This window comes from Crassostrea angulata, chromosome 6 (genome assembly GCF_025612915.1).
Source record: "Crassostrea angulata isolate pt1a10 chromosome 6, ASM2561291v2, whole genome shotgun sequence".
NCBI lineage: Eukaryota > Metazoa > Mollusca > Bivalvia > Ostreida > Ostreidae > Magallana > Magallana angulata.
The window spans coordinates 22,524,871-22,776,747 of NC_069116.1; the positions used below are offsets into that span (position 1 = coordinate 22,524,871).

The 251,877-nt window shown below is 34.0% G+C and overlaps 20 protein-coding genes, 1 long non-coding RNA gene and 1 pseudogene across 29 annotated transcripts; 10 read left to right on the forward strand and 12 right to left on the reverse strand.

The window, feature by feature from the left end:
* Positions 1-2,245: 2,245 nt before the first annotated feature.
* LOC128189144 (uncharacterized) lies at positions 2,246-5,767 on the forward strand. The gene is made up of 2 exons (XM_052860629.1): positions 2,246-2,405; positions 3,400-5,767. Exons 1-2 carry the CDS (start codon positions 2,387-2,389, stop codon positions 5,007-5,009), a joined length of 1,629 nt encoding a protein of 542 aa, XP_052716589.1. The 5' UTR covers positions 2,246-2,386; the 3' UTR covers positions 5,010-5,767.
* An 855-nt stretch (positions 5,768-6,622) lies between these two features.
* On the forward strand, positions 6,623-10,020 carry LOC128190013 (uncharacterized). Its single transcript, XM_052861868.1, has 2 exons — positions 6,623-6,831; positions 7,554-10,020. Exon 2 carries the CDS (start codon positions 7,557-7,559, stop codon positions 9,198-9,200), a length of 1,644 nt encoding a protein of 547 aa, XP_052717828.1. The 5' UTR covers positions 6,623-6,831; positions 7,554-7,556; the 3' UTR covers positions 9,201-10,020.
* Positions 10,021-10,972: 952 nt separating this feature from the next.
* LOC128190014 (uncharacterized) lies at positions 10,973-14,446 on the forward strand. The gene is made up of 2 exons (XM_052861869.1): positions 10,973-11,257; positions 11,614-14,446. Exons 1-2 carry the CDS (start codon positions 11,253-11,255, stop codon positions 13,205-13,207), a joined length of 1,599 nt encoding a protein of 532 aa, XP_052717829.1. The 5' UTR covers positions 10,973-11,252; the 3' UTR covers positions 13,208-14,446.
* Positions 14,447-20,529: 6,083 nt separating this feature from the next.
* LOC128189201 (uncharacterized) lies at positions 20,530-29,359 on the reverse strand. 2 transcript variants are annotated; one of them, XM_052860711.1, is made up of 3 exons: positions 29,061-29,359; positions 26,213-26,310; positions 20,530-21,994 (listed from the first exon to the last, which is right to left on the reverse strand). In XM_052860711.1, the coding sequence occupies exon 3, from the start codon at positions 21,966-21,968 to the stop codon at positions 20,616-20,618; it is 1,353 nt and encodes a 450-aa protein (XP_052716671.1). In that variant the 5' UTR covers positions 21,969-21,994; positions 26,213-26,310; positions 29,061-29,359; the 3' UTR covers positions 20,530-20,615. The 2 variants fall into 2 exon arrangements, with proteins under 2 accessions (XP_052716671.1, XP_052716670.1); XM_052860710.1 differs by having other exon boundaries at positions 20,530-22,008.
* Positions 29,360-46,781: 17,422 nt separating this feature from the next.
* Positions 46,782-50,840, forward strand: LOC128190733 (pyrimidine-specific ribonucleoside hydrolase RihA-like). The gene is made up of 5 exons (XM_052862881.1): positions 46,782-46,984; positions 47,088-47,262; positions 47,896-48,012; positions 48,142-48,284; positions 49,876-50,840. Exons 1-5 carry the CDS (start codon positions 46,802-46,804, stop codon positions 50,218-50,220), a joined length of 963 nt encoding a protein of 320 aa, XP_052718841.1. The 5' UTR covers positions 46,782-46,801; the 3' UTR covers positions 50,221-50,840.
* A 905-nt stretch (positions 50,841-51,745) lies between these two features.
* Positions 51,746-53,020, forward strand: LOC128190734 (chondroitin proteoglycan 2-like). Its single transcript, XM_052862882.1, has 3 exons — positions 51,746-51,903; positions 52,130-52,274; positions 52,656-53,020. Exons 1-3 carry the CDS (start codon positions 51,849-51,851, stop codon positions 52,909-52,911), a joined length of 456 nt encoding a protein of 151 aa, XP_052718842.1. The 5' UTR covers positions 51,746-51,848; the 3' UTR covers positions 52,912-53,020.
* Positions 53,021-57,730: 4,710 nt separating this feature from the next.
* LOC128189328 (uncharacterized) lies at positions 57,731-65,290 on the forward strand. The gene is made up of 4 exons (XM_052860891.1): positions 57,731-57,985; positions 60,330-60,480; positions 61,273-61,418; positions 65,131-65,290. The coding sequence occupies exons 1-4, from the start codon at positions 57,922-57,924 to the stop codon at positions 65,202-65,204; spliced, it is 435 nt and encodes a 144-aa protein (XP_052716851.1). The 5' UTR covers positions 57,731-57,921; the 3' UTR covers positions 65,205-65,290.
* A 6,161-nt stretch (positions 65,291-71,451) lies between these two features.
* On the forward strand, positions 71,452-73,317 carry LOC128188755 (peritrophin-44-like). The gene is made up of 4 exons (XM_052860007.1): positions 71,452-71,611; positions 72,035-72,185; positions 72,296-72,441; positions 73,040-73,317. Exons 1-4 carry the CDS (start codon positions 71,569-71,571, stop codon positions 73,117-73,119), a joined length of 420 nt encoding a protein of 139 aa, XP_052715967.1. The 5' UTR covers positions 71,452-71,568; the 3' UTR covers positions 73,120-73,317.
* A 2,303-nt stretch (positions 73,318-75,620) lies between these two features.
* Positions 75,621-98,064, reverse strand: LOC128188756 (uncharacterized). The gene is made up of 43 exons (XM_052860008.1): positions 97,756-98,064; positions 97,521-97,637; positions 97,032-97,162; positions 95,904-96,161; positions 95,303-95,729; positions 95,056-95,185; positions 94,730-94,914; positions 94,196-94,525; positions 92,347-92,477; positions 91,749-92,009; positions 91,452-91,635; positions 90,343-90,567; positions 90,123-90,249; positions 89,820-90,004; positions 89,003-89,332; positions 88,700-88,830; positions 88,275-88,532; positions 87,883-88,066; positions 87,531-87,773; positions 87,082-87,211; positions 86,645-86,829; positions 86,178-86,525; positions 85,956-86,077; positions 85,585-85,842; positions 85,323-85,476; positions 85,010-85,231; positions 84,792-84,915; positions 83,925-84,109; positions 83,361-83,720; positions 82,722-82,852; positions 82,329-82,586; positions 82,042-82,225; positions 81,502-81,741; positions 81,207-81,330; positions 80,608-80,792; positions 79,696-80,061; positions 78,956-79,086; positions 78,191-78,448; positions 77,904-78,087; positions 77,492-77,731; positions 77,215-77,338; positions 76,907-77,091; positions 75,621-76,788 (listed from the first exon to the last, which is right to left on the reverse strand). Exons 1-43 carry the CDS (start codon positions 97,820-97,822, stop codon positions 76,448-76,450), a joined length of 8,943 nt encoding a protein of 2,980 aa, XP_052715968.1. The 5' UTR covers positions 97,823-98,064; the 3' UTR covers positions 75,621-76,447.
* A 17,206-nt stretch (positions 98,065-115,270) lies between these two features.
* Positions 115,271-122,685, forward strand: LOC128187408 (uncharacterized). The gene is made up of 3 exons (XM_052857854.1): positions 115,271-116,069; positions 117,441-122,383; positions 122,620-122,685. The coding sequence occupies exons 1-3, from the start codon at positions 115,271-115,273 to the stop codon at positions 122,683-122,685; spliced, it is 5,808 nt and encodes a 1,935-aa protein (XP_052713814.1).
* Positions 122,686-128,508: 5,823 nt separating this feature from the next.
* LOC128189340 (uncharacterized) lies at positions 128,509-130,011 on the reverse strand. The gene is made up of 2 exons (XR_008244225.1): positions 129,199-130,011; positions 128,509-128,839 (listed from the first exon to the last, which is right to left on the reverse strand). It is a non-coding gene; the product is annotated as an uncharacterized LOC128189340 (long non-coding RNA).
* A 1,752-nt stretch (positions 130,012-131,763) lies between these two features.
* LOC128187165 (uncharacterized) lies at positions 131,764-156,635 on the reverse strand. The gene is made up of 43 exons (XM_052857411.1): positions 156,431-156,635; positions 155,150-155,261; positions 154,724-154,850; positions 154,217-154,474; positions 153,921-154,104; positions 153,577-153,819; positions 153,356-153,485; positions 153,054-153,238; positions 152,539-152,868; positions 150,591-150,721; positions 149,314-149,758; positions 148,845-149,084; positions 148,599-148,725; positions 148,139-148,323; positions 147,692-148,021; positions 147,446-147,576; positions 147,099-147,356; positions 146,092-146,275; positions 145,674-145,916; positions 145,291-145,420; positions 144,571-144,755; positions 144,029-144,376; positions 143,761-143,900; positions 143,402-143,659; positions 143,008-143,149; positions 142,560-142,793; positions 141,601-141,724; positions 141,319-141,503; positions 140,866-141,225; positions 140,511-140,638; positions 140,125-140,382; positions 139,836-140,019; positions 139,513-139,752; positions 139,304-139,427; positions 139,024-139,208; positions 138,540-138,899; positions 137,947-138,077; positions 137,303-137,560; positions 133,895-134,078; positions 133,563-133,802; positions 133,178-133,301; positions 132,873-133,057; positions 131,764-132,767 (listed from the first exon to the last, which is right to left on the reverse strand). Exons 1-43 carry the CDS (start codon positions 156,486-156,488, stop codon positions 132,394-132,396), a joined length of 8,982 nt encoding a protein of 2,993 aa, XP_052713371.1. The 5' UTR covers positions 156,489-156,635; the 3' UTR covers positions 131,764-132,393.
* A 164-nt stretch (positions 156,636-156,799) lies between these two features.
* On the forward strand, positions 156,800-165,705 carry LOC128187166 (lactase/phlorizin hydrolase-like). Its single transcript, XM_052857412.1, has 15 exons — positions 156,800-157,111; positions 160,829-160,959; positions 161,157-161,337; positions 161,463-161,539; positions 161,639-162,032; positions 162,149-162,278; positions 162,504-162,679; positions 162,785-163,018; positions 163,161-163,265; positions 163,351-163,736; positions 163,956-164,139; positions 164,338-164,577; positions 164,716-164,845; positions 164,982-165,163; positions 165,357-165,705. The coding sequence occupies exons 1-15, from the start codon at positions 156,964-156,966 to the stop codon at positions 165,554-165,556; spliced, it is 2,898 nt and encodes a 965-aa protein (XP_052713372.1). The 5' UTR covers positions 156,800-156,963; the 3' UTR covers positions 165,557-165,705.
* A 525-nt stretch (positions 165,706-166,230) lies between these two features.
* LOC128187167 (uncharacterized) lies at positions 166,231-169,983 on the reverse strand. Its single transcript, XM_052857413.1, has 7 exons — positions 169,852-169,983; positions 169,377-169,530; positions 169,081-169,203; positions 168,099-168,975; positions 167,794-167,944; positions 167,370-167,492; positions 166,231-166,403 (listed from the first exon to the last, which is right to left on the reverse strand). Exons 4-7 carry the CDS (start codon positions 168,156-168,158, stop codon positions 166,384-166,386), a joined length of 354 nt encoding a protein of 117 aa, XP_052713373.1. The 5' UTR covers positions 168,159-168,975; positions 169,081-169,203; positions 169,377-169,530; positions 169,852-169,983; the 3' UTR covers positions 166,231-166,383.
* A 1,248-nt stretch (positions 169,984-171,231) lies between these two features.
* On the reverse strand, positions 171,232-195,514 carry LOC128189364 (uncharacterized). 3 transcript variants are annotated; one of them, XM_052860943.1, is made up of 2 exons: positions 195,489-195,514; positions 171,232-175,279 (listed from the first exon to the last, which is right to left on the reverse strand). In XM_052860943.1, exon 2 carries the CDS (start codon positions 175,252-175,254, stop codon positions 173,824-173,826), a length of 1,431 nt encoding a protein of 476 aa, XP_052716903.1. In that variant the 5' UTR covers positions 175,255-175,279; positions 195,489-195,514; the 3' UTR covers positions 171,232-173,823. The 3 variants fall into 3 exon arrangements, with proteins under 3 accessions (XP_052716903.1, XP_052716902.1, XP_052716901.1); XM_052860942.1 differs by lacking the exon at positions 195,489-195,514 and adding an exon at positions 177,038-177,174; XM_052860941.1 differs by lacking the exon at positions 195,489-195,514 and adding an exon at positions 176,408-176,504.
* On the reverse strand, positions 178,100-181,250 carry LOC128189365 (uncharacterized). 2 transcript variants are annotated; one of them, XM_052860944.1, is made up of 3 exons: positions 180,607-180,726; positions 180,453-180,532; positions 178,100-180,071 (listed from the first exon to the last, which is right to left on the reverse strand). In XM_052860944.1, exons 2-3 carry the CDS (start codon positions 180,476-180,478, stop codon positions 178,616-178,618), a joined length of 1,482 nt encoding a protein of 493 aa, XP_052716904.1. In that variant the 5' UTR covers positions 180,479-180,532; positions 180,607-180,726; the 3' UTR covers positions 178,100-178,615. The 2 variants fall into 2 exon arrangements, with proteins under 2 accessions (XP_052716904.1, XP_052716905.1); XM_052860945.1 differs by lacking the exon at positions 180,453-180,532 and having other exon boundaries at positions 180,607-181,250.
* LOC128189368 (venom protein 164-like) lies at positions 181,383-184,564 on the reverse strand. 2 transcript variants are annotated; one of them, XM_052860950.1, is made up of 4 exons: positions 184,429-184,564; positions 183,856-184,000; positions 181,615-181,737; positions 181,383-181,467 (listed from the first exon to the last, which is right to left on the reverse strand). In XM_052860950.1, the coding sequence occupies exons 1-4, from the start codon at positions 184,474-184,476 to the stop codon at positions 181,451-181,453; spliced, it is 333 nt and encodes a 110-aa protein (XP_052716910.1). In that variant the 5' UTR covers positions 184,477-184,564; the 3' UTR covers positions 181,383-181,450. The 2 variants fall into 2 exon arrangements, with proteins under 2 accessions (XP_052716910.1, XP_052716911.1); XM_052860951.1 differs by having other exon boundaries at positions 184,435-184,550.
* On the reverse strand, positions 191,326-193,304 carry LOC128189367 (uncharacterized; annotated as a pseudogene).
* On the reverse strand, positions 194,966-202,999 carry LOC128189366 (uncharacterized). 4 transcript variants are annotated; one of them, XM_052860947.1, is made up of 4 exons: positions 202,907-202,999; positions 202,328-202,472; positions 200,848-200,970; positions 197,121-198,620 (listed from the first exon to the last, which is right to left on the reverse strand). In XM_052860947.1, exon 4 carries the CDS (start codon positions 198,593-198,595, stop codon positions 197,165-197,167), a length of 1,431 nt encoding a protein of 476 aa, XP_052716907.1. In that variant the 5' UTR covers positions 198,596-198,620; positions 200,848-200,970; positions 202,328-202,472; positions 202,907-202,999; the 3' UTR covers positions 197,121-197,164. The 4 variants fall into 4 exon arrangements, 3 of the variants coding, with proteins under 3 accessions (XP_052716907.1, XP_052716909.1, XP_052716908.1); XM_052860949.1 differs by having other exon boundaries at positions 202,913-202,982; XM_052860948.1 differs by lacking the exon at positions 202,907-202,999 and adding an exon at positions 202,746-202,819.
* Positions 203,000-232,793: 29,794 nt separating this feature from the next.
* Positions 232,794-238,382, forward strand: LOC128187409 (uncharacterized). The gene is made up of 3 exons (XM_052857855.1): positions 232,794-234,061; positions 234,521-235,313; positions 235,569-238,382. Exons 2-3 carry the CDS (start codon positions 235,164-235,166, stop codon positions 238,380-238,382), a joined length of 2,964 nt encoding a protein of 987 aa, XP_052713815.1. The 5' UTR covers positions 232,794-234,061; positions 234,521-235,163.
* Positions 238,383-241,760: 3,378 nt separating this feature from the next.
* On the reverse strand, positions 241,761-242,470 carry LOC128186627 (probable thiopurine S-methyltransferase). Its single transcript, XM_052856459.1, has one exon. The coding sequence runs from the start codon at positions 242,451-242,453 to the stop codon at positions 241,761-241,763; it is 693 nt and encodes a 230-aa protein (XP_052712419.1). The 5' UTR covers positions 242,454-242,470.
* A 1,500-nt stretch (positions 242,471-243,970) lies between these two features.
* LOC128190687 (thiopurine S-methyltransferase-like) lies at positions 243,971-246,788 on the reverse strand. Its single transcript, XM_052862819.1, has one exon. The coding sequence runs from the start codon at positions 246,786-246,788 to the stop codon at positions 246,003-246,005; it is 786 nt and encodes a 261-aa protein (XP_052718779.1). The 3' UTR covers positions 243,971-246,002.
* Positions 246,789-251,877: the final 5,089 nt, after the last annotated feature.

The window sequence follows — 251,877 nt, forward strand, 5'->3', positions numbered from 1 at the left end:
TGACTTGGAATGGGAATCCTGGAAGGCCACAATATGGAGAGGTTCCGTGTCTCCTTTACACTACATCAGAGTTAAACTATTAACAATAGACAAAACATTTTTTTCTCACATGTAAAAAGTAAAGGAGGATGTCAAAAATGGGGCTCCAGTTTTCAAACTTCATATTTATTGTAAAAAAAATTGGCAAAATGTCAAAATCGAATGATAAGGCCAAAATATAGTGTCATTAATGAAATAGTTTGGAAGAATGATAATGGCTTTGAAAGTTTAAAAACACTTCCTGTTAAAGCGGAACATTTTATTGGTTTACCTTAAATGCAAAACAAGGTTTTCAAGGACTGTATAATGTATAATGACGATAAATTTGGATACAACTCTTCGTAATGTAATCAAATTCGTGTTTTTAACAAAACTTATCTACATCAAGCATAGGGGTTGCATATATTAGCGTCAAACACATGTTTATAACCGTGTTCACTAAGTACATGTATACGAAACATAGCATGAATACAATAAACTTCTTTCTACATGTAGCCCTGAATACAATAAACTTCTTTCCACATGTAGCCCTCTCTTATTCTAAAATAATATAAAAAGGAATAATCTCCGTATAATTAGAAAGATTATTATTCCAGATTAAGGTAGCATAGGTACCATACATGTAACACAGTAAGCAGCGACCTATTTTTTTTTATTAATTACAAATTATTTTGCGAGTTCATTAGAATGGGATTGGGTTTAAATTTCGCGGGTATCTTTTATGCACGAATTAACATCCCCTATAAATTATGATATATATTCTTTATGCATTACTAATCGTATCAAAGTTGTTAGATTACATCCAAATAACCTATAGTAAACACAGAAAAAAATGCACGAAAATTGTTTCCCTTGAATTTATAAAATTCCGCTAATGGATGCTGCTAGCGAATGAAATTATAGATTAGAGAATTATATCTCAAAACTAAAGGAATGAAACTGGAACAAATGGACCGTATCGCTTACCCGGGTAACAAAATACATAGCTCTAAACAAATCAGCAACTCTGTGGTATCAAACTATCTTGTCAATTTAGCAAAATAGATCTTGTTTAAAAGATCTTCAAAGAACTATATATGATATTAGTCAAATTTGGCCCCCATAATTCGCTATTTTTGAAGTGATTCAGACACATTAATTTGTTCTGTTATTTCATAAAATAGTTGACATAAATATGTTTTTCGCCTATTTATTTGATTTATATGCACTCACTGGCAGTAAATGACGTCAGAAGTGACGCTATTTTTATGATTCAATCAAAATTAGTGAAAAAAATGACATTTTTCTCATCTTTTTTCAAATGGGAAATATAGAGTGACTCTTTGAACAAGGACGAACTTTTAGCAGTCGCTCAATGTTTCCTTTAAGAAAAACTGCTTCAAAACAAGCAATTTTATGCTAAAAATGCGAAAATGGCGGGAAAAGGTAATCTTTATGATGTCATTTTTTTTAAATTGGGGGTATTGAAATCAAAATCAAAATTTAAAAGAAAATTTCAGACGTACAGTGTATATCTGTACAAATTAAACAGAGAATTACAGTAAAATGACGATGTTCATTTAAGGGGGCCATTTTAGGCTCAAACCATATATAGTCCTTTTTCTCCACATATTAACATTAACCCATTCTGACCTTTGAGTTACGAAGAATTTTGAATAAAATATCTTTCTATATTTATTTTTATGTTAAAGTTTACCCACCACCACCCCTCCCCCTATTGTTGTCACATCCTACCCAGAAATCATGTAAACGATCCTGAATCAGTCTACATCTGGTTAGGAATACTTTCACCCAAGTTTCAGGTTTCTGGCGAAATGTTTTTTAAAATGTCAACCAATTTAAATCATTTCTCCTTAAAAGAGTGGCGCGTTTCATTGAAACAAACTGGAATCATCTTTACATAAGGATGCTTGGTGCCACTTTTGCTTGAAATTGTGTAATGTGAAAAGTTTAATGACGGACGTAATGACAAAAATGTACAGGATAGCTCACTTGATCGGGCGAAAAAGACTACTGCACACGAACTTGGATATTTTCCTGTTTAATACATGTACATCTAGAGAAAAAAATATCCAAAGGTTCGTTTGAATTAAATCATCTTGAAATACCTCTCTTGATACTTAATTACAGGATACGCTTGCAAGCATCATCCATAACGTGGTTTCACAAATGTGTGATACAATTATCATATTGTTTCCGTGTTTAAACACTTCCTTGCAGGAATCATTCCTTTTATTTTCCTCTTCATAACAAATTGATCGATGAATGAGGTTACGACACCTCTTTTGAAATCTCTATCAAGATATCTATACCTAAAGGAGTGACCTTGAAGATATTGAATATAGTGATGCTCGACAAATATATAGGTTAGTAGCATTGAATACACTTAACGAATGCAGATGTTGTGATTTATATACTTTTTAACAGCACCGAATTAAGTTAAGCCCTAGCAGTCACGTATCTTCTTGACTAGAAAGTAACAATATGGAACTCATTTGAATGTGTCAACTTTGCATTGTTGACGTTTTTATGTCCACATATTTATTCATTTATTTATTATACCCCACGCAACAAGTTTGTGTTTTTGACCCGTCAGGCAGTCCGTAAATCCTTTTTTTTAGTCAGCGCAACTCCTCTTAAACCATAGCACAAAATTTCGAAAATTTTAGAAGAAATGAAAGACAATATGTTCATTTAATTCCGTTTCCATTAATTTTCTGGAAATTTAAAGTTGGCCATTTTTGAACTCAAAAAAGTTTTGGCCATTTATTGAATATAATAGTGAACAGTACATCAGTGCAACTCCACTTAAACAGTTGTACAGAATTTCGTGAAGAATGTAAATACCATTTTAAGACTCAATGTGTATATATGCCTAATTTTTTATATTGTTTTCATAATAATTATTTTTATTTTTCAATTTTGGTCATTCTAAAATTAAAAAATATTAGTACTGAAACAATTCGTTGGCACAACTCTTCTTAAATTTTTGAAAGGAATTCCATGATACTTTGTAGGTGTTAAGGTCACAATATTAACACAAATTTAAATTTCTTTACGTTTCCGCAAAAATTCATTTTGCCCTTTTGAACAGAATAGATGTGCATACTTGTATTTGCAGGAAGTTTTGATGTGATGATTTTAATAGAATATGTTGTGTATTGAATGCGTACCCTTCAATTCTTATGCTGTTGATTAAACTTGTTTCAGTTGAAATTTAAATACGATATATTAACATATATATAAGTTCAATTTTAAATGACCCCCCCCCCCCATTTAACAGTAATTAACTGGCCAACTGTTATAGGAAAAAATATTTAAAAATCATTTTATATATAATTTTGTTGCTGTAATTTATAGGTAACATGCACCCCTACGTCGTGACGTTACTGGATGTCCTCTACACTGTCTTCATTACACCTCTAACGGCGGGAAATGTCATCCAATCAGACGAAAACAACGGAAGCAACACTCGTAAGACCGACGGCAGTTTGTCCTCCATGGTAACCATCGCCTGCCTGACGGCGATCACGTTTGTCGTCATTGGTATCTACGCTAAAAGTGAGGACCCTGGAAAATTGACCATAGCAATCACGACCATGACATTTGTGTTGACTGCCATGGCTTTGTTTGCCATCGTTCTGATTGCAGTTCTTGCCTTTCGCAAAAGACACGAATGGTTCATTGCAGCCGACATCAAGGACGATGCAGCAGAAAAATTCAAAGGGAAGTTTCTATGGCTCTTTAGTCTTGGTATAATTATGAAAAACGCCCTTTCATTAGCCATAAACATTGACTGTTTTAACAAAGAAGCTGGGAAAAACATTGTAACGGCCTTCATGGTTGTCCATATTGTTTCTATATTATACTTTTGCATTCAAACCGGTTTCATCAGTTATTTCAAAGACTATAGATTTAGGAGCTCGGTGCGAATTAATTATGGTATTCTTATTGTATTACTGGCCAATTTGACATTGTGGTTCACTAGCATCGTCCTAAATGAAGACTCAGTACCCAATACAAATCTTACCCATGCTTATGGTATCACAGGGGAAATGATATGTTTTTACAACTCTTCAATTTACAACTTACGTCATCAGAGCCTGAAAGTTTTAAACCCGTGTCAAATAGAGTACGCCTTACTTGCCACGAGCTTCATGCTGTCACTATGGCCTTCAGTGAAAAAGGAAATCCATGATACACAGGACTCGGTTAATCTGGTCAACATCGAAGAGAGTTGTGACGAATACACTCCTTTGCTTCGACGACGAAAAAATCGAACAACCGACCCAACAGATATTCGCGCGGATGAGCCAAGGCACCGCAGCCCTATTCCTTTTTTTCTCGCCATTTTATTTGGCCTTATTTTAAATCTTCCAGTGATAATAGCCACCGTTTTAACATTTTTTGGAATCGATTCTGAAGGTTTTGGATATTTTCGAGATGCCTCAATGGCGAGCTATAAATTGGCAATGTTGATTATGGTTTTCATTCTTTTCTTCCATTTGGCCAAATACGGAAAGTCGAACAATATTAAAAGAAAACTTTCGTCAACCGAATATATTTTAGTGTTTGCAAACGCTGGAACGATCGCAGTTTGCACATTCGAATTTATCATGAGTTTAAACAATCACAGATACATTTTGATGTCAGAGAAAATACTTGATATCATTCTGACTTTCTTACAGACCACTCTGATAATGCATTCCACTCGCGTTACCATCAAAGAGACACTGGACAGCGTCATTGCTGCAGAGTACGTCTGTTTATTGTTGTCCATTTGTAACATCGTCCTTTGGGTGGGAGATAGTTTCAACAATATGGAGAATAGTGTCACCTCCTTACAAAACAGCAATAACAGCAAGACCAACAAAGTGATGAAGTATGTCATTTTCCCCATCCTCGTGTTCTATCGATTCCATGCCTCCATCGACTTGTTTGGACTCTTCTCCAGAATGCGAAAGAATTGATTTACAACAAAATATATATATGCATAGTGTTTATTTACCTTTTCGACTTAAGAAACCTTCTTTGTGTTAATACGCCAAAATAAAAAAAAATGTAGTGTTGTATGGTTCAGTTCTATTAATAGTCCGAAGACAAAAAACATATGGTAGTCAGTAGATGATTTTAAAGATATATAATGTTGTGCTGTTTGCATTAAGGCGTCTTTGATAAGTGAAAAAAACGTATGTATGTCATGTTTTGACTTCCACTCAACAAAAGAGGTACAACTACTATTATCAATATTTTAAGTTGCTAATGGACGTCAATTTATTATGTATTTCATTATATCAAGTTCTGTAACAACTGGATTAAGACACTTACACACAGTAAATAAAATATAATATTAATACAACATATTGCTTGATTTGTCAATGCGGCTTTCAGAATGTGTTTCAATTGAATGTATCACCAGATTTGGTAACGTGGTAAGCAATAAGCAATAAAATTAACAATACGTTATTTCAACAATTACACCAATATTTCCCCCTGAAACGGTTTTTTTAATACCTTTAGATATATTTTAACAATGTCGATGTAAGGTAGTTAACAATGTAGTATTCATCGTTGAAATTATAAATGGGCACCAATTAATAATTAGGTACGTTGTATATAAATACTCTGAGACTTACTCTTGCAAGGAATATCAGCATGATCCTTAATTAAAATGATTAAATATCATAATTTTATATTTTTCATGGTCAGAGAAATGGTAATGTTAATAAAAGTGACATATACGTTTCTGTTGTTCTGGAAATCAATATGAAATCAAACGTAAAAACCTAAGTGCAAATCAAAAACGAGATTTTATGCAAATTAAATCAGTATTTACGTCCTCTTCAAATCAATTGAAAGTTTACCTGTATACATGTACATGTGTTATGTATTTTATGGCAGCGTTTTAATATAAAATTTTCCTTACATTTTATTATTCATTCAGAGGTGTACCCTAAGCAAATGGTTTGAATAATACCGCCAGAAATGGTCACGTGATACTATTTTGTAATAATTTGTTTGTAACACTAGTTGTGATACTAATTTGTAAATGAAGATTCAGGACTGCAAGAAAACTACAGTTATTTATCGAATCCGATGAAAAATTACAAGAAAATGTCAAACAGCATCCGAATAATTATAAAAGCGTTTGAAAGCTTAACATACTTTAATTAAAGTGATATTTCTTCTGCTTATACGCAGTCGTATAAAAAAGTCACACACACCAAGTTAAAATATCTAGAAAATATATCAATAAATGAAGCGTTAGAATTTTTTTATTTCAAATGGTTTATCCAAAACAGGTTAAAAAATTATGTTGAAGTATGTTTCGTATATCTGCACTTAAAGTTCATTAGAATATTACATTTTTACCAAGATACAACTTCACCAATAATAAGGAAATAAATAATAATTATTTTTCTAAAATAGATATCCTGAAATAAAATAATGATAGCTTAAATCATGTACGGTTGTATCCTTAATCATCATTAATATAAAGTGATTTCAAATTATTACTCTGAGAGCAAAATAAAACTGTAATTAATTAAATGCCTGAATATTTTGATTTAGAAATACTTCCTGCTAATACGGAACAATTCTTTTAACACTCTAATTTAAAGGTCGCTAAACATTGTTCATGAGTTTAGCACAGCACACGCTTTCAATGATAATAAAAATGGCGGTTCACGATCAAATCATTGTACACACAATCGAATGAGCAATATTTGTTTCGTCGACTTAACCTGAGGGGATTGATTACAAGTATTAACAGTGGGCGGAGGCTTCACAAACGTGAGTAGTAGTAAACGTTTTCACGGTTTTTCATATGACTTTTAATTCAGGCAGTTAAAGGACAAATAAGCCACTCTCTGGTTGTCTTGTGATAAAGAAATCTACGTAAATTGAATGTAAACATAACATTTCGAGCATAAAAAACATCAAATTACTGTACATGTGTTCAAACTAAGGTCAAATAAGCCGTCAAGTGTTCAAGGGGATTTTTTTAACGTAAACTTGCAGCAGATTTGTCCAATTATTTTCAAAACTTATAAACTAGTTACTAAAATTGAATTAGAAGTTACTTTTTATCTAAAAAAAAAATTATCGCCTTGAAATTGCCTTACATTTCTTTATATTTTTCTTTTGCAGAGCGTTATAGAATTCTGAATACATGTCATACAACACATTAAGACAATGTTTGATTTTAACGCAGTCCAAGTTTCTTCAAAATGTTTAGTAAACGTGATAATATTTATTACCTAAAATAGTCTATTTACTTCTCTAAAACGGAAGTGTATAATAAAGAATCGTTATTATAACACTAACTTGATTCGCAGGGTTTAACCACGTCTTGTTGCCAGGAGCGGATATTTGATATAATTACAAAACGCTTTGTGTCTCGTTAAATCTGGTTCTCCTCTCTCATCTCGACATGTTTAGGATGTATGGATAAAATTACTGTTAAAGAAGATTTTTAATATATCATATTTATACATGTATGATTATTATTACAGAAAATGGACGTCGTTAAACGATTTGGTAAGGCTGTATACAGGTCAACGATCAAAATACCCCTGACCGCCGGATATCCGATAAGGAACGGAAGTCCAGACGAGGCTAATGGAAGTTTGGCATCTGTCGTCACTATCGTTTTTGTCACTGCTATGACATTTGCTACCATTGGCATATTTGGCTCCAAACAAAATCATGAGCCGTTAGCCAATAAACATATTTGGATTATGATGGTTTCGATGGTATTTGCAGCTCTTGCTTCAGTGGTATTTATATCTGTTTTGGCGTACAAAAATAGAACCACTTGGTTCAAACCGTCGGAGTTGAAACGAATAGCAATTTACACAAACATTAAAGTAGCATTCCTATGGCTCTTTGGATTTGCTTGCATTTTGTACGAATCTTTCAACGCTTCCATGGATTTGAGCTGTTGGGCGAACACAGAGACAGATGATATAAAACGCCAGACAATGTCGGAACTTTTCAGCCATTTTCTGCAAATACTGTGCGTTTGCTTTCAGTTAAGTTTCATTACGTACTTTCGTTACTACAAGTTTGAACCTTCTTTGTGCATCAACTATGGTATTTTAATTATTCTTCTTGCAAATCTAAGTCAGTGGTTTGAATCTCTAGTTAAAGAAATTAACACAAATCCTCCAGAAAACATAACTATCTCAATGGGAAACAGCTGTTTCGTCACATCAGCCCTCTACAATCTCACTGAACAACTGGAGCCTTACGTAGGTCCAGCCCGAGTCGAATTTTTCCTTTTGTCCACTGGGTTTATTATAAGCATGTGGCCTTCAATACAAGAGGACGAGGTCACTGAAACGGTACGAATTGATTTGGGAGAGACTTACGACGAACACAGTGTGCTATTACCAAACTCTTCATCTAGATCTGCGCCTGCGCGCACGTACAATACAACAAATACAGCAGAATCGCATCCACATATCTCGGGTTATCAGATCCACCCCGTGTCCCATTTCTGCTCCATCATAGTCGGCATGGTGCTGAACGTGACCCTAGTTATTGGAAACATTGTCTTCGTGTTTATGTCTAGTCATCAGGCAGGTGGCACTGGTTTACGTGATACGTGGTTTTTAGTCTCGCTTGCATTTAAATTGTGTATGGTGATAATGATATACATGATTTACTATTACATTACATGGTCTGACCTACCGTTTAATATTCAATCGAAAAAACTTTCATCAGGTCAATATCTTCTGGTGTTTGCAACATCGGGAACGGTTGCTTTGTGTACCATTGGAATCATTGTTGGAATTCAAGTTACTCCTGAAATGTATGGTTACATTTTTATCACCGAGAACTGCGTTGACATAATTGGGACGTATCTTCAATCAGTTTTAATCATCCATGCCGAAAAATTGGTCGTTAATGTCAGTGGAGGAACATTTTTCGCTGTTGAAAGACTATGCCTGCTTCTCTCAGTATGCAATTGGTCACTTTGGTTCAACCAGAGCTTTATAGACGTCCATTATGTCGCTAAATTCGGGTCTCATCATAACGAGATCATCGAAGAAGGGACTTTACTGAACATTGTGAAAATACTGTCACCTGTTTTGATTTTTTATCGTTTTCATGTTTTCCTAGAATGGTACAACTTGCACCGAAAATTCAGTGAATAATTCTTTGATTGCATAATCATTGCATTGATTTTAATATTAATTGTTTGTAAAGGTGACTTGGTGGTCAACAATTTATTCATCAGAATTGACTTAAACTTTGTAATATGATAAAATTATATATTTGGCCAATATTAACTATAACAATAAAAATTTAAATATTTAATCTAGCTTTTAAAAGATTTGAGCAATTTCCTTCTCTCTTTATACAGAGATCTTCACCTAAAGGAGGTAAACACAGTCTAACAATGGTCACGACCATCAAATTTTAACCCTCTTTAAATTTAATTTCTATTGCAGGTAAGGTGAAGTTTGTTGTAACAGTTCTATATCCTTACTAGAGAATTGAAATGTTGTATAGGATCAAATTTTCAGGGTTTCTAGATCACTGCTTATCCTTGAGGTTACATCTATTACCTCAAAAGAACATTTGGACCTTCTTCGAAATAACTCTGCAGTGTTGTGTGCGGGTTTATATTTCGGATTACTTGTTATTCTATTGTAAATGATATGTATAATACGTGTACATGCACCTTTTATTGATTTCATTAACACAAATTTTATTTGCCGGCTTCTATGTATTTTTTTTCTCTAGCTGATATCATTTGAATTGGTCAACTGCTAACAGAGATAATTAAGACTTTGATTTTGAACGATTGTTGTCGAACAAGACCAGGAAATCAGTTTGGTGTGAAGGAAAAATAAATATATATACGTAATGGCATATTCAGATTTTCTGGAAATACAAAAATAGCAATACCCATGTGATCATGTATTGATAATTCTTGTTTGTTTGTTTGGGTTTTTTTTTCATTTGGTAGACTTGTAATGAGATAGTCAAGGATAAATCTTTTATTCCTTTAAATTAAAAAAATGTACATGTACCTAGGACTTCTAGTCAAATTGTATTAAAAAATCATGGTAAATGCAATTGGGTATACAGATTTATCGTGATAATATCTAGGTCAAGTTCGATTTTGGGTACGATCAAGCAATTTTTAAAATGACTAAGTAAAATTCCACTCATTTGCAGTTTCCGTTCATTTTCTTCGCAGAGGTTGCACGTATTGAAATGAAATTTGGTATCATGTATTATAATAATATCTAGGTCAAGTTCGATTTTGGTACGTTCGAGCAATTTTCGACAGAGTTATGCCCCTTCCAATTATTTGCAGTTTCCGTTCATTTTTTCCTGGATGTTTCCAAGGGAGGGGCATAAGTGTTTCATGGTAAAACTAGTAAGCAACTTGTCTAGTTCAGAAGACATTGTTGCTTAGGTGAGCAGCATGGCAAATGGTCTTCTTGTTATATTTAAAGTTAATTTCATAGCTACTATTTATTTTAAAATTAGAATCTAATTAGTAATAAATATATAAAATCCTTAACTGCTGAACTGTATTTTTCATTCCAGTAAATAATGTCTTAATTGTAATAATATTGTGTTTAAATGCTTACTATAATTCTGGGGATAGGGTTTACTGTTCCTACTAAACTTAATACAGTTTGTCATTTTGGTACAGTATAAACTTCGCTTCATAATTTTATTAAATCAAAAATGGGAACAGCACCTTCAAAATGCATTTTTCTACGTGTAAATTTAAGAAAAATATTGGGAACCAGCTTCCCCCTCCCCTTCTCTTGATGCTACGTGCCTGTCATTTAAGTCATTCTACATTCTGTGTTATAAGTGTTTACATTTTTCACGGGGTAATAACATTTATGATTAAACCAAAACACATCAAACCTTCTGTCTGTAACTGGTATAAAGAGAAACTTTAAATATGTTTGGTTCTAAATCATTGAGTTACTAATGTGTTTGTAGTTACAAAGTCATTCAAAACAAAGAGGAAAAAAAACTATCATTCAAAAAATTCTTCCTGTTTGATTTTATGTGAATCCCAACACTTGTACTAAACATAGCGCTGAATTTATTTCCGCCATTTTTAATTGGTTTAATAGTTCCGAGGCAACCATCCGATATCTGAAATTATCACAAATAAGGAAATACTTGAGAGGATTTGGACATGAAGATTATCTCCGAGTCAGAGATTAGAAATGAGGTAGGAAAATATATGAATATAAACAATACGCTGTCATTTGAATATACCTATATATTTTGTGTAGGTTTGTCTTGCAATATAACATGCGTATTCTGAAAAAATGCAATTAAATCATTTCCTTTTGAAAGGTTGGAATCTTTTCTGTCCGTTTAAAAACTAATTTAAAAAAAGCTTGTCTGTCTAAACAAGATTAATGGGCGAATCGAAGCTAGTTTATGAGTTTTCTTTCTAGTGTAACATCGGCTGATGTTAAAAAAGATGATAATATCATGTATTTGATAATGTTTTCATACATTTCATGAGCATTGTAATGGTTGCCGCAGTTCCAATTTCCTTATGGTAGATTTTAATTACAGATCGCTTAGTCACATTTCAAACCTTGCAAAGTCTGTTGGAAATGCAGTCATTGTGGACCCGCTTACCGCCGGAAGTGCACGTGACCCGCATGACCCAAGAGGTCACGGTTCCGACGGCAAAATAGCTGCTACCGTAACAACTACATGTCTGACTTCAATTGGCTTCGTTCTCGTCGCCATTTTTCAGTCTGAGCGTTTAAACAGTGAAGATGCCTACATCACTTGCTTGATAATCATTTTGGGAATAGCGGTCATTGCTATATTTTCTATGCTATGGATTTCCGTTGTTGCTCACCTGAACACTGAAAGATGGCTTCGAAATGATGCATCGGAGCACAAAGACGGTCTCAAAATTTCAATTACGTTCTTGTGGGTGTTTGGAATGGCATCCGTAGTTCAGGAGGCGTTGGAACTGACAGTCAACGTAAGCTGCCTCGATTTTCAACACGAACTGAACACAACTGGTTACAAATACCGATGGTATATGATAGGTACGAACACGAGCATAATACTCTTTTACTGTGTCCAATTAAGCTTCGTGAGTTTTTTCATTCGATACCGCCTTGGGAATTATATCTCCATAAACTACGGGCTCCTGTTTGTGCTGACGACAAACGCCGTGCTGTGGTTTATATCGGAGAAAGAGGAAGTGGACGGGTACTACGACGACGAACCCGGTCAAGCGGCAAACCGGACTCAAGACCCGTGCTATTGGAATTCCAACATAACCATGCTGGTCTCCTCCAGCCTGAATCCCTACCTATCGCCTGCAAGTATAGAGTTTTTTCTGCTGTCTTCGGGTCTGATCCTTGCAATGATACCAAAACATACTGAGGGTAATGCGCTGGAGGAAGACACGTGGTCATCTGAGGAAATGGTTCCACTTATACAGCACTCTGAAACTCAACCATTGCTAAGGCGCCCGCATCACCCCGTGACCCATTTCTCCTTCATCATATTGGTCATTGTCTTCAACTTAACACTACTCACGGGAAACATTGTGTTCGTGTTCGTGCTTCCGCGGGACAGCTCCATGTTTTGTACCTGGATAGTAATCGACGCTTTCTACAAACTTGTAATGGTAATTGTTATAATGCTCATCTACTATCACATTTATTTGTATGGCAAACCGAAGCCTGGAAACCATCAACTCAAACCCGGCCAGTATATCCTATTGATTGCTACCACGGGAACTGTAGCTGTGTGTGTATTTGGAATGATTGGCGGGATACAAGTTCTTGACCCGCTTAAAGGATTCTTGTATACCACAGACAACACATTTGACATCATAATCGCTTTCCTTCAAACCATTTTGTTAATACACATAGAGAGGGTAAACTGGAATCGCACGGAAGAAGCTTGCATACCTACGGACCTCCTGTGCATTTTCCTGGCCATTTGCAACATGTCATACTGGATTGTGGACAGCTTCATTGATGTACGGTATGCCGAGTCGTACCACATCACGGGGCCAGTGTTTGACAAAGAGAACTGGGAGGATGTTCAAGATGATTTGGCGCCTATGCTGATATTCTACCGGTTCCATGCCTTTCTAGACTGGTACATTATTTATTGCAAATTGAGAAGGGTGTAATCGCATTTGCAAAATGATGGAATGAACAAAATCATCTTAAGATATCCTATCCATAATCGCCCCAGATTCAATGAATTTGGATGCACAACAGATATGTATGGGCTTAATACTCAGTGTATCGGTACTTGGACATACTTTTCATAATTAAATATCAATATGTAAGAGCAGAATGTGTCCTAATTAATGACCACTTCCTTTTCCTTAAGAGTTGTTCCCTTTAGCTTTTAATCTATAAAAATTACTTCTAAAAACCTATACGGTACAAAATTCATTTTTAATAGTTTTTGTATTCCTAATGATTAAAATACACCTTTCCACCAAAGCATTTTTGATATTCTTTAAATTAGTATTTACGTTTTTTATTTTGAAAAATGTGCTTGTCCCCATAGACCTTAATGCAATCTTCATTAATTACAGTCATATAATTAGTGCTTAGGTAATAATATTTTTTGAAAATTTTTCGCAGTAATCTTTTTCTACTCTAAATGCTTTTAATGGATAACAGAGTATTTAATACATGATGGATGTTCAGATTAGAAAAATTAGGTTGTAATATGGATCGGATACATGTACCTTAAATGACAACAAAGTCTTACATCAGTATAGTTCTAAGAACAAATGGTTTACTGCTAGATTAAGATTGTATTTTCAAGTTTATAAAAGCAGTACTGAAGTATCTACTATTTTTTGAGTAAAGATGTAAAATCATTTTCCAAAAAAGTTTGTATCCATATTCTTTATCAAAATACTCAATTACTCAAGTATAAATACAACGGTATACTTATTATTTTAAAGTCTTTATAAGTATAAAGTGCATTTGCCCCCTTTTTTTATGAGAATCGTGATACATGTTCATATAACTATGGTAGAATAGGTAAGGAAATTATAATAGCTAAATAAAGAATCATTTCCTTCCTGTATAAGATGTGCAAAATTATGCTGATAGTTAACAACACTGTATGTGCAAATTTCATTTCAACTAAGAAATATATTTACAAGAAATCGGTTTATGATTATGTTTATGAATAATAAAAGGAAGTACATATGATTTCTTAAATTAATTGAGTTGACTGAAACAGCAGTAAAATACTGGCAGATTTTGTTTTTCAGCTCTGCAATACATCAATATTGAAAACATATAACGATATCGTTTAAATTGTTTCACTAGTTTTCCAAAAAACATGTCATAAAATAATCCCCTACAATGCTATGTTAAAAAATAACCATTACATTAAATCTGCTTCACAATAATTACCGCACTTAAAAAAATTCCGCTACTATTACTATACGCGTGTACTGTAACCCCCCCCCCCACACACACACCCCCAAAACAGGCATTTTTCATCAAAATAATAAATGAATTCATTAAACTTTAGTTTATAACTACACCCGGCATTATTAAGCTCTGAATGTCAATAAGTCAAAATGACCTTAACCTCATCATCGCTGTTCATACGCTTTGAGTTTCAGGGGTTTTTTTAAACGGATACGGATTTACAACGCGACAGGTAATCCGTGTTCCTGGTATATTGCAATTAACACTTAACTATCTTTAAAAACGTCAATATTTGCATACAGGTGCGTCAATATTTTTTTAAGACTTAAATTTTGTAATTTACAATAACAACCAACAAAAACCACTCTGCTCGACTACTATTTGATCTTCGAGGATCGATTTACATGTACTAGCAAATTAATTATTCTCAATTACTTGAATTACTGAGCTAAAGTGGTAGCTAGAACGTCACTTCCTTCAATTTGATAACAGTCTCTTATGCATGGAACTCTATTTGTATAAAGGACATGATTTTCGTTTTTCCACACAATTAAGATTCTTCTTGAAATTGCACAGCAATCAAGAGCATTAGCAATTAACCAACCTCTGTGCAGGCAATTTCACAACGATAGCTTCCTGCTTCTATCGACATGTCTCCAAGAACGTGATATCGAACATACCTCTGTAAGGCTGCGTTTGATTCCACCGCCTGCTCTGTGCTCAGAGTTGTCGCCATATTCGTTTTCTTGACGCCGTTCAATTTTACTGAGTTTTAAAAATTTCCACATGCATCTCTCCCCCCTCCTTTTCCAATAAAAAAATTGGTCTATGAATGTTAATGGTTGACGCTATATGACTGTTTAAATAAAAGTAAAATAAAATAGAAAAATCGTTAAAAAAATCTTTAAAAATCGATACATATTGTTTGTTTGTTTATCGTATTCAGTTGATATTTGATCAAAAGATTTAGCCTTGTTTTGCCTTTGTTGAACAATTTGTTTTATTAGTCCTCTACCGGTTTCACCGGAAGGGACTATAGCTTTCCTCTGCGTCTGTCCGTCCGTCCCACTTTTGTTTTCCACAATTTTTTTCTTTATGCGTTTGAGGAATGATATGAAACTTGCTGAGCAGCTTCAAAATATCAAACAACAGATCAAGTTTATATTTTTGTAGCGTCTGGTTTAATTTCTATATCAACTATGTAGTTTGAATTTCTTCTGTTCTTTTATCTCCGATTAAAGCATAACATTTCGTTTATAATGTTTTGAAATAGATGTATGCTTCGAAGCTTTCATAGAATATCACAAACCGGTAGGGGACGTGTATTGCTTATGCAATACTCTCAGAATGCTTGTTCTTTCATGTTAAATGCTGAAATCTGATCGACTTATACGCAGATAATAATCTGTTCTATTACCCTCAGTGTTAGCAGCACACTTGGCAACGGGTATCACAACGAATTGTTACATGCGCGTAAATATGCGCGTATGGTTCGCTGTAGAATACACGTCAGCGATAAAGTTTTCTTTAGAATTAAGACATTTAGTATGATATAATAAATAGTGCCTGTTTGGTAGAGCAACCGTTGAAATTGGCACCTCTCTGAAAACTATTGTCAACCAACACGAAGCGGAGGTTGACAATGGTTTTCTCGGGGTGCCAATTTCAACTGTTATCCTCCCAAACAGCCACTATTTTTTAATGTAAAATGCGCGTCGATATAAGAAAGCGGAAAAGCATGCATTTGAAGACTAAATTAGCCCAGCTTAACAACAAACCCTAAGAGCGATCGCAAAATAATTTCATTTTTGAATTGAGGCTGACGTGACTGCCCAAGAGTTATACAAGGTGGCGGCGACGAGTACTTTGTGGTAGAAGGTATACTTCATTTTAAAAAATATTTATAATTTGAAAAAAATATATATTAAAAAGCGCCAGGTGTCTGTAACTTTGCAACAATCATTTCGATTTCATTATTCATTCAAACAATGACTTTTCAAAACTAAGACAATTCCATCCTACAACAAATTAAAGCTGCTTGGTCCGATTTTTTTGTAATTACAGGATCAAAATTTTTTTCATACAAATCATTTATCTTAGAAAGTTATGGACTTTCTCCTATTTACACCAGCAGAATCAGTCTCCTTTCAAAGTTAGAAATATTCAAAGTAAATAAAAATAATTTCTCTTTGGGCAAACGAAAAAACAAACCAAAATGCATCACGGGAATGTTTAGAAAAGGAAACCGCTTGGTTTCGTCCCCCGAATGATTGGGGTTATTCAACCCGCATGCTATGCATCGATTGTAAAGAAAGCAGACTTTAGAAATATTAGCGAACAAAACGTACACATGTTTATTTGTAATTTGTCTGATCATTTCGACCTTTATTTAAAGCGGTGTCAAATTCGTAATACAACCATACCCGTCTCGTCGTCAGGGGTGAAATTTAACATGAGGCGAAATAATGCGGTACCTTTTAATAACGTTTGTTTTGTTAGCAAATTTTGTACGTATCTTTCTTCATTGAAATTTGGCATAATTGACAGGTAAAACTACTGCAATGTCTATTATTATACGTATACTAAGCATAGCCATCGTTTAAAAGCGTGCATAAAATTTGATATAAAATCGGACCAAGCAGCTTTAAACTGATAGACCAAAGCTGTTACAAATATCTCGTGCACCTTTACATAGGTTGAAAATAAAAGGAATTGTGTTCCGCATTATAATACATGTTGCTTTTGGTAAGATTAATGAAAAACATCGACGTATAAAAAACCAAACTGTTTATATGTTAATCAGGATATATTAATCAGGAAACTCTTGTTTTGCCTTAGTTTAGAATGACGCTCTGTCATAGGATAAAACACCTTACATGATTTGCGTCACTGCGTGTAGGTCTATATGTAACAAGCATTCTGAGAGTATTGCATAAGCAATACACGTCCCCTACCGGTTTGTATTATTCTATGAAAGCTTCCAAGCACATAGGCGTCGGAACCGGGGGGGGGGGGGGGGCTTAGCCCGCCCACTTCTTTTGCAAATTTATACCTTACCATTAGAAACATAGCAAAATAGAGGGTTCAGGCCCCCCCCCCCCCACTTTTTCTCGCAGGAAAGATTGTTTCTAAATTTACATTGAGGATTGAAAAAGTGGATTCAGAAGCATACTAGCCACCCCTCCCCCCCACCCCCCCGGATTAGGAATCTCGTGATTTTGGAAAAAGAATTTTGGGTAAGTAATTTTTTTTTATTGGAAGTAAAGGTATACTTCCCCCCCCCCCCCCCCCCCCCCCCGGATTAGGATTTCTATGATTTTGGGAATTACTTTTTTCTCAATATTTCAGAGGATTAGTCTAGCCCCCCCCCCCCCCCCCCACTTTCAATTTGCTTCCGACGCCAGTGAAGCACACAACTATTTCAGAGCTATTAAAAACGAGATGTCATGCTTTAATCAGAAATAAAAGAACAGAGGAAATTAAAACTATATAGTTGATATAGAAAATAAATAGGAAATAGGTAAAATAATACTCTTTATTTCATCTCCTGTAATTTCGCCAAGTCTATTCTGTATTCGCTGGTACAAATTTGTGAAAACAATGCACTGTTATGCACAATATCATTTCTTACCCTCTTCTGAACCCCGAATCAAACCAAACAGTTAAACAGCCCAACCCGACAACGAACCCGATTGTAATAATAATACAAAAAACCCTGCCGATTAAATTTACAACACAATGCTTGACACTATTTTATAGATTTTATTTGTTTGTTAGAAATGATTACGGGAATGGTACAGAAAAAGGAATGGTACAAGTAACGCACGATATTATTACTGACTACATACTGACCTCGTTTATTCAGTTACACACCGAACCCAATAACGAACCCAAACATTAAAAAATTGGAATATAAAAAATTAATTTTTTTCTCGAAAATATGTCAATCAGACGCTACAAAAGTGTAAACTTGATCTGTAGTTTGACATTTTGAAGCTGTTCAGCAAGTTTCATATTATTCCTCAAATGCATAAAGAAAAAAAGTGTGGAAAACTGAAGTGGGACAGGCTGACGGACGGACAGACAGACGGACGGACGGACGGACAGACGGACTGACGGACGCAGAGGAAAGCTATAGTCCCCTCCGGTGAAACCGGTAGGGGACTAATAAATAAGTGTTTGAGACATATACCGTACTTAAAAGACTTTCATTGAATTTCTTGTTGATTTACCTGAGACAGTCCGATTTTGAATGATATCAGTACTTTGTACCATAGCTTGGCGAGTTTTCTATTGTTAAAAGTGTGGGTTTTCTGTACATAACAAACAATATTATATGGGGTAACTACTACGCAACCACTGGTAATGGTCTGATATTAAGAAGCTCACTAATGTCGGATGTCACATGTGATGGAACATAGAAACGATATCACAGCAGTGTTACATGTATAAGTAAACTTAAGTAAACAACGTCTTCCTTATTAATTGTGTTTCTGTCCTCAATTGCGTGGACCCTGAGGTCCACGCAGAAAATACACTAGTAGAAGCGAGGTTAAACCGGATGCTATGGGGAAAATTCAGCCTGCGCATGAGTTAGCCTGGTTCCTTTGCGTAATGGATAGCTTAGGGAACCAGGCTAGCACATGTTTATCGGGATCGGGATTCCATGCCATATGCCCACATAAGTTCAAAGGCGCTATAATTCTAAAGTTGTCGGTAAACAGTACAGAAACAAAGAATTCCTTTTAAAGAAATGACCGCAATGTGACATGAACTGACAGTATTATGAAATAAGTTAATGTTATCCCGAAATTACAAAAGGCATCAAATAGCACAATTTGCAATGTTTTGTTGTTTTTCGAATATATATGTAGCTCAATTTACTTTTACAGTAGGCGAGGCTAAAGTACTTCCCGATTAAAAATTATTAAGCATTTAAGTATGATTGAATAATTTTGTGATTGTATTTAATAGATGATTGAATGATTATGTCACTGTATAAAAGTTAAAATCTCAAGAAAAATGCATCAAAATATGAATTTTTTAACACAAAGCTGCCACTGCATACTTAACAAAGTAGTGCAAAGCGTAATGTGTGCGCAAAGAGTAGATTTCACCAAGTGCCTGATACTATACATCAGGCGGTGGAGTCAGTGGAATCACTGATAATCTTAAGGGTTTCACGTTTTCGTTGGAAACACATGTATATAGTCCACGCATTGCAGTCCTTTTTTAATTTAAAGGACAGCAACTTGTACATGTATATTTTAATACAAAGAAGGAGAGGTCTCTTCCGCGTTCTATGAACGTTAACAGCCAATATTTTTCCATAGACAGACAGAAACAAAGTTCAAGTAAAACAAGAGATGTTTGTAAAACACTTATGCCCCCCCCCTCCCCTCCCTTGGAAACATCTGCGAAGAAAATGAACAGAAACTGCAAATAAATGAAATTTTGTACGTCCAAGGGTCATAAATCTGTCAAAAAATGCTGGATTGTACCCCAAAAATGCCCGATTGCACCCAAAATTAAATTTGACCTAGATATTATTATGATAAACCTGTATAACAAATTTCGTTTCAATATGTGCATCCTCTGCGAAGAAAATGAACGGAAACTGCAAATAATTGGAATTTTTCTCGTCCAAGGGGCATTACTATGTCGAAAATTGCTCGATCGTACCCAAATCACACTAAGCCTTGATCTACATATTTATATGATAAACCTGTATACCAAATTTCATTTCAATATGTGCATCCTCTGTGAAGAAAATGAACAGAAACTGTTGGTGGACCGTCGACAGACAGCAGCAAAGCATTATGCCCCCCCCCCTTCTTCGAAGGCGGACATAAAAAGTATAGGTACAGTAAAATAAATATGTTAAATACTCAAACCCTTATTGTCTTTGGAGATGCAAATCGTGTGTGTCACACAAAATGACATCTCACTTTTCACATTTGTGTTTTGACCGCTACGAATAAATCATTATTTTTTAAATAGATAATAAGGAACATTTATATTCTTTACATAACAACTTCTCAAAAAATATTTTAAAAATATCTTTTTTATTTATAAATATAACAACAAGTTAAAAAACACATTAAAATATGACGATAAATAAATTAAAATAAGTTATCGTCTTACTTGCAACTTTATCAGAATATTTTCTATGAGTCTAAGTAGGCACTGACGAACCCGTTTACTAAACAGCAAATACCAGAGAGGGTAAAAACATGCATTGATGTAAAATAGCAGACGACATACGACTATAGTGAGTATCCGGGCTTCAAAGGATAAAAAATCCAGAGCCCCTGGAATTCCAAGAACCAAGAGAGGTAGGGAAAAAATAAGATATGCTATAAACATGATGAAACTGTTTTTTGTGGCGCTACTTAGGCTCACCCGATCTCTCCTCAAGAACTGGTTACGTAAGGCAGACGCGTTTTTGATGTTCTGGATTCTTTGCAGGTTGCCGTCTGGTGATATGTCCGTGAATGTACAGTTTTTGGACTTCGTTGACTGTGTACTCGTGTTGGAGAGAGTAGGCTTCAGTGGTCTCTTCTCGAACACGTTTTGTTTGAGCTTTGCTGCAAGAATTGGATTTTCAAGCGCGAAGATGTCCTCAAATGTAAGCGCATGCTCACTACGTTGATAGTGCACAATGATGTCCTCGCAGTTGCCGGAAGAGATAGTGTACGGTTTGACATACTCACCATCACTGCTTAACTGTTGGGTTTGGTCGCTAGTTTCAGTCCCCATGTCTGAAGATAAACTCGAATTTCTATTCCACGGCGATACCCGACTTTTTCCGAATGATCCAGTTAAATTGAGAGATTTGCATATACTGTAATAGGACGAGAAAATAACAATGAGTCCAGATACGTATGCTCCAATGTAAATCACAAGAACCACCGCTTGCTCGGAGGTAAGATTTGAGCGACTTTCGCAAGAACGAAACTCTCTTTGAAATGGATTCAAAGTATCACAAATAAGCTCATCATTTGGCATCAATGACAAACAAAAAATTAAAGATAAGAGAACCGAGGTGATCCAGCTGCAGAGAATTGAGCGGGTGACCATTCTTTTTCGCATCCGTAGGCATAAGGATGGCCTTTTGATTGTCGTTTTTCTGTAAATGCAAATGGACGCAAATGCACACAAGTACTGGAGAGAGCAATTGGAGACGATAAAAAGCTGAAATCCAGTGAAGGATTGGACGTAGACAAGATCATTTCTCCTTGTTCCCACACTGACCAATGACAGGACCATACACAAGCTAAGAATCACGTTATTCAAACCGATATTCAACAAGTGATTGTTAGGCGGAGTGCGCAGACTCGGTGCGTTGATTATGGTCATCATCAGCAGAATGTTTGTCAGGAGGCTGAACACAATGTCGATACCCATAAACACTATGCTGAAGACGACAACATGAAGCGACAAGGGAAGGAACTCTTCATCGGTATTATTCGAGTCGTTTAACATTTTTCTTAGGGAAATGGGTCACTGCTCTCCCATGTCCAATCTACAAGTAAATTGTCAAAATGCTTACAGTATTTTAACATAGAACGTCGTTGTGTACAATGTAACCTCGGAGGCTAAGTATAAGTAACCCGGAAGTTCAAAAAATTTATTTATGTTTTCTTTTCTGTCCAAAGTCTTATGATAGAACGTTTTTCCTCTTTTTGCATTTTAGCTATTATAATAATATATCCATTTTCGATATTAGTAGAAAACTATCGAGTTACGTGTTACAGAACAAATAGAAGAACATTTAACCTATTTTTTCAAGAAGAATATCCATTAACTAAAAATATTTTTAGTAGTCATAAATTAATATTCATCAGTCGCAGTCAAGTACATGTATGTAGGAATAAGAACTAAGTTGGATATAAGTATAAACATGTATGCACGAATACATTTGTAGATACTTTTGACACAAATATTGAACAGGGATTTGCTTAAGCAATTCATTTAATTCAATAAGTATGAAATTATAATTATTTAGTATTTACTTCAACATGTATAAGAGCAGTGGAATACGTACATGTATATATGAACTGTACTTTTACTAAAAAAAAAAGCATACACTTCACACTTTTAACATTGTACTACAGTGCATTATGCTTTTTTGTGGATATCATAAGCTAGGCCCTTTTTCTCCTCATAGGAATATAACCCGTGTTTTAGCAAAGATTTCACATCTGCATAGGTTAGATCCTCCATTAGGCGGAAAAAGGACCCAGCATATTTCTTTTCATTCATCACAAAATTAGCATGTAATTTCTTTCACTTGTGTCCAGATTTCATCAACAGGCATCATCAGCAGAACTTCAGTTCACAATACATGTATTGAGATTATAAAACAATAAAAAAATTTCATAATTTAAAATGTTCATTTTTTTTAAAAATATATAAACTAATGAGACATACGGTTGATCGATATGTAAATGTCTTTCTTTTAGAATATTGCGTGTTAGTAGAATTTATTGATTGTACTTTTTAATTAATAAAGTCCAAACTTTAATGAAATAGAAATTTTGTCATTTACATTATGATATTCATTTAATAAACGAAGATGTTAATGAAGTTTGGTTTAAAAGCTTTAAAAAACCTTAAACTGCATAAAAATCGTGCTTCCAAAAAAAACTATAACTTTGGTCAATAACATAATGGTTTTTTTTTTAAAAAGTCGTCTAACGGAAATTTAAAGTAATTGTAACAGATTACTTATGGTTATGAGCCGGGTTTCTAATTGGTATTGGAGGCGACTCATTTCAATTAGTTTGTATTGGATACAGGTTGTGCCAAGAGGGGATACTTTTACATTCTACTTACTATGATTAATATGTTGAGAAAATTGCCCCCTTTCGAAATTGATGAGATAATCTTGACAAAACCACAAAGAGGTTAAATTATTTTTCGATTATAACATGTACTAAGGATGTGTTAGGAAATTTCTCTCTACTTCTATGTGGTTTGGTACCGTGCGAAGTGAGAAAACAAAAATGGAAGGGCGAGGAAAAGGTGATGTTTTGCAAACGTTGAGCATGTGCTTTCTCGACAAGTTTACATGCTAAAAGCTATACCCTAGTATAAATCATGAGGCGATTAAAAATTAATTTGGCAACCGAATATGTTTATGCATCCTTTCAGATTTAGATTAATATACTTTAGACTATTGATAATTTGTATTTAATTTATTTACACATGGTTAACACGCTGCGTGACAATGAACACAGAATCGATCGTTCCATCCCTTCATTAAACAAATAGGATATAGTTCTAATTAACCGATTTTCATATCATCTAACCGACGGTTGATACACAAGTTGTTGTTGTTGTCCGTCATTCCGAACGATAGTTCTAATTTCCAGCAATCTGTATTGCATACACGTGGTTGATTGTTATCATTGCGCTTATACTCGTTATATAAAACCAATTTCATCTTATGAAGAACAGAAATTAGACACAAAATCTAATCAAATGAAGCCGGAACACTATTTTGCATCATTTGATATGATATTGATTTCGTGCTAACCATTATTGGGGTTCCGTGAAAATAGGTTCCGAAATATCTAGGTGAGGAAGGATTCGGATGTAAATTAAGATAAATAAATGGTTAAAAATTAGAATGTGACTTTAATCAACGTCAATGCATGTTCTCATACATGTATATCAATATCATTAAAAAGACTTTTGAGTGAATGAACTTTCAATGCAAGGGATGGGTCTAAGTCATGAGTATTACTACCTATATTCAGTATTAATCCCTGATTATAAGTCTATGTTTTATTTGCTATTTTTCCCGTCTATTTCTCACTCAATATCAGCGTGTGAAGCGAACGTGATTTTATGATCGATATGCTTTTTAGCACGAGTCAATTGTTCGTTACGGAATATTATCCAAGTTTTTACTATACCTCGACTTTACCTCATACAACTCTGATTTATTAAGATACATGTATACTAAGCAAATGATGATTGCATAATACATGTTTTTTATAGTTGTATATAAAATGTATTTTTTTCCCTATAAACTGTGTGTGTGTTTGCTATTTAACTACAGTGTATCTAGTGACTATTGGAATTTATTAATCAATCGCACCCCACCACTCCACAAACGCAAGCATTTTAACTCGGACATCCTCCATTTTCTCAATATCGTCACCTTAAAACACATCATTAGGACATCAAACTAATATTTCTCTAGCAAGATACATTAAAGAACAGTGGTCAAAATCGAAATTGAAAATCATATTAATTTAATGGAATATCTATCTAAAAAATTGTTAATAAACACATTTAAAAATGTAGCGTTGTGTAATACATTTACTTTCATACATGTAGCTATGAAAAAGTGTTTTAAAAAAGTATACGTACATGTATATTATAAATCTGCGATGAGCTATCTTTTAGACGATACATCATGAATTATTGTGCTGACAAATTGGCCTCTTCTGATATGCAGTTACAAAATAACCGTTTGGAGTAATTAACAATTCCCTCTTATATTCCGCCACACGCTCTCAAGAAATATCCTGTATAAAATGATAAGTTGTAAAAATAGTGCCCACTATCAATGATTAGCCGAGCCACGAGGCTAATAACCCTCCAAGACAGATGGGGCTTTCGATGTCATCGGGTCTCGTGCGTCATATAACGGATAATAAATATGGCACGCCAGGTATGACTTCATAAAAGGTCATAGTCGTTTCACTTCACACACTACTGCAGTATTTTACCCAAACATTTCGGAGATCCAAATGTACATAGGCGTCGGAACCGGGGCTAGCCCCCCCCCCTCCCCCCCCCCCCCCCCCCCCATATACATGTAGCAAACCACTTTTTGCAAAGTTAGACATATAAGTGTAACAATTATCTTTATCTTTTTTTCGGCTTGTCAAGATTTTTTGATAAGTCTAGCCCCCCTACTTTCAATTTTCTTCCGATGCCACTGAAATATACATGTACAGCTCATTTTATATTTGCCCTTTAGATGGTATGGCGATTGTGACGTACTTTCTATCCAAATCAATAAAATCAAGTACAATTTTGTGAATTTCCGATCCCATGGTTGTTACATAACGGGTAGCGCAATATTTTGGAGAGTTACATACGTATCTGTAAGTAATAAGGTCAAATCCCGCTAGTGATTTTTAAATTTTGACCTTTTCAACAACTTTTAGAACATGTCTTGTGGTCAAATATTGTAAAATTTGAAAATTCTAAACCGCAATCGATGAACGGTTTTTATTATAATGTACATTTATCCACGTTTATAAAATACCGACAGGTGTCCAATTCCACATTAAAGCATCAAATGATGTATGCCTATTTTTCTATCAGGGTAAAATGTTCTGAACATTCCTTCTTTTAGCAAGATCATTAATAAGCAACGTCAAATTAAGTTTGGTATATATTTCAGTAGAAAAACAAATTAGAATTGTATAAAACATGTATTCTTTCAACAAACATGTATTCTATCACAATTTATATCCGCAAAAACGGGTGTCTCGTAAATGTACTGAAATTTCAGTTGAAATCTATGAACATAACAATCTGATTAGATTGAATAACTACAATGTATCTTACTAATGGTTGCAGGACTACATGTACATGTAACTATAGAAATGCATATTGTGCATGATTATTGCAGAGCATATAGTACATGTTTATTGCCCTCCATTCAATTAAGTTGCCAAAATGTCGTATGCATTGCCACTTACCTGAGATCTTTGAATTCTGAATTTCAAAACTGCGGATTATCTTTGAACGATGATGGTGCCTTTTCCTGAGTGTTTCTTGTCGCTCACGTACATATCAACTGAAACAAAAAAGAATCAATAAATTGTCTGTTATAAAATAGAAATAGAAAACTGGTCAACGGGCGGTTTTCGCACCAAATCCTAGCAAATATAGACAGCCGAACAACATACTAATGCATACATACTTGCGCATGCTAACAAATAAACCATCAAAAATCATGCGTGGTTCTCTTTTTCTTTGTACTGACTGGAAGTTAACAATTTTGTAATGTTGAAATTGAAAACGCAAAAAGATTGCTTAATCCACAGAGGCCAAATTTCTCAAAAATCTTTTATGATAGTATAGATACATGTATAATACCGGCTTCGAGGTCAAAAATTGTCCTGTTTCGTAGGGAATGCATGATATTAAAGCATACTAAGTTAATTATAATAAATAATTTCATTACGTAAGATCTAATAAATTAAACGATCTCATCCGTGTTATTACTATTTTATTAATTAAACCTATCGTCTTTCTCTTTTACATAGATTTCATAACATTCGTTAACAATCAATCGAATCGAATTAATCTGGGACAGTATGTTTAGGACTCAAGTAATGTACAGAGATAACTTACCTTTTGATGGGAATGCAACCATCCAATTCAACCCAGTTTATTATACTGCACATTATATAAGGATGTTAGCAACATCGATATATATAGACTAATGATAACAAAATGTTAAATAACCGAGAAATAATCCTCTTGAAAACATTGCGCTAACCAGATTCAGAAAATGACATCATAATAACGTATTATATTTCTCACGATTGTTTTTCTTTTATTTTCTCAAAATTGGATTTTTTCTTGTACAATAAATCACGTTTTGTTATATTAGAATGTTTTGTTTGTTAGAATAAGATAGGCAGAAAAAATCATTTCTTTTCATTTTTAACAAAATCCGATGGATTTTTTTCTTCAATTAGACCTGATCATTTTGTTAATAGAACCACAAGCCTTCATTTCGTATTTGTTTCAGGTACCACTCCTTATCCTGTACAGTCACACCAAGCTGCGTCCCCACGGCGTGTTCACGGCGTTGGAAAATTCATGGAATCGCCGTAGGATCGCAAGGAAAATTCAGAAAAATGCACAGTTTTATTTGAAAATTTTACAAGTGAAGATGTCACGGCGACCGAGTCGTTCTTACGAAGCTCCCATGGCGTGTAACTGCGTTTCCACGGAGTTCTCTTGGCGATTAACTGCGCTCTCGCTGAATCTCCGCCGAGCGCTCATGACGTGCTAGGAGTTTTTACCGCGCGTCCACGGCGTTCTCTGCGCGCTGACTGCGTGCACAGGACGTTCTTGGAAGGTTAATATTAATTTGTACAATTTGTTTGGGAAACAAACAAGAATTTACAACTAGTAAAAAAATTATTAAAAAATTGTTTTGATTTTATGAAAAGGTACATTGTAATTGAAACATAACTACTTCTAAACAATTTGTGAAAGACTAGGACAAAACTCTTAGTAGTCAGGTCTACAAAAAAGATCCGTTATTAGTTGTTAGAAAACAGAAAAGATGTGAAAACATCAGAACCAAATGGCATGAATTCCATCTACATCCAATGACATAGATCTTGGAATATTAGCAAATGCTACTTTTTACATAGTCATCTACATCCAGTTTGATAATTATTACATCGCTTGCTATTGTACAACAGCCATTGTTCGAGTTTTCGTAGTCTTGATGACAACGCACTAGAAACGCCGTGGGAGCGCGGTATAAACGCATCTAAGAAACGTCACGAGAGCGCGATGAACGCAGCAACAGCTCTTTTGGGTCTCTGAACGCAGCCAAATGAGAAAAAAAAACTTGTTCAAACGCTGTGGATGCGCAGTGACAACGCGATAGAGACGCAGTGAGATCCCAAAGGACTCCGTGAAGTCTCCGTGCAAGCGCAATTGACTTATCACTGTGTCTACACTGCGATTAGCTGCGTTCTTTGAGCGCGCCGACGGAGATCTCATGGCGCTGTTGGAGATCTAACGGCGCTGTCACGGCGACCTTACTACGCTTCTACGGCGTGTTTATCAGAACGCAGAGCCACGGCGCGTATTTTGTGCATGTTCAAAGTGTGCGCCGTCGCATGGCGTTCTAAAATGTTTAAGGCGATCCAACCGCGACGGACGAAGATGCCGTTGCGTTGTAACGGTGCTGTAGGAGACTCTTCTGCGTTTACCATGGCGTTTTACATTATTTAATGACGCAGCGGGATCGCCGCGAGGACTCAGCCTTTTACTAACTATTTTTTTTTCTCAAAAGGTATAAAGGTAATTAATTTAGGGATTATCATCATTCATTCTCTCACCTCCCATCCCCATTCACTCAAATGTTGACTTTTTAACAAAAGATGATCGAGGTTTTCTTGCTGAAATTCTAATATCACGGAACTTGCATTCAGTATACTTGTTTGCAATTAATTCACTTTAAAAAATATTATCACATCACTTGAGATTAACCTATAATGGTTTGAAAACAGTTGTTGACAGGTATAGGTATATTAACAAGTATAAACACAATTAACAGTTTGCCGAAGAAATGGCGAATCAATGATGACCATGCATCAAGTGCTTCCAGCACTGGGTGTTATTATGATGACTAAGATTTCAATCGCTTAATATTGTTGCTCCTCAACTTGAATCCTATGCGATCTTCAGGTAAATTGATTATTGATGAACATTCGGAGGAAAACCGTTTTCCTAATTGTTAGTTGAATTAAGTAGTTTAAACTAAAATGATATAAATGATACAACGCCACTCACCTGCTTGAATTCAACATGATGTCAGTGTCGTTTTTGTAGTTAATACCACAAGAACGTAATGTATCCCTTCCTTCATTGTACAATTTCTTCATTTCTTTTCCACTGCAATAACAGTAATTGACATCGACAGTCTTCTCAGTTCAGCTTCAACGACAAACAAAATCAGTGGAAGGAACAGTTGATATATGTGTATTCCGCGATAGAGAAGATCGTGAACTACCAGCTCATTTATAAATCTCCTTTTTTCAATTATGTCGCCCGAGAGGTGTGTACATTTGCTTTATACCTGGACATTTCTACTGCCATGGAATCAGAGAAAAACGATTGGATAAAATCGATAACCTTCTGAAGTCCTCTGTCGTTACAGATAAGGCCAGACAATAAATTGATCAGACAACGAAGTATAGATCTGATGTGATGCCTGTTAGTCACTTGGGATGCCATCTATGTTAAGCTCCATAAAGAGATAAGTCTTGAAGTTTGAATTAAATTGTACAATATCACGGTATAAATGACTGGAAGCCAAAATGTGATGAGCTGAGCACTAATGAATTACTAAATCAAGGATTCTCAAAGCTAAAAATATTTACATGATACATGCAATACGGCGAATAGTACGATAAAACGACCTCAATTCTATTAGTCCCCTACCGGTTTCGCCGGGGGGACTATAAATAGCTTTCCTCTGTGTCCGTCAGTCCATCCGTCTGTCTTTCCCACTTCAAATTTCCACACTGGTTTTCGCTATGCGTTTGAGTAATAATATGAAAATTGTACAAAACAGTGCATTGTTTTCGCAAATTTATACAAGCGAATTCTTAATCGACCTGGCGAAACAACACGGGATAAAATAAAGAGTATTAATTTACCCACTTTGTATTTAATTTCGATATCAATTCTACTGTATAGTTTGATTTTCCTCTGTTCTTGAATCTCTTATTAAAGTAAACCATGTAAAATATTATCATTCAACTAAACAGTGGAAAATCCCAAAGAAAATATATAACAAGCAAATAGAGTAAAATTCAGTTTGTTTTGTCAGCCCACGGGCTGACTACATGTAATTATGTTGGGATGAAACTTAAAATGCGCTTGCGTAAATTGGACTTCTGGAGGAACAAGATAGTCCATTTAAGAGAAATTCTAAGAAGTTATGAAACTGGTCCGTTTCTAGGTGAAAGTGCGCGTCATCGTATTGGAAGAATGCTTAAGGCACCGTTACCGTCTGCAGCCACAACACGGAGTCCGCATATATATCTTCTCGACTAAGATAGGCAGTAGTTTAAGACTGGATCATTGAATATTGTATAGCATGAAATTAATTTAAATCAATTTAAATCAGCATGCTAAGTTGCTGTTGATTACTATATAATAAGCAGGCGTGCAGTCACACATTGTATACATATACACCGCCTCACACTTGTCTCCTCACATACAATCATAAAAAGATAAATATGCAAACTAAATGTCGACCAGCATATTATTATTCACCAAGAAACTATATGTATCTTGTTTTTTAAGATTGTGTATTCACTTTTGACCCAAAATGATATTCCACTGGTTGACTTTCTTAGCTTTTTTAAAAAGCTAACCTTGATTTAATCTAGTTTAGAATATATAGTTTAAATTTCCTCTGTTCTTTTATTTTTCATTATAGTATTCCATTACGTTTAGTTCTTAAAAAGTTGCATGCTTCAAGGCTTTCATACAATAATACAAAGCGGAAGGGGACGTGTATTGCTTATAAATTATGCAATACTCTGATCCTTTTGTTTAATCAATAAAATATGTTCAAAACAAACAACAAACAAAACAATACTCTCGGAATGCTTTTCATACGCATTTTCACGGTTAAAACAAAACGTTAAACGGAAATACTACAGTAGAAATTGCCTTTGTAAATAAGACACGTTAAACAACATTTATGATATATTTGACCGCTTTCATTTTTCCTTTTTTTTTCTACAGTTCTTTTTTGCATTGCATGAATGGGTGTTGATTTGTACGAAAGCCGAGAAGGATCATTCGAGATTCGAGATTCAAAATACGAGATTCGAAATACGAGATTCGAGATTCGAAATTCGAGATTCAATATCTAAATTAACCAATCAAATCATGGATCTGAAACCTGTATCCTAGCAACATCAAACTGTTCTAAATAAAGATCATTCGTACATGCTCTTTCCTACAAATGAATGTCTTAATAGCTCTTATATAGTGGTTATAACATGGTTAAATTAACATTGATGAATTAACCCCACACAGTATAAACAATTAAAGCTGCTTGGTCCGATTTTATATCAAATTTTATGCACGCTTTTATACGATGGTTATGCTAAGTATATGTATGATAATAGACATAATAGTAGTTTTCCAAGTCAATTAAGCCGAATTTCAACGAAGAAAAATACGTACAAAATTTGCTAACAAAACAAACGACATAACAGGGTTACGCGTTATTTTGCCTCATGTTAAATTTCACCCCTGACGAGGAGACGGATATGGTTGTATTACGACTTTGTAATCGCTTTGAATAAAGGTCGAAATGATCAGACAAACTGCAAATAAACATGTGTACGTTTTGTTCGCTAATATTTCTGAAGTTTGCTTTCTTTACAATTGATGCATAGCATGCGGGTTGAATGACCTCAATCATTCGGGGGACGAAACCAAACGGTTTCTTTTTCTAAATATTCCCGTGATGCATTTTGGTTTGTTTTTTCGTTTGCCCAAAAAGAAATTATTTTTATTTACTTTGAATATTTCTAACTTTGAAAAGAGACTGATTCTGCTGGTGTAAATAGGAGAAAGTCCATATCTTTCTTAGATAAATGGTTTGTATGGAAAACATTTTGATACTGTAATAACAAATAAATCGGACCAAGCAGCTTTAAATTAGAAATAACACTGTTGGCTTTGCGAATCTAAGTGGTTTTGTTTGCCCTGTATGTATTTCCCCCCGAACAATTTTAACCCGAAGTGTATTCGCCCCAACTGTGTAAAAATCGGCTCGCGAAGAAAGATCTGTTTAATCTAAATGTTTTAGCTATGAAACGAAACTCAATGAAATAATCACGGGGCCTGGAAGTTATTGTAAATATATTGCATGTGCATGTATAAAAAAGTAAGGGTAGGACACTCTTTTTGGGGCGAAATCGGGTTTGACGAATTCTGGGCGTTCCTCAAACGAAATTTCGCGATAAATCGTTCAAGTATACTTTACTTACGACATATGTATACATTCGTTCCGCTCCAATGCTGTTACGTCGAAGAAAAAGGTGTTTTTATACATCCAAGTGCCTAAGAATTTCGCTAGACTGGTTTACATCCGGTTTAATCGCAGAGAGAGAGAGAGAGAGAGAGAGAGAGAGAGAGAGAGAGAGAGAGAGAGAGAGAAAGAGAGAGAGAGAGAGAGAGAGAGAGACAGACAGACAGACAGACAGACAGACAGACAGACAGAGACAGACAGAGAGAGAGACAGACAGAGAGAGACTGATAGACAGACAGACAGACAGACAGACAGACACACAGAGAGTTTTGTAGTGTCAAATTCAGTTTTGATTTAGAATTTGAAATTGATTTGATTTGTTACAAGCATATACATGTATAGACAATAATTAAGCCTTTTAAAGGAGAAAAGAGAGGAGGTAGCTAGGGTAGGACAGACCAACAAGCAAGCTTTAATTTTAACGATGTTCGCGCACGTGGGCCCCCCAAGTATGAATTCTAAATTTTGAATTGCGAACTGCGTTCTATATAGAACGCAGTTCACTATTCAATTGCATATAAGGCAAGCGGGCCCCAAATATGAATTCTAAATTTTGAATTGCGAACTGCGTTCTAGATAGAACGCAGTTCACTATTCAATCGCACTAAATTTTGAATTGCGAACTGCGTTCTATAGAACGCAGTTCACTATTCAATTGCATATAAGGCAAGCGGGCCCCAAATATGAATTCTAAATTTTGAATTGCGAACTGCGTTCTAGATAGAACGCAGTTCACAATTCAATCGCACTAAATTTTGAATTGCGAACTGCGTTCTATAGAACGCAGTTCACAATTCAATTGCGAACTACGAACTGCGTTCTAAAAACCGCTTGCCTTATATGCAATTGAATAGTGAACTGCGTTCTATCTAGAACGCAGTTCGTAATTCAAATTGTTGAATAGTGAACTGCGTTCTATCTAGAACGCAGTTCGCAATTCAAAATTTAGAATTCATATTTAGGGCCCGCTTGCCTTATATGCAATTGAATAGTGAACTGCGTTTTATCTAGAACGCAGTTCGCAATTCAAAATTTAGAATTCATATTTGAGGCCCGCTTGCCTTATATGCAATTGAATAGTGAACTGCGTTCTATCTAGAACGCAGTTCGCAATTCAAATTGTTGATTAGTGAACTGCGTTCTATTTAGAACGCAGTTCGCAATTCAAAATTTAGAATTCATATTTGAGGCCCGATTGCCTCATATGCAATTGAATAGTGAACTGCGTTCTATCTAGAACGCAGTTCGCAATTCAAATTTAGAATTCATATTTGGGTAGTTTTTAGCTCACCGAAACGAAGTCGGGGGGAGCTTATGCTATACCCTCGGCGTCGGCGTCCGAACCTGGTTAAAGTTTTTGTTGCAGGTCCTGTATCTAAGTTATTACTTGTCCTATCTTCACCAAACTTGCATGGATGATGCATCTTGACCTACTCATGGACTTGAAAGACCTGAATGCTGAATCAGGGCCATGAGTTTCAGATGCTGGAGGAGGTTAAGGTTTTTGGAGCAAGTTAAAGTTTTTGGTGCAGGTGCCCTTTGATAGCAATTTATAGGTTACTTCTGGTCCTAACTTTACCAAACTTGCATGGATGGTGCATCTTATGATACTGATGCATCAGACATGCTTTAATGCTGAATCAGGGCCATAGGTTTCGGATGCTGAAGGAGGTTAAGGTTTTTAGAGCTGGTTAAAGTTTTTGGAGCAGGTGCCCTTTGATGATTATATCTTAGTTATTACTGGTCCTAACTTCACCAAACTTGCATAGATGATACGTCTTATGATACTGATGCCTCTGACAGGAAGGAATGCCGAATCTGAGCCATAGGTTTCGGATGCTGGATGAGGTTAAGGATTTTAGAGCTGGTTAAAGTTTTTGGAGCAGGTGCCCTTTGATGATTATAACTTAGTTATCACTGGTCTTAACTTCACCAAACTTATATGGATGGTGCGTCTTATAAAACTGATGCACCTGACAGGCATGAATGCTGAATCTGAGCCATAGGTTTCGGATGCTGAAGGAGGTTAAGGTTTTAAGAGTTTGTTAAAGTTTTTGGAGCAGGTGCCCTTTGATGATTATATCTTAGTTATTACTGGTCCTAACTTCATAAAACTTGCATGGATGATACGTCTTATGATACTGATGCACCTGGCAGGCTTGAATGCTGAATCTGAGGCGTATGTTTCGGATTCTGGATGAGATTTGTTTTTTTGGAACAGGTCACATATTTTATAGATAATAGCTTGCATAGTTGATTTAACTATAATATTAATGAACTGCAGAGGTAGCTTCAGATGCAGATCTCCATTATCAAGGATGCTAAAAAAAATTATCCTATCTAAAACCTGCTTGATAGATGTGTTCGTTGTTAAATAATATAATATGATTCCTATGATATAGTATTGTATGATATGATGCACTATTGTTTTATATGATACAATATTATATCATATATTATATTGTAAAAAGTTATATGATACGATATGATATTGTATCAATTTTTTTTGTACATTATGATATGATATTGTATTGTGATATTGTTATGTATAGTATTGTTTATTGTGATACAATATTGTATAATATGATATTGTATAATATCACATATATTATATTTTATCACATGCTATTTCATATGATATTGCAACATAATATAGTATCATATGATATGATATTGTATAATATATATCATATCATATCATATGATACGATATTGTATAAAATGAGATTGGTTTATTTAATATATTAATTATATCAATATATGAAAATGTATTATATATTATTGTATAATGTGATATTGTATCATATAATACAATAAAGTATACTATGATATTGTATGATATAATATAGTACTATATCACATGATATTGTATCAATTGATATGATACAATGTTGTAGCTAATTTTATTGTATCATATGATACAATATCCTACATTGTATCAAATATGATACAATATCATACAATGCAATATCATGCTATAATATTATACAGTATAATATTGTGATGCATAATGTGATATGATATTGTATCATATATTATTATAATGTATCATATCATATCAATATCATAATATATTATGATATTGTATTATGTGATCAAATACAATAATGTATAACAAGATACAATGTCATATCATATGTTACAATATCATATTTCATCATTATTTATTACAGTATTTTATTGTAATATATGATATATATTGTACTGGTATCATAGGATGCAATATAGTATTTTATATTATCGTATTGATAAACATTGTATCATATAATACCCTATGAAATGGACATATGATTATTATACAATTTTTATTATATGATATTGTTATACGATATTTTGTCAAAACAATATCCATGTATATCCAAGATCATTAACTATGATTTTCAAATAATATGATAAAGGTGGTCTCATAAAGGTGATTCCTCAAAAAGGTGATCCCTCGTCTCGGTGAGCTTTGTAATCTGTTATTACCTATGTTTAAGAATCGGGCTTATATGCAATGGAATAGTGAACTGCGTTCTATCTAGAAAGCAATTCGCAATTCAAAATTTAGAATTCATATTTGGGACCTGAATTTTTCAGGGGCATCTACTAGTGGTATTTCACTACCACTGTGAAAATATGGTGATGCAGTTATCTATAGTTTCTGAGAATCGGGCTTATATGCAATTGAATACTGAGGTTTCATTAATATTCAAGGGCATCAATTTTCGTGGATAAAGTGAAAATCACAATATCAAGTATACGTAAATTAGTGGCCAATGAACCTATCAATACAAAATGTTAATTAAAATTGCACTTCAATGAATATTTAATTTCGTGGATCAACTAAACAATGATCCACGAAATTCATATCCTTATCTAGTGACAGACTAGTAACTATATTTTTATTCATATGCACTGATAATAAATGAAAATAATATATATATATATTTCAAAGTACATTTTATTTATTTTTTATCCATGCTTGCGTGCATGCATATTTCAGCATGCGCAGTCTAATATTTCCGGACACGACTTCCTACTAGACTGTGAAACTTGCCAAGTTGCGTTAGCGCGACGGCGTGTTAAAGCTATACACGCTATAGTTTGCGTCAATTTTGAATAAAGGGGAAACTGTATGTGTTTGATTACTAATAAAAGTTACTTTTATGCTGTTAATTATAATGCTCAATTCGATCACGTAACAAATATATCAAATATTAAACAATAAAAAATATTTATTTTCCTGCCAGGAAAGTAATGCCTCCTCGTGAATATCAATCTATCACGTGATATCGACAGCTAAATTTAGTCCATCATACCACAACTGGTGAAGGGTCAACATCTTCATAATTGTGATAGTTTCACAAAGGAAAGGGTATTTTCAGTAAAGCATACATTTCTCCGATATACGAGTACAAAAAAAGAAAAAAAATACAAGCCTGTGAGTAGATATGAATACTTCCTTTAAAAAAATGACGTACACCTGTGTTTTTCCCCTATGTGCTATTTATAGATCCTATAAGTGTTAATGCAGAAGTAAGGGTATCGTGAATGACAAACGTATTTTACTCATTATACATGTATGTATTTCAAACTAACAACTGTTAAGCATATTAAAAATCAAGTTGGATATTTAATTAGGCAAACAATAACGACCACCTAGTTCTCCGCGGACATGCGTAATGAGGTCGGTTTCGCTCTTCCTTCATCAATATTCATGAAAAGGTCTATTTTCCTGGCAGGAAAATAAACAATTAAAAATCTATATCTTTGTAACGAGATGGAATTCACCATTGTAATTTACAGATTAAGGATAACTTTTATAACTAGACAAACACATGCGTTTTCACTGTCATTCAAAATTGACGCAAATTATAGCGTGTATAGCTTTAAGCAAAGTTGTGTTAGCGCGACGGCGTGTTGTGCAAAGATCCACGAAATTCATATCCTTATCTAGTGACAGACTAGTAACTATATTTTTATTCATATGCACTGATAATAAATGAAAATAATATATATATTTCAAAGTACATTTTATTTATTTTTATCCATGCTTGCGTGCATGCATATTTCAGCATGCGCAGTCTAATATTTCCGGACACGACTTCCTACTAGACTGTGAAACTTGCAAAGTTGCGTTAGCGCGACGGCGTGTTAAGCAAAGTTGTGTTAGCGCGACGGCGTGTTGTGCAAAGTTATGTTAGCGCGACGGCATGGTGTGCAAAGTTGCGTTAGCGCAACGGTGTGTTGTGTACATGTGTTAGCGCAATGTCTCGTTTATCTGAACGCGATGTCGCGCTAATGCAAATGGCCCTATCCGGACACCATACAGATCTCAAAAACTATAGATTACTGCATCACCAAATTTCTCAGTGGTAGTGAAATACCACTAGTAGATGCCCCTGAAAATTTTGGGCCCCAAAAATGAATTGCGAACTGCGTTCTAGAACGCAGTTCACTATTCAATTGCATATAAGGCAATCAGGCCCCAAATATAAATTCTAAATTTTGATTCGCGAACTGCATTCTAGATAGAACGCAGTTCACTATTCAATCGCACTAAATTTTAAATTGCGAACTGCGTTCTATAGGGCCCCAAGTATGAATTCTAAATTTTGAATTGCGAACTGCGTTCTAGATAGAACGCAGTTCACTATTCAATTGCATATAAGGCAAGCGGGCCCCAAATATGAATTCTAAATTTTGAATTGCGAACTGCATTCTAGATAGAACGCAGTTCACTATTCCATCGCACTAAATTTTGAATTAAATTTTGAAGTAAAAAAAAGTAAACATTTGAAGGACTTATATGTTATTATTGTCAATTTTGGTGCGGGGGGGGGGGGGGGGGGGTAGGAAACTACAGAGAAACTTAACTTGGCTGTGAAACATATGCTTTTAATCTTTCTTATTGATATATCAATGAATGAATTATAACAAAATACATGTACAACAACTAATTTTGAAATATTCATGCACAATCAAATTTTTAAAAAGTTTTACTGTTCTCTGCACAAGAAATCGGCAATGTGAACAAATTGGCACCCTATCATCCCTACCTTTAATTGTAGAGAGTAGGTATCCTTCTATATTGAAAACAATTCCCAAAGTAAGACTCATAATAAGTTGTTTACTGAGGAAAAGGAAAAAAAATTGTATTTATTAATAATTCCGTATAATGTGATAATATCTCAATGATTTGTTTATCATCATAGTACTAGTGTATCACTGTATGCATACATAAAAACGATAAGTAATGCTTATATTTATTAGTGAAACAGGACAGGTTATTTATATTTAGATTATTTAGATACATGTACTAATCTTCATGCGGGGATCTAGAAAGGAGGGGGTCAGGGGATCTGGACCCCCTCCTCGGGAAAATTGGAGCTTATTAAATTTACATAGTAAAATTTTTAAAATTTTAAAATTGGCCTAGGACCCCCTACAGAAAAAATTAGCTACGCTTATGAAGTTCTCTACCATAACCGCATTTTCACACAAAAGGGGTGAATAAACCCGGGTTTTAAACTATTACTGGTGGTGAAATACCCCAGGGTTCAAACGCATCAGGTGGAAATGCACCAGGGCAAACAAAATCACTTAGATCCGCGAAGCACACTGCATTATTACTAGTCTACTTAGATATTCTGTGTAAAAGTAAATACACATAATTATTTAGTTAGGTAGGGAGAAGTGAACATAGCATTTATTAAGAGCTATAAAGACATTTATTTGTAGGAAAGAGCATGTACGAATGATCTTCATTTAGAACAGTTTGATGTTGCTAGGATACAGGTTTCAGATCCATGATTTGATTGGTTAATTTAGATATTGAATCTCGAATCTCGTATTTCGAATCTCGTATTTCGAATCTCGAATCTCGAATGATCCTTCTCGGCTTTCGTAGATTTGTGTATTGCATATTTTTACATTTTTGTTGCATTGCTTATCATACCAGGGTTGTTAGAAAGTTTGCGGACAAAGTGATTTACGGCAAAATTACTGTGTACTTTGTAGTATGACATATGTTATATTAAATGACTACCAATTAAAAATAGGTATGCCAAAAGTCATATGATTTCGAAGTTGTTTTCAAAAGATACAGCGATTTTTGTTTTGCATGAATTGGATTTACGGAGCACCATTTCATATTTCTACGACGTCAGAAGACGTCAACCTACTGAAAGGCAATTTACACCTGTCACTCTTTTTCAAAGTAAACATCTTTTAGTTCACACACTTTTCATGTCATTTATCCATTTATAAAACGCAAGTTCACACATTATTTGTCAAAGTTTTGTATAATGTCTTTTGTGTCATATCGTAGATCATTTAGGTCCCAAAATATCTGTCCACGGTGTTTCGACTTCAGGTAAGTAATTTTCTCCCTCGTTTCACTCCTCCGAAAATAAATCTTTTCTTGTCTAATTTAAAAAAACAACAACAAAATGAAAAAGGTTAGATGCGTTCGTTACAAGATTGCATTTAATAACATTAAGACACAAAACGTGTATATATATATATATATATATATATATATATATATATATATATATATATATATATATATATATATATATATATATATATATATATATATATATATATATATATATATATATATAATAATCGCATACCATAGAGACAAACATGTAAATTGTGCAATACAGTGCACAGGGCGGGCAGCGAGGGATACTATCAACTCCTAACAATCTTGTAACGAATGTCGCAATGACCAAAATAACACTACGCACCAACAAAACTACTAAGAATAGAATAAAGATTTCCGTAATGTCATAAAATCAAAAAAGCGTTAAGAGATTCATGAAAAAAAGCGAAATCCATAGGTGCAAGATCCGGGCTGTATGGGTGTCGGGGTGATGCAAGAGCTCAATATATCAGTATATCCATTTTCAAACCTTTGATTCCAGTTGTGGTTCTAATTGTAAACAAAAATGACGGCCCGGTGCCAAGGTGTCCAATTACGTTAACGTTTTTGACTCATTTTTCTAGCGTTGGTCATCCATTTTTGGCGATTAAACGGTCAGAAATTTTTCAAATTAATTGAAACTTTTACAAAATGACCTTAATAACTTATTGGGATCTCATACGAAATACCGTTTTTTTTCCTTCGCTTAAACTGTACATTTTCTTAATAAGGTAAAATGCGCACATAATACAAAACTATTAAAAAAAACATGCTCCGTAAAGCATATCTTATCAAAATAATTAATGTGTATTTTTTTTAAGGTGCATTTAAAAAAACAAATCTTTACACATTTCATAGAAATTCGTCAAGATTAAATCTAAACAGTTTCGCTGGTATCATGCGAATAGTCTGCTCACAATCGAACTTGTCCGCGAACTTTTTTAACAACCCTCGTATGTATCAAAGACAGAAAACACTGAAATTTTACAATACAAACGAAATCCAATCCCGGATAAATCACAGAATTTCACTGCTTAAAGCGTGATAAATTGTTGTACCTATGTGCGGAGGTATTCTTAAGGAATAAGGAATAATTCTTTGAGTATATGAGATGATAATTTTGGTCGGACCGTGGTCAAATCCAATAGAGTCCGAAGAGCTTTATGACCGAAATTATCACCTCACAATATTCAATGCAAATAAGAAACGTTAAACGATGCAGTATTTGACGTCTTTTATTTCTACTTTTTGATTTACAGTTCTTTTTTGTATTGCATAAATATGTATTTGTAAGTGTATTGCATGATTTTACATTTTTTGTTGCATAAATTTTCATAGATATCAAAGACAAAAACACTGAAATTATACAATACAATCGGGATTTATTCAATGGATAAGTTACAGTTTTTCACTGTTAAAGGTGTAATAAATGATTGTACCTACGTGTTTAGTTATCGTTTTGTAACAATTATTTTAATATTGATAACGATTTTTTCTAATCGCTACCTTCATAACTTGCAAGAATCTGATATCAAAGAAAGCATTTTATTGATTTTATTTAAATCTTTCTTATAACAAATTAGATTGATTGTAAAAAGTAATTTTGCTGGGCTCAGGTCTAGACCCCCCCCCCCCTTCCTTATATTTGTCATATAAGGTCATGTCCAAATTCGACAAACTTGTAGACTTTACATTTGTCAATTTGAACCATATCAGATGCATAAAGATACAAATTCATTACAAATGCAGAAACTACGGTGCAAAGTTGAAGGCTTAATTAACTAAAAAAAACAATCAAGCTGCAAAATGCGCATCATATAAAGGTACTGAGTCAAATCTTAACGTTGTTATGCCTGAGTTTTGTAGGTAACGCGATCAGAATTACACACATTCATACACGTAATTAAGCTCACACACGATTGCATATTTAGATTTACAAGTTATCATGTCTGGAATTTTGAACACGATTACCCTCCATATAATTTAGCTCTGTACATGAAGATTGACACTTAATCTTTGGGCTATTAAAAATGCGCTACTGAGTGAAGCGTAAACATTAAAATCGGGAAAATAATTTTTGACCAAAATCGTGATGACGCCCATTGATATGTACTGTACTCATTGTTATCAGTGACCCGTCACGTCCTAATTTAGCGTAGTGAGGTGAAACTGTTTTCCGTGGGCCAACACAGAATGCGACAAGAGGGGTGATTCTGAGTAAATTTTAGTGAGATCTCGTCACAGCTGGGCACATGTATGTATAATAGATAAGCTAATGACGTATTTAAGGTTAGATTTATTTTAAATCATTTGTTTTTCGTCTTCTTTTTTAACTGAAAAAAAGAGATTAATTCATTTTTGGACGGTCATTCTTCTCATTTCGACATAATGAATTGAGCACACATTTCAATTGTTAGTGATCTATTATGAACCTTTTTATTCCGGTAGCGCAATGGGTATTACCCCTCTCTACACAGGTCCCGATTCCGATTCCGAATACACACTGTTGTTTTAATGGACAGCTTGATAAATACCAAAGTTATACGGTCGTCTATCCGTTTTATATTTTATTGTCCAGATTTGAACTTGAAGACCTACAGCTATTTCCTTTGCAGCTTTTTTTTTATTTAATCTAATTCAAAAATTAAGGTTGTCGCTCTTAGTTTACGTCCTTATTATTTCAAATTAAATACAGTAACTACTATTTTACTTGCATTTTGAATAGTATTTTAACAGCATTTTCGTAATTAAACATTTAACAAATTTTATTAAGTAAAGTTCTAAATTTAATCAAAATATAAGTTTTTTATTTGTTATTGGTGACGTATGCAACATTAATTAATTTTCAATAGTTCACAAAGATTGACTTATAGTAAACGACTACAACCTTATAACATATTTCTGATTCTCCAAATTGCATATGTGGAAAGAAAGAAGATGTATATCATTTTTTATTTGTTTGCAAACTATTTTCTAATGCAAGGAATACCTTATTTAATGAACTATTCCAAATACAAAATTTAGGTATAATAGATTCGTAAAGTATGGGGTAATGACAACCTAGATTATAAAACTAATGTTAGAATTTTCACAGCTGTGCAGAACTTTATAATCAATTCTCGCAGATTAACATTAGTATACTATTTTGTTCTTTACCATTTTTTTTTCAATATATGTGTATATACCTGTACCATGTTTTATGACAATTGCAAATTACTTGTAATTGGGTGAGAACCTAGTAAGTTGCAAGAACTTGTGTTCGAACCCTTTGTATATTATATATACAATAAAATATGTTCAAACCAACCAACATATTTCTGCTCCTTTATCATAAGGTTATTTCGCTCAGTGAGGGGTTATCTTATTGTATATTGGGGAGGGGACAGAAGCGTGTATTTTTCTGAAATTGTTTTACTGCATAATGATTAAAATTGGTTTGAATGTTGTTATGTATTCTTAGAAACTAAGAACTATAATAGGAACTTCAAGGTGCATGGATGCGGGCACGGAGAATTATTAAACAGGTTGTCATTAAATGTCATATTTTGCAATTTTAGTCGTACACTGCATTGTGTCTATATATTAACCTATGTAACTTTTGAAAATCATGTACTTGTGTATGTCATAATTGCACGCAAACCGGACGGGGGCTCCGGACCCGGACACCCGGCTTTATGGTGGACACTTTTGACATGCCCTTTACTGTATTTAGAAATAAAATGTAACTTTGGAATGTGAGCACTATTTGTTCACTTATGAACACCACAGGTGAACACAGCCAATCGAAATTGTTTGTCATAAGACAAACGTATATAAATTCATGTAAAATTGTCTGCACTGTTTCGGAGATTGCAACTTTTAAACCTTAGATATGCCTGACGTGACGTCAGGCAACAATCCAATCTTAATTCAGTCTCTAAATACAATGGGACAAGCAATATCATGATATTTCACTAAAAAGATTAACCGATGCATGTTTAAAATGTCAGCATTTACATTCACAATTGATGAAAATGTTATATGGCATTAATAACAACAGCGAGCAAGAGTTTTCAAGTAAAAGGGACGTTCACAATGCAGTGCACGTGTGTAATCCTGATTTAAAATAGATCAGCATATTTGAACGGTGAAAAAGGGGGAGGGGGTCATCGCAATAAGTTGTAACATATTGTCTTTTACGGTACAATGTAAGTAATAATTGGTGTTGGATTATCATTATCATAAGAGGGTCATCAGTGTGGATTGAAACAAATATATTATACAGCTGGAATGTTTACTGGAGGAACTAAATCGCCGAAGCGGGGTGTGACCCGATTTTCGTTCAGGTGGGCGATTCCATATTAATTAACCTAAAGGGATCATAACTCGCGTGTCTTACTACACGCACATGTAAATGTACATAATACTACATTTAACAATTAATAATCAAGTGTGTTTCTTAATTTGATAGATTTCTTCCAAAATATCCGATCCAAAGTAATAAAATATACATGTATGTAGCTGTTACAAAACAAATGTCAAAAAAAATTCATCTGACCCCCTCCCCATGGATCTCTGCCAATGGATGAGTTCATTTGTTGCAGCAGGATTTCGCGCCATAATGTACATATACAAACCTTTTGAAAACACTAGAATATGGACAGGTGATACGACCTGACATAATGTTAATTTTATTTATATATCTCTAATCTAATCCATATCCCCGATTTCGGCCAAATACATGTATATCGAATGTAACTACTTTTTCATTTCAAAATATTTAGCATACATCAATAATGAAATTAAAGGTCAAAAAGTCAAAAAGTGATCACATTTGCCAAAATTAGACACCTATAATCCTCTCGTAATTCTTCTTATTTAATTTATTTTGGGGGACTTTCAAACTCCCGTCAGTTACAAGAATTAATGGGGGAGGAGTGGTTACACTTTTTTTCTCTATTCCTTTTAAAAATACACCATTGATGCGGACAAATATATTTGAGGTGATCGACATGATTCCAATATTCTGAATATTTGGAGAGGGCTGATGTATGGATGCGCTCCCAAAGATCGACCACTAATGTTGAGCAAGTGATAACCATGTATAATTATGTTCAAGATTGTTGAGAAATATTTTACTTTTATATATTGTTTTGCACTGAAGGTTGAGAGCCAGCATATGTGGTCATCTTTATAGCAACTGACTGTCAGGGTCTCTACAAGGCAAGGGCCTATTTGTCTTATTTAATGTAATTGGTTAACTTTGTGTTTAAAAATAACTTGACTATACAATGTCGTTGCCTCACAATATAAATGTACAGGCACGTGTCAGTACATTAATTCATTGATTTTAAATTATTGTCGGTCGCGAATTGAATGATATCAAAGTATGTATCAGCAACTTTCAATTTAGATAAAATACAGTTAAAATAAGGTATAAAACCAAAAGAATACATAGTGCAACGATTCAACTAGTTATAACTTGAAAATTGTATCATATATGTGTATCAACTTTAAATACTCATGGCTTTTATACGTTTAATAAGTAGAATTTAATTAACTCTAATTTATGATTCATTTTGTAATGAAATAAAAAAATTAACCTGGCAAATTATTGCATGAGAAATCCTCCTCTTAAGTTGTTTTTCTTTGTATAAAGGAAATTTAGCGTATCCCCACGTTCAGAACTGCTAGTATAAACCTGCATATTAAACATGCATGATCGTACATGGTTATTCTGAGATTATTACTGAATATGGCAAAGTTGATGGTGCACTTACTTAGAGGGACCTAGACTCGATTTGAGGTAAATATTTTTAACTGTACTTTTCAACTTTAATGTTTGGAATGGTTAAATATGGTTCGTCAATTGCAAAAAATTACAAGTCAGATATTGGGTCACAAGCAAGGTACGGAGTTTGAATTATTTTTGTTTTGTACAAGCTGAAGTCTTGTTATTGTTTACATATGTGTTTTATTGGTTTAAGTTTCAGACATTTTGTCAAAGAAATTGTAGTTCCTTACTTTACATTATTTGTGAACAAATATAAAAAATCGAGCTTTGTTTACATAACAAGAAATTCTTGCTTCTGTATCTCTAGATCTCTTACATAACTTGACCTCTACCATTTAAACTTTAGTCAATCATTCAAAATGCACAAGTAAACCATTTCATACATAAGATATAAATTATAGATCTCAAATCGTGTCTGAATCTCTCTTTATAACCACCGTAATTGTTGATCAGTTGATAACATATCTGTATCAGATATATATACAATCATATCAACAATTCGGATGAAGAAATATGTTCATATAATTATAATAATATTTTGATTGTACTTATATAAAATATTGAACATTGTGTACCTACTGTGTATATACTGAACTATCAACGTGATGAGAGAGACACGAGGGATAAAAAAGTAGTAATATTGGATTAGTAGTTTTCCTCTCAGGACTATAGAAAATCGTAATATTACAGTGCATGCAAATTACTAGATAAAAGGGGCGGCAGAGTGTACATCTCAGATCGTTTCAACTCTGATCTCCAAACTAAGAATTATTGACTTGGAATGCAGTGGGTAGGAAGCCAGGGAATTTGCATTTTGAAAGAAAATTTTTTTTAGTTCATTCAGAAATGTTCTCATATATAATAAAGATTCATAATTTGTTCATGATAACCCCAGCAACCAGGGATAAAGAGGTCTATAAAAAAGAAAATAAGAAGTTTCACTGCTTAGCTTTATGACTTAATATGTGCATCTTATAAAATATTAGAGATCCGTACCCCTAGATCATGATATTCATTGTCATAAAAACACACTGAAATCTATTTCTACATTATCAACTAATTTGGTCTTACTTTTTTTGTCTTGTTAAGAGACTATTAATCATTGTCTCAGGATAGAATTAAAAGTTATGCATGGCAATTGACGTGTCTCAGAAATACAAATACACGATACCATTAAAACATTCATGCTCATAAAGTTATATAATTGGCTTTTCTTGTAAAAGTTATTATTATGTCTCTTAAAAATTTCAATGAAATAACTGTTTAACTTTTCACGTTTTTCTAGAATGGACAAAACAAAACTTATCATTGATTGTGATGCAGGGATAGACGACGCACAAGCAATAATGTTAGCTTTAGCTAGACCGGATGCGGAAGTACTTGCTATAGCCTGCGTGAGCGGAAACACGGAGGTCGATCACGTGTGCCGAAATGTCTTACGTATATTAACCATCTGTGATCATATCGAGGTAAATACAACGTAAATTATCACAGTTATTATACATTCAAAACGCAAATTAAATGGTTATTAATTTTGTATCGACATGAAACTTGTTTTGAATTTCGCCATAGATCCCAGTATATAGAGGTTGCACAAAAGCCCTCGTGGATCATGGCAAGCACGCGAAATTCTACCACGGTTTGGATGGTTTATGTGACCTCGATGGACTTCCGGAAGTTAACATGAATTTGATTCAGACGGAGCATGCATCGTGTGCAATGAACAGGATAGTTGGCGAAAACCAAGGTCATGACTGAACAATAATTTTGACGAGAAGCAACCATGATCATGTTTTTATTTAAGATCTATTCTGTGTAAGAATCCAAATCGGCGGTTAACATGGTAGAATATATTACACAGAAAAAAAACCATTTTTCAAGAAAAGAAATGGTGCTTGCATGATATTTAAACAGAAAATTCAAAATTTGATTTCTTCATTTAATTTGAATTTAAACTGTAAATCCTGCAACAAAAAAATTACACACTCTTATGACTGCGCAATAAAGAATTGAAAATTGAGGACCGTTGCTATGGTAACAAGCTGAACAATATGCCTCGTCGGAAACTCACGGTTGATTATGTGTTGTTCCTCTCTCCTTCACCGGGTGATGGAGATAGGATGATGCGTAATCATCCGTGTGTTTCCGATGATAAATAATAGAGAAAATCATCATTTTAGGCAATTTTGAATGAGTATTATTCAACTATGAAATATTTTATTCTGTTATAAATTGTTGAGAAAAAATCAAGAATGTCCAAAACTTAAATGCAAATAAAAGTACTTGCCGTTGCTATGGACTTTTTAAAAAAGTAAAAAATTCTGTGATTTTCTTGATGAATCATGATATATATGTAGCTGATTCTTCTCTTTTATTTCAGGCAAAATCACACTCGTATGTATTGGACCATTAACAAATGTTGCAGTCGCCTTGCGACTTAATCCTGACTTTGGAAAACAACTGAAAAAGTGTGTGATTATGGGTGGAAATACGGAGGGTACATATTAAATTTACTAATTTAAAAAATTACCCGCGTAGCCGTTACAGAACTGGGAGATTTTCCATCAGCCGATCGCGTCTTGTTATAAACATACATCTTTTATTAATATTATTTCTATTTTTAAAGGACAAGGCAATATAGAAGATGGCAGTGCAGCGGAATTCAATTTTCACTTTGACCCAGAAGCTGCTTACATGGTTTTGCACGAGCTGAGTTGTCCTATTACAACATTCTCATGGGAAGCAGTTCTTCAAAATCAGTATCCATGGGTATGCAAAGTAAAAGACTAGCTAGGACTAAACATATAGATTCTAGATATTGTGGCATCTGAATAAGGCGTCCTCGTATAGTTAGTTGTCGCTCGTCGTTCACTGCAGAGAATCTTCACAAAAAACAGTAATCCTTGTCTATTGTAAAATTATATTTACATCTTCCGAGTATAATTCCCTCTATTTCTTACGGAAACTGAGTATAGTTAATTCATAGCTCTGTAGAATAGCTATAGAAATTGACAGGACTGAAATACACAAACCTCGTTTATCGATTGGTCCTAAGAAAAACCACGGACTGCACGAAAAAATCATAATGTCAAACTCAAATTCTATAGAAAACGATTTGGCTGTTTCTTTTAGCTAACGTACTGATGTACATTACCAGTAATTTAGTGAATTCTACTTACTTTTAACAATTATTTAATTAATTTGTTAAAAAAAGATGTAAATATAAATAATATTAATGATTTCTTTGATGATTAATGCGGGTTATGTATTCTTTCTGCAAAGTCGCTACCTTCATGTCCCGCATAAATCACTAAAGAAAACATTTTATTGTTTGAATACAGCTACATGTAAAGGTGCAGATGAACTGATGTAAGTAAGTATTTGAGATTTTTTGTCGTTCAATGAGACTTGGTTGTTCATTAAAAGAGAGTAGGAACTTTAATAAGAACAATCATTAGAAGAATGGTCGTCAGACATTTTTTAGACATACATGCAGACTTGAAGGGTATAAATGAGTAGTACAGCCAAAAAAAAAAACCTGCCAAAATAGTATTATCAGTTTACTCAAAAGATCTTCCATGGCTTGATTAATACCGTTAGACTAAGTGCATTCAACACACGCAAGCCATGATAATGATTTACCAAGAATAAGTAAACAAATACATATACGTATAAACAGAACTGTAGCTCCACGAACCAGTTGACGAACCGTGGAACGACAGGTCCAACCATATGGAAAGCTGTATATTTATTGCGCACAAAGAGTTGCGCGCGGTTTTGGACTTCTTAACCTAATTAAGGAATATATTCTTTCAAAATTTCAAAACCAAAAATTCCTGAGAGAATTTATGACTGATTCGCCACTCGATTTGGATCAAGAGTCGCCATTTTTACAAGCCGCACCATTTCACTTTACAGGGCTGGTAAGAATCTTTAATAACAGATTTGCAGTGGCAAGTAAAGGAATGACATATATTGACATATAAAGCAAAAATTCTCAGGAATTTTAAGTATTGAAATTTTTATAGTATATATTCTTTAATTGGGTAAACAAGTCCAAAACCGCGCACAACTTTTTGTGCGCAATATATAGTTTTTCAAATATGTTTGTATAAACCTGTAGCTCCACGGTCTGTCAATCCGAATTTCCGGTAGAGACACAATTCTGCAGCCAAAGTGTGTGCAAAATCTATTTACAGTTCTAAAAGGATCGCATTTTTTACTCGATTGCTTTTGAAAAGCAACTTATTTTCATCTATATGAATCTTAAAAATATTAAATTCGTGTGAATTCGAAAAGTGAAGCTACCTATATTACACTCTAATTGTATAATGTTTTGTATTTGGTTTTCTTTTTAAAGGATTGGTTGAAACGCATCCTAAATATAAAAACTTCAAAGGCCATATTCCATAGTACCATACTTCGAACCTCCTTAGACAAGCACAACGAATGGCAGTTTCCAGGGTACAGTTTTTGTGATCCCACTGTAGTCGCCATTGCTCTTAAGGAAACCATAGTAACAAAGTCACGTGATGTGTTTGCCACAGTAGAACTACAAGGTCGCTTGTCTCGGGGACAAATGGTCAGTGATAGTCGGAACCTCCAGAAAACACCGCCTAATGTCAAACAAGCTCTAGAAATTGACAGAGATCTCATGATGGAGATGTTTTCTAGTGTCTTTGAAGAAAGGTCTGATTCGAAGTAGAAATCATGATTATGAAATTTTCCTACATTAAACATAAACGTGAATTTCAAGGAATTAGAAATTGTACAAGTAAAGAATTCATTGGCATTTCACTCTCGATCATTCAGTGAGGAAAAAAGATCATGCCACCTCGTACATGTATATTGTATATACGTAGCATCGAGGGGAGGGGGGGGGGGGGAGTTTTTCTTGCAGCAAACATTTTTCATATAAAAATTGAATTATGACGGAGACCTCCCCCCTTCCCCTCCATTTTTGGTTAGATGTAAACAATCGAAGTGAAAATATGGATTTAAACAGGAAAAAAATTTGAAGTTAATGGTATATTTGGATTTATATTTTTTTGGTTCTCAAGATTACTTGAATCAGTCTGCCCCCCCCCCCCTAAAACGATGCTTCCTTGCCTGTGTGGTGGAGAGAGGGTATGCTTTTCATATACACAAATACCCCCAGACGTAGCCAAGTTTTAATGTAAATATGTAGTGAAAATCGATCATGAGCGAGTTTATATACTGTGTTATTATAATGTATGTTAGTGTGTCGGACGATCCCAATGTAATGCTTGTGGTTACCGTCCAGGGAGACGGTGTATACAGAAATAAACAATTTGTTTGACTGTGCACGTTCTCTCCTTTTTTATTGATAGAAAAAAATGATGAAAAAAATAATTTCAGTATTTGAGATCTTTAAACTATTTCATTAGTTAATATATTTGAAAAAAATATCATTTAGAAAATAAAGACCAACGCCAGCACCAGAAATTGCAATATACCATGTATTAAAGTTTGTTTTTACACTCTTACATGTAATAATTACAGAACTATAAGTAATAAAAGGTTAATGTCTGTATAAAGCTGCAGAGTCCGTGAAGTGGGAAAAGATGCAGAAATGTAATTATTTAGACATAAATTGTGTACAATGACGATTGTTTGATATGATCCAAATCATTATTTTAAAAAAGGGATGATTTTTATGATTAATGTGGTTTATAGGGAGAAATTGCAGAGACAATTCAACATGATAATTGTTTAAGATTGTTTCTGAAGACGACAAAGCTTTTTAATATTAGGAAGCTATTCTTGTTATGTACATATTAACGATCGGACAAAACGGATGGGCGTATGTCATGTTATAAGGGAACATTTGTGGGAACATCAGTAGTTGAATAAATTATGTTTGTCCAGAAAAGTACATCTGCTTAATAGATTTTAAAATTTTAAAGACTTAGGTTTGGTAAACAGAAAGACAGAAAGAAGGGCAGACATGAAAAAAACAAAAACAAATCAAGCATCCGGTTTTCGATCTTCAGTGATATAAAAAGAACATTCGTGATACCACCCAGGCGCTTTTTAAAAAGTTGTAAAATGTGTGCTACTATTGCCTTATCAAGACACGTACGAAGTCATAGATTATAAGTTTATGTTGTTAATTGCGGATAGCTAAACACCAGATACTTCCATAATCTGCTAATTAAACTTTCTCGGGCGGGGAAGACATTTTAACCTAAACACTGGTCATATTCATCAGCTGAAGGACTTTGATCTACCCAGCTACCGAGAAATGAGACGGGCGGGTGGGAGGTATTTATTTATAGCAGTGGATGGACGCCTCGTTGTAGTAAAGTTACAATGGAGGTCTACGCTAGCGCTTTAGCAGTTCTTCTACTTGCAATTTTTGACTTTGGTAAGAATAACTTTCAGTCGCCCAGGCTTATCAATATTCTCAAGCTTTTTAGATTATATAAATGATTGAGTCTTGATATAATGTTAATGTAAACTACATTTTAAAAAGGTTTTTTGAAAATTAAATTCGTACGGACAGATTTTTGTAGACAGGTTTTTATTTACAAGATTCAAAATGAAAGATTCGTCACAACGAATTAATTTTTATTTTATTCCTTTATTTACAGCATATGGACAGAATTGTGTTGGGAGGGTAGATGGAGTATATGACGCCGGCTGCCGCGCCTACACCACGTGTAAAGGCGGGGTAGGCACAATCACCGAATGCAAGCAGCCTATGGTCTTCAATCGAGATACCAACCAGTGTGACGAGTAAGTACTGTACATGTACCACAATGATTTTCCTAGGTTTTCACATCATGTACTTCATTGATGAAAAAATTTTCTTCTGTGCGACGTAAACGTTGAAGAGGGTGTGCAATATGAAGTAGAGCTTTGTAATATGTTAACTAGATGCGGCTTTGTAAAACATTATAGTATTGTTACAGGGTTACATAAAGGCTCTATCTGCATATACTTATATACCTGCGTATATAATGTAAAATTCAAAAGTATCAATTGGCATATACATGTTTGCTCTTTTGCATATGGGTAAAATACACGAAAAACTCCAACAGTACAATGTATAATTAGACCTTTATTTGACGCACCGCTGATAAAATGTTTTTCAAAACAATTTGATATCCATTTCAGTCCTGCCAATGTACATGAGATTTGTGGGACGTTCCGGGACTGTGAAGGTCGAGATGACGGAAGATATCCGGACATCGACCGGAAGTGTCAATATTATTTCACGTGCTATGCGCGGAAATTCATGGGACACAATCCGTGCCCCGCTGGACTTGTATTTAACTTTGCCCTACAAACTTGTGACTACATCACCGACATCGGTCCGCCATGTGGAATCAATCCGAATATGACGTCAAGTCCACTGGAACAACTTGGGTGATCTCTTCATCAGCTGACGACAATTAATTAATTGCTGATTAATACTTTACTTAATTGTATACCAAACATGTTTGAAAAGACTTTTAATGTATTAAATACAATGTATTAAACACGTGTCTTTCTAATTTTGTTTAAAATTCTGTTGATGATTCAATGCACCTTTGATCATTTCGGAAGGTACCGATTATGCTAAACTATGGATATAGAGCAGACTAAACTTCATTAGAATTGTTATGAAATATTGACCTATATAGTGACTAACCACATCATTAATTACTGGGTTCATGCAAATTTGCAGCAGAGATTTCTTTTTTTATAGCAATTTGGCTTTTCACCTACTTTCCTATTCGACAGAAAGCGTAACTTAGTTCTGATAAGATGCGTACTTCAAAAGCAAATTGACAATTCATCAAGTGAGAGACAAACAGATTACTGGCACACCAATGGTAACCTGTGGAGCATTGATCAATAACACTCGATCGAGAAGACACCTGTGTTGGGTCGTGATGGGACTAGTAATATCGGTGACCAGCTATAATGATTGGTTGGTCGGGGATTTATGGTCGTGCCGCACAAAGGTCAGGGCCTCCGTTATAGTGTCTCTTTGTGTCTCCGTCTCGTTCGTAATTGAAAAAAAAAATACAAAACGCAATTCACCAAAAGCTGTTATATACATACCAATTTTTTGAGCGAAATTTTCGTTTGAATTACATTAAACAGCTAAAAGTACAAATTATTGGGGACATTTGTAGTCAAATGCTTGCACAAATAGTTATTTTAAAAAAAATTCACCATTGAATTAATTTTTTTTAAAATTAAGATTGCGTATATAATAATCGTTCACATCTTTCTTCATTAAAAAAAAAGTAATTATTATTTCAAATTTTGATTGAAAATTTGATTGAAACGATCGCAAAATACGAAAAAACCATTAATTTTAAGGGAAAACTTTTAACATTAATATTATTAAAATAATTTTTTACGTCTAATATAACTATATTTGCATGTGTTCTGACAAAAAAGTGTTATTTAAAAAATTGAATTTCTTAGAAGAAAACAACACCGTACAGTCTCTTGTCTGTAAATAAAAAGGATTTATGTTTTTGTAAGAATACAAATCTATTTGTCTTTGATGCTCGAGTACTTTAATGAAATATTATAATTGAAATTTTTGAATGATCTAGGTCGGAAGAATTAAAGCAATTATGAATTCACAATTAATATACACGTCGTTTGATTTTGTTAAAGACGGTTTTTGCAGCTCTACCTGTAAAAACGTTACTTGCAATGCATCTGTTTTTTTTTTTTATTAAATTTTGAATGTCTCAGAGTTTCTGAGTCATGATGGAGTTAGAACATTTAGAATTTTGGTCAACTGGAAATCAAAGACACGGTTTATTAATTTTTAGACAATTTATCGGTACGTTCTAGATAACGTAACAGGATGTATTTCTTCATAGAAAATACAGTTACTCTGAAATCGCACCTTAAATTGGTCATGTAGTTTTCCTATGTAAGCAGGTAGCATCGGTTTTGAAGAGGGGACTCAGCCAAGAATCTTGACCCAAAAAAAAGAAAAAAAAAAAAGAAGCAAATTCACAAATCGTGAAAATCCAAATCCGGGAGGGGAAGGGTAAGCCAAAATGCGTATATCTATAACTTCAACTCCCCTTATTTCAATTTTTTTTACATACTCCAAAAAAAGTAGAGGCACCGACTCCAGGATTATTCTACATGTATTTTTAATGCGTCTATTTAAGGAAGTTGTTTGCTGCGAGAAAAAAGGGGGAGGGGGGGGGGGAGGGGTGCTACACATGTACGTGCCTGGTTAGCATATTCTTACATGCCACTGTGTGTAAAACTCTGCATTCGTAAACCCTCTGAGGCGCCATTAAAGGTCAAGGAGTCATCGTAAAAGTAATTTCTCCGCCGTTATATGTAATTTTGCTTATAAACTTGAACATTAGAGAAGTCATAATTGCTGGTTTTAAAGATTATTAATAAATGTATGTAAAACAGTTTGTACTTATGAATATACTGACGAAACTTACTATCTTTGAAGACGGGATTCTTTTTTTTTCTCTTTTTTTTTTCAAGCTGCAATTGTGGACACCACTGGTATTTTTAGTTACTTATTTCATACATACTAAACTGTAAGCTATACGTTGTGCTAAACCATAGATGTACTTTAGATGAATCAGTATGTATATAATATTATGTACAGAAATGTCTTATGAACAAATAGACTTTTTGAAAAAAAAAAAACCCTGTAAATTTCGATGCTTTCAGGGCATCCCAACTCTGACGCCAACTTAATGTTCATGTTGGTTTGGACAAAAAAAATGGCACGATATACCATGTGTGAAATTATTTTAGAATGGTTAAGTAAGTCTTTGATAATTATTGTGAGATCGATCGAGAGTGTTTTAGCAACATTGCAAACATTGGCAAACAATTCAATTCAATTCAATTTATTTTCACTCAAACCGTCAACATGACGGTACATGAGGTACACATATATATATATATAAATATTTACAAATGTATGTATAGAGTCAGAGGTACATGTACACTACAAATTAGAGAGGAAAAAAAAATATGAGAAAAAAGTACAGATGTTCAAGGAGGACAGACTGATTCAAAAATTTCATTTATAAATAAACAGAGTTTTTTGAGTCTTTTAAGTTTTAAAGTAGACAATAACTCACAAAATTTAAAAGTGTTTGGTCTTACACAAAATCTAGATTCCAAGTATTTTTGTCTAATACATGAAAGAGCATTACATTCTAATATAAAGTGCATTTCATCGGCTATTTGATTTTTATTACATAATGTGCAACATCTTTCATTAAGAGGAATGCCTAACCATCTACCAGTTTCTACAGGAAGTCGGTAATTCGACGTACGGAATTTAACAAGAATTTTTCGAAGTTTTGATGGCAGAATACTCAAATATTTTTCATATCCAAAAATAAATTTGAAAGTTCTATATATATGACCTTTTGAAGAATTTGCAATATCAGCCGACCATTTCTGCACAAACTGGTCTTTAAGCCTTTGCTTGACAGCATTTGTAATCCAATTAACATTTACAGTACATTGTTCATTCCAAATGTTTGAAAAACCACACTTATTAAAAATAGAATGTATACAATCAATCCATGGGTTTTTAGAAAAGTCATTATTATATTGATTCAATAAGTATTTGTAAAGTATATGAACAATTTTATTTTCTGGCCCGGTGAACAATTTTGCCCAGTATGAAACCATTCTAGTATATATATTAACAGATAACGGAAACCCTCCGGTTTCTCCATAAACCATGTATGATGGGGTACAGCTTTTTAAATTCAGTATATGTTTCAAAAATTTCAAATGAATACGTTCTATAGTTTCTATATTTTCAAAGCCCCATACTTCACATCCGTATAATAATACCGGCATTACTACTTTATCGAAAAGGTCTAACTGACACTCGACAGGTAAATTAAATTGCCTTATTTTCCTAATGACCCCATACATAGCCTTCTGTGCCTGTTCACAGAGATGTGTTTTTGCTTTTTGCAAAACAAAGTTGCAAACTTGTGACTCCTTTCTAAGTGTTGTTTCTTAGAACATTAACCCACTATATATGAGTAATTTAAAAAGACCTACGGTGAGAGATATATATAACACTTGAATGTTTTTTGGAGGCGAACATTGCAGTAAAAGGTTCCTTATCCGCTGATGCCGGATATGTTTTATCCGGCGGTCACCGTGTCCTCTGTTTGCATATCCTAACATGTATGGATCAAACACAGAAAGGAATTTTACTACATGTTAAGATCAGAGTAAAAACCTTGTATGCAGCAACGTCCATATTTACATATTAAGCACTTCCTTGTGAAATAACATGCTTCAACGAAGCCGAAAAGTTACTGAAGAAATCCTTAACCAATCAAAGATCAAATGTATGTCGTGTGGGACAAAATAATCTGTGATTTTAATTCAAAACATTTATTGTTTATAAGATTAAATGATCCTATAGTTTCCGTTTAAGTACCACCCCTTTTTAAATTTTTATTTTTCCGTTTCTTGGCTAAAGTTTTACTGGATAAACTAGTATTTTTGGTTTAGTCTCGAGTGAAGCGATTAATTGCGGAGAACCCAAAACAGGACATTGATTATGGAATGGACAAAAGAGTAGTCAGATTGAGATGACGTAACAAATATATACCTTTGTTTTATTTTCCTTAATCATTAGAATGATTTAAGTTTCTTATAACTAATAGTTCCAATCATTGGTAGAATTTAATTCTGAATAAAAACGAATGGAATTCAAAGCGGTCGAAATGAACAAATGATTTCATTCAGTTGAAGTCTTGAGAGCTATTTTTAATTGCATGTACCTTATTTTTTTAAACTACTGAAGTTAAGATTGGTCAATACAATCAGAAAACAGTCAATCAGTGTACCGAAATGTTCCCGCGAACCATGAACTCGTGCACTGAGATATGAAAAGGATTGGAACCTTAATAATGCTAATGGATTTGACAGGCCAATGAAACGATGATTGCTCGTTTAAGGTTAGTACAAAACCACAATATCATTACAAAAACCTTTTCTACCTTTTCATTTAATGGTCTGCCGTTGACAACGGTACAAAATTGCTAATTCCCGAGACAAATAGCTGAGTGACAGCTGTCACGGGTCCACTGTAATTTCCCTCTTTACCATAATTTGATAAATACTGGAAAGTTTTTTTACCTTTTGATTATGCAAAATAACTTATAAATATATAAATGCCCTGCTGACTCAAACCAAATACATATGAACACAACTTTTTGTGCTGCCTGCAAGAGACCGGGTGTTTATTTCTAAGTGGATCTCTGAAAGTGGTTTCAAAAAGTGATTTAAAACAAAGTTCATTATGGGTAAAAATAAAGTTCATATTGTCTGAACATTTACTTTTTGTGAACTAGAACCTCGTCCAGACCGAGGCCTTCGGTGTGTCCTTTAACGTTTTGTGAACATGTTACTGGTCCACTACTCTCTGTTGTCGATTTGTGGACTTGTTTTGGTTTCCGCATATTACGGTAAGTACCGCGGTATACCACTATTATGACATATTTCACCACCAGTTGCTGACAAAGTACTTTAATGAGAATGTTTGCAAACAAATTTGTCCTTGAAATTTTTTTTTTGACTAGCAAGCATAGTTAATAGGTTTGTCTCTTGATATTATTAAAATTTTAAAAACACAACAAGCTATAAAAAGTGATATATTTATACCGTTACTTTATATTATATTATATTATGTATTGTACCGTAATAGTATACGATACAACAATTAGGATAGCAATTATCCAGCACCAGTAGTTTGGACTTAATAAATGATATTTATCTTTTCATGTTAAAAGCTTTGAGCGGTAAATATCTAAAGCTATACTTTTTGTCATGCCTTACATAAGGATTTCATTCTAAATAAATGTAAATCATCATATTTGTAAAAATGATAATAATTGTTATAATAAAAATTATTATTACTATTTTAATGATAATAAACAAAAACATCGATATCTAACTAATAATTTGTTCCGAAACTTTGTTTTTATTTGCGTGTGTATGGTTTTTTTGTTTGTTTTTTTTTTTGGGGGGGGGGGGGGGTGGAGGGGTGGTATGTTTGGATTTCTTCCTATACAAATTCATATCATTCAATATTATGCTAAACCATGCTGATTGCCGAAATGACCTAACAATTCAATCACCAAACATCCAGAGGCAACCAAACCATCTGTTTTTTTCTTTCCTTTTTTTTGACAAATGAATGCTGTTAATTTGATGTACATGTAACTTGGGTCTGACTCTTGGTATACTTATATACATAGATATACAACTATCTTTTTTGTTTTGTTTGTTTATACATAATATATCATAGAATTAGGAATTTATGAAAAAAAAATTATAGTTCTGAAATAGAATATTTTAATTTTTTTTTTATTTGAAAACGTAATAAAAATCAATTAAACGCTGCAAAATGATAAATTAAAGAGTAAAGTGAGAGTGGAATGATTAAAGAAAACAATGTAAAATTAACCCCTTTAAAAAAATACAATATTAGTTTTTATATAAATCTCAAAAAGTTGAAATAAATTGGAGCAATTGTACGTTACCGTTTAATTCTCATGCCATCGTACATATATCATACATGTACTTCAAAATCTCTACAATGTATTAATTAGTAAGAGAAAAAAACGAGCTATGATAATCAAGACAAGTTACATGAACATTATACTATATAAGGCAAAAGCAGTATTTAAAATAAAAAATGTTCATATATCACTTAAAAATTAACTTCAGTTATGCATAAACACAGAAATTGCCGTAGTATGCTTTAGATCTGTTGATTGCTTACAATTCTGATTTATTATGCACGATTATAACTGATAAGAATTCCTAATTCAAAATCAAAAGATTGCATGAATACTTAAAAAATGCAGCCAACAACTGGGTCGGGAAATAGTCGAGCATCTCACCTAACACGCGGAAACATCTTTATCAAAAACAGTGACAAAGTTAACGTGTCAAAACACTCTGCTCAGACGATTGATGGGTTCTATTTTTTCACGGAAGTTTAGAATAAATGATTTAAAAGTACGGTGTTTTTTGTCTGCATATACTATCGTGTTATTGCAAATTCATCTATATAAAACGAAGTGAACTATCTATTGATAGTTTTTCTTCTGCTTAAAATGCTAAGCAGTATGCAATACGGTAAAAGTATATGTCATGTCCTCGAATGAATTCAAAAAATATCTAACTTTAGTGTTGTTTCATGGTATAATTTCTTGACCTTTTCCTTCTCTTTATACACGCATACCAAATCGGGAAAAATCAGAAAAATTATCATTCTTAGCGGAGGAGGTTTTTGTAAATGTATACTCTTTGTTATAAAGCTTACTTTATTTATGTATTCAAAGATTCAGAAAAAGGTTTGGAGAGGCCATCCATTAAACCTGTTGGAAACAAGTTGTTTTAGCCGAAATGGTCCTCATTTACATTGAAATGGCAACGTTTCGCAATAAATTAAATAGTTGACGGTAGAAACCTATGTTTTAATTTGTAGTATATTATTTTTGCATTTTATCTCCTCTACAAATTTCTCTTTGTTTACGATTTAATTGTTTTGAAATGCCTCCAATTTCAGCAATTTTTGGTGCAATTTTTTATTACAATTCACTTTTTTTCCGAAACGATTAACAATCTTTGACATTTCTTTTTACTCAACTCTTGTATATTCTACTAGAGTAATAATTATTCATTGTGTTTAAATATTTTCTTTAAATATAAGAATTCTTTTATGGGTTTTTTAACATTTTTATTGCGATTTCAATTATTGATAGCAATATCTGCATGAAAAATTGCCTTTTCTCTCTTCAGAATCAGCCGTAGATGATCTATGTTTAGGAAGAGACGATGTCATCTTTGCAAGAAGCTGTAAAACTTATCTCAAATGTGTGAATGGGACAGCGGTCACTTTTCATTGCGATCAGTACATGGTCTTCAATATGAACTCAGGGAATTGTGAATAGTAAGTTATTATAGAACAATTACATCCAACACAAGAGAGGAAAAATGATAATGATAATTATTTAAAACCGAAAAACTAAATGTGCACAACCAAACTGTAATACTGTGGTTTTATTAATTTTTGAGGGTATCAATTTTTATGGATAAAGTGAAAATTATAGCTTCAAGGATACATAAATTCGTGGCCAATGACCCTATCAATACAAAATGTTAATAGAAATTGCACTTCAATGAACATTAAATTTCATGGATCAACTTAACAACGATTTCCACGACAATTGGCTTTCAACGAATATTGATGAAACCACAGTAGAACGCAGGATATACTTTGATTTTGTCCTTTGAATTTGAATACTTTTTTATGAAAACACTTAACAAATTCAAAATATTTATTCGTATTTTACTATACAGTTATTTCTGTTATTCATCAATAAATATACATGCATTACTTTATGAAAATTAAAGATACACAACAAATTAATTTCGTCAAAAATACTCAAGATTATCTATATGGAATATGATCTAACCTATAGCAAATATCTTAAATGTTTACGTTATAGAAATAGTGAATTGAAATAGAACAATTACTAGTACTAAAAACTGCATTAGTTAACATTTTTAGACATACTCTTAAAAAACTAAAAAATTGGAATATACGTGTAAGAAATAGATGAAATCAATTAGCCAACTATATATTAGCTCTGTAATCATTTCCATGTCATTTTATGTACATAATTTAATAATAATAATTTTACATTTTAAGATAAACATTTGCATGTAACCTTTATTCCAGTGCCTTCAACGTTCATTCACCGTGCGGAGTATTTCGGGATTGTACCAAGTTGCCTGACGGACATTTTCCCGATACAGAACACAAGTGTATGCGGTTTTACACGTGCTGGAAAAAGAGTTTTCTTGGATTCAATTCTTGCTCTATGGGTAAATGATCAATATAAAATTCTTTTTTAATTCTTTATTTTATTTGTTTAACAAAATGCATACATTTAAAATGTGTAATTGAAAGTGTGTTTATTTCCGTTTTGCTCATATTTGATACATGTAATTAGACAAAAATAAAGAATTATACATGAATTGATATATGATAACAGTAAAAGTATGTTTTCTATAGGTTTTTACTTTCAATATAGATATACACTTCACCCACCCGTTTTTAACATATATAATGCTAAAACTAACGTAAAATATTGTAAGATTGACTTCATGACAATTGCATTTTTAATAGTTTAATATATTTGAATTAGTGTTTTGTTAAAAAATTGTATCAAGTAAATCTACAAATCAAATACCATTATGGAAAACAAATTATAAAATATATAAATAAAAATTTTTATTTATATAATGTCAGTTTTTATAAAACCAACTGAAGTTCGAACTATTTTTAATAGTTTTCAATCTATTCGTAACTTTTGTTTATTAAACAAGTGTACATCCTATGTAAGTCAATATGCATCTAGAATAACTCACAGGAAACCTAAAAATGTCTTCCATAGAAAATCGCAACAGTTTAATTCACTTTTAATGTAACATACTGCTCAGAAAGTTAAAAGGATAATTATACATGTATGCTACGTGCAGTAAGAAAAATATCACCGTGACGTTACGTAAATATAATTATGTCAACTCAACGTACAGCGTGCATGCATTTCTGTATTGATTATCTATTGATACCGAACATCTTAACAAACTTTTATTATTGTTAGATAACAGTTGTGTTGAAAATACCACGGATGTTGTTATTAATGATATTGTCGAAATCCTTAATAATATATATATAAATGCTGCTAAAATTGCCATAGGCTCAGGTGTTATTGGTGGAAAAAATCAAAACTCAAAAACACATACCAATTCAAAACCTTGGTTTACAAAAGCATGCCAAAAAGCTCGTACAAAATATCGTAATAGCAAAGTTTATTATTATAGAAAACGTACAGTAAATGCGCATAAAAAATATAAAGAACATGAAAAAAACTACAAAAAAATTATTGATAAAGAGCAGCTGAAGTACAGAAACAAAATTAGTAAACATTTGAAAGATATCAAAAACAAAAATCCTAAAGAATATTGGAAAGTAATAAATAAGAATAACAAAAATAAAAATTGCCAAAATCAATCGGCAATCGGTATTGATGATCTTTATCAGTATTTCAGAGACTTAAACAGGTCTCCCGAAATAAGCGATGAAAATAATCACATGGTTGATAATGAAATTGCTAATTTACAGTATGAAGATTATAATCACGATCTAAATAATTACATTACCCAAGATGAAATAAAAAAAGCAATTAAGAATCTAAAAAATAATAAAGCCAGTGGGGAAGAGGGGATAAGAAACGAATATATTAAAGCAACACAGCAGTTAATGTTGCCAGTTTATGAAAAGTTGTTCAATTTAGTTTTTTCGTCTGGTAAGATTCCCTCTATTTGGTTGGAGGGAAATATTATACCAATATACAAAAACAAGGGAGTTAAAACCAACCCACAAAACTACAGACCAATCACTATACTAAGCTGTATTGGAAAACTTTTTACCTCCATTCTTAACGAACGACTGAATACATTTTCAGATGAATTTAACGTATTACATGAAAACCAAACAGGTTTTAGAAAAGAATATTCAACCATTGATAATATTTTTACATTACATATTCTATTCGAACTTTTGAGAATGAAGAAGAAAAAACTTTATTGTATGTTTGTAGATTTCGAAAAAGCGTTTGATAACGTATGGCGAAAAGCATTGTGGTTTAAACTATTATCCCATAATATTTGTGGCAAAATGTTTAATATTATTTTCAATATGTACAGTCATATTAAGTCAAGAATTGTCTACAATAATGAAACCTCTACTTTTTTTCATTGTGAAAACGGAGTGAGGCAAGGTGAAAATATGTCAGCCTTCTTATTCTCTATGTACCTTAATGATTTGCATGACTTTTTAAATGAGTCTAATGTACAAGGTTTACCAACTATTACTGACATGTTAGAAAATAAGTTAGATATATTTTTCAAATTATTTGCTATATTATATGCAGACGACACTGTACTGTTAGCTGAATCTCCCGAGGAATTGCAAAGAGAGATAGATTGCTTTCATACTTATTGCATAAAATGGAACCTACATTGTAAAAATGAATATCGATAAATCTAAAATAATAATATTTAGCAAAGGTAGGCAGAAAGAAAACGTGCAGATAAAATATAACGATAAATTTATTGAAGTTGTTACTGATTTTAACTACTTGGGAATAGTATTTAGCAGAGCAGGATCTTTTAAAATTGCAATACAGAAATTAGCCGAAAAAGCTACAAAAGCATTATATGAAGTGTTAAAAAAGGGGAGATTTCATAATCTATCAGTACAGTGTCAACTAGATTTATTTGACAAAATTGTCCAACCTATACTGTTATATGGATGTGAAGTCTGGGGCTTTTCAAATATTGCAATTATAGAAAGAATTCATCTCAAATTTTGTAAACTTCTACTCCATTTAAAACAATCAACTCCAGATTTCATGATATATGGTGAACTTGGTCGATACCCACTTGAAATTCAAATTAAAACACGCATTATTTCTTATTGGTCAAGAATACTTACCGGAAAAGATACAAAAATTGCAAAGTTAATATATGATCTAGGAATTTGTATGAATCACGAAATTGGGGGGAAAATCCCTTGGTATGAAAATATCAAACATATTCTAAATAATTGCGGTTTATCTAATATATGGATTAATCAAACTATACATAACTCACAATGGCTAAAGGCAAAAATAAAACTCACGTTGGTAGACCAATTCAAACAAAATTGGCAATCTATTCTACAATCATCCCCAAAAGCTCTAAATTATAGAATTTATAAGGAAGAGTTAAAATTTGAACATTATTTTGATACATTATCAAAAAAAGATGCAATTACATTTTGTAGATTTCGAACATGTAATCACCATCTACCCATTGAAAGTGGACGTTGGGCAAATATTCCCAGACATGAAAGATTCTGTGCTCATTGTAATAAGTGTGAAATAGGAGATGAATTTCACTACATACTTAGTTGTAACTCGTTGCAGCAAGAACGCAAGCAATGCTTATCAAATATAAATATAAAAATAAAAAATGCTATTAGTTTTAAATTTATAATGGCAAGTACAAAACACTGTTCTTTGAGGAAATTATGTGCTTTTATTAGAAAAATAAATAAAAAATGCTCCCCAGATTAGAACCCCCATACTTCACATTTGTATTAACGAGTCAGAGTTGTATATGGTTTTTTTTTTCTCTCTCTCTCTCTCTCGCTTACGCATGCATTGTTAATTATTAAGAAATACCACATATTGTATTATTATAATCTCTGTGTACCATTGTGCAATGGTGTTGAGATTGAAATAAATGAATGAATAATGAATATTTGTCAGTATTTCTTTTACTACAACATGTGTATCATGATCTTTCTGAATCCGTTAGCCCCATTTGATAAACCCTCTAAGTATCTTACGATCAAATGGTGCAAGGAAAATAAACAAGTAACCCAACTTGCAATATGAATCAAAGTTTCGAATTTTCATCACTACGATTGTCAAAAACCCATTGTATTAATCAGCACGTCAACAATTTGTTCTTTGCATATTTCCAGGTTTGGTATTCAACGTGAGAAAGCAGGTCTGTGATTGGCCATTCAATGTAATGGAACCATGCGGAATCAGGTGATGTAACCAATGAAAACCTCACTACCTTCTGCAACACAGCTACCTCTCGCTATGTATTCTATGCACCTCAATAAACACTTATATTTATTAGGAACATTTTGTTTTGCCTTTTTTGTTCTAATTAGACTTCATATTTGGTCAGTTTTATGTTACTTAGTTATAAACATCTTTTCATACGATAAATTCAACGTATAACGAGGAGTTATATTGGTTATTGCATAACACCAATGGAAAATTTACTGATGATAATGCAATGTTAGATTTGATCCTCACCATATTCCATGCACATTTTATGATAAATAAGTAACATGAGCGGAATAAATCCTTGTCGTGTGGTAAGATTTGGGAATTTAATATGTTAAATGTTTTCAACCGGTATGGGCATGCACATCAACATATGGGTCCAAGAGATGTAAGGGTTGTAAGAGAATTTCTATCTGTAAAAATTGTAAGAATTCTCTCTTATAAACTATATAGTACGTACATGCAAACGGGCCCAAGGTGTATTTGAATGTGCATGAACTCAATAAATACCAAAAAGCTACAGACCTAAACAATAGAAAAGTTGTCTTGTTGAGTTCAGAATAAGACACTTTTAGTCTATTTCAAAAGATAATGAGTAAGTAGGTTTGAATATAACAAGTCATTTATACACAATAACCAAGTTAAAAGATATTTAAACAATAAAATGCTTTCTTTGGTGATTCATTCGGGATATGAAGGTAGGGACATTGCAGAAAAAATACATAACCCGCGTTAGCGGGTTATGTAAATTTTTTCCTGCAATGATCGCTACCTTCACAAGCATTCTGAGAGTATTGCATAAGCAATACACGTCCCCTACCGGTTTGTGGAAATTGTGAAAACAATGCACTGTTATGCAGAATATCGAACTCGAACATTAAAAAATTGGAATATGAAAAATTAATTTTCTTGAAAATATGTCAACCAGATGCTACAAAAGTGTAAACTTGATCTGTAGTTTGGCATTTTGAAGCTGTTCAGCAACTTTCATATTATTCCTCAAACGCATAAAGAAAAAAAAGTGTGGAAAACTGAAGTGGGACAGACAAACGCACGGACAGACAGACGGACGGACAGACGGACTGACGGACGCAGAGGAAAGCTATAGTCCCCTCCGGTGAAAACCGGTAGGGGACTAATAACCCGAATGAATCATCAAAGACAGCATTTAATTGTTTATATTAACATCTTTCTTTTAGCAAATTGATAAATTGATTATGAAAAGTAAGTGGAATTTACTAAATTACTGTTAATGTACGTAAGTACGTTAGCTAAAAGAAACAGCCAAATCGTCTCCTGTGAGACTGAGTCTGACATCGTCATGATTATTTCGTGCAGTTCGTGATTTTTCCTAAGTCGCTGTAGGTTTGGACCAATCGATAAACAGGGCATGTCAATATTTTTCCTAGGTCGCTGTAGGTTTGGACCAATCGATAAATAGGGCGTGTCAATATCCGTCCTGTCATTTTCTTGTCAGTTTAAGCCGCAGTAGATTTCGACCAATCGATAAACGGGGCGTGTACATTTCAGTCTGCTGTTTCTATAGAGCTGTGAATTAACTATAAGTTTCCGTAAGAAATAGAAGGAATAATACTTGCTGGATGTAAATATAGAATCATAACCATAACAAAAATAGGTATTATCGTAGGCCTACTTAAGTCTTTAGAAAACGAGTAGCGGTCAACACAAATTGATTGGTTAGGGTTAGGTGAGCTTAGATGGCGTTTAGTAAAAAACTAACTATAAAGCGGTCACTCTATTTATCAGTCAACCTGTCGAGTAGCTATTCAATTGACCGATCAACATATTGACAAATTAAATCACTCTAATAAACTACCGACATGTTGACTAGTCATTCTATTAAACTACCGACATGTTGACTAGTCATTCACTATACTTAACATCTGACATGTCGATCAGTCATTCTATTAAACTACCGACATGTCGACTAATCATTCTATTGAACTTCCGACCAGTCGACAATTCATTATACTGAACGCCCAACCTGTCGACCAGTCATTGTATTGAACTGCCGAATTATCGACCAGTCACTCTATACATGTATACTTATCGACCCGTCGACCAGTGGCTCTATTAAACTTCGACTTATCGACCAGTGACTATTGATCTGTTTATCTGTCAAGCAGTCGATCCTACTATCATATGACAAAATATGCCGACAAGACATTTTATCGACTCATTACCTGCTAACTTGTCATATTACTTGACTATCGACATGTAAACAAGTCAATCCAATGACTCATCCATCATGAATCAGTAACTCTATTGTCGACCAGTCTTCCTACATGTATCTACATTATTAGTCGCAGATTTTAAATTAGTTTATAGGGGTTTTATTGAATTTAATTATTCGTGCATTATGGTTATCAACAAATAAACATTGTAAAAAAAAATATATCTTTCTACGATAACAAAGATGGTGATATTTTATAAAAATAATAATAACCTCATTTTGATATCAACTGTTTCAGCTTTCATTGCCATAAATAGTAACATGTTTATTATCACAACTGACACTGAAAACCCCTGTTCATATGAACATTTCTGGTCTTCCCCTCTAATTATCTTTAAGTCAAAACAGGACTTTTACATTTTATTTATACCTTTTTTTCTCTTATTTTAGATTTGCAAAGATTCTTTTTTTTTCGTTTGTCAGGAATCCTTTCTGTTCCGTAAATTACTTCGCCATATTTGTGAGTTGTGTGTTCCTTATCACAAATAAATGTACTTGCAACATCAAAAATCTAGGTTGTAATGTGACAGCTCTGGGAGTTTAATTGTGCATTATGTGTCTAAATTAGCGCTCTTTCGTTGTTAAGAAGTAGTCTTCAAGCTGTTTTTCACATAAAGTGTGAATGCAACCATTAATAACAATTTTTATTGAATATAATGTATTATGCAGACTTTGCATAATTTTAGGTCACAAGCACATTTAGAAAAGACTTTCAAAAATAGGCCAAATTGTTTATGAAAAAATTGTACTTTTAGTGTAGTTCACGATTGATTTTTACTTTTTTGCTCAACTTACATAAATTAGTAAATTTGAAAAACGATATAATTGATGTATCCTGGCTATTCTATTACAATGGTCGAATAAAATTACAAAGAAAATAATAATTGCTATTAATAACATGCATGTATATGATGTTTTCTAACAAATTTATTATCATCATGATCATTGTCGATTGTCAAAGTTTTCAGGCAATATTTAACAAGCTTTAGTTAATTATTTGTGAATCACATAACAGTTTATCCGTGATTTATATTTGAGATTTCACACAAGTAGAGTTGAGTCTCAAAATAAAGTTCCGCTGAAATAACCGACAGTAGTTAATGAAAGAAACTTGTAACTTTTAATGCGATCTGATAAGAAATTAGAAATAACACATGTATTTTCGCAAAGTACAATCAAAATACATGTATCATTATGATTATTAGAACATATTACTCTATCATGCTTTGCAACCATTTATGGTAATCGACCATGAAAGGATTACCGATAACCAAAGGATTGGTGACTCTTCCGATGGTATCAAATGAAATAAAGAACATTGCAAATTATAGTTAACATAATTTATTCCATAACATTAAATTTATCGGGTCGGAAAGCCGTATGTGGAAGTGACACGTTTTTTTTGCATGGAACGGTGCGCTTGTTTTGGCGAGGCTTCCATTAATTATCATTGCACGCTTTTTGCACGGTACATGCGGTTCGATTTGTGAACAATACGGTTCGTTTCTTGCACGGAACGATATGATCTATTTTAATTGTGTAGTAGCACGTTTCAGAGTCTGGTATTTGATAATCAAATATCTGACGAATTATCAAGTTTGAGATGCAATTTATGTTATAGCAAAGGTGTGGCATCATAATAAACAAAAATTAGAATGAACTTCTATGAATAATTTCGTTTTTTTAGGGGGGGGGGGTCAACAAAATATTCTATCGTTCAACTAGAAACCTGGGAAATTCTGATTTTGGGAGGAATCATTAAGATTTTACATCATTTGTAAAATGTACGAAGTTTCAAAAAAGAAATCCTAATCCCCCTTTTCCCCCGCACCCCAAAAATAACAATATAACTATTACCAAGTTCTTAATCAATATCATTTTTGATGAATGCTTTTCACTACAAATGAAAATTGAGTAATTCGTACAAGACTTTACTTAAAGAATGAATCAATTTGAAATACAAAAAATAAAATCCTTTTGTATAAGAGAGACTGCATAGGTATGTTGCGTCAATTTAAGCTAACGGTACAATTTTCGTCACCTTTGAGGGCTAGCCATTAATGTACACTTATGTCACGATGTTTCGCTCTTCAGAGATATAAAGGTAGAATAAGGATTAGTATCACCGTTGTTTGCCCTAATCTCCGGACAAATAGTACTGCCCAGTGCACCTCTTTAACAAGTCCACGCAACGTTGGAACTCGTGGTGTAACGCCCCGTCTACGCTAAAAATCGACTTAAAAATCTACGGCAGCTAGGACGGGTGCCTACATGTATATCCTTTAATCGATGATTAGCAATACACTTTGATTTAAATAATAGTATTTAAGGCAAAGGTGGAAACCGAAGAAAGCAACAATAGAGGTTTAATATTTTCTCTCTTATTAAGGTATACGTTTACTCAGAATGAAAAAAAAATCCACTGATGATAATGAAAAACCATCTATTGTGTGTTAAAGACCTATCATGGTAGTGCTATTTTTCACTTTCAAAAAAGTAGGTCAATGACCTACTTTTTGAGATAATGGCCATTGACTATTTCTTAAAATTTTAAGAAAAGTCCCTAAAACTTTTTGAGTATCATTGAATTTTTCTTAATTGTGAAAATAATACAAATTGCTAAACTCTTTTAAAAATCAAATACAGTTTATGAATATCAGTGACACTAAACATACACAAAGCATTAAGTTTTTATTCACAATTTTTATGAATATTCCAGTCCGAATTTCCTCTATCAGTTTTCAAATTCCTTACCTTTTTTGATTCAATTTTACAAAAAACTGAATGATGATAATGCTAAAACATTAATAGCATTAAACTAGGTATATTGACCTTACTCTGCAGGCATAAAAGTTATATGAGGTCAATGATCAAAATTTTGAGATATGGTGTATTTTATCGTTTTTAAGCAGTTTTCAATATTTTTGTAGTGTGTGCCATTCGAATATCTAAACAAAATAGTGAGATAAAACCAGCAGAAAATGTGCAAAATTATGTTTTCTAAAAGATAAAATCTTCACTTTGAACATGACAGTACTACCAAAAATATTTCAGTGAAAAATAAAATCTGAAAATATTAGTCCGAATTTCCTCTGTTTTGCTTAAAGTTAAACTTTGTTTGAGACTAATTGCATAGTATAGTAAAAATACTAAATGGTTTGTCAATAATAATTCATTTCATGAAAACTTTTAGTGTTAAGAACAAATTTTACTCATGACATTGAACTTTATAACAATCCGAATTTTAGAACTCAAACCCTGAGTAAACAACGTCCTTAAGAGAAAAATATTAAACCTCTATTGCTGCTTTTCTTCGATTTTATTAAAACAAAACCACGAATATTTTCGAACATTGGTCGAAAACAGTAAAAATTTGGGGTAGGGAAGGGTGGATTTCGATTTCAGATACTGCGGACAAAGGAAGTATGTGAGTATGCGCAAGCGTATAAAAATTTTGATAAATAAAGGTCAAAAACGGTTTGAACGGACACAAAAATTCCGGATCTTAATCATTAAAAAAATCAAAGTCTTTCTACATAACCTTGTTTATCTTGTAGGGATAAACTTGATTATATATCAAATTAAAACATATTATCCTCAATTATAAAAAAGGCTGCAGTATTTTGAAAAATATATAAAATATAAAAATTACCAGCTCTGACATTTATTTCATTCATTAGCAGCAAGAATGGGTCAGGATAAAACACATTAAAAAATTTTACTTGATAGTTCAAGAATTTCACCTTTAATAGTTTTATAATTACACAAAAAATACACAAACTTCAAATATAAAATAAACTTGGCTCAGTAACATCATACGAAATGCTTCAAAGGAGTTTTAGTTATTCAACAAACTTTTGGCATTGATGAGAGCCCATAATGAACCGTCCAAGTCATAGTAAACGTGGCCCAAGACATTTGCACCCTTTTACTGTTATCAAAGACGGAGATAACCTTAGGATGGGTGGTTTGTATCAGATAATTACCGCCTGGTAGTCTGGCAGTCAACAGTATTGTATATATACCAAACTCCATTATCTCTCGCTCGCTTTTACTTCTTCTCCGGGTAGTTGCACACATCATCATCATGCAACACGGTTTACAAGTTCTGGTTTTCGCAGCTGTCGTTGGTGAGTGCATTATTGTATCATATTTATGTTCTAAGAAATTAAAGTTAAATGTCATTCATACCAATACAAACCCAATAGATATAAATATTAATACAAGTTTTAGAAAAGATTTTAGACAATTATGACAAGTTGCAGAAACAGAATTGTAGAATTATCTGTAAGCTAAAATTAATGGAATTGATTTTTTATGTTAGAGAAATGTATGGTGGTGACCATTTTAAACTATTTTACAATGTTATCCCCTAGAGGAAAAGAAGAGCACTGTAAACATTTACATATAGAAAATATAAATTTAAAATATTTTTATTTTTTTATTTTACATAATTATGGTTTAAAATTTTAAAGAAGTCCTGGTGGTTAATTTGTAGATCTCCAAGCCTCCTTAAACTGACCATTCAGTTCAATTTTGCAATATTTTATTAGTGTCCACATTAGCTGTTGACTGCAGCACCCAACAAGATGGTATTTATGAGATAGGATGCAGATCCTTTGCTAGGTGTACGGGCGCAAAAGTCACCATTGTAGACTGTGATAAGGGAATGGTCTACAACAACGCGACAGGAAGCTGTGACGAGTAAGCCTCTCACTCTCTCTCTCTCTCTCTCTCTCTCTCTCTCTCTCTCTGTTTTGCTCTTCTCCCTATTCCATGCTGTCAGTATGATGAGTTTTTCTCCCTGCTTTCAGTCCTCACAATGTTGCACCACCCTGTGGCGTCATGAAGGACTGCTCCAATCAAAAGGACGGTAAATACGCGGATATGGACCAACACTGTCACAGTTATTACACATGCTTTGATGGAAAATTTCTCGGACATAACCCTTGTCCATCAAGTGAGTATTCAAAAATTTTAAAAAGTACTTTTTTCATAAACTTATAAAAGTACTAGTGTGTTTTCCTTTCATCTTTCACTGAATCCAAAAGAATTAGAATCAGCAGTTTTTTTTAAATTTATTTTCTGTTTTTTTTCTCTCTCGAATTTTCAAAGGTAAAAACATATTAAAAATCATAGTCCGTTGCGACTTTGATGTGTGACAATTTTACAATTTGATAATGGAAACTCACAATAAAAATGAAAATCGCAAGAGGTCTAGAAATTATTGGGTGGAATTGATTTATTTCATCGCAGGCCTTGTCTGTTTCGTCTCTTTACAGTATCTATTGTAATAATTGTCCGATGATAAATTATCTTTATATCAGGTAACTATCTTAAGATTATGTTCAATCTGAATGCATATTAGGCAAACCTTCATAATTACATGTATATTGTCACTCTGACACATTATGATTTTCACTGTAAAAAATGTCTTTATTCTGACTGCTCATAATTTTTGTGAAAACTGAGACACCTACGCTACAGAAGGACAATAGGATTGTGATTTTTCTGTTCGATACAGAAATTGGGTAATTATTATTTCGTCTATTTTGCAGCTTTGGTTTTCAATGAAGAACTACAGACATGTGACTGGGCAGCTAACGTGAATCCCCCTTGTGGCACAAACAAACCATAATGGTGCAATGCCGTTCATGAAAACTTTCTTCAAATATTCTGACAGTGTTTAAATGGAATGGGAATACCTATGTATTCCAATGGATGAAGAAGAAGTGATCCATTTCTAGTTTAATTGTTGTATATGCATGTTTTTGTTTCCTATTAAGAGGTATTTATTAGCGTGTTGTGTATACAAAATTAAACATCTAAAACGTTTTATCTTTAATTTGTTATTTAAGCTTTAAACCACTTTTACTGATTAGAATACAATGATTAGTTTTGGAAAAGTTTTCCAACATCTGTTTTACCCAAAAACCTGTATATTTATATATCTATGTATGTCATGAATATAAATTTATATACAGTTGAGAAATTTATAAAATTGGTTGACATCAAGTACAATGCCCCTTGAACTTTCAACACGAGTTTTTTAATTAATTACAAAATTCATTTCCAAATTTTCTTCTAAAGAAAAGACAAATTATTTTAATATGAAAGTGAGATAAAGTTATTTATTGGAATTGCTCTAAAAACCCTTTATAAAAGTACAAGAAAAATGCACTCATGAATATTTGATAATAGTCATAATACACATACGATTTGTGCATTTCAAGAAATTTTAATTAACAATTGGTAGTTAAAATTAAGCAAGTTTTAAAAGGTGCATTGAAATAAATGACAAAAGAATGAAGTTAATAAAATCTCTTTGTGAAGAGTTCATAATTGTGTTTTAGAAAAGAACTCGACATATGTAAAAATTTAAGTTGGTGATTCAGGGCAATTCACTTTTCAAAATTAGATTGGTGCATTTTTGGAAAATGACACAGGGTCATGGTCTATAGTTGATCTACAAAAGACAAAGTACAGGGTACTGTTAACGTGCACCTAATCTTGAGTTAATAATTCAAAAGCAAATCGAAAGTGAAGCAATAGCAGGTCAAGTCATCATAGCAAGTTATCATTACAAATTTAGCCCAGAAATGATATCATGTAACCAAGTCAAATCACGAGTGATTATTTAAACAATAAAATGCTTTCTTTGGTGATTCATGCGGGGTATCACGATGGCAACCTTGCAGAAAAAATACAAATCCACGTTAGCGGGTTATGTAATTTTTTTCTACAATGATCGCTCCCTTCAGAACCCGCATAATCAAAGAAAGCATTTAATTCTTTATATTTATATCTTTCTTTTAACAAATTAATAAATTAATTGTAAAAGTAAGTTAAATAAATAAATCGCTGTTAATGTACAACAACAACCAGCCAAATCGTCTCCTACGGGGAATTTGAATCTGACATCATCATGATTATATAGTGCAGTCCGTGATTTTTCTTAAGTCGCTGTAGCTACAGGTCTGTAGCTCCCGGTCTGAAAAAAATCAGATGGACGACCTGGGAGCTACAATGCCTCCCATAGTAAAAAAAACTGCAATTTACGGCGCACAAAAAATTGCGCTAGTTTTGGACTGATTAACCTTATTTTCACACAAATTCTGTGCCAAAACAATTAGTACCATTAAATTCTTCAGGCAATTTACTACTGATATTGTTACTTTACTTGCCTCAGCCTTTCTTTGAAACATGCTAACCGACCTCGGAAAATAAAGTATATTAATTCACGTCGAGATCGAAAGTCGCCATTTTTACATGTAAACAAACTGCACCACTTCACTTTACAGGGTTGGTGATCGTGTTTCAAAGAATATCAGAGGCAAGTAAAGTGACGATATCTGTAGTAAATTGTCCGAAGAGTTTTTTTGGAGTCAAATATTTGTATAGAGTATGTTCGGAAATGAGATTAATAAGTCCAAAACTAGCGCAATTTTTTGCAGTTTTTTACTATTGGAGGCACTGTGGCTCCCAGGTCGTCCATCCGATTTTTTTCAGACCGGGAGCTACAGACCTGCAGCTAAGGTCGCTGTAGGTTTCGACCAATCGATAAACGAGGCGTGTAAATTTCAGGTCTGTCTGTCAGTTTCAGTCGCTGTAGGTTTCGACCAATCGATAAACAGGATTTCAGTCCTGTCATTTTCCATAGAGCTATGAATTAACAATAAGTTTCACTAAGAAATGGAGGGAATCATACTCAGTAGATGTAAATATATTCACATTTTCCAGTGTCTTTGCCTGTGATAACACTACATATCGATTTTGTACTATATAACCCAATAGCTTCAAATGACGCCAAATTGAGGCGCCAGCGGGGTTTGCTTATTCATCTTTAAATATTTAATCATAAGATGGCTTAAAATTATATAAATATAAGTAAAAAGGAATTATTCTTTGAATATTATGAGGTGATAATTTCGGACGGGGTGTGATCAAATCTATCATAAAGCTCTTCGGGCTTTATTGGATTTGATCACGCCCCGACCGAAATTATCACCTCATAATACTCAAAGAATGATTCCTTATTCCTTAAATAAATACATAATGTACATGCTTACATTTTTAAATAGTTCTCGGAATAAATATATACAAGCATACAGTTTCACATAAAAATCACAATCACGAGGAAATTATTCCGCATCTTTAATCATTGGTACCATTAAAAACAATATTGTTGACAAATGACCACAGCTTTGTTTAGTTAACATGATATACTAGTATACATTTACACTATACAGATATACAATGACATGTATATAGCATACAGAAGTGTCGAGTATCACTGTCGTGGGCTACATTAAATACATGTACATTCGAAAACTTTTGATCATGTCTAGTCCTGTACGAAAGCACTGAGACCAAGTTACATGTACCCTTGTTTAAAAAAAAGCATTGCACACAACAATCAAAGCAAGCAGAGCTTAAAAATCAGCTATATTAGTAAAGCCAAATGAACGGATTATTTTCGGTTCCATGAATTATAGATCATCAATATCATCGATGATTGCTAATTCATTCAAAATAAGTAACGCTCTTAAAAATAAATTAATTATTAAAATAATTAGTACAAAACATTTCATATTTTAATTTTTCACCAGTTCACGAAATCAAAAGAATATCAAGATGTATTAAGTTTTTAATGAAATGTCTAACATAAAGCAATGACATTGTATTTAAAAAATAACCATCAGAATACTAAACAGTTTTTAAAATGTAAAGAGGAGAGTGCAGTATGGGTCCAAATTTATCTTAAAAGCTAAACACAAGTCCTCACGTATTTATCTTCTGATAAGATATTTCTAACCTTCTAATCAAACTCTAATCAACATTTTTCATGGCACATATTCTTTAAGAACATATAAGATTACATAGACATAAACATATTATAAAATTTGTCCAAATAGTGTATTAATTCAGCTGCATATGATTCCCAAAAATAAATTTTATTTATCGAATTATTTAAAATTCCATAACACAACACCTATGACAAAACCAGTTAGGACTTGAAAAGAGATAACTGTCTTTTGTGCCCCAGAAACTGGGTTAGGTGTTCGATTATTACTGTTTGCTGGCGTTTTATTCTCATTGTTATTAGCGGTTTCTTTCTTGAATCCATTATTTTCGATAATAGACCTATAGTACCGCGCACTTGCTTTTGGTGTACGTGGTCGGGCGGGATCGCTGAAGTTAACATAGTGAAGACCGAAGCGTTCCGAATATCCTCTTGCCCATTCGAAGTTATCCATTAATGACCATGCCGTGTATCCACGAACGTCTATTCCGTCAAGTCGGATGGCTGAAAAAAACCGTAATCTATCGTCAGTAAAATGTAATGTCACTCAAAGGAGAGACAACTGCGATTTTACAATAAAACAATTACTTCTAAAAAGTTATTCCATCATTTCAAAACCTACCTTTTAGAACATTGTTGATATAATGTTTGTAATAAAAGATCCTGTGTTCATCCTTTATGGTTCCGTTAAGGTCCGAGACTCCGTTTTCCGTGATGTAGATTGGGAAATCACCGTAGGTATATTTCACCCAATTCAGCATACGGCGAATTCCTTTAGGAGTCACTTTGAGCCAAGATGACCCCGATCTAAAACAATCAGGTCATCATATGAATGAAAGATCTACATTATATATCATTGTATAATTCGAGCAAAGATGTACTTCATTTGCATCAGCATGATGTATAAAAGAACCTATTGTGCGACATTACCCGAGCCAAGAAGGGTCTTTCGTGGAGTTGACATCCTGGTCCCCGTAGTAACTCTGGTTTATATTATCAATGGATGAAACCAGGTTTGACGTATAAAAATTCATGCCTAGGAAGTCGTAAGTACCTGGCACGCACAAAGTGTATAATTATTTACATCTTCTGCATAATGCAGTGATCACAATTATCTTTAATCCTGTTTAGTTATTAATTTTATTATGTGTAACGAAGATATCTGGTATGCGTTACACATGTAACTTTGTAAAGTTAAGATGAATACCTTTAATATAATCCTTTTCCGTTGCTGAGAATTCCGGAAGTCTACTTTCTATGTATCCCTGCGCACGACTTTTCCGGTCGACTTGTTCCTTCATGATTGCGGGGTAGTCTCCCTTCATAACTGGGTTTAGGAACCAGCCATACATGAAGTGGATGGCCCGGTGCGACGCCTGTAAATCTCTCTCACTGTTGGGATCTTCTGGAACTTGCCAGTCCGTGTTTAAAGTTATACCAATGATGCCTGAATTTAGGTGGGTTTTTTTTAATTAAACTATTTGCATTTGCAATACAATAGTGTAAAAATGTTTTGAGCACAAAAAACACACTCATTTCAAAAATGAGTTCTGAATAATAGTTCTGATAATCACATACGTTACCCGATGGAACCACAAAATAACTTAAAATTCACGTACCCTTTTGAGCCCGTTTGAACTCGTTATGATAGATGTGGTACGCCTTAGCATGCGCTTTAATTAAATTATGACCAGCTTGATATATTCGGTCGCCCTTTCCTGTTAAACCAGGTGCCATTACACCGATCTCGTAGCCATGGTTGGAGACGACAAACGGTTCATTCAATGTGATCCAAAACTTTACCTAGGATAAAAGAAACACTTTATCCGTTTACTGCTTCCTTCAGTAATCGTATTTAAAATGGAGAGAGAGAGAGAGAGAGAGAGAGAGAGAGAGAGAGAGATACCCGATCTCCAAACATAGAAAAGCAAAGCCTAGCGTATTCGGCAAACAATTCGGCCGTGCGTTCACTTTGCCAGCCGCCATATTGCATTAGGGCTTGTGGGAGATCCCAGTGATATAGAGTGACCATTGGGACGATTCCGGCGTCTATAAGTGCATCAATCAGGCTATTGTAGTACTGTATTCCCAGGGAGTTCACATTCTGTGTGGTTCCATCAGGTAAGATTCGTGGCCATGATAGCGAGAAACGGTAGTGTGTAACCTAAACGCAGGTTAAGCATGAAATGAATATAAAACAATATAGTTAAACACATACGCGGATCATAAGGGGTCCAGACCTCCCCCCTCTGCCAAATTCAAATTTCATTTAATTTAAATTATAAAATTACCAAAATATGCCCCCCCCCGCAAACTCGAATAACCGTCGAACCCCCCCCCTTGGAAATGGATCCGCGCATGAACTTTTTGAGTTGGGATTTTATTTTCAGGTAACTGCTTTAGCGTCCTTTTGAACACTTAAAAGTCGTGCGTTACATCTATAATTATGATATCTAAAAGCATTATGAAATACAGTCATGTTTAAGAAAAACTCGCGATGACAAAATCGAAAGAAAAAAATAGCCTGTTAACTTGATTCATAAAAGGGAGAATCAGACTTAAAATGGTACAATTGTATTTTTTATCCGAACGATTGCTTACAAAGAAAAAAATTGAATCTTACTGCTAACAGTTAAAAAACCCGGATACATCTGCATCTTAAAATACTTGCCTTCATATCCATTAACAGTTTGATATCTTCGTGAAACTTGTCATAGCTATTGCATGCAACGTCACCCGTGTCATTGTTGACTACCTTACCAGGTGTGTGGCTGAAGACATCCCATATTCCAAGACCTTTACCTGAAAGGAAGAATAGATCCGACAGTCATTTAAGGATGTTGTAAGGATCGAATCATTGGGGACAGGATGAAGCTGTGCCATTCAGTCAACTAAAAGGTTACTAAAATCTGACTGATTGGCCTAGCTACATGTATGTCATTCAGTCACATTTCCAGACCATTCAGTTACCATTTAGCTGACTGAATGACAGAGGTTCCCCCTGTGGAGATACCTCCATTCAGTAAGTAATCATCCATTTTTCGAAAATTAAAATTATTTTCAACTATTTTTTTTTATATCAATTTTCAGTTTATTAGAACGTTAGCTAATGATTAATTTGCATGAGTTTGAGTGCCGCTACGGATTTTTAAATTTTTACCTTCGTATTTTAAAATCAGGATTTTTTACAATGCTGGTATCATATTCTGTAATTATAAATATCAAAGAATATTTCAAACCTCCTTTAACATTTCTTTTTATTTATATATATATATATATATTATATATATATTTATTTATAAAATGTTTGTGTATCCGGATTCGTTCCCGTAATGCATTTCCTGTTTCACCAATATAAAGTTCTCCACAACCAGAATATATATGGCAGGAATGATCCCATTTAAATCTTACCATCCTTATTCCAAGCTCCTTCCACTTGATACGACGATGTGGCAGTGCTCCACGCAAAGCCTTCTGGGAAAGAATCGTAGTAGAAGTCGTCTTCCTCAAAAAGTGTCCGGTAAGGATTTTTTCCTGGAAAGGCTGGTTCCAATGAAAACGGAAAAGAGAACCTCGACTTTTCGTCAGGAAAGCCATTGTTTTCAATGAGTTTTTTAAAGAAACGGGCGCTTTCCTTTGGTGTGCGTGGTCGCTCAGGATCGCTGAAGTTAACATAGTGGAGTCCGAAGCGTTCCGTATACCCACGTGCCCACTCAAAGTTATCCATTAATGACCATGCCGTGTACCCTCGAACGTTTACCCCATCAAGACGTATAGCTATGTGTACAAGATACAAGAATGTTCACTTAAAAAATATAATATGCAACAGGAAAACTGTATGCATTTATCATTTATGTAGTTTAAAATTGGATGGTAGCGAACAAAAATAGCGATAGATAATTGATACACATTCCAACCATTTAATTTCTGTCATGAAAATAATTTTTTTTCTTCAAAAAGTCACGATGATTAAAAGAAAAAGAAAATCCAAATTTTAAAAAGATTGAATTATTATATGGAATATCGGTATCTTAAAGATATCAATTTGATATTCTCTTCTCAAGATCATACACACAGGACAGTAAATACATTTGATATACCGTGTTGCATCACCTATGAGAATTGGTCAGAGGGACAAATCCGATTTCGTCTATAACCGAATTTGTTTGCATATAAATTTTAGTTATCAAGACATTGTAGCTTTTATATACTTGTATTTCTGATTGGATATGTTTTATGTTGTTTTAATTTTATTTTCACTTCTTTTTTCTTAGATAAAATATTACATCAAGAATACAATACAGATTTGCTACTGATGCTTACCTTTAAGAACATTATTAATGTAATGTTTGTAATAAAATATTCTATGCTCGTCCTGGAGAGATCCGTTTCTATCCGAGATTCCATTTTCTGTTATGTAAATGGGGAAATCTCCGTAGGTATATTTGATCCAGTTCAGCATTCGGCGGATCCCGACAGGGGTCACCTTTAGCCAGTCGGAGCCAGATCTGTATTCAATCACAGGTACGAAAAATTATTGCTGAACAATTCCTTTTGATGAATATAATTCAGTGAGAAAAAGCAATCTTAAATATTGATGAGTATAGCAAATTAATTGAGAACTCTTTCTGTCCGAGGACGATTTTTTTTTCTCGAAAAATATACCCGTATCACATCTTTATGATGGTAATTTATTGTATTTTGATTGACATGTACCTCTACACCATACAAATTACCGAAGTAAAAGATATAATAATGTTAGTAAACTTGAAAACTTAATAAATTACTTAACAAAGTATCATTCTACTTTTCAAAATCGTTTGACGGATCCTTTAGATGTCACGTACTGATTTACTTTCGTTATTAAACTTTTAAATACATAACAAACTTCTGTAAGAAGAAATATAAGAAATCGTGGTCACCCCAGCCACTCGGGGTCTTTTGTAATATCGATGTCACCGTCAGCACTGTAGCTCTGTCCAGTCGATGGTTTGTAGGTCACAACGTTCGACGTGTAGAAATTTATTCCAAGAAAATCGTATGATCCTGCAATACAGTTTTTTTATATTTCGTAAATATTATTTGAAAAACTTAACTCTATGCATAAAGATTAAGTTTAATTTTTGAAGCAACTATAAAAGTTTCTGAAAAAGAAACCCCGAATTTCCTATTTGAATCCCCCCTTCGACATTCAATTAAACTCCATCATCAGTACACCTTTTATATCCATTTGTTCAGCTTGGGTAAACCTAGGAAGCCGGCTAGTTGGCAGTCCCTGTTCCCGACTTTTCCTGTCTACCTGATCTCTCATTACTTTGGGATAATCTCCCTTCATCACTGGATTGAGGAACCACCCTAACATGAAGTCGATGGCTCGTTCGGAGGCCTCCAGGTCGCTGGGGTTTTCCGGGTTCTTTGGAACCTGCCAGTCCGTATTCAGCGTTATACCCACTTGTCCTGTTATAATAATTATCTGAAGTCTAATTTCTTCTCTCTTGTTATTATGCATATACATTAATCTGAACATTGGTAAAAATTAAATGTAGTCGTATATATATATATATATATATATATATATATATATATATATATATATATATATATATATATATATATATATATATATATATATATATATATATATATATATATATATATATATATATTCAGAACTGTTACATATCATTCGATATTCTCTAAATCATTCCTAGATTATTACATATTTTAATGTTTTATATCCGAATAAAGCATGATTACCTTTTTGTTTTTGTTTGAATTCTTTTTCATAGACTCTGTAAGCTTTGGCGTGAGATTTGATGAGGTTGTGAGCCACTTGGTAGATACGATCCCCCCTCCCTTTTATACCAGGGGCATTCACGCCAAGCTCGTAGCCTAGGTTAGAGACTACCCAGGGTTCATTCAGAGTTATCCAAAGTTTTACCTGACGAATGAAATATAAAAGAAGTTATAGCAGCGGTTTGATATGACAATATTATGACAGAATCTGAATCACCGACACAAGGTAGATAACTCAATATCATTACCCTGTCACCAAACCGTTCGTAGCACAATCGGGAGTAGTTGGCAAAATGGTCAGATATAGTGCTATTTTGCCAGCCCCCGCTGTTGTTGAAGGCCTGTGGGGTGTCCCAGTGGTAGAGGGTCACCATTGGAGCGATATTAGCCTCTAGAAGGGTATCGATCAACTTGTTGTAATAATCTACCCCTGGTTGGTTGATTTTTTCTAGTGTCCCAAGCGGCAGTATCCGAGACCACGATATAGAGAATCTGTAGTGTGTTACCTAGCAATGTGCAGGGAAATTATGTAGACACCAGTTTGTAAATCGGGTTTGTTCTAGGAAACTTTTACAGCAACATGACATTTTTTCCACAGTAACTTGTTGCATTTCCAATAAAATGTGTATTAGTACTCAAACCTTTAGATTCTTCAGAAGCTCTACGTCTGTTCTATAATTGTGGTAACTGTCACAGGCTATGTTTCCATTGTCATTATTAACTATATGTCCAGGCTCTTGAGAGAAAACATCCCAGTTGCTTTTGCCTTTACCTGCGTAGTCCATGTGAGGGTATAATTACCATACTTTTTGTATGTTAGTAAACCAAATCAATTAAATTAAAAAGATACTGTTATTAATAATTTAGTTAAGAACGTACTTTACAGGATAAGCGTAAATTAAACAACTAGCAGTTGATATTGGTTCCGATTACTTAATTAATACAGTAACTGTTGACGATTTCTAATTTTGCCATCATGTAATGTAAAGTCAAAGTTTCTCAGTATTAAACTGTTTCACCTTTTCGTCACGTTGATGCATTTTAAGCTACATTCTTTATGTCATCTTAATTTCCTGATTTTAAAAAAACATGCATCGTAATAATTAAGCACAATTCTCTGAAATCTTCTAAAACACAGTAACTGTTTCAATCCAACGTTTTCTCATAGGTCCGCGTCAATTTGTCCTCATGTATTGGAATAAAATATGGAGGTATAGCTTACGTACATGTATTCTACAAGGATACTTTCAAAAACTTTCATCAACCTTATTTTGACTTACCATCGGCGTCCCATCCGCCTTCTACCTGGTAAGCCGCTGTAGCTGTGCTCCATATAAAACCGTGAGGAAAACTACCAGAATACATCTCATTTTCCTGTCTCAATGGCCTGTAAGGATAGTTTGGATTAAATTCCCCTATGCCTGATTCAACGGAGTAAGATTTTCCCTGTAGAAAGCCGTTATCTTTTATAATATTTGTTATGAAATTTGCTGAAGATTTTCTTGTTCGAGGTCTTGATTGATCATTGAAATCCACTTTGTAAATTCCGTATTTATGTTTTATACTCCCGGTGTAATCGACATCGTCTATCAGGCTTTTAATGTTGAATCCTTTAACATTACATTTATCCAATCTAACAGCTGAAAATAGAAACAAAACAAAAGAATGTAAAAACATTGTAACAATAATACAATTTTGGCATAAATACAGTTCCAGTTAATGTACTCAAGTCTATTGTTCTGGTTAACTCTCAAAATCTCAACATCATTAATGCGATATAATTGAGTATCATCCCGATAGTGACTACAAGCTGATGCTATTGTTTACTGTATTAACGAACGCACCTTTTAATACTTCATTGACGTACTCCTTGTAGAATTTTACCCTAGTGTTATCCTGTAGAGTCCCCGAGTCATCTGGAAACCCAGCCTCTGTGACGTATACGGTGACATTGTGATATTTATCCTTAATCCAATTCAAAACCTTTCGAAGACCAAACGGTACAAACCTTATGGTTGCTATGCTGCTTCTGTCAAAGTAAAATAACATGTATATGGAATTATTTTGAAAACCATTGCACCTGAATATATAAGTTTGAATTGTTTTACTTTCATGTTAAATACTGAAATCTGATTGGTTAAGACGCAGTTAAAAATATTTACTATTACCCTCAGCGTTAGCAACGCACTTGGCAACGGGTAACATTAAAAAATGTTACATGCGCGAAAATTATGCGCGTACGGTTCGCTGTAGAATTCACGTTATTCCTATATAAAAGCAGTAAAATTTTCTTAAAATTTTTAAAAAAGACATTCAGTATAACAAAATAAATAGTGCCTGTTTGGGAGGATAACAGTTGAAATTGACACCCCGAGAAAACCATTGTCAACCTCCGCTTCGCGTCGGTTGACAATGGTTTTCTCGGGGTGTCAATTTCAACTGTTACCCTCCCAAACAGGCACTATTTATATAATATCTTTCTTCAAACACTAACCTTATTGCTTATGGTAAATTTTGGACACTGGATTTTTTTATTTATTCTAAAAGTAATTATTCTATTCTAAGCACAAATAATTTTTTTTAATAACGTATTAGTTGATTGTGATTTCCCCTCTGATAATTTAATTATCTGTTATCTGTTTTTATCGGTAATTAGTATTCACTGGACACAGTAAACTTATGATAAAGTTAAATGTACTTTTGACACTCACCTAGGCCACGAGGAATTGAAAGTTATCTCTGTATCTGTCTCAAACTCAAATCCTTTAAAATCGTTTTCTTTTGATTTTACTTTAAATGTTGATATGAAATTCAATCCCAAGAAATCAGAAGAATCTACAGAAAAAATGTTATAGTTCAATACATTTTTAACGAGAGCCAACTGTTATCTGCAATGCCCACACACACAGAATGTTCACACATATCTAACCTTTAATCAGCGTTGATTCGTAATCTGTAAATTTGGGGATAGTTGTATTTTTCTTCTCTAATATTGACTTGAGCAGTTGCGAATAGTCGCCGTTAACAAAAATTGGATGCGCAAACCATCCAAAAGAATGTTCCATTTTCCTGTTGGTGGCTTCAATATCAGATGGGTCGGTAGGTGTTACAGGTTCAAACCAATCAGCGCGAAGAGAAATTCCCACGTGACCTAAATTAAAATAATATTTGAATGACCCGACTCTAAATATTTGTTAATTTATTTGTGATCATAATTGTTGTATATTGTAAATACGCTAAACCTTTTTGTTGTTCCTTGAATTCCTCCTTGTACAATTTGTACACATATGCATGGGCTTTTATCAAATTATGTCCAGCTTTATATGGGTTTTCTTCATTAGTATCCAAACCAACTGACACAGAATATGGGTCATTGATAGTTATCCAATGTTTGACCTACAAAATTTCAATCATGAGTCAATTTAATTGTGACATCGAATTAATTACTAAACAGACAGAACGCTGAAATACATGTAACATTATTATATAAATATTGTACAGTACCCTGGAACCTAGCTCTTTGAATAATACTCGTGCATATTCAACAAAGAGATGAATTGTGTTTGGATTTTTCCATCCGCCTTGGTTATATATTGTAATCGGCATGTCATAGTAATGCATGACCACAACAGGGGTGATTCCTGCGTCTATCAGTGCGTCTGTCATGTTGATGTAGTATTGAATCCCTAAGTGATTAACAACGCTGACATTTCCTTCAGGTAAAATTCGACTCCAGGATATTGAAAAACGGTAAAATGTCACCTGAAACATGAAAATATCACCGTGATTATAGATGCATACCTATTCATGTAAGTTTTGGAGTAAAGGATAGAAAGTTTCATACTCTCATGCAGATTTATATTTAGATCACTTACGTGTGTTTCTTTTAATATTCTCACATCTTCTTTAAATTTTTTATAACTATTGCAGGCTATGTTTCCGTAGGTTGATTCAAAGTCATTGTGAGTCATTTTGTCAATATTACTTTCTCCTTTACCTGAATGAGATATAAAGCCACACATTAAACCATTACAGCAAAATTTAAGGCTTAAAATTATTCCAATTTATAGAGGATGAAAACGGTACATATATTTTACCGTCTTCATTCCAGGCTCCTTCTATTTGATAAGCCGAAGTGGAGGCGCCCCAAGCAAATTCTTTCGGAAATGTTCCGTAATAGATCTTATCTGCATACGGAAGCTCTCGGTAAACACCCAGCTCTTTTCCTTTAGAAGGGGAAGTAGCAGCATCTTCGAGAAAACCGTTGTCTTTGATCAGTTGGTTGTAGAAGACTGCTGATAGTTTGGGGGTTCGAGGTCGCTCTGGATCACTGAAGTTAACGTAGTGCATTCCAAACTTCTCGGCGTAGCCAGTGTTCCATTCAAAGTTGTCCATAAATGACCATGCTGCATAACCTTTCACATTGCAGCCATCGAGTTTAACAGCTGAATAAAAAGAAAATAATTCCGTAGAATTAATAGCACAAAACATGAAGAGACTGTCGAAATGTAATAACACTATTGAGTTTATTTTTTACATAAAGCATATGATTTGACTTATGTACCTTTGAGCATTTCGTTGATATAGTTTCTATAGAAGTATACGCGACTGTAGTCTTCAAGTGATCCGTTCCTATCCGAAACACCATTTTCCGTTATGTAAACGGGAATATTGTTATAGGTCATTTTCACCCAATTAAGAACTTTTCTAAGCCCGAAAGGAGTGACAAATAACCAAGAAGATCCAGATCTGTAATAAAGAAGAAAGCTTTTGGAATTTTCCATGCTGCAACACAGACATCCTCCTTTTTGTGAAATACATGCTTTACCAATTGCAAAATCAACATTCATATACAAATGCTAATCAGTTCACATGCAAGAGCGAAGTGCACGTACCATCTTCAACTGATTTTGACCAAATGATTTGGCAAGAGTTCGCAAACGAAAATAAAAAGTAGTTTACATATGCCAGTACATGCAAAGAATAGGTTTTGATACCAACCCCAGCCACTTTGGATCATTTTCACTTCCCACGTCTTGGTCAGCCTCATAAGACACATCAGTAATGTCGTGCTCTCTTGGGAAGAAGTAGGATGATGAGTAATGGTTTAATCCGAAAAAGTCACTGGTTTCTTCAACAGAAATTACAATCATTTACGTATACATCAATCGTATTAATTGTGCAATATATCTCACAAAATATTGTTGTTTTTTTATTCATTGAGATAATAAAAATTATCACCAAAATTATAATTATTCAGAAAGTATAACAAATGACATCCACGTAATTTGAATGTAAAAAAAATTCCTTTTGATTTGCCTAAAACGCGAACTTTTTAAAGTGAATATTTTGAATTCTTAAAGGTTTGTCTGATATGTTACTGTCAGAGAAATGTTTATTTCTTATGATTAGCTACATGTAGCTATAGAGTTTAACTGAAAATGGATTACGATTGATGCGGCGTTTTTCTTCCTCTGTAAATGGCGGAAGACGTGAAGAAGTAAAATTTTGGGCGGCGCTTTTCTCTGCTACCTTCTTTTTCATAACCTCTGGGTAGTCGCCATTTATATATATCGGATTAAGAAACCACCCTGCATCAAATTGTAGTTTTCTCTCGGACGCCTCAATATCCTCAGGTTTATACGGATCTTTAGGTTCCGCCCAGCCAATACTGTACGTGATTCCATACTGACCTAAGGGGCAAGGGGAAATACCGTAAGAACGAATATGATTGGTACAAATAACACCATTACATTGTCCTGCACACAGTGTTTAGAAATAAATTCCAACTGATCAACATACCCTTCTGTTGAGGGTACTTCTTTTTCAAAACATGATAACCTTCCGCATGAGCTAGAATGATGTTGCGTGTCACTATATATGGGTAGGTCCCCGGGTGCCCGTGCCGACCCGGCGCCATTCCACCATTTCCGTAACAAGTCCATGCCGTTAGCCCAGGTTCATTGAAAGATATCCACAATTTAACCTAAATCACAATATATATGTAATATATATTGAAAATAAATTAGAAATATTGTAAAAAAAAAAATATTCCATCTGTAATTTCCTGAGTACCTAACATTTTTGTTCTAAATGTGTGTTAAATTGTGTCTAAAAATTTAGATAATATTAATGTCTGAATGGAATATCTTGAGTAAACTGTTTATAAAATGAAACTGATATATTTAACCTACCCTGTCACCAAACTCTCGGAAACACACATCGGCATAGTCTCTGAAGTGATAGACCGTGCTTTCGTTAAGCCACCCGCCTTGGTCCTCTAAAGCTTGCGGTAAATCCCAGTGAAAGAGGGTCGCCATGGGTTTAATGTTGAACTTTAAAAGCTCATCAATCACGTTGCTGTAGTATTGAATGCCTTCTTTGTTCAAACTTTCTTTGGTACCGTCTGGGAAAATCCTTGGCCAGGAGATGGAAAAACGGTAATGAGATACCTAATGAAATATTTATTCTATGAAAATGATACTCATTGAAAAACCTTTGGGAAAATTCAAAGAAAACTTCCATAATGTGTAGTTTAACTTTTTAAAACACTCAAAACAGATGAATTTCAACACTGTCAAATACCAAATTGGTAAACATTGAAAATGATTTTTTTTACCCCTAAGTTTTTCAACAACTGGACATCCTCCTTGTATCTATGGTAACTGTCACATGCTACATCACCAGTGGCGTTTTTCTCCACGTGTGTATATTCGTGAACCCACGTGTCCCAAACGCTTGGTCCTCTTCCTGTTTCAAGAAATTATGAGATGAATTCAACATGGATACAGTTAAATACTAAATCAGTCATTTAATCGAGTGCATATATTGTCATCTCTTTTTAAGTCTTTTAAGAGATGCGGCTCTAGACACCAAACAAAGAAGTATAACATTCACAGTTCAACTGTACTGAAAATAGTACCTCCTTCGTTCCACCCTCCTTCTATCTGGTAAGCTGAGGTGGCTGTACTCCAGGCGAAATCATCCGGGAACTTGTCGTAGTAAAACTGGCCCTCCATGGCCGGAGCGACCCCCCGTCCTCCTATAGCCGTGTAGCCATGCTTAAAGCCGTTCTCACGTATCAGCTGCTGGTAGAACCTTGCGGATGCTTTTGGTGTTCTTGGTCTGGATGGGTCACTAAAATTGACGTAATGAATCCCGAAACGTTCCGAGTATCCTCTTCGCCACTCAAAGTTATCCATCATTGACCATGCCGTGTATCCCTTTACATTACACTCATCCAGTTTTATAGCTACCAATAAAAATACACTCGAATTGGTACAAAAAAACCCAGAACAATGGTTTGAGAATTTTTTTCTAGTGTTATAGTAGAAGCTTTGTGATATACAAAGTCTAATACTGTGGTTCAGTCGATATTCGTTGGCGGCACCAATTATTGTGAATGTAGTAAAAATCACTCTCTCAACGTTTAAGTAAAACTGTGGCAATTGAATCTATATATACAATAAATGTTATTAGATGTTGCATTAAATGGAAATTCAATTTCGGGACTTAAAACAAGTACAAAATCCATGAAAATTGGTATTCAAGATATATTGATAAAATAACAGTACGAGAATGAATAGAGTCAATACAATACTAGGTACATGTACATCAAATAAATTTTATGAAACCAAGAGACTAATTCCAAAGCATAATCATACAGTGAAGGTGGAATTTTTGTGCAGGTACATTTCTTGAATTCCAAAATGTTCAAAATTTTTGTGGTCATCATGTACCTTTCAACATTTCGTTGATGTACGTCCTGTAGTAGTGTATCCGGTGTAGGTCCGTCAGGGAGCCGTTAGTGTCCGATATCCCGTTCTCCGTCACATACACGGGGACGTTGTTATAATGGATCTTGATCCAATTCAATATTTTTCGAAGACCAAACGGTGTCACCTTTAGCCAATCCGACCCAGATCTTTCAAAAAGAGAAGGGAAGAAGATATTTATACCAAAGTCATCAAACATAAAGCAAGTATTTTTTTTTCCAAAGTCATCAAACATAAAGCAAGTATTTTTTTTTCACAACGACTAACCCAAGCCAGGAAGGGTCCATTCTGGATGCCGTTCCTTTATCGTCATCATAACTGTGATCCGTGCGGGACTCGTCCGGACGCACCAGGCCAGATGAGTAAAAGTTCAACCCAAGGAAATCCGATGTGCCTATAGTAGTAAGAAAAAGATGATAATCGACCGTGTAGCCATATCAAGTAAACAAATTTTGGTGACCGATATTGGAAACTGTGCAGCATTTACCGTTTATTCTTGCAGGATCTGGGAAGTGTGGCAGTCTGTTGGTCCCATTACTGTTTGCCTCGATGCGATCAATCATGATTTGGGGGTACATTCCATTGACCAGTATAGGATGCGCGAACCAACCAAAGCTGAATTGTATGTCCCTCTCTGAGGCTTTCAAGTCTTCTGGATCGAAGGGATTTTCAGGTTCCGCCCATCCAACGTTTAGAGTAATTCCAACTTGACCTACAATTTACAAAAAGACGTTTCGATGCTCGTATCTTCTCATACTCAATTCACTCCCCTTACAATCCAATGGCGTCGGAAGCAAACTGAAAGTGGGGGGGGGGGGGCTAGACTGATCCTCAGAAATATTGAGAGAAAAAAAACCTAATTCCCAAAATCATGTAAAATCCTAATCCGTGGGGGGGGGGGGGGGGGGGGGGGGGGATAAACATATACTTCCAAAACAAAAATTCTTACCTACCATAATTTTTTTCCCCAAACCATGAAAATCCTAATCCGTGGGTGGGGGGGGGGGGGGGGGGCTAGTATGCCTATGACTCCCACTTCTCAATCTTTCAAAGGTACATTAATGAACAAACAGTTATATTTCCTGCGAAAAAAAGTGTGTGTGGGGGGGGGGGGGGGGGGGCTGAACCCTCTATTCTGCTATGTGCCTAATGGTTAGGTCTAACTTTGCAAAAAAAGTGTAAGGGGGGGGGGCTAAGCCCCCCTAGCCCCCGCCCGGTTCCGACGCCTAAGATGCAATCCCCGACCCCTTACAAAATGTGGATGTAATTTATGAATAAAAGCATATTAATTAAGCGCTATCTTCTTCACTAACTGATTAGAGTTCATCATTCATTGAAATGTACTAGGTGTATATGTTTATTTTTTGTAGTTGTCGTAAACTTGAAATAGCAGACAAAAGGCTATAGAAAACTAGAATGACTTCTTAATATAATATTAATTTAAAAGTGAATAATACTAAAGTTTAACCCAATAAATTGTAGTAAAACGAAGTAATAAACAGTTAAGCTTATGTTTTTATTTCAAAATTAAGCTGACGTTGATATTGAACAAACATGTCACAATCGCCATTACAAACGAAGACCTTGCAGAAATACCTTTTTGGGACCGCCTGTATTTAGTATCATATATGTGATACGCCTCGGCGTGGGCCTTTAGGATGTTATGGGCTGTGATGTATGTGTTGGTCCCTTGGCCCTTCTTTCCGGGAGGGAACGAACCCAAGCCGTAACCAAAATAGGAAACTATCCATGGCTCGTTGAACGTTATCCAAAACTTTGTCTACGAGGTACATGTCAGTAAAATGTTACTACTTATTAAACAGCAAATTCAAAACCGGTACCCCTATTAAAATAGATTTTTAAAAAAAATTCACGACAGAGAAATAAGTGTACCTTGTTTCCATATTCACCAAAGCAGAAGTCCGCATAGTCTCGGAATCGGTTAACAATGGACTCGTTCATCCACCCTCCCTCTCTCTCTTCCAGGGCCTGTGGAAGATCCCAGTGATACAGGGTGATCATCGGTTCTATGTCGGCTTTCTTCAGTTCGTCAATCAAGTTGTGGTAATACTGGACTCCTGGTGGGTTCTTGCTTTCTTTCGTACCGTTAGGGAATACTCTAGGCCAGGAGATGGAGAAACGGTAGTGTGAAACCTATGAATAAAAATTTTTATTATCGGAAAAGAAAACCAATGTCTTTTGATATCTTGGTGATACTAGTACTTAGTATTTAGAATTGTAAATCTTGAATAAAAGTGATAGACTTATTATCTTGGTGTTATACCTCGACTATTTAGTTAAAAATGTATGAAACAAACGTAATTCAGTGACGGAATAAAAAGCTTTAATTTTTAAAACATCATTCATGAAATACGAATTACTTAAATTTATTACTAAAAATTGGCATTATTTGGCCGTCTAAATCATTGAAAAAAACACCACTTGTCCGAATTATGTTACATGTAATTATTACATGTAAGTAAGTGATTACCCCTAGATCTTTCAACAGACGGACATCTTCTTTATATTTGTGGTAGCTGTCACATGCCACGTCTCCAGTATCGTTGTTATAAATGTAGTTTTCCTGATGAGCAGCAACATCCCAGATACTGGGTCCACGTCCTTAAATATGTATCAATAACAGCTTTATTTTCTAATGGATGTTCACAATATTTAGTGTTAAATCTAGGTTTTAAAAAGGGCATGTTAAATAATTGGTAAAAAGGGCACTTTTCTCCGCGGTAAATATTATAAAACGTTGAAAGGGGCACCTTTTTCTACGGTAATATTATAAATCATTAATCCTGAAACAAACGTATTATACATGTTATAAGGAAAATTTTGCATCGTAATCAAGTGTGACCTCGAGATCTGTAATGAAACAAGATAATTGAACAATAAATGATTTGCTTTTGCATTCACGTAAGTCTTATACAATATTTTATTTACAATTTTTTTTCTTTCTAAAATTGATTTACATTTATTTTTATCCTTAGAACAGTCATGGCATTGGTCTGACTAGTTTTAAAGTATAATGCATTAAAAATTCTTTATTTCATTTAGGCTTTATGTAATATGTGAACTTAAACACATCTGTATCCAGTAATGAATTATAGGACATGTATAATGTAGACAATATTATCTTTTGAGAAGTGGACAGGCGTAGCGTGGATGTAGGCTATGCCTGTCCACTTCTCAGTCAAGTGAATATGTAAACAACTGATGGCAAAATCATTAAACCCTTTTTACCACAGAAATTTGGATATTTAAATTGTTGTTTTAAGCTTTTTAAAAACCAATTTGCATTAAAAACAGCATTACAATCTTTATTGTGAATTAAGTTTCTGCATCCTTCAAGAAGAAGAGTTACGTTTTTTGGGAAACAGAGAAAATTCTGGTTAATCTGACGATTGTTTAAAAGCTTAAAAAAGAATAGGAAATCTTCACATCTACATTTTTATTATATGTTTCATTAGTCAAAATATGGTTTTGGGTGCCTCAGTGTTAAATTTTCAAATTATCTCCATAAATATATTCTTTTGTGTTAATTCTATTTATAGATAACCTTACGATGTCTCAATGATAAGCTAGCTTGTACAATTAGTCTACTAATTTCAAGTAAATAATTCAGTTGTTATTTATCAATTATTGTACCAGTAATTAGGTGTCAAATCACCCATTTATACAGGACAGCTGTGTATACCCCCTCAGCTTGGGCCTCTAGTTTACCTGTATCGTCTATTGTCTCAGGTCACCCGTGCGTGAAGTCCAGCGAGTGTTGGTTTAACTTTGCAATCAAAACAGAGGCTAGAACAATGGTAGCTTTGAATTAAATTTACTTTCCATTAAAAGGGCATCACTTTTATATATTATTAAAAGGGCATGGCATTTAGAAAAAGGGCATGGCGCCGCGCCACGCTAGTTTGCTTTAGATTTAACAGTTTAACACTAATATTTTCTTCTTTGGTAGGTGTACGTCACATACATGTAATGGCGAGATACATGTATCAAAAAATGGTAAAATTGATTTTACTGTTATAATGATTATTATGATTTTATTAGGTCAATTGTTCAAGCACGGGTAAATTAAATAAAACCAATTTAGCAGCTTTTTTTTATTTATTTCACGGAGGTGGGGGGGGGGGTGGCATTAGGGTGATGATTTTTCTTTTTATTATATTTTAAAATATACCTGTATGAATTATCGTCATTACATGTACTAAAAACTAAACATAAATTTGAAAAAAATCAACAATATTGAACGAGTCTTTTAAAAAAATCCATGAAAATTGGGTATTATGCATGTATTGGTCTTAGTAAACGATTTCATATTGCCTCACCGTCTTCGTCCCACGCCCCTTCCACCTGATAGGCCGAAGTCGCTGTACTCCAAGCAAAATCTTCAGGGAACGTGTCGTAGTAGATACCCTCCTCATGCTCAGGGGCAGTGCCACGCCCACCCAGGCTCGTGTAACCCCGAAGGAACCCGTTCTCTTTAATCAGCTGGGAATAAAATCTAGCAGAGGCTTTGGGAGTTCGAGTCCGTTTGGGGTCGGTGAAATTAACATGATAGAGTCCAAATTTTTCGCTGAATCCCCTTGGCCATTCAAAGTTGTCCATAAGAGACCATGCTGTGTACCCAGTGACGTTACAGCCGTCGAGTACGATTCCTATACAAAGTATGTATTATATGAAATTTGATACAGCAAGAAATGCTTCTGCAAACGTTAGTTGTGTGCGGTTATTTCTTTCGTACATGTACAGGTAACATATACATGTACCTGTATTTCCAATTTAAGATTTTACAATAACTTTACAAGTTGCATATACGATAATAGGCACTGTGCAGTTTCTGTATGCTTTCAAATATATACCTTTTAAGACTTCATTGATATAGGACCGGTAGTAATCTATCCGCCAGGTGTCGACCAGAGATCCGTTCCTGTCCGACAACCCGCTCTCTGTTACCAAGATGGGTGTGGCAGGATATTCCCTCTTAATCCATCTAAGTGTCATTCTTATTCCGTATGGAACGACCCTCAGCCAATCAGAACCCGACCTATTAATAAAATAAATAGAGAAACAGTTATTATTAAAACCATCAAAGAATTGAAATATGAAAAAGTGTTTTGGCATAATTATTTATACATATTTCAAAGAATTTCCAGAGAGAGAAGGGGAGGGGGGTCAAATATATTACGTTGGCCAAGACGGGTCGTATTCAGAGGTTGCATCTTTGTCCGCGTCGTAACTCTGTACATCTGGTGGATAATGAACTGGAGAGACAAGGTTAGTTGTGTAGTGGTTCAGCCCAAGGAAATCCGCAGAACCTGTCGAAATATAATTGAATAAATTTATATTCATAACATTTATATATTTATAAAAATGAGTTCTGGAGTTTTGCAAACAAAAAAAAAAGTCTAAAGGTACAATAACTAGTAGTTGACCTTTAATATCTCTTTTCTCTGTGTCAGTAAACTCTGGAAGTCTGGATTTTGTAAAGCCCTGTGCCCGGCTTTTGTTGCCTATTTGATCTTTCATTACTTGAGGGTAGTCCCCGTTCACTAAAATCGGATGCGCAAACCATCCGAGTTCAAACTGCATAGCTCGATTTGATGCTTCCCAATGCGCAGGATCGGAAGTATTCTTTGGTTGGGCCCAGTTGATATTGAGGGTAATGCCGACTTCTCCCTTTTGTATATTCTTGAATTGATTGTTATATCGCCGGTAGGTCTTTCCGTGGGCACGAATGATATTGTGAGCCACAATGTAGGGCATCTTAGCTGGTTCGTTCCGACCGGGAGCCATTCCACTTCCGCCGTATCCTAACCAGGAAACAACCCAAGGTTCGTTGAAGGTTATCCACTTTTTCACCTAAATTGAAAGTTAGACTTTCAGTCCAAAGGAACCAGGACATGAAAAGTTTTCCTTTTAAGGTTTGAAAACAAAAAGGAATTTTGCAGTTAACTATTGAATTGAATATTAAAATACATTATGACAACATTACAATCTGTAGATCTACAGTCTGTAGATCAAAAACTTTTTTACCTTGCTTCCATATTCATTAAAACAGAAGTTGGCGTATTTCACGAAGTGTTCCACAGTGGTGTCGTTGAGCCACCCTCCATCATTTTCCAGGGCCTGGGGAAGGTCCCAGTGGTACAGAGTTACCATGGGCTCTATCCCTGCGAGCTTCAAGGCGTCAATCAACCGCTGGTAATACTTCACTCCCCTGGGATTTATCATTTCATCAGTTCCCAATGGGAAGATTCTTGACCAAGACATCGAAAAACGATAATGTGAAACCTGTAGTAAAATTTGAATTAAAAAAAAAACAATATGTACTAGTTTAAAGGCATAAATCGTCAAAATCGGCGAGTTTGTGTACGTGTGTTTATTTTGTTTTTCCTTGGTGGATTACTTTTTGCACAAAAGAGAAATCTCCTGTTTTGGGGGGGCTAAGTATTATGCATATAAAAGGTGCATTAGCACACACTAGGTTGACCATTTAAGTAAACTGATGATAATAAAGTCATATTATTTGTTGTTTTTGCAGTAAAGACGGATTTTAACATTAGATACAATAACGTTAGTCAAACTGTGTTGTTCATTGTATCTCTACATGCTTGATACAACGGTATCACATGTACCTGCTCTTTAAATCTCTCGGATATGCGTTTTACTTTGCAAAAGCTTCGATACAAAAATATGCTTCGAAAGAATAAACTAGAACATGTATCAAGGAGGGTTTCTTTGTACACAATCACGGGACTTTCAACTCCTATTTAAACTTTTGCATTTCGATTTTTAACACAATTAACAGATACATATACTTCAATATAACAGGCAAGTAGCATCAAAGGGGGGGGGCAGCAGACATTTTTATTAAATTGACATATAAAAATTGAATTATAGTGGTGCCCCCCCCCCCCCCCCTCCCCCAACTTGTTGGGGAAGGGAGGCATATAGAATTGGAAGAGAAAACAAGGAAATGAGGAGTGAAATTGAAGGTATGGGTTTCTTTTGTTTTGTTTTGTTTTTTTTTTTTGCTTGTCAACATTTTTTGGATGAGCCCCCCCCCCCCCCCTTTAAAAACGATACTACGTGCCTGTATAAAGACCACATAGATACTAAGGACATGTTTTAATCATCTTTGTAGATAACTGAATTGAATACCCCTAGTTCCTTCAACATTTCGACATCCCTCTGGTAGTTATGGTAACTGTCACATGCTACGTCCCCGGTATCCCCGTTCTCTATATTACCGGGGACGTGGGAAAATGTGTCCCAGATACTTGGCCCTCTTCCTACAAGATAGGTTGTATATCCTTGTTTACATGTATATCAGTCATAACCTTACAACAGTCAAAGTGGTAGAATAACATTGGACACTTCACCTCCTCAAAAATTCTGATAACATCGATTTTGACATCTCTACCTGCTGTTCATACGGGTAAATCTTGATATAAGTCGAATTATTAACGATACATACGTGTATCTTTTGGAAGAGGGAGGAGGTGATTTTAATCATACATCATTAATTGATAAATTTTGTAATTTGTCATTGTGGTATTGACATGCATTTTCTTAAGATTAATCTTCTTATGTCAACAATGCATTTATAATGAAACTACATTTACATATGATTATATTGAAACATCATACCATCTTCGTTCCATGCCCCTTCCACCTGATAGGCGGCGGTGGCGGCGCTCCATATGAAGCCGTCCGGGAATTGGCCGAAAAGAAATTCACTATGGTTCAGAGGATAGTACCCATACACTGCATAAAGAAAAACAGTCACCCCCGAGAATGCTACCCAGAAGCAGTTTTCTTATGTTCCCGATGACTTGAATAAAATTGATAGATGCATTTAACTTTTCTCAAATGTACCACCTACCTTGACTAATAAGAGTATGCACTACAATGCAGGTAATGATGCCCAGGTGTATGGTTTCCGACGCCATTTTTCAGGTGTTGGAAATCAGCGGACATGAACAGTTAGCAAACATGCCTCACATAAAGCTCCACCCGATAACCGACTATTTTCGTGGGGTACGTTTATTTTACAAAAACTCCTCAGATAAGAAATTTTGCAGTAGGCCAGCTTATTAAACAAGCGTTTGACAATCAGTATCTGCCTGGTAGCATCAGCAAAATGCACACAATATTTGACTGGCTATTTTTTTTATCATTACGTCGTTACGTCTCTCTTGATTCTGTTGAAAGATGTATTTATGGGGGGGGGGGGGGGGGGGGATCTGTACCAGCTTTTGTAATGGGATCTTAGATAATTTGAATACCAGTGTTTCTATATCAAAATGAGTGAGGAGATAAGGATTTTACACCTGATCTTGATTTATTTACACAGAAACAAATTGAAATTAAAAGAAGAAAACAATTATTCAAAGATTTTGCTAGCATTCAAATTTGGATATGTTTTTGTTTCAATTTTTTTTGTCAAATGTGTTTAAATTTCTTTTACGGATAGATTGAACATGCCCGATCGTTTTTTTGGGATAAGGTTTTTAAGATTACAGATATCCGTTCAATCATCAATATAAGTATTACAAAGTCAAAGAAGGTCTTTTGTTTGCAGAGCGTCTCGTAAAATCTATTAATCATGCGATAAGTTTTCACATAAATAAGAGGCACAGAGCGAGACTTATAAATAGTAGTAACTCCGTGCTCCGTGTAGTTCGCTGTTTACAACCTGGAAATGCTTTAGAGATCTATTCACAACAAGACTCTGTAATCCTAAATTAGTGTCGTACATTTTGTGCATTCGCCAATGATTGTGCGTAGTTGCATGTTGTGCATGGGAGACCTAAATTCTTTTCGGTCTAGATGTAAAATACATAACATGTTCGGAATAAAAGTGTATAACAGTTAACAGAATCAGTATTCACTTAGCTGTAACAAAAGAAAGATTTTTTTACCCCTTGAAATGTATTTATAAGTCATCTCTATAAAACGTGCATGTAAGAACAATGTATTTATCGGATACGGAATGGAAAGTCACTTGAATTTTTAAGGGTCTCTCTGTCTGTCTGTCTGTCTCTCTCTCTCTCGTAAAAATTTTCCTGTATATTACTTGTACAATCTTTCAAAATGTTATTACTTTTCGAGTTTGCATTTTAAATTCTTTTTTTTTCATTTTTACCTCTCTTTAACATTAAATGATTTTCAATATAATTTTATTATTGTTGCAAGACGCACTGCTATTTGTAACATAAGAGAAACTAGATATGATCTCGTTACGAGTAACGAGTAGGTCTTCCGTTCAATTTTTAAACGATACGATTAAATATCAATGAATTTCAGAATTCCCCCTCAACCACTCCCTTTCAGACAATGTATACGATTGTCATTATCCTTTAAAATGCTTAACAAAGAGTTTTGCTTTTTCACATACAGCACAATAAAGAAAGATTAAAGTCCTCTAAGATCCCTAATTACGTCATCAATGGGTGTGGCAATGAGTTTTACTGATATTGTTACGATCAACAACTTTCTTTCTATAATATATTATAAAATCTTGATCGTTTTTGAGGTATGTGTAAAAACATTTACGAGTATCTTGGCCCCTAATTGAAGGAGACAGTCCCTTTTTCTTGAATTCATTCGAAAGTTCTCAAGAATACCGACATTTTTTGTTCTTAGGCCTATCTAAAATTGTTGTTCATTTTAGAGATAAACATGATTGAATATTTTGCGATCGTATCTAGTGAGCGTTTCTTTTTCTTCAAGACCTTTATATGAGGAGCTTATTGTCCAAAAGATAAGAACACATGAACCTATGCGACGGCAATAAATTATAAATGCAATTAATTAAAAGGTTTTGAAAATTCTGCAGATGTCCTACCTGCTATGAACAGACTACAAAGAACGACACATTTGACTAGAAGTTCCATGTTTTCTCGTTACAGTTCCCCCTAGTCTCTCAGATCAACAATTAATCCGCGCGGCTCCTGGGCTGTGTTTATAACCCCCCCCCCCCCCCCCACCTTCCCACTTTTAAAAAATAATAAATGAATCAATGGTGTGCGATAGTTATCGTTTTGTATTGAACTTAACGCCGGTTTAAAAATTAAATAATTTTCAATTTTAATGAAAAAAAAATATATAGATGATGTCTGTATCATTTTCAAAATAAAGTAATATTAATTTAGATTTAACCACCGTTTTGTTAACCTATGCCTTCACTTATGCCTTCAACATTTTCATTTTCTACCTTAAGGCTACTCAGTAATCAACATTACAAAACTCCCTGTCTGTCTGTCGTCTCTCTCATATATATATATATATATATATATATATATATATATATATATATATATATATATATATATATATATATATATATATATATATATATATATATATATATATATATATATACGAGTTACGAGTAGGTCTTCCGTTCAATTTTTAAACGATACGATTAAAATATCAATGAAATTTCACAATTCCCCCCTTTCAGATAATGTATACGATTGTCAATATCCTTTAAAATGCTTAACAAAGAGTTTTGCTTTTTCACATACAGCACATTAAAGATTTAAGTTTTTAGTCCCTTAAAATCCCCAATTACGTCATCACAGGGTTTGGAAATGAGTTTTACAAACTGATATTGTTACGATCAACAACTTTGTTTCTATAATGCATTAAAAAAATCTTGATCGTTTTTAAGGTACGTGTAATAGACTTTACGAGTGTATTGGCCTTTAATTTAAGGGGCCAGCATTTTTTTCTTGAGTTCATTCGAAAGGTCTCACGAATAATAACACTTTTTGTTCTTACACTTATCTAGACTTGTTGTTCATATTTTAGATACAAATGATGTAATATTTTAGGGGCCAGCCCTCTAGATCCTTAATGGGCACAGAAATTGGTGTTGTGATTAATGGAATCGATTAGAATCATCAATACAGATATCTTCTTTTCTACAATGCTTAACAAAATATGTCTCCTTCTCTAGATATATTGTGTCAAAGTTTTGGTACTTTGGCCCCTAAAAATCCCTAATTACGTAATAAATGGGCGTGGCAATGGTTTTTCTGGTATATATTGTTACGATCAACAACTTTGCTTCTATAATGCATAACAAAATCTTTATCGTTTTTAAGTTATCTGTAATAGAGTTTACAAGAGTCTTGGCCCCTTATTTTAAGGGGCTCTCCCCTTTTTCTTGGGTTCATTTGAAAGGTCTCACAGATACTAACATTTATTGTTCCTACACCTATGTAAAATTGTTGATCAATTTTGAGATACAAATGATTGAATATTTTAGGGGCCAGCCCTCTAGATCTTTAATGGGCACAGACATTGGTGTTCTGATTAATGGAAACGATTAGAATCATCAATGCAAACATTTTCTCTTCTACAATGCTTAACAAAATATGTCTCCTTCTTTAGATATATTGCGTCCAAGTTTAAGTACTTTGGCCCCTAAAAATCCCTAATTACGTAATAAATGGGCGTGGCAATGATTTCACCTGATAAATATTGTAACGATCAACAACTTTGCTTTACATAATCTTTAACGTCTTAAAGTTATTTGTAAAAGAGTTTACGAGTGTCTTGGCCCCTAATTTAAGGGGCCAGCACCTATTTCTTTATTTTGTTGGAAAGAACTTTTGATTCTCTACCACTTTATATATGTCTTTACAAAATATCAACTCATAAAAAGATAGATATCAAAACGTATGAAAATTTTGATTCGAAATTCGTACCCAATTTTCGAGCCTTGGCGAGCGCAAAGAAATGGCGCCACTGGCACCAAAAAACTACAATCTGCACACCTTCGAACTATGGTCTACCTATCCTGAAAAATTCATATTGATATCTCTAATAGTCTCTGAGTTTATTTCTGCACAAAATTGGTCGTCAAAACTTACAAAATCGGCCGTAAATCGGAACTGGAAGTGACGATTTCAAAATTTATAAAAAAAAACTTCTAGAATTATGACCTCTGGCAATCATCTGTGAAAAAATGGTCGAAATCGGCCATTAAATATCGATACAATTTCAAAATTAACATCCCCCCCCCCCCAAATTTAAAGATAATAAATAAAACTCCCTAATTACGTCAAACATGGGCCTGAGGATGACTTCTTCAAACAGATAGTGTAGCGATCAACAACTTTGATTCTATAATGCATAGCAAAATATTATTCGTTTTGAAGTTATTCGTAATAAACTTTACGAGTTTCTTGGTCCCTAAATAAAGGGACCAGCCCCTTTTTCTTGATTTTGTTGGACAGAACTTTTAATTAAGGTCTTCCGTTTCCAACGGAAGACCTTATAGTTTTCGTACTGTTTCTTATTAAGGTCTTCCGTTTCCAACGGAAGACCTTATAGTTTTCGTACTGTTTCTTATTATTAAGGTCTTCCGTTTCCAACGGAAGACCTTATAGTTTTCGTACTGTTTCTTATTAAGGTCTTCCGTTTCCAACGGAAGACCTTATTGTTATTGCTTTGTTTCTTTTCCTCTATTATTATTATTCTTTTTTTTTTTCTCCCACGTTTTCTCAAAAACGCTTCAGCCGATTTTGATAAAACTTTCAGATCTTGTTTATGACAAAATTTGTAAGAAAAGTACGTGGGATTTTTTTGGTCGTCACTTCCGGTCCCGAGATATTAAAGATTTTATGTTTTTGCTTGTTCACGAGTTTTCTCCAAAAGTATTTAAGATAGAACTTTCAAATTTTCAGGGATGGTAGAAAGTGTCCAGCCGCAGTGTACTACGCATATCCGAACGTCCGCCGTCACTTCCGGTCGTCACCGGAAGGAAACAAAAAAAGTCATTTTTTATTTTTTTTGTTTTGAAAATTTTTTTCTGTTACTATTCGATAGAGGCACATAAATCACCTCAGAATATGAAATCCGTTTTAAAATCGATTCACGCATTATCGAGATTTTAGGCTTCAAAGTTTTGAAGCGAGAGTCCGCGTAGCTCAGTCGCTTAAGTGGTGGACTTGTGCCCAGGCGACCCGGGTTCAGTTCCCGAGTGTCGTACGTTTTTTCTTTCTTAATTGTGGTTTGTTTTACGATTTTATCTTGAAAATGATGGTTTAAAATGTTTTCCGTTTAAATTTTATCATAAATTTAAATAATATCGGGGGTTTTTTTTCACTACAAATATAGAGCCCGGTTAGAAATACCGTTAATTTCCTGCTTTGTGACAGTCTTTTTTTTATCAGCAGGTATCTAAATTCAGGCGCTCGTAGCATAGCCGGCATCAAAGTCATGCCGTCGAAGCACCCCTGTAATACGACCGCATTAGAGCTTGCCGGGTCGCTTTGCCGGCATCAAAGAAATGCCGCCATCTCAGTGACAATATGCTTATGTTTCAATTATTATACATGACTTAAAACTGAGGGTTGTTAAATGTTTCTCCACATACGTGGATACATATATTATTTGATTTTGAATTCATTTAAACGTACTTAGTCTATAGTCCTACTGTCCTACCTTGAAAATATATCACACATGAATAATTATTATAATAAAATAGTCTACATACAATTGTGTATGGAATACAGATACATATTAGGGGCCTTAATATAACGTGTCTGTATCAATACTAACGTATTGCTTTGAGCAAGGGATTGTGTATTTATAATTTATTTCTGTACCTTCAAATAAATGTATACCCTTGCATGCGTATGACAACTTTGTATGTGTAATATCAGATGTTCCTTCCATTGTAACTTACTATGCTTACTTAACAGTACAATACCTTTATATTTCATCCATTATTTGTTATATTCATGTTGTTTTATTGTTTTAATGCATACCCCCCCCCCCCTCCCCGAAGGCCTTTGATTGGTGAATAAACACACACTGCAGAGACTTTAATGAATTCACACGGAAGATTTCGACACTTGCATAATATGTAGACGACAACATGCGCGGATCAAGAGGGGTTTGGAGGGGCAGCCCCCCCCCCCCCCCCCCTAAAAAATGAAAATTTATAAATTTACATATAGTAAAATTATCGCAAATATGCCTCGGACACCCCCCCCCCCCCCACCCACCCGGCAAACTCAATTATCCTGCGAACACCCCCCCCCCCCCCTTCCTGGAAAAATTTTCTGGATCCGCGCATGGACATTCACACCTTACCTGATCAAACTGTCTTATAAGTTGCCACCTTGTTAGTTTTCATGCAAGAGGCAAAAAAAAAAAAATCTCCTGTATTTTAAAATTCTATAAGGTAGTTAATATGAAAACAATTATTCTTCATCATTTAAGTTTGTTCTTTTAAAAGATTTTAATGTGTAATTTTTTTCGTAACATTTGTCTGATAATTGGATGTACGTGTGCCAAGTTACATATCAAACGATTTATTTTTTTGTTCCAAAGCTGGTTGCGGAGGGGGTGAGGCAGTAACGTCCACATTTGTCATAGGAACTATGATGCACGTCGTCGGCGGTGAATCCGCTTTTAAAGCATGTAAACATATGTACACCCCCTCTTAACTTTACCGATCTATGATATGCAGTGTTTCTAAATTTATTCAATTTGTCGTCTTTTTTTACGAAGGAAATTATTCTTTTAATTTGAAACACAGGCGATGAAATTCATATGCGTCATCCGAAACACTTTTAGTACGCGTTACTAAAAATGATGTGTGACGTCAGCTTGTTTACATAAGATCGAGTCTACGCAGTTTCAGAGCAAACTGCAAAACTTTCATAACTGTTTGCTGTTGTAAGAATTACCAAACTTCTAGGACGTGTTCCCAGCTCAAGAAATCACTGTAAGTATGTTGTGCACATCGAAGTCGATGTTTTAATGTTATACCTATGAGCTTTGCGAGCGAGTGTACCATACCATGACCTACCTTTAAATAATGGCAATAAATTGTTGAAACTGTAGAGTACAGTTTGTTTTTATTTTCAATATAACTTTTTCATAAATTTAAACGATATTGTTTCGATTGTAAAAGGGACATATAAACTATATAGATTATGCATCTCCGATTGAAAGGAAGCTGGTGCTGATTGTCTAATCAAATGCTGGAAAACTAGTCTAATTAAATTGTTTGCCATGTTAGTTATAGCAGGTCCAGTACAATCTCTTGATTTAGCTATATAGCTTGAATAAGCTATATAGCTTTATATAGCTATTCAGAGTAGCTTTATTTAGCTATATTGTCATACATTTTTCTTAAATTCATATTTATTTCAGCATGTATAAAAAATCGCACTCTAGTGCAGTGATAGTTTTTAACTTTGAACTGTTCTGTAAACAATGCATGTAAAGATTACTCATCAAATTGTGTCTCCTTAGGAGACTTTACACTAACTTCTAAAAGTTTTAGGGCAATTGTGGTGGACAGTTATTAAAACAATGGAAATGGTTTTTTTTTTGCTTGATATTGTTTAAAAGCTGCAACTTTAAAACTATCTTTAAATAGAATTACTTTACTAATGGTCAATAATGTAAATATGAGAAGATAGTTAATTGCGATTTGTTGTTTATTTCTTATAATTAACATTTTGGTGAATAACTGCATTTTCAAGCTATTCTGAATAGCTAAAAAAAGCTATATAGCTAAATATAGAGATTGTACTGGACCTGTATAGTTTGTCTCACATTATTGCTTCCATCACTTTTTGATGATTTTTAATAAAAATACACAAACCTGTGAAAGAAATACGGTTGAAAACGATAAAAAGGAAAATATCCAAGATATCTTCATTGACACATTTTGATTTTTCACTCATTACAGTTCTAAAGTAAAACAAATTTCTTACGGATTTTTGTAATGGGAAATGTTTACTTCTTTTTGCCATTCGGAACTCACTCAGAAAACCTCACAGTTTTTCAACGTTATTATCTGGGCTATTTCATAGCTTATGCAATGCAAAATCCCTGGACTTTCTATTTTGGTTTGAGTATTAAAGCCTCAAGCGATAGAGGGGTCATTTCAAAACAGATAATCTGGACATTTTTCATATTAGTGGATGAACTCAGTTTGAGCTAAAAGGTATTTGTGATTATCGAAATATTAAGCAAAAAGTGGTAGAAGCAAAAACTCAAGACACAGTTTAGTTGAGTAATAACAGCATTATGTGCATTTTGGTTTCCAATAACATTGATTTCTGTTGTATATATAGTTCTTAGATATGAAATCAAAGAGGGGGAGGTGGGGATAATTAGTTATTGAAGCTGCTTTTGTCAAAATGGAGTTATGGAGCATAGTGTAAATACTTTTATTATATACCCATCAATTTTCCCTTCTTGATACAAAGTGTGTGATGGGAATGGGTTTCTGATTCCGTATTACAACTCTCTGAAACTGGTGACGTAGTATACATTAAATACTCATTATTGTCTTTATTTTAGCGCATTTTAAAAGAGTTTGTATATTAAAATAGCTTTATTGTATAATTAAACGTCTTATAGATAGTTTTTGTAATAAAAACATTGAAATTGACATATATTTATCATCGTAACAGTAACTTATCCAAATAGCCGAATCACGTCTCAGCTATGTGTGGATCATCAGATCAAACTCGATGCTTTGTGTCTCGTTTGATCTGATAATATGCACTTGGCAACTCAACGTGATCCAACCCTTTGGATCAAGTTACTGTTATAATAATATTTATGATTTAATTCTGAAATAAAGATTCCTAATTGTTACATGTATACAGTGGCAGCAACTTTATTGTTGACAAAAGACACGCAAGATTCTGATACACGAACGATCACGCACGATACACGAACGATCACGCACGATACACGGACGATCACTAACTTACTGAATTTTTACGATAAACGAACCAAAACGATAAAACACGCAACCGAACGATTCTACACCAATAAACACGCAAAATCAAAATTAATTTTTAAGATTAGAATTAAGGAAACATATTGCTTTAATTTGTATTGTTTTTTGTTTGCGTTTTATTGAAAAGCGGCATGTACTTTAGTCATGCACTCAGTCTGTTTTATATTTTATGAGTAAACAATTTTACACATTCATACACAAATATATAGGATTCACACACAAATTAATTTTTTTGTCTCCATAACAAATATTAACTTCTGTCATAAGTAAAAGAAAATTAAGTGTAAAAGAAATGAAGATAATACATAAACTATACTAAATGATTTCCAAACAAGTTGACTGTTTATGTAATCCAATTTCCTTGCGTACAATTTAATTATTCGGAATACTGGTAAATTTGTTACCTTGTTTCATAGAATTTCGATTTTTCACGTCCAATATTTTCATAATTTACTAACAGTATATAATTGATTTATTTCTATATATTCTAAATTTTAAAGCATCTAAATAAATCTTATTTCAAATGTTTATACAATGTGTCAGATAGGAATGGGCATTTAAAAGAAAAATGTTGAGAATATTTGTTTAGTTTAAAACGGGGAATGTGTAAGCTTGAGCGCTTTCATTCAACGAGTCGCTCTTGCTAATATGTTTAAAATTATGTGTCAAGACACATGGATGCTTGATAAAGGCTGATTATAAAATTATGCAAAAGTAACTCGACCGAATGAAGGATCGAATGAGCTATGGAAATACTTACTAAATGTATTTAACGACGAAAGAGAGAATGACTGTTAACAACTGTCAATGTTCTTCTATAAAAAAAAAGTTAAGAATTCACATTGTTTTACAAAAATTACTTGTCGTTGTTTTAAGAATAAATCCTGGCATTCCGTAAAAAAGTAACAAAACGAAAAAAACGCAAGATCACGCACGGTAAATAACGCAAACCAATTTTCCTGATACACACACGATCCCACACATTACAGGAACGATCACCAACGTTACACGAACTATTTAACACGATTGGCTTGTCAACAATAACGTTGTTACCACTGTATGCCTGTCTATAACACATCATATAGATTGATGATCATCTCTTCCCAAGTCAAAGCTTTCTGATCTGCTCCGGTTCTCACAGTTCTTGAAAATATGCAATCATATCCATCTTATCTTTTTTGTGTCCGACTGATATTTTCATAGCGGTAATAAGGTCGAGAGTCTCCAAACTGTGTCAGTTTTTGCTTCTTACAGGGAAGTTGTATCTGGTTTATATCTTTAATGACCAAATTCCTTACACAAACCATTTTTAGCTGAAGGAGATTCAAGTTTGTTAAAATAAAGAAACACACCCTCATTCAAGGGGAGATAATTAATATTCATTCAAAAATTATGGGCATTTTTAGGTCACCTGGTCTCTCGGATGACCTATTGCAAATGGTCTTTCTGCATCACCGTGCGTAATGTGTCGTCCGTTAACAATTTAACATTTTTAACTTTTTTAAACTACAAGGTCAATTGTTACCATTTATAGAAGCATCTCTATGGTAACTGGAGTCTAAATTGTAAAATTCATGGCTTTGACCACCCTCAGGGCCTTATGGGGGGAATTATACAAAAAAGTCAAAATTTTAAAAAAATTTCCTCTCTACTCCCACAATGTGGGAAACAAAATAATTGCATTGTTATAATACTTGAAACCTTCTACGAAGTTGTGAAATTCATGGCCCCTGGGTCAGTGGTTCAGACCCTAGGTTGGGGCCAATATGGCCGTATAGTAAAAATGTATTAAATTTTAGAAAATCTTCTTCTCTACTCCCATACATATCATTCTGAGAAAAACTAAAATGCATGGATATGATGTCCACAAAGTCATCTATCTAAATTGTAAAATTATTCACCCCTGGGTTAGGGGGTAAGACCCTAGTGTAAGGTTAATATGGCCACATAGTGAAAATGTATTGATTTAATAAAATTTATAGTTCACTTCAACAGAATGTTCAAAATGAGCTTTTCTGATCACCTGTTGACTGTCGTCTATCTGTCTGTCTCTCCATCTATGTCTGTAAACTTTTAACATTTTTGACTTCTTCTCTAGAACCACTGGATCGAATTGAACCAAACTTGGTACAAAGGATTCTTATGGAAATGGAATTCTAAATTGTTAAAATATAGGGCGTGATCCTTTTTTAAAGGGAAATAAAAATGAAATAGTGAAAAAAGGCTTTGTGTCTTAAAAAATCTTCTCAAGAACCACTGCACCAGAAATGCCATTATTTACAACAAAGTTTAAGTATATAATTGAAGATTCTAAATCGTTAAAATCATAACCCCAAGACCAATATTGGTTCAAATTTTAACATAGAAATATATTAGGAAAAATGGTTAAAAATTTTCTTATTAAGAACTACAATGCAACAATTTATAATATTACTATACAAACATTTTCAGATAGTGTAGATTCTAAATTGTTAAAATTGTGACCCTGGGACCAATACCGAGATCCCTAGAGGGGTTCACTTTAACATAGAAATATAAAGGGAAAGTGTTTTAAAATCATCTTCTCTAGAACTTCAATGCTACAATCTTTGAGATTACTATACAAGCATCCTCAGATAGTGTAAATTCTAAGTAATCAAAATCTGGACCCCTGGACCAATACTGGGGCCCCAAAAGGGGTTGAAATTTACATAGAAATATACAGTACAGGACTGGCAGACCCAACCTAGCACCACAGCAGACCCAACTAAACCTTGGGTTTACTGTCAGGTTTTACTTGGGGTTTAGTTGGAGTCTGCTTTAAATTAAAACTTTGCATTCACTCAGGGTTAACTTTGGGTCTACTCTGGGTTTACTTTGGGTTTATTTGGGATTTGCTTTTGTGGTCCACTTTATGCACTGAAGTGTGAAGCAGACCCGTCTTTTATCTTGCCACTTTACCGTTTGCATATTCCAAATACATATGTAGCATCTGCTTTCAGGAGTCTACTTCTGTTCACTCTGGGTCTACTCTGTGTCAGAGATGGGGTCAATTACATTGGAAAGTAATTAATAAAATTACAATTACTTGCTTAAAACCTTCAATTAAACTACCATTACCATTACAAGGATTTTCAAATATAATTAATTAAATTACAATTACTTTGCAAATGTAATTAGTTAAATTACACATTACATTTGAGAAAAATACATTTATTGAATTTAAGCAGATATTATTGACCTGTACAAATTTTGTCATGAAAATTTACTAATGATTTAGCTACAACACCTACACGTTTACAGTTTCATTTAATGATTATTTATTGTTCAGTATCCATGTCCCTTATTCACACCGATTTCTTTTTATTTCACATATACTGCAGACATACAATGCATAATTATGATGTTTCAAATATAAAAATTCGGAAGTGTATATTTTATTTTAGAGATTTTGGGAAGAGAGAGAGAGAGAGAGAGAGAGAGAGAGAGAGAGAGAGAGAATGTCAAGTAAAATGTCAAGTAAAAATTGGATTCCAAATGTTCCAGTGAGTATTAAAAATATCAAACCTACACCTATTATGTTTAAAAGTCTTTTCTGGGATACAAAAAGTAAACATTTATCTCCCCTAATTTTTTTTATAATTTGGAAATACAGGCTAGATAAATCTTAGGTACATGTAATTGTTATCAAAACGCATTTCACACCTATTGGTCATTAAGGGAACCCAAGATTTGGCAACAAAAACTTTAAAATAGGCAAAGTGGCATTTAAAAAGCATGATTTAAAAGTTTATACAATTCAAATAACATTAATTTTATTTGTAAAATAAACAGATTTTTTTTTTATTCAAACATGTACTTGGAAAAATTAATTATTCCAATAAAATAAAAAAAATTTAAGGTAAAAGAGATTGAGCATAACATCAAAATTATTTGGTCCCAAAGAAACTCCCAAAGATAAATTATATTAGAAATATTGATATTTGGCATAAATTTAGGAACCTCATGATATGTTAAAAAGTTTATATAAGAAAAAGTACAAGTATATTAAGTCAAATGCATTTAAGTACTCTTCCTAATTTGATCTTCTATTTGTATTGTTTTATACTTTTGTACTATTGGAAGTATGGGGAACAAAGGATAGTGGACAGCTTTCTTATTTATATACACAATCATCAGAGTGTAACTGAAAAGTAATTTGAATTACAAGCCTTTTTTTAAGTAATTAATTAAATTACCATTACTGTAATTGAAAAATAGATCAATTACACATTAAATTCAATTACTTCAAAATTTGTAATCAATTACACTCAATTATTGTACAAATTACCATTACCCCATCCCTGCTCTGTGTTTACTTTGGGTTTACTCTGGGTCTGCTCGTGTAAACATGGAGTAAACCTTGAGCAGACCCTGAAAGAGGTCTACTATCTGATAGGTGGCTGAGTCTGGTCAGTACTGAATAGGGAAAATGTTTAAAAATCTTATTCTCAAGAACTACAATGCTACAATCTGTTAGTTATTATTATACCCCCGCTCCGAAGGAGAGGGGGTATACTGTTTTACCCTTGTGTGTCTGTCTGTCTGTCTGTCTGTCCGTCCGTCCGTCTGTCTGTCCGTCTGTCTGTCCGTCCGTAACAAAAATTTCTGTCGCATTTATCTCAGCAACTATTTATCGCAGATGCTTGAAATTTTAACACAGTGTTTGTTAAGGAGTGCCATATCGTGGGATATATTTTTGTACCAATCGGACGTCAACTTCCTGTTAAATGACGACTTTGCTTATCTTTTAACCAAAATTTTCAAACAAATTTTCGTCAAAGATTTCTCAGCAACTATCTTTCGCAGATGCGTGAAATTTTAACACAGTGTTTGTTAAGGCATGCCATATCGTGGGATATATTTTTGTACCAATCGGACGTCAACTTCCTGTTAAATGACGACTTTGCTTATTTTTTAACCAAAATTTTCAAACAAATTTTCGTCAAAGATTTCTCAGCAACTGTTTATCGCAGATGCTTGAAATTTTTACACAGTATTTGTATAGGCATGCCATATCGTGGGATATATTTTTGTACCAATCAGACGTCATCTTCCTGTTAAATGACGACTTTGTTTATTTTTAAACCAAATTTTCAAACAAATTTTCGTCAAAGATTTTTCAGCAACTGTTTATCGCAGATGCTTGAAATTTTTACACACTATTTGTTTAGGCATGCCATATCGTGGGATATATTTCTGTACCAATCGGGTGTCAACTTCCTGTTAAATGACGACTTTGTTTATTTTTAGCCAACATTTTCAAACAAATTTCCGTCAAAGATGTCTCAGCAGCTATTTATCGCAGATGCTTGGAATTTTAACACACTATTTGTTTTGGCATGCCATATTGTGGTATATATTTTTGTATCAATCGGACGTCAACTTCCTGTTAAATAATGACTTTGTTTATTTTTTGCCAAAATTTTCAAACAAATTTTCGATTTCTCAGCAGCTATTTATCGCAGATGCTTGAAATTTTAACACATTATTTGTTTAGGCATGCCATATTGTGGGATATATTTCTGTACCAATCGGATGCCAGCTTTCTGTTAAATGTCGACTTTGCTTATTTTGCATATTCACATCAGAGCGGGGGTATCACTAGTGAGCATTGGCTCACAGATATCTTGTTGATTCAATTTTTAATGAATTTGAATAGATGATGCAACTTGTGTTCTGATGCACTCCACAAGCATGGATGCTGAATCAGAGCCATGGTTCAAAAACCATTTGGCTAGAAAAGCTTAATTGAACTTTGTGTTGAAGCATCCTCAGATACACTACGCAGCTAAGGTCAATGCGGTTTGCCAATTTACAGTGAGTCCTTGTGGTGTGAAATTGATTGTGGTTTATCATAGATAACTCCAGTAAAACTGTGCATCGTTCAGATGCCTACTCGTGCATCCACGCCGTCTTGGTTTTCTGAATTCAAATTCAAGTGAATACTGTTTGTCTTTAAGGTACCTCACTCTTTCAAGACTTATACTTGTTAAGTCACTATATCATGCAATTTAAATGAATATATTAATAAATTACAAATATATTTCTGAATTATGAAGTTAAATTAAAGTCGGGAACAAGATTTTCAAATGTATGAACAAACAATGGAACCCGAAAGTGAAAGTATATATAGCAATGCACATGCACATATAATGCACACTTGATTTAAATAGCTTAACTGGGCCACGTGCATGGGTGTCAACATTTTGTATTGTATATGAAGAACACTTAAATGTGATGTGTACAGGGTGTAGGTAAAATAAGAATAAATATGATAAAAGATTTGCAATTTTTAACAGAAAATTTGATGTTCAGCGACAATCGGAGGTTTTTACAGAAATAATACAGTATAAAATAAACCCATTTGACATTGCAATTTAATGGATTAAAACCAAACAAAAGACAACTTATAAGTGACTTCTTTTATATTACTTAAAATCATATGTTAAGTTTCCAATCATAACATTTATAATTGTCCACCATATTGGTTTTGTGCTACACCCAACAACACATGCACCTGACTCGGTGTAGAAAATTGTACACTAGGCGTACACCAAAATACTACACCACTGCCCTTGATTTACAAAAGTGTACACTGTGTACACCATTTTGAAAAATCAAGTGCATCCATATTTATTGCATTCATTTTAGTTTGACTCACTTTAATTATTTTATTTGTGGACTTAAGGGAAGGAAAATTTTAATCAAGTTGCTTCTTTATAGCTACACAATTTCAGGCAATATTATATTGAGGGGAAATCTTTACAAAGGAAATATGTGAAAATTATCTGCTATAGTGTTGATACTTAATTTATCAAAACTGATTCCATAAAATTATGGGACGCCAAAGTTTCAAACTTTGGTATAGTAAATAATATGGAAACTTGACATTTTGTCAACAACGCCAATGCTAGAATATTGTGATGCTTACACCTAATTGATCTGTTTATCAACCTAAGGCAAATCAAATGTTGTCCTGTGCCTAATCAACAACTAATGTTTAATGATTATTAAAACAAATTCCTTCAGATAATTATTGATATGATTACATTTTTAATTATATATAAAACATATAATCCAATAATTAACTGAATTGATGTTGATCAGTAATATAAATCAAATTGGTCTTTTTAATTACATGTATGCCTAAAAAGTTTTATTCCAAAAAAACAATAATTTGATCTACACAATCAAATGATCTTGAATATTTATATATAAGCTGCTTAAGATGGAATAACACACCTGGAAAAAGTCATTGAAATTAACAGTGAATTGTTTGATTATGAAAGATATAATGATAATTAAACTAATCATGTCAAATAAAGGAAAACTTTGCAGTTTGGGAATAAAAAATGAATATCTAAAAATTTCAATTCAGTAAGTAACAACAAAAGCCACTGCAGGATTCAAACTCGGGATGTACGCATTACAAGTCTGACACTTTATCCACTCTGCTATGGAGTAAGTTACATGTTGCTGTCGATAAAATCCTTTAAATAAAACAAAATGTCGTTTCAATCAGAAGTCAGCCATTTTGTGATGATGTCTTATTTCACTTTTAAAAAATACACCAGGGACCAATACAACAGACTGTAAAGAATAAAAAATGCTGCGAAAATTGAAAAAAAAATTGTTAGGAAAAAAAAATTATCTGTTTTGATTTTTCCCCACATTATAACAAGTTATCAACTAATAAAATTTTAAAACAAGTAATTAACTAAGAAAATTTAAGTCAACGATTGTCGTGACAGAGTAATTATCAAGTTCTTGAAAACTTGTTGACATCCCTATTAAAAAGATTAAGAACTGAAATGCTACAAGTTGGAATATTATTATGTATGAAAGCATCATAATTCTTTTTGACACAACAACTAATGAAACAACACTGATTGAAATATTTGTATTGACTTTATAAAGCTGCTTTGATTAGAGTTCGCTGCTTTGATTAGAGTTCGCTGCTTTGATTAGAGGTACAACTATTGTACTCAGGTGAACAATATGGCCAAAGGGCTTCTTGCTGAAAAGATGATAATAGTGTATAATTAAGAACTTAAGTTTATACACACGTTTAAGATACTATATATCTATTTGAATGAGAATTAAACAATCTTTGAATTTTAGGGCTTTAATATTGAAATAAACTTTTGTTGTTTTTTTTTGTGTTTTGTTGTTGTTGTTGGTTTTTTTTTTTTGGGGGGGGGGGGGGGGACAAGCCCAGCCTTGTGCTTTGATTTCTTTTGAACTTGTATATTAAAAAAAACTTGTGATTTATTGATGGACATGCATTTGGAATTAGAAGGGATTGAAGTTTGTTCATTTTAAAACGCCATTGTTTTAAATTGAAAAGAATTTTAGAAAAAAAAAAGAAAATGTTCTAATGTATATGTATGAAAGAATTCTCATGGTCTAACTTTACAATATGTTTTCTTTTATTTTGATTTAATTGGGTAAGAGTACATTGAGAAAAAATAACGCTAAGTCTTTAAATCACTTTTAGCCTGTAAATGGCATTGGGGAACATATGCTGCTTCAGAATAAAGAACCTTGCATTTAATCACAAAGGGTTTTTTTTTTTGTCATTTTGTAGATGCCAAGACGTAAAACACTTGAAGGCAGGAAGCAGAGGGAGAAACAAAAAATGAGAATGAGGCAGAAGAGACAGCAGTCTCAGGGCCCAGACACTCCTCCCAATGAGCTGGTTTTAGAGTCCAGTGTTCCTGTTGGACCAGTGGATGGAGCAATCTCAGCTCCCCCGAGTAATTTTCTCGGGCAGGTTCCAATGGGGTTTCCTCAAAGTAAAAAACCCCTGGCCAGAGTGCAGGCCTCTCTTCGCGAGAGAATGCACTCACCTGCCCCGAGGTTGCCATCTCCTCGGGGAAGTCGTCTGTTTGTCCGTGAACAGGACAAGGCACCGTCCCCTGACTCCCCAGCGTGGGTTTGTGCTCCACCGAGGGCACCTGGACCGGACACCGTGCACGTGTCCGATTCAGCAGGTCAGGCGCAGCTGGATACCTCCAGGGAGGAGGAGACCAGCAGTATACTAAAAGATGAGGAAACCTTAACGACAAACAAAACGGATACTGAACGAAAAACAAAACGTATTCTGAACGAAGACAAGATACTAGAAACTATATATGAGAACCACAACAATGATATTTCAGAGGAAATATATAATAACAAACACAATGAGATAGCAAAGAATATGTATACTGATCAGGACATTGAGATAACAAATAATATGATAGAGAACCAATGCATAAACGTTTCAGAGAATATGTATGATAGCCATGATCAGAGATCAAAGAATCTGTATGAGAATGAAGAGAATATGAATGGGAAACAAGTGAATGCCATATATGTTAATCTGTATCAGAATCAACAGACGAGTACAATGAAGGATATAAATGATAAAACAGAAAACGAGAATTGTCTCAAAAGAAATAAAAATGATAGAAGAGGGATAAAGAGGCAAAGGAATTTTATTTCACCACAAAGGAGTTACTTGGAAGGAAAGCCCAATGACGATGAATTTGCTTGTGGGAAAAAATTGAAAGTGTCCTCTAAATTTCCAAGTAATGAACACTTTCGTTTTGTTTCCAATAAAGTTATTCAAGGTTCATTCCATCAGGGAGACGTAATGTTTGGAGAAAATGCAGGTACTCAGTGTGTTGCAAATTGTCTGGCAAGTATTTCTTATCACAAAATGAAAAACGTAATGTATTGGACATCAGAAGACTTGGACAAAATACTTATAACAGGCAATGAACTGTACACTTTTCTGCAAAGAAGTTCATCAATAAGTAATAGATACTTGTTGGTAGAGGAACTACCACAACTCTTTGAATGTTTCGGTATGACATATGTTTTCAAAGCAGATGAGCCTCTGATCAGTGTGATTTTGCCTAGTAAGGAAGTGAATTATGCAGATTTTCATGCCTTGCCACTGAATGAAGCATTAGAAATATCTCTTGGAGAGACGGATGGTTGTTTTGTTTGTTATGGAGGAAACTCTTTTGTAATTGGCAAATTTGAACATGGTTTTTTTCTGTTTGATTCCCACTCAAGGTCTATTGATGGAATGGTAAATGAAAATGGGAAAAGCACAAGAATTCTTTTAGCTGATCTGGGGCAGGTCTATATGCATCTTCATTCCTTAGCCTTTTCAATGGGATACTCACAGAACGTGCTTTGTAATTTAACTGGGGTGTATTGCAAAACTACTGATTTGACGAACACACAGAGAGAATTTGAATCGTTTGGTTTGACTGTTGGTGGAGAAAAAAAATCAGAAGGGAACAATGAAGAGTTTCAGAATGATGATTTCATAATTTTATCCCATGAAATCGAACGCTTTACGTTTTTGCCTCTAAATGAAGATGTCAAAAGGAATCTGTGTAAAGACCTGAATGTTCCTTTAATACGCATTGAAAATGTGAATATCGCTCAAGATATAGAAAAAGAATTAACTTCACCCGAAACAGAAAAAAAAATTATTGGAGATGGGAATTGCTTCTTTAGAGCAGTATCTTTCAGTGTGTCAAACTCAGATGATTTCCATAGTACCATTCGGAGTGCTCTTTGCGCACACATGATGGCAAATCAAGAGTTATTTAAAACATTTTTACGTAATGGAGAGGAGTCTATTGAGAATCATCTTTCTGCTTCTTCTATGACACAAGAAGGAACATGGGCAACTGAGGTAGAGATTTTGGCAATGGCACACTTCTTAAGAGTTGATATCTTTACGTATTCTGCAGGTAGATGGGTGAAGTTTTCGGGGGACATGGTTACCAAGTGTCTGAACAAGAGACGTGGAGCAATTTATTTACATCATTTACATCAAAACCATTACAATGTCGTGGTTTCTATGCATGTCAACTCGGATAGTAATGAAACAGGACTTGTGCATGGAAAAATAGGAGAACATGTTATACAAAAGAGGAATATTAAAAGATCTTCATCAAGATTGACCTCTTATGAAAAGCAAAAAGACATAAAGAGAGAAAAATATAATCACAACACAGAATTTCGAAGCAAGAAATTAGCTGCAGCAGCCCTCAAGTATAGAGAACACAAGAGTTACCAATCATCTGTGAAGGAAAAATACAGAGAAAAGTATAGGTCTGATAACAAAGTCAGAGAAAGAAGCAAGAAGTTGTATGACAAAGATAGATATGTTAAGAGAGAGATAAGCAAAAAGATAAGCCAAAAAAAGTACAAGTATAATGATGCCCATAGAGATGACCTTAAAGCAAAGAGCACAGAGAAATACAGGAGAAACACCTCGCATAGAGAAGATGTAAAAATGAGAAGTAAAGAGAAATATAGGACAGATCCTTTACACAAAGAGGAGATGAAGAAGAGAAGTATAACCAAATACCAATCAGATGATAAACACAGAGAAAATGTTAAGAATAGGAGTAAGCAGATCTACAAAAGTGATGAAGCTCACAGAAAGCGTGTGAATTCTGCAAGTACTTGGAGATATAATACCGATGAATCATACAGGAAAAGAAATCTAAGGAAAAGGTCAGTGAAGTATGAAACAGATGAAGCCTTCAGGTCAAAAGCGAAAGTCTATAGTAAGGAAATGTATGCATCAAGTACTTCTGTCAGACTAAAGAAAAAAGATGCAGTAATACAGCAAAGAAGAGCAAAAAGTCAAAAACTAGAGAACGAAGAGGAAGTAGCAAACTTATTTAAGTGTAAAGTAAAGGAAGGCATTGATTACATATGTTGTTCTTGCAATCGACTCTTATTTCAAAATCAAGTCCAAAGATGCAATCCAAATACTTATGAGAAGAACACAGAAGCAGCATTAGCAGCCGAGGTCAGCATTCAGGAAAAGTATTTCCATCAGTGTTCAGAGGTTTGCCTTCCAAATTGTACAAAATCATCATTGTGGATTTGCTTTACCTGTCATAGGAAGATTCTTAATGGGAAAATTCCAGCAGAGGCGACAGTGAACAATTTGTTTTTAGAAGATATTCCGAAGGAACTCTCTGATTTGAATTGCCTCGAAAGACACCTAATTGCATTGCAGATACCTTTTATGAAGGTAATGGGGCTTCCTCATGGTGGTCAAAGGAATGTTCATGGACCAGTTGTGTGTGTGCCATCAGACATGAAAAAGGTAACAAGTCTACCACTTAAGGAAGATGAAAATTTGTTGTTGCGTGTTAAATTGAAAAGGAAATTGAATTACAAAGGATATTTTGAATATCAGTTTGTAGACCCAAAGCATGTTTTTGCTGCCTTAGATTATTTGAAACAGAATAACAAATGGTATACAAATGTAACAATAGACAAGAATTGGAAAGAAAATGATTATGATGAAGTTGCAGACATCACTGAGGAAATACAACTAGATGATGAAGAAAATCAGGTAGCTACTGATACTTGTTTACAGCCATTAGATGTTGCACAGGAAGTTTTGGATCATTATTTTGATGACATATACAATATTGCACCTGGTGAAGGTAAGAATCCAGTACGTATGTTGCAAGAACCAGGAAACGAAGCTAAATCCTTCCCATATCTTTTCCCAAGCGGAAAGTTTTCGTGGAATGACGAGAGGTCGGAAAGGATAACGTTATCTAGATATTTCAACAACCGGTTAATGAATGCAGATAACCGATTTGCTAAAGATACAAGTTACATTTTCTTCAGCCAGTATTTATCAGAACTGAATCAAGTTATTGAAAAAACTCAAATCTCAATTCGAAAATCTGTCACAAAGATTGGTAGTGAGAAATTAGTTACACCAGACATGTTACAAGACCCTGACGCCCTTTCAAAGCTATTAAGAAATGACGAGGCATTACGGTTTATGCAACCTATTCGTGGAACACCAGCATATTGGTCAGCAGCCCAAAAAGATCTCTTCGCAATGCTTCGGCAGTTGGGAATACCTACGTGGTTTTGTTCTTTCTCTGCTGCAGAACATAGATGGAATGATGCTATTAGAACAATTTTACGACAACAGAATGACCACAGAGATCCAGATTTGTTGGATTGGTCTGAAAAAAATGAAGTACTGAGAAGTAATCCAGTTACTGTTGCAAGGATGTTTGAGCACAGGTTCCACATGTTTCAGAGAGATGTCATTTTATCACCATCGGAACCGATTGGAAAAGTTGTAGACTTTTTTCAGAGAGTTGAGTTTCAACAAAGAGGATCACCTCACATGCATTGCTTATATTGGGTTGAAAACTCTCCTAAAATTGATCAAGATGGCGAAAAGGCAGTTTGTAATTTCATTGATAAATATGTAACCTGCGCAGTTCCTTCAGAGGAAGAAGACGCTGAGTTAAGAAACATTGTGCTAGCCGTTCAACAACACAGTAAAAAACACTCAAAGTCATGCAGAAAGAAAGGCTCAGAATGCAGGTTTAATTTTCCTAGACCGCCTTCCGTGCGCACATTCATCACTTCACCTGAAACTGATGAAATTGATAAAAATATTGAAGCAGAAACAAAAAGCGAGGCACAGAAAACCGTTGCTAAAGATATGCTTATGCGTGTTTGGGATCAAATGCAACTCGACAACAATTCTTCAAGGACAGTAGAGGATATTTTCAATGCATTGGGATTGACGCAAGAACAATACGAAACAGCATATAACATGATTACGAAAAAGAAGGCAATTGTTCTTAAAAGAGAACCATGTGAGCTTTGGACCAACCAGTACAACTCGTGTCTTTTAAGGTGCTGGGATGCAAACATGGATATTCAATTTGTTTTGGATCCATTTAGCTGCATAGTTTATATCATTTCTTATATTTCAAAGTCCGAAAGAGAAATGGGGATGTTGCTTAAACAAACAAAGATTGAAGCTGAGGAAGGGAACTGTGAAGCACGCCAAACATTGAAGAAAATTGGCTCTGCGTACTTGAAACACCGGGAAGTGAGTGCACAAGAGGCTGTGTATCGTGTCTGTAATTTGAAAATGAAAGAGTGTTCAAGGAAGGTAGTTTTTGTACCAGTGGGAGAAAACCCAACCCGTTTAAGCAAACCGCTTTCTCAGATAAAACAAAAGACACATAAGAAGAAAGAAGAGACAAATCAGGAGGAAAATGAGGAGGAGGAGGATATATGGATGACAAACATTGTTGAAAGGTACGAACATCGACCGAACAAAACAATGTTTCATGACATGTGTTTGGCTGAATTCTGTTCAGAATACCGCGTTCTTGCAAAATCGCAGGTTCCGAAGACTCCAAATGAAAATGTATTCGAATTGCAGAATTCAAAGGGATTTATACAAAAGAGAACAAGAACAAAACCAGCTGTTATCAGATACCCAAGGTTTAGGGTTGACAAAATGTCTGAAAAATATTATCAGTGTCTCCTACAGCTCTTCCTGCCTCACGAGAGAGCAACTCAATTAAAACCACCAGATTTTGATCTATATCAGACATTTTATGAGAATGGTCATGTTAAAACTAAAAATGATCAGAACTTACAGGCAGTCAAATTATTGGTCGATAGAAATCATGCAAAATTTGCGGAAAATGAAGAAATGATATCGAATGCACAAGAAACGTTTGAGACTATTGGGGAACCGCAGGATGCATGGGCAAGTTTATGTCCAGAAACTGAACTAATGCGAAAGGAATGTATGGAGGAAAGGAGTACTCTAAATGTGTTGGATGATCATGTCGATGAAATACCAGATATGGAAACCGAGGCAAATTCAGCTGATGTCATGTTCAAAGTGCAACAAAATAACCAATCCAGGGAAGAAGCCATGCATATTATTCAAAACCTTAATGAGACACAGAGAAATATATTTTATTATGTAAGAGACTGGTGTCTGGAGAAATCATCAGGACAAAACCCAGACCCCTTTCACATATTTATAACAGGTGGTGCAGGTACCGGAAAAAGTCACGTTATCAAGGCTATTCATTATGAAGCTTCACGTTTGCTTGCAAAGAACATGTCGACGCCAGATAGTTTAGCAGTACTGCTGACTGCTTTCACGGGAACAGCTGCATTCAACATTGGTGGAAATACTATTCATCACCTGTTTTCAATGCCAAAGTTTATGCGTCTACCATATGAACCATTGAAAGAACAGACTCTCAGTGAATTAAGGATACATCTTCAAGATCTTAATGTACTGGTAATTGATGAAGTGTCAATGGTTTACAAGAGACTGCTGTATTATATTCATGAAAGGCTTGTACAAATAAAAAAGAGCAAAGAGCCGTTTGGAGGAGTAAGTGTCATTGCGGTAGGTGACTTTTACCAACTACCTCCTGTGAAACAACGTAAAGATGAAAGACTCTACAAAGACAATATTTCATATCCAGTTGATCATTGGCAAGAATTGTTCAAAGTTGTCGAGTTATCAGAAATCATGAGACAAAAACAGGATATACCATTTGCAGAAGTTCTAAATTCTCTTCGTACACGAGAATTGCAGGAACCACTTACTAATGAAACCTTGTCTATGCTTCATGAGTGTGTTAGGGAGGGACCAGATGATGTGTTACATGTATATGCTACAAACGATGAAGTAAACAATTACAATCTTAAAATGCTACGTAACAGTTGCGATAATTTTGTTGAGATTAATGCTCAGGATTTCGAGAAAGACACAGCAACAGGGAAACTAACTCTGAGAAAAAAGCCTATATCTAGATCAAAAACAGAAGGTTTGACCAGCTCCCTTTTGGTTGCGGTGAATGCACGGGTAATGCTGACTCGAAATTGTAATGTAGAGGACGGACTTGTAAACGGTGTCATGGGGAAAATTTTGCATTTTTTATTGAAAGATGGAAATGTTGATCATGTTCTTGCAGTTGGTGTGTTATTCGATAATATGAATGTTGGACAAAGAACTGGGAGAAAAACCCCAGAAGGAAATGTTGTTTTAATCGAGAGGGTGCAAGAGGAAGTTATTGAAAAGAAATCACGATCATTTATCAGACATCAGTTTCCTCTACGACTATCATGGGCATGTACAGCTCACAAGGTTCAAGGAATGACGGTTGACAAAGTCGTTGTCAATTTAGACCGAACATTTTCTGCAGGTCAAGGATATGTTGCCTTAACAAGAGTGAAATGCAAAGACGGATTGTTCATCGAAACCAACGATGTCAGTACATTACATAAAAAGGTATACGCCGATGCTGAAGTAAAAAGTGCCCTCTTTGGTATGAATAAATTAAAGTTTCCAAATAGATTTGATAGGTCATCTCTGTGTACCAAAGTTATACTTCACAACATTCAGAGTCTTAAAGCACACTTTTCAGATCTGCAGCACGATTTGCGTTTTACAGAAGCAGATATAATCAGTTTGACTGAGACCTGGTTGAGACCAAATGAAAATCTCATCAACTTTTCTTTGGATGGATTTTCTTTCCACTCTCAAGCGAGAGGAAATGTATATGATGATCAGTCTATAGATTTGCATACCAAACGTGTTGCAAAGGGTGGTGGAGTTGCTGTGTACATTAAAGGTAATGAAAATGATAAAAAAGTTACCCTTCTTCCTGTGAACAATATTGAAGGTATTGCTGTCAATTTACAAAGCATTCAAACAGTAATTCTTACCTTATACCGCCCCGGCACAACCACTGCATGCAAGTTTCTACAGCGCCTTCAAATGTTACTTGAACATTATAGGAAAGACAACTGGAACATTGTTTGCATTGGGGACTTCAATGAGGATGCACACTTAACAGGACCAATTCAATCGTTCATGAAAAATCAGGGATTTAGACAGCTTGTTTCTTTCAATACAACAGAAGGGGCAACAATTCTTGACCACGTGTATGTTTCTGGATCTTTGCAAGTGGGCGTTAACAAAATGTCCACGTACTTTAGTTATCATGATGCTGTTGTTGCCACAATTTATCCAAATGATGATAATGCTTGAAATGTTCCATACTTGTTGCTGACAAGCAAATATCAATGAGTGCCAAATACCACAGAGCATCAAAAACACATGGTTATTATATTGTTAAGATAATGCATATACAGTTTAATATTGGTATCGTGAACAAGGGATACATGAATACTCTTAATAAGTCAAAGTCAATTGCCGGTCCCGACCGTTTTCTCCAAGTAAATGTTTTAAAACTCGAATACGGAAATCTAGAATACCCCGCTTATATCGATGTAAATTGAAGAGCCGCACCCTACTTTAACCCCGTTTATCTCGAAGTAGAGCTATTTTTTCCGATCGGGTGAACATAATTAGTGTCATTACTTCACATATTTCTGCCCATGACATTATTCACATCTTTCAAACTAGTGTTACCTCAAACATGTAGAATGTATGTTAATTAGGAGCTTGAGTGTTTTGTACAGTTTACTATATATTTTTAAAATTAGGTTTAAAACACAGCCATGGTTACCGATAATGTGCTTAATTAAACACCATATCGATCTAAGAATGATAGTTGCCAAATTCATAAAATGATTAATTACGGAACCGAGTTTAGTATTTCATGTACAATTATAAAAACAATGTAGCATGAATAGGATACGAAGATTAAATACCAATTCAAGTGTTTCAGAAACAGCTCATGTGTATTGAACATTTGAAAATTAATCAGATTACCATCGCATAAATGAACGTCCACCGTCATTTCCGTTCGTCACCGGTAGGAACTATAAACATTAAATTTTCAACTTTTTTGTTCTTAAATATTTTTCTGTTATTTATCAATTAACGCGCTTTAATAAATGTCTATTGATATCTCTATAGAGGATTAAATGGAATTTGAAGAAGTGATAAGACATGAAGGAAAAGAAACACTATCCAAATAGTTTTTAAAGGTGAATTCAAACGGAAGACCTCTCGTTGCTCGCAACGAGATCGCGTCTAGTTATTATTATTTTTTTTTCCAAATTTTGTGCACGCGATTTCTCAAAAACTATTCGGCCGATTTTAAAGATTTTTTTTACAGATGATTAGTCATGATCTGAATTTTATATGTTTTTGGAATTTTTGCAGTCGTCACTTCCGGTACTGATTTATCGGCCATTTTGTATTTTTTTACGACCTATTTTGTGCAGAGCTGATCTCAGAAACTATCAGAGATATGTCTATAAAATTTTCAGGATAGTTAGTCTTTAGTCTGAAGTTGTGCACTATTATTTTGTTTTACTCCAGTGGCGCCATTTCTTGGAGCTCGCCTGGGCACGAAAATTGAGTACGAATTTTCATTCAAAATTTTCAAACGTTTTGATTTGTCGCTTTTTATCAGTTGATATTTTGTTAAGATATATATAACAAAAGTTGTAGAGAATCAAAAGTTCTTTCCAACAAAATAAAATAAAAGGGGCTGGCCCCTTTATTTAGGGGCCAAGGCACTCTTAAACTCTACTACAAATAACTTTAAAACGATCAAGATTTTGTAATGCATTATTGAAGCAAAGTTGTTGATCGTACCAATATCTATTAGAAAAAATGATTGCCACGCCCATTTATTACGTAATTAGGGATTTTTAGGGGCCAAAGTACTTAAATTTTGACGAAAAATAACTAGAGAAGTATACATATTTTGTTAGACATCATAGAAGAGAAAATGTTTTAATAAATGATTTAAAGTGATTCCACTTATCAAAACACGAATTTCTGTCCCCATTAAGGATCTAGAGGGCTGGCCCCTTAAATATTCAATTATTTGTATCTCAAAAATGATCAACAATTTTACATGGGTGTAAGAACAAAAAGTATTTGTATTTATGAGACCTTTCGTATAAAATCAAGAAAAAGGGGCTGGCACCTTAAATAAGGGGCCAATAGACTCCTAAACTCTATTAATCATACCTTAAAAATGATCAAGATTTTGTAATGCATTATAGAAGCAAAGTTGTTGATAGCAGAAATATATGTTTGTAAAACTCATTTCCAAACCCATTGATGACGTAATTAGAGATTTTAGGGGACTAAAATCTGAAATCTTTAATGTGCTGTATGTTAAAAAGCAAAACTCTTTGTTAAGCATTTTAAAGGATATTGACAATCGTATACATTATCTAAAAGGAGGTGGTTGAGGGAGAATTCTGAAATTTCATTGATATTTTAATCGAATCGTTTAAAAAATTGAACGGAAGACCTACTCGTTACTCGTAACGAGATCGTATCTAGTTATTATTATTTTTTCCAAATTTTGTGCACGCGATTTCTCGAAAACTATTCAGCTGATTTCAGCAATTTTTTCACAGATTATGAGTCATGATCTGAATTTTATATGTTTTTGAAATTTTTGTTGTCGTCACTTCCGGTATCGATTTATCGGCCATTTTGTAGTTTTTTTAGGACCTATTTTGTGCAGAGCTGATCGCAGAAAGTATCAGAGATATGACTATGAAATTTTCAGGATAGATAGTCTAAAGTCTGAAGTTGTGCACTATTATTTTGTTTTACGCCAGTGGCGCCATTTCTTGGAGCTCGCCTGGGCACGAAAATTGAGTACGAATTTTCATTCAAAATTTTCAAAAGTTTTGATCTGTATCTTTTTATCAGTTGATATTTTGTTAAAATATATATAACAAAAGTGGTAGATAATCAAAAGTTCTTTCCAACGAAATCAAGAAAAAGGGGCTGGCCCCTTTTTTTAGGGGCCAATGCACTCGTAAACTCTATTACATATAACTTAAAAACGATAAAGATTTTGTAATGCATTATAGAAGCAAAGTTGTTGATCGTACCAATATCTATTAGAAAAAATCATTGCCACGCCCATTTATTACGTAATTGGGGATTTTTAGGGGCCAAAGTACTTAAACTTTGACGAAAAATAACTAGAGAAGTATACATATTTTGTTAGACATCATAGAAAAGAAAATGTTTGAATAAATGATTTAAATTAATTCCACTGATCAAAACACCAATTTCTGTCCCCATTAAGGATCTAGAGGGCTGGCCCCTAAAATATTCAATCATTTGTATCTCAAAAATGATCAACAATTTTACATGGGTGTAAGAACAAAAAATGTTTGTATTCTTAAGACCTTATCAAAGAAATCAAGAAAAAGGGGCTGGCCCGTTTTTTTAGGGGCCAAGGCACTCGTTAACTCTATTACAAATAACTTAAAAACGATAAAGATTTTGTAATGCATTATAGAAGCAAAGTTGTTGATCGTACCAATATCTATTCGAAAAAAAAAATTGATACGCCCATTTATTACGTAATTAGGGATTTTTAGGGGCCAAAGTACTAAAACTTTGACAAAAATAACTAGAGAAGTATACATATTTTGTTAGACATCAAAGAAGAGAAAATGTTTGATTAAATGATTTAAATTGATTCTATTTATCAAAATACGAATTTCTGTCCCCATTAAGGATCTAGAGGGCTGGCCCCTAAAATATTCAATCATTTGTATCTCAAAAGTAAACATCAATTTTAGATGGATGTAAGAACCAAAAATGTTAGTATTCATGAGACCTTTCGTATAAAATCAAGAAAAAGGGGCTGGCCCCTAAAATTAGGCGCCAATAGACTCCTAAACTCTATTACTCATACGTTAAAAATGATCAAGATTTTGTAATGCATTATAAAAACAAAGTTGTTGATCGCAGCAATATCAGTTTGTAAAACTCATTTCCAAACCCATTGATGACGTATTTAGAGATTTTAGGATGCTAAAATCTTAAATCTTTAATGTGCTGTATGTTAAAAAGCAAAACTCTTTGTTAAGCATTTTAAAGGATATTGACAATCGTATACATTATCTAAAAGGAAGTGGTTGAGGGAGAATTTTGAAATTTCATTGATATTTTAATCGAATCGTTTAAAAAATTGAACGGAAGACCTACTCGTTACTCGTAACGAGATCGTATCTAGTTTTCTACTACTTTTGTTCTATATGTCTTAACAAAATATCAACCGATAAAAAGATACTGATCAAAACGTATGAAAATTTTGATTCAAAATCTGTACCCCATTTTCGTGCGTAAGCGAGCTCCAAGGAATAGCCCCACAGGTACAAAAAACTATATAGTGCACAATTTCAAGCCATGGTCTACCTATCTTGAAAATTTGAAAGTCATATCTTTAATAGTTTCTGAGATCAGCTCTGCATAAAATTGGTCGTAAAAAATTACAAAATTTACCGTATATCCGGACCGGAAGTGACGACGACAAAAAAATCAAAAACATATAAAATTTCGATAATGTCCCATCATCTGTGGAAAAATTGTCGAGATCGGTTGAGCAGTTTTTGAGAAATCGCGTGCACAAAATTTGGAAAAAAATAATAATAAACAGTACGAAAACATCAAGGGCACCGCTAAGCGGAGCATCCCCTCGCGACATAAGTTATTGTGTGGGGGATGCATTGTTTAGGAATATATAGTTATATAAATGGAAGACCACATTCTACTAACCCAACATTACTACAAAAACTACTTTTCTTTACCTGTACTAGATCTTAATTAAAATCAAAGGCCTGAAGGGCCACAATGGCGTCGAGTTAAAGTTAATTTGAAGAGTAAAAACCTAAATAATTTTTTAAACAAGTGAAAAGCTGTCAATGAGACAGCTAACTGGGTTTTCTTTTTATATGTGAACTGTATCCATAATCCATGTCAACCCATATCCAGTGAAATAAAGTACCTCATATGCAATATTTTGCTAAAAAAAGACTAAGTTCAAAAGCTGGTATTTTTTTCATAAATAATCAGAAATAAAAATCCTAAAAATATTCACACCTCTGATACATGTACAATTAATTTGCAAAAGAACAACTTTTTATCTATAAAACTGTAGGAATAGTTATCCGTACAATGAGGTAACCCTATATGCAATATTTTGCTAAAAATTGACTAACTTCAAAAGCTGGTATTTTTTTCACAAATTATCAGTAATCAAAATCCTAGCAATATGCACACCTCTGATATATGTATAATTGATCTGCAAAAGAACAACTTCTTATCTTGAAAACTGTAAGAGGAGTTATCCGTACAATGAGGGTACGCTATATCATATGCAATATTTTGCCAAAAAATGACTTAATTTTTTTTTCATAAATTATCAGTAACCAAAATACAAGCAATTTTTTTTCATAAATTATCAGTAACCAAACTCCTAGCAATAAGCACACCTCTGATATATGTATAACTGATCTGCAAAAGAAAAATTTCCTATCTTGAGAACTGTAGGAGGAGTTATCCGTACAATGAGGGTACCTATATGCAATATTTTGCCAAAAAATGACAAAGTTCAAAAGGTGGTATTTTTTTCATAAATTATCGAAAATCAAAATCCTAGCAATATGCATACCTCTAATATATGTATAACTGATCTGCAAAAGAACAACTTCCTATTTTGAAAACTGTAGGAGGACTTATCCGTACAATGAGGGTACCCTATATGCAATATTTTGCCAAAAAATGACCAAGTTCAAAAGCTGGTATTATTTTCATAAATTATCAAAAATCAAAATCCTAGCAATATGCATACCATTGATATATGTGTAATTGATCTGCAAAAGAACAACTTCCTATTTTGAAAACTGTAGGAGGACTTATCCGTACAATGAGGGTACCCTATATGCAATATTTTGCCAAAAAATGACAAAGTTCAAAAGCTGGTATTTTTTTCATAAATTATCGAAAATCAAAATCCTAGCAATATGCATACCTCTGATATATGTATAACTGATCTGCAAAAGAACAACTTCCTATTTTGAAAACTGTAGGAGGACTTATCCGTACAATGAGGGTACCCTATATGCAATATTTTGCCAAAAAATGACCAAGTTCAAAAGCTGGTATTATTTTCATAAATTATCAAAAATCAAAATCCTAGCAATATGCATACCTCTGATATATGTTTAATTGATCTGCAAAAGAACAACTTCCTATTTTGAAAACTGTAGGAGGACTTATCCATACAATGATGGTACCCTATATGCAATATTTTGCCAAAAAATGACCAAGTTCAAAAGCTGGTATTTTGTTTTCCATAAATTATCAAAAAAAAAATTTTTCAAAAAAAATAGAAAATGTTATTTATCACATAACTAATAAAATTACAATTCATTACAAATTTGCTCACCTAATTCTTAAAAAGTTTTGAATTTCAATTGAAAATTTAAGTTTATAGTAATATCTTAGGAGTTAAAAATTTTTTAGATTTTTTTTCTCTATTTATATGGAAATAAATAGTTAAATTATTATTGTGTTTAATTCTATATATTGTATACTGCTGATAACCACTCTGTCCCTTATTATCAATTTCATCTAAAATTCACAAGGATCCAAATGACACGGGCCGAAAAGATCGGGGGTAGATAAAAGAAAGCACCCATTCACGTTGTTTACAAAGTGAAAGTAGTTCACTAGTTGGTTTATGTAGATGTACTTATTGCTCGATTAGGAAGTTTTGTTTCTACAAGATCAAACATTTGTGCACTGTCAATTTTCGATATGGATACAAAATAATCTATTTTGCAGGCTAGTACATTTCATAACCAAATTGAGTATGTAAGCCCAGCTATCGCATGAGTCTCGGTGCTAATGTCATCCGCTGAAACCGAGACATATTGTTTTCAATAAAATGTGAACATTTTCAAAGACGGCAACCATTTCGAATCTGCAAACTTGTTTTGTTGACGTACAGCTCTGCTCGAAATTGAAGTATGTCATCTATTTTTCTTCAAACACATACGAAAACTTTGCACTCATTTGAGTTGTTTGGCTCCTAAAAATGTAACTTCCGGACGTACGATCCCTAGATGGCTTTCGAGCTTCGCTCGACGCCATAAAAAATATCACGTTTTGATTTGAACTGCTTACTTTCACTTTGGTTTCACAGAAGAGAAGCAGAAGTAGTTATTGTCAAGTCGTACATAAAATTGTAAAAATTGTGTTATTCTAACGATATATTAAAGAGTAATTAACTAATTGACTTGAAAATCCTCAGGGTTTGTCCTTTTACCATGGCAAATAAGTGTACGAAGTTTGATAAATATTCGTGCAAGAGTTTTCTTTAAAACTTGTTTCCAAGCTGAACACACACACACACACACACACACACACACACACACACACACACGCACAGCAGCGATGCTATATCCCTTTCGCAAAAAGTTGCGCGAGGGGATAATAACAAACATTCAAACACACATTAAGCTATTAATAACTCTATATTAACTCACCGTACTTTCGCTCTGGGTGATTGATAACTCTTACTCAGATACAATATGTATTTCGATTAATTACTCGTATACAAAGTTGATTATGACATTGATTTAATGAAACAATAATTTGTAATAGTATTAATGGTTTGAAAAGGCACATGCATTTTTTATTTGTTATTTTACAGAAGTGTGCAATCTATGATAAATATTTTTAGATTTGAACGAATTTTGTCATAATGTATGCCCCCCTCCTTTACAATGGTGTAATTTTATCTAAGTTTTTGCATAAAAAATTGACCAATTAATATGACATTGCATTGTTTTAATCTTTTACAATGAGACATATTTGTGCAAAGGTTAAGGAAATTCTATTGGAAGTTTTTTTTTTTTCATTTACTAGAAAATTGAAATGGAGTGCACACACACACACATACATACATACATACACACATACGAACACACACACGCACGGTAGCGATGCTATATCCCCTTCGCAACAAGTTGCGCGAGGGGATAATAAGGTCTTCCGTTCGAAACGGAAGACCTTAATAACCTTTGTGATTGGCGGGAGCATATCAAGGGTTGTGTGCCATGCCTAATACCTCCGTTTCTGGAATACTCGATTTATTTATTTTAACGTAACAACACCTTTTTTATCTTAAAAAAAAAATAAAGAAGATTTTAAAAGTAGTACCGATTTACCCCATATTTTTTTCTATGAGGGTGCACATTTACAACTCTCTGTTGCCAGGGACTAAGGTCTTCTTGCAAGAAGCAGTCCATGTATCAAAAGAATAGGTTGTCGTGGAATTTGAACAGCCCACTAAATCACACAGACAAAGCCGGGGTTAAAAGATGGATTCATAATGCAAGTACAATTTTACATCGACTGAATACTAGTATAGTGTTCCATTATTTCTAAAGTTCCTTGCTGGTACAATAATATACATGTAACAACAAAGCCGTTAGTACACGAAATAAACACAAGCAACATTTGTGGCAAGAGAAAAAAACCACGTAGCTTGCAAAACATTTATCAAATAAGGCAACTTATATAACACCGTACACCGTTTATGTTTTTATAAACATACATTTATTCTAATTATAGAAGTTAACGGTATACTTGTGTCCAAAGATGATCACACATATACATCATAAAAGTTATAAAATCTGTGAATCATATCTACACTATATACATGTAATAAAAAGTATCTAAATTTACACTCTTTGGCTTAAAATTAAACGTGAAATATTTTCACCTTACTGTATGACACCATCATGATTATATATATATGTTAATAATTCGTCTGCTGTACAATGTATTATAAAATCATTGATAGGTTAGAAAGATGTAGATTTTTCTGGATTTAATTTTGAAAAAAACTTTCATCACAAAAATTAGTAATTAAATGTGATCATAAATCTCACCTGTCCTTCATGAAATTTGAAACGCATTGTACACGTTCATATTATAATCACGATAAAAAATAGTCTTGTCACATATATTACATGGAGTATATTATAACCTTTCTATATGTTTACGATTGAAAAAAAATATGCATGTATAGTATGGTATTATTGCATTTAGTTAGTAGGAATTCAGCTAAAAGTCTCTGTTGATCCCAATAAAATGAATAAAACTACAGAGGTATATAAAGGTAGAAGACTCCCGACTATAGATGAAGCCGAGGATGTAGGCTTGCACACGTTCACCTGTACAGCCGGTGTCGTGGGGTTAGGCGCGGAAGTACCAGGGGTAGAGGGGACGGCTGGGCCCTCTTTGACGAAACCATTATCTGTTATTAGTTTGGTAAAGTAACGCGCGCTGGCTTTCGGAGTCCGAGGTCTTCTAGGATCGGAGAAGTTGACATAGTGAAGCCCGAAGCGTTCCGAATAACCTCGCGCCCATTCAAAATTGTCCATCAATGACCAAGCAGTGTATCCTTTTACGTTGACACCATCTAACTGCATAGCTAAAAATTATTAATGAAGGATTCTCAGTCGTTAGCGTGCAAAAGAAAATGCCAAAAAAATTGAAAATAATCATGCAAGTTCATCGGATCTGAAGTTGGACCAACCTTTGAAAACATTATTGATGTAGTGCTTGTAGTAAAATATTCTGTGATTATCTTGTAGAGAACCATTTCGATCAGATACCCCATTCTCTGTTATGTAAATCGGAAAGTCCCCATATGTGAACTTCACCCAGTTCAACATTCTTCGAATTCCGACCGGCGTCACCTTTAACCAGTCTGAACCAGAACTACCGAAATATAAGTAAAGAATTATATATGCCATCATGCTACGTGTGCTTAACAATTTTCAAGGCATTTTAATAGAATATTGGGACTGTTAACTTGATTTCTCTGTCCAGTTGCCTTACCCAAGCCATGAGGGATCTTTTGTAAATTCAGCATCTTGGTCGCCTATATAACTTTGTTCCGTTGCGTTGATACTTCGAACAAGGTTTGACGTGTAGAAATTCATTCCCAAGAAGTCAAAAGTTCCTGTAATGACAAATCAAAGTACTGACAAAAGAGTTAAAGCAAGGCATTTTTACATTTCATCAATTATGATGGAGTATCAAAAATTGGTACGAAATGTCTAAAATGCTTAGAAAACGGTTCCCGCTTATATAAGTGGCGCTATAGCGGGTTTTGATGCACAACCGTATACATTTATACATGTAGTTACACAGGACGCTGTGCTCTGAGGTTTTAAGGCCTATCAAGTGCTTTGTATGAATATAATTGAATTTGAAAACCTGCCTTTAATGTTAAGCTTTTCGTTTGGAGTAAAAGAAGAAAGCCTGCTGGTTGTGAACCCTTGCTCCTTGCTTTTTCTGTCAACTTGCTCTTTCATGACATCTGGATAATCTCCCCTAATAACCGGATTGAGGAACCAGCCGAACATGAAGTTGATCGCTCGATCAGATGCAGCTTTGTCTTTTGAATCGTTGGGATTTTTTGGAACCTGCCAATCAGTGTTCAGTGTGATACCGACCATACCTGAAAGAATCGCGTTGATTCAAGTTAAAAATCATGTTCGTTCGACAGTAATTTTCAAACTATCCCGGTATTGTAAATAACGAATTGGCAACCTTTCTGGGTACTCTTGAAGTCCTTTTCGTAGATTCTGTAGGCCTTTGCATGGGCTTTAATGAGGTTATGTCCTGAAGCATATATTCGATCTCCCTTTCCTTTCAATCCAGGAGCCATGACCCCGATTTCGTAACCATGGTTTGAGACTACAAATGGCTCATTTAACGTAATCCAATACTTAACCTAAATCACAAAAATAAAAAAAAATCATTATCGTAACGAAATATACGAATAAGATTTTTTCAAAGCCCACATGTATTGTTCATCATTTAAATTTCAACATACTACATGTAGTTATTTTTCATTATCAAGAGTGGTAACTGAGATGTATTATATTAATATCCTTTGTAATATCATCGCGTAATATGTGACTTTATAAATAATAAATTTGCACTGTGTGGTACTGTTATATGTAAGCTGACATTTTGAGCCTTCAATAAAAATTTAGAAAATTAAAATGACAAAAGCAAAATCAATATTAGATTACGGGGAAAGAGAACGTTATTTACATTGCATAACACAGATAAGTTTAACTTCGAAGTGGCATTTTTTTCCAGGTCCAAAACATTAACTTGAATTTTAATTACGCTCTTAACCAATCAAAATGCCGTAGCCAAGTCTTTTTATTGAGAACGAATTTCAAAACATTAATCTTCTCGGGTAGAATTTTAAGTTTAAAGCAATAAAAGAAGTCAGTCATTTCTCAATTACTTCCGCTACAGGAGAGTAAATTATAAATAGATTTAAGGAGTCAATTTAAACTTTTTAAAAGTGCGCACTGTTCTGGAAAATATGTGAATGGGGATTCCAAGGAGATAATCCTCAATGACGCGCTTCATCATTTTTGTCTTTTAGTTAACTTTTCTCTTGTATTTTTCTTACATTTAGTTAACTTTTCTCTTGTATTTTTCTTACATTTAGTTAACTTTTCTCTTGTATTTTTCTTACATTTAGTTAACTTACATTTAGTTAACTTTTCTCTTGTATTTTTCTTACATTTAGTTAACTTTTCTCTTGTATTTTTCTTACATTTAGTTAACTTACATTTAGTTAACTTTTCTCTTGTATTTTTCTTACATTTAGTTAACTTTTCTCTTGTATTTTTCTTACATTTAGTTAACTTTTCTCTTGTGTTTTTCTTACATTTAGTTAACTTTTCTCTTGTGTTTTCAAGTCTTACATAATTAAAAATTTTCTCTTGAACAGAGCATGCCATAAAAGGTATTGCACGAACCAAATTTTTTAATGTTCTTACAAGTCTTTTTTTTTTTAAATCAGTTTAAACGAAAATTAGGAAAACAAAACAGTGCAAAATCAAAGAATATAATTAATGCTTTTACACATTATTAATGCTTACATCTGCATTAACCTATCTTACCTGAAAGTTTAAGTAAATAAAAATATTATGTGATTTTATTATTTCGTCATTTTTGAGTTACATTAATCACCAAATGGGAAAAAATAACATACAAAATTGTTTGACATGCATAACTACTGTTAATTTAATAATCTCAATTGAAAATATACGAAGAAGAATTTAAAACAAATTGACCCAAATTTAAACCTCAACAAGGTCAAGCAAAAGTTTTAAAACATTATTTATCAGTAGTTCTATAAGATGTTTTAGGAATTTCTAAATAGAGAGGAAATCTATACAAACAAAGAGTAATATTGTTTAAAAAAAAACTTCTACCTATAATTAAACTTTAAATAAGGAAAATATTTTCGGTGTATGTGTGTCTCCTCATTACGAAAACAAATGAGGGAATGTAATCCTTTTGTCAAACCTTCGGTACACTTGAGGAAATTTAAACTTCTGGTTCATTGTAGAAGACCCTAAATCCTCAAGACATAATAAACACAACCTTTTATTTGAGTTATCTTCAAGGCAAATATTTGCACTTTCTTTGTCATTTCACAGAACCTCACAAACTGCACGATTCATTTCTAAGTGGATCTAATTCCATTACTATTTGCTGGCATGTTCAGTTGTAATTTTTCTTGCGAATATGATGGGAGAGTTGTTAAAACGACAAAATGAAGAAATACAGAGAAAAGAGAACAAGCGACAGCCGACCCAACAAAGGGTATTGTATAAGGAGTTTAGCCGGCCAGTTCGTGCTGCAAACCATCTAGAAAACAGACTGATGCTGGAACGAATTGCCAAAGCGGCGCGTCTCAGCAAAAAGAACCAGTTTAAATATGACCGCGAGGTTGACGATATACATCAGCTAGAGAAGACGTTAACGGTTAAGTCTATAGATTTTGATGGAGAGGAGTTTCACAAAATTCACGAGAAACAGTGTCGTGTACCTAATATAAGAGTTCCTACAGTGAACGATATTCTTAACAGAGTCCCAAGTAACTGTGTGTTGGAATTTGGTCCAGGAAATCAGCTTATCGAGAAAACACCGAAAAACAGGCGACAAATGTACCATCAAAAAGTAGCTAGCAACGATCGATTCTCATCTGGATTCGATAAAAGTCAAGTTCATTCGAAGTATGCCAAATACTTTCGGTCAAAATCTGCATCACCCTCTTCCACCAGGGAAAGAATGAATTGCCAGCGTCGCCCTATGACAAGTAGAGGACATATTCGTGAACCGGATATGGTCGACGAACTTCCGCCAAGAAGCCAGTCTGTGATGCGATTTACAACTCAACTAACGACACCTAATCGCCCGATTTCAAGAGGAGTTCAAAACAGACAGAATGATTTTACTGAACAACAAAGTGCCCCACAAGAGACTGAGGACTCGGAAAACGAGGACGAACACAAGTCCATGTCGTACAGAACTCTGAAGGAGATGTTCACATATAAGGAGGAAGATGAAACACCCGTCCCGGACAAAAAAGTGGAGTCTTTGAAAAGATTGAAAACGAAAGAGAGAATAACATATGAAAACCTTGACAATCGTGTAAAAGCGTTCACAACAAAGCTGTGTAAAACAAAATATTAAATTTTTAAAAAATATTCAATGTGTGCTTAAATTTTATCTCTGATTTCATACATGTACGAGTGTGCCTTTTTTTGATGATACATGTAAGTGCAACGTGCTTAAGTAACCTTGTAACCAAGTTGTGTTTGAGAGTTCGTTTATTTTCTTCTTGTGGAAAACTTTATATCAATTGCAATTCGTGTGAATTGTACATTTATATATTCTTTTGAAAACATATTATTTCATATAAGATGTCGAGGTAAAGCCGAGTTTGAAAGAAGAAAAACCCGATCCAAAAGATCGGTTAGGAAACAGGGCAATTGATAATGATAAATGTACAAGAAAAAATCCCTCCTTGCATTTATTAGCCCAATGTACAAGTATACTAGTGCACGTGCGTAATAGGATTAGACAACTGGGAGCATGGCTTTAATTATGTAATAACCGACATAATATATCGTTTCTTACCCGGTCTCCAAACATTGTGAAGCAGAGTCTGGCGTATTCAGCGAATAACTCTGCAGTTTGCTCTCCTTGCCAACCGCCATATTTCATCAGAGCTTGTGGAAGGTCCCAGTGGTAGAGGGTTACCATGGGAACTATTTCAGCGTCTATCAAAGCATCTATAAGGTTGTTATAATATTGGATTCCAAGGCGGTTTATTGTTTTAGTTGTTCCGTCTGGTAAAATTCGTGGCCATGAGATTGAAAATCTATAATGTGTTGTCTGCAAGTATAAGATTTTAAAATTGGAAAAAATATCAGAAAATTTCTAGATCAGAGGGTACATGCATATTTTTTTTCATAATATTAAAAAAATTTAGAGTCTTCAATTCTCCGTGGAAATTTAGCGTTAGAAAATACCCATTGCTTGACAGGGGATTTAAATTACTGAAGGGCGTTTTTTCTTTATTAACACTCTCGGTGGCCCATATTCATTTTATTCCTTTGCCACAAAAGTTAAAGAACATTTATCAAGTCTGGTTACTAAAGGTACAGGTCATGAAATGTATACTAAATTGGTGGGCATTTCAAAGGGTTGCAATATCAATATCAATCTTTATTATAAATGCAACCCTTTACAGCAGTGGCACCATAAAGAGACAGTCGTACCTTTAAGTTTTTGATGAGCTGGACATCCTCCAGGTATTTATGGTAACTGTCACAAGCCACATCACCCGAGTCATTGTTGTCTACATTACCGACCTGGTGGGAGAAGACGTCCCAGATTCCCAGGCCCTTTCCTGGCAATACATTAATATTAGTAGATAAATGTTCTCTTATATTTGCAATAATGAAAATTTTGCTATTTTGTTGTGCAGATAACATATTATTCCTAAAACCTCCCTCAGACTTATTATTATAAAAACATATCGTTATTTTGAAGTGTAAAAACGGACCGAAAAATTCGTCGAATGTAAAAAAGAAAATGCAAAACAAAAATGCTTTCCTTAACTTGCCCAGTACTTTTTTTATTTCCGACCGGTATCGTTGAATTTTTTGGTTGTAATATACACCAGGTATTCAAGTAGAAAAAAAATTTAGAGTAAAATAATACATCTCTTTTCTAATACATGTACATCTTATTCATAATGTATATGTATCACATGCGCAGAAAATAATACCCTGACTTGTACACGCGTACGTTGTAACCCTGAATTTGTGTAATTAACCTAGCCAATAGAACATGTATATCTAATGTGTACCATCTTCATTCCAAGCACCCTCTATTTGGTATGCAGCGGTCGCTGAGCTCCAGGCAAAGTCTGAGGGAAACCTCCCGTAATACATCTCATCTTCATAACTCAGCTCTCGGTAAGGATCGTTTTCAGGAAAAGATACGGAGGAACTCGGCGACGTTGTCGTGTCCTCTTTTACAAATCCGTTGTCAGTGATGATCTTCTTGTAAAAGACAGCACTTGCTTTGGGGATTCTTGGTTTTTCGGGTTCATTGAAATCGACATAATGAAGACCGAAGCGTTCCGAATACCCCCTGGCCCATTCGAAGTTGTCCATCAGTGACCAAGCAGTGTATCCTTTTACGTTAATATCATCCAACCGTATTGCTAAGACAAAAATATCCGCAAATTAAATCTTATATTACGCAAATAATAAAAGGAAGGGCCATTTCATTTATTTTAAAAATTTCGTTAACAATATACCCTTGTCGATCATAAGTAAAAAACACACCTTTTAAGACATTATTGATATATTGCCTATAATATGATATTCTGTGGTCATCCTGAAGCGATCCATTCCTATCTGAAACTCCATTTTCTGTTATGTATATTGGAAAGTCCCCGTATGTGTATTTCACCCAATTCAACATCCGCCGAATTCCGACAGGTGTGACTTTCAACCAGGTTGAGCCCGATCTAAAATCCAAATGACAGTTGATGTATTTGACATCTATATACAGGAGATTTGGCTGGTTATGTACATGTATTGTTTATGTTAATGGTTAACTCACCCGAGCCACGACGGGTCTTTGTAGGTTTCCACGTCCGCGTCTGTGAAGTAACCCTGACCAGGTTGCACCTTGTGTGTTGCTACGTTTGAGGTGTAGAAATTCATTCCTAGGAAATCGTAAGTTCCTGTAAAAATATAACGTAGAAACGTTATTCATTTCAAAATACCCAGATTTTATGCAGTTCATCTATTAAATACGCCTACATGTACCTCTGATGAAATTTTTCTCTCTCTCAGTAAACACAGGCAGACGACTTTTGACAAGATTTTCTTCCTGGCTTTTTCTGTCGATTTGTTTCTTCATAACATCCGGGTAATCGCCCTTCATCACTGGATTGAGGAACCAACCAAACATAAAGTTCACCGATCTATCTGCCGCGGCCATGTCCAAGGGATCGCTGGCGTTTTGAGGGAATATCCAATCAGTGTTGAGGGTTATTCCAACCACACCTATTAGTATAATGTACATGCAGGGCTTTAGAACATTATCAATTAAAGATCCTGAATTGTATGGTAGGTCAAAGCTTTCATACCTTTCTGACTACTTTTGAATTCCTTTTCATACAGTCTGTACGCTTTTGCATGGGCTTTGATAAGGTTATGCGCAACAATATATAAATGATCTCCTTTTCCTTTTATTCCAGGTGCCATTTCGCCATTTTCATAACCAAGAACCGACACAACCCATGGCTCATTTAAAGTGATCCAAAATTTCACCTGAAAAATAAGTTATAATGTATAAGAACACATGTTCTCTATAAAAAAAAACATACACTTTAATTCAATTAATTGTGAATCATTTAACATTTTTATAAAACTTACTCTGTCGCCAAAGAGAGTAAAACAAAGTCTAGCGTATTCCGCAAAAAGATCTGAGGTTTTCTCGTCTTGCCAGCCTCCATTTTTCATCAGCGCTTGAGGAAGATCCCAGTGATATAATGTTACCATGGGAACAATACCAGCGTCAATGAGGGCGTCAATCAAATTGTTGTAATATTGAATGCCGAGAAAGTTGACATTGTCGGTTGTTCCATCTGGTAAAATCCGTGGCCAGGAAATCGAAAATCTGTAGTGAGTTGTCTGGGAAGAAAATACAAATACATCGGTTTTCTTTCGCATTTTGCAAGGTTATAAGTTCATGATTATTGCCATTTAATATTTTAGCTGTTTTGTTTTGCATCCAAGTACTTGCATGTAAAAAATGGTACCTTCAAGTTCTTGATAAGTTGAACATCTTCCAGGTACTTGTGGTAACTATCACACGCCACATCTCCTGTCTGGTTGTTGTCGATGTGTCCAGCATGAGAATACACATCCCAAATACTAAGACCCTTTCCTAGGAAAATAAAAATTTCGTAGGCACAATCTTTAAAAATTCAACGTAGCTACCAATGTGGAAATTGACGTTGATTATAAAAATATATGTGTTTTCTACGTTTTTTTTTTAGATTCTATACCTGTTTATAGTAATGATACTTGTTTTTTTTTCTTCATTAAAAGCTTGATCACAAAATCTTGAATTCAAAATCTCTGTGACATTTTTCGTTTGTTTTATAGTTATACCATCTTCATTCCATGCCCCCTCGACTTGGTAGGATGCAGTAGCCGAGCTCCACGCAAACCCTGCAGGAAACTTTCCATAGTACATCTCATCCTCGTACTTCAGTGCTCTATATGGGTCGTTCTCTTTGATGCCACTGACGTCAGTCGTTGTGATATTTCTGATATCACTAATTATCCCATTCTGGTCAATTATCTGCGAGTAAATCTTGGCAGACAATTTGGCCGTCCTAGGGAGTTGGGGGTCATTGAAATCTACATGGTACAGCCCGAATTTAGCTTTGGAACCGAATTTCCATTCAATGCCATCCATCAGAGACCAAACAGTGTATCCCATGACATTACAGTCGTCTAGTTTAATGGCTGTAAAATAAATCCAATTTTTTTTTTATTCTAAAGTTGGTGAACTATAGATATCAGCATACCACGAACTAAAATAAATCGAAGAGAATGTACCTTTTAGAACTTCACTTATATACCCAAAAAGCACTTCTACTCTTGAAAAATCGTTCAAAGTGCCCGTATCATCCGGGTACCCATTTTCTGTGACGTAAACTGGAATGTTATAATAGTTGTCTTTGATCCAATTAAGCATTTTGCGAAGACCATATTGAGCAGCTCCATAGTTTCCAAATGTGGTCCTTGAAATAAAGCGGGTATATAATAAAAAGGTTGGCAATGTAAAATTTAATCCAGGTTTCTAAACAAAAAAAGCATTGATATCTACTAAGGGCATACGTTTTCCATGAGGAGTCGACAGATTTGACAGAGTCTGTATGGACAGCAAAACCCCTCTCTATTTCACTGGATTCGGAAATGTAGTATGTGGAGTAGAAATTAAGTCCAAAAAAGTCGGCAGAACCTACAGAAATATTTACATATAATTTCTATGAAGAATTAAAGAAACACTAGACTTTGACCCGTGCGTGCACGGGTTAGCATTGCATATTATGTCGGGCATTTACGAAGTAGATACAACAAATTTGCACACCATGTTGACATTCAGAACTCTCGGAATTTTTCATATTAAACGCACTGAGTTAGAGTTATCTCCCGTATTTTCTTTCATAAATAGGATATATAGCAAATTTTTAATGAAAATGTACACGTATTTGTATTATCGTTTTTTAGTTTATTTATGCAAATGTGACATTGTGGAAACATAAACTATAGAGCATCCCGTGATTTAGCGTGAATGTATTGCGCACTCGCAAGATTGTAAAATCCGAAAAATTCAGACAATTTCCGGAATTTTTAAAGGAATTTTCGTTGATTATTAATTAGCGAAGCCTGATTGAGAAAAAATAAAAACAAATTGGGAATCTCCAAGTACCAATGATGTGAAATATATATAAAACAAAAGACAACATACTTCCGATTTCTCGGTATTAAAGTCCAAAAATTCGAGTATATTATTTTAATATAGTTGTTTATAGATATATCCTGATGAAAAGAAAGTTAACTCCGTCAAGGATAAATTTGAAAATTATTAAGCTCCACGATGTATTTTTAAATTGACACAACATGGTTGTGTATGATTTATTTAAATTATTGTCATAATATTGTTTTTTTAAAATCCGAAACTTTTAATCGTATTATGAAGAACGTTACACAGTAAAATTAAATACATTAGCTTTAAAAAGCTTTAATCATTTGTATAATTATTTCGTTCTTTCTATAAAGTACATAAAATTCACCTTTGATCACAGATTTTTCATATTCTGTAAACAAAGGTAGGATGGTTCCTGGTTTAGATACATTTTTCTCGGTCATATTTCTAAGCATTGGAGAATAATCTCCACTGACAAAGATTGGGTATGCAAATAAGCCTAAGGTGTGTTCAGTTCTCCGTTTGTGTGCGGCTATGTCTCCTGGGTGGGTTGGTCGCTTTGGTTCGAACCAACTACTCTGCAGAGATATGCCAATTTTTCCTGCAATGATTAACAAAATAGTTTTCGTTTCTGATTAAATACGTTCGCACAAAGGTACCAAGTATATATCTCGTAAAAAGTATGATTGTTAAATGTTAATTTAAAACTGAGTGCATATAGAAAATTTATTTAGGACAAACGAAGATTATGATGAAATTAAAACTCGCAGAGTTCGTATTCTATACGTTTATAGAATGCATGGACATCTTTTAACCTTTTTGCTTTGGTCGGTAATCTTTGTCATAGAGGCGGTACACTCGGGCGTGCGCTCTGATGAGGTTGTGTGCTGCTTTGTAAGGTTCCCGACTGATCTCCGACTCACTGTACGGGTCGTTGATAGTAACCCAATGCTTCACCTTTACGACACAACAAATGTCATACATTTCAATTAAATTTCCTTCTAAAGTGCATTTGCAGTTTTATCTATTAATAATATTATACACGTTTTGTATAACTTGGAAGTTACAATGTAGGATACTACGATGAAGCCTTCTTCTTATCTTTCGTCCACTTTAAGAACTTTATTGACAGTGCTAGCTTAAAACAATAGTGCATGTACTTTTTTTTACTGAACTTCATTTTACCACAACTTCATTATTCTCACTTACACGGTCGCCATATTCGCGGAACAGAATGGCTGCATATCTCTCAAAATGTTCTATCATGCTGTCATTCGCCCAACCTCCATTAGAATAGAAATTCATAGGTAAATCTGATTGGTACATAGTAACCATGGGAACGATTCCTGCATCCACCAGAGCATCAATCAAGTTGTTGTAATATTCAATTCCGGCATGATTTACTTTGTCCGTTGTTCCGTCCGGTAAAATACGGCTCCAAGATATAGAAAATCGGTAGTGAGATACCTGATGAAATAAGGTTTAAAAATCATTTTCCAACTCTTTTTAACTCTTTTTAGATAGGATTATAGAACTATCACGCTATATCAAAAAATATATATTCGTACTTTCATCTGCCTCAGCAAGCTGACGTCATCCAGATATTTATTATAACTATCGCATGCATTGTTTGGCCAGTCAATTTCAGATGAAATATTCCGTTTCATTCCCTCTTCCAGTGCATAATCAAATACACTGACTCCCTTGCCTACAACGGTAAAAAACATCTATGTTAAATGAAATTTTAAAAACGTCTAATAACTGATTTCGGAACTACAGATTACAGTCTCATCTAAATATAATACATTATTTCAATTCATAAGAAGCTTTGCTAACCATCTGCATGCCTTCCTCCTTCTATTTGCCAAGCGGAAGTCGCCACACCCCACATAAAATCTTTCGGAAAATGTCCAAGGTAAAAGTCATCCGCAATCTTCAATTCTCTGTAAGCTCCGAGTTTATTACCATTTCCTGGAGAGGTCAATGAATCTTGGAGGAATCCATGATCTTTTACGACATGCCGGAAAAATTCAGCGGACAGCTTTCCTGTGCGTGGCCTGTTCGGGTCGCTGAAATTGACATAATGCAGGCCGAATTTCTCCGAGTATCCCGCCCGCCATTCCAGATTATCCATGAGAGACCAAGCTGTGTATCCCTTTACGTTACATTTATCTAGTTTCACAGCTGCAAATTATCAGCAAAGTTCAATTTAATCTCCCAAACATTTCCGTTTAAACAATTTAGTATACGCTATAATAGATGTCAATGTGTTTTTTATTATTGAAAATCATAAGGTCTGACGAATTAATTGAAAATTCTACTATGAATTTACGTATTTCAACTGACTGTTGGTTTAGGTAATTAAGTCTTCACATTACCTTTTAACATTTCATTTATGTACGATCTGTAGAAGTGAATTCTATGGTAGTCCACGAGGGAGCCATTCCTGTCTGAGACGCCGTTTTCCGTTACATACACTGGCATATTACTGTAGGTGTTTTTAATCCAGTTCAATACTTTTCTTAAACCAAATGGAGTTACTTTGAGCCAACCTGAACCAGACCTATATGAAATTCACCAATAAAATTAAAAATTATGTTTCTTCAAGAGAAAACATTGTCTTTATGTCTTTATATTGTAATTTGTATAGGAAATCATAATCTAAGAGCTTGACCAAACCTTATCTGTTGAAAATCTGTTTATATGTTAACTTTTCTCTTGCAATGAAATTAGTTCAGTATTCTGTTTAGCATACTTTTTTCGTTTGCCACCACGGCACGCACGTTGTTTTTTTTTTGTGTATGAAGATACCCATAACCAGTCCAGATTCCTACCAACTAGTATTAAGTTACTGAAAGAGCTAGCTCGGGTTGATTTCCTATGCAATCAACTTCTGGCCATAACGAAGAGCTTACCCTTTCTGTGTCTGTTAGCCATCACAACACATGTTATAATTATAAATTCTATTTCAATGATATCATTATGTAATTTTTTATAAAGGGGTTGTGCATAGCTAATCCAATTAATTTTGTGATTATTTCTATTAACTTGTAATGCCATTTAACATCTATAATGTCTAAATGCTTTGTTGAGCTTACCCCAGCCAGCTGGATTCCTGCCTCCCTCCTACATCTTTGTCTGCATCATAGCTGATGTCGGTGAACCCTTTATCCTCCGGGTAAACAACAGATGATGTGTAGAAGTTTAGCCCTAAAAAGTCCGTCGTCCCTGAAACACAGAAATGCAAATTTGGATGGAACGTTTAAAAGGTATACCAGTTACAATGACTAAATTGAATGAGTGCTGTCATATTGTTATGTATAGAATTGTATATTGTGTCACGTGATTTTGTTTCATATGATATTGTAATGTATTATATTAAATTATATGATATGATATTGTATGATATAATATTGCATGTGTCATATGATACCATATTGTGTAATATGATATTGGTAAACTACATGTAACTGTTCTTTACCTTTGATCATGCGTTGTTCATCCTCAGTAAAAGGTGTTAATCTAGATTCTGAAAAGTTCTGCACTTTGCTTTTGTATGCTACTTTGTCTATCATCACTTGCGGGTAGTTCCCATTTATGACTATGGGATGAGCGAACCAACCAAAGTCGAACTGCAGCGCCCTCTCTGAAGCCTTCAAGTGATCCGGATTAAACGGGTCATCCGGTTCGGACCATCCAACGTTCAACGTAATTCCAAACTGACCTACAGTGCATCAATCAACAGAACATTTACTAAACCTTATACGTGAACTGTCAACAAAATATTAATATTCAGGAATTCCAAAAACTTTAAGTTTAAAAAAAATTATTTTCTCCATAATACTATGTTATTTTTTTCCTTATCTAACACGTTTTCAAATAGTTAAACAAATCAATACCGTTTTGAGTACTCCTGTATGTATCGTTATAAGTGTGGAATGATTTCGCGTGCGCTTTGATGATGTTATGCGACACGATGTAAGTGTTGGTGCCGGGACCCCATTTCGCTGGGGCAAATGATGAGACACCATATCCCAACCAGGAGACTATCCAGGGCTCATTGAAGGATATCCATAACTTAACCTGAAAATTCAAATTGGTGTCACATAATATTTTATATCCATTTTAAAATATGTTAAATAAGGCGAAGAAAGTGTACATAGAAAGGAAAATGAATTATTATATCAAAATATCTGATGTTAAACGTCCTCTCTCAAAGAACTACATTTATAATTTAATTATCATGATATCGATTTAAAATGTTGTTTAAAATTGAAGAACACTCTTCAAAAATCGTCAAATACAAAAAATCAAATCCCCAAATGAATATGAGAGGATCAAAGCTCCATTTCTTGTCGAGACTTACATATGTATATCATAATCATATCACTTAGAAAGTACAATGATGAGGTAATAATAAATTTTATATTAAATAATTGGATTGCAATATTGAGATAAAAATTTAATTTTAACAATCAATGATCTGAAGAAATACAGCTAAAATACCTGCTGGATGTAGAAACTATCTATTTAATAATCTTTGCAACTTGAAAATTGCCAAAAAATTAACGAGGCTCATACAAAAATTGTATATTTTATAGTTGTGACTTGAATTGTAGATCAATGGAATTGAAGACTTAATGATAAGGAATTGGACAGTGGACTTTAATCATGCAGAACACTTTTCCCCGTTTTAATAGATAATTTCATCGATAACAGGATAAAAGTCTTGCTCTCGCATGCAGTCGTTGGTCATTTTCTTCAATTTTATTTTTATTTTTCAACTATAAAGCCGATCAGAATTGCCCTTTCCTCCAATATAAGAATAAACAGACTTTTTACTATATCTGACTTAGAAAACAAGATATTGAGCGAATAACAACGAAGTACTTATAATTTTTCTTACTCTATCCCCGAATCTTTGAAAACAAAATTCGGCATACTCTTGGAAATACTCCACCATGGTCTCATTCAACCAGCCTCCTTTGTCCTCAAGGGCCTGCGGTAGATCCCAGTGATAGAGGGTCACCATGGGCTGGATGTTGTTCCTCAGCAGCTCATTAATTAGATTATTATAATACTCAACACCTAACTCATTCACGTATTTCGTTGTTCCGTCCGGAAGTACTCGCGACCAAGATATAGAAAATCTGTAGTGGGATACCTGCACAAACATTTTTAATATTAAGAGTTACCGTTCGTAATGCTGGTGTACTTAAATGTTAATAAACGTAGTTTACTCCGAGTTCATACCCCAAGGTTTCTAAGAAGCGCTACGTCCTCTTCATATTTATGATAGCTGTCACAAGCCACGTCACCTGTAGCATTGTTGTCCATGATGTTTGGCGTATGGGCAAAGGTATCCCAGATACTTGGACCTCGACCTATACGTTTCAAATTATTGGGGATGGATATCATTCAATATACATCATAAATTATCTGCTTCTTACATAAACTTAAGATCAATTGCAAATCAACCCAAAATCAATCTTTATATACCGTCTTCGTTCCAAGCCCCCTCCACTTGATAAGAAGCCGTAGCTGTACTCCAGACAAAGTCGTCGGGAAACGTATCGTAGAAGAACTCCTGTTCTAAAGCTGGCGCCGTCCCTCTACCACCAATGCTAGAGTAGCCCGGTTTGAATCCATTTTCAGTGATCAGCTGCTTGTAAAATTTAGCTGATGCTTTTGGTGTCCTTGTTCTATTTTTATCGTTAAAATTGACGTAATGAAGTCCGAAGCGTTCCGAATATCCCGCTCTCCACTCCAAATTGTCCATCAAAGACCAGGCAGTATATCCCTTGACGTTACATCTATCTAACTTTACGGCTAAAAACAAAACGATTATTCATAATTATCATGATGTTTGAAATAATTAAAGTGGTTAAATGGTCGCGGCTAGTTTATAGTTTATTTTCTGTTAACAAACAAAAATCCGCTTATTACCCTTAAGCATTTCATTGATGTAGGTTCTATAATAATGGATTCTATGGTAATCCGTCAGAGAACCGTTTTTATCCGATATTCCATTTTCGGTGACGTATACTGGCATGTTGTTGTAATGATTTTTTATCCAGTTCAGCATCTTGCGAAGCCCAAAAGGAGTTACCTTCAGCCAGCCTGAACCAGATCTGTATGATTTGAAAGGACAAGTCAATCATGGTCCTAATTCTTTTATGGCATTTTTGGTAAGATATACATTAAACTTGACTTGTATGATTCCATAACAAAATTGTTTGTTAAATATGGTCCGCCATTAATGTTGGTGATCTCTGATAACATATTACCCAATTTGCTAGAGTAAGCTTTTTATATATCTGATAGTACGAAGAAGAATCTTCTATTTAGAATAGTATTTCACGACAAGTAGAAGGTTGCCACACTACAATTAATGCTAGATTTATACCCTATCCAGGTAGGATCCGACTTTGCCGCGGTTCCTTTGTCGGCGTCATAGCTGATGTCGGTCCGGTCGTCTTTCGGATAAACGATGCTGGACGTATAAAAGTTTAAACCCAGAAAGTCTGTAGCTCCTGTATAATATTAAATATACAAAGAAAGAAAATAAACAACTTCTCATCTCGAAGTAAATTATCACCTTAGTATTAATTTGTAGTTAACATTCTACAATGCATTGTGCGTTAATGCTAACCTTTCATGTTTTCTTGTTCTTGTTTGGAAAACACCGGGAGTCTGCTAACATTCAGATTCTGAATATTACTTTTCTGTTGAATTCTGTCGATCATAACTTGGGGATAGTTGCCATATACTACTGGATTTGCGAACCAACCAAAGTTAAACAGTATGTCCCTCTCTGAGGCCTCCAGGTGATCTGGATTGTACGGGTCTTCCGGTTCCGCCCAGCCAACATTAAGGGTGATTCCAACAACCCCTGATGTCAAAAAACACATTATACGAACTATAGAATTTTTGGAATTAATCAGTGCACGTCGTTCACGGGCACTATATGTTTCAAAACTGTCTGAAGTATGGAAAATGTGTCCCTAGCTCTAAGCAAATATAAATTTCATGGGCATAAAATAATTCACCTATTTTAAGCAGACAAATCATAAAATCTTTATACTTAAATTATTCATTCTTTAAGCATGTATATGCATTACCCTTTTGTTTTGCTCTGTATGTGTTATTGTAAACGTGCCACGCTGCCACGTGAGATTTGATCAAGTTATGTGTAACGATATAAGTGTTAGTGCCGGGGCCGTATTTGTTCGGAGCGAAACTCGCCACGCCGTATCCCAGCCAAGACACAATCCAAGGTTCGTTAAAGGTGATCCACAGCTTTACTTTGTTTCCATATTCACTGAAGCAGAAGTCCGCGTAGTTTCGGAAGCGGTTAACAATGGACTCGTTCATCCACCCTCCTTCTCTCTCTTCCAGGGCCTGTGGAAGATCCCAGTGATACAGGGTGATCATCGGTTCTATGCCGGCTTTCTTCAATTCGTCAATCAGGTTGTGGTAATACTGGACCCCTGGAGGGTTCTTGCTTTCTTTCGTACCGTTAGGAAATACTCTAGGCCAGGAGATGGAGAAACGGTAGTGCGAAACCTATTTTCAAAATACTTATATTATTTTTGGAAAAGAAATAATTGATATTTAGGTAATGTAACAATCTGCCCTTAAAGCTGAACACCGCTCGTAAATAGGCACTGTCCGCCATATTTCTCTTTAATCACTGCTGTCCCTACAACCCTTATATAAGGGACAGACCTCTAAACAGTTCAAAGTACTTCGCTGTAGAGGTCTCACCTGTGTGGACGTACATTTTGCCTCGCAGTGTTACCCGGTCGCGATGAAATTATCAAATTTTACGCACTTTTTGAAGCCAGGAGAATACTAACATCAAATAAATTGGTCAATGCATTATTTACGAACAGAAAATGAACATAAGATAAGAAAAAAATGCATAAAATCTAAAGACCACGAAAGGAATACTACATGTCGGCCACGAGGTTCAGGTGTGCAATCGGGTGTAACGAAATCGAAGGGTTTATATACCAGGTATCTCTGTGACAGTGCCTATTTACGAGCGGTGTTCAGCTTTAAAGTTACAGATATGGATATAAAAGTAGAATAACAGATTTGATAACACATTCTAGGTTGCAGCTGTGAGTACTTAAAAATTTCTTTGATAACGTTCACCTTGTGCAAGATTTAGATACCGACGAGTATTTATTCCTTTGCAAACATTTTTTAGCCCTTGGTTTTTTATTAACATCCAGTCTAGAGCTTTCCTAATACCCGCGGAACATGTAATGTTTTACTTCAAAGGGTAGTACTGTTAAGTCGCTAATGAAATAAAAAGAAAAACATTGGATATACTTAATGGAAAGTATGTCGACAAAATATTTTGCAAAAAGATTAAAAAGTGATGTATTACCCCTAAATCTTTCAGCAGACGGACATCCTCTTTGTATCTATGGTAACTGTCACATGCCACGTCACCGTTTTCGTTGTTGTTGATGTAATCTTTTTCATGAGCTTTTACATCCCAGATACTTGGCCCCTTACCTGAAAATTTTAAGGGTTTTTAAAGAATACTTACTACATAACATAAGTTATATAACACCCCCACTCCCACAATTATATTGCACCGAAAAAATTCTTTCTAGCGTGCAATAATATCTGATTATGAATAACCGAGTTCGAGTTCCAACAGTCATAAAAATGTATAAAAAAAAAAAAAAAAAAAAATCGGGTCGTTCATGAATCCGAATTTTTTCGGACCGGGAGCTAGAGTACTGCAGCTACATCGGGAGTCACCATTCCAGGCTTTTCGGAAACATCTCTTTTTATTATTCTTTCGTGTTAAATACTGAAATCTGATTGGTTAAGACACAGTTGACAATCCGTTCTATTACCCTCAGCGTTAGCAACACACTTCGCAACGGGTAACACAACAAATCGTTACATGCGCGTAAATTATGTGCGTACGGTTTGGCGTAGAATTCACGTCATTTCTATATAAAAGCAGTAAAATTTTCTCTTAAAAATAATAAAATGAACAGTGCCTGTTTGGGAGGATAACAGTATATAAATAGTGCCTGTTTGGGAGGGTAACTGTTGAAATTGACACCCCGAGAAAGCCATTGTCAACCGACGCAAGGCGGAGGTTGACAATGGTTTTCGATGGGTGTCAACTGTTAAAACTGTTACCCTCCCAAAAAGGCACTATCTATATAATGTCACCCTCAAAGCGAAAAATAATATATGAACGATGTACTTCAATTTATCTGATTTGCTACATTTTCGCCCTCCCCCCCCCCCCCCCCCCCACATACACTTTTGAAAGCAATTAATATATTTGAATATAAATTAACGAAAAGTAAGCACAGGACTTTTAAGATAAACGAAATAAATTTTGTTGAAGTTTTCAAAATTTGATTTTTATGTGGCTTATCAATATTTCGGATGAGTCTGGCCATAACGTTTAAAAACGAAGCTTCTTTAAATCAACTAAAAATACAAAATGAATATTGTTAAATTTAGGCAAATCTTACTTAAAGAAATTGAACGTTTTGTTCAAATGGCTTACATGTAAATGTAGTGATTTACATTTACACGCAAAGTACATTTGCACTAAGACTAACTTTTGCTATGGCAAGAACCTTTCACCTAGTGATCTATAAAATGCTTGTTTCGGGGATGCAGACTTCAGAATATATGAAACGTTAGAATGCGCAAATACACTTAGGGTACATCTTGGCGTTTTGAAAGTTAGATTCTTTAGTTTCTCCAGGTGATAAGGTAAAAAAATGTCAATGGGATTAATATATGAGCCCATCCTCGCTGCGAAATGTTTAAACAAGCTTGTCGTTATTTAGAGCAACTTGCACAGCTGTGGAGACTACGGGATACGATAAATCAAGCAAATAGCATCATATCTACGGCTATTTGTCATTAGGCACTAGACCCACATTCGTATATCATTTTTTCCATATTCATCTTTTTGCCAAAATATCTAGATAATTTTATGTTTCAATTGTCAAAAGTTCAGCCTAGCCGGCAAATGTTTGTCGAAAGTCATAACCTTTAGGATGTGTAATTTTCACGGTGAACGAACATTCAAAAAACAAATTGAAAAGATGTATAATGGACATTCTGAAAACCAGGTGGTTTTAACACATATGTCAATTATGATACATGTATATATTTATGAGGAACATATTCACACTTCACGTTACACAATGTTTCACCCCAAAACATGGCAAAAGTAATGAATTTCAAAATAATTCCTTTTATTATTATTAACAAGGTGTAGATAAACTTAACTTCATACTTTATCACATTAACGCTTTTTTAAGAGAAATTATAATAAGTGTCCCTACCGTCCTCGTTCCATGCCCCCTCCACCTGATAGGCCGCGGTAGCCGAACTCCAGACAAACCCATCCGGAAACGTATCGTAGTAGATCCCGTCCTCATGCTCAGGGGCAGTGCCACGCCCACCTATTCCAGTGTATCCGTGGCTGAAGCCGTTCTCAGCTATAATTTGCTTATAGAATCTCGCAGACGCCTTTGGGGTGCGTTTTCTGCCGGGATCATTGAAATCTACGTGGTATAGTCCAAATTTTTCGGAATAGCCACTGTTCCATTCAAAGTTGTCAATAAGAGACCATGCCGTGTATCCCAACACGTTGCAACTGTCCAATCTTATGGCTATCAACATAATCATAATTGTTCATTTGAAAATGCGGTCATATGTTTTGATAATGCAATTTAATACACACATATGCAAAGTTTAATAAAAGGTAAATGCAAAAGTCTAACATCATGTTTTTGACGTTGTTAATAAGAATAATTACACTTTTTCTTCAACGTAATGAATTGTAGGTTGAAGGTACCTTTGAGTACTTCATTGATGTAAGCTCTATAATAGCTGATTCTATGTGTGTCTAATAATGAACCATTTCTATCCGCCACTCCATTCTCTGTGATGTACATTGGAATATTGTTATAACGATCTTTGATCCATTTTAACTGTTTTCTTATTGCAAATGGAGTGACCCTCAACCAACTCGATCCAGACCTATAACAACGGCAACATGTGATTATATTCATATAGTATAGTTATTTTAAAAAATCACGCACATTATTGTAAGAGTCGTAGTAAAGCGAAAATCTTCGAAGAATAAGCAACCATTACCTTGGCCAGCTTGGATCCAGATCAAAATCTGCTTCTTTGTCTGTGCCGTAGCTTACGTCATTTACTGGAAATTTGGATGGAAATACTCGGGATGATGTGTAGAAGTTTATCCCAACAAAGTCCGCAGACCCTACGGATAAAAAATTGTAATACGAGTTTAAGAATGTACATCAATGGTACAAAATAATCTTCTACATGTATATTGCGAACATGCTGATTACCATTGATCTCTTGCCGTTCTTGTGAGGTGAATTTTGGAAGTCTTGATTCTGTGTAACCTTGGGCTATACTCCTCTTTTCGACGTTGTCTACCATGACACCTGGGTAGGAACCGTTCACAAATAACGGATTGGCAAACCATCCGAAGTCAAACTGCATCATTCTCTCAGAGGCCTCCACGTGACTAGCGTCATCCGGGTTCTTAGGTTGTGCCCAATGGATGTTTAACACGATCCCAACTTTTCCTGCAAGTGACATTGTACAATTTATTTTACTTTCTATATAAATATACTCTGTATAAATAAAATTCAGTACTTAGGTTATAAATGATGATAGTTAACTCTACCGTTTTGGGCACTGTGATTCTTGTGATAAGACCTGTAGGTCTTGGCATGAGCTTTTATAAGGTTATGACCAGCTATGTACGGGTAAGTTCCAGGACTATCCTTTTTACCGGGCGCAAAGTCTCCAGTGCCATATCCTCTCCAGGCTATTATCCAAGGCTCGTTGAACGTTATCCAAATTTTTACCTGTTGAAAGAGTCACTTCTATGATGCATTTTCGCAAAAATATATTAACGTATTGTGTATTCTTTCGTTATGTTAAAAAAAACACACCTTTTTAGACATTGAAAAACCAAACCTTATCACCATATTCCTTAAAACAGAGATCGGTATAGTTATGAAAATGGTCAACAGTGGACTCATTTAGCCACCCGCCGACATCTTCCAGAGCCTGGGGTAGGTCCCAGTGGTAGAGGGTAACCATGGGCTCAATGTTATTGTCTTTGAGGGCGTCTATCAATCTGTGGTAGTAGTCCACTCCTCGAGGGTTCAACATCTCTGTGGTCCCCAGGGGGTATATACGTGACCAGGATATAGAGAACCTATAGTGGGAAACCTGAAAAAGGTATATAGTTAGTAATAAGCTCAAATGTAGAATGCAATCTTTCAACGAAAGTGAGGAATGTTATAAGATTCATAAATTCTTATATTATGATTACTTATTTTATCTTCTATGAAATACAAAATCTGCTTACTAATTTTTCTGAACTATTAAGAAACCCAATTAAAATAGATCTGTAAGGTTGTTCCAGGTAAAACTTTTCTCAAATAGATTGAACAATGAAATACAAAACGATGCCTTTACCCCTAATTCTTTGAGGAGTTCTACATCCCTCATGTAATTATGATAACTGTCACAGGCTATATCTCCCGTGTCGTTGTTTTCGATGTTTCCCTTGACGTGCGAGTAAGTGTCCCAAATGCTTGGCCCTCTACCTGTTTCGATAGACAAAAAGGTCAGTTTTGAAGAGACAGTTCCATTATTATGGGTTTTTTTTCATATTAGATCAATTGTTAGGGCTTACTGTGTTTTAATTGTTGGAAGATGTTTGAGGTGGGAATGGGATTATAAACTTGTATATTCAAGATGGAGGGAATAATTGTGAAAAGTTAAGTCTATAAACTATTCGATAAATAATTGACCAATTGTTTGTTAGAATTTAATCGCATGGAAATAAACGAATCAAATATTTACAACCTTGACATCATAAAAACTATTGCTTATGGGGACCTACCGTCCTCGTTCCACGCCCCCTCGATTTGATAGGCCGCAGTCGCCGCGCTCCACGCAAAGTCGCTTGGAAACTTGCCGTAGTACGTCCCCCCGTCCGACAACAGTTGAGCTGCAGAAGGTTTGAGTTATTGTAATAGTCATTTATAAACAAAACAAAGCTAGATATTCAGTTTGAACACATGTCATAAAGGTAAAAAGGGTTAAAATTTTGATAATCATTCTTCAGGATGAAGTGAATGTATGTATCGTTGATACATGTACGATGTAGAATTCGACCTTACTCTTCGTTGAGCCAGCTGACCAGGTAGAATTATTTTTAGATTATGTTGATTTCTTATTTCGCCTTTCATTTGTTTTTTTTTACCATTTTGCATATCAATTTATTAACAACTGTCATTTTGCACTGTTCACCAAATATACAGTCATGTAGAATCTTGCCACAAACAACTGTACACAAGCATTAAACATAATTGCATACACAGAGCGATGGCATTGATACCCTTTCCACAACAACTTGTCAAATTGCAAATCTGCATATCAGGGATGCCATCATGGGGTAAATGAAAAAGAGTAATTATAATTAAGGGTAACTAATTACATTTTTCAAAGTAATTGGAAGTACTTTGTAATTAACTATGGCTTCATTTACAAGTAGTTGAATGTATTTTAATACATTCCCAAAAATGCCTAAGGCTTATATTTTAAATTACTTTTCAATTACATTTCACTTTCTTTCTTTTCCAAGTTGAAAGTTAATAAAAGGTGTCTTATAAATATGCATTTTATAATGATGCATAGCTTGCATACCTGCTCGGCATGGGCTTATAATTGTGCAATAATTAAATCTCATAATATGTAATTTGTTTACCAGTATAAAGCGGGACACAATGCCTAAGGCAATTACTAAATTTATTTGACTTCAACGCTGAATAATATACTAACTTTCCTATAAAATGTCAAAATATTAAGAAAAAATAAATGTAATGTAGCAATAACCGGATGTCCCCTTAAATTATCAATTAAGGAGTTTATTAACGACATCGCGAGACTGGTTTTTATTCTAAACACACATTTTCATCTAAATGCATAATGATTACAATACAACAAAAAAATACATAAACTGATGTATTGGAAACCGATTTACGGCAACTATATTTGAATTGAAAATAGATATTTATATTTGGTATTTTTTGCATTGTCTTTTTATAACTAAAAGTCTATCTTCATAGTAAAAATACTGCGCCAGTAAACCACATTGTTCTTTCCAAATTTCCTTACCTCTTGTTAAACATTGTAAAGACATCAAAAGTCCAATTCCTGTCACAGCAAGCAACATGGTCCGTAACTGATGTTCACCAAATCAAAGTAACATTTCAATATCTAAAAAATCATAGAACAGAGACTCTACTCCTTAAATTTTATCACTTGGTTTGTAAATCTGCGACCCTTTCCCCTGTCGCTCGGTAAGTAAAGTAACCGCAAGGGAATCTTCTCTTGTAAGGTAAAAGCCCTTATTGTAAAGGTTAAAATGGAGAAAATCTTAAGAAAGGCGTGGCTAGACAATAGAGATAAGATTCTCCGGGGATTTAAAGTTTGACTTTTCAGCAGTCTTTGAGTAGTACTGTTTCATATATTGACCTACCAAAACTGGAAAGATAAAAACTTGCGTCGGTTCGCGGATTCTTTTTTCTTCTTGATTTTATAATTCGAGTAGATGGTTTAGTAACCGGGTACCAGGTCTGTCAGTCGCACGTTTTTTACCTCGTGAGTATCTTGGAGTTGCTTGGAGTGTCTACCCCCAACCCCCAAAAATGGCTGTCTTGCGCGGAGTTCTTGCAGCTTTCCTTGTTCTCTGTGTCCAAAGGACCTCAGCATTTTACTATGGACAATTCCCAGATAATTTTGCCTGGGGTGTTTCCACTTCGGCGTACCAGACGGAGGGGTCTTGGAACGAAGGAGGTAACTAAATTGTTGTGAATTACATTACAGAAAATTTGACTCAAGACTTGTATAAATTCATTGAAAATGTAGAGATTCCATGATACCTTAAGTTATAAAGATGATATTGATAACGTCTATAAACGTTTTTAAATGCTTTAAAAATAATATCAGAAAAAAAATTTCTAATGCGCAGTAAGTCAAATTACGCTGACCAAACGTACTTCTTGAATTTTCAATTTACATGTACGTTTTTTATATCATAAATAAGGTGTTCCAATCTAGATGCGCGTAATTTTGCTGAAAATTTTCGATATTTTTTTTTCAATTCTTTAACAGATTTTGATTTTTTTTAAAATGCTCACAATACTACTTAGTGTATTGTAATGCATTTATGCAGAATTAAAACTGTAAAAAAATTAACAGTTAAATATACAAGGTTTGTTTTTTCTCTAAAAATAAAGAATTCAAAGTGAATTTTGTACGTCTCGTGAACTGAACGTATCGTGATATTCCGCTGCGTGGAACTAGCGGTTACACTTGGCATCAATACTTTTATATGTCGTAATTTTACTGAAGCAAGGCATACCTGTATTGTTTTTGTTGTTTTCTTTTGTTTTGTTTCTTTTTTGTTTTGTTTGTTTGCTTTTTAGCTCACCTGAGCTGAGAGCTCAAGTGAGCTATTCTGATCACATTTTGTCTGTCGTCCGTCTGTCCGTCCGTCTGTCCGTCCGTCCGTCTGTCTGTCCGTAAACTTTTCACATTTTCAACATCTTCTAAAGAACTACTTGGCCAATTTCAACCAAACTTGGCACAAATCATCCTTAGGCAAAGGGGATTCAAAGTTGTGAAAATTAAGGGCCAAACCCGTTTTCAAGGGGAGATAATTAGAAATTAATGAAAAATTTCGAGAAATTTTCAAAAATCTTCTTCTCAAGAACCAGAAAGCCAGGAAAGCTGAAACTTGTGTGGAAGCATCCTCAGGTAGTGTAGATTCAAAGTTGTGAAATTCATGACCCCCGGGGGTAGGGTGGGGCCACAATGGGGGGTCGAAGTTTTACATAGGAATATATAGAGTAAATTTTAAAAATCTTCTTCTCAGAAACTAAACAGCCAGGAAAGCTGAAACTTGTGTGGAAGCATCCTCAGGTAGTGTAGATTCAAAGTTGTGAAATTCATGACCCCCGGGGGTAGGGTGGGGCCACAATGGGGGGTCGAAGTTTTACATAGGAATATATAGAGTAAATCTTTAAAAATCTTCTTCTCAGAAACTAAACAGCCAGGAAAGCTGAAACTTGTGTGGAAGCATCCTCAGGTAGTGTAGATTCAAAGTTGTGAAAATCATAACCCCTGGGGTTAAGTTGGGGCCACAATGGGGGGTCGAAGTTTTACATAGGAATATATAGAGTAAATCTTTAAAAATCTTCTTCTCAGAAACTAATCAGCCAGGAAAGCTGAAACTTGTGTGGAAGCATCCTCAGGTAGTGTAGATTCAAAGTTGTGAAAATCATGACCCCCGGGGGTAGGGTGGGGCCACAATGGGGGGGGGGGGTCGAAGTTTTACAAAGGAATATATAGAATAAATCTTTAAAAATCTTCTTCTCAGAAACTAATCAGCTAGGAAAGCTGAAACTTGTGTGGAAGCATCCTCAGGTAGTGTAGATTCAAAGTTGTGAAAATCATAACCCCTGGGGTTAGGTTGGGGCCACAATGGGGGTCGAAGTTTTACATAGGAATATATAGAGTAAATCTTTAAAAATCTTCTACTCAGAAACTAAACAGCCAGGAAAGCTGAAACTTGTGTGGAAGCATCCTCAGGTAGTGTAGATTCAAAGTTGTGAAAATCATGACCCCCAGGGGTAGGGTGGGGCCACAATGGGGGGGTCGAAGTTTTACATAGGAATATATAGAATAAATCTTTAAAAATCTTCTTCTCAGAAACTAATCAGCCAGGAAAGCTGAAACTTGTGTGGAAGCATCCTCAGGTAGTGTAGATTCAAAGTTGTGAAAATCATAACCCCTGGGGTTAGGTTGGGGCCACAATGGGGGGTCAAAGTTTTACATAGGAATATATAGAGTAAATCTTTAAAAATCTTCTTCTCAGTAACTAATCAGCCAGGAATGCTGAAACTTGTGTGGAAGCATCCTCAGGTAGTGTAGATTCAAAGTTGTGAAAATCATGATCCCTGGGGGTAGGGTGAGGCCACATTGGGGGGGGGGGGGGTTAAAATTTTACATAGGAATATATAGAGTAAATCTTTAAAAATCTTCTTCTCAGAAACTAATCAGCCAGGAAAGCTGAAACTTGTGGGAAGTATCCTCAGGAAGTGTAGATTCAAAGTTGTGAAAATCATGACCCCTGGGGGTAGGGTGAGGCCACATGGGGGGGGGGGGTGTTAAAGTTTTACATAGGAATAAAGAGTAAATCTTTAAAAATCTTCTTATCAGAAACTAATCAGCAAGATGATTCTTTTTAATTGTTAAGACTTTGGCTCCAGGACAATTCTTCGGCCTCACAAGAAGGTTCAGAGTTTGATGTAGCTAAATATCCCATATATAAACAATTGTAAAGGATCTTTTTGAGAACTGCAATACTCAACATGTGATATGACTATAAAATTGAAGCAGGCAGCTATTTTTTCATTAGAATCATTTTGTATTACTGTTTTGGGTTATTGCCCTTGATTTATTGATTCTTGATTATTTTAATTAATGCATCCACTGTTTACCAATTAATGTGATGATTATTTTTATACAATAATAAATATTCAATGTATATAAGTTGTTCTGCATAAGTAGTTTTGGGTTAGGCTGGATTAGTTTGTTTATTTTTGATTTCCAATTTTTAGATACTATGAATTATTTTAGGCTGGCACATATATAGCGACAGTGTCTATTGCATTGCAACGAGTGACTGTTTGGGGTTAAACTTGAACAGGTACGGAGAGATTGAGGGTGTTGACATCCCTGCTCTTTCTAATTTTCGTGTTTTTCTAACCAACGATACAGAATGTGCGGTCATTTCTGCCCTGTATCGCATTGATACAAGTGTGCGGTCATACCTGCTTGTATTGGTGGTGGTTGCGGCGGAGCACTAGTGTATGGTCATCCCTGCTGGTGTTCTGGCCTTTCTAGTGCAAGTGTGCGGCACTCCCTGCGTTAGGTTGAGCTGTTGGCGCAAGTGTGAGGTCATCCCTGCTTGCGTTATCTCTGCTTGCATTAACGTTGGTACCTGTTGAGTTGCGTAGGTGTGCGGTCATTCCTGCCTGCATAACGTTGAGTCCCTATATATGTGCAGGAGCGGTGATTAAAGTCTGCTCTTGTAAATATTTTCAGCAATCAGGGCTATCCGAGTTCCAAGGGGGAAAAATGGATTTTATTTATACAGGATCTACATGTATTAATGTACATTGTCCAGATTGTATTATGACTCAATTAAGCTGACTTTATCATACCTATTGTTCCTCAGGTGAGCGATGTGGCCCATGGGCCTCTTGTTGTTTGTAAAATTGTTGAATAGAGCAAATGTGATCTATGTTACTTCTATGAATGTGTTTCTCTTAAAAAATCGACATGTACGTCAATTATAATAATTTACGTTTTATAAATTCAATTTACTCGTTCGTGTATCAAGGCGTGGATATTGTCATCTAACAGTTTGTGTGTAAATTCATCATAGACTGAAGTATGACCAATACATGTAGTTGTTGTCTTTATGGGTTTTTTTTCGTATTAAAGGACGCGGGCCAAGTATCTGGGACACGTTTTCCAAATCCCCTGGAAAAATTGTGGACGGATCAAACGGAGACCAAGCTAGCGATTCATACAAAAAATACCGAGAAGACGTTCAGCTGCTTAAACAACTAGGGGTAATAAAAACCCCACCATGTTCACCCCCTTTGATTCTTTGAAACCAATAAATTCAGACCAAGACACTGAAGATCTGTTCAATTCTCCTATAAATTCGATATGTCAATGTCACTTTGTTTACTCAAGATTTCTTAACTTAAAACATCTCATACGAAAACCGATTTTATTTAATTTTTTGTGTTGATTTGTACCTTAGGTGAAGTACTACCGATTTTCAATATCATGGAGCCGAGTCTTGTCCAATGGAACTCTGGCATCAAGAAACGAAGAGGGTATTCAGTTCTACAAGAACTTGGTACGGGAGTTGAAAAACAACAACATCGAGCCAGTTGTTACCCTCTATCACTGGGACCTGCCTCAAAAACTTCAAGATATGGGTATAACAACTCACAATTATCATAATTCAGTATTTATAGAATTTGATTCTATTTTTTTTTCTTTTTGTTTATGTTAAAAATCTAACTTTTTCAAAGAAAATTCATTCTTATTCGATTTTATTCAGGTGGATGGGATAGCAGCTCCATTGTTACTTATTTTGCGCAGTACTCCGAATTAATGTTTAAAGAACTTGGACCTCAGGTATACTGCATCTTTCCAATTAAGAGATTATATCTTTTCGTAATTTGTAATTTTATGACAGTTTAAAAAAGTTTAACTCACAACTGATTGTTTGTAAAGGTGAAGATGTGGATAACAATAAACGAACCTTATGACGTAGCTTGGTACGGTTATGGAACCGGAAGTCAAGCTCCGGGAATAAAAGAACCCGGAACCAAACCCTATGCAGTGGGTCGAAATTTGATTCTTGCTCACGTAAGGGTCTATAAGCTGTACAAGGAGTCATATGCTCCATCTCAGGGAGGTAAAATAGGAATAGCGCTAAACTCGGACTGGAAATTACCAAAGACAAACTCACAGGAAGATAGACAGGCAGCAGATCGCGCGAAACAGTTCATGCTTGGTTGGTTTGCTAGCCCAATTTTTGGAAATGGAGATTATCCAGAAGTGATGAAAACCAGAGCAGGAAGTCGACTTCCAAGTTTTTCACCTCAAGAGATAATTGATAACAGAGGCATGGGTTCATTTTTTAAATCAAATTATAAAGAACAAATAATATATGTTAATTGGGTTTCATGTATAAGCAATATTCTATTTTCATGAATCTATACAAATGTATTTTGCCCATAGGATCATCCGATTTCTTTGGAATAAACCATTATACAACGAAACTCGTTGAAAACAGCCATTCAATGGACTCTGGTGAGAGTTATTCCAAGGACCTTGGTGTTAAGGAGTCATTCGATCCAACATGGGACGGGTAAAAAAAATATCATATCATGGTTGTCTTTGACCTACCAAAAAAAATAAAACCTAAAAAAAAGATTATAAGGCTATTGAATATTTTATAATTAATATTTTAAACAAAACAAGTTTTCAAAAAAAAGAAGGTACTGAACATTTTATTCAAACACTTATTAAACAGGTATGTTTCTATCTTTTGTTTTCTGGTGATAATCTTAAGTCTATTATTTACGGTATTTAGACCAAGTGAGAAAAAGATCTACCCAGAAGGAATGAGAGAACTTTTGAAGTATATCAAATCTACGTATGGAAATCCTGTTGTCTACGTCACAGAAAACGGGGTAGGTGACTGTGGAACTATTGTGGACGAAACAAGGGTGAATTATCTCAAAAACTACATCGACCAGGTTCTTCAAGGTAACGCTATCGATTTTAAATTCTTGTTTATTTTGTTATAATTATTATTGCAAATTTGAATATAAATTGATAAGTTTAAAACATTTTTAAACACACATTTTTCAGCCTTGAAGTTGGATCATGTGGATGTAAGGGGATATTTTGTTTGGTCTCTAATCGACAACTTTGAGTGGAGCGCAGGCTATACAAAGAAATATGGTATCTACAAAGTGGACTTCGAAAGAGGCGGTCGCGATAGAACACCGAAAGCGTCAGCTAACTTCTACAGAGACGTCATCACCCATAATGGATTCCCAACAACATGGAAGACATTTGACGCGACCAATTACATCAAGCAAGGTGTGTAGCAGAAGTCATTGTGTTCAACTGCCAGTGTCCATTTGAGTAGTTTCTTGATTGTAAAAGGATTGCTTGAATTCAACATACAACACAATACTACTTTATGTCTGAATGCACATTTATTGTTGCTACTTTAAAATAGATTTGGAGGACCGCGATGACTTTATCAAAGGCCAGTTTCCACATGGTTTCGCGTGGGGTGTTGCCACTTCGGCTTATCAAATAGAGGGTGGATGGAACGCTGATGGTTCGTTTTATATGCTAAATTTGAAATTTGTTTGTTGCCTTTTGTCTTGATCTATGCAGTGTTTTATTGTACAATATTTGCACAGGGAAAGGGCCTAGTATCTGGGACGTAAGATCACATAAAGGATGGAATTACAACCGACAGACTGGAGACGTTGCCTGTGACAGTTACCATAAATATAAAGAGGATGTCCAAATGCTTGTCCGTTTAGGAGTCTCTCATTATCGATTTTCTATTGCTTGGAGTCGAGTGATGGCGGATGGAACACTTCATACCATTAACAGCAAGGGCATCGAATATTACAATAATCTTATCAATGAGCTGCTAGCCAACAACATTCAGCCTATGGTTACCTTATATCACTGGGACCTACCACAAGCGCTGCAAGACATTGGAGGATGGCAGAACGACAAAATTATTGAGTACTTCAACGACTATGCCAGACTTTGCTTTTCTTCTTTTGGTGATCGGGTATGATAATAATAGTGTAATATGAGATATCGTAAATGATGAACAATTATAATTATGGCATTTTATGACCGGTTCAAAAATACATGTTTTTACTTCAGAATGTCAGAAAATTTACGAGAGCGCGGGTTCTTATACTACACTTTGTGTAATCCATACAAACGTTTGTTTTCCATTTTAATTAGCTAAAACTCTGATTTAAAATGTTTCCTATACACCTAGGTTAAACTTTGGATTACATTCAATGAAGCTTTCGTTGTGGCTTGGTTGGGTTATGGGATTGGAGTTTTTGCCCCTGGAGTAAGCAGTGCCGATACGGGAGCATATGAAGTAGCCCACAACATCATAAGATCCCATACCCGAGCATATCGCACCTATGAAACGTCATTCAAGACCCTCCAGCAAGGTGCGTCTATTATCGGTTTTCAGCATCTCTCTGTACTTTCTTGATTATTATAGTGATTTAAAAAGAATCGTGTATCAACTTTAGCATATATTGTGGAAATGGAGACAGGTAACAGAAAAAAAGATGCATAAGCTGTAAATGCCAAATCTACACTATATAATGCTGTAGATGTGTAATATCATTGAGGATCTGTTGAAGGTCAAGTTGGGATCACTCTGGATTGTGATTGGAAGGAACCACAGACATACAGCACCACCAGTCGCTATGCTGCCGAGAGGGCGCTACAGTTCAAACTCGGGTGGTTCGCCAATCCTATATTCGGAAACGGAGATTACCCATCGGTTATGAAAAGGAAAGTAGCTGATAAGAGTAGAAGACAAGGGTATCCTAAATCTAGACTGCCAGAATTTACCCCAGAGGAGATTCAACAGAATAGAGGTAGATATTATACCTCATATTATAACCTAATATGACAAAAATCACAGCAGTATTTACAAAATCATCACCTGTATTATTCCGGATATAAAATGGAAACAAGGATTTAATTCATTTTCATTACATATTTTGTTTTTAAAGGTGCTTTTGATTTCCTTGGACTCAATCATTACACGACCAATCTTGTACGCGAAGAAATACGTGATATTAACTGGCATAGCTATGAGAGCGATCAGGACATAGACACATCCGAAGATCCGTGCTGGAATACGTAAGAAACATGATTATAATTACTAATAGGTAGTAATTGCGGCTTAATTTAACATAGAGCAAAAACCATATCTACAATTTTAAAGGAAAAATCATGTAATGATAATCATTCATAATAATGAGCTTATTTTTGCCAGTACTGAATCTGGTTGGTTGCGTGTAAATCCATGGGGAATTCGAAGACTGTTAAAGTGGATCAAAGATCGCTATGGCAACCCTCCTGTTTACGTCACCGAAAATGGCGTCTCTGACAAAGGCGAGATGATGGACTACTCTAGGGCTAGATATTATACTCTTTACATAAACGAAGTACTCAAAGGTAAGTCAACTAAGCCCGCTACTGCAATGTATGTTTCTCGAATACTATATCTATAGATAATAAAAATCTACATCGTATTTCAATTATGCTATTTTTAAACAAAATTCTAATAGTAAAAATTATATAATAGTTAAATGAATGATAATTATTCTTCCGAAATAATGTAGATAAAATTCATATTTAATCATTGCAGCCGTTAGACGAGACGGATGTGACGTCAGAGGCTACATGGCCTGGGCTTTGATGGACAATATGGAATGGACCAGCGGCTACTCGCAGAAGTTTGGACTTTATTATGTAGATTTTAATGATCCTAAGCGTCCACGCACTGCCAAACATTCAGCTTCAGTGTACAGCAAAATAGTCGCGGATAACGGTTTTGGATATGTATGAAGTCTGCAACTTTGTATTCAGCATACTAGTTTCACTTATGTTTAGTAATTAGACTTGTCTTACTTCTTACTTACTTCTTAGAATTCTTTAATTTCTTTATGAAAAATTGAAGTATTATAATAGTTTTATAAGTAAACACAAAAAATTTAGTTTCGGTCTTAAGTTGGGTTTTTTTTTTTGGTCTTTTTGAGGTCTGTGCTAGATACTAGAAATACCCCATATGGTTACCAATCCAATAAAATTGGTTTCATAATCTTTATCCATACAACGATAAAATGTGATATTCACATGAGTGGACTTGTATTTCATTTGGTAATACCTGCATACGGCACAACTCGTCAGTTCAAGCGTCCAGGACACTGCGTTGAAGCATGGCCGCCTTAGTTTGTACTGACATTGACTGATCATGGATTAATACCTCTTTAATGTTGACCCGCATAGCGTGTGACCTTGTGGAGAGGTTTGATTGATGAGATGTGTTGTTAGGTTTTGAATTTTAATATAAATTGGCTCGGACCGAAACGTTGAATTGTCTTATCTATCAAACAAACAAATCTATTGGACTCATCCTATAAGGACATTTTATCGTCGTTCAGCAAAAGTAGAGAGTTGTTTTAAAGTACATGTGATTTTAGAGATCACCTGATAAAATGCTAACGATCTACGAACTCGGGTTAAATGATACACAGTTCTCTGCATTGCTTTTTATTATTTTCTTCAAAAGCAAGCACGAGCTATTGAATTAAATTAGCAAACATAAAGAAAGATTTTTTGAATACGTCTTAGAATTTTGAAATATATTGTAGTATACAAGCTGACAAATTCCATCAAGGACTGGTACAGTGACCTGCAAAACACGCAAAATTTAACATTCATTATTTTTATCAAAATTTTAAAAAATGGTAGATATCTACATCTTCCGATTTCCGTCAATTAATTTAATTGCTAGCGCTCTCGAACGCTAGGTTAGTCTTTTTCACTGGAATTCTCATGCTCGACTCCATAGTAGGGGATTCTGGGAATACTGTACTACTGTAGATAAACTGTACCATTTGAATTTCGTTTTATCATTTTCACATGAAGTTTTGAAATGAAATGTCGAAAAGTAACAGTAGGTCTTATAATGCAAAGTTATTTTCAATATAATGATAAATAGCTAGCTTCATCTTAAATTTCTTCAAGCTCGGAAAACAACTTTGGATATGTTTTCCGAGCTTGCCGGAAAGGCCCTAGAAGATACGATTGCTACAACACAGTACCGATGTTGCTTGAAATCTTTCACCTCGAAATTGAAATTACAGTCGTTAAGGCACAGTCAATGAGCTATGCTATGCCTGTAGATTCACAGTTCTAAATTGAGACCCCACTCCAGCTCAATTCCAGTAGACCACTGTGCCTTCCTATTTAATTAATCGATTTAGAAATATAAACCAATGTTTTAGAAATCTGCTTCTGTGTTTTATGTTGGCTACAGCGCTAGCTCACCAATCTTTTTAAAAGATAAGCTTGTAAAGGTTCAATATTATTTCAAGACCTTTTTCAAAATCGATAACAATTTTATTAAATACTGTAAATTCCTAACTAAACGCGACGAATTAATTTCCGCGTAAAATCGCGAGAAGCAGTCCTCGCTGATTTTAAAATCTCGCTCTTATTTTTCAGACAGTTTTGAGCTCTATGAAACCATGACAAAAAATTGGCGCTCGCGTTTTTATACTCTCGCGATTTGATGCAAAACAGCTGTATGGCGGAATTAAGTACTCGCGTCAAATAAGGAATTTACAGTATTTAAGCCCGTAAAATTTTGAAGAACCTTGCTCTCCCAGAGGTACGACGTAAAGATGATCACCATGGCAGTAGAGCCCGGGGGTACAGGGGCAGGATAACACCACGTCAAGGGGGCGGGTAGTGGCATTTCCGGTTCTTACTAGACAACCTGTACGACGAATAATTCGAACTGGTTATGGTACATGTAATACCGGATCTAAACACTTTCCACAATTTCTTATTTACTTCCTGGACTTGTAAATCATTATTTTTTTTTCAGACAATGGTGATGACTGTGATGCACGATCACTTAGCATTATATGCACTTTTCAATTAGTTTTTAATTCAGGAAGAGGAAATGATTCAGAATTGAAAACGAAAAAAAACACTTCTCTTAATTCGTTAGGGAAACAAGGTCTTGGTCTAAAAAAGCAAACATACAGAGAGATTCAGCCCTAATTCCTACTTACCATCCCCGTCCATACCCATGGGTACACAGTGCCCGCTGTAATGGCCGTGAAGCTGCCTTCTCCCAAGGGGTTGGTAAATGGAAACACAGCACTCATTGTCTAGACATTCCGTTGCCGAGTTGCACCCTTTATTTGGCGCTGCTGCGTCAGTCTTAATGAGGAAAACGAGGAAGAATGTTTTTTTTTAACATTTTGAAAGAGAAAATTAAGAGTAATGAGGAAATATGTTTTCATCAATGGAACATTTTGTATGTGTTATTTTACGTTCGATGGACCACATTGTCGAAATGTAAAAAGTTACTCACATAAAGCACAGCTCCGTGATAACATACTAACAAAATCCAGAGAGCGCGTATCAGCGTCATTATGCAATATGGTCTAGAACTAGTTCAGCCTTATTGTAACCACTCCTTATCATACCGTGTTTAGTGTATAATGTTATCATGAAAACCATGTAAGGACGAAGAAAGGGGAGATCTCGAACTGAACATTCTTTTTCGTTTCAAAATCCTGTTTTTACGATTAGACAATTCTCAAAAAAATGACAGAAGTTTCCCTTCGTTTGCAGTAAAACATCGCTTTGCCGATCTGTTCTGACAAAATCGAACTATTCTCGGAATTTCAAAAAAAAACCCAACTTTTTAGACAACGAATTGTCTTCAAAGTTTGGGGAAATTTATAAATTATGAGTTTAGAGAATCTGCATGTCCATTCCGGCTACCTATATTATGGTTTTTTATTCCAAATTTTCTGCACTTTGCTTCTTGCTTACTAGTATTTTATTTTATAGTTTTGTATTTCACCGAATCATACCATATGTTTAATACGTTCATCTTTTCAAAACAATGCATGGAGTAGGCAGTAACTGAGGCTCTCGTTATTTTTTGGTAGAGTAATGTATATATATTTCGTATTTGTAAACCTTGTGCTTACAGCTAAGCAAATAATAGAAGCTATTGTCAGGAGATCGTACATATCAAATATCGTGTACGGATTATGTAATAACACATAACCCATACATTAGCTCTTTATAAAGAAAAATAGTTTTTGCACTTTTCTCTTCCTTGTCATCCATTTTTAATTTATATTTGTATTTGTTTTCAACAATAATATCATTTTGCGGAATAATAAATACGCCGGGATCTTGGGTCAGAGCCATAATCTATGGATTTGCACAATGACCTAAATAAAAAAGAAACATGCGAAATTGAGATAAGGTATAGTAACTTGTAAAGTTAAAAATCAGAAAAAATTGTATTCAATTAAATTCAAAAGAGAATACGATACCAATTTCTCCCAAGGGTATGTCATAGTGGTGGTCTCCATGACAATATAGACCCGGTGTACAGGGACAGGCAAACACCAGCTCAGTGGGTCTGGAGGTCGCGTTACCATTCCTCACAAGACATCCTGCAAAACAGCACGTTATTCAGTATGTAACAGAAATAGCCTTTACATCTGTCTATTTTCCAAAGAAAATTTAACTATTTTAGTCATTGTTTGCCAGTATTATTCAGAAGGTCATAGAACCATGCACGTGATACTCGATTAAACCGAAATAAATCTAAATATTCTTCAAATACCGTCCCCGACTTTTCCTAATGGAATGCAGTGACCATGGAAACTCGTCTGCCTTTTCCCGATCGGTCGGACTTTAGAAACACAGCATTCGTTATCCTGGCAGTCAGTTGCTAGGTTACACATTCGAGGTTCCACCGTGTCCTTGATCACAAATGTCTGTAGCCATGGTTTTTAAAAAGTAGAATCAGAGCATGTTTCAGTATTCACAAGACCATGCCGCAAATATTATTATAAATATATATTTTTATGCGTTAAAATGAATATATTAATACAGCTCAATATACATCTTGTTTCTTGTCTTCCAATTATCATTATCAATGAAAGTTCAGAATATATATGTTAGATATTAATGTCCGATGTACAGGTAGATCGAACAGTAATGTTTACCAGTGGTCATACCTGAAATATCTTGTAATTACAACGTCATGCAACCTGAAATTAGATGTAAATACATTAATGACACAAAATATTACGTACTGAACAGAGTCCAAAGCATATTGCAAGTATTGATGGGTTTATAGGGGCCATGTCTATCGGACGTCTTATATTCACACCTGCTAATCTGTTTATCTTAGATGTTATCAAACCCCCTTCCTATCTAAGTGTATTTATTTAAAGAAACATCCAACTTAACCAAAACAAAAATTTCCGTGTTTTCTGTATGACTAAAAATTACATAACGAGACATTTAATTCACATGTGTACATGTGATACACTGAAAAATTGGGACAATACTGTTTTATGTTTGTCCATCTGCCTTTTTAGTATTCGACGTTTGATCGTTTTAACATTCTTTATCGTATATATATTTTTATTTGGTTTAGTCAACATTCAAGATAAATAGTAGGACTTTAATGAGACTCTATCATTGTTCATTCGCAATCACATATTTCATTTTTACTCATTAACTTTAATTAAAAGCAATTGCATAATTGTATATCAAGACACATGGCTGTACAACTCCATAAGCTCCATAGCCAACTGAAACCTATTGTATCACTATACCGAAGTATATGGTCATTGGACATGTCCTAAACGCCGTAAAGAAAATCATTGAACAATCCTGCTATGTTCTGGCAACTAAGGATAAGCACAAGTTCCTGAATCAAGTGTACAGCGGAGATTTCATTGCCAATGAGGTCCACTCATCTCCCGAATAAGATGATGATGATCTGGTATACTAATAGTTTTCTTTATCTGTCTTGTTTCTGTCGAAGATGAGATCTTTGTTTTCGTTGACACTTAAAGTAAGCACTATGAAAAAATCCATAAAATTTGCGATGGCAATAACAGAGAAAATATATTTAATGATGGGTTTGGTCGTAAACGTATAACGCGCAACATACTGAAAAAAGACAAACTGTAAAATCACAAGTATGATGCTTTTGAAGCAGTCAGTGATTATAGTTCCTGTCAACTCGAGTGATATTAGATACATGTATCTGCATTTCAGACAAGACTTCTATCACAATGAATTCTATCTAGGCGATTCGAACATCCAGATAAATACCAAGGCCAAGGCAAATGTGGGTCAAGGTCAAACATAGTGTAGGTTCTTTTCTCAGCTCTAGTGTAAATATATGGCTTTTGGATAATTATCTAATTTTCATGTGGGAATTGTGATTCTTTGACTATAAATACACACGGTGGACACAAAGTTAAGTTTTTTTTATTTTACTAAGAATGTTATTTCAAAAGTTTTCTTTGTGTAAAGATACAACGTTTGCCATTGACATCTGCTAAGTGTGACAGGTATACAGGAATTTATACTCGAAGTAAATGCTCAGTATACTGGTATATAAATAAATAAATAAATAAATAAATATGTGTAAATTGGCAAAGAAAAGACTGTGATAGTGAACTCATTTATCAAACTTATTGACCACTAGTTATCTACATTTTATAACATTTAAATAACATTCATACTAAAGATATATAAGAAGTTTGCAAATGCTAGCTTCAAACATTTACGATTAGATGTCGATTGGGATAGGGAGATATCCAATAATCACAGCATTAATGATGTTTTTGACAATTTTAATAAAGAATACAATCATTATGTTGACAATAAATTCCAAAAAATTAGGTACTATTCAACCGTCGGATAAACCTTTCATTACTAGTGAGATTAGACGTAAAATGCGACAAAGAAACAGGGTACACTATAAGGCAAAATTTAAAAAACAATGATTACCAATGGGATAAATATCAACATATACGTAATGAAGTTTTAAGCATGGTACGCAAATCAAAACAAAATTACAAAGAAAAATTTACCTTGCATATATTGAATAAAGCAATTCCCCCTGGAGAATGGCTTAGAATATTTAATCAATAACTAAATTCTCCATAAAAAAAACACCAAAAACAAAACAAAAACAAAAAAAACAAAACAAAAACAAAAAAACTAAATCCCCACCAATTAAATCAAATGGTAGCATTTAGTATACAGCATTTAGTATACATATATTTACATATATTTAGCATTTAGTATACACCCGATTGACAACAAACAACAACAAACATTTTGCAAATATCTCACGAGATGAGGATAGTTCAGAACCCCTATTACCTCCTCAAGGACCTGGTGCTCCATTTTCTGTGAACATATTTAAAATAGAAGATCAGTTTAAAAAATAAATCCATCTAAACCCCAGGAACTTAAGAATATTATTCCTTCCATCACTGGACCCCTTACCAAAATGTACAAAGCATCATTGACTTGTAAACAACTCACACATGTGTGAAAACTTTCTAAAATTACACCAGTTTATAATAGAAAGGTAGTCCCGACGAGCTAGGAAACTATAGACAAATTGCTTTAACTAGTATTCTATGCAAAATCAGGGGAAAATAATTTTTAAATACCTCTACAACTACATGTTAGAGCATAATCTTTTATCTAAAAACCAATCAGAATTTCAACGCAGATATTCTTCTGTGTATCAACTTTTAGAAATATGTAATACAATCATTAGAAATCTAGACCAACGGAAAAGATGTTGGGTTTATTTTCTGTGTTACTTCAAAAGCGTTTGATAAGGTTTGGCATAAGGGTCTATTATACAAACCTTAACAAAATGGCATATTTGGAAGCATACTAGATTGGATTTGAGATTATCTTTCTGACCATGAACAAAATATATTGCTAGAAGGATACTCTTCTACCAAACAAAATACGAATGCAGGTGTTCCCCAAGGCTCTGCATTTGGTCTATTTCTGATTTTGATATATATCAATGATATAACTGTTAATTTTGAAAATCAAATTTGGTTATTTACCGATGATAATTGTAGACTCCGATGCAATAGGACCTGTATCTTTAACAAATGATCTTGATCACAAAAAGGTCGACAACAAAGCCACTGACTTACTCTCACATGAAATGGTTTTTGGACTGAACATATTCTTAAAATTGTTTGATAAAGCATATCAGCTTTAAATAATCTTTGCGCCTTTAGGTATAAACTAAACAGGGAGTCTTTAGTTAGTTTACTTTTCTTTTATCCGACCTCTTTTAGAATATGGTGATGAAGTATGGGATAACTGTACACAAGAGTAATTTATTAGAATGTTTACAAATTGAGGCTGCGCACATCATCAAAGGATTCAGACGCACATCCTCAAAAAACGTATATAATGAATTAGGGTAGGAAACATTTAGTGCTAGAAGAAAAGAAAACAGAAAATTACCTTTACGTACAAAATACTTAATAATTATACACCTGAATATTTGTATGATATGGTTGAACAATGTCTACCAGTTTCACGTAATTATTCCCTACGCAATGATAACTAATTTCACATTCCAATTACTAGAACTGTTGCACACTAAAATAGCTGTTTGCCCTCAACAGTCAAGTTATGGAACACTTTGCCAGACAATGTAAAATCTTCAACTAGAATACCCAAATTTAAGCAAAGTATACAAAGCAAAAATCCAGTAAATTATATAACCATGGACAAAAAAATTAAAATATATTTCATTGTCAACTAAGACATTTTTTTTTTAGCAATTTTAATGCTGATTTGGGCAATAAAAGATTTTAGAATGTAACTTAACATCAATGATAAACAATGTACTAAATGTATCTTACATGTAAATGTAGAACAAATCCTCAGTCTATCATAGCTGCTATATATATACAAATATTTTTTCTTCCTTCCTCCCTCTCTCTCTCTCTATCTCTCTCTCTCTCTCTCTCTCCCTCTCTAAGCTCAAATCTGTTATTAATTAGTCGCTCTATCTTCGTATCCTCTATAAATTAGTAAAATATACATGTAAAACTTAAAGATATATACACTTCTTCTGTTATAAATATACATGTATATGTGCCTTGATCTTTAATGGAAAGAACTAATATAGGCTGTTTTTGGCCTACTGTTCGATCAATATTCATTTTTATACCTCTGTGTACATTTCTGAAGAAAATACTTCTTAAACTATATCAAGACACATGGCGGTACAACTCCATAAGCTCCATAGCCGACTGAAACCTATAGTAGGCTATCAAAGGGTACAATATGAGTGCTATATACTTGAATACACTATGCCGAAGTATATGGTCATTAGACATGTCCCAAACGCCGTAAAGAAAATCGTTGAACCATAGTGTTATGTTCTGACAACCAAGGATAAGCACAAGTTGTTGAATCGAGTGAACAGCGGAAATTTCATTGCCAATGAGATCCATTCGTCTCCCGAATAAGATGATGATAACCTGGTATAGAATTGAGGGCAGGCTAATGACAATCAATGACGTCAAAAAACCATCGACTTCACGTTGGTAAAACGCTAGCATCGACATACAGGACATTACCCCGATGGTACTCAGTAAAAGCATGAATTCATTGGCATTGATGCTGACATATTTCACGGTCAATTTCAGTTTCTTAAACATCAGATAATTTATAGACAAAATGCAAATAAGAGCAGCCGTTTTCTGTGCCAAAACTAAACTCAACCATATCCGGGATTGAGTTTCACTCTCGAAATTTAGAATATTGAATGGTGCACAAACCAGAAGGGGGACATTCATAAGTACAATGATAGCGATAATCTTTGACAACCTCTTCTGAGACGTCCATGAAAACTTTAAGCCCAAAATATTACACTGACTTGATGATTTTTCAGCATCTGACTTCATCCTGAAAGCAAGTGTTATTGCCAGCGCAGAAAATTGGAGAGCGATTGGTGCTTTGAAAGCTTCAGTGATAAACATGATGTTGTTGACAGTTTTGTGGCGAAATCCGGTGCAGTTTTCTATATCTGTCTTATTTCTGTCGAAAATGAGATCTTTGTTTTCGTTGACACTTAAAGTAAGCACTATGAAAAAATCCATAAAATTTGCTATGGCAATAACAGAGGAGACATATTTAATGATGGGTTTAGTCGTAAACGTATAGCGCGCAACATGCTGAAAAAAAATAAGCTGTAAAATCACAAATATGATGCTTGTGAAGCAGTCAGTGATTATAGTTTCTGTCAACTCGAGTGATATTAGATACCTGCACTTCAGATAAATTAGGACTTGTATCACAATGAATACCATTTTGGCGACTCCGAACATCCAGATAAATACCAATTTGGTTCTTATTATCATGTCGGAGCTCTTATCGTTGACCCACTCCTGCATGTTATAACGAATCGCAGTAAATGCAACAACCAGTGTCACCGCCGCTAGCAATCTAACGGTTACGTTGATCCCGGTGACGATATTTACGGCATCGAGGTCGGACTCCGGCCGTTGTCCATACACAACAGTAGGCACCACAAGTATCCCAAGCACGATGGATATGATCAGGATGGATCCAATTTCACCACCCTCCTCCCCACCGGCGAATTTAAAAGGAGAAAGAAATCGGCTTGCTGTTCCCATTCCGTCATGCCATTCCAATGCACAACTGAAAAGAAGTCACACAGAGTATAAAAGACATGTCAACTCTACATCGCAGTTGAGTGCAATTGCTATGTCAAAATGTCAGAAACGTTATTTGTAAACAACTGAATGTACTCCGGAAACTTTAATATAAATAGAAGAGTTTGAATGATCTGTATGTTCAAGAGGTTTTTGGAGATTTTCTGATTCAGTTTGATTATAAATGAGCTTAATACTGGAAAAAAAATTCTCTTAGTACTTCCGTATATTGAAATGGTAATAATGATTATTTATGATGTATAAAAGCGTCAGATTGCTTGGAAACACATAAAACTCTATATCTGATGCCTGCTCTATAAGGCTACCTGAACGCACTAAACGATTTTAAAAATCAAATAGTTCCATCCTTTCAACTTCTCTACAAGAACCATTCGAAGTTGAACAGCTTAATCCATCCACACTTAAAGCATAAAAGGTGCTAAAGACTGAATAAAAAATCTCATTTTCCGTTTCAGTAGAAAATTGTATCCTCCAAAAACTGGTTTTCGAGAATTTTATAGTTTCGTGGTTACATAATAAGATACTCCCGTCCTGGACAAGTAGCAGTAAACTAAGCAGCCAAGGAACCAAACATAGCCACACATTTACTACCACAGTAGTTTGGATACCTTGTAAATGTTATTAAAGCCAATAAGTTAAACATAGTTAAACATATATATAGAAATATGCTGTTCCGCAAATACCAAAAATACTATACCCCCGGTATAATCATTCAATAACAGCTTTACAAGTTAACGGGTTATTTGTTTCCACATTCGTTTATAGCCTTCATGTTTAATTGAATAGTCTTGTTAAGATATTAAACCAAAATCAATCAATCCATCATTCGATCAATAAATCAATTGATGAAAAAGAAATCAACGAGACAACATATTTATTCAAACATTAAGAACTAGGTTGTGTTTATAGTCCTTCGGCCATTGGATGAATTTCTTAAATTTCATGACGTACAGTGACCTTAATGGAATAAAATAAAGGAAATAAAAAAGAAAATTATAAGATTTTAAATTGGACTGGGGCTTATCAGTAGCGAATTTTGAAAGGTAGGTTGTTAGATAAGGGGAATGATGATGATACGACTGGGATTTGTTACCTCTTTCTCCGAGTGAAACCTCGTTCAAAGCATTGCCTAGGCGATGCAGACCATTGCAACATGAATATGCATATACAACTCTTCTGGTCTCGTTGTGAATATCTCACAAGACAACCTAGCTGATAAGACAATCCATAGGTAACGGTTTATATGCATGGAAGATTAGCTGGCTTCAACTCTGATTTACAACTTATCCTTGACTAAAAACTGCTCGTTCTAATTATATGTATATGAATAAAATCTTTGGTCAGAGCAAGGAAATACATCACAATTTTATCAGGTCGGTTAAAACGTAAAGCGTAAATAATGGGTTAATGCGTTATTTGAACACAACTTCCACTTATATAGTTAAATGGACAGATATATAGATAAAAAGTTCGATGTATTAAATATGTCAAATCAAATAAAACAAACCAATTGACAAATCCTTTTTAGAACAACTTTTTCAGATAACTAATTGTCTTTAAAGTTTTGGGAAAATTCATAAATTATGAGTTAAGAGAATTTGCATGTCCTATCTATCTATCCCATATCTATCCTACCTATCATAGTTTTTTACTTAAGTTTTCTGCACTTTACTTCTTGCTTACTGATATTTCAAATTATAGTTTTAAACTTATCAATTCTTACCTTTAACCTTTTTGGAACAATGCTTGGAGTAGTAAGCAACCGAGGCACTCGGGGTTGTTTTTTTTTGTAGAGAAATGTATGTTGTAGTTATTTGTGAACCTTGGGCTTACAGCTAAGCAAATAATACAATGTAGAACCTATTACCACGAGAGAGTACATATCAAATATCTTGTGCAAATTACGTAATAACATAAAACGCATACATTAGCTCTTTATTAAATAAAATATATTTTTTGCACTTTTTTCTTCCTTGTCATTCATTTTTAATTTCTGTTTGTATTTTTTTCCCTACACGATTATCATTTTTAAAATTAACAAATACGCCGGGATCTTGGGTCAGAGCAGAAATCTATGGATTTTCACAATAACCTAAAAAAAAGAAAGAAAACGTGCGAAATTGTGATAAGGTATAGTTGTAAATTTGAAAATCAGAAAATTCTATGTCTAAACGAAAAGGAGAACATGAGTAACAATTTTTCCCGAGGGTATGTCATAGTGGTGGTCTCCATGACAATATAGACCCGGTGTACAGGGACATGCAAACACCAGCTCAGTGGGTCTGAAGGTGGCGTTACCATTCCTCACAAGACATCCTGCAAAACAGCACGCTACTCAGTGTGTAACAGAAAGAGCCTTTACATCTACCGTCTCTAGCTTTTCAAAATGGAACGCAGTGACCATGGAAACTCGTCTGCCTTTTCCCGATCGGTCGGACGTTAGAAACACAGCATTTGTTATCATGGCAGTCAGTTGCTAGGTAACATATTTGAGGTTCCATTATTTTCTTGATTACAAACGTCTGTTTTTATTAAGTTATTTTTTTTTTGTAAATTTAGAATCAGAGCATGTATAAATATTCACACGTCAAAAATTATTAGAAATATTTTTTGCGTTTAAATGAATATATTACTACAGCTCAATGTGTATTTTGTTTCTTGTCTTCGATCATTATTCATGAAAGGACAGTATAATGTACGTTAAATATTATGATATAGATAGATAAAACGATTTAATATCAACATGTCTATACCAGTGGTCATACAACTTGAAATAAGTTGTAAATACAACATCATACAACCTTAAATAAGATGTAAATACATTAATGACACAAAATATTACATATTGAACAGAGTCCAAAGCATATTGCAAGAATGGTTTGGTTTATAGGGGCAATGTCTATCGGACGTCTTATATTCACACCTGTTAATCTGTTTATCTTAGATGTTATCAAACTCCCTTCCTATCTGAGTGTATTTATTTAAAGAAACAACCAACTGAACCAAATCAAAAATTTCCGTGTTTTCTGTATTACTAAAAAGTACCCAACGCGACATTTAATTTACATGTATCGTACACGGAAAAATTGAAATAAAATGTATGCTCATCTGCCTTTTTATATTCCACGTTTGACCGTCATAATAATCTTTATCATATATAAAATTTTAATTTCGTTTAGTCAACATTCCAGATAAACAATAGGTTTTATTTTCATAAGACTCGATCATTTTATTTGGATTTACAATCACATCTTTTTTTATACATTAACTTTTAATTCAAAGCAATTGCATATGTTGTATTTCAAGACACGTGGCAGTACAACTCCATAAGCTCCATAGCAGATTGAAACCTATAGTAGGCTAACAAAGGGTACAGTATGAGTGCTATATACTTGAATACACTATGTCGAAGTATATGGTCATTGGACATGTCCCAAACGCCGTAAAGAAAATCGTTGAACCATACTGCTATGTTCTGGCAACCAAGGATAAGCACAAGTTGTTGAATCGAATGTACAGCGGAAATTTCATTGCCAATAAGGTCCACTCGTCTCCCAAATAAAATGATGATAACCTGGTATAGAATAGAGGGCAGGCTAATGGCAATCAATGACGTCAGAATACCATCGACGTCACGTTGGTAAAATGCCTGCATCGACATGTAAGACATTACCCCGATAGTACTCAGTAAAAGCATGAATTCATTTGCATTGATGCTGACATATTTCACGGTCAATTTCAGTTTCTTAAACATCAGATAATTAATAGATAAAATGCAAATTAGAGCAGCCGTCTTTTGTGCAAACATTAAACTCAACCATATCCGGGATTGAGTTTCACTCTCGGAATTTAAAATATTGAATGGTGCACAAACCAGAAGGGGAACATTCATAAGTAAAATGGTAGTGATAATCTTTGCCAACCTCTTCGGAGACGTCCATGAAAATTTTAAGCCCAAGATATTGCACTGACTTAATAGGTTTTCAGCATCTGCCTTCATACTGAAAGCAAGAGTTATTGCCAGCGCCGAAAATTGAAGATTGATTGGTGCTTTGAAAGCTTCATTGATAAACATGATGTTGTTGACTGTTTTGAGGCTATATCCGGTGCAGTTTTCTATATCTGTCTCATTTCTATCGAAAATGAGATCTTTGTTTTCGTTGACACTTAATGTAAGCGCTATGAAAAAATCCATAACATTTGCGATGGCGACAACTGAGGAGATATATTTAATGATGGGTTTGGTCGTAAAGGTATAGCGCGCAACATACTGAAAAAAGACAAGCTGTAAAATCACAAATATGATGCTTGTGAAGCAGTCAGTGATTATAGTTTTTGTCAACTCGAGTGATATTAAATATCTGCATTTCAGATAGAACAGGACTTTTATCGTAATGAATACCATCTTGGCGAATCCAAAAATCCAGATAAATACCAATTTGGTTTTTATTATCATGTTGGAGCTCTTATCGTTGACCCACTCCTGCATGTTATTGCGAATTGCAGAAAATGCAACAACCAGCGTTACCGCCGCTAGCAATCTAACGGTTACGTTGATTCCCGTGACGATATTAACGGCATCGGTGTCGGACTCCGGCCGTTGTCCATACACAACAGTAGGCACTACAAGTATCCCAAGCACAATGGACATGATGAGGATGGATCCAATTTCACCAACCTCCTCCCCGCGAGCACATTCAACAGGAGAAAGAAATCGGCTTGCTGTCTTCATTCTGTTATGCCATTTCAATGAACGACTGAAAAAAGACATCCAGTGTATAAACAGGTGTTTTAGATAAGCTTCATGGTCATTGACTTAATTCAATTTTACATTGCAGTTGAGTATGTTTGCTATGTCCAAATGTCAAACACTTTAATTGTAAACAATCAAGGAAGCTTTAATCTAAAAGGAAGAATTTGAATGGTCTGTATTTACAAGAGTTTTCCGGAGATTTTCTGATTCAGTTTGATTTTAAATGAGCTTAATACTGGGAAAAAATACTCTGAGTAGTTCCGGGGTTTTTTAAATGGTACGTATGATTACCATTGATAAAATTTAAAAGCAGAAATGTTTGTTTTGAAACACAAAATGGTATATATTTGATGCCTGTTATATCAATCTACTTAAATGCACTAACCGATTTTTAAAATCAAATAATTCCATCTTTCAACTTTTCTACAGGAATCACTCGGGGTTGAACAGCTTAATCCATCCACACTTAAAACATAAAAGGTGCAAAAAACTAAATAAAGAATTTCATTTCCCGTTTCAACAGAAAATTGTATCCTCACCATGAACTGGTTTTCCAGAATTTTATTGTTTCGTGGTTACATAATAGGATACTCCCATCCTGGACAGAGCAGACAAGGAACCGAACATGGCTACATAAGAGGACGTTTATGCCCTGGTAGTTTGGATACCTTGTAAAGATGTCTCAAAGTCAATAAGTTGAAAATAGTTTTACCCAACAGTTTAACAATTTAATTCCGTAAAATTTCAACATTGGCTGATATTTTGGAGTATTATGCCGGAAGCAAACTTTAGATACACATTGGATAACATTTCTTGACTTTCCTTACGAACAAATCGCATTAACTTTAAAACTTTGTCCAAGGTATTATAATAAATAGGACCATCTATAACAACTGGAGGCCATCCATTACATTTTGAACAGTATGACATTGGCAATTAAAACTCATCATGACAGATAACACCAGATTTATACGGGAAATTTTAATTCAAGTGTTAAGCACCGTCAATAATCGTACTAAGTTTCTCTCCTAGGACCCTTTTAGCAAACCTGAGTGTGAGGAATTATGTATTTGCACGTATTGCATTGGTGGAAATGCATATTTAATTTCATAAATGGATAAGTTCTGCGCTTACTATAAATTACATTACTATCATTCAAAAGCTTTGTAAGTTAATATGTTTATTTGTTTCCACATTCATTTGTAGCCTTCAGGTTTAGTTGAATTGTCTAGTTAAGTAAGTAACTAAAACGATCCATCAGTGCATTATTTGATCAATCTATTAATGATGAATAATGATGAATCAACAAGACAAATGACAGTAACATATTTATTTAAACAAAAAGAAGCTAGGCCTTCAGCCATTGGATGGATTTCTTCAATTTCACGACACACAGTGACCTTAATGGAATAAAATACATGCATGTGAAATTAAAAAGAAAATTTTAAGATTTTGCTTTATATGGAGCTGAGGCTTATATGCATCGAATTTTTAAAGGTAAATTATGAGAGGAGGGGAAGGATGAAAGTAAGACCGAGATTGGTTACCTCTTTCTCCGAGTGGAACTTCGTTCACACCATCGCCATGACAATGCAGACCATTGCTGCATGGGCATGCGTACACAACATCTTCCGGTCTTGTTGTAAGATGTGAATATTTCACAAGACAACCTATACATGTAAGACAATCCACTGGTAACAGTATATATGCATGGAAGATGAGCTGTCATTAACTTGCTTACTATTGGCTCAAAACTGCTCTTTCTAATTATATTTATATATAAAATCTTTGGTCCGAGCAATGAAATACATTACATTGTAACAGCTGGGTTAAATTTAGAGCTTAAATAATGGGTTAATTCGTGATTTGAACACAACGTCCACTCAGATAGTTTAATGGTATAAAAATAAAATGTTATATATGCCAATAAAATAAAACAAACCAATTGAAAAAATCTTTTTAGAAGGGAATAGTTTTCTTCCAAGAAAAAAGCTTGTAATTCATCTTAATTAGAACAAAAAAAATCATGTTGATATATTTTCATATTCATTTAAACGTATTGATCTAAGAAATAAGTATTATAATGGTTTTGACTCACAAATGAGATAATCTACTTTCCCGGACCAATAGATTTATTGAACATACTAAATTATTTGTCACTATTATTTATGTGTGACTGCCTTTTAAAACGAGTTATTTAACATTGAGAATTGAATCGACACGACCCCGGATAGGTTAGTCAATCTTTAATAGATGTTTGAGGAATTTTGTATAATATTAGATTGTATATATGTTACATTAAAGTTTTAAAATTCAGATAATTTTAAACCATCTATAACAATTTTTGTTATTTTAATTTTTTTGGTATTGACACTTTATTATTCTATAATAAGCAAAAGCACAGATATACAAAAAATTGTTTTTGAATTGACAAATGGACATGAATGTATTTTGATCCCTGTTTTCAATCTCCCATTATGTCCTTCATTTTGAAAATTTGTCCTCCCTCTAACATTCATGAAATTGATGTTTATGTACACCCATTTTCTTCGTAAATGCGAATTTATTGGACAGATTTTAATGTCAGAAATATTTCTGGGACACGTACAATTAATGTTAAATCAACCATTCCCTTGAATTTTTTTCGCCGCTCTACAAGCCAAAAGAATAACTCAACAACCTTGCGATAAACAAGTTTTTATCACTCACCATAGTTTGTATCAGTCATTACCACATTATGGTACTCTCATTGTTGATGCTTTAACTACCAAAGAACACCTCCCTTAAGTTGTTTTACAATTCATTTCTTTTTGTGTTTGTACATTTTTGCATTTAATCTTGGTACTATCAAGGTTTATGTGCATTATATGTACCTTAATTTTACATACAATTGTGGATTTATTTTATTTGTGAGTACATTGTTCTTCATTTGTTTTCATGCAATCTACAAACATTATTCTTCTGTGGCCAAAATTACTATATGGCTAAATCTCACAATGTGACATATAATAACATTTTTTTTAACATTCATTTATTATGCTCCAGCTTGTAAATACATTTGTTTTATTGATTTTGTAACACGATATGTGTCATCGCTATATACATGTATATTCACTTCAAAGGCATTTTGTTTGTTTAATATTTCATGATATTAGTGTTAGTTTGTCTTTTAGTCATCCTGATGATGAGTATATCTCATAGTAATGATGTTTATACATGTATTGCATTTGTCATAATTTTTCTCACTGATAGATACGTGATTTTCAATTTCTCAAATTTTGAGTATATATTTTTGCACAGTACTATAGTTTAGTATTACATTGAATAATTGAAATAAAAAAAATATCTTGTAGAAAAGAAAATTTAAGCAGCTTCGAGGACAAAGCTTTCTTAGGCAAGGGGGAAACATTTTATATTTTGTTTTCTAGTTTTCTTACATCATATAAGCGTTATACATTTTCATACTTATGCGGAATTATCGATCCTTAGATTTTAAGCGTAAAAACAATCTCGCCTTTTCGCATTGCTGTGTTCTACTACAGGGTGTTTCGAAATTTCTTTCTGTTTTAATGCACTTTCCATCCGACGCTTAAAGAATAAAGAACTTGTTTTAATTTAACGGAATTGTCTCTCTTTTCCATTAGCAACCAGTAGAAAGCCGAGTGGCATCCTACCTAGCTATTCTCTAACTTACTCATATTCACAGAGGAAGTCTCTATGTGAAATATAGTCTATTACAAACTAAAAGATCATTGTCGTTGAGTTAGTACAGTATATTTCAGTCTTACTAGACCCGTCCGTTCCCATGGGAACACAATGTCCAAGGTGACTGTGGGTGTCCAGGAATCTGCGTCCACGGGGAGGGTTGTTGGACACACAACATTCGTCTGCATTACATTCGGACCCCGTATTACACATCCTCAGGGCAAATGCCTACAATGTAAAACAGATGTATCAGAATACACTTTTTTTGAACCTCTCCCCCTTTTCATATAGGTATTTTTAATTTTCTTAAATTTTTTACAGAGCAAGAGATAGATTACAATCTCTTCATTACATAATGGACATTATAACAATTCATGTTAAATAGTACTTGAATTAAAGGAAATAGATCGGGTCTTCAGATAAAACTATCACCGATCAGAGGAAACTATATCTATATCTATCTATAAAGTATTTTCTCATACTCTTTTATATACCTTTACTTTCCTTCTTCCCGTTAGAGATACTGTTAAGGTACATCTGTTACATGAATTTCAACCTCTTCAGTCTTTATATTACAAATTGATTCGTTAGAGAATTGTTCATTTATGAATATAAAATGACCAATGCATCACATCTAATATTTTTGCAATACATACGTGTACCATTGGAGTAATAACTGCCATTAAGATTATCACAGCCTTCATGTTGATGGTTGTTAGCAGTGAACCTGTGTCATACTTAGAAGTCTTATCAGACCCATTTTATCAGCAAAAGTCTTTACACACAGTTACACATATAAATCATGGCCTCTACACAATGACAGCGAAGTTAATTTAATTCAAACAATAACTTATTATACATATATTATTAAAAGGGATGGGATAGCAGGCATTACTTATATAAATTATCTCTGACATACAAGATCAGGGTCATGTAGACAAGATTTAGTGTCTATCAATATTGACAATAATTTTATAATATATATTATATTGATAAATATATGCATATATGTACATGTATATATAAAACAAATGACCAGAAATTACAATATGTAACATAATACTCATTATAATGCTATAATTGGTAGCAACTAGTAATGATAATATTCATCAGAAGAAAAAAAAGAAAAAATACAAACAAAAGGTTTTATACACAGGTTCAGGTTCTGTGGTTTAGGACAATAAGAAGGACTAGATGGATTATTAAAATCTCTTAGTATATTTAGTAAATTATGTACATATTTAAACATTGCAATATTTTGTTCATAAGTAAGACTAATGTCACTATTTAGAATGAGTTGAATTGAAAAAGGTAGTGGCAGTCTTAAGGAATCAATAGTTTGCGTTACGAAGTTGACAATGGATTACATTTTCCTTTCGAAGTTAAAGTATTTCTGCGCTATGGAGCAATATATATATTTTTTGGTAGGTGTAAAAGTTGAGATTGTTTAAGACTACGGATATTATATGGGAGTTCATTCCAGAGTCTAATTGTTGAAACTTTTCATATAAGAGGTTGTTTTCTCTTTTGTGGACATGAAATTTAAGGCTGTCCTGGTTCCTTAGGGGATGAGAATTTTGAGGTAGTAATCATTGTCTAAGCAGATCAACTAAATACTGAGGTGCTAATCCATAAACTATCTTATAAAATAACACAAGCAATGTATTTTACGTGGAACTTCGAGTGTATCCCAACCAAGTTCAACATAAAGCAAGGATCTTGAAGAATTTTACCCTAATTCTGAAATAATTCCAGCTGCTGCAACTTGAATGTCTTCAAGTTGATTAGCATCTCTATCGGAACAATTATTCCAGTATTCGAAAACTAGGCGAACAAAGGTAAAGTAAATTTTATCAAAGCATCCCTTTTAAAGGGTGTGTTTCAACATTCTTAAGATATCCAAACGAGTACAGGGTTTAGACTGATTTTTGTCAAGAAAATCAAGAAATATGTGTTCTCCAATTTCCATCCTGCTGGAATTTTTCTCTAGATGAGTATGTGTTTCAACATGTACAATAGCAGGCCCATCAGTACCAAATTTAACTTTGGGATGACTTACACTCCTTCTACGAAAATCTAAATTAACTGTTTTATTTGGACTCAATTCAACTGCCCACATATCAGACCATTCCTTAATTTTACCAAAACCATTAGTTAATTTTCATATGTCAAAATATCATTATCTACTATAATATACAAAAATGTGTCATCAGCAAATAATCTAACTGGGTTGTCTAAGTGTGTTGATATGTCATTAATGTACAAAAGGAATAAAAGGGGTCTAACGCTGACCCTTGTGGGACACCAGAGTTAGCACTTCGCAATGTTGATGAGAAACCAAAAAAGACTACTTTCTGGGCTCTATCAGACAAGTAGTTTTCAACCCAACGTATTAAGGTAGTCCTATACTCGGCACTAAATGGGCTCAATCATTAAAAGCTTAGCTTTAAATGATAAATATACATTCTAACAATACATATACAAAAGAAAATATGTATGTTTACATGCTAGTTTGTTTGTTATCACCTCTCAGACGGGTGTACCCCCTTGCGAAAATTATTGACAATTACGAAATTTGCCAGACGTCCGTTTTTCCTAAAAATAATTACCAATTTTGGGGAAATTAGACCTGAACATACAAAATATAGTATAAATATTTATTTAAGCCACATCTCATCGATAATTTTGCGCAAATTTTTGTAAGTAAGTACGCTTTATGGACCTGATGTATCAAAATAGAAAACAAAAAATGCAATGCAAGTCTCGCGTTTGGTAATTTATTTACTATTTTAAGGACTCAAACTTAAATTCATGGTGTTTATTCTATAGATTGACATCTGGTAAAATAAATTATATGTTGACGGATTACTTTTCACGCTATAAGCTCTAAACCAAGTAGACCCTGACGAAAAAATCCGTAAAAATCACATTTTGCTACAGTTTTCTGCCTAGATCTGTCAACGATGTTAGATATCATTTAAACATTAATTAATTTACAATTGATTAAATTCGAAATAGCTTCTGTCTCTAAATTTAAACCGGTTTTAGTAAAAGAAAAAGAAGATATAAGCATACTTGAGATCCTCGTTAATCAGAAACTTTGTTTTTCCTTTTACTTTAACAGAATCGAGTTTCTCAACATTAATCATTTCTATCTCTCATAGAATACATATATTACCGTTCTAATTGCTTATTATTGCCATTGTTTACAACAGCGATGTAGAGCAAAATCAATACTGGGTATCAAAAACGCTTTGTAAAAGTCGAACCAAACATGTAATATCCGTATTATGACGTAGTGCGATACTCGGACTACTTTAATTTATCAGAGATTCCATAGTATTTTAATTTGCATAGGATACCTTTGTGCCACACTCTATTAAAATGCTTTAGAGATGTCACAAAACACAAATCTGATATCTCTACCTTCAGCAAAACTAGATATTATTGCATTATATATTTCAACTAACTGATTGGTTGTGGAATCACCGTGTTGAAATTCTGACTGATATTTGTTATAGATATTATATCGTAATTACAATCATAGCAAACATCCCGAAGTGTTGTCTCCATGGTCAAGCTTCTTCTCTTCAGGTTTTTTACAACAGGTCGTCTTCTCGTCTCCTTGTGCCAGTGTAAAGTAGAATTATAACCCCGTAGAATAATGACTGGGGGTCATTTTCCGAGGTAGAATTATATATCGATAGGTTGGGGTATGCTATTCTTGTGGTTGTGCTTCTATTCCGTGAACCAGCGACTCTGCATTACCCGAAGTATTCTGAAATGTTCAATAACGCTCTCAAAAATATTCGATAACATATCTTATAGCCATTAGACCATAATTGGGACCGTCAGTTGCAAATGATATTTTCAATTTCCAAAGCATCAAAATAAGCCTATATTTACAGTTTTGAAAAAAAAATGAATATTTTTTCTCGTTTTTTTACTTTTGATATTATTTTTTTTATTATGTAATATTTTAATTGTAATATTAATCTCAATACAGAGGAAATAAAAGATGAATGGATGAATAAAAAAAAAGTACGTAATTTTTCAGGAAGGATAACTTTGCATTAGAACGGTAATATGGTGACGTAAAAGAGTTACTTTGCTTATTACAGTTGTGGGTTTTTTTCTTGAAAAACATATTTTAAAAAGAATATGAGCTGTTTGTTATTTTGCTTTAATGATCCTCTATATTTTTACATTTTATTAAAACCTCTATGACAATTAAGATTAAAATAAATCATTAGATTCTATAAGACGAATAAAAGTCTACTAAAACTACTGTATACAGAAAAAATTTTTATGAATAGACAGACAATAATATAATGTGGCTTCAATCACCGCCTCTTAAATAGTCCCCCCTCCCCAAATTATGATTCTCTTATCTGTATTGTACGTTTTATATGTGCAATTGTATGACAATATTGAATTTTGCTATCCTTAGTTGGTAAATAACAACGTGATACAATATTTCATTGTTGCATTGGGGACTTGTGTAGTGGTAACAGGAGGGGCGACTGAATCTGATTTAAACATGTTCTGCACAAACCAGGACCCTCTCTGATTATTTTATTAATTATTCTATATACATACAATATATAATTCTTAGCAGAAACTCTGCGCAATTTTTTAAATCCTCTATTGTTTAGTAGAAGTAAATACATTTTACCACCACAGTGCATATGCAATATACCATAAAAAAACATACAACAGGCATTGGAGGATTCCTAAAATCCAAAGTACAATGATTTTGATTATTATTACAGTCGATCGTCGCTTTTCTTTACTCCAGTTATCCCTGTCTTTGTAAATACCAAAACAAGCATACGCTATAGCTGCAGATGCCATCAATTCAACAAGAAAGCAAATGTATCCAACAGTTATTTTGGCTTCCTTAAATTCATTGTACGATATAATCGGAGCAAAGAATCCTCCAAGTAAGCTAGATGCCATAAGAAACGATCATGTATGTTCCTTATATTGAAATTATATGACTTGAGATAGAAAATGGTAATAGGAAAATTTTCGTTGGTGTTTTATACAGACCTGTAAGTGCCAAAGCAGATCTTTTAAGTCTGGTTTCTCTATTCATATAAAGAGCATTGAATACTGAATTGCCAATATTTTTCTTGGGCGATTTTAATTTTGATATATAAGCTGATATGCATTTTAACAAATGTTGCAAAATTTTTCTCTTTCAAATGTTGCAAAATAACCAATAAATTTTTCCGCATCAAGAAGTACGGGTATTGGTATTTTTATAACCAACGTTGTTAAAAATATTGAATCTGTAAATGTATTTACACCTTTTTGTAGTACACATTGCCCAGTGAGTGCACATCTACATTTTATAACATTTAAATAACATTCATACTAAAGATATGTAAGAAGTTTGCAAATGCTAGCTACAAACAATTACGATTATATTCATTAGTTGTCGATTGGGATAGGGAGATATCCAATAATCACAGCATTAATGATATTTTTGACAATTTTAATAAAGAATACAATCATTATGTTGACAAAAACATTCCAAATTGTAGGAAAAAGTAGGTTCTATTCGACCCTCGGATAAATCATTCATTTAAGCGCTATTAGTCGTAAAATGCGACAAAGAAAAGGGTACACTGTAATGCAAAATTTAAAAATCAATGATTACCAGTGGGATAAATATCTATATTTACGTAATGAAGTTTTAAGCATGGTACGCAAATCAAAATAGAATTACAAAGAAAAAATTACCTCACAGATATTTAATAAAGCAATTCCCCCCCGGAGAATGGCTAAGAATATTTAAACCAATATCCAAATTTTCAATAAAGAAAAAAAAAGAAAGAAACAAAACAAACAAAACCAAACCAAAAAAAACATTAAATCCGCACCAATTAAATCAAATTGTAGAATTTTTATACACCCGATTGACAAAGTCAATGTACTCAACAAACATTTTGCAAATATAGAAGTTGAGGATAGTTCAGAACCCCTATTACCTCCTCAAGGACCTGGTCCTCCATTTTCTGTGAACATATTAAACATAGAAGATCCGTTAAAAATATACATTCCTCTAAACCCCCAGGACCTGATGACATTTCTCCACGGATACTTAAAAATAGTATTCCTTCCATTATTGGACCCCTTACAAAACTGAAACTGTACAATGCGTCATTAACTAGTAAACAACTAACATGTGTGAAAACGTTCTAAAACCACACCAGTTTATAATAGAAAGGTAGTCCCGACGAGCTAGGAAACTTTAGACAAATTGCTTTAACTAGTCTTCTATGCAAAATTTGGGGAAAATAATTTTTAACGAAGAGATTCTTCTGTGTATCAACTTTTAGAAATATATAATACAATCATCAAAAATCTAGACCAAAGGGTTTTTTTTCTGAGTTATTTCAAAAGCGTTTGATAAGGTTTGGCATAAGGGTGTATTATACAAACCTCAACAAAATGGAATATTTAGAAGCATACTAGATTGGATTTGAGATTATCTTTCTGACCGTGAACAACATATATTGCTAGAAGGATACTCTTCTGCCAAACAAAATACGAATGCAGGTATTCCCCAAGGCTCTGCACTTGATTTATTTTTGTTTTTGATAAATATCAATGATATAACTGTTAATTTTAAAAATCTAATTCGGTTATTTACCGATGATAATTGTAGACTCCGATGCAATAGGACCGGTATCTTTAACAAATGATCTTGTTCACAAAAAGGTCCACAACGAAGCCACTGACTTACTCTCACATGAAATGGATTTTGGAATGCACATATTCTTAAAATTCTTTGATAAAGCATATCAGCGTTTAAATAATCTTTGCGCCTTAAGTATAAACTAAACAGGGAGTCTTTAGTTAGTTTACTTTTCTTTAATCTGACCTCTTTTAGAATATTGTGATGTAGTATGGGATAACTATACACAAGAGTAATTCATTAGAATGTTAACAAATTGAAGCTGGGCGCATCATCAACGGATTCAGACGCACATCCTCAAAAAACGTATATAATGAATTAGGGTAGGAAACATTTAGTGCTAGAAGAAAAGAAAACAGAAAATTACCTTTACGTACAAAATACTTAATAATTATACACCTGAATATTTGTATGATATGGTTGAACAATGTCTACCAGTTAAACATAATTTATCCCTACGCAATGATAACTAATTTCACATTCCAATTACTAGAACTGTTGCACTCTAAAATAGCTTTTTGCCCTCAACAGTTAAGTTATGGAACACTTTGCCAGACAGTATAAAATCTTCAACTAGTATAGCCAAATTTAAGCAAAGTATACAAAGCAAAAACCATGTTAATTATATAACCATGGACAAAAAAATCTAAATAAGTGTATATTTTATTGTCAACTAAGACATTTTTTTTAGCAATTTTACTGCTGATTTGGGCAGTAAACGATTTTAGAATGTAACTTAACATCAATGATAAACATTGTACTAAATGTATCTTACATGCAAATGTACATGTAGGACAAATCCTCAGCCTATCATAGCTGCTATATGATTACAAATATTTTTCCTTTCTCTCTCTCTCTCTCTCTCTCTCTCTCTCTCTCTCTCTCCCTCCCTCTCTCTCTCTAAGCTCAAATCTGTTATTAATTAGTCGCTCTATCTTCGTATCCTCTATAAATTAGTAAAATATACATGTAAAACTTAAAGATATATACACTTCTTCTGTTATAAATATACATGTATATGTCTTTATCTTTAATGGAAAGAACTAATATAGGCTGTTTTTGGCCTACTGTTCGATCAATATTCATTTTTATACCTCTGTGTTCATTTCTGAAGAAAATACTTCTTAAACTATATCAAGACACATGGCGGTACAACTCCATAAGCTCCATAGCCGACTGAAACCTATAGTAGGCTATCAAAGGGTACAATATGAGTGCTATATACTTAAATACCCTATGCCGAAGTATATGATCATTGGACATGTCCCAAAGGCCGTAAAGAAAATCGTTGAACCATAGTGTTATGTTCTGACACCCAAGGATAAGCACAAGTTGTTGAATCAAGTAGGGAATTTCATTGCCAATGAGATCCATTCGTCTCCCAAATAAGATGATGATGACCTGGTATAGAATAGAGGACAGGCTAATGACGATCAATGACGTCAAAATACTATCAACTTCACGTTGGTAAAACGCTAGCATCGACATACAGGACATTACCCCGATGGTACTCAATAAAAGCATGAATTCATTGGCATTCATGCTGATATATTTCACGGTCAAATTCAGTTTCTTAAACATCAGATAATTTATAGACAAAATGCAAATAAGAGCAGCCGTCTTCTGTGCCAAAACATAACTCAACCATATCCAGGATTGAGTTTCACTCTCGAAATTTAGAATATTGAATGGTGCACAAATCAGAGGGGGGACATTTATAAGTACAATGATAGTGATAATCTTTGACAACCTCTTCGAAGACGTCCATGAAAACTTTAAGCCCAAGATATTACACTGACTTGGTGATTTTTTAGCATCTGGCTTCATACTGAAAACAAGTGTTATTGCCAGCGCCGAAAATTGGAGAGCGATTGGTGCTTTGAAAGCTTCAGTGATAAACATGATTTTGTTGACAGTTTTGTGCCTAAATCCGGTGCAGTTTTTTGTGTCTGCCTTATTTCTGTCGAAGATGAGATCTTTGTTTTCGTTGACACTTAAAGTAAGCACTATGAAAAAATCCATAAAATTTGAATTGGCAATAACAGAGGAGACATATTTAATGATGGGTTTGGTCGTAAACGTATAGCGCGCAACATACTGAAAAAAGACAAGCTGTAAAATCACAAATATGATGCTTGTGAAGCAGTCAGTGATTATAGTTTCTGTCAACTCGAGTGATATTAGATATCTGCATTTCAGATAAATTAGGACTTGTATCACAATGAATACCATTTTGGTGCATCCAAAAATCCAGATATATACCAATTTGGTTTTTATTATAATGTCGGAGCTCATATCGTTGACCCAATCCTGCATGTTATAACGAATCGTAGTAAATGCAACAACCAGCGTCACCTCCGCTTAGCAATCTAAAGGTTACGTTGATCCCGGTGACGATATTTACGGCATCGAGGTCGGACTCCGGCCGTTGTCCATACACAACAGTAGGCACCACAAGTATCCCAAACACGATGGATATAATAAGGATGGATCCAATTGCACCACCCTCCTCCCCGCCGGCGAATTTAAAAGGAGAAAGAAATCGGCTTGCTGTCCCCATTCCGCCATGCCATTCCAATCTGAAAAGAAGTCACACAGAGTATAAAAGACATGTCAACTCTACATCGCAGTTGAGTGCGATTGCTATGTCAAAATGTCAGAAACTTTAATTGTAAACAACTGAAAGTACGCAGGAATCTTTAATATAAATGGAAGAGATTGAATGGTCTGTATGTTCAAGAGGTTTTTGGAGTTTTTCTGATTCAGTTTGATTATAAATGAGCTTAATACTGGAAAAAAAAATACTCTGAGTACTTCCGTATATTTTTTGTGGTAATAATGGTAATAATGATTATTTATGATGTATAAAAGCGTCAGATTGCTTGGAAACACATAAAACTCTATATCTGATGCCTACTATATTAGGCTTCCTGAGCGCAATAACCGATTTTTAATATCAAATAGTTCCATCCTTTCAACTTTTCTACAAGAACCACTCGAGGTTGAACAGCTTAATCCATCCACACTTAAAGCATAAAAGGTGCTAAAGACTGAATAAAAAATCTCATTTCCCGTTTCAGCAGAAAATTGCATCCTCCCCAAAACTGGTTTTCGAGAATTTTATAGTTTCGTGGTTACATAATAGGATACTCCCGTCCTGGACTAGTAGCAGTAAACTAAGCAGCCAAGGAACCAAACATAGCTACACATTTACTACCAGAGTAGTTTGGATACCTTGTAAATGTGTTTCAAAGTCAATATGTTAAACATAGTTAAACATAGAGATATGCTGTTCCGCAAATACTAAAAATACTATAATCCCCGGTATCATCATTCAATAACAGCTTTACAAGTTAACGGGGTTTTTTTTGTTTCCACATTCGTTTGTAGCCTTCATGTTTAGTTCAATAGTCATGTTAAGATATTATATCAAAATCAATCAATCCATCATTCAATCAATAAATTAATTGATGAAAAATATATCAACGAGACAGCATATTTATTTAAACATTAAGAACTAGGTTGTCTTTATAGTCCTTCGGCCATTCTTAAATTTCATAACGTACAGTTACCTTAATGGAATAAAATAAATGAAATTAAAAAAAATTTAAGATTTTGCTTTAAATTGGGCTTGGGCTTATCAATATCGAATTTAGAAAGGTAGATTGTCAGATGGGGGGAATGATGGTAATAAGACTGGGATTTGTTACCTCTTTCTCCGAGTGTAACTTCTTTCAAACCATTGCCTTGGCGATGCAGACCATCTATTCTGTCTGTTCCCTTTATTTTATATTCAATGTTGAGAAATTTGTTTATTTTCTATTATGTCGGTTAGACTCAAATCGAATACGAATACTTTCACGCATGAGTTAACTATTGTATGTTTTTGTGGCGCCATTGTTGCACGGCGATTCAACCCGCTGGTCTAAGTGCTCGTAAACCACGGTGTAAGTCATTTTTATTATTGCACACTTTACTCATTACTTTGATTGCATTATTAGTTACCTGTAGCTACACTGTCAACAATGCATATAGATGCGATTTTGCATAAATTGTGTTTACAATTTGCCATGTGCTCATTGTATGGTGCGCCATTTTTGTTTGAATAGTAACATATATACATGTAATTGTTGGCAATAATTATCTTTATATCTTTGTTTGTGAATTGAATTGGACATATCAATTTAAGAACTTATCAAATAGTGATATTGAGAAATAGTTTATAGAACTTAAGATTCACTGTATGTACTAAAGTCAGGTTCAAGAAAATTTTGTATGGAAAGCAGTTAGTGTTAAAACTTAATTTGGTTTTTCTGTATTTTGTAGCTTTTTACCACACTCACACACGCACACGAACGAGCACCACGTGACTCAGTGCACACATGTGGTTATCTGTCTGCCAATAAACTATCAAACTGACTTGGGAGTTTTTGTGGCGGATTATACCATCGCTACATAAATATGGATATACAACGTCTTCCGGTCTCGTTGTGAATATCTCACAAGACAACCTAGCTAATAAGACAATCCATAGGTAACGGTTTATATGCATGGAAGGTTAGCTGGCTTCAACTCTGATTTACAGCTTATCCTTGACTAAAAACTGCTCGTTCTAATTATATGTATATGAATAAAATCTTTGGTCAGAGCAAGGAAATAAATCACAATTTTAACAGGTCAGTTAAAACGTAAAGCGTAAATAATGGGTTAATGCGTTATTTGAACACAACTTCAACTTTGACAGTTAAATGGACAGATATATAGATATAAAGTTAGATGTGTTAAATATGTCAAATCAAATAAAACAAACCAATTGACAAATCTTTTTTAGAACAACTTTTTCAGATAACAAATTGTCTTGAAAGTTTTGGAAAAATTCATAAATTATGAGTTAAGAGAATCTGCATGTCCTATCCGGCTACCTATCATAGTTTTTTACTTAAGTTTTCTGCACTTTGCTTCTTGCTTACTGTTATTTCAAATTTTAGTTTTAAACTTATCGATTCTTACCTTTAACCTTTTCGGAACAATGCTTGGGGTAGTAAGCAACCGAAGCACTCGGGGTTTTTTTTGTAGAGAAATGTATGTTGTTCTTATTTGTAAACCTTGGCCTAACAGCTAAGCAAATAACAATGTAGAACCTATTCAGAGGAAACCGTACATATCAAATATCTTGTGCAAATTACGTAATAATACAAAACCCATACATTAGCTCTCTATTAAGAAAATTATAATTTTTGCACTTTCCTCTTCCTTGACATTCATATTTAATTTATATTTTGTATTTTTTTCCAACATTAATATATTTTTTAAAATAACAAATACGCCGGGATCTTGGGTCAGAGAGAGCCATCATTTATGGATTTGCACAATGACTTTAATAAAAAGAAAACATGCGAAATTGAGGCAAGGTAAAGTTAAAAATCAGACAATTGAATGTCTAAATGAAAAAGAGAACATGAGTACCAATTTCTCTTAAGGGTATATCATAATGGTGGTCTCCATGAAAATATAGACCGGGTGTACAGGGAAAGGCAAACAAGAGCTCAGTGGGTCTGGATGTAGCGTTACCATTCCTCACAAGACATCATGCAAAACAGCACGTTATTCAGTATGTAACAGAGAGAGCCTTTACATCTGCCTATTTTCCAAAGAAAATTTCACTATTATAGTCATTGTTTACCAGTCTTATTCAAAAAGGTCATTGAACCATGCGCATGATACTCGGTTACCGTCACCGACTTTTCCTAATGGAATGCAGTGACCATGGAAACTCGTCTGCCTTTTCCCGATCGGTCGGACGTTAGAAACACAGCATTCGTCACAGCATTCATGACAGTCAGTTGCTAGGTAACATATTCGAGGTTCCATTGTTTTCTTGATTACAAACGTCTGTTGTTATAAAGTTTTTTTCTAAAACTTAGAATCAGAGCATGTATCAATATTCACACGTCGAAAGTATTAGAAATATTTTTTGCGTTTAAATGAATATATAAATACAGCTCAATTTGTATCTGGTTTCTTGTCTTCCAACATTATTGATGAAAGGACAGTATGATGTACCTTAAATATTACGATATAGATTGATCAAACAATTTAGTATCAATATATGTATACCAGTGGTCAAACAACGTGATATATTAGGCAAATACAACATCATATTACGTGAAATAAGATGTAAATACGTTAATGACACAAAATATTAAGTACTAAACAGAGTCCAAAGCATATTGCAAGTATTGTTGGGTTTTTAGGGGGTCATGTCTATCGGACGTCTTATATTCACACCTGTTAATCTGTTTATCTCAGATGCTATCAACCTCCCTTTCTATCTGAGTGTGTTTATTTAAAGAAACAACCAACCTAACCAAATCAAAACTTTCCGTGTTTTCTGTATTACTAAATGGTACCCAACGCGACATTTAATTTAAATGTATAGTACACGGAAAATTTGGAATGAAATCCTTTTAATGGTTGCTTATCTGCCTTTTTAATATTCGACGTTTGACCGTCATAATATTCTTTATCATATATAGAATTTTTATTTCGTCTAGTTAACATTCAAGATAAATTGTAGGGTTTACTTTCATTAGCCTCGGTCGTTGTTCATTTGGATTTACAATCACAACTTTTTTATTCATAAACTTTTATTCAAAGCAATTGCATATTTTTTATACATTTGTATATCAAGACACATGGTGGTACAACTCCATCAGCTCCATAGCCGACTGAAACCTATAGTAGGCTAACAAAGGGTACAACATGAGTGCTATATACTTGAATACACCATGTCGGAGTATATGGTCATTTAACATGTCCCAGACGCCGTATAGAAAATCATTGAACCATACTGCTATGTTCTGGCAACCAAGGATAAGCACAAGTTGCTGAATCGAGTGAACAGCGGAAATGTCATTGCCAATGAGATCCATCCGTCTCCCAAATAAGATGATGATGACCTGGTATAGAATAGAGGGCAGGCTAATGACAATCAATGACGTCAGAATACCATCGACGTCACGTTGGTAAAACGCTTGAATCGACATGTAAGATATTACCGCGATGGTACTCAGTAAAAGCATGAATTCATTAGCATTGATGCTGACATATTTTACGGTTAATTTCAGTTTTTTAAACATCAGATAATTTATAGACAAAATGCAAATAAGAGCAGCCGTCTTCTGTGCCAACACTAAACTCAACCATATCCGGGATTGAATTTCACTCTCGGAATTTAGAATATTGAATGGTGCACAAACCAGAAGGGGGACATTCATAAGTACAATGATAGTGATAATCTTTCCCAACCTCTTCGGAGACGTCCATAAAAATTTTAAGCCCAAAATATTACACTGACTGGATGATTTTACAGCATCTGGCTTCATACTGAAAGCAAGTGCTATTGCCAGCGCTGAAAATTGGAGAGCGATTGGTGCTTTGAAAGCTTCAGTGATAAACATGATGTTGTTGACAGCTTTCAGGCTATATCCGGTGCAGTTTTCTATATCTGCCCTATTTCTGTCGAAGATGAGATCTTTGTTTTCGTTGACACTTAAAGTAAGCGCTATGAAAAAATCCATAAAATTTGCAATGGCAATAACAGAGGAGACATATTTAATGATGGGTTTGGTCGTAAACGTATAGTGCGCAACAAACTGAAAAAAGACAAGCTGTAAAATCACAAATATGATGCTTGTGAAGCAGTCAGTGATTATAATTTCTGTCAACTCCAGTGATATTAGATATCTGCATTTCAGATAGAAAACTACTTCTATCACAATGAATACCATTTTGGCGAATCCGAAAATCCAGATAAATACCAATTTGGTTTTTATTATCATGTTGGAGCTCTTATAGTTGACCCACTCCTGCATGTTGTAGTGAATCGCAGTAAATGCAACAACCAGTGTCACCGCCGCTAGCAATCTAACGGTTACATTGATCCCGTTGACGATATTTACGGCATCGAGGTCGGACTCCGGCCGTTGTCCATACACAACAGTAGGCACCACAAGTGTCCCAAGCACAATGGACATGATGAGGATGGATCCAATTTCACCACCCTCCTCCCCGCGAGCACATTCAACAGGAGAGAGAAATCGGCTTGCTGTCCCCATTCCGTCATGCCATTTCAATGCACAACTAAAAAAGACATCCAGTGTATAAACAGGTGTTTTAGATAAGTTTCATGGTCATCGACTTTAAATTCAACTCTACATCGCAGTTGAGTATGATTGCTATGTCGAAATGTCAAACACTTTAATTGTAAAGAATTAAATGTACTCAAGGAAGCTTTAATCTAAAAGGAAGAATTTGAATGGTCTGTGTTTAGAGGAGGTTTCCGGAGATTTTTCTAATTCAGTTTGATTTTAAATGAGCAAATACTGGAAAAAATAATCCTCTGACTAGTTTCGTGTTTTTTCAATCAAATGGTACTTATGATAAGCATTTATAAAATTTAAAAACAGCAGTTTTTGCTTTGAAACACAAAATAGTTTATATTTCATGCCTGCCATATCAATCTTCTTAAATGCACCGATTTTTAAAATTAAATAGTTCCATCCTTTCCATTTTTCTGCAAGAACCGCTAGAGGTTGATCAGCTTATTCCATCCACACCCAAAGAAGAAAAGTGCTAAAGACTAAGTAAAAAATTTCATTTCCCGTTTCAACAAAAAATTGGATCCTCACCATAAACTGGTTTTCGAGAATTTTTATTGTTTCGTGGTTACATAATAGGATACTCCCATCCTGGACAGAGAGCAGCAAATTAAGCAGACAATGAAACAAACATGGCTACATAAGAGGACGTTTACTGTCACGGTAGTTTGGATATCTTGTAAAGAAGTCTCAATGTCAATAAGTTAAAAATAGTTTTTACCCAACAGTTTAACAATTTAATTCCGTAAAATTTCAACATTGGCTAATATTTTGGAGTATTGTGCCGGAAGCAAACTTAAGATACACATCGGATAACATTTCATGACTTTCTTTAGCAACAAAAATCGCATTGACTTTAAAACTTTGTCCAAGGTATTATAATAAATAGGACCATCTATAACAATTGGAGGCCATCCATTACATTTTGAACAGTATGACATTGGCAATTAAAACTCATCATGACAGATAACACCAGATTTAAACGGGAAATGTTAATTCAAGTGTTAAGCACCGTCAATAATCGTACTAAGTTTCTCTCCTAACACCCTTTTAGCAAACTTGAGTGTGAGGAATTATGTATTGCATGTATTGTATTGGTGGAAACGTAACGCATATTTAATTTCATAAATGGATAAGTTGTTCTGCGCTTACTATAAATTACATTACTATCATTCAATAACAGCTTTATAAGTTAATGTTCATTTCTTTCCACATTCATTTGTAGCCTTCAGGTTTATTTGAAAAGTCTCGTTAAGTTAGTAACCAAAACGATTCATCAGCGCATTATTCGATCGATTGGACAAGTGGGTTCTCTCCGGGTACTCCGGCTTCTTCCCACACCAATGACCCCCTCGCGCTTTGAAATCCGTGCCAAAGAGAGATATTGATATTAGTTGTAGAACTTGCTTATTTATCGTTGTCAAATAAATAAAGTTCAGGGTTTTTTATCTATTAATGATGAATAATCAATCAATGAGACAATTGACAGTAACATATTTATTTAAACCAAAAGAAACTGCACCTTCAGCCATATCTCATGACGCACAGTGACTTTAAGGGACTTGGACACGATTTGACTTAAAATTTTCAAATTTTGTTTTTCCATTTTCAATGTTTATACTGATAAATATAGAAGTTTATAATATAATGTCAAAATGTGAAACTCAAATATCAAATTATAAGCAAAATACAGAGTTCATAATTCTTTGTTTTATAAACAAAGCACGAATATAGTCATTTTTACATGTGTTGTATTGGTGTAAGTTTCAATCAAATGTATCTTTCTTTTGTTGATAATAGTATTTATGAAGATATTAAATTAGTTTAAATTGGTTTTTTACATGTCATTTTGTCTGAGAAATGGTAAAATTCTACATTACATTTTTTGTAAACAACTATAAGACTCGAGCTTTGTTAACATAACTATCAATTCTTACCGCTGTATCTCGCTTGTAACTTGACTTTAACATTTACTATTTTGGTCAATCATTTCAAATGCTCCAGTAAACCATTTTATACATAAAAAATGAAAATAAAATTTTTGTTCTCAAATCGTGTACAAGTCCCTTTAATAGAATAAAATATATAAAAAATTAAAAAGAAAATTTTAAGATTTTACTTTATATGGGGCTGGGGCTTTTATGTATCGATTTTTGAAAGGTTAATTGTGAGAAGAAGGAAAAGATGAAAATAAGACCGGGATTGGTTACCTCTTTCTCCGAGTGGAACCTCATTCACACCATTGCCATGACAATGTAGACCATTGCTACATGGGCATGCGTATACAACATCTTCCGGTCTCGTTGTTAGATGTGATTATCTCACAAGACAACCTATACATATCCATCAGATGTTTGAGGAATTTTGTATAATATTAGATTGTATATATGTTACATTAAAGTTTTAAAATTCAGAAAATTTAAAAATATCTACATGTATAACAATTTTTATCATTTTCATTCTTTTGGCATTGACACTTTATTATTTCTATAATAAACAAAAGCACAGATATACAAAAATTGTTTTTGAATTGACAAATGGACATGAATGTATTTTGATCCCTGTTTTAAATTTCCCATTATGTCCTTCATTTTGGAAAATTTGTCCTCCCTCTTACATTCATGAAACCTTAAGGTAAATTATACATGTTTTTATCACTTACCATGATTTGTATCAGCCATTACCACATTATGGTTCTCTCATTGTTGATGCTTTAACAACTCTTACGTTGTTTTACAATTCATTTCTTTTTGTGTTTGTACATTTTTGCATTTTTACTTGGTACTGTCAAGGCTTATGTGCATTAAATTCACCTTCATTTTACTAACAATTGTGGATTTATTTCATTTGTGAACACATTGTACTTCATTTGTTTTCATGCAATCTACAAATATTATTCTTCTGTGGCCAAAATTACTATATGGCTAAATCTCACAATGTGACTTATAATAACAATTCTTTTTGGAACATTCATTTATTATGCTGCAAGTTGTAAATACATTTGTTTTATTGATTTTGTGACACGTTATGTGTCATTGCTGTATATATTTACTTCAAATGCATTTTGTTTCTTTAATATTTCATGATATTAGCGTTAGTTTGTCTTTTAGTTATCCTGTAGATGAGTATATATCATAGTAATGATGTTTATAAATGTCATAATTTTTCTCACTGACAGGTACGGGAATTTCTATTTCTCAAATTTGCACAGTACCATAGTTTAGTATTACATTGAATAATTGAAATTAAAAAATATCTGGTAGAAAAGAAAATTTAAGCAGCTTTGAGGACAAAGCTTTCTTAGGCAAGGGGGAAACATTTTATATTTTGTTTTCTAGTTTTCTTACATCATATAAGCGTTATGCATTTTCATACTTATGCGGAATTATCGATCCTTAGATTTTAAGCGTAAAAACGATCTCGCCTTTGTGCATTGCTGTGTTCTACTACAGGGTGTTTCGAAATTTGTTTCTGTTTTAATGCACTTTCCATCCGACGCTTAAAGAATAGAGAACTTGTTTTAATTTAACGGAACTGTCTCTCTTTTCCATTAGTAACCAGTAAAAAACCGAGTGGCATCCTACCTAGCTATTCTCTAACTTACTCAGAGGAAATCTCTATGTGAAATATAGACTATAACAAACTAAAATATCATTGTCGTAGAATTAGTACAGTATATTTCAGTCTTACTAGACCCGTCCGTTCCCATGGGAACACAATGTCCAAGGTGACTGTGGGTGTCCAGGAATCTGCGTCCACGGGGAGGGGTGTTGGACAAACAACATTCGTCTGCATTACATTCGGACCCCGTATTACACATCCTCAGGGCAAATGCCTAAAACAAATGTATCAGAATACACTTTTTTTTTAACCTCGCCCCCTTTTCATATAGGTATTCTTAATTTTCTTAAATTTTTTCAGAGCAAGAGATAGATTACAATCTCTTCATTACATAATGGACACTATAACAATTTATGTTAAATAGTACTTAAACTAAAGGAAATAGATCGGGTCTTGAGATAAAACTATCACCGATCAGAGAAAACTATATATCTATATCTAAATCTATTTCTATCTATTAAGTATTTTCTGAGACTCTTTTATATACCTTTACTTTCCTTCTTCCCGTTAGAATGACTGTTACAGGTACATCTGTTACATGAATTTCAACCTGTTCAGTCATATTTACAAATTGATTCGTAAAAGAATTGTTCATTTATGAATATAAAACGACCGATGCATCATGTCTAATAGCTTTGCAATACATACGTGTACCATTGGAATAATAACTGCCATTAAGATTATCACAGTCTTCATGTTGATGGTTGTTAGCAGTGAACCTGTGTCATATTTAGAAGTCTTATCAGACCCATTTTATCAGCAAATGTCTTTACACACAGTTACACATATAAATCATGGCCTCTACACAATGACAGCGTAGTTAATTTAATTTAAACAATATTTTATTATGCAATATATTACATAAAGGGATGGAATAGCAGGCATTGCCTACATAAATTCTCTCCGACATACAAGGTCAGGGTCATATAGACACGATTTAGTGTCATACAATATTTACAATAATTTTATAATATATATTATATTGATAAATATATGCATATATGTATATATAAAACAAATGACCAGAAATTACAATAAGTATTATAATACTTATTATAATGCTATAATTTGTAGCAACTAGTAATGATAATATTCAGAAGAGAGAAAAAATACAAATAAAAGGTTTTATACACATGTTCAGGTTCTGTGGTATAGTGCAATTAGAAGTACTAGATGGATTATTAAAATCTCTTAGTAGATTTAGTAAATTTCTGTACATATTTGAATATTGCAATATTTTGTTCATAAGTTAGACTTATGTCACCATTAAGAATGAGTTGAATTGAAGAAGGTATTGGCAGTCTTAAGGAATCTATATTTTGCGTTACGAAGTCGACAATGGATTACATTTTCCTTTCGAACACCATAGTTAAAGTATTTCTTGGCTTTGGAACAATACATATATGTTATTGCCTGACGTCATGACGTCAGGCAATGACGTCAGGCATATCTAATGTTTGAAAGTTGCATTCTCCGAAACAGTGCAGGCAATTGGAGCAAGCAATATCAAGATTTTTCATAAAAAGATAAACCAATGCATGTTTAATGTGTCAACATTTACATTTACAATTGATGACATATAGGATGTAATAAGCAACAGTGAGCAAGAGTTTTCAAGTAAAAGGGCTGTTCACCATGCACGTGTGTACATGGTGTAATCCTGATTTAAAAATAGATCGCCATATTTGAACGGTACGAGGCAGGGGTGTCAACAGAACGAGTTGTTACACATTGCCTATTACGGTGCATGTACAATGCAAGTAATAATTGATGTTGGATTATCATCACTAACAACGAATCATCATTTTGAATTTAAACAGATTTGTATTCATGTAGCTGGAATATTTTTTGGAGGAACAAATTCGCCGAAGCGGGGTGTGACCCGATTTTCGATCATTTGGGCGAGTTCATTTATCTTGAAAAGGGTGTTACTCACATGTCGCACTAAATGTACGTTAAAAAATTACAACTCAAGTGTATATATGTTAATTCGATACATTTCTTTTAAAACATTCGATCTAAAGTATGATATATGTAGTTGTTACAAAACAAATGTCAAAAAATCAGTTGATCCCCTTCAAATCTGTCAGTGGATGAGTTCCTTCAAATCATCGGAGATCTTAATCTGCGTAAATGGTAAAGCAGGGCTTCGCGCCATAATGTGTCTCATTCATAATTTTTGCTCGCCGATTAGTTGACTAGTTCAAATGGGGATCATAAGAATACTCCAGAGCATACCGTGTATACACATCACAGGCACGCAGCATCGGTAGTGGGCGAGCTACCTCTCCCACTTTTTTCGCAACAGACACTTTTCTTACCTTTACTTATTGAAAAAAATGGAAATGTCATGGGTGCCCCCTACCCTCCACTTTTGTCGGAGCATGTAAAATATGACACTGAAAATAAGGGATTTAAATTGGATTGAGTTGAAGTTACAATGAAAACTACTTGCACCCAACCCCCACCCCCTCACCACGGATTAGGATTTTCCTTCAAGATTTTGAGAATTCCCCCTGTTTTTTAATTGCTTGTCAAGATTTTTTGAATGAAGATAATACGTGATTGAATATCCTTTCCTATTTTCTTAATTTTTTTAATATAACAAAAACAATTTAAAATTTGATTGTTTTATCTTCCGCTTTCAAGCTTACATGCAATTTTTGAATGATACAAGCATGTGCATACCTAAAATAAACTGAAATTAATTAATTTCAAGTCATGAACATGCACTAGAAAAAAGAAAAAAGAAAAAGTCTGAAATTCCTTCTTAAATAAGTAACATTTCGTTTATGAATTTATGATCAGCAGCGAAAATTAAAATTCATTTTTTAATAGATAGCCTCATCGATCCATGCATGCTTCCATTGAATAATTTTGTTTAGTCAGGCAAGCTTTTTGGAAAGCTATTATTACTTGTGGCATACTAGTATGTACAAGTTGAGAGTGTTTAAGGTCTCACACAAGGAATTAATTTTACTATATGTTACTATATAGCTTTAATTCAGTTAGTTAATTAAATATACTCTCAGCATATAATTCATGAAAGCGAAATTATAGTTAAATGCTTCAAGCGAATTTTAGATCAGAAAAATAACGCTTTATGCGGCTTCTAAGAGAGATAATTGAGAGATAACATACCTATCCCCAAGTACACGTGGGTTCCACAAGTTGACAAACAGGCTCAGCACCATCCAGGAAGTTGCATCATTCGCATCTAAAAAAAATAGTTCCATTGAAATTAGTGTGACAATTCCACTAAAGTAATAATTCTCCCAGCCACTGGGTTCAAAATCAATACTATAGGCCTCAAATAAGGTGCCAATAAAGGAGGAAAGAAAAGAAATGGTCTCTATATATATGGAACTACAATTGACTTAGTTCAGTTTGATTGGCTATTTCCTTGCGTAAGACCTTAAGACTACGGATATTATATGGGAGTTCATTCCAGAGTCTAATTGTTGAGGGATTCCTTAGGGGATAAGAATTTTGAGGTAGTAAACATTGTCTAAGCAGATCAACTAAATACTGAGGTGCTAATCCATAAACTATCCTATAAAATAACACAAGCTTATGTATTTTTCGTGGAACTTCGAGTGTATCCAACCAAGTTCAACATACATATAAATCAAGGATCTTGAAGAATTTGACCCTAATTCTGAAATAATTCTAGCATCTGCAACTTGAATATCTTCAAGTAGTTTAGCATCTCTATCGGAATTTTACCCAAATCATGAGTTAATGAATTTTCAGATGTCAAAATATCATTATCTACTATAATATACAAAAATGTTTCATCAGCAAATCAGCAAATATTAGTTGCAAATGATATTTTCAATTTCCAAACCATCAAAATAAGCCTATATATACAATTTTGAAAAAAAAATGAATATTCTTTCACGATATTTTTTACACACTTGCGACTAAATATCAATTTGGAGAAAATTTAAGAACACGAATGCAATAATTTATACGGAAAAAATAAGTAGAATTAAATGTTCATTCAAATGCCTGCTAGCTGCTTCCCAAGTTCATTTAAAAGGGGCCTGCGTATCATAGTATGATACAGGGAACCATACAACTCGTTAAATGGGGACCAAGAACCAATAAATAATTAAGGAGTGTCTTTTCTGTGCAAGATCCATTGTGACTTCATAATTGATTTGATTTTTCTTTTTTACGTGCTTTATGAATGTAAAAATAATATTTAGAATATGGCATTTCTTGAAAACGATTTAAAATCCAGTGACAAGTAAACCGGGTACCTATATAATATTTCATATAATTTTAAAGAAGACATAATATATGATATAGTACCCTCTATTGATATACTGTTAAGACATTCTGAGTGTATTTTTTCGTCATATATGAACAAAATTGTAACAGATTTGTTTATTATTTCATAGCAAATGACAATTTTTGATACTTTTGATATTTTTTTATTAAGAGGTAATAAAAGATGAGTGGATGAATAAAAAAAAAGTACGTAATTTTTCAGGAAGGATAACTTTGCATTAAAACGGTAATATGGTGAAGTAAAAGAGTTACTTTGCTTATTACAGTTGTGGTTTTTTTTTCTTAAAAAACATATGTTTAAAGGAATATGAGCTGTTTTTATTTTGCTTTTACTATCTTCTATATTTTGACATGTTATTAAAACCTCTATGACAATTAAGATTAAATCATTAGATTTTATAAGACGAATAAAAATCAAATAAAAATACTGTATGCAAAAAAAAAAAAAGAATTTTTGAACAGGCAGACAAAAATGTAATTTGGCTTCAATCACCGCCTCCTAAATAGTCCCCCCCCCCCCCCACAAAATTATAAATATTTTATCTAAATTGTACATCTTATATATGCTTTGTATAGCTGTATATTGAATTTCGTTATTCTTAGTTGGTAAATGACAACGTGATACAATCTTTCATTGTTTTATTGAGGACTGGTGCAGTGGTAGCAGGAGAGGCGATTGAATCTGATTTAAACATGTTCTGCTCAAACCAGGACCCTTTCTGATTATTTTATTATCTTATTTTATATACATACAATGTATAATTCTTAGCGGAAACTTTGCGCAATTTCTTTAAATCCTCTATTGTTTAGCAAAAACAAAAGAATAAACCAGTGGTGAAGAGGAAAATTAAATCAAATTAACAATTAACCCCTTCACGGTAACTGCGGTGCTGATCTTTTGCAGGGCAAAATGACATAGTTTGGTGAAATATGACGTAACGGCAATTGTTTCATTTACGTCATTTAATTATCTACCTACTGAAATTTCGGCAAAGTATATCATTTTGCCCTGCAAGATAGCGGTACCGCAGTTATCGTGAAGGGGTCTATAATCATCCGGGAATAAGTCTTCCCCAATCTTTAACTTGATCAAATATTCCTCATCGGATTTTCGGTTAATATAATTAGTTTGATTTGTATAAAAAATAAACGTATCTATGTTATCATTACAACCAAGTGAATCAAAAGATGAAAAATATCAATATCGTTTACAAAAAATTCTACATGATAAAGTTAACATAAGAAAGGAAGCAAATGTTCTTATTCGCCATATTGCTAATTGTACCCACCAAATTACTTTACATTAAAATTTGCATCTATCTCAGCCTTTTGTCTGGGTTAAAAGCCTTTGGCTGTATTAGAGCATTTGGCTTTTTTCAACTGGTATGTGAACTTATCAACATATACCATTGTGATTGTTCTTGATGAAGATTACTAAATAATCAAATATTCGTCTGCTAATTTTTTATATTTCCATAGACTAATGAAATTATCTTTATAGTAGCGGTCGAAATACATGACCTCCTTACAATTTCTAAGGACAATTACTACCATTATTATGCAGTAATTTGGCCATGGATGAAAAATGAAAACTTTGACATTTTATATTGCCGCAAAAATTCTACTTACTCGTACCAAGTGTGTAAATGGTTTTGTGAAAAGTTAAAAACATGCATTACATGTAACTGAGGAAGCATATTTTTGCCTGCGTACAAGTGAAACTGCGATCAGTGGTTGAACAAAATAAATAAAAAGAACCTGAGACAAATTGATTAGAATGCATATTTATTTTATTCATGAAGCATGAATGCTACTTTTAACCTCTTACTAACAAAATATCAAACAATTAAATCCAATGTGTTCGCTCTCTCTCTCTCTCTCTCTCTCTCTCTCTCACTCTCTCTCTCTCTATATGCTAAACACATACTTTGCAGTAAACTGGTATTAATTCCATTGCAGACTGGAATCTGTAAAATGATAAAAAAGGATATAAAACAAAAAATTGGAGTCTTATAAAGTTATCTCTTGTATCATTTTCTATTGACCGCTGGAAGAACAGAGAATCTTTCATCCAATATAAAAGGTTATAGCTGATTAGAATGATCAAAATAGCTCTAAAAGCCAACATCACTCTGTGGTCGCCTCTTCTAAAGACTACTGATGTCCCAAATAGGATGAAAATAGTCTGGTATATGATGTAAAAGACATTAAACCAGGTGTGAAAAGTTATTAGAGTCAGGTTTTTCCCCATTGGAAACAGGCTGTTGACGACACCGGTTAAACTTACTGCAGAGGAACACAGGATAAGAGCCACGCCATTACAGTTGAGACGGCGATTTTCAATATGGATATTCAGTCGTTTATTTAACATGTAGAAAGCGCCAAGAATGAGTAGAAATACAATGACTTTTGCTACAAGAATAGAAATTATCCACGGATGAATGAAGTCTTCCAAGAGTTTTATATTTACGGCAAACGTGATGCCATAAAACAAAAAGGGAACATTCAAAGTGACTGCTACAACTGTCGTAATTAGTTTGATCCTCGGGGGAAAGGGTGTTACATTTAACTGACCCCCTGCAATGTCACCAACATATTCGATTTGTTTTATTTCCATTGAGTTTGTTGGTTCTTTTGAAAGAGACAATCCGATGATAAGCGAAGCTGCAAGAATACTAAATTCCATTAGAAATGGCGGTAGAAGCATATCTGTAATTTGGAATATATTATCCAATTGGTTGTCTCTGATGTACGAGCAATTTTGCATGACGTCATAATATTCCGAAATGTCCGATCTTGTTTTGACAAAGATACTGAATACATTGGCTTCTAACCATTTGACCATATTTGAGATTGTCAAAAGTGAAATGACATATCTAATTTTCCAAACATCAAAAAAGATATAACGATTGCAAAACGTAATAAATATCATTTGCAAAAACGTATACGCTATATATACAATGCAATATGTCCCTCCTTTTTGGGATAGAAGTAAATACATTTTACCACCACAGTGCATATGCAATATACCATAAATAACATACAACAGGCATTGGAGGATTCCTAAAATCCAAAGTACAATGATTTTGATTAATATCACAGCTGATCGTCGCTTTTCTTTAATCCAGTTATCCCTGTCTTTGTAAATACCAAAGCAAGCATACGCTATAGCGGCAGATGCCATCAACTCTACAACAAGACAAATGTATCCAACAGTTATTTTGGCTTCCTTAAATTCATTGTACGATATAATCGGAGCAAAGAATCCTCCAAGTAAGCTAGATGCCATGAGAAACGGTCCTATATTCCCATTAGTGAAAAAAGTGTATACCATTATGAACCTTTGAGCACGTGATCACGAATTTGACTTGAACATGGGTTGCACTGATATGTTGCTGTTTAATGAACTGGAATCAGGTATACTTTACTATTGCTAGATATCCGTGACTATGAGTGATATTACAAGAAGGTGTAATACTCGATGAACTTTGATTCTCACATGCGAAAGGAAGTAAATCTTGGCTGAATGGATTAATCAGGTGAGACACCACAATCTAAGGAAATGAGTTAAGGAAATAATTGAAATGCAGATGCAAGTATAGCTGAAAGGTTGTGTGTCCGTTTCATTTATTATTAAATAGTATTTCCTACTTGTTTTTTTTTTTATATAAATAGAAGTGCTCGCCAGTCAATATCATTTCGATACTAGTATAATTATATCATTACATTAGGTATGTCAATGATTAGAATGAAGCTTTACAATTTTAAACAGTTTTTTCATCATTAACTAAATATGATATGTATGTTAACACTCAGCACCGTGGAATTCAGACACTTTCTGTCTAAACATTGATGCATTCAGATTGTTTTCTAATATTTCCCTCTTGTTGAGTATATTACAAATTATATCTCTTTTAGTAAATAGGATATATTAAAAGTTCAAAGTTTGCAGTAACGTGTTAACGCTCTGTAGAAATGAACGGATTTTCAGGGGGGTGTTATAGTATTTTATATTTAGATTAAAAGCAATTTTAAAAGAACCCTGAGGTATCAGATACCTTTAAGGTATCACAATAAGCATGATAACAGGTGTTCTTCAAGATGTTGTCGATGTCATGAAAAAGTTATATATATATTGTTTAAAATAAAACATTTTATTTTTTAGACTGCAAACGTTTTAAACTCAACATGGCCACTGGGATTTATTAATACATTTTCATAATTCATCCCTTGCAAATCCTATTCGAGTAGACAAGAGGTCTGCGGTAGTCAAATACACACGTTAGGCGTTAGGCTTCGAGTACTTCTATCCTATCACGCATGTGCATGTTTATTGATTAAATCAATAAAATACCGAAATTTTGACTGGTTTATAAAAAATCGACTGGAGTTTCAACAAAATTCAAATTGCATGAACAATGTGAGCAATTTATATCTGTACGTTTCAAAGCATAAAACAGAAAATTATGGAGCAATATTTCAATAACAAAGTCTCAACACTAAAATTCAATAATACTTCAACTCTTCTTAATGCCGTGATTCATTTGGGAAACTTTTTACAAAGACTTTTCAAAGCAATTTTTAATTTTATTTTCAGTTCGAATTCTTTATAAGTTTATTTATGAATGTGTTGTTATGAACTGTCTGAACTAATCATTCTTGTGTATTTCAAATCAATGACAAATTTGAGAATATAACTCATTTTATTAAATGTCAATTAAAACTGAAATTAAGGTTTTCGATCCTAATGGTTTCTCTGCATTAAATTACTTAAACTCAACAATATTTTTATCGCATATTTTGGGTAACGTTGAACACAAGCATTAAAACAACCAAGCCTCAAAAAGAAGAACATTAAGTGGAAATAGTATACTAGTACTCAACTGTTGGGTACATGAATGGCTGGTCTTTCAATAAACTAGAGGTAGATTAGTCGACGGAGTACATTTAAGTTCTGTAAAAGATAAATTGATAGACAAACATGTGTTACCAAGAAGTTTTACTGAATATCCAGATGTGTGAGGCATTTGTATCATAGATGTATATCGCCCTATGCAAAGACATATTTAAATGATCTTGCTACTAAGAAGATTTCAGTCTTTTCTTCGATCTAGCGCATACTATACATGTACGTATATCACTTGAAATTAAATTATTTCAAAAATTCAAAATTATTTTAGGAATTGTCATGTGTCAAATAATTGCATGTAAGCTCGAAAGCGGGAGATAAATCAAATTTCAAATTTTGTTAAACATTTATTGAGATGCAAAATTAAAGGCATTTTTTAAAATTTCAAACTACATGAAATAAGAAAGGATATTCAAACACGTACATTGTTTTGAAAGTGTTTGAGGGCAGTTTCGTCTATAACATCTTAACAGGCAATAAAATGGGTGAATTCTCAAAACCACTTTGTGCCATGATTAAAACAATAAAACTTGAGCAACTCACATTATTTTGCGTTTTTATTCATTTCATTAATTATGAAAAACTACTTTACCCTTATTAGTCTTAAAATTGATTTAAAGTGGTCTAGAATATCTCACCTAAAAAGGTTAATCATTCATAGCCACGAAAATTCATTAAAAAAATACAACCATAACTCTAAAATAAAATCTTTTTTCAAAGCAATTCAAGAAATTATCATCGGTAAAGATCATTATAGACTCAACCTACTATCAAAGCCTGGATTGATTTGTATTGATAAGATTTATCCTTTTCAATTATATAATTTAGTGAACTTGTACATCAACTTAGTATATTCTGAATAAAAATTAACGTATTAAGTTGTTATCGCTGATAATTATCTCACACTCAAATTGGTTTTAAACAATACACCGGTATATTTTTAATTTGTGAATAATTTAAATAAAGGAATGAAAAAATAGTATTTTTATCTGGTTATTTATTTCAACATTGATATAACCTTTGTAAATATATGCAACTTAGCAATCACCTTAACTAAAATAAAAAGAGCAGCATTCCTACTGCAGACTGAAATCTATAAAAGGACATTAATGGGTACAGAAGAAAAAACAACACTCTAATCAAACTGTTTTGTACGTCATTTTTTAAATACGAAAGAAAAAATAGCGAGTCTTTCAGCCAATAAGAAATATTATAACTTATGAGAATTAAAACAATCATTCTTACTCTTATCAACAATGGTGAATATTTATCTCGAATAACGACGCATTTTAAAAATAAGATGAAAATTGTTTGGTAGAGAATGTAAAAGATATTAAACCAAGAGTGGAAAATAATGTCGAAATGATTTGATTGCATTTGATACAGATAATTTAGGATTCCAGATGCATTAACAGCTGATGATCCTACAATTAGGGCTATATCGTTGAAATTTACAAAAATTGGTTGAGTTTTTATAGAACACATTTTGTATAAGTTATAATATGCAATTGTTAATAAGATATATATAATAATTTTGGCACCTATAACACTAAGAAGCCATACATGTATATTGTTTACATTGAACATACTAACTAAAGAGGTAGGATAATCAATTATATATGCAAAAAACGGGATATTTAAAAGTATACAGGTAATGGTCACTAAACACTTTTGTTTTCTGGAGAGGAATAAATGTCGACAAGTTGTAATACGTTCCTCTTCACTGTAGTTGATTAATGAAACAATATAATTATTTTGTGCATATTTTTTCATCGGTAAGCCTATCACAATTGTTGTTGCAAGGATACTGAATTCCATGTCGAAAGGTAATAGATATAATTCCCCGTGAAAATACCGAGTTCTCTCGTGCATCAGATTAATGCACAGGGAGTTCGAATGTTCTTCAATTTGTGTCAAATTGGATTCTGTCATTATTATACTACTAAGAACGGTTGTATCTAACCAGTTCACTATATTAGCTACAGTGAGGATAGACATCAGGTACTTGATTTTTCGACTTTCATAAAAAACGTAACGACTGCAGACGGTTAGAAAGAACGTCTGCAGAAGAATAAACACAATAGACAATGTCTTTGCCACTTCAGGGACAATGTTGGTGTGATCATCACTACCGGTCTCACGAGCAATGCAAACTACGATTCCAAGAATCCACAAGACAGCGATTTTCACATTAGCCACTACTGAAGCCTGGTGTGTGCAAATCCATGAGTTCTTATCCTTGCAGATAGCCAAACTGGTAGCAACAATCGCTATGGATCCCAGAATCTTGATGGAGGAGGGGACGTTACCGACAATACAGGTAAGAGCTGAGTGATAGTCCAGATTGAATAAAAAGATGGACGGGAATAGTCCACCCAAGAGTCCAGAGGCCAGAAGATAATGTCCGTATGTTACAACAGTTTGTTGATTTTCTGTCATTTTTAAACGTAAACACGCTATTTTCAACAATTACAATTCAAGCGACTTTTCTCACATTTGTACGTTTCATATGTTTATACATTAATACATAAAAGGTTTCTTCCCTAATGCTGCCGATATTAGCAAACTGTTTTCTTTGACAAAGAAAAATATAATAGGAAGTTTTTCTGATAATAAGATATTCGCCGGGTGCTGTATCATTGTTAATGCGGAAAAGAAGAAAGACAAATTCCTAATAAACGTTTGTGGTTTTAAAAAAAATTCATAAGCAATAAATTACGTCCGCATTCCGATTCATTACTGATTGATACAAATATTTTATAATCATCATTTGTTTCATCGTTAAAACGCTTTACTAGTGTAAACTCTGCATCGTTGTCATTATTTCTTGCTGTTCGAAACTAAATTTTTCGAAGTTTGTTAAAAGAAAATGTTTTGGAAAATTCGAATAAAATACGAATATATAGATAAGTTTGCCATATTTCTATTTTTCCCGTCGCATTAGTTGATTAGGTGGTGTGATACGTTTGCTATCACCTTTAATGGATTTGACGAAAACAAAAGAACCATCAAAATTCTCCATTTAAAGTAGATCCAGTGTTCTGTGACGTCACACTTTTTTGCAAAACTTTGAATTCTTTAAAAATTGTGCAAGATAGTTTTATTTATTTTATGTGAATATAATCACATTGATGTAATTAGAATTATTGGTAGGTTCAAGATATTTTCGCACTTAATTTTATACTAAATTTCCAAATTTTTATATATTTTATCTATGCAAAGGGGAAATAACTCTTTTTCTGACTTTTCTCTCAGTTGTATGTCTAAATGCTATAGTATTTCTTATTCCAACGATTAATTTTAAAATAATTTTGTAATTTTAGTTTTCTGATAAAGTTGACATTAAAATTAAAGAAGAAAAACAAATTTCTGCCTACAAGATTTTACTTTTAACAAAAAAAATTACATTTTTCTAATGCTAAAATATGCTTTAGTTTATGTTCATCTGGCATCTCAAAAAGTGTGATGACATGTATATTTTTTCTAACAATTGATGACATTTAAGTCTATTAAGTCGAAATCAGTTCAGTTTTTCAACTTTCCTCAGAGAATTTTACGAGTATGGAGCTACCTTAATTGATGACACAACTTGGTTTTACGAGTCTTTAGATTGAACAATTTTGGATTTTCTTAATTGAAAATAAAAAAGCAATTGTTTAAGGTCCGTGTTTGCTCTGCTCTTGTTTTGTATTTTTTCAATGTTCGTTATCACCACATGTCTTCGTTATCTATAGGGACATTATGATTCACAATTCTATGTAACATTTCAAACATTGCTGCAAATCTTTCGCGAAATAATGATTTTCATTAAAAAGACCGTACTTTTGATTTAGGTTTAAAGAAAATGTTTGAAAGGCCATGCGCGGATTCAGAAAATATTTCCCGGGGGGGGGGGGTCGAATTGAACTAATCATCAGAAAACTTGACAAGCAAAAAAAACCCAGCAAATTAACAAAATCATGCAATCCTAATCGGGGCGGGGGGGGGGGGGGTAGTATACCTTTGACTCAAAAAAAATTCCTACCTAGGAAAAAATAATTTTCCCTTAATAATGACATTCCGATTCAGGGAGGGGGGGGGGGCTTTGTCAGGGGGTCCGAGGCATACTTGCGATTATTTTACTATACAAACTATATAAATTTAATAAATTTTCATTTTCCAGGAGGGGGGGGGGGGGGGTAATGGCCGCGACTAGTTTGAACTAATACTTGAACCGTTCAATGCATGCGAATTTTAAAGAGAATATAGTAACAATTTGAGCGGGAAGTTTCTAAACTTTTTGCGGTTTTATTTTTGAACATTTTGTTTTCAAGCCTTTGAAAGTCGGAAGTCGAGTAAGAGCAGATACAAAGCTCAGAGCAATTTTATATATCTACAATATATCTACAATGTCCCATCTGTTTGTTTAGATGTAAAGAAAATTCCATACAATTGATTAACTTTGACAAAAACGGGAAAGAGTTGATTACAATTCTTACATGAAAAAGATTTCCTAGCTCCGTATGTTACTTGTAACTAGACCACATTTTCAATTCTAGACAATATAATTGGAAATATAACATTGTGAAAGATGGGTGCGTGGTGGCCGCTCACTGCTACGAGAATGTGTTCCAGGGGTCGTGAGTTCAAGCTCAGGCCGGGGCGGAGGTGGACGTCCAATACAGTGAATTTCCCTGTGCTTTATAATTACTTGATTTGTGAAGACACTGATTTTTCTAGTTATACTATGTAAAATAGGTAAGTTACTGCTCCAAGCTCTGCTGATTATAATCTACATTCTTGTTATGTTTTCTAAACATCGTCGGATAATATTTTCTATAAAAATTTGAACTTGCATTCAAAACTAATATTTTGATCAACAGCTATTGTTAAGGACGGATGTTCGAAAAATAAAGTTTAATGCCTCGTTATAATTAAGACTATTTTATGATTTTTACTTTGGAAACTTCCTTCTTATTTTCCTATTTATTATTTAAATCTTCCTGTATTTTATTCAAATTTGAAGATAACCTAAAGAACTAAAGTGATAAACTTTATCTTAAGCAAAAATGTTTTACTGGTTTTCCTTTGAGATTCAATTTGTTACAATTGCAAAGAATCAAAAATAAATTTTAAACTTCCGCTTTTTATTGACCAAATTACTTCGTACCAATAGGAACAAAGTCTGGTATGAATAAAACTTCCTCCTATTACATTGCTGACCAAATGTTTACATATATTGATATGAGAAAATCTCTAGTATTGAACGATTAATCAAACATGGGAGAAAGTTAAAAGAAACAGTTACACACTGAATCTAATGTTTATACTCTGTAAAATTAAAAAATGGTCGAAAATCAACAAAGGAATGGAATTTATGGAGACCATCTATTCGCCTCTGGATTACTTGGTATAATCCTACCGTTCATTGTTTTATTCGACCTAGAGCTGCAAACTGATCTTATTTGTTTTGTTGGTTATATTCTCACTTTCACCAAGCTTATTGGATCTTTGACAATTTTGGCCACCAGTCTGGCTATCTGCATAGAGAGGAACTCGTGGATTTCTACACACCAAGCCTCAGTTGTTACTAACGTGAAAATCTTCTTTTTGTGGATTCTTGGAACTAGTGTGTGCATTGTTTGGGAGACAGATGATAAAAATAATGTGAACTATTCAAATGAACTTGCAAAGAACATGTCTATCGTATTTATCATTTTGCAGATGCTCTTTTTAACTGGCTGTAGTCGTTATATCTTTTATGAAAGTCGAAAAATGAAATACATTATGTCTTTTCTTGTTGTAGTCAATCTGGTCAACTGGTTAGATACAGCTATTCTCAGTAGCAGGATTATGATAGAATCTAATACTACACATCATGCACAACATTCAAATTTATCGTGTATTACCATGGTGCATGAAAGGACTCATTTTTTTCACAGGGAATTAATGTTACTACCTTTTGACATGGAGTTTGGAATTCTTGCAACAACGATCTTGACTGGAATACCACTAACGAAATACACGGGAAACAGTCCTAGTGCAACGGTTATGAACCATCTTCAAGACAAATTCGTTACAACTTGTCGACATCTCTCTCTTTCCAGAAAACAGAGAATGTTTGTAGCTGTTGTTGCAACTATTTTAAACATACCATCTCTTTTTTATATATTTGTTTATCCAACAACTTATTCTGGTAGTATTTTGAATAGCGCAAATATGAATATGTGGCTTCTTAGTTTCATAACAGCCAAAGTAATTATATTTGTTTTAATAACGGTTGCCTATTACAACTTGTACAACATCGTTTACATTAGAAGGGAACCAGTTTTTCCTAATTTCAACGAAATAGCCCTAATCTTGGGATCGTCGGCTGTAAATGCTTCCGGAGTTATAAATTTCATGTCTCAAACTGATCCAAATCCTATCACCATTTCTTTCCATACTTGGTTTAATATTTTCTATGTTATTTACCAAACAATTCTTATTTTATTTTTGAAAAATATTGTTATCCGAGAGAAATATTCCCCAATGTTGAAACGAGTGAAAATGATAGCAATAATTCTTCTTAGTTATAATATTTTGTATTGGGTCAAAGACTCGCTATTTTTTCTTTCTTTTCTAGAAGATACCATACAGAATGAATTTATAAAAAGTCTGTTTTTCATGACATACCCATTCGTGTCATTTTATAGATTTCAGTCAGCTATGGGACTGATACCGTTTTTATTCTAGTTTGTTTTTTTATTTAAAGCTGCTTGGTCCGATTTTTTCGTAATTACAGTATCAAAATTTTGTTCAAACAAATCATTTATCTTACAAAGTGATGGACTTTCTCCTATTTACACCAGCAGAATCAATCTCCTTTCAAAGTTAGAAATATTCAAAGTAAATAAAAATAATTTCTCTTTGGGCAAACGAAAAAACAAACCAAAATGCATCACGGGAATGTTTAGAAAAGGAAACCGCATGGTTTCGTCCCCCGAATGATTGGGGTTATTCAACCCGCATGCTATGCATCGATTGTAAAAAAAAGCAGACTTTAGAAATATTGGCGAACAAAACGTACACATGTTTATTTGTAATTTGTCTGATCATTTGTCTGACCATTTCGACCTTTATTTAAAGCGATGTCAAATTCGTAATACACCATACCCGTCTCGTCGTCAGGGGTGAAATTTAACATGAGGCGAAATAACGCGGTACCTTTTAATGTCGTTTGTTTTGTTAGCAAATTTTGTACGTATTTTTCTTCATTGAAATTTGGCTTAATTGACTGGGAAAACTACTGCAATGTCTATTATTATACATATACTAAGCATAGCCATCGTTTAAAAGCGTGCATAAAATTTGATATAAAATCGGACCAAGCAGCTTTAAGTTTAATTTGTTTGTCAGGTTTGCTTTCTGTTCGTTTATGTTGGGGTGTGTTGTGTAAGTCTTGAACAGTTACTTTTCAAAACCTTTTGAAATTAGTCATTGCTAGATTCATAAAATATAAGCAGAACTCTCTTTACATTGTAACAATAAAATGAAGTATAAACTTATGGTCTCTTTCATTAAGATAAATTAAATTCATAATTTGGACATGTATTTGTTTGCATATTGGATATAAATCGAGAATGGAAAGAAACTGGTAAGATATTTTTTTTCAAATTTTATTTGTTGCCTCTTTTCGTTTTGAGACCTGGAAGCTAAGTAAAAGTTAGATTTCATTCAAAATTATCTTAAATTCATCACTACATTTTCAATATATATACATTTTTGTTTCGATTTTTTACGGATATTCATGCGTAAATTATACCTTGATTGGATACTCAATAGGAACTTTTTATTTTTAAATAAAGCGTCTTAAATTTGCCATTCAATATCTCAAATTCGAAGTTTGTTTTTTCCCATGAGCAAGATGGTTCTATAAATAAAATAAGTTTAAATCGGGACTACATTAAAAATATTTCTTTTGCTATGCTTTTCTTAGTCTCTCTAAACCAATATTCAGTTGTAAGTTTCGTCTCTTATTCTTAAATGCCTTCCCGTCAGTCTGTCTGCTGTTTTATATTCGACTTTCCTCAATATATTTTGAGTCAATATGATTCAAAATTGATCAAGTCTCAAAAACCATATATATTTTTGAAGCATTTTTGTTTTGAATTTGAATTTCAGAAAATAGGAGTTAAATAGGGAAGCAAATAAGAAAGAACTTTTTAAAAACCTATATTGAACTAAAACATAGGTCTTTGTTGGAAAATGATTGCATTAAAAAAAAATTTCATCTAAAACGAATTTTTAAGTTTTTGTTTAATAGCAGTCCGATATTTTACTGATATAGGACATTGACGGTTACCCAATAACAAAACTTAACGATAAATGATGACTTTAATTTTTCTATAGTCAACTTTCCTTAATTATGTAGCAACATAGCCCCATCACCTGCTTATAGAGCCTTTATTTCTCATTTAACTCAATATGCAATGGCATGTTGTACATATAAACAGTTTCTAAGACGAGGCAAGCTACTGACATAAAGGTGTTACAACAAGACTATCAGGAGCCGCTATTGAAGTCATTTTTTCGTAAGTTCTTTGGATGATACAACGACCTCATCAAATACATTTTCCACTGGGTCGCATGCTGACTGACTTTTTTCATATTAATTGTGAGACCATAATTAATCACCTAATTGTCCACTGGATTTTTCGTTCTTCCAACTAAGACAAACAGCACGTTACGTTGCGGGTGTGACCAGTTATCACAGGATGCTCACTCCTCCATGGCACCTGACCCTACCTCTAACTTTTTTAGAGGTCCGTGTTTTTGCTCCGCTCCTCTTTTGTATTTTTTCTTTGGACTTTTGATTTTGAATACTGTTTGTTATCACTACATGTATGCAAAGGTTGATATTCTTTATTAAAGATATATTTAAAGAAACAAGCATTCTGAGAGTATTTCATAAGCAATACACGTCCCCTACCGGTTTGTATTAGTATATGAAAGCTTCGAAGCATACATCTATTTCAAAACTATTATAAACGAGATGTTACGCTTTCATCAGAGATAAAAGAACAGAGGAAATTCAAACTACATAGTTGATATAGAAATTAAATAAAAAATGGGTAAAATAATACTCTTTTATCTCCTGTAATTTCGCCAAGTCCAACTTGCTGGTAGAAAATTGTGAAAGTGAAAACAATGCACTGTTATGCAGAATATCATTTCTTACCGTCTTCTGTACCCAGAATCAACAGACCAACCCGATAACGAACCCGATTGTAATAAATAAATACAAAAAACCCTGTCGATTAAATTTACAACACAATGCTTGATACTATTTTCCGGAACTTATTGTTAGAAATAATAAAAGGAATGGTACAAGTAATGCACGAAATTATTACTGACTACATACTTCCCTCGTTTATTCAATACACACCGAACCCGATAACGAACCCGAACATTAAAAAATTGGAATATAAAAAAAACAATTTTCTCGAAAATATGTCAACCAGACGCTACAAAAGTGTGAACTTGATCTGTAGTTTGACATTTTAAAGCTGTTCAGCAAATTTCATATTATTCTTCAAACGCATAAAGAAAAAAGTGTGGAAAACTGAAGTGGGACACACAGACGGACGGACAGACGGACTGGCGGACGCAGAGGAAAGCTACAGTCCCCTCCGGTGAAACTGGTAGGGGACTAAAAAAAATCTTATCTTGAGAAAGAGGTTATTTGTAGACGAGGACAGAAACAAGCTAATATGAAAATTCTATGAACAAATTTTTATTCGCGTGCAAGAAATGTTCACGAAATTCGCGAGAGCCGACTCATCGCGAATGTTTATAGCCACGGACTAGTCTCTGTCGTATAGGTGTTATATCAAAATGAGTGTGGATAAAGCATGGTAGCGATAAATTGTCGTCGCAAACCACATTTCTATGGAAATATTAGTTTACAGTATAAAAGTGTACAAACAAAAAGTCCAGAGAAAAATTCATATTAAAAATATTTTGAATAATTCTCATGTTAATCCATGCTACAACCACATGAGTCAAAACTACTTTTGCATACAATTTACATAAATATCGGGTTATCTTATATAAAAATTATATAATAACATAAAAAGCAGAAAACATCAAATTGGATTTAGAAAAATCCTCATAATGTTTCTGGATTAAAAAAGTATATGAAATACAACGAAATGTACATGTGAAGATGGCATAAGAATATATAAAAAAATATACAATATGGGATGTATTTATACCGAGCGCAGCGAGGATTAATGGTAACACGTATATATAAAAAAATCATTGAAAAATGAAAGTTGAATCAGGGGTACTAAGGCCAAAAAAAATTTCTTCCAGCCATGGGCGCCGCCATATTGGCAGCCATTTTGGTTTTTAAAAGTTAATTCGATCATTGTTTGACCGGTACTTATCGATGTTTGTTGCCCCTAAACTCGATTAAAATGTTCCAGTATTTAAATAGAAGGTAATTTGAATCAAAAGAAATAAAAGAGGACACGGGATAAGTTTCAATAGTTTTTCAGTCGAGAAACACGACTAGTTCTATGTATGTCTTACCAAATTATCAGATGGAAAATAAAAACATTAATAATCAAGGAACTGGTCTTTTAGATACTGAATAAAGTATTCAATTTTATTACCGCGGCATTTATATGAATTAAATTGATAAACGAAAGAAGAAAAAAAAAAGAAGTTCGGAATAACGTAACTCTCTTCGGCTATTTCCGAAGACAAAACGTGTATTACGTTTGAAACATGACGTCATAATGTAGACTGAGCACGCGACGTTTCGTTAAACTTTGGCTAATGCTTTGAGAAGGCAACCAGGCGGGTCCTACTGTGTGCATTTCAAATAAATTTTATTCTTCAAAAATCAAACTGCACTGTGTTAAATCTGCGCTCGGTCCAACGGTCACGCCGTTTACATATTAGATTTGATTTCAAAGAAAGACTTATTGCATTAAATATGTAAGTGCTGCGTCCATAGTAGTTCTATGTAATGTAATTTTGATCGCCATTTCATTGTCTTGCGATATTTTTTCAGAACGGAAAAAATATTTTCAAAATACTAAGTAAGCGGCCCATACCTTGTATTTTGCAATCTTTGCACTAATTTCTTAAGATAAGAATAAAAAAATAAGCCTCCGCGCATCCTTATGAGTCACAGAAAGTAAAAAAAAAAGTAGATTAATACCGAGCGCAGCGAGAGGCGGGCGAAGCCCGCCTCGCGAAGCGAGGATTAATGGTAACACGTATATATAAGAAAATCGGTGAAAAATGAAAGTTGAATCAGGGGTACTATGGCCAAAAAAAATTTCTTCCAGCCCTGGGCGCCGCCATATTGGCAGCCATTTTGTTTTTAAAAAGGTAGTTCGATCAATGATTGACTGGTACTTATCGATGTTTATTGCCCCTAAACTCGATTAAATAAGTTCCAGTGTTTCGATAGAAGGTAATTTAAATTAAAAGAAATTAAAAAGAAAACCCGATTAGTTTCAGTAGTGCTTCAATCAAGAAACACGACTTGTTCTATGTATGTCTTATCAAATTTTCAGATGGAAAATAAAAACATTAACGTCAAGGAACTGATCTTTTAGATACTTGATAAAATATTTAATTTGATTACAGCGGCATTCATATGAATTTAATTGATGAACAATGAAAGAAGAAATAAAAAAAATTCGGAATCACGTAACTCTCTTCGGCTATTTCCGAAGATAAAACTTGAACGTTTTACGTCTGAAATATGACGTCATAATGTAGACTGATCACGCGACGTTTAGTTTAATTTTGACGAATGATTTGAGTAGGCAACCATGCCGGTGGATTCTACTGTGTGCGTTTTAAATAGATTTTATTGTACAAAAGTGTTAAATCTGCGCTCGGTCCAACGGTCACACCGTTTACATATTAGCGAGCGCAGCGAGGCGGCGCGAAGCGCCGCTCGCGTAGCGAGCTCCATAGACTACGTGTACGAACGGAGGAAATTCGAGTTGAAATCTGCACATTGTTCAAAGAAAATTTTGTGGACCCGCGTGAAAACGTTCTACTATCCCATTGATCCTTATCGATGCATAGCAACATGGCGGAACAGGAAGCGTATCTAAGGAAAATTCTTACCTGTAAATCGCATACATCATTTTCATTTAACAATAAAAAAATCCTTTTAAAAACATTAAAGTAAACAACACACATGCTTACGTAAAAAACTGTACCTATGACGTCATTTCCTTCCCCGAATTTGACCGACAATTTACGAAAACTGTCGAGCGCAAAAAGTTAAGTATGACGTTACAGTGATCTCGCGTTTTATATTCCCGCGATACATTTAGAGGTGGATCAAGCATCTGCACTGAATGTAACGTGTAGGAAGTACTCAGTAGGATACTGCGCTCGCTATTATAGGTGACTCTTTGGCTGATTAGTTTTATTTTGATGATTTTTTTTGCTCAGTAAATACACATGCAAGTTCATGCTAAATTTATTGTCATATTGATCCAATCATTGCATACGTCAGGTAGGTGACAAAAAATCATTAAAAAAGAAAAGTCTAATCGTTATTAGATCTACGTGTAGCCACGTCATTTTGTAATGAATAAATAAAAGAAAAAAATTAAACTGTTAAAATATCTACACGTATTTGTTATAGTTGCATATGTGGTCAAACCTTTAAATAATATTGGATATCACACACTAAAAAAAGGGGGAGGGCGCATATGTCTACAACGCTTATATAGCGTACAAAAATAAAAAAGATTAAAAACAAAATTGATGTCACAGAGGAAAATAATTAAAACACCGGTAACAACAAGGAACAAAATGAGAAATAACACAGACACACAATTTATTGATTTTAATGATCATTATTAAAAGGTAAAGAAGAGGTAAAAAAAAAATTAAAAAACCGGCTTTGTGTTTATCAAAATATTTTAATAAGTCTGTTTAACATTTTATTAATGCTCAGTGGTAGTTTTTTGTTTAAGTGTATAAGCCTAGGAAGGGACCATTGGAATAAAAGTTTGATATCTTCCGGTTCCTTGCGGTGGTAAAAGTTTTCGAGACAAAACCAAAGTTTTTTTGGTTTTGTTAAGTCCACGGGTTGCATTTAACAATGATGACAGATGTGTGGCTCCTTCTGCGCTCGCCCCAACGGTCACACCGTAGAACATATTAAGTCGATATATAAAGGTAATATAGATGATTAGGTTAAAGTTTTTTAAATACTTAGATAAATTCGTTCTTAGTTTAATAAATTAGTTAAATATATTTGAAGATCATCATGAGTGTTCTAAATTTCAAGAGATTCTGAAGCATCCTTAAACTTTGAACTGTGTATCTTTAAAAAGGGGAAATAGTTCATCGATATTTAAAGAGTAAAAGTATTGGTTATGGGTCCAATGAACGTTAAACTTCAAAGTTCTCATAGATTTACACTATTGGAGGATGGAGAAAGTGTACGAGTTTTCAATTTTTAAGGATGGTAAAATAAAAAAAAAATGGTAACGTCACTAAAGTAAACTATTGTGGTCTTTAATCATTATACAATGATGAGAAAATTCAAATAATAATTAACTTTATTTTGACATCCGGATGAAGCTTTATTAAGATTACTTCCGGCGACGATGTCTCCTAATGTATTTCCTCGGACAAACTCTACGTATGTGAAAGATCCAAGTGATTTCTAATGTCAAATGTAAGAGGAAATCTTGGAATAGACAGTATTTGATTATACTGGAGGAAACTAAAGTTTATATGAAAAGCTAAAGTTGTCTCTTTATTTGACGTTGAAATTAAAGGGATAGTCTTTGTTTTCGGTATGAAAGAATATATATCTTTCAATATTTGATTTCAAAAAGATGGATTACAAGTAGTATTTTGATTGAATGTTTACCAAAATGTTGCTTAAATAAGGTTGCATTAGGGCTACAGATGTTTATATACCAGTTGATATATGATTTATGATACGAATAAAAAGATTTTTGGTAATTTAGAGTTATCGAACATTGGTGAGGATCAGAGATCATTAATTCATTAATTTTAAAAAAATCCCATGTAGGACTTTTCATTTCCTCCAACATTCAAACTAATTTAAGTGGTCCGCTACTATTCTTTGACGGTATCTGCAGATTGGATGTATTACAGGATGCTATAAACAAGTTCTGTTGTGACTGTTAAAATATATACACATTCGATTCATTTCATTTTTACATCATAAAGAATTTATTGACATTTATTGATACATTGTAAAACTGTATTTCTTTACTCATTTATAAAACATTAGAATTTATTGTATCCTGTAAATATTTCTGTCGAAAAGAAAATATTGCGAGGCTCTGATTAAAGCGATATTAAATTATTATCAATCTGTATACAAATGGTTTACTCTGTTCCTTTGTACAGATAGTGATCTTCTAATAAACGTAACAGGTTTTGATTCACATGTATAGCAAAATACTATAGTGTTTGCCTTTTTACTCTCACATACCCACTGGTTTCATTTAAAAAACAAAAGATATTTACATTAATAATTTGCGAAGTATATATTTGTGTTCTTTTTCATTCTTTTACATTACCATAGCATCAAAATTTACCAATATGCGTTAAATTAACTGAGCATAGTACTTGATACGGTTGACTTAATTGTTATTAAATGCACATTTATTAAAGATTGGAAAATATTGTGGTTAAATAAATTAACTCCCAATATTTTCCTTAATTATATTAACTCCCAATATTTTCCTTAATCATTTTCTTATTGAAGAGAGAAACAACGGCAATTTTTGTACATCAGCGTATGTTTTTTTGTTGTTTTTTTTAAAACGAAAATAAAAAAGCAGAAAATGTTATATAAAGCAGTTCACTCTTTGATACAGAAATGTGGAGAATGAAGTGTGGAAGATTCAACTAAAGGCACTTTTTATAACTTTTATTAGCATCAAACGTTTTTATAAGAAGTGAGTTGCCCCAGGCCCCCCCCCCCCCCCCCGCCCTCACTATTTTGGGAGCATGTAAGAAACTGAAGTGAAAGTAAGGGACCTGACAATGATGTTGAAGTGAAAAGAACAGATCAATACGTTACTCGCTAACCTCCTTCCCCGGATCAGAATGTGTTTTATGGATGAGTTTGCACCCCCCCCCCCCCCTTTTCGACATCGATGCTACGTGCCTGAACTAAATGGATCGAATATAAATATCAAATGTTAATTCGAAATAAGCAACCATTTGTACTTCTACTTACTCTAATAATTATTAAATACTTTTATAATAAACATTATTGTACTGTAGGCCGTTGGCAGTAGGTGTGATATAAATGCATGAATAATGTATGTATTAAAGAAAGGACAATCTAATGTTTTATAACTTGTGTCTAATTGTTTTGGCATATTTGGTCAAAAAATATGTTTAATTTAATTCATAGATAAATAAATAAATTGCACTAAAATCATAGTTGGTTTTGATAATGCTATGCATGAAAAAATGACTTCCTTCCTTATCACGGTCACTCAATGATATTTATTATATGATTTATTGTATAATTTAAGGAGTAAAACGGCATGGCGAGAGCATGACAGGTACTTCACAATCAAATCTAAGAGAAATAGATTGATTCGTGCAAATTACACTTCTCTATTCTTTATGATTTAAAAATGATTGCAAATCAACAAAAGGATGGAATTTACGGACATTATCTCCTAGCCTCTGGACTTTTGGGCGGTCTATTCCCGTCAATCTTTTTGTTCAATCTGGAGTGGCACTCAACTTTCAGTTGTATTGTCGGCAACGTTCCATCCTCCGCCAAGTTCTTGGGATTTATTACAATTGTGATCACCATTCTGGCTATCTGCAGGAATAAGAACACGTGGATTTGTACAACGAAAAGTTCGGTGGTGACTAATGTGAAAATTGGTGTGTTATGGTTTCTTGGCATTGTTGTTTGCATCGTCCATCAGACAGATAATGACTATCACGTCAACATTTTCCACAGACTGGCCAAGACAATGTCAGTTGTGTTCGTTACTTTGCAGATACTCTTTCTAACTTGTTGTAGTCGATTTGTTTTCTACGAAAGTCGAAATGTCAAGTATATGATGTCTCTCCTCGCTGTGGTCAATATGGTTAACTGGTTAGATACCACTGTACTAAGTAGTATAATAATGACGGAATCAAATTTCACACATCTTGCAGAACATTCAAACTCTTCGTGCATTGATCTGATGTATGAGAGAAATCAATTTTTTCTTAGAAAATTATTTTTACTACCTTTCGACATGGAATTCAGTATTCTTGCAACGACGATCGTAATAAGCATACCACTGGCAAAACGTACAAAGAATAAGTCAACTGTTTCGACACTACACCAAGTCGATATTGAACTAGATATAATTCGTCATCATTCATCCCTTTCCGGAAATCAGAGACTTTGTGTGACCATTGCAAGTATTTTTTTAACTGCCCCGTTCCTTTTTTATATAATCGTTTATCAGACATCTTTAGATAGTATTTCCAGTGTCATGAACACATGGCTGATTAGTGTCATTGCAGCAAAAATCTTAGTATTTCTTTTAATAATATTTGCATATTATTACTTGTACAAGATCAGTTCTGTTAAAACTCGACCAATCAACCTTAATTTTAACGACATAGCTCTTATCTTAGGTTCATCAGCTGTAAACGCTTCTGGAGTTTTAACCTTTCTATTTCATATTGATCCAAATCCTTTCACCATTACATTTCATACCTGGTTTAATATTTTTTATGTTCTGTACCAAACAGTTTTTATTTTGTTTTTAAAATGTATTGTCATCCGAGATAAAAACTCGCCATTGTTGATACGAATTCGCATGATTATAATGGTTCTTATTTGTTATAATATTTTGTACTGGGTTAAAGATTCTTTATATTTTCTTTCGTTTGTAAAAGACACTGTACATAGCAGTTTGGTTAGAGTTCTGTTCTTCCTTATGTACCCTTTTGTGTCATTTTATAGATTTCAGTCAGCTATGGGAATGATTCCATTCATATTTTAGTTTAGTTGCTGCAAAGCTTTGTTTGCAATAAGTTGATACCTGGCTTTAGAGTCATTAATAGGTGGCGCGGTAATATGTCAATTTATAAAGTTGCATTCACGAATAAGTTTTAATTCAAATGCAATTGTAAAAGCTGAACACAATTTTTTTTTACACTATTTACATGTTAGAAACTTAATGTGTATTTTTACAGTGAACTACCAAGCCAATAAATTAAAAATAGACTTGTCATTAAAAATGCTTTAAAAGTCTTGAACCATATTTGTCTTACATTTAAACTGGAAGGTTTTTTATATTATGACAAAACCCCAAGGCGGAAATTCAGACTTGTTCTAAAATTTCCTTATTTAGGTTCTGATTTAAAGATAAGATCAACGTATGATTTTTTTTCTGAACTGAATCAAATGCAAATGACATACACACTGTACATGTATATTTTATGCATAATTTTCATTTTTAATTTTTCTTTTATTAATCCTTCAATAATACTAATTAATATATTTAAAATACATGTTCATTTCTTTTCCCTATAAACTAGTCCATGGATCGCAAGTCATGCATGATCATTTTTTTTGTTTATCGAGATTTTTAGCCATTTCTGACATGAAAAAAAAAATTGAATTCAAAATGTTCCTATCCTCTTGTTAAATGAAATAAATGATTCTTAAGAGGGCTCATTGGTCGTGATCATTTTTAAAAACTTTAGGGATCTTAAGAAGAAGAGTTCTATTTAAAGTATCTAAATTTTGAAGCTATATTATGTGTAATATTTCTTTACGTAATTAAAGTTTACGGTATTTAAATATAGTTTCTTAAAAGTTAAGGTATGTAAGATGGCTAATTTGTTAATCAACCAGCCTCCTGTAAGGTATCTTTTTTAGATATAATTTACTGTTTATGTTGCATACTTACCAATTGTAAATTACATTAATTAATCGAGTCACTAAAAATTTATACACATGCAAACTTCATTCACACGCAAGTACATGTACATATATCCTTCAATATTAGTGGTAAGTGTTTTCTTTATTTTAAGGGGAAAAAAGAGAAAAAGAATATGATGATTATAATAAAAATAACAGCATAAATCAAATAATCTTAAATACTTTTCCAAGAAAGCCATAAGGTTTCCAAATTGTGCAATTTTTGAGTTTTTTTTATCATAGCAGCATATTTTTGATATGATATTTTATTCTTCAGTGACTGAGAAATCCCCGCAAAAAGGCATTTTATTTCCTTAAATGTGACTTTAAAATGGGATTCAATTACGAACAGAGTTCCCACAAAACCATCTCAATAACAATTATTTTATTCTTCCTTGTTAAAATGTAAAATTACAGGTTTTTTGACTCATGATTGCAGACGCAGAAAAAAATTTAACTTAATACTAAACGGACATTTTCACTTTTCAGACAGTACAATGGTATTTAGATATGGTAGTTTGCATATTCAAACTCTGAAAAAAAAATATTTTTCAGTTTTAATTTTTTGTTCTGTTTTAACTTTTTCAATCATGTGATACTTGTTGAAATTTGAATTTTTAAAAAGCAGAAGCATTAGAAGCAAATGTGATACTGTCTCCAATGTGTAACCCTAATGAAATTATTTTTGATATCAGTAATAAAATGTAATGTTTAAAGAATTTAACAGAGAATTTTAAACTTAACTCATTAACTTAAACAGTTTAATTCTGATAAACATATCATTGTCCAATGAATTACATGCAACTTGCTCTAAATAAAAAGAAATTCACATATGTAACGACCTGAAACATGACCAACGCGTCATAAAATGATATTTTAAACTTTTTAAGTTTCACGTTTTGTAAAAAAGAAAAAATATTAAGTATGCTTAATAAAAAAGGAAATATTAAAAACAACATCAAATGTCTTTTTCCTCGGTGTCATATGTTCAATTGGTGTTTAGGGTTGAATTTTTTTATACGTCCCGGTTGATTTGATCAGCGGAGTTTGCTTAAGTTTGTGGTTTCACATGGTTTGAATTATTTTAGTGTTTGACGTTCGAATTGGATGTCTCGTTAGTTCTAAAATTAAACTAAAACTAAATTAAACTAAAACTTGATACGAAAAAACCTATTACACGTTTATTGATGACCATTAGAACAATTATATTGATGAATGAGAAAAGGAAAAAACACTAAGCAAATTTATGAGTTCGAACTATTCAAATTGGAAATTTAACTCATAGTCGATTAACCCATCCAGTACATTTTTTATCAAATAAATTAAGGAGAGAATCTAGTGACAGTTGCGTACTCTGCGTATCCTATTTATTCTATCGTATAGGGAAGTGGCGATTATTTCAGTGAAAAACCAAATAATGCTTCCTCTCATGTGTGAAAGTTAAATTTGATAAAAAAAAAATATACACCCCTTCTAAAACGTCACCATCACTCAGATACAGATTTTTAACATTTGGAATGCAAAAAAAACATAAAGATCATACAATGTTTTGATGTAAATGGCTTTCGAATCGGACCAATTTTAAACGATTAGGGGTTTTTTTCTAAACATTTAGCTTACTTTTAGGGTTTGTTGTTTGTTCTGATCTGCACAAACAATTCAATACTTGCACTGTCGGTATATTCAGAATATTAGAAGCAAGTCATTCTTTTGCAGAACTAGGCAGATAAAAACATTTTTAAAACAAAGAAAACAAGAGGTTTATTGGCCATCAATCATCTAAGGAATACATGAACAGCTTGGTATGAAAATGTTTTTAAAAAATGTAAAACAATGTAGGTTGAATGATTGGTGCCTGGCTGATAGAAAATAGAAATCACTGAGTTGGTGGTCATCGAAAAGGACCCCGCGTTGCTTGAAAACAACAGGGTAAAACCATTGTAGAAGTCTGCGATTAACATCTTAATAAAATATCTAGTTCAAGACCATTGCATATTATTTACGCGGCAAGTGCTCTATCGATGCAGAACAAGACAGATACCTGAAGGAAAGAAAGATTGGGTCAGGTTGTTAATGAGGCATTCATGACAATGAACTTTGTTTTATAATATGTTTTAGCTAGTATTTACATTTTGATGGTGGTATGTGATGTATGAATATGTATGTAGCGCATGGCCATACATACCAAGATACCAGTGTAAGTCTTCAAAGTGCCTTTAAAAGATCTATTGCGAATAACAATTAAATCGACCTACAGGGGAGATATACTTTCCGGAAAAATCACATTTGAAAATCAAAGTTTGTTGTTTGTTTTTTGGTTTTTTTGGTTATTTTCTATTTACATTTTCTAAATTTTTCGAATTTGCAATTTCAACTTATCATATTGCACTTGAAATTTTGTTATTAGTCTTCATAGCTGGCGAAAACAGCATTTTCTCAGTAAAATGGTATATTTCTGCAAGGTTTTTGGCCTAGATATTCTTTAGGACTGGCCTGCCCCTAAAATAATCTAAGATATTTTAATACTTTTTTTCAAGGAATAAACGGATTTTTAGCGGCACCCTTGCCCTGGGGTCGAATTTTGCAAAAAAAAAAAACTCTGTTTGATTCCATCTGTGTGCAGGTTTTTTTTAAATTAAGCAGCATTTATAAACACAGTTTCTTTATTATGCAGAATTGTGCATTTTGTATATTCAATTTCGATCTACCTTAAATGCATATATGCTCTTAAAATAAGATATCGATTTCTTACAAACAATTATCTCTATGAAATTAAGCCTAAAGACTCTCCGCAAAATACATGTAGCTTCTGTAAACTAAACATTGAAACAACAGAACATTTATTTATAGAATGTTAAGGATATATGGTATAGAATCGAAAAGCTGTTCTTAACAAAATATGGTGTTTCTATTGTTCTTGATAAAAGTAGCATACTTTTCGGTAAATATTACAATAAAAAAGTATACAGAGTTCAGAACTTGTTGATACTTATTGTAAAACAATACATTTTTTCCTGTTAATTTAAACCTGTCAAAAAACTTGACTTTTTAGTTTAAGTAATAAAATTGCTGACAGATTCCTTATTCAGAAATTTATGCTATTAAAATACTGCCATTATTCAGAATACGAAAGAGATTGGAAAGCAATTTGTGATTTACTAAAGGAAACATAGATTTTTAGCTATTATAGTACCTAGGAACCCAGTATCCATTACAATTATTCTTATAAATAAAATATACTTAGATGTTCTATGTTTGATGTGCATGTTGTGAATGCCTGTCTGTTTTCCCCTCTTTTTTCATTCTCTCTCATATATAACTCTTTTGCAAAATATATGCTATATATTTATTTTTTTTTGTACCATGTGAACTGGTAAAAGAGATTCAATAAAATCTTCTAAAAAAATTTATCGATTGAAAAGGTACATATCTGTTCTTAACTAAATGTAAGAGCAATCGAACGGAACTACACCTCAGTGTAAGCACGCTCCGTTTGAGGACAAGCATCATTCACTCTGTGTTACTCGAGACAGGTGCCACGTAAAAAATCCTGCTGAGCAAAAACTGTTGCATTTGCTTTTCCAGAACATCTATCGGAAATTCTACAGTTTTAAAGAAGTACTGCAAAGTAGATGCAATTCCTTCTTTGCAAAGAATATGTGCATTGGTGTCATTTTTTTGCCAAATTAAAAATGCAGGTGGAAGGTTTATTGATTAGAAAAAATGGGTTGGGTCAGTTAAAGTTTGAAATCCGTCCCCTTGTCATCCCGGCATCAGGTAAGTACCTTAATACAAAGGATGCAGATGTTAATAGGGAAAAGAGTTCAGTTGAATGTACGGTTAATGTTGATAGTGTTCGAACGCCTCCTAGTTATCTTTCTACATCTACAAAAATCATTCTTCCTGTTATTTCTGTTGAAAAAACTAAGGCGACGTGCATTGTTTGTAGCAAAGAGTCAAAGGGTTTGCAACCTTTGAAAACGCGTCACACGAGACTTACGATAGTTGCGAATAAGTCCCTGGTTGTAAACAAGCGCATATAAAGAACATGTATCATAGAAAGTAAACTGAAAATAAAATTTAAAGCTACTATAACTTATACTGCTCGAACAACGACTGTGAAACTTTTTTTCAATCACTATATATTATGAGAACTAGAACCTAAGAGTTTACTGTGTATGGCCTAACATCTAAATAGGAAATGAAAAATAATATTGAAGATATTTATCACTTTATTTTTAAAAATCTGTCGTAAAAGGAATAATATGATAAAAAGCAAACGTACACATATAAAACTACGATGGCACAGTTTTTATTATATAAACTAATAATTCGTAAAACAAAACGTTGAATCAAAAACCCCTAGTTTGGTCTATATCTTATTGTCAAGTCGTCCTTGTCACAATTTACGTCCATAATTACTTTCCATACATTTTGTGCTACGTTTATAATGTTACTTATTTATTGTTAGAGTTGCTTTCCATAGTTTAAAGCTCACTCAGCCGGTTTTACTAGGCGGGTTCTAATCCCGTGCATTTAAGAATTCAGTCTGGGCGTAGCAATTGGAGAGAGCGGACGTTTTCTACCAGCTCCCTCATTTCATCCTACATGTAATGTATAAGTATTTCTGACCAGAGTCCAACTATTCTGGGTAAGTTTGTTTTTATTTTAATGAAACGGATTTAATATCGTATTTATTCCTAAAATGGCCAGATAATCTTGCTTTATATTTTCCGTGAGTAATTTGGAAGTATTTCGAAGTAATGTGTGATAATGAGTATTTGCTCATACGGAAACTATTAAGTAAAAGTATGTGTATTGTTGTGATGTAAACATATGTTGTATGTATTTCAGAGTAAGGCGCGTAGTAGTTGCCGTAAAATAAATGTATTAATGTAGTACACAAGTATATGAAAGTGAAGTACGTGTACGAGTCAAGTGATTGTGTAAAGTAAAGTATATGTAGTGGAGTAGTAAAGTTATGTACAGCAAAATGTGCAAATGTAAGTGTAAATACAGGAAAATGTATTGAGTAGAGTAATGTGCAGTAAAATGCAACTATGAGTAAAATAATGTTATCTGTGTATTTATCATTTCATTTATATTTCAGATCCCTTTTTGTACCTTAATCTCAAGTCTGTTGAAGAATTGGAAATTTATCTGTAAATTATCACCTGAATAAAAGCTACGTAAACCTATTGAACGTTATTATTTTGGAGCCGCAACGCCACCCGGCGACAAATGGTGTCAGAAGTGGGATGTTGCAGTGCCTATCCAGAAATACTTCTTCAAGGATCCAGCAATATCTATACAAAGATACCTATCCAGTGATCTTACATCATTTTGTATAAGATACCTACACCAGAGAGATACCTATCCAGGGATACGTCTCCAAGGATACCAAATCAAAAATTTCAAGGCCTACATCAGATCTCTATTCAAATGACTCAGGATCCTACGGGAACAACTACTCATATCAACTATCTTTGAAGTTATCCTCCAAGAGAAAATATCTCCGCAGACCAGATACCTACAGAATTACTACACTCCTCAACGATGTCCTGATTAAAACCCAGGAACGTGATACAATTCCTCAAACAAGTTTTACTGTTTCTAAAAACAAAACTGATTGTGTCTTGAAAAATAATCTGAAACAGAATTTTGACTTAAAAGTTTTCTTTTGAAACAAAGCAGATGAATTAGTTTGTACAATATTTATCTAAATTTGCTGTGTGTTCTATCATTGTTTATGAATGTATGCACATTTGTTAATCTATTTGGCTGTCTTGTATGTCTTTGTAGGAGACACGGTCATTTGGTCATTTGGGATCCAGATCTCTAGAAAGGGTGTTGGTTGGACTTCCTCAGAGTGTGTGGAAACTGGTCAGGGTAATTGTATCAAAGTAAATAAAACAAAGTACAATTGTGTCGCCCATTCTGAAAAGTCAATTGCTGAAAAAAGTGGTAGAAATAAAAAGTTAGTAGATTACAAAGAAGTACTGCAGTTTTTGTATCAAAACCAATGTGTTAGTAAAGTATTTGTGTCTTGCAAAATGTCTCATATGGATTCAGTACAAGAGTTAATAGCTGCAGGTGAAAGGTTAGGTTACAAAGATGATGAGTTGAAAAAATATGTTAGTGATCAACAGAAATTTCAGAGAGAAGAGAGAGCAGAAATTCGTCAGAAAGAAAAAGATGAAAGAGAACATCAACTTATGATGGAGCGTTTGTACTACGAAATGAAAATGAAGGAGTTAGAAGAGGAACACGAGTTAGAAATGACAGAGAGAACTGCTAGAGGTAAGGCTGTTGACGCAATGGTTAAGCCCAATCTTCCAAAAATTCCTCCATTCGAAGAGAATAAAGATGAGATCGATAGCTATTTGAGAAGGTTTGAGAGATATGCGACCGCTATGGGTTGGGACAAATCGTTGTGGTCTACACATTTAAGTGCTCTGTTAAAAGGACGAGCTTTGGATGTCTATGCTCTCATGTCTACAGCAAAAGTCAGTGGTTACGATGAGCTCAAAGCAGCTTTACTTCGTAGGTACGATATGACTGAAGATGGTTTCAAGCGGAAATTTCATTCATGCAGACCTGAAGTTGGGGAAACATTTTCTCAGTTCACAGTTAGACTGTCTTCGTATTTAACTCGTTGGATCGAAATGTCGAAAATAACTTGTACTTTTGAATCTCTATTTGATCTTATGCTTCGTGATCAAATTTTACATGTATGTAATTTTGAATTGTCAGTCTTTCTTAAGCAAAACGTTCCAAAGACAGCTGATGAGATGTGTACACTGGCCGATCAGTTCAGGGAAGCAAGGAATACAAGTGCTATAAACCTATGTTCAAAAGTCATGCGGAAACCAGCTGAAGTAAACAAAATACCAGAGAAACCAAAAGAAGGACACCGTCAACAACCACAGAAGTCAAGGTTTGTTCCAATAAATGAGAGAAAGTGTTATATTTGTAATAAACACGGTCATATAGCACCACAATGCAAATTCAGAAACAGAAATTCTAGTGCAGCAGTATATGCGCAGGACGACCAAGACAAACAAGCCACTTGTCAAGCTACTGCAAAGAACTGCGCTGCTCTTATCTACACCCAAAGTCCATCAATTTATACTCAAGTAAGTGACATAACACCTGTCTTAACATCTGCTTGTCACTCTGTGAAAAAACCAATGCCACTCTCAGCGGGTTACGTTGATGGTCAACCAGTAACGTTACTTAGAGATTCTGGTTGTCGGAACATTGTAGTTCGGAAAAGTCTTGTTAGAGATGACCACTTTACAGGTAAACAAGAAACTTGTATTCTAGCAGATAGTACAAGGATAGTGGTCCCAGTGGCAAAAGTTATTATTGATTCTCCTTATGCATCTGGTGAATATGAAGTTTGGTGTATGGATAACCCTGTATTTGATTTGATCATAGGTGAAGTAGATAATGCAAGAAAACCACATGATCCAGATCCAGAATGGAAACCAAACACTGTGTCTACTGTGGAGACGCGAAAGCAGGTAAAAGACAAACAGAAAGCCTACCCACCACTCAAGGTTCCTGAAATCGTCAAAGAGGAAATCAGTCCTAAGGATATAATGCGAGAACAACAAGCAGATCCTTCGCTAGAAACAGCACGTCAGTATGCAAGAGAAGGTCGAACATCACGTGATGGTAAAGTAAAATGGATTGAAAGGAAAGGTTTACTATACCGTGAATATGAAGGATTAGAAAAAGATAGAGGTAAAACCTATTTTCAGCTCATTGTTCCTGCAAAGTTTCGCCATATTGTAATGAAGTTGGCTCATGAATCAATTATGTCAGGGCACTTAGCAATACAGAGAACGATTTCTAGAATTTTGTCAGAATTCTTTTGGCCAGGTATGCAGTCCGAGATCAAACGGTTCTGTCAATCTTGTGATACCTGTCAAAGGACAGTGTCAAAAGGAAAGGTGAGTAAAGTTCCGTTAGATAGCATGCCTTTGATAGATGTACCTTTCAAAAGAGTTGCAGTCGACATTGTGGGTCCATTACATCCTCCTACTGATAAAGGTAATCGCTTTATTTTAACGTTAGTAGATTACGCTACAAGGTTTCCACAAGCCAAGGCTCTTCCTGGAATAGATACAGAGCGGGTAGCTGAAGCTCTTCTCGAAATGTTTTCTTATACAGGCATACCAGAGGAAATATTGACAGACATGGGAAGTCAGTTTACTTCAGGGCTTATGAAGGAGGTAAGTAGGCTCATTTCATTGAAACAGCTGACCACTACGCCATATCACCCTATGTGTAACGGGCTAGTGGAACGTTTCAACGGTACACTCAAACAAATGCTGAAGCGTATGTGTATAGATAGACCGAAAGATTGGGATAAATATTTACCCACTGTGCTTTTTGCATATCGGGAGGTTCCCCAAGAAAGCCTCGGATTTGCTCCCTTTGAGTTATTGTATGGCCGTACTGTTCGGGGACCAATGACAATTCTGAAAGAATTGTGGACAAAAGAAATCCAAGATCAGCAGGTAAAGTCTACATACCAATACGTTTTAGATCTCCGAGAGCGGTTAGAATCAACATGGGAGTTAGCGCAGGAGAATCTGAAGAAAGCAACACATAGACATAAAGTGTACTTTGACAAGAAAGAGAGAGTGCGGAATATGAAACCAGGTGAGAAAGTTTTGGTTCTTTTGCCATCTGATAGTAACAAGCTCCTAATGCAGTGGCAAGGTCCATACCAAATAGTGAAAAGATTAGGTAAAGTAGACTATCAGTTAGAAGTAAAGGGCAAAATAAAGACCTATCATGCAAACATGTTGAAGAAATATGTAGACAGATGTGAACCAGTTGTGAATTGTGTTATGTCAGTTGTAGATTCAGAACAGATTGATGACTCAGATGTTGAGTGTAGTCAAGAAACAGATTTCTTGGAAGTTCAGTCTCAAGAAACACACGTTGATGTAGCTTAGTAGAGAGGAAAAGCAGAAAATGAAAGAACTTCTGTACAGGTATAGTGATGTTTTGTCAGACGTACCAGGGCATACGCATGTACTCGAACATGAGATACGGACGACAACAGATAGACCTGTAAGAGTAAGTCCAAGACAAATCCCGTTTGCTATGATGGACACAGTTAAAGATGAGGTGAGCAAGATGCTAGAATTTGGGGTCATAGAACCTTCAGATAGTCCCTATTCATCCCCAATAGTCCTTGTAGTCAAAAAAGACCACACTTATCGCTTTTGTGTTGATTTTAGGGCTCTCAATCGTATCACTGTGTTTGACGCTGAACCAATGCCAGATGTCGATGCAATGTTTGCTAAACTATCAGGTCATAAGTATTTTTCTCGGTTAGATTTGTCTAAGGGGTATTGGCAGGTTCCATTGACTCATTCTGCCCGTCCTTTGACAGCTTTTCAGACTCCTTTGGGTCTTTTCCAGTTCACTAAAATGCCTTTTGGGTTGGTCACAGCACCAGCAACTTTTTGTCGTCTCATGCGTGATGTGTTGCAAAATGTATCAAATGTGGACAATTTCATCGATGATATTTTGATCTTTACTGATACTTTTGATCATCATATGTCTGTGCTTTCTAAGGTGTTACAGCGTCTACGTTCAGCAAATCTCACAGCAAGGCCAACGAAGTGTTCATTGGCGTACCCAAAGCTGGAATGTCTAGGACATATAGTGGGAGACAATAAACTGCACCCTCATCCCGACAAAGTCAAAGCTATTCGAGAGGCAAATCATCCTGCAACGAAAAAACAGTTACGGTCTTTTCTAGGATTGGTAAATTTCTATAGAAAATTTATTCCGAATTTTGCTCAAATTGCACTTCCTTTAACAGATCTCACCCGGAAGTTCTCACCAAGCAAACTCCAGTGGACGGAAACTCAAGAACTAGCTTTTCAAACTTTAAAATCCTCAATTACCACATCTCCGGTTTTGAAATTGCCAGATCTTTCTAAGGTTTTTATAGTGCAGACAGACGCATCGGATAGAGGACTCGGAGCAGTGCTTCTACAGGAAGAAGGTGATTTCAAACTCCCAGTGGCTTACGCTAGTCGAAAACTCAAGACAAGTGAGGAACATTACTCAACCATCGAGAAGGAATGTCTGGGCATCATATGGTCAGTGCAAAAGTTTCATAGATATCTTTATGGAAAAGAGTTCATCTTAGAGACTGATCATCATCCTCTCATGTATCTGAACAAAACAAAGTTAGTAAATTCTAGATTGATGCGCTGGGCATTGCTGTTACAGCCATATCGATTCCGCATTATTGCAATTAGAGGAAAAGACAATGTTGGAGCGGACTATTTAAGTCGTCAGACGTGAGTAAGAGTAGAAGTGAGTGTTTCAGTGTAAATAAAATGAGGAAATGAACAGTTTTATCTTGTTTTTTTATTTTAAAAAAAATACGTAAAAACATAGTTCATGTACATAAATTGTTGTGTATAAAAAAAAAATATATTTTTTTTTAATTAAAGGGGGGAGGTATGTCACAATCTACGTCCATAATTACTTTCCATACATTTTGTGCTACGTTTATAATGTTACTTATTTATTGTTAGAGTTGCTTTCCATAGTTTAAAGCTCACTCAGCCGGTTTTACTAGGCGGGTTCTGATCCCGTGCATTTAAGAATTCAGTCTGGGCGTAGCAATTGGAGAGAGCGGACGTTTTCTACCAGCTCCCTCATTTCATTCTACATGTAATGTATAAGTATTTCTGACCAGAGTCCAACTATTCTGGGTAAGTTTGTTTTTATTTTAATGAAACGGATTTAATATCGTATTTATTCCTAAAATGGCCAGATAATCTTGCTTTATATTTTCCGTGAGTAATTTGGAAGTATTTCGAAGTAATGTGTGATAATGAGTATTTGCTCATACGGAAACTATTAAGTAAAAGTATGTGTATTGTTGTGATGTAAACATATGTTGTATGTATTTCAGAGTAAGGCGCGTAGTAGTTGCCGTAAAATAAATGTATTAATGTAGTACACAAGTATATGAAAGTGAAGTACGTGTACGAGTCAAGTGATTGTGTAAAGTAAAGTATATGTAGTGGAGTAGTAAAGTTATGTACAGCAAAATGTGCAAATGTAAGTGTAAATACAGGAAAATGTATTGAGTAGAGTAATGTGCAGTAAAATGCAACTATGAGTAAAATAATGTTATCTGTGTATTTATCATTTCATTTATATTTCAGATCCCTTTTTGTACCTTAATCTCAAGTCTGTTGAAGAATTGGAAATTTATCTGTAAATTATCACCTGAATAAAAGCTACGTAAACCTATTGAACGTTATTATTTTGGAGCCGCAACGCCACCCGGCGACAGTCCTATAAAATCAAAGCAGTTTTATAAAGATCATGTCAAAAAATATATGGTCGATTTTAATGGATGTTACCCGTATATTGAATTCCAGTGTAAAAATGGAGTATATATTTCATTTCAATCCGCCGAATTTTATTCACATAGTTTTATGAAAAATACCAAGTTCCTTTTGTTCTTTTAGCAATTGTAAGAAGATTTTTCTCTATTCCAATGTTAAAAGATTTTTCATTTTTATTCATATATAAAAATCTCCCTTTGTGGCCTTACTTTCTATGGAATCATTGTTTCATCAAGCTTTAATCTGCACAACCTGTGCTTTTACTGAGGTTTTCTCTATATCTTCCTAAGTAAAAAGTTTAACCCTTACCCTTTCCATTGTGGCCATATCATACCCTGGGGATTATGATTTGAACAAACTTGAATCTACACTACATGGGAATGCTTCCATACAAGATCTAGCTTTTCTGGTCGTATTGTTTTTAGAAGAAGATTTTTCAAAATTACCAACAAGTTTTCAAAACTTCTAAATTATCTCCCCTTTAAAGAAGGCGTGGCCCTTCATTCGAATAAACTTGAATCCCCTTTACCAAATGATGCTCTGTGCCAAGTTTAGTTAAAATAAGCCTAGTGCTTCTGGTGAAGAAGATAAAATGTGAAAAGTTTACGACGAAGACAGCAACAATAACATTGAAAGAAGTACAGACAACGGATAAATTTTGATCAGAAATGCTCACTTGAGCCTTTGGCTCTGGTGAGCTAGAATGCCCAAAAATATCCTTCTATCTCAAAATCATCCAAATATAAAAAATAAACAGTATTAAGCGTCTAATTACATGTAATTACATGTATCCATCGCTAAGATTTAAAGATGCACATTTATGAACAAACTCTAAACTAATTCTAAAGATGCACAACATCTATGATCAAACTTTACCAGTAACAAATTAAGATTATTAAAGTTCCTACATTTCTGGCCTAAGCAATCAGCAATGCATGTCTAACTGCGTTAGATTTTTGTGATAGCAAACAGCTGGAGCGTATCACAACCAATACTTTTGAATCTCTCGGGAGCTTCTATCTCTTTTACATCTTCCACTATGAATCCCTCACCAAACGCTTTCTCCAATTCCTCTTTTGTCATGCTTTTTTCATATGTCATGGAGTTGTCAAGATTAATAAATATGGTCAGGTTGACGCACCCTTTTCCCATCAACCTGCGGATTACGTGAATGTATGCTTCTCTGTCCTCAACAGCCATAGAATTCAGACCACCGCTATCCCATATTCCATCAAACTCCCCACAGATGTCTGCAGTGAATCGAAAGAAATCACAACTATAAATTACCATGTTGTGATCTAGACTCTCATATTTTTCTCCGGGAATGCCTGCCATATCTTTAACATCGTAAGAAATGCAGTTTTCTTCAAAGAAAGTTTTGCAAGGGACAGGTGCTCCCTCCACTCCCACCACTTTATGTCCATGATCCAACAACCATTTCATTTCCACAGCCTTTCCACAAAGAGGCACAAATATCCTCATACCTGATCTTGCCAGCATTCTTTGATGGTAATTTATGAATAGTTCATTCAAATCTGGTTTGTTGAACCATACATCAGGTGTTTTCCAGTATTCCTTCCACGTTTCCAGTGTCGTTTTTGGATGATAATGATCATCCTGGTGTTGGTCGTTGTGAGCCATACTTGTTTATTTAAGATCAGGTAAACAAGAGGGCAAATCAGGTCAGGCATCCAAGAGTTGTCGTTACGGGAGGGGTCCATGAGAGGATAATTAATTCCTACTTGTGTCAAAGAATTATTCTTTTAAATGATTGAGAATCCAGCCTTCTCCTTAAACGTTCCATCTTTTATCGGTAAGTGTAGGCAGAGGCAATGAATTTTCAGTACGTTTGTTATTCTCTTCTTAGAGTTTAACAGACTGATCGCGGTGACATTTTCTTGCATTGAGTGTAATATCTATGGGCATGAAAGCAATTAAAATTTTTACAGCGATACTATTAAACCGCTTAAATAAGCCAACAAAAGTTCCTTGCAAAAAGAATGCAAAATTAATACATTGAGATATACATGTAAATACAATTTCAATTCAATTCAATAAATATTGTTTAAATTGTTTAAAGATTCGACATAAGTACAAGAAAATGGTGTATTTTCAACCAACTTCATGTACATGTACATGTAGTCTGAAAACTAAATAATATGAACATCTGGAGTTCTTATCGCATATATATCGCATATATAATGTACATGTATATCCGACTCAATTCAGGATTTCCGTCTACAATTGCAACTATAATATATATTAAATTGTAAAATAAAAAAATGAATCCCGAAAATGATCTGTACGTTCTTTATCGTGTTTTAATGTCAAATATGCTTAAAATGTAGGTTGAATGATTGGTGCCTGGCTGAAACAGAAATGTGATAACATTAGAGGAGTTTTCAGCTCATGAATAATTGTAATCAGACTACGTCATTGAAATTAAGACAAATCGGCACAGTTCTAACGCACTTAGAAATCTACTAAATAATGAGCAATGCGTAACCCTTCGTACAGTACATGCATTAAACATCTACGAAGGCATTTTATTGGAATCTGACCCGTCATATGTGGGAATAGAAATCAGTGAGATGGTGGTCATTTGAAAGGACCTCGTGTTGCTTGAAGACAACAGGGTAAAATCATTGTAGAAGACTGTGGTTAACATCTTAATCAAAAATTTAGTTAAAGATCATTGCAGATTATTTACACGTTAAGTGCTCTATCGATGCAGCACAAGACAGATACCTGAAGAAAAGAAAGTTTGGGTCATGCCTTAAAGTCTGCTTTGATCTTATACGTCGACCTAGATACTTGTTTAAAGTTCACAATACACTCTTCACCCCAAGACACTTTGGGGATGAAGCATTAACAAGTTAGGTCAAGGGAAGAAAAACTAAGCTCTAGCATTGTTATTGATCATGAGGCAAATATGACAATGAATTATGTTTTATAACATGTATTAGCTTGTATTCACATCTTGATGGTCGAATTTGAGGTGTGAATACACATTTATCGAATGGCCATACATACCGAGGGGCCATTGTAAAGTCATTAATTTGAATTTTAGATTTGTTTTAAACGGAGAATATTAATGGTTTTCAATGGAATAGGCCTTAAATGCGTTTTTTATTATAGAAAGAAAATGAAAAATACTGTTGGAGCTATTTATAGCTTTATTTAAAAATATGCTGTAAAAGGTATAATATGAAAAAAGCAACTTTAAAATACAAACATATACATATCAAACTACTATCGCACAGTTTTTTTTCCATATAAAAAGTACATGTAATAATTCTTAAAACAAAGAGTTGACGTATAGCTTGGGTAAAGCTGTTATTGTAGCGAAGACGTCCTACAAATAAATGATATAAAAGATATAAAACATTGAACCTAAAAAATCAGAAAAAAAATGTTTATTCTAAACTGTACGAGTATCATAATAAAAAAACATAGCAAAGATTGAATTATAGTAAAAGAAAAATTCCACACCAAAATAGCAAAGTGTTGCGGGAGTAAATGCTTTGCGGTGTGGTAATAAAAAAAGCAACTGAAGTATTACCTGGAAATGCTAAATTAATTAAATGAAGGATTTATAGCAAAAAGAAAAAAATCAATTCCTTTTTTAAAAGTAACATAATTGTTCCTGTGCAACATTTGTGCATTAAAAGGTATTCAAAGCAGTTTTATAAAGATCCTATGAAAAAAAAACTTTATGGTCGATTTTATGGCTGTAACCCGGAAATTGAATCCCACTGTAAAATTAATCTTAAATTTCATTGAAATAGTTGATCCAATTTTTTCTGTAAAGATAAATAAGAGGCCAAGAGGCTCCATCGATCATCTGAGCAATGATAGCCATAACTCTAATCAAATCAGCATTACAATATTCAGATCAAAATATCTTGACAATTAGATACAGTAAATCTTGCAAAAAAAGTATTTAAGGTTGTCCATCCATAACTATCATATTTCATATCTACTAGATTGCAAGTTTGATCACTAAAATCTTAGTATGATTTTAAGGAGTTTATTAAATAATAAATTTTCACCTTTGAAATCTTTAAAAAAAAAATTAATTTTAATCAATTTATAATATGTTGAAGTTAATATTGAAGTCTATGGGAAAAATGGATTTTTAAATATATTTCTTTAGTACAAGTTATTTTCTCACATTTCTCTTGGTGAAAAGTTGCAAAAGCTTTCTCCATCTTCGAATATGCTAAAATAATTCATAGTTTACCATACATATTTTAAGAAAATGATTTTTTTTATTTTCCTTATGGGCAGACAACTTTTTAAAAAAATTTAAGTGCAAAAAGTTCATTTAATTGACTACATACATACACCCAATTTTGGTTTATGTCAGCCTCATAATAGCTTCAAAATATGCATTTGATGTAGTATAGACCAATCAAAATCGTTAAATTCACCTTAGTTATGGATGGACTACCTTAAAAGATCTGCCAATTTTTTTCTACATATTTCTGTGAAAAATACCAAGCTTCTTTTGTTGTTTCAGTGTTTGTAAGAAGATTTTTTCTGTTCTTAAAAGCTTTTTTCTCTTCCTATGTAAAAGCCCTCCCTTTGTGGTCACACTTTTCTCCAGGGAATCATGGTTTGATCAAGCTGTTATCTGCATAATTTGTGCTTTTACTGAGGTTTTCTCTAGATCTTGTAAAGTAAATATTTGTTGAGCCCCTACCCCCCTTCCAAATTGGCCCCATCAAACCCTGGGAATCATAATTTGAACAAACTTGAATCTACACTACTTTAGGATGCTTCCACACAAGTTCTAGCTTTTCGGGTCATAATGTTTTTGAGAAGATATTTTCAATCATTCTAAATTATCTCTCCTTTAAAGAAGGAGTGGTCGTTCATTCGAATAAATTTTAAAATTGAATCCCCTTTACCCAGTGATGCTAGATGCCAAGTTTAGTTGAAATAAGCCTAATTTCCTTGAAATTGTAAAAAGGTTAAGACGACACAACGAAAAAATAACAATGACAACAACGACAGACAACGTACAAATTTTGATCAGAAAAGCTCACTTAAGCCTTTGCCTTAGGTGAGCTTAATAAAAAAATTTCTATTTCAAAATCGTCCAAGAATGAAAATCAACGGTAACCTCTGAACTAAAAAGATACACAACTTCTATGAACAATAATCAGTAATGTATGTCTATCTGCGTTAGATTTTTGTGATAGCAAACAGCTGGAGCGTATCACAACCAATACTTTTGAATCTCTCGGGAGCTTCTATTTTTTTAACATCTTCCACTGTGAATCCCTCACCAAATGCTTTCTCCAATTCCTCTTTCGTCATGCTTTTTTCATCCGTCATGGATTTATCAAAATTAACAAATTCGGTCAGGTTAATGCACCCTTTTCCCATCAACCCGCGGATTACGTGAATGTATGCTTCTCTGTCCTCGACAGCCATAGCATTCAGACCACCGCTATCCCATATGCCATCAAACTCCCCACAGATGTCTACAGTGAATCGAAAGAAATCACAGCTATAAATTATCATGTTGTGATCTAGACTCTCATATTTTTCTCCAGGAATGCCTGCCATTTCTTTAACATCATAAGGAATGCCGTTTTCTTCAAAGAAAGCCTTGCAAGGGACAGGTGCTACTTCCAATCCCACCACTTTATGTCCATGATCCAACAACCATTTCATCTCCACAGCCTTTCCACACAGAGGCACAAATATCCGCATACCTGGTCTTGTTAGCATTCTCTGGTGGTATTTTATGAATAGTTCATTCAAATCTGGGTTGTGGAACTCCACATCAGGTGTTTTCCAGCAATCCTTCCACGTTTCCACTGTCATTTTTTGATGATCATCATCCTGGTGTTGGTCGTTGTGAGCCATGATTGTTTTTATGAAGTTCAGGTAAGCAAGAGGGCAAATCAGGTCATGCATCCGAGAGTTGTCGTTACGGGAGGGGTCCCTGAGAGGATAATTCATTCCCACTTGTATCAAAGAGTATTCTTTTATTCTTATTAATGATTGAGAATGAGTTTTCAGTACCTTTATTATTCTCTAAGTTAAACAGACTGATCGCGGTGATATTTCTTGCATTCAAAATGATATACATGTGTATAAAAGCAATTAAAATTTTAGAGCTAGGGTATCAAACCGCTTAAATAACTAAGCCAACAAAAGCTCCCTGCTAAAAGAATGCTAATTAAGATATTGAGATATGAATACTTACATTCAATAAATATTTAATTCTGATGAAATGAAGATGAAGGTTTTACCCATATATTGTAGTCTAACAGCATCAGTGCAGGTACCTGTACATGTATAAACATCCCGTTGTCATAGACACCATGTGCCACACATGGTTTAAAGATTACGTTATTTGCTTGTTTAAACATAAGTAAAATAAAACAACTTTCAAAAGTATTTATCATAGGCAGATTTAAAAAGAAATACTTCCATTAATAGTCATTATTAACAATAGGAAATTGCCAGTATTTACTTCCAGCATAGTTCAACAGTTAATCCAACATTTGAATTGCAACTATTGAATATATTATTTTATTTAAAATGAAATAAAATGCATGTTATGCAATGCAATAATGTTAAAAGACAATTGTGTTTTTAACGTTGATAAAAGTAGTTAAAGATTCGACAGGACTACACGGAAAATAGTGTACAAGTTCAATCAACTTCATGTACATGTAGTCTGAATAAACCATTAAGAATGAACATGTCGGGTTCTTATTGCTTACATAATGTATTAGACTCAATTCAATATTGCCGAATTATGTAACTACATTGTTTTTGTGTAAAATATTCAATATTGCCAAATTATGTAACTACATTGTTTTTGTGTAAAAAAAATTAAGGAATGAAAAATATCTTTAACATTTTATCAGTAATCAATTAAATAATGCTTTTCAAATACACGTTTGCTTAGCAATTGCTATAGTAATTGCTTATTCATATACCGGTATTAACTAAAGGGTTACAAATGGGTAAAGAAAAAGAAAACAACGCTATAAAGAATGTGTTGTGTTTTTAATCAACATACGTAATTTTAGAAGATTATACGTATCATATTATAACATGTTATGACTGCATTAAATAGGATGCATACTGCCGTAAATTAGTACCCTGGCGAGTCAGTAAATAATTTATTTGTATTTTTGACGTCATGCGTAATGTCACAATGGTGGACAACAATTATCTATCAGGTCCGCCTTAAACTGTAGAATATGATATTTTGGGCGTAGGTTATTTATTTAATTAATTCACTTATTAATAATAAAAATGTCTTAGCTTTAGAATATGAATATTTCCGTAAAAATCTTTATACAGGGCTCGTCAACTAGAGAAGATAAATACATCCTTAAAATGACCAGGACCATCCAGCACTCTTAATTCCATAGATATTGATTTAAAATAGAAATGCTATCATCCCCATTGCTGACTGGAACCTGTAAAAGGATTCTAATGGATACATCAGAAAAAACAGGCTTTTTATGAATTTGCTATGTACGTTAACATTTATAAATGAGAGGAAGTAAAGCGAGTCTTTGACCCAGTACACAATATTATAACTTATGAGAATCAGTACAATCATTCTTACTCTTATCAATAATAGTGAATTTTTATCTCGAATGACGATGTATTTTATAAATGAGATAAAAATTGTTTGATAAACAATGTAAAACATATTAAACCAAGTGTGAAAAGTATAGGAAGGATTCAAGCCTAGTTGAAACAGAAAATTAATAACCCCAGAAGCGTTTACAGCCGATGATCCTAGGATTAGAGCTAGGTCGTTAAAATTGAGATTAATTGGTTGGGTTCTTACAGAACTGATCTTATACAAGTAATAATATGCAATTATTATCAAAACAAGGATCATCATCTTGGCTCCTATGACACTAAGAAGCCATTCATTCCTGAAAATCAAAATACGTCGAAATGCTTTGTCAGTCGGATAAGCAATTATATATATAAGAAACGGGGCATTTAGAAAAATACAAGCAATTGTCACAAAAAGTTTCTGTTTTCCAGAAAGGGATAAATGTCGACAAGTTGTAACAAGTTCTTCTTCTCTATGGTTCCATGATGAAACAATAGGATTATTTTGTGTATTTTTTGTCAGCGGTACGCCAATCACAATTATTGTTGCAAGAATGCTAAATTCCATGTCCAAAGGTAAGAAATATAGTTCCCCGTAAAACAGAGTAACGCACGGAGAATTTGCATATTCTGTTAGTTGTGTAAAATTGGATTCTGTCAATATTGCACTACTAAGAAGGGTTGTATCTAACCAGTTTACAATATTGGCCACGGCGAGAAGAGACATCATATATTTGATTTTCCTACTTTCATAAAAAATGTAACGACTGCAGCCAGTTAAGAAGAGCATCTGCAAAATGATGAACACGACGGACATTGTCTTAGCCAGTTCGGGAAAAACGTTGACATGATAACCATGATCGGTCTGACGAATAATGCAAACACCAATTCCAAGAATCCACAAGACAACGATCTTAACATTGGCTTCTACTGAGGCGCCTTTGGTGCAAATCCACGAATTCTTTTGGGCACAAATAAGCAGAATGGTGACCACGATCGCTATGGATCCCAGGCACTTGGTGGTGAAAGGGACGTTACCCACAATGCAGGAGAAATCCGAGTGCCAGTCCAGATTGAATAAAAAGATGGACGGGAATATTACGCCCAATAGTCCAGAGGCCAGAAGATAATGCCCGTAAATTCCAATAGTTGGTTGATCCTCTGCCATCTTGAATTCCAACGAGCTTAAAAGAGTCCTTAAAACAAGTTCAACATGGGTGATTATTTTAACTTTTTTTTCTAAGACTGGGTGATCGTTTCAGTGTCATGTGCTCTATAACGTCTGATATTCAATTTTATTGTATAGAAATAAAAATCGGGGAAGTTCTTTTGTATTTGTTTTTTATTGGTCCTTTTAGTGCAATCTAACAGAGGAAGTTTAAAGGTGTTTTATTGTTTTGGTCCTATTAGTGCAGTTAAAAGTTACTGTACAATCACATATCGCTTCTTGATCAAAAAGTGTTTACTAAGTCTGTATTTTTTCTTAATATTGTATTTCAGTTAGCAAATTTTATAGTTTAGTTAAGCAAATTTCCTGTTCGGTAGGCTATAATAATTAATATACAGGCTTTGAAGTTGTCTCGACTTCTCTGTCTTAATGCAAATGCAAGTAAAATGTAGCACCATCTATGCAAAATCTATAATACTAATTGTATGGAGATTCTTTGTTTTTAATTTTCTGCAAAACTACCTTTTTCGTTTCGACAGACATTATCATCTTTAGTGAGTGATGATTGTGATATGACTTTGAAAGCAAAGCAGACTATAACAAAAACCTTTCGTGATCATGCAAGACATTACACAGCTTCATAGGTTGCTAATATTTCTGCCCATATGTAACATACTGGAGAATAATGTCCGCGGCATATCTCTGAATGAATGAATGAATATCTGATCTCGGCAATGACTGTTGTAGAATAGTATATAAAACAGTATACTGTACAATAATGATTTATACGTTCTTTATCGTGTTTTAATATCAAAAATGCATAAAATGCATTAGTGCTGCCATCAAAACACAAACGCTTCGGTCGATGCAGAATATTATTTTCTTCATATCTTCAGAAGAGTTGTTTTCTTCTTTGACTTTCATTTCAGTTGGAAATTCATGTTAAAAATGAGAATTTCAAAATTCATTGATTTTTAAACCATTCCATTTCAAATGGAAACGTTTAAAGTTCAGTTTTTAAAGGCATATTTCTAGACGTTTTCAAGTGGAGCTGCGTGCACCTTGTGTTGTTCTCCTGTTTGATAAATTCGATGTTATTCCAATCCATCATATGGTAAAGTATTAGTTCGTCTTATCCAGTCCGATTATCTAACGTTTAAAAGTTTTCTTTTCAGTTATTTCCAGAATGAAAATTCTACAGATGAAGGCGTTCCATACCGGTCTCCATGACGACAAAAAAGCCAGTATTTTTTCTGGGTGTCTAATAGGCCGGACACAGCACGATGCATTTGGAAGTTTATAATCCACAACCAATAATGCTTTGGTTTGCCATCAAAAAAATCAGACATGTTTTAATGACAAAGTATCCCATGAACCAAAACATGGCCAAGTCTGTGAACAAACAAACATGTAGGTTCGGAAGTGTGTTCTATATGCACCTGCTTCAGTGGGATGCGAAGGGGTTTCCCTTGCCATTGGCGTGGAGATTTGTAGTAGGATGGGGGAGGGGGGGGGGGGGGGCGTTCGAAGAATGGAAATATAGGTACTCCCTATCTAAATCATTGTATGAAAAAATGGCATCCTTGTATACATGTACCATAAAAAACAACAAGGCCTGTACCTTGCCGCTATATTATAAGCTCTTCATCTCGGGATGAAACAAACCAAAAATGCGGTACTTATAGGATCTGAATAAAAGTATTTTCATACACTGTATTAGATGAGAATTTTAAGCGTCTTAATTATGTATAACAGGCGGAACTGGAGACGCGCGTTAGCCACAAAACTCAATCAGGTAACCGGAAAACATCTACTGATATGGAAGAGGACTTTATGTTGGACCATCATGCAACCGGAATTTCATTAAGCAACCGAGAAACATCCAAAAAGTGAGATACAATGTAAACACTGGAGGTTGGACCAGAGTGAGCAGTAGAACTCCATCGAGCCACCGGAACATCTATATGACAGGGTCTGCATGAGTGACCAACACGAGAAACAGAACTTATCATGCTTATAATGGATTCTTGACTAAAATTCTGTCTCTGTCCTGTTTTCTGATTGAAAGTTTTCCAGCTGCAGCACTGAATTAGCTGATCAAAATCAGAGATATAGTACCTAAATGTACCATCTTCTTCCGCTGTCGTAACGTAGAGTTCGGTCAGTGTTATCTCCGTATGCTGCATTTTACTTGCAATTTTTGATTAACAACAAAAATGTGTTTTGGGAAATGACCGTCAAAAGGCGATTACTTGCGGTGTTTTCTACAGTGGTTGTTACAGTCTGGTT

What these genes read in the sequence shown, in the direction of transcription:
- LOC128190013 (XM_052861868.1), top strand. Translation starts at nt 7,557, where the DNA reads ATGGACGTCGTTAAACGATTTGGTAAGGCTGTATACAGGTCAACGATC.
- LOC128189201 (XM_052860711.1), bottom strand. Translation starts at nt 21,968, where the DNA reads ATGTTAAACGACTCGAATAATACCGATGAAGAGTTCCTTCCCTTGTCG.
- LOC128190733 (XM_052862881.1), top strand. Translation starts at nt 46,802, where the DNA reads ATGGACAAAACAAAACTTATCATTGATTGTGATGCAGGGATAGACGAC. An exon ending in CCATCTGTGATCATATCGAG is followed by an intron (nt 46,985 to 47,087) that starts GTAAATACAACG and finishes ATTTCGCCATAG; the next exon opens with ATCCCAGTATATAGAGGTTG. An exon ending in TATGGGTGGAAATACGGAGG is followed by an intron (nt 48,013 to 48,141) that starts GTACATATTAAA and finishes CTATTTTTAAAG; the next exon opens with GACAAGGCAATATAGAAGAT.
- LOC128190734 (XM_052862882.1), top strand. Translation starts at nt 51,849, where the DNA reads ATGGAGGTCTACGCTAGCGCTTTAGCAGTTCTTCTACTTGCAATTTTT. An exon ending in ACTTGCAATTTTTGACTTTG is followed by an intron (nt 51,904 to 52,129) that starts GTAAGAATAACT and finishes CTTTATTTACAG; the next exon opens with CATATGGACAGAATTGTGTT. An exon ending in GATACCAACCAGTGTGACGA is followed by an intron (nt 52,275 to 52,655) that starts GTAAGTACTGTA and finishes TATCCATTTCAG; the next exon opens with TCCTGCCAATGTACATGAGA.
- LOC128189328 (XM_052860891.1), top strand. Translation starts at nt 57,922, where the DNA reads ATGTTACTGGTCCACTACTCTCTGTTGTCGATTTGTGGACTTGTTTTG. An exon ending in TTTGGTTTCCGCATATTACG is followed by an intron (nt 57,986 to 60,329) that starts GTAAGTACCGCG and finishes TTCTCTCTTCAG; the next exon opens with AATCAGCCGTAGATGATCTA. An exon ending in ATTCAATTCTTGCTCTATGG is followed by an intron (nt 61,419 to 65,130) that starts GTAAATGATCAA and finishes GCATATTTCCAG; the next exon opens with GTTTGGTATTCAACGTGAGA.
- LOC128188755 (XM_052860007.1), top strand. Translation starts at nt 71,569, where the DNA reads ATGCAACACGGTTTACAAGTTCTGGTTTTCGCAGCTGTCGTTG. An exon ending in GGTTTTCGCAGCTGTCGTTG is followed by an intron (nt 71,612 to 72,034) that starts GTGAGTGCATTA and finishes ATATTTTATTAG; the next exon opens with TGTCCACATTAGCTGTTGAC. An exon ending in ACATAACCCTTGTCCATCAA is followed by an intron (nt 72,442 to 73,039) that starts GTGAGTATTCAA and finishes TCTATTTTGCAG; the next exon opens with CTTTGGTTTTCAATGAAGAA.
- LOC128188756 (XM_052860008.1), bottom strand. Translation starts at nt 97,822, where the DNA reads ATGGCGTCGGAAACCATACACCTGGGCATCATTACCTGCATTGTAGTG. An exon ending in ATACAGGCGGTCCCAAAAAG is followed by an intron (nt 90,568 to 91,451) that starts GTATTTCTGCAA and finishes TGTAAATTGTAG; the next exon opens with GTCAAGTTGGAATTACTCTA. An exon ending in TCCGAGAGTTTGGTGACAGG is followed by an intron (nt 88,067 to 88,274) that starts GTAGGTTAAATA and finishes ATTGTGATTTAG; the next exon opens with GTTAAATTGTGGATATCTTT.
- LOC128187408 (XM_052857854.1), top strand. Translation starts at nt 115,271, where the DNA reads ATGCCAAGACGTAAAACACTTGAAGGCAGGAAGCAGAGGGAGAAACAA. An exon ending in GTATCAGAATCAACAGACGA is followed by an intron (nt 116,070 to 117,440) that starts GTACAATGAAGG and finishes CGTATTCTGCAG; the next exon opens with GTAGATGGGTGAAGTTTTCG. An exon ending in TGGTTGCGGTGAATGCACGG is followed by an intron (nt 122,384 to 122,619) that starts GTAATGCTGACT and finishes ATCATTTATCAG; the next exon opens with ACATCAGTTTCCTCTACGAC.
- LOC128187165 (XM_052857411.1), bottom strand. Translation starts at nt 156,488, where the DNA reads ATGTTGCTTGCTGTGACAGGAATTGGACTTTTGATGTCTTTACAATGT. An exon ending in CAGGAATCCAGCTGGCTGGG is followed by an intron (nt 144,756 to 145,290) that starts GTAAGCTCAACA and finishes AATTTCATATAG; the next exon opens with GTCTGGTTCAGGTTGGCTCA. An exon ending in AAAGATCCCTCATGGCTTGG is followed by an intron (nt 133,058 to 133,177) that starts GTAAGGCAACTG and finishes ATATTTCGGTAG; the next exon opens with TTCTGGTTCAGACTGGTTAA.
- LOC128187166 (XM_052857412.1), top strand. Translation starts at nt 156,964, where the DNA reads ATGGCTGTCTTGCGCGGAGTTCTTGCAGCTTTCCTTGTTCTCTGTGTC. An exon ending in GACCAATTACATCAAGCAAG is followed by an intron (nt 163,019 to 163,160) that starts GTGTGTAGCAGA and finishes ACTTTAAAATAG; the next exon opens with ATTTGGAGGACCGCGATGAC. An exon ending in ATTCAAGACCCTCCAGCAAG is followed by an intron (nt 164,140 to 164,337) that starts GTGCGTCTATTA and finishes GATCTGTTGAAG; the next exon opens with GTCAAGTTGGGATCACTCTG.
- LOC128187167 (XM_052857413.1), bottom strand. Translation starts at nt 168,158, where the DNA reads ATGACGCTGATACGCGCTCTCTGGATTTTGTTAGTATGTTATCACGGA. An exon ending in ATCACGGAGCTGTGCTTTAT is followed by an intron (nt 167,945 to 168,098) that starts GTGAGTAACTTT and finishes TTCCTCATTAAG; the next exon opens with ACTGACGCAGCAGCGCCAAA. An exon ending in CATGGGTATGGACGGGGATG is followed by an intron (nt 167,493 to 167,793) that starts GTAAGTAGGAAT and finishes TTCGTCGTACAG; the next exon opens with GTTGTCTAGTAAGAACCGGA.
- LOC128189364 (XM_052860941.1), bottom strand. Translation starts at nt 176,469, where the DNA reads ATGTTGCAATGGTCTGCATCGCCTAGGCAATGCTTTGAACGAGGTTTC. An exon ending in GGTTTCACTCGGAGAAAGAG is followed by an intron (nt 175,280 to 176,407) that starts GTAACAAATCCC and finishes ACTTCTTTTCAG; the next exon opens with TTGTGCATTGGAATGGCATG.
- LOC128189365 (XM_052860944.1), bottom strand. Translation starts at nt 180,478, where the DNA reads ATGGAATTATTTGATTTTAAAAATCG. An exon ending in TTATTTGATTTTAAAAATCG is followed by an intron (nt 180,072 to 180,452) that starts GTTAGTGCATTT and finishes GTCTTTTTTCAG; the next exon opens with TCGTTCATTGAAATGGCATA.
- LOC128189368 (XM_052860950.1), bottom strand. Translation starts at nt 184,476, where the DNA reads ATGAAGGCTGTGATAATCTTAATGGCAGTTATTACTCCAATGGTACAC. An exon ending in TTATTACTCCAATGGTACAC is followed by an intron (nt 184,001 to 184,428) that starts GTATGTATTGCA and finishes TTTACATTGTAG; the next exon opens with GCATTTGCCCTGAGGATGTG. An exon ending in CATGGGAACGGACGGGTCTA is followed by an intron (nt 181,738 to 183,855) that starts GTAAGACTGAAA and finishes TTACATGTATAG; the next exon opens with GTTGTCTTGTGAAATATTCA.
- LOC128189366 (XM_052860947.1), bottom strand. Translation starts at nt 198,595, where the DNA reads ATGGGGACAGCAAGCCGATTTCTCTCTCCTGTTGAATGTGCTCGCGGG.
- LOC128187409 (XM_052857855.1), top strand. Translation starts at nt 235,164, where the DNA reads ATGTATGCACATTTGTTAATCTATTTGGCTGTCTTGTATGTCTTTGTA. An exon ending in GTCAGGGTAATTGTATCAAA is followed by an intron (nt 235,314 to 235,568) that starts GTAAATAAAACA and finishes CAGAAATTTCAG; the next exon opens with AGAGAAGAGAGAGCAGAAAT.
- LOC128186627 (XM_052856459.1), bottom strand. Translation starts at nt 242,453, where the DNA reads ATGGCTCACAACGACCAACACCAGGATGATCATTATCATCCAAAAACG.
- LOC128190687 (XM_052862819.1), bottom strand. Translation starts at nt 246,788, where the DNA reads ATGAATTATCCTCTCAGGGACCCCTCCCGTAACGACAACTCTCGGATG.